General features: G+C 42.5%; 6 protein-coding genes across 7 annotated transcripts; 2 read left to right on the forward strand and 4 right to left on the reverse strand.

Annotated features, from left to right (window-relative positions):
* Positions 1-16,788: 16,788 nt before the first annotated feature.
* LOC112218985 (lysine-specific demethylase RSBN1L) lies at positions 16,789-37,099 on the forward strand. The gene is made up of 8 exons (XM_024380224.2): positions 16,789-17,283; positions 17,547-17,675; positions 17,861-18,543; positions 32,960-33,097; positions 33,244-33,386; positions 33,608-33,775; positions 33,972-34,080; positions 34,277-37,099. Exons 1-8 carry the CDS (start codon positions 16,821-16,823, stop codon positions 36,068-36,070), a joined length of 3,627 nt encoding a protein of 1,208 aa, XP_024235992.2. The 5' UTR covers positions 16,789-16,820; the 3' UTR covers positions 36,071-37,099.
* A 5,408-nt stretch (positions 37,100-42,507) lies between these two features.
* On the reverse strand, positions 42,508-44,231 carry LOC112218661 (transmembrane protein 60). The gene is made up of 2 exons (XM_024379655.2): positions 43,734-44,231; positions 42,508-43,431 (listed from the first exon to the last, which is right to left on the reverse strand). The coding sequence occupies exon 2, from the start codon at positions 43,357-43,359 to the stop codon at positions 42,955-42,957; it is 405 nt and encodes a 134-aa protein (XP_024235423.1). The 5' UTR covers positions 43,360-43,431; positions 43,734-44,231; the 3' UTR covers positions 42,508-42,954.
* A 5,893-nt stretch (positions 44,232-50,124) lies between these two features.
* LOC112218662 (proline-rich protein 5) lies at positions 50,125-106,446 on the reverse strand. The gene is given in 12 exon segments (XM_024379656.2): positions 50,125-51,168; positions 51,171-51,383; positions 51,552-51,839; positions 51,933-52,071; positions 52,179-52,319; positions 52,531-52,622; positions 52,988-53,045; positions 53,156-53,204; positions 70,552-70,632; positions 70,749-70,874; positions 72,756-72,883; positions 106,214-106,446. Coding segments are annotated over 11 exon segments (1,401 nt in total). The 5' UTR covers positions 106,214-106,446; the 3' UTR covers positions 50,125-51,082.
* Positions 106,447-114,326: 7,880 nt separating this feature from the next.
* On the reverse strand, positions 114,327-185,118 carry LOC112218663 (serine/threonine-protein kinase WNK1). The gene is made up of 26 exons (XM_042301169.1): positions 184,865-185,118; positions 180,906-182,143; positions 136,537-136,709; positions 136,177-136,397; positions 134,378-134,535; positions 132,488-132,576; positions 131,069-131,288; positions 130,771-130,872; positions 130,212-130,662; positions 129,928-130,088; positions 129,708-129,785; positions 129,359-129,394; positions 128,811-128,948; positions 125,340-125,419; positions 122,555-122,714; positions 120,941-121,057; positions 120,631-120,756; positions 120,473-120,524; positions 120,228-120,371; positions 118,954-119,999; positions 118,726-118,800; positions 117,891-118,528; positions 117,218-117,405; positions 116,950-117,045; positions 116,568-116,776; positions 114,327-116,383 (listed from the first exon to the last, which is right to left on the reverse strand). The coding sequence occupies exons 2-26, from the start codon at positions 181,680-181,682 to the stop codon at positions 116,030-116,032; spliced, it is 5,889 nt and encodes a 1,962-aa protein (XP_042157103.1). The 5' UTR covers positions 181,683-182,143; positions 184,865-185,118; the 3' UTR covers positions 114,327-116,029.
* A 12,423-nt stretch (positions 185,119-197,541) lies between these two features.
* Positions 197,542-233,977, forward strand: LOC112218986 (ELKS/Rab6-interacting/CAST family member 1-like). 2 transcript variants are annotated; one of them, XM_042301613.1, is made up of 21 exons: positions 197,542-197,710; positions 200,137-200,976; positions 201,211-201,399; positions 214,329-214,620; positions 214,716-214,843; positions 214,976-215,050; positions 216,268-216,423; positions 216,729-216,896; positions 217,735-217,902; positions 218,029-218,166; positions 218,340-218,480; positions 218,555-218,695; positions 218,777-218,970; positions 219,216-219,227; positions 219,498-219,633; positions 219,790-219,921; positions 223,595-223,755; positions 223,915-224,062; positions 224,417-224,512; positions 225,525-225,710; positions 231,356-233,977. In XM_042301613.1, the coding sequence occupies exons 2-21, from the start codon at positions 200,434-200,436 to the stop codon at positions 231,491-231,493; spliced, it is 3,342 nt and encodes a 1,113-aa protein (XP_042157547.1). In that variant the 5' UTR covers positions 197,542-197,710; positions 200,137-200,433; the 3' UTR covers positions 231,494-233,977. The 2 variants fall into 2 exon arrangements, with proteins under 2 accessions (XP_042157547.1, XP_042157548.1); XM_042301614.1 differs by lacking the exon at positions 219,216-219,227.
* Positions 233,978-234,468: 491 nt separating this feature from the next.
* On the reverse strand, positions 234,469-237,273 carry LOC112218664 (F-box/LRR-repeat protein 14). The gene has a single exon (XM_024379664.1). It carries the CDS (start codon positions 236,745-236,747, stop codon positions 235,536-235,538), a length of 1,212 nt encoding a protein of 403 aa, XP_024235432.1. The 5' UTR covers positions 236,748-237,273; the 3' UTR covers positions 234,469-235,535.
* Between the last annotated feature and the right edge of the window lie 5,947 nt (positions 237,274-243,220).

A 243,220-nucleotide genomic window follows, 5' to 3' on the forward strand; every position in this document is an offset into this window, starting at 1 on the left:
TGTGTCAGCAGTTCCTGCAAGAGGAAGGCATTGATGCTATGGACTGGCCCGCCCGTTCCCCAGACCTGAATCTAATTGAGCACATCTGGGACATCATGTCTCGCTCCATCCACCAACGCCACGTTGCACCACAGACTGTCCAGGAGTTGGCGGATGCTTTAGTCCAGGTCTGGGAGGAGATCCCTCAGGAGACCATCCGCCATCTCATCAGGAGCATGCCCAGGCGTTGTAGGGAGGTCATACAGGCACGTGGAGGCCACACACACTACTGAGCCTCATTTTGACTTGTTTTAAGGACATTACATCACAGTTGGATCAGCCTGTAGTATGGTTTTCCACTTTAATTTTGAGTGTGACTCCAAATCCAGACCTCCATGGGTTGATACATTTGATTCCCATTGATAATTTTTGTGTGATTTTGTTGTCAGCACATTCAACTATGTAAAGAAAAAAGTATTTAATAAGAATATTTAATTCATTCAGATCTAGGATGTGTTATTTTAGTGTTCCGTTTATTTTTTTGAGCAGTGTATATATATAAACTCAGCAACAAAAAAAAACGTCCCTTTTTCAGGACCCTGTCTTTCAAAGATAATTCGTAAAAATCCAAATAACTTCACAGATCTTCATTGTAAAGGCTTTAAACACTGTTTCCCATGCTTGTTCAATGAACCATAAACAATTAATGAACATGCACCTGTGGAACGGTCATTAAGACACTAACAGCTTACAGACAGTAGACAATTAAGGTCACAGTTAGGACACAAACTTAGGACACTAAAGAGGCCTTTCTACTGACTCTGAAAAACACCAAAAGAAAGATGCCCAGGGTATTGCTCATCTGTGTGAACGTGCCTTAGGCATGCTGCAAGGAGGCATGAGGACTGCAGATGTGGCCAGGGCAATAAATTGCAATGTCCGTACTGTGAGACGACTAAGAGACAGGACGGAGAGCTGATCGTCCTCGCAGTGGCAGACCACGTGTAACAACAGCTGCACAGGATCGGTACATCCGAACATCACACGTGCGGGACAGGTACAGGATAGCAACAACAACTGCCCGAGTTACACCAGGAACACACAATCCCTCCATCAGTGCTCAGACTGTACGCAATAGGCTGAGAGAGGCTGGACTGAGGGCTTATAGGCCTGTTGAAAGGCAGGTCCTCACCAGAAATCACCGGTAACAACGTCGCCTATGGGCACAAACCCACCGTCGCTGGACCAGACAGAACTGTCAAAAAGTGCTCTTCACTGACCAGTCTCGGTTTTGTCTCACCAGGGGTGATGGTCGGATTCGCGTTTATCTTCGAAGGAATGAGCGTTACACCGAGGGTCCGTCATGGTCTGGGGCGGTGTGTCACAGCATCATCGTACTGAGCTTGTTGTCATTGCAGGCAATCTCAACTCTGTGGGTTACAGGGAAGACTTCCTCCTCCCTCATGTGGTACCCTTTCTGCAGGCTCATCCTGACATGACCTCCAGCATGACAATGCCACCAGCCATACTGCTCGTTCTGTGCGTGATTTCCTGCAAGACAGAAATGTCAGTGTTCTGCCATGGCCAGCGAAGAGCCAGGATCTCAATCCCATTGAGCACATCTGGGACCTTTTGGATCGGAGGTTGAGGGCTAGGGCCATGACCCCCAGAAATGTCCGGGAACTTGCTGGTGCCTTGGTGTAAGAGTGGGGTAACATCCCACAGCAAGAACTAGCAAATATGGTGCAGTCCACGAGGAGGAGATGCACTGCAGTACTTACTGCAGCTGGTGGCCACACCAGATACTGACTGTTACTTTTGATTTTGACCCCCCTTTGTTCAGGGACACATTATTCTATTTCTGTTAGTCACATGTCTGTGGAACTTGTTCAGTTTATGTCTCACTTGTTATGTTCATACAAATATTTACACATGTTAAGTTTGCTGAAAATAAATGCAGTGAGAACATTTCTTTTTTTTGCTGAGTTTATATTTTTTTATGAGAAAAAGGAGAGGAGAGGATGAAGACAGGATGAGGAAAGGAGGACACTTCAGACAATTGACACATACCCTTAAGACTTCTGATGGGTGTGTGGACGGAGAGTGTGTGTGAGGGTCAAAAGGGAGTTACTGAGTCTTACTAGTGATTCATCAATGTATCCATGGTAACCCACTCACTGAGTGTCATTCCTCTATCCTCAATATACACTCACAAATCATTTAGGGCCTGAGAAATAAACAAACTCTGTGCTATGCTGTGTTTTCTCTATTCTCTATTCTCCATTCTTTCTGATGGATTTTAAGCCCTATACTTGAATGTTGCATTAGAAGGAGGGAGTAGTATTAAACGGGATTCCTTTCCAGAGTGTGCATTTGAACCAAATTATTTAGATATGGTACGGTTTGCATATTTTCACTGTGTTTATTTGTTGATGTATGTTACTGCACATTTAAGACAAACTTAACTTTTCCAGATTAGTAGTGCATTACTGGAAATGTTTGAACACTGTTTATAGCACTTCATTTTTTTTCCCTGTAACTGAGACACAAGATATGTAATATAAATAATTAATAAATGTGAAGAACAAAAATTGCTGAAGTTGAGCGTAAACAGGCCTATTATTATTATCAAGGTTGTAAATTAATCTGAGTCATGTTTTGGAATGACATCTCTCTCTTCCTCACACTATTTGGATTTTTACTAGACCTATGAAAAGTTTTAAGGGTTGAGTAAGTTAGAATTTTGTCCAGAAATGTACCCACATTTCTATGTAAGTAGTTTATGGTTAGTGAATGGTATAAAGTAGTTATATTTGATAGATACTATACCCTATTATTACAAAGCTATTTTAGCAGTCACACTAGCTGTTTGATCCAAACAGATTCACAAGTAATGGGATTTTGTCTCTCTATGCAGATGTTGCTTCCCTCCGAGGCAACTATTGCTAGGCAACCCCCTGCACTTAAGCCTGTGTGAGAGATTTGCTAGCAAACGTTTATGCTATGAAACTAAATAAATACTTATTTGCTAGATTCATGATAGTGTTGTTTGACAAAGGAAAGGAAAGTGAACTTCAAAACGTAATGTCGTTTTATTGTGATTTGCAACTTTTGTTGGTAAGTAATGAATCTGCTAGCTTCTGAAATAGCTTAATCATATTTTAAAGTGCACCTGATATGCCTCTCCCCAGCTAACATCAAATGTTCCCACAACGTTTGAGAAAGTAATTTCAGACATGAGTTTTGAAAGTAGATCTCAAGAGCCAAAACGGATCCATGAAAATTGTACACAACTGTGTACTACGTCAACCATTTGTTTTTGTTTTATGTGTATGCAATTCATGTGATATGTTATGAATTTGTAAGTGCTTAAGATCCCAGGCTGCATCTTTAAGAGGCTTATTAGGTCATTCCCTAACGTTTTCATAGGAATGTTCCAGTGATTTTCCAGAATTTACCCAGAATGCGGTTACCATGTTCTCAGTATATTCAACATTAATAATCTACACAGTGTCATTGGAATATTGCAAGAACATTAAAGTGTCCAGCTTTCTGAGGGTTAGGAGAATATTTCATCAACATCATGCCAAACATACACAGAACATGGTTGCCATGTTCTCAGAATGTAAGATATTTGTAACGGTTTTCTTTAGGTGAAAGAGAGTCAGACCAAAATGCGGCGTGGCTATTGCGATCCATGTTTAATGAGACAAAGTAAACACGATCAAATACAAAAACAAATAAACGTAACACGAAAACCGAAACAGCCTAATACTGGTGCAAAGTAACACAGCGACAGAACAAGGACACCCACAAACACACAGTGAAACCCAGGCTACCTAAATATGGTTCCCAATCAGAGACAATGACTAACACCTGCCTCTGATTGAGAACCATATCAGTCCAGACATAGAAATAGACAAACAAGACATCCAACATAGAATGCCCACTCAGATCACACCCTGACCAACCAAAACATAGAAACATACAAAGCAAACTATGGTCAGGGTGTGACAATATTCATGTTTTCATGGGAGCGTTGTGTCCAATGATGTTTAAAACATAGGACGTTTGAAGCTTAGCGATTAAGAGCATTGTACAAGTAAACACAAGGTCACTGGTTCATATCCCTGAGCCGATTGGGTGAAAAATCTTATCCCTTCTTGCTCCTGTAAGTCATTCTGGATAAGAATGTCTGCTAAATTATAAAAACGTAAAATGTATTCAAGACCCTAATTGGGCTTTGGAGGGGTTCCAGTGCACTGGGACAGCACTGCCCCGACTCCTACTTCGGAGGCATCCACCTCGACGTTGAAGGGGAGTGAGGGGTTGGGATGTGCCAGCACGGGAGCAGTGGTGAAATGTGCCTTCAGCGTCTCGAACGCCCTCTCCGTCTCCGCCGTCCAACGAAGCCACTGGGGACCTCCTCTCATCAGGGAGGTAAGAGGCGTGACCACTGTGCTGAAGCCCCGGATGAACCCCCGGAAATAGTTGGTGAACCCCAGGAATCGCTGGACTGCTTTCACAGAGTTGGGGGATGGGCCATGACCTGACTGCGCTGACACGTTGCTCCTCCATCTCCACTCCCTCTGTGGATATGAGGTAGCCCAAAAGGGACACGGACTGCTGGAAAACCTTTTTTTTCTAGTTTAACATATAGATTATGCTCCAACAGTCTTTCCAACACAGACCTGACCAAAGAGACATGCTGGGTGCGGTCAGCAGAATAGACAAAAATGTAATCTATATAAACCACAACACCCCGTCCCAGCATGTCCCGAAACACTTTGTTAATAAAGGCCTGGAAGACTGAAGAAGCATTAGACATGCCAAAGGACAACATGAGATACTCGTGATGCCCCATAGTCGTGGAAAAGGCTGTTTTCCATTCGTCACCGGCACTCCTCAAGTCCAGTTTTGTGAAGTACTGCACCATCCCAACCGTGAGGCACGGAGGTGGCAGCATCATGCGACCAACCCAGCAGTCTCCTCTTGGACCAATAAATAACAGGGTTATGCCAACTCAACCAGGAGAGACCTAAAACAATGGGGTGGGTGGGGGTGTCTATAATCAAAAAGGTGATCTGTTCTAAAGGAGTGTCATGGGTCGTGGAGGGTAGGTTGGGGGGAAATTACCCCTTTCTCCACAATAGGAGCAGAAACCGAGATTCTTCCTTCTCCTATGCGCTGCCTCGGGCAAACGTGCAGAGCCCACCTCCATCGGGACCACAGGAGGTTGTCCAACCGGATCGCCATGCTGATGAGCTGGTCGACTGACAGGTTGTCATCATGGCAGGCTAACTCTGTTTGTACCTCCTCCTACAGTCCGCTGCGGAACACGGTGACCAGAGCCGACTCGTTCCATCCGGTGGAGGCCACGATGGTCCGGAACTCCAGGGCAAACTCTGAGGCGATCCTAGATCCTTGGCGTTGTCACAGGCGCTCACACCCTCTCTGCCCTCCACTGGATGATCAAACACAGAGCGTAAGAGGAGGATGTAGCGCTCATAAGAATCGACCTCGGGTCCACCAGTTTCCCAGACTGTGGCACCCCAGTCCAGGGCCTGTCTGGTCAGTGCCGAGATGATGGTGGCAGCCTCGGCGTAGCGGAGACAGCCTCGGCGTAGCGAGCGAGGTACAGGTAGCATTGTAGAAGGAATCCCTTGCATCTCGCTGGTGCGCCGTCAAAACGCTCTGGGAGGGACAGGGGTGTTCTGCAGACCGGCTCAGATGGGACGGAGGCAGGTAGTGGTGGTGCCAGAACCGGTGCTGGAGACTGGAGGGACTGCACATTCCCCTCCAACTGCAGGATGGTTGCCAGTATGCTGTCCGTGGAGCAACCAAGTCTGAAGAGACAGTCCATGTGATGCTGGACTGTCCCTACGATGGTCGCCAGCTCGGCCTTTCCCACTGTCTCCAACAGAGAGGTCGATTATTCTGTCACGTTGTACAATGATAGGAGACAGGCGCAGGAATACGAAAATAGTTTTTGGATTTCCCTAACAAAAATAGAGTACGTCATGAAAATGACAGGGACGAAGCCCAAAACAAACATATATATATATATATATATATCAGGGATGTAACCCAAACAAAAGAGCAAGGTGTAAACCTCTAATACATGGGACGAGACCCGTAATAACAATACACGGGACGAGACCCGTAATAACAAGTGCACACTAACACAATATGTAAACTGTAATACAATGCAAAGTAAACGTAGCACGAAAGCCGATACCACAGAGCACAGGTACTCACAAGTACAATTGGAACAATAATCGACAAGGACAATGGGGAACAGAGAGAACAATTATACACATACTAATCAGGGGGGAATAGGAACCAGGTGTGCGTAATGCGACAAGCCAGTTGGTGGTAATGATCCAGTTCAGTGACACCTAGAAGGCCGGTGACGTAGACCTCCGGAACTGGTGAAAGGAATGATCAGCAGTACTGGGGTGATCCATTACAAATGTATTACTCAAATTCAATACTTATATATTCATTTTCACTGTTTATTGCATTCATTATCTGCGTATTAAGTTTAGAAACTGTCATTTTTAGTTTACAAAAGTTGAATATATTCAACTTCTCAGATTCAGGTCTCAAAATTCTGATTCAAAAACAGAAACAACAGTGATGTTCCACTGCTCAGACGTTGCTGACACATGAGCGTACTGCAGCAGATTTTCATCAAGGATCTCTCTGTTCTTTGCTCTGTTCATTTTTCCCTTGATCCTGACTAGTCTCCCAGTCACTGCCCGTGAAAAACATCCCCACAGCATGATGCTGGCACCACCATGCTTCACCATATGGATTGTGCCAGGTTTCATCCAGACTTGGCATTCAGGTCAAATAATTAAATCTTAGTTTCATCAGACCAGAGAATCTTGTTTCTCATGGTCTGAGAATACTTTAGGTGCCGTTTGGCAAACTCCAAGCGGGCTGTCATGACTTTTACTGAGGAGTGGCTTCCGTCTGGCCACTTTACCATAAAGACCTGATTGGTGGAGTGCTGCAGAGATGGTTGTCCTTCTGGAAGGTTCTCCCATCTCCACAGAGAAACTCTGGAGCTCTGTCAGAGTGACCATCGGGTTCTTGGTAACTTCCCTTTCCAAGGCCCTTTCCCCACGATTGCTCAGTCTTGGTGTTTCCAAAATTCTTCAATTTAAGAATGATGGAGTCCACTGTGTTCTTGTGGACCTTCAATGCTGCAGAAATGTTTTTTGTACCCTTCCCCAGATCTGTGCCTCGACACAATCCTGCCTCAGAGCTCTATGGACAATTCATTCGATCTCATGGCTTTCTATCTGCTCTGACATGCACTGTCAACTGTGGTGTGTTAAATAGACAGGTGTGTGCCTTTCCAAATCATGACCAATCAATTGAATATACCTAAGGTGGACTCCAATGGAAACAGGATGCACCTGAGCTCAATTTCAAGTCTCATAGCAAAAGGTCTGAATACATATGTAAATATTGTATTTCTGTTTTTTATTTTTAATAAATTAGCAAACATTTCTAAAAACCTGTTTCCACGTTGTCATTATGGTGTATTGTGTGTATATTGATGAGGGAAAATGTATTTCTGTCAAAGGTGTGTACGGGAGGCGAAGTCAGGTGCAGGAGAGCAGAGTGTAGTGAACAGGCGCACTTTAATTCCATTCCAAAATACACAGCACATAAAAACAATAACGTGCCAAAAACTGACACACGGATCATGACAAAAGTAAAGCGCTCGACAATAATCCACCATACCAAACAAACAATTACACACAAAGACATGATGGGAAACAGAGGGCTAAATACATGTAGAATGATTAGGGAATGAAAACCAGGTGTGTAGGGAACAAGACAAAACAAATGGATATATGAAAAATGGAGCGGCGATGGCTAGAAAGCCGGTGACGTCGATTGCCGAACACTGCCCGAACAAGGAGAGGAGCCGACTTCGGCGGAAGTCGTGACAATCTCATCAATTTTAGAATAAGGCTGTAAGGTAACAAAATGTGGAAAAAGTCAAGGGGTCTGAATACTTTCCAAATACATTGTTAACACTTTTAGATAAATATGTGTATGTTCCTAACAGGGTGGAAATATTTCATGGTCCATGTGTGAACAATCCACCTATAATTACTAGTGACTGAGCTTGACCAATAAAAAAATGATTTCTGATACATATATACTTTTTTCCCCAAAAGTTATGAGATCCAAAAGGCACCACATAGTGAATGACCGCAAATCAGCTAGGTCCAAATCTACAGTACCTTCAGAAAGTATTCCACCCCTTGACTTTTTCCAAAATGGTGTTACAGTCTGAATTTAAAATGGATAAAATGTTGATAAAATTTCATGTTGATAAAAAAAAATTGTCACTGGCCTATAATGTTTTTCAAAAATGTGTCCAAATTAATAAAAAAATGAAACACTGAAATGTTTTGAGTCAATCAATATTCAACTTCTTTGTTATGGCAAGCCTAAATAAGTTCAGGAGTAAAATGTAAAGAAGTCCTTTACATTTGCGGGAGAGGAAGGAAACTGTTTTTCAATTTAAAAGAAAATGGAATATAGCTATGCACAGGAAAAATCCTAGAGGAAAGTCTGGTTCCGTCTGGTTTCTACCAGACACTTGTAAAGAAATTCACCTTTCAGAAGGACAATAACCTAAAACACAAGGCCAGAAGACAGTGAATGTTCCTGATTGGCCGAGTTACAGTTTTGAATTTAATCTGCTTGAAAATGTATGGCAAGACTTGAAAATGGTTTTATAGCAATGATCAACAACCAATTCGACAGAGCTCGAAGCAGTTTGAAAATAATAATGGGCAGATATTGTACAACCCAGGTGTGCAAAGCTCTTAGAGACTGACTCATTAAAACTCACAGCTGTAATCTACGTCATCAGAGTGCTCAGCTGAACACTGCATGCTGGAAACACTTGCTTTGTTATTTTAACAAAATCATAACCAATCTTTGTTAAACATAAACACCAAACTTGTTATTTAATGGATTACGCAATGCAGTTAGCTTTTAACAGCTAGGGCCGCTATTTCTTGTCCTGGAATCGCGTTTAACTGACAGGTTAAAGTCTGCTTGAAAGAGCAGCTAACCTAGCTAAGCTGCTAATGTTAGCCATCAAGTTAGTCCCAGATGAGTTTTCTAATGGAGCCGTCTTTGTCTGGAGAAGTAAAAGAATCTACTACAATTTGTTTCGGGACAAACTGGATCACTCAGAGTGCCAATGCGGCAATTGTTTGCTTGCCAAGGATTATAGTCTTGAGGTGGCTTCATTGATCATGCAGGTCACCAGCCTACGTAAGAAACTGGGAAAAACGCAAAGCGGAATGTTTGCGTTTTCTACACCGGTGGCTGGATGGCGTTCACGCATATTGGTGCATCTCTGTCTTGTCATTTGTCATTATCCGACTGGCCGGTGTTGCCCGGAGTTTGTTCGTCAAGGGAGCCATCTCCTGTCTCTCTTCTCCCATATGATAGCGGAGTCAAAGGAGCACAGCAAGAGGAGTATGACAAACAACGATGGTCGTATCTCACAAGCCGTGGAGGCCGAAGAAAGCGACCTCACGCAAAGTAGTCTGCACTCCCAACGAGAGGCCTGGAGCGGATATAAAAAACAAATAGTTACTTCCCTGGAGCCTGATCTTCCAGCACTTTCGTCGCTGGGGGTATCTGTGCCTACTCCTACTCCTTCCTGTACGATTTTCGAAGTCGACGTCGGCAACCTTCCGTCCCTGCTCTGGATCAAGCGGGGATTCTCCATCTGTCGAGGCCTGCACCATCCTGTAAAGAGTGAGAGTGGGCAGATTTCCCTGACCTTCTCGTCAGCCGTGATTTTGGGCAGCTCCATGATAATAATTGTGACCGTTCCTGATTCAAAAACAATGTCCTATCCAGGAGCGAGAGTAAATTACATTACTAAGCTGCTCCTGAATGTACTACGCCAGGACATGGACACCGATTTTATCATAGTCCATTGGGGTTTTAATGACATTATGAAGGGCAGCTCTGAATAGTTGAAACTGGATTTTTAGTGTCTGCTAGACTCTAATAAAATACCCATCATATCTGGCTATGTGATTATTGCAGCTCAATGGGTATAACTTTTGTTGACAATTTCGATACCTTTTGGAAACAAAACACGTTTTATAAGGAGGATGGGATCCACTCAAGTCATTTGAGTTCCTGGATCCTTTCGCACAATTATAAGGCTGTGTTAAGACAATGACTTATCAATGACCCAAGCCCAGTTAATCCCTACCGTTATGTCACTGAGTCATCATAATGCTTTAGCAAATGCACATTATACCAGCGGCATTGGTAGACAAAATTGGTAGACAAAATGTAAGTAGCCTAATTTATGTCCCTATAACTGCCCTGAATGCCTCTGCTGATCCTACAGCTATTGTATGCAACAATCATGTGCCTATGAACCAGATTAACGCTGTTAGCACTCAGGCGGTGTGCCCTAGTAGGAAGTCCACTGTGTGCCGCTCACCCTGCACTAACATAAATAGCATGAGAATATCTACTTCTGCTACGATTCCCAGTAAATAAACTAAAACCAGCAAGTATCCTAGAAAAGTGCTCAAAATAGCCCACGTTAACATATGTAGCTTAAGAAACATGGTTCATGAAATTAAGAACTTGCTAGTAACAGATTCAATTCATATTCTGACTATCTCTGAAACTCACTTAGATAATACATTTGATGATACAGTGGTAGCAATACATGGTTATAACATTTACAGAAAAGACAGAAATGCCAGTGGTGGAGGTGTTGCTGTTCATATTTAGAACCACATTCCTGTAAAGATTAGAGAGGAGCTGATGTTAAATACTGTTGAAGTAATATGGCTACAGGTTCATCTACCTCACCTAAAGCCCATTCTTGTGGGAAGCTGCTATAGACCACCAATTGCTAACAGTCGATATCTGGATAACATGTGTGAAATGCTTGATAATGTATGTGACATCAACAGAGGTATATTTTCTGGGTGATTTAAATATGGACTGGCTTTTATCAAGCTGCCCACTCAAGAAAAACCTTAAAACTGTAACCAGTGCATGCAACTTGGTTCAGGTTATCAGTCAACCTAACAGGGTAGTTACAAACAGCACAGGAATTAAATCATCAACATGTATTGATCACATCTTGTCATGTATCTCCCCAAGGAGAAGTGGGTGTGGATTCGGGCGCAGGAGAGAGCAAACTTCGAAAAATAGTGTTTTATTAACAAGTCCAAAGAACAGGAACAGGACTACAACAGTAGCCTCAAAACAACCGGACACCATCCAGAAAAAAACACCTGTTCAACAGAACAAAAGAAAACGCAACCCAAACAAAATGACAGCTATCGTAACAATCCCGCACAAAACCCAGAAGGTACGGCGAGATTAAAATACCCCCCTAATTACCCTATATTGAACACAGGTGAAACGCAAGACAGACATAACCAAATGAAAAGGAAAAAGGATCGGTGGCAGCTAGTAGACCGGCGACGACGACTGCCGAGCGCCACCCGAACAGAGAGAGGAGCCACCTTCGGTGGAAGTCGTGACACATCTTTACTAATGTTGCAGAAATTTGCTTTAAAGCAGTATCCAGATCCATTGGATGTAGTGATCACACTATAGTAACCATATCTAGGAAAACCAAAGTTCCAAAGGCTGGGCCAAATATAGTGTATAAGAGGTCCTACAATAAGTTTTGTAGTGATTCCTATGTTGTTGATGTAAATAATATGTGTTGGGCCGTGGTGTGTAATGCGGAGCAAACAGACGTTGCACTTGACACATTTATGAAATTGTTTATCCCAGTTACTAATAAGCAAGCATCCATTAAGAACATGACTGTAAAAACTGTTAAATCCCCGTGGATTGAAGAGGAATTGAACAAATGTATGGTTGAGAGGAATGAGGCAAAAGGAATGGCAAATAAGTGTGGCTGCACAACCGAATGGCAAACATACTGCAAATTGAGAAATCATGTGACTAAACTGAATAAAAAGAAGAAGAAACTACACTATGAAACAAAGATACATTTTGGGAAAAAAGGCTCCATCATTCATTGAATCAGATGGCTCATTCATCACAAAACCGACTGATATTGCCAACAACTTTAATGATTTTTTCATTGGCAAGATTAGCAAACTTGACATGCCAGCATGCCAGCATGACATGCCAGCAACAAACGCTGAGACTACACATTCAAGTATATCTGATCGAATTCTGTAAAGTGAGTAGAAGAGGTGAAAAAAGTATTGTTGTCTATCAACAATGATAAGCCAACTTGGATGGAAAATTACTGAGGATAATAGCGGACGATATTGCCACTCATATTTGCCATATCTTTAAGCCTACTAGAAAGTGTGAGCCCTCAGTCATGGAGGGAACCAAAAGTCATTCCGCTACCTAAGAATAGTAAAGCCCCCTTTACTGGCTCAAATAGCTGACCAATCAGCCTGTTACCAAACCTTAGTAAAGTTTTGGGAAAAAGTGTGTTTGACCAGATACAATGCTATTTTACAGTAAACAAATTAACAAATTGGTATTAGAGTAGGGGCCGGAGGGCACACACTTAGTGTGTTGTGAATCTGTTATGAATGTATTGTAATATTTAAAATTGTATAACTGCCGGACCCCAGGAAGATTGCCTTGGCAGCAGCAAATGGGGATCAAAAATAAATAGAAAAACAAATTGCTGACAGAGGTGATTCCAACATGTATTGGCTCAGGGGTGTAAATGCTTATGTAAATTAGATAATTATGTATTTCATTTTCATTAAATTAGCAAACATTTCTAAAAGCATTTTTTCACTTTGCCATGATAAGGTATTGTGTGTAGATGGGTGAGAGAGAAAAAAACCGATCTAATCCATTTTGAATTCAGGCTGTAACACAGCAAAATGTGGAATAAGTCAAGGGTATGAAAACTTTCTGAAGGCACTGTATATGGAGGTGTAGGTGATGTCATTGTTCAGTTCTGCTTCCACCGTGTGGCACATTTGAATGTTTCAGCATGGCCGTGATCTCATCCCATTTATATTGCCTCAAATTGTATAAGGTCGGTGTAGTGATAGTACACTGGGTTCCCAAGAATGGAAAACCAAACAAATGTGGATGGAAAGTTACTGAGGATAATAGCAGACGATATTGCCACTTTTATTTGCCATATCTTCAATCTAAGGCTACTAGAAAATATGTGCCCTCAAGCCTGGAGGGAAGCAAAAGTAAAGCTACCCAAGAATAGTAAAGCCCCATTTACTGGCTCAAATAGCCGACCAATCGGCCTGTTACCAACCCTTAGTAAAGTTTTGGAAAAGATGGTGTTTGACCATCTTTTAATTTTAATGTAAACAAATTGACAACTGACTTTCAGCACACTTATAGGGAAGGGCATTCAACAAGCACGGCACTTACACAAATGACTGATGATTGGCTGAGAGAAATTGATGATAAAAAGATTGTGGGAGCTGTTTTGCTAGACTTCAGTGAGGCTTTTGACATTGTCGATCAAAGTCTGCTGATGGAAAAACATATGTGTTATGGCTTTATACCCCCTGCTATATTGTGGATAAAGACTTACAGTTGAAGTCAGAAGTTAACATATACTTAGGTTGGAGTGATTAAAACTTGTTTTCAACCACTCCACACATTTCTAGTTAACAAACTATAGTTTTGGCAAGTCGGTTAGGGCATCTACTTTGTGAATGACACAATTTTTCCAACAATAGTTTACAGACAGATTATTTCATTTATAATTCACTGTATCACAATTCCAGTGGGTTAGAAGTTTACATACACTAAGTTGACTGTGCCTTCAAACAGCTTGGAATATTCCAGAATATTATGTCATGGCTTTAGAAGCTTCTGATTGGCTAATTGTCATCATTTGAGTCAATTGGAGGTGTACCTGTGGATGTATTTCAAGCCCTACCTTCGAACTCAGTGCCTCTTTGCTTGACATCATAGCGAAATCAAAAGAAATCAGCCAAGACCCACAAGTCTGGTTCATCCTTGGGAGCAATTTCCAAACACCTGAAGGTACCACATTCATCTGTACAAACAATAGTACGCAAGTATAAACACAGTGAGACCACGCAGCCGTCATACTACTCAGGAAGAAGACGCGTTCTGTCTCCTAGAGATTAACGAGATTAACGTGGTGCGAAAAGTGCAAATCAATCCCAGAACAACAGCAAAGGACCTTGTGAAGATGCTGGAGGAAACAGGTACAAAAGTATTGATATCCACAATAAAACAGGTCCTATATCGACATAACCTGAAAGGCCACTCAGCAAGGAAGAAGCCACTGCTCCAAAACCGCCATAAAAAAGCCTGACTACGGTCTGCAACTGCACATCGGAACAAAGATTGTACTTTTTGGAGAAATTTCCTCTGATCTGATGAAACAAAAATAGAACTGTTTGGCTATAATAACCATCGTTATGTTTGAAGGAAAAAGGGGGAGGCTTGCAAGCCGAAGAACACCTTCCCAAACGTGAAGCACGGGGGTGGCAGCATCCTGTTGTGGGGGTGCTTTGCTGCAGGAGGGACTGGTGCACTTCACAAAATAGATGGCATCACGAGGCAGAAAAATTATGTGGATATATTGAAGCAACATCTCAAGACATTAGTCAGGAAGTTAAAGCTTGGTCGCAAATGGGTCTTCCAAATGGACAATGACCCCAAGCATACTTCCAAAGTTGTGTCAAAATGGCTTAAGGACAACAAAGTCAAGGTATTGGAGTGGCCATCACAAAGCCCTGACCTCAATGAGTGTGTAAGCAAGGAGGCCTACAAACCTGACTCAGTTACACCAGCTCTGTCAGGAGGAATGGGCCAACATTTACCCAACGTATTGTGGGAAGCTTGTGGAATGCTACCCGAAATGTGTGACCCAAGTTAATTACCAAATACTAATTGAGTGTATGTAAACATCTGACCCACTGGGAATGTGATGAAAGAAATAAAAGCTGAAAGAAATAATTTTCTCAGCTATTATTCTGACATTTCACATTCTTAAAATAAAGTGGTGATCCTAACTGACCAAAGACAGGGGATTTTTACTAGGATTTAATGTCAGGAATTGTGATAACCTGAGTTTAAATGTATTTGTCTAAGGTGTATGTAAACTTCCGACTTCAACTGTACCTGTCTAACAGAACACCGAGGGTGTTCTTTAATGGAAGCCTCTCCAACATAGAATCAGGAATTCCCCAGAGCAGCACCTTACTTTTTTCAATTTTTACTAATGACATGCCACTGGCCTTGAGTAAAGCCATTGTGTCTATGTATGCAGATTACTCAACACTATACACATCAGATATCTTAACTGCGACACTTAACAAAGCGGCGGATGTGATGATTGAGACAGAGCCTATGCGACACTTAACAAAGAGCTGCAGTTAGTTTCAACAAAATATTGTAACCTCAACTAAATATTGTAGTAAATAACATGGAAATTGAGCAAGTTGAGGTGACTAAACTGCTTGGAGTAACCCTGAATTGTAAACTGTCATGGACAAAACAAGATGGGGAGAAGTACAGTATGTCCATAATAAAGAGCTGCTCTGCCTTTTTAACATCACTATCAACAAGGCAGTTACTACAGGCTCTAGTTTTGTCACACCTGGTCTACTGTTCAGTCTTGTGATCAGGTGCCACAAAGAGAGACCTCAGAAAATTACAACTGGCTCAGAACAGGGCAGCACGGCTGGCCCTTAAATGTACATGGAGAGTTAACATTAATAATATGCACGTAAATCTCCCATGGCTCAAAGTGGAGGAGAGATTGACTTCATCACTACTTGTTTTTGTAAGAAGTGTTGACATGCTGAATCCACCAAGGTGTCTGCTAAACTACTAGCACACAGCTCGGACACCCCATGCATACCCCACAATCCCCAAGTAAAGAACAGACTATGAGAGGTGCACAGTACAACATAGAGCCATGGCTACATGGAACTATATTCCACATCTGATTCTAATGCAAGCAGTAGAATCAGATTTTAAAAAATAGATTAAAATACACCTTATGGAACAGCAGGGACTTTGAAGAGACACACACACAGGCACAGGCAGAGACACACATACACATAAGACACACACTCTACACACGTACACATCGATGTTGTATTGTAAATATGTGATAGTGGAATAGTGGCCTGAGGGAACACACTAAATGTATTGGATAAAGTGAAATGTAATGTCATGTAATATTTTTTTTTTATGTATAACTTCCTTAATGTTGCTGGACCTCAGGAAGAGTAGCTACTGGGGGATACTTAATAAATACAAATACTCACATCTTTGTGGCGCAGAGGTTTAATGCACTGCATCTCAGTGCTAGAAGTGTCACTACAGACCCTGGTTCAATTCCAGACTGTATCAAAACTGGCTGTGTTTGGGAGTCCCATAGGGTGGCACAAATGGCCCAGCGTCTGGCATGGGATTTGACCGGGGTAGGCCGTCATTGTAAATAAGAATTTGTTCTTAACAGACTTGCCTAGTTATTTAAAAAAATATTCTAATGTCCTCATTTATTTCACTATCTTGAGTATATCTCTCACATTGAGATACCGTTACAGTGACAATGTCCATTATATAAATGCATTTTAAGAATGTAGTTGACTTACATTGTGCATAGTGTAAATTGTATAAATGATAGCTCGATTTTCCCGCTTGCAACATGTAAACAACAGTGTTTACTGTTTTCACCCCCCGCTTCTTGTCTTCTGACGTACTACACAAGGGACCGCCCCTCCCCTGTCTCTCAGTCACGCAGCAGCTACGTGTGAGTGTAAAAAATAGAAACTTCCAAGATGGCCGAGTCCGTAGGTTCCATGCATTTCTCAGCTAATGGCAAAACAAATCCCCCAAACCCCTTGGTACCCAAAATACCGCCAGAGAGTCGACTACAGTCTACCAATGATGTCTACCCTCCACCGCCAAAGAAAGTCCGAATCGAGGAGAAGAGTTTGAAACACAATAAATTGAACGGGGACTTGGTGTGTGCAGGGGAAAAACACAACGGGAAGCAGAGTTATGGAAGCCCAGCGAAATGGAGTTTCGGCCCGGCCAAGCCGAGCAACTCCACCGCGCCAGCTCTCACACGAAAGATCTTCAAGATCAGCAACTTTCTCGCCTCTCCTGCGAAAGTGAAGAAACCGAATGAGAAACGCCACAAGGAAAAGGAGAAGAGCGCTAAAACGCAGAGTTCACTCATGGAGAAAGTGAACCCTGGGAGTTGCCATACAAAGACGGAGAACGGTGATACAGCGTGTGGTAGGGTCAACATTGTCAGTCTTTTGAATCACAGATGGAATGTAAAAAGTAGAAAACTAGGTTTGAAATAACTAAAGCCAGCTGATAGGATTAGTTAAGCAGTGCTACTGTACAGTAGGCCTACATAATGCTACTAGGCCCAGTAGATTATTATACCACTGATTGACAGAAAGGCCTACAGTTGAGATTAAGTTCAATTAAATGTTGATGGTTCAGAATCAATGTGTTTGTTACTTAAACTGTATTGAATTTCTGTATTTTAGACCACACTGGCAAAGATGAGCGAGAGAAGAAAAAGGAGAGTGATAAAGAGAGGGACAGGGAGAAGAAGAACCACCAAGTTATGGTTGCGAATGAGAGGGAGAATGGAGCGGTGAAATCTCCCCTGAACGGTATGGATTAAAAATAAATATAAAAATAAATCATGGTGAAATCATGGAGATTCAATGCCAAGTTGGCAGGTGTTCACACTGTTTTAGCTTCCCTCATAATAAATTGAGTCAAGCTGTGAACTAATTAGGTCATGCACACATCTTATTTACACCTGTTGGTTTACACTGTCTTCTCTTCCTTGCAGAATCAACAGAGAAGCCAAAAGTCAACTCGGAGGACGAGCTCCTCTTGAAAAAGCTAAAGAAAAAGAAGAAAAAGAAGCACAAAGACTGCGAGAGGGAAAGACGCAGCCGTCCCAAGATGTACCACCGCTCCAGTCAGACGGTGTGTTCTGGTATGTCTGTGGACCTGCCGGACCTGCTCAACACACCAGACAGGAGTAACTACAACACCAATAACAGTTTCTTCCACACCTTCCCAAGTCCCCATCAGGATCCTTCCAGCACCACCACTACTACCTCCGTGTCCACCTCCACTACCTCCATGGTCAGGGAGAGGTTGGGCTACGGCTCCCCCCTCCACAGTGCCCAGTCCCAGGGCATGTCAGGGCTGGAGTTTGGCCGTCTGATCCACGTGGAGCAGCAGGCCAACGGAGGAGCCTCGGTGGCCCACGCCTACTGCCAGCAGCTGGCTTGTCTCTCCCCGGCCGAGATGCAGCGCTTCGCCCAGGAATTTGTCACCCTGTCATTCAGCGAGGACCAAGCTGAAGCGGCCCACTACGTCATGGGTATCATCCATGGAGCAGCCTCCTACCTACCAGACTTTCTGGACTACTTCTCCTACAAGTTCCCCAACGCGCCGGTCAAGATGGAGGTGCTGGGGAAGAAGGATATAGAGACCACCACCATGGCCAACTTTCACACTCAGGTCAGTGGATGGATGAGAATGCTTTATAATCATCCTAAAGAATCACCACCTCAGTGCCAGCCACTTACACACACTGGTGCTGATGTATATGTGTGACTTTGAAGTGCATGACTCTTCCCTAGGTTCTACTAATGTAAATCATTGACTCTTCACTAGGCTCTGCTAGTGTGACACCTTGACTCTTAAGTAGGTTTTGCTAGTGTGACTACTTGACTCTTAAGTAGGTTTTGCTAGTGTGACTACTTGACTCTTTAGTAGGTTCTGATAGTGACTCCTTCACTCTTCTCTGTGTTTTTGTTTACTTTCAGAATCTGCATTTATATTTCCCCTCGACCAGGGACTCTTAGTCCTGTATCCTAGCAACCCTGTTTCCTTCCTCCCTGCAGATAGTTTGAAAGGTCTACTGCTCTCTATGTGAGACACCACATGGTTGAGCATTCAGCGATGCTGAAGATGAAAGGCTATCACTTACTACTTAATGTGATTCTATCATGTGAACAAACATTGCAGCGTGTTAAAGGATTATTAGTGGGCTTCGGTTGCCATTAGCTATGTGAATTGGGGCATACGACAGACACTTGCTACTGCTAGATGTTGCTGGTATGAATTAATTATTTATTCAAAACATTTTCTCAATATTAATGTATGGCTAGATGAATTCCCTTGATCAATTACATGACTACTCACTGTGTGAGTGGGATAAAAAGTAGCAAATCTGCATGACCACAGATGGTTGAGTTCCTCACGTTTTAACCTTACGAGGTCATTCCCTCCAAGTTCCAGTTTTACAATTAAGAATAAACACACGGCAGCAGTTTGTTTTGTTACAGAGCTTGCACAGGTTTCAGAGTTGTCTCTACTAGCAGACACTATCACAAGTCTGCATGAGATGTACACCGGGTTAGGTAAACAAAGCTTTTATCATTACAGTGGCATGTACCAACTCAGTGATATCTGTCAGAGAAGCATGAGTTAAATTGGGCTTTTAAAAAGTACAGTTGTAAATGTAATCTCCAAAATAAAGCCTGAGTAATAGTGGTTGGATGACTATGGGACTGGGCTTACACATGACAAACAAGAACATAATCAAATTGTGCATTTGAGGTGTTTTCCCGTTTGGATTTGCATACGGCGTCAGGCCTCCTGAGGTAAGGCAGGTGAGAGGTTAAAGATTGTTGATATGTGAGGTCAGTGGAGATTTGTAAACCGAATGGTGAGAGGGCAGTGTTTAATAACCCTCTAGAATCTAAACCCTGTCTAAACCGGGGGGGGGGGTCTAAGCTAACACATGGAATTGTTTTCAGATTGTGCTACCAACGATTATTTTGCTATTTGATTTAGAATTTTACGACCCCTTAAGGTATATAAAAAAAAACATTTAAAAAAAAAAATGCTTGCATGAAACATTGAATTTGGTATTATTGCGATTAGCCAATAGAAACTCATTGAATGACTGATTTACTATATGGAACAACCGATAGTCCCCCAAAAAATCTAAAGGAAATTTATTCTGAGGTGTCTGTCCTATATCTGCGATAAATGAAGATCAGGAAACAATTTTTATTTGTACATGTATTTATCCCCTTATTTTAGGCATTAAACTATCTCCATTCTGGTATGGTACCAGGGGCCTTCAGATGAATCTTGTGCAAAACGGAGAGCACCATCCTATTCATGAGTCTCATCTTTCAATAGTGTTTTCATAATAGTTTTTAGGCCAACCCGTTCGAATGCTACAGATGTTTTCGTGAAAGACCAGTTTTCAGGATGTCTCATGATCTGACAAACACCACTCTAGCTCTGCCACCTTTCACTGCAGATACAGAAGGGATTGAGACACAGCCTATGCAAAAACAAAACGGATATTTCTAGCTTAAACAGATGGATTTCGATGGGGATCTCTTTTATGTTAATTAGATTTCCGTGGGGGCACACATTTTAGTCTAAGGGTTTTAAAGTACCCTCCAGAGGAAGTTCCTGCTGCTATTTCAATGTAATTTCCTGTCCTAGCGAGTTTAGGTTTCACCCCCGAAGAATGACAAAGGCTACTTGTACTTATTCACAAATTGGGTGTGGGAATTTCCACGTAGTTGATAAACAACAAATAGGCAGTAGCGGTGCGTGGGTAAAATCACTGGGGAAGCCAAGCCCCCCGACCATATTACAACCTACAGTTGCAAGAAAAAGTTTTAACCCTTTGGAATGACCTGGATTTCTGCATTGATTACTCATAAAATGTGGTCTGATCTTCATCCAAGTCACAATAATAGACAAACACAATCTGACTAAACTAATGAGACACACATTCTTATTGAAGACATTGAGTTATCATTCACAGTGCAGGCTGGAAAAAGTGAACCCTTGAATTTAGTAACTTGTAGATTTTCCTTTAATAACAACCTCCACCAAATGTTTCCTGTAGCTGCTTATAGGACTTGCACAACGTTGAGGAGGAATTTTGAATCATTCCTACTAGTGATGCACCGATATGACATTTTTGGACGATACAGATATCCAATATTTTCCTTGCCAAAAAATCCAATACCGATATTTACAATTTTTGCGCCCTTTAAAGCATTCTAGTACAGTTAAATAGTTGACACACACGGATGCAGCAGTCTAAGGCACTGCATCTCAGTGCAAGAGGCATCACTACAGTCCCTGGTTCGATTCCAGGCTGTATCACATCCGGACGTGACTGGGAGTCCCATAGGGCGGCATACAATTGGCCCAGCGTCGTCCAGGTTTGGCTGGGGTAGGCCGTCATTATAAATAAGAATTTGTTCTTAACTGACTTGCCTAGTTAAATGAAGGTTACGCACATTATAGCTATATAGCTAGGTGTCATCTAAAATAACCCTCATTTATAAGACAGTTCTTATTTGATTAATGGTGGTGGGACCCATCTATGTGATGCGAGCCACAATAAGGATTAGCCACAATAGTGGACTTTGAGGTTAGCCTTCAAATAAAAAGTGTCATTGACAGTGATGCAAATGAATACAAATAGTAGAATTATGCCATAATTGAATAAATCATGCTAAATGAGATTGGAATGTTATATAAACTCAACAAAAGACAATCATTTGTTAATTTGACAATCTGTTGAAATCACACAATCTATTATACTTTAGAATTGCATTGTGGGGCATACTTATTTCACTGTACTTTTTACCTATGGATTGTGGATCAATGACATGGGGTATCAGTCTACTCAGTGACACCCAGAGAACATTAGCATCATAGCTCTTATTGTGGGACCCTGAAACAACTGTGAATTGAAACACATTTATTGTCAGCTTGTTCTGTTGAACACTATTCCAGAGGAAAAACAATACTGCGTGGATGTTTTGAAGTCTGATAACTCTGAGGATGACGTTGGGAAAAATAGCTTGGGTATTGAGTAGACTGTTACCCCATTTCATTGATCCCCAATCCTTAGGTAAAGCTGTACAGTGCAATATGAATGTCAATACACACAATAGGCTGACTGGGGAGGTGGTTTCACACAGTCACAGTTCTGCGATAAGAGCTACAACGCTAATATTTGCGTGAACAGTTGTGTTCTGTTGGTGTCACCGAGTAGACTGATACCCAATTTTTTTGCTTCACATTCCTACCTTGTTTAACGTTATCTAGTATAAATATGGCATGATTCCACTAATTGTAGCCTTCTGCATCACTTTCAACGAGGTACTTGTATTTTGAAAGGCAGAGTGCAAATTGCGCTATTATGCCTAATTTTTCTTCTGGTTAGCTTCACAACACATGACCTGGTCAGGTCGAGCCTCACTAGCCAGATGAAGCTAGCTGGCTGCTTATAACGTTAGCTTTGGGCTACAAGGTTAAGTAGCTGGCTAGCTATTAATTTTCATGAACTAAAGTAAAATTTCAATAGGCGAACAACAAGTGGATACTTAGCTAATATTTACTCACAAGGATTCCTATGTCATTGCTAAGAATAGTGAAAATGACTGCAGGTTCTACTGGTCGTTGTTTTCAGGCTGGTTGTATTGGTGTTAGCTAGGTACCAAGCTAAATAAAGCTAGCTACCCCAGAAGTTGCGGTCGAAGAAATTATGCTTTATTACCAACGCGGTATTGTAAACACATCGTTCGTGGCCGGTGTTTGCTTGTTTGCAGACTTTTTTGTACAGCTTTGACAGTGCTACTGATAGTAGTGGTTGCGCTTGGCTTGCACATGCAAATTCAGAACACACAATCTGTTATTTGACTTGTCAAATTAAAAGCTTATTTAACGCGTCAAATAGTGTTATTGTCAAATAGTGTTATTTGTCATATCTTTTTTGACACGCAAAGACCCAAAGGGCGTTCCATAGTATGTCGTGAAGCTAATAGCAGTGGCGCTATTACTGTGTAACTCCGGTAGAGCAACATCTAAAGAATAGAGCACTTGATAACGTTAGTATGTACCGGTGCTCAACCAGTCGTGAAAACCAACATCACCCACAAATGACTGCTCGACTTGTTGACTGCTCGATCCACACAGCAAACATTGTGGGCTAGGTTAGGAATGCTGTGTTTTATATGATGTCATTACGTCATGTACCTACGTTATATAGGTATGCACGTCAGCTTTGACATTGGTTTTTCACATCAGCGTTAAACTAGACATTGTGCCGATATCAATGATGGCATTTTTAGTTAATATCGGCCAATTCCGATATGTTCACTGATATATTGTGCGTCCCTAATTCCTACCCTCAAATCTGTTTCAGTTCATCAATATTTCTGGGTTGTCTTTATTGCACAGCCACAGCATTTCAATTGGGTTAAGGTCAGGACTCTGACTTGGCCATTCCAAAACACACATTTTCTTCCTTTTCAGCCATTCTTTAGTTGATTTACATTTGTCCTTTGGGTCATTGTGTTGTTGCATCACCCAACCTCTCTTAAGCTTGAAGTCATATACTGCTCCCCTGACATTCTCCTATAAAATGTCTTGATACACTTTTGAATTCATTGTTCCCTCAATAATTGCAAGGGGTCCAGGCCCTGAGGCAGCAAAGCAGACCCAAACCATGATGCTCCCTCCACCATGCTTCACAGTTGGGATGAGGTGTTGGTGTGCAGTGACCTTTTTCACACTAACCGATCTTTCTGGAGAAGAACAGATTTGTCAGTAACTAGGCTTTGTGTGCCTTTATTTAAAGGGCAGGGCACCTGTGCAACCCACACCTCCAATCTCATCTTAATTGAAACACCTGACTCCTAATAGCTTTTGGAGAAGTCATTAACACAGAGGTTCACTCACTTTTTCCATTCTGCATTGTGAATAATTACTCAAATGTCTTCAATAGAAATGTGAAAAGTACAACTGTTTGTGTGTTATTAGTTTAGTCAGATTGTGTTTGTCTATTATTGTGACTTAGATGATCAGACCACATTTTGAGTAATCAATGCAGAAATCCAGGTAATTCAAAAGGGTTCACAAACCTTTTCTTGCAATTATATGTCAAATCAAATCAAATTTTATTTGTCACATGTGCCGGATAAAACAGTGAAATGCTTACTTATGAACCCTTAACCAACAATGCAGTTAAAACATATATGGATAAGAATAAGAAATAAAAGTAACAAGTAATTAAAGAGCAGCAGTAAAATAACAATAGTGAGACTATATAGGGGTGGGGGGGGGTACCGGTACAGAGTCTATGTGCGGAGGCACCGGTTAGTTGAAGTAATATGTACATGTAGGTAAAGTTATTAAAGTGACTATTAGTGGTGTAACGGACCGTAGTTGATCCGTACGGATCACCCCCCACGGTTTAGCATGCATGTGAACCGCGGCGTTTAACCATCATAGTGTGACATACAGTTTTACTTCCGCTGTTACTTTTTAAAGTAGTAATTCCCTAAATCTCGATGCAAAGTTGCAGTGAAAAGATAGCACGCATCTGTCTTGTCTGTGTTTTACTCTGAAGCCTGAAGGTTGATTTGATTTTTTTTTTTTTTAAGCAGTTGTGTGTACTGGTCACGTGAACGGGGCATGTTGAATCAATCCCTGATGCTTGCGTTGCAAAAAGCAAAGAAGACTAAAGAGCAGTGACAGCCATGGCTAGTGGAGGAGCTAAAGAACTGGAAAAGCCCCCCACTTCATTTGTCTCATGTATGGGAGCATTTTGGCTTCCCTGTCAAATATGATGACGGAAGAATGGTGGTGGACAACACCATTACGGTGTGTAGGCATTGTGTCACAAGAAAGCCGCATGATCATGGAAATACATTGAGCATGGCCACACATTTAAAGCGTCATCAACCTGGTGTGTCAGTGACAGGAGCCAACTCAGCCAAGAGACAACTTCTCACCGTGGCATTTAAGCAGCCCTTTGCTGCAGAATCAGACTGCGCTAAAGCCATCACCAAATCTATTAGGATGCTTATCACTGCAGACATGAGGCCATGCTCTGTTGTGGAAAACAAAGGATTTAAAAATATGGTGAAATTGCTTGAGCCACAGTACGAAATTATTTGTCATATCTTTTTTGACACGCAAAGACCCAAACGGCGTTCCATAGTATGTCGTGAAGCTAATAGCAGTGACGCTATTACTGTGTAATATTAATATTACTATTACTGTGTTACTGTGTTGCTTGAGCCATGCTATGAAGTCCCCCCCCACTCACCCACTTCAGTATGAAGATCATGCCAGATCTTTATGAACAGGAAAATATAAAAATTGTTGACAAATTATCCAAGGCATCCTCTGTTGCCCTCATCACATACGTGTGGACCTCCAGGGCAATGGAAAGCTACGTGACTGACTTCTCACTACACCACAGAGGAGTGGGAGTTGCGAAGTCCGGTGCTACAGACACGCTCCCTCAGAGTCACACAGGCACAAATCTGGCACAGGTACTGCTAGGAGCATTACCAGAGTGGAAGCTAGAGAGGCCCAATAGCAGTATCCCAATCTCCACAGATAATGCCAAGTAAATACAGTGATAGAAGTTGGACTGGGGTCACAGATAGCTTGCTTTGCACGTGATCAATTTAGCATCCCAAAGGGGAATCTCAGTGAACCAGATGGACCGCCTCCTTGGGAGGATCAGGAAGGCGGTATCCTTTTTCCACCGAAGCACAACAGCCACTCGTGCTTAAGACCAAGCAAGAAATGCTATAGCTACCGACCCACAAGCTCATACACAATGTCACACCCTGGACAGTTCTGACCTAGAATATGTGGACAACTATAAATACCTAGGTGTCTGGCTTGACTGTAAACTCTCCTTCCAGACTCATATTAAACATCTCCAATCCAAAATCATATCTAGAATTGGCTTTCTATTTCGGAACAAAGCCTCCACTCATGCCGCCAAACTTTCCCTCGTAAAATGGACTATCCTACCGATCCTCGACTTTGGCGATGTAATCTACAAAATAGCTTCCAATACTCTACTCAGCAAACTGGATGGTCTATCACAGTGCCATCCATTTTGTTACCAAATCACCTTATACCACCCACCACTGCGACCTGTATGCTCTAGTCGGTTGGCCCTCGCTACATATTCGTCGCCAGACCCACTGGCTCCAGGTCATCTATAAGTCTATGCTAGGTAAAGCTCCGCCTCAGTTCACTGGTCACGATAACAACACCCACCTGTAGCACACGTTCCAGCAGGTATATCTCACTGATCATCCCCAAAGCCAACACCCCATTTGGCAGCCTTTCATTCCATTTCTCTGCTGCCAGTGACTGGAACGAATTGCAAAAATCGCTGAAGCTGGAGTCTTTTATATTTCCCTCACTAACTTTAAACATCAGCTATCTGAACAGCTAACCGATCGCTGCAGCTGTACATAGTCTATCTGTAAATAGCCCATCCAATCTACCTACCTCATCCCCATACTGTTTTCTTTGCTCTTTTGCACACCAGTATCTCTATTTGCACATCATCATCTGCTCATTTATCACTCCAGTGTTAATCTGCTAAATTGTAATTCTTCGCTACTATGGCCTATTTACCTCATGCCTTTTGCACACACTGTATATAGACTCCTTTTTTCTACTGTGTCATTGACTTGTTTATTGTGTTATTGGCTTGTTTATTGTTATTCCATGTGTAACTCTGTGTTGTTGTCTGTGTCACACTGCTTTGCTTTATCTTGGCCAGGGCGCAGTTGTAAATGAGAACTTGTTCTCAAAGGGCCTACCTGGTTAAATAAAGATGAAATAGATATATATATTTTTAAATAAGACACTGCATCTCGGTGCAAGAGGCGTCACTGCAGTCCCTGGTTGAATCCAGGCTGCATCACATCCGGCCGTGATTGGGAGTCTCATAGGGCAGCTGGGTTAGGCAGTCATTGTAAATAAGAATTTGTTCTTAACTGACTTGCCTAGTTCAATAAATAGGAAATAGGCTTAGGTTGTATCCAGATTGTCATACCTTCATACCAAGTCACTTCATCAATTTGTGGACTCTAATATTAGGGATTTGGTACATATGTTTTCCTCTTACCTCAAGGGCACTAGAGACTTTTTAAAAGAAATTAGAGATTTGTTCGGTGGACTCAAATGATTTGTTGTGTACTATGGATGTCTCTAGCCTTTATACAAATATTCCTTATCAAAAGGGTTAATGCAATGAAACATTATTTGAATCAAAGAACATAACTGGATTCTGCCACTGACTTACTGTTGAGCTTGACTAATGACGTATTGACTAAGAATTATTTAAGACCTTAAGGAAAGAACTGCTATGGGATTGCCAGTTGAGGCCAATTATGCAAATTTGAGTTGGACTTCGTTTACAATAATAATCCCTATTTTAAGTTTATCGAAGTGTTTATATATATATATATATATATATATATATATATATATATATATATATATATATATATACATATTTATATCTCATATTTTTTCATTTGGTCAGGTGATGATCTTGAATTGGAGGAATTCTTTACATTCATGATTTCCAGGATACCGTGTATTGAATGTATGTTAGTATCTGATAAAGAACATGTTTTGATTAAGAAAGATGGCAATGGCTTGCACACTGAGGTGTATAGAAAAGAAACTGATAGAAATACCTTTCTTCATTTCAGCAGTTATCATACATCCTCAGTAAAAAATGGTTTTCCATATAGCCAACTATATGCAGGCACGTAAACATTCATTCAAACAGCACTTTTGTGCGTTTTGCCAGCAGCTCTTCGTTGTGCGTCAAGCATTGCGCTGTTTATGACTTCAAGCCTGTCAACTCCCGAGATGAGGCTGGAGTAACCAAAGTGAAATGGCTAGCTAGTTAGCGCCCGCTAATAGCGTTTCAAACGTCACTCGCTCTGAGCCTTCTAGTAGTTGTTCCCCTTGCTCAGCATGGGTAACGCTGCTTCGATGGTGGCTGTTGTCGTTGTGTTGCTGGTTTGAGCCCAGGGAGGAGCGAGGAGAGGGACGGAATCTATGCTGTTACACTGGCAATACTAAAGTGCCTATAAAAACATCCAATAGTCAAAGGTTAATGAAATACAAATGGTGTAGAGGGAAATAGTCCTATAATTCCTATAATAACTACAACCTAAAACTTCTTACCTGGGAATATTGAAGACTCATGTTAAAAGGAACCACCAGCTTTCATATGTTCTGAGCAAGGAGCTGAAACGTTAGATTTCTTACATAGCACATATTGCACTTTTACTTTCTTCTCCAACACTTTGTTTTTGCATTATTTAAACCAAATGGAACATGTTTCATTATTTACTTGAGGCTAAATTGATTGTATTGATGTATTATTATATTAAAATAAGTGTTCATTCAGTATTGTTGTAATTGTCATTATTACAAATAAATAAATAAAAATCGGTCGATTAATCGGTATCGGCTTTTTTGGGTCCTCCAATAATCGGTATCGGCGTTGAAAAATCATGTTCGACCTCTATAAGAGAGTAAGACAAAATGAGCGGAATGCATATTGCAACCACGTCAAAGGAATCCCGCCCCACCTACAGTCCTATTTCAAGGTCGATCAAGGAAGTGAGTAATAGACATTGCCACATATTACACAGTGACCCCCCCCATCTTTGGTCATGCATTGGTCATGCGTTTTACACTGCTGCTACTAGCTGTCTATTATCTATGCATAGTCACTTTACAAATTACCTCAACTAACCTGCAAATTGACTCGGTTCCGCTCCCCACTGTATATAGCCTCGTTATTGTTATGTAATTTTCTGATTCCTTTAAAAATATTTTTTTTTACTTTCGTTTATTAAGTATTTTCTTAACTCTATTTCTTGAACTGCAAGCATTTCACGGTAAGGTTGTATTCGGTGCATAGGGATAAAGATAAATTACTTGTCCAAAGAGAGACATTGGATAGACCGCTTGGACACTTGCCCCAGCAGGCCTTAATGGGGAAAGTCATTTTTCTTGTTTTTTTTGTGTAGGTTATAAATAGGCTGAACATTTAGGTAATGACATAATAGAAATAAATTGTGTCTGTCTTTTATTTGATTCTCATGTTTCCCCCACAGCTCCCTCTGCTGGGATCTCTTGATTGGGCCAATACTGACTGTGAATTTGAAATTATGCCCACCTGTGTGGTATTGTTGTTGTGACATTAATTTCCATTGCCTTGCACACTGAAGGCCTCATACCCAAAAATGTTTGTGCGGCAATACATTTTTTTTTTAAAGTAGTTTATTTACCTGTGCTTTCCTATTTCCGTTCTATTTTCAAACCCCACTGATCCTCTGTAATCTCATAGAATGCTAACTAAATGCTAACGAGCGCATTGCAAACATTTGTATACGTCTCTGACCTAAAGTATTTGCAGGACAGACATCCCAGCTCATGAACTTATACAAGTAACTCAAAAATGCTACTCACAGTTTGCTGCACGCACAAAACAAATATTAGCCACTCCGACATTGCTCAAATCTAATATTTATATATTTCTTAATTCCATAATTTTACTTTTAGATGTGTGTGTATGGTTGTGAATTGTTAGATACTACTGCACTGTTGGAGCTAGGAACACAAGCATTTCGCTACACCCGCAATAACATCTGCTAAATGTGTACGTAACCAGTAAACTTTAAATTGATTCAGACAGCAAGGCGTTTGATCTGCTGTTAAAAAGCCAATCTTGATTTTGGAAGAAGCTAACCACTTAGCTAGATAGCTAACTAGCTACTAAATTAGCAAACCAAATGCACAACTGCAGAGCATTTAGCATATTTCAGACAGTAAACTTAATCGTTATTAATTATCTAGGTTGTGAATACCATACTGTAACTAGATCACCTGGCACATGCTCCACACAAATGAGTGATTTACAAGGCTCCGGTCTCGCATCATTGTGTGCTTGTCAACAAACACCATGTGATTTGGATTTACGGCAAGCTTCATAATTAACATTTATGTTACAGGTGAAATGAAAAATGCATCTTTATCTTCTAACGTATTGCACAAGTTGACTGCAGGTATTTACTTAAAAAGTAGCTACAAATATAAAAATGTATTAAAGCAAATTCTAACTAAATTGTTTCAATGGCATTGACGGTATTGGTAAAACCATCCTGCGGCTATTTCCAAAGACCCTGGTATACAGTATACCGCCCAAGCCTAATAGGAAAAGACACCGAATTCACACTGATCTGCACAAAGTAGGCAGTTCTGATTTGTCACTTCAAGCCCAAATATATCATACTTTGACTAAAACGATGACTTAAATCGTTGTGCAACATCATGGGTAAGTGATTTGCACTAACGTGTATTTCTATCCTTACTGTAATGATATAAAGGTACAACCATCACATCCTTAACTGTGCAAGAGATGGCATGGATGACATCACTGCCACCTTCTAAAGGGTCTCACTGTTGTGATCATCTGCGGTTAAGATTGAATTCAGGAAAAAATATCTCACTAACCAGGTCTCCACGTGAGCAAAGTACTTGGACAAAAATAAATCACAGGCATGATGGAAACAGCACATTTTTTGGCAACCCCTCCAAATGTCGACAAAACAAAATACGCTATACGCTAGAGGGATCTTCCTGTGTCTGCTCAATTAATTATGCATGAAATGGTGGTGGAGATGTCCCCATGCGTAAACACTGATTATAATAACCATCATATCAAAGTAATCTCTGAGTCATATGATGACATGCTCTGTGGTCCTCCCACCACAACATGGGAAAGCGTGCAGCGCATCAGGCCACAGCTGAAATAAGTCTTAATGAAACCCCACAGGGTGGTAAAAGTGCACAGTGATGAGCTCGATGCTCCTCTACGACATATTGAGGGTCTTATTTTGGTGACATTATGATTGACGCCTGACCGCCGACAAACAAAAACAATCTCTCTTTTTTTGTCTAAAATAATCTCATGTAGGTAGCTAGCCCCGAAATGCGTCCGCGACACGCCGGTTAGACCGGCACACTGCCACACAGCGCAACATTTTCCCTGACAAAACCATCAGCAGAGCCGAAAATGCGATGGAACCCTCCCCCTAACCTGCATTTTATTACTTTTTTAAAATATGGATTCTTGATAGACAGACAGACTAGGGTTTAATAGCGGGAACCGGGTTACTGAGATTTACTTAGATTTACAGCCAAAACCCACTCCCTAGGATAAATAACTTAGAGTCAATTATAATACATTATTTCTAGGAATGAACAGCACCACGTGAAATGGAACTGTTATCTTAAATGATACATCTGGATTCTCTACTGTCTTCTCTGCTCTGGTATCTTCATGATCATTCTCTGCTCTGGTATCTTCATGATCATTCTCTGCTCTGGTATCTTCATGATCAATCACCAATGTTTAGGGTGGGTACAGACGGGGCATCTCAGTATGGAGCGCAGTTCACAATGCTAGTATCTCATCAGCTGTAACTTTTTGTCTTGTGACCGATACATTTGCTGCAGCATAGCCTATGCTACATTACTATTAGGACTAATATATCTGAATTCGCATCTAATTCACACCTTCATTTGGGTTTCTGGGGTCACCTTGTTTTTTTTGCAGCCTATCACTGGAATATTGTTGCTTTAAATCACTGCACACGCAAGCACTATGTGTTTCTCTATAAATTCCATTTAAATTGCATCCAAAATAGATGATCCTGTTCAAGATGTCCTAGCCTAACTCTTTCAGGTAATACATTCAATGCAGTGTTAGCCTTATACACCTGCTCAAAAAAATAAAGGGAACACTAAAATAACACATCCTAGATCTGAATGAATGAAATATTCTTATTAAATACTTTTTTCTTTACATAGTTGAATGTGCTGACAACAAAATCGATCAATGGAAATCAAATTGATCAACCCATGGAGGTCTGGATTTGGAGTCACACTCAAAATTGTGGAAAACCACACTACAGACTGATCCAACTTTGATGTAATGTCCTTAAAACAAGTCAAAATGAGGCTCAGTAGTGTGTGTTGCCTCCACGTGCCTGTATGACCTCCCTACAACGCCTGGGCATGCTCCTGATGAGGTGGCGGATGGTCTCCTGAGGGATCTCCTCCCAGACCTGGACTAAAGCATCCGTTGGTGGATGGGCTGTAAGCACAACCCCCACCTGTGGACGTCGGGCCCTCATACCACCCTCATGGAGTATGTTTCTGACCGTTTGAGCAGACACGTGCACATTTGTGGCCTGCTGGAGGTCATTTTGCTGGGCTCTGGCAGTGCTCCTCCTGCTCCTCCTTGCACAAAGGCGGAGGTAGCGGTCCTGCTGCTGGGTTGTTGCCCTTCTACGGCCTCCTCCATGTCTCCTGATGTACTGGCCTGTCTTCTGGTAGCGCCTCCATGCTCTGGTCACTACGCTGACAGACACAGCAAACCTTCTTGCCACATCTCGCATTGATGTGCCATCCTGGATGAGCTGCACTACCTCAGCCACTTGTGTGGGTTGTAGACTCCGTCTCATGCTACCACTAGAGTGAAAGCACCGCCAGCATTCAAAAGTGACCAAAACATCAGCCAGGAAGTATAGGAACTGAGAAGTGGTCTGTGGTCCCCACCTGCAGAACCACTCCTTTATTGGGGGTGTCTTGCTAAATGCCTATAATTTCCACCTGTTGTCTATTGTCAATCAGTGTTGCTTCCTAAGTGGACAGTTTGATTTCACAGAAGTGTGATTGACTTGGAGTTACATTGTGTTGTTTAAGTGTTCCCTTTATTCTTTTGAGCAGTGTATTTAGCTAATGAATGATTGGTCAATATAATTAAAGGGAAAATACACTCAAACTATCTTTTGGTATTTTTTTTTATTAGGCCACTGTTGATACAATCCCAAAATTTGTTTCATGTCAGCAGCTAAGTTTTTTTTCAAGATATTTTGGACTTTTATGAAGCAGAGATGTCACAAGCTACATAATCATGGTAATGCAAAAATATTCTAACCTGTTTCTCCCGTGTCTCTGCCCCCAGGTGAAGCGTACCTACTCCCAGGGGACGTACCGTGCTGGGGCCATGCGGCAGGTCAGCCTGGTGGGGGCCGTAGATGAGGAGGTGGGAGACTACTTCCCCGAGTTCATCAACATGCTGGAGGAATCTCCCTTCCTAGAGGTTGGTTTAGAGTGTGTGTCTGAGAGAGTGTTTGTGTAATTTCATCAGCACTGTGCTATTATACTTTTGTTTATTTGCACATAAAATAAACTGAAATAACAGAAATAAATATATACCGGTAAATGAGCTTATGTGTGTGGTCCCAGCGTACCCTGCCCTGGGGCACGTTCTCCAGCCTGCGCCTGCGGAGCCCCACAGAGAGTGATGACGGACCCATCATGTGGGTCAGACCAGGGGAACAGATGATCCCTGTGGCTGACATTCCAAAGTCCCCCTTCAAGAGAAAGAGGTACATTGCTTGGTTTTGAATGGCATGGTTGTTTGTCCACCATTGTGAGAAGATTGCTGTAGGTCTAAGTTTGCTAGGGACAAGAACCAAGTCATTGCAGCAAGCCACCAACATGACATAAGACATTCAATTTAATGAAGCAGTCTGTGGTATCCTCATGCCACATCCTATGGCATTTAGTTTTTACTTTAAAAATGCATTTACATTTCCCTCTGTTCCAGGTCGACCAATGAGATCAAGAACCTGCAGTACCTGCCGCGGGCCAGCGAGCCCAGGGAGATGCTATTTGAGGACCGGACCAGAGCCCATGCCGACCACATCGGACAGGGCTTCGAGAGACAGACCACCGCCGCCGTGGGGGTGCTCAAGGCCGTGCGCTGCGGAGAGGGGTGGGTACACATCTGGTCTCTGTAGCCCTGACCTTGTGTGTGTAGGTAGGGAAGGGGGTTGTGTGTGTGTGTGTTTGTGTGTGTGTGTGTGTGTATATAGGTAGGGTAGGGGGTTGTGTGTGTGTGTGTGTACACACACCGGAGTTCCTCTTTATGACAGTCTCTCCCTCTCCACTGTCTCTCTCTCTCTCTCTAGTGATGCTCCTGCCAGGGTAACCAAAGACGTGGTGTGTTTCCACGCTGGAGATTTCCCAGAGGTGGTCCAGAGGCTCCAGCTAGACCTGTACGAACCACCCCTCTCACAGGTACGTCTGAGATCAATGGATTCTACATGGATCCTTAGAAAGGATTATTAACCAATGATTGTGTGTGAATGGTGGCTTTAACCAACAAAATAATCTCCTCTACTGCCCTTTCCTCTCCCTCCTCCCATTCTCCTCTCCTCCCTCCTACTCTCCTCTCCCTCCCATTCTCCTTTCCTCCCACTCTCCCCCTCCGTAGTGTGTGCAGTGGATAGATGATGCCAAGCTGAACCAGCTAAGGAGAGAGGGCATCCGCTACGCCCGTATCCAACTCTACCACGACGACATCTACTTCATCCCCAGGGGAGTGGTGCACCAGTTCAAGACTGTGTCTGCTGTCTGCAGCCTGGCCTGGCACATCCGCCTCAGACAATACCACCTGGACCAAGAGAGGGAGGAGGAGAGCTGTACTTCTACAAGGGCAACAAGTCAAGTCATAGAGGAGGAGGAAGAAACAGAGGAGAGTGAGGAGGAGTGGGGGAAAGAGGAGGACACTCTTACACAGCCACGGACGCAGGTGAAGACTGAGGAAAAGGAAGAGGGAGGAGGACGAACACCCGTACTGGAGCCGCCACTAGTTTGCAAGGAGGAAGACGACACCGAGGAAGAGAAGGGAGGGGAGAGAGGAGGCTGTACACCTACACTGACATCACCTTTGGTCAAGGAGGAGAGAGTGGAAGGAAACCCACTCACAGAGACACTACTGGAAGTCAAGGAGAGAAAGGAGGTTGACGAGCATCACAAGATAGAAGAGATGGAGAGAAAAGGAGCAAGAGATGTCAGCACATCCACACAGATGGCACCACAAGTGCAGATGGAGGGAGAGAGAGATGGAGAAGATATGGAACTCTCGAAGGCATCACAGCATGCTGGGATAAAGAGAGAGGAGGAAGAAAGACACCACAGGACACCTCCACAAGTCCAGAAAGAAAGAGAGAGGGGAAAGGATGGTAGCACAGCCACACAAACACCACCAGTCAAGAAAGGGAAGGGGAAAGATTTGGAGAAAGATGGAAAAGAGAGGGAGAAAGAGGAGAGGGTGAAAGATAAGGAGAAAGTGGAGAGGATGAAAGAGAAGGAGAAAGTAGAGAGGGTGAAAGATAAAGAGAAGGAGAAAGTGAAAGAGGAGCGGGAGAAAGATAAGAAAGAGAGGGTTAAAGATAAGGACAGAGAAAGGGAGAGAGGGAAAGATGGAGAGAAGGTGAAGGGGAAAGATGAGAGTGTGATGGAAAGCACCACACAAACACAGACATCTCCACCCATTAGGAAAAAGGAGGATGAGGAGAGGAAACACACACATCCATCCCAACATGCCCAGAGGGAGGAGAAGGGAATGAGAGAGGCTGACACAGCCTCAAAGACACAACCTCAAATCAAAAAGGAACGAGACCGGGACAGAGGTGGTAGTAGTACACAGACACAGTCTCACACACGGCTAGAGAGAGAGGAGGGCAGAGAGAGCAGCACACATGGACATAAACCCTCACATGGAAAGAAGGAGAGAAATGGTTACAGGGAGGGGAAAGAGGGTAACCCATCTATACACACTTCACACACCAAGCCAGGGAGAGAGGAGGATGGAAAGGCTGTCACTTCTAGAAACACACCGTCTCATGTGAAGAAGGAGGGGAAGAGGGATAGAGGGGTCAACCATAAGGAGGAAAGGAAGAAACCGCCCCCTGCCCCTAGCTGCCCCCCCTCAGACCACAAACCCCCACGGACGCTTGTAACCTTTGACCTCTTTAAGCCTATGGAGGCATTTCAAGCCCCGCCCCTCTCCCTGACAGACAAGTCTCACCACCACAGCGACTGTCGAGGTGCTCTCTCCAAGTCCGAGAGCCGGACGCTAGCACCCTCTAAAGGACCAAAAGTAAAGGACACAACACAGACCAAACCTACAGTTCCTTTGCAGGACACACGGCCGCAGCACTCCCTTAAACACCCCATGAAACCACACACCACACACGCACAGCAGAAAGCCTTTTTATTATGAATGTGTAGTTTTCTCTCTCTTACTTAGTCTGCTCCCAGATCTGTTGCTGCTTCAGCCATACTATCATTGTCATGCCATAGTACATATACAGAGGAGTTGAATTGGCTAAAGCACATACAGATCTGGGACCTAACCCTGTTTTGAAAACTTTGAAAGTCCTTTTCTTTCCTCCATTCCTTGAAGTAATCACTGATCTAACACAGTTGGGTAGGTAAACGCAAATGTTCCACCACGTAGCTAATACCAATAGTCATGTCAGCATCAGATCTGAGGAAGGATGCATTTCATAGCATCCGAAGAGGGCTAAAGTAAGAATTTACGCTAAGTAGCTCACTTTACGTTTGTTAGTGAATGTACGTAGTAGGTTCTTTATATGAAAACCGTTGTGACCTGTGCACTACTTAGCTACACTATTCTCTTAAAGCACCTACTCTAGGTACTATACAACTCAGTCCCAAAACAGCCCCTTGGTTCCTTTGTCTTCTCCTAGTCTTTCCTACTTTGAAGTTTGCAGATCTGACAGGACCAGATTGGTGTACTTTGGCAATATGGTTCCCCATCTAGACAGAATTTCCTTAGTCTACACTAGACTATACAGAAGCGGGTAGTAGGGGATCGGCGTCTATTTTAAATAGAGAACTAGTCTGCCTGTATGCTATGGGGAGCTTCTACCACGTTCCTTATACCTATCCAGGCACTTCAGTTCTGCCAACGCAGAAGGGCTCAGAGCTAGGGGTTGTTTTTGGACCAGGCTTACATGTATGATTCAATACAGGGCTGTAAATGAAACGTACCGAATCTGTACAGTATGGATGTACTAGTACTGATGTGAGAAAATGTATACAGAAATGCATATATTTTTTGTAAGACAAGTTTTATTTTCCATAGAACTTATTTATCATTTTATGTATTTTTTTGTTCAGATGTATGTGAGAAACTCTTGTAAATACCTTTTATTCCTAAAATTAAGACTTGGTAGTGTGATTTATACTTTGACCAGAACCTCTCAATAAAAGGTTCCTAATATTACAATGGCCTCTTATTCATTGTGCGCATTCTCATCTGACCAAGTTGAAAACTGAATTGACCCCAGCTCTGATCACACACACTCACTGAATCCACCAATCATCAAACTAGTGTAGTTTGATTTTTAATGCACATGTCTGTTAAAGGGCAATTCCACCACTTTTAAACCTAATTTTCATTATCTCCAACATATGCAAAAACGGTGCATTTCTATGTTTTGTTGGAAAAAAAGATAAAGTTGAAAAGTTCTGAGTTTTTTTGGTGATTTGGGTAGCAAGAAAATCCACTCGCTTGGGCTAGAAACTCGATCCTACCCTGTGTTGTCACAGAGAATCATTTTCCCCCCTTATCTTTTTAACCACATACCATAGAAATGTGCTGTTTTCACATATGTAGACACTGGTTTGATGCTGTAGATTATGAATATGCGGTTGAAAAGTGGCAGAATTGCCCTTTAATCTTGTACAACCAACCGGAAATCTTGCTCGCTTACATTCTGTTTCGCTACGCGGATGGCGCCGCAGTAAAAAGTCTAGCAAAAAGAAAGTTAGACGCACAAATATCATACCCCTGCAATATGCTAACCTTACTGTCATGGTGAGAGGTTAGCATGCCTTGGAGGTATAATATTTGTGGGTCTTAACTTTTATCATTATTCACGATTGATTCAGGACTGTCTGTAATCATGGCAGAATCAACATGAATGTAGAGGTGTTTAGGAACATATTCTATTCTTATTTACAATAAAAGGGACTCCAAAATTACAATATTTACCATTAATTTCTATTAGGCACAAAATGATCTAAAACAAACAGCAAATGCATCCAACAAATTTGTAGAGTCACAAGCTTGATGTAATCATTGCGTGCTAGGACTATGGGACAAAATACTATACTTTGACTACATATAAGTGAATTTTGTCCCAATACTTGTGGTCCCCTAAAATGGGGGGACTATGTACAAAAAGTGCTGGAATTTCTAAACGGTTCACCCAATGTGAAAATTCTCTCTGGTTAAAGTGGACAGTCTACACTTTAACCTCTTAGTCATTGTATCATTTAAAATCCAAAGTGCTGGAGTACAGAGCCAAAACAACAACAAAATGTGTCACTGTCCCAAAACTTTTGGAGCTCACCGTATATTTAAAGTGAAATTCCCAACACATAACATGGGCCCAACAGACAAAGCAATGGCCGGGAATAGCCAAGATCCCCTTCACTGTCTGCAGGTCTGATGGAACCTGATAGGTGTAAGGCTGCCGACAATGGGATTTTGTGTCTGAGAATTTCGGATGCTTTTTCAATGGGAGTCATCTGTTCCCCGATGAATGACAACGGATGGTGATTCTCTGACAAAAAAGGCACAAATGGTCCGTCCTTTGGCAGACAAACTTGTCCGAAAATAGTTGACTTGAGTTGATCTACATCATCGGCTCTATAGGATTTCATCTATGTTCAGGAGTATGAGTTTGGCCGTAGCCCGTTACAGGTAGAATATTAAGGAATGTTCTAAGAAGTGTTGTCAAACCAGGCACACCCCAGACTAAAGCAAAATAACATGCACCCTCCTGGGTGTGCCACAGGAATATATTAAGAAACTCTGCAATAACAAACAACAAAATATCACAGAAGACAACATGGCGTTAATATGGTTATAGATCCCTTTCTAACCCTGATTCCGTGGTTGCCAGTAACAGTAGGAATCATTCCACCAATTTGGTGCCTTTTGAGATGTGTAATTTGTGAGAAAAAAAACATTGGTTTCACCAAATTGTAACATTTTGTCATAAAGAGGAAATGTTCAACTTAATGAATGACACGTTTTACCATCTCAATACTATATTAAGTACAGAATGGTTACCTGGAGGGAAATGGGGGAGGGTTACGCTTTTTTTCAATTTCAGTCAAGGGGAGGGTTAAGTATTTTTTTAAATATAGCTTAGGGGAAGGTCATGTCATTTGTAATTGATAAAATGTCAATATTTTTCAATGTTTTAGAATTAGTTGCTTATTAGGCTATACACTGTGTATACAAAACATTAGGAACACCTTCCCCCTTTTTCCCTCAGAACAGCCTCAATTCGTCGGGGCATAGTTTCTTTGACATTCAGACGCTGAGATACAACCTTCTATAGCAGAGGAGACCAAAAATAACTTTGCTTGGGAAGTAATCTAATTCTGTTACTATCAATTGATTAGGCGATTCACTTTCTGTACAAAAGAATATGTTTTTTATGGAAACACTTGTGACTGTCTCTCGTTGGGTTAAGCCAGAAGAGTAGCCAGAAGTTAAAGCTTAGATTTTTCTACATCGGTAGGCCTACTTTGTCTGGGGTGGAAAGGTCAGCCTAACTTTTGAAAGTACCATGCTTAACGACGTCTCCCATTAAATTATTTGCAAACAGGGACAGTTTTGTTGCAAACAAGACATACTGATTTGGCATTGGAGAAATATGAAAAAATGTACACATAGGCTTATGTCCGTTCTTGGCCTGTGATTTTGGTAATTTGTGTGGTATTAAAAAAGATTCTGCTAATATGTAAAATGACGTAGAATTGCATAAATGTTTATAAAATGCTATTTTTTTCTCTGACCTGCAAAAACGATGATATATTCATGCAATGCTTTTACTATAAAAAATATTTTTCCACCACTACTCTTGTCCACAGTGCTCTGTGAACCCACAATCTTCTGATATCAAAATTCCAGCGTTGCCATGTAATTCTTACAGGACAAAGAACAGTTTGTAAAACTCCATATATACAGTGCCTTCAGAAAGTATTCATAACCCTTGACTTATTCCACATTTTGTTGTGTTCCAGCCTGAATTCAAAGTTAATTAAATGTGGGGGTTTTTCTCACGTATCTTCACACAATACCCGATAATGACAAAGTGAAAACATGTTTTTAGACATTTTTCCAAATTTATTGAAAATTAAATACAAAAATATCTCATTTACATAAGTATTCACATCACTGAGTCAATACTTTGTAGAAGCACCATTGGCAGCGATTACAGCTGAGTCTTTCTGGGTAAGTCTCTAAGTGGCATTCCACACCTGGATTGTGCAATATTTGCCCATTATTCTTTTCAAAATTCTTCAAGCTCTGTCAAATATGTTGTTGATTATTGCTAGACTTCAGGTCTTGCCATAGATGTTCAAGTAGATTTAAGTCAAAACTGTAACTCGACCTAGAAACATTCACTGTCTTCTTGGTAAGCAACTCCAGCGTAGATTTGGCCGTGTGTTTTAGGTTATTGTCCTGCTGAAAGGTGAATTCCTCTCCCAGTGGAAAGCAGACTGAACCAGGTTTACCTATAGGATTTAGCCTGTTCTTAGCTTCATTCCATTTATTTTTTATCCTGAAGAACTCCACAGTCCTTAACGATTACAAGCATACATGATGCAGCCATCACTATGCTTGAAAATATGGAGAGTAGGACTCAGTAATGTGTTATATTGGATTTGCCCCAAACAACACTTTCTATTCAGGACAAAAAGTGAATTGCTTTGCCACATTTTCTGCAGTATTACTTTAGTGCCTTGTTGCAAACAGGATGCATGTTTTGGAATATTTTTATTCTGCACAAACTTCCTTTTCCCACTGTCAATTAGGTTAGTATTGTGGAGTAAATAAAATGTTGATCCATCCTCAGTTTTCTACTATCAAAGACAAACTCTTTAACTGTTTTACAGTCACCATTGGCCTCATGGTAAAATCCCTGAGCAGTTTCCTTCCTCTCTGGCAAATGAGTTAGGAAGGAGGCCTGTATCTTTGTAGTGACTGGGTGTATTGATACACCACCCAAAGTGTAATTAATAACTTCATTCTCAAAGGTATATATAATGTCTGCTTTTTTTTGTTTTACCCATCTACCAATAGGTGCTATTCTTTGCAAGGCATTGGGAAACCTCCCTGGTCTTTGTGCTTGAATCTGTGTTTGGAATTCACTGCTCGACTGAGGGACCTTACAGATAATTCTGTGTGGGTACAGAGATTAGGTATTCATTCAAAAATCAAAGGGGTTGAATACTTATTGACTCAAGACATTTCTGCTTTCAATTTTTTATTAATTTGTAAAAACAATTACAAACACAATTCCACTTTGACATTAATGGAATATTGTTTAGGTCAGTGACCAAAACATCTCTGTTTAATCCATTTTAAATTCAGGTTGTAACATAAAATGTGGAAAAGGTCAAGGGGTGTGAATACTTTATGAAGGCACTGTAAGGCTCTGGTCTGTCCAATAAGTGAGGGTAAACGGTAGACATGTTCTCTGCTATCCACTTTGTTTTCATTATTATTTTTGGTATAGGGACATTTTTTTTTCAGCATTCAGGGAGGGTTTATGTAAAATATATTTTGCTTCATTGAGGTCCGCTTTTCTCCATGTAACCGTTATTTTAAATAATGTTCACTCCCTAACTAGGGCTTTACAACGATGGTAAAAACGTTGAGATTTTGGGGAAAAGTGGGTTAAAATCTTCCTGGAAGTCACAGAGGGACATGTAAAAATGTTGAATTTTGGCACTTTAGCAAGTCTTTATTCAAATAAAAAATCTGATTGATTTAATTCTCTGTGGTCTATATTAAAGGGAACTTCATTGAATATAACAGTCTTTTAATTTCAGGCTTTTAAAATGTCTACTTAAAATATCAAAGGAACGCAAAAGGCACTCATTTTGTGGAACGACCCAGTAACAAGTCCTGTCCCCGAGTCACCAAGACCTCTTTCACAACACAACACCCCGGAGGGCAGGCAATCCCCCCCTCCATACTCTCTGGATTGGGTCAGATTACCAGTTATGTAATTCACTTCATATCACACTGAGCCATGTTCCAAACCATAGAAAATGTACACCTTCTCCCTTCTTTGAAGTAGTCACTGACCTGCATGTGATTGGATAAATGAATGCAGGGACATACTGTTGTAAAAACCTCAGCAAAGTAGAGACATTTTATGATTTGTTTGTTTCTTCATGGTCTCCAGGGGAAAACATATCCCTATCACACTTAAAAGAAACATAATCAATACCAATGTTCACATATAAACCCATTGGACCTAACGGTCCCAGTTATCAGAGAATAACACAGGCACTTGCACAGACCAGTCAGTCTGTCTGGAGAGCAAGGGTTCAAGTCTGCTTACGAATTCTCTGAATTCTCAACCAACACGTCTCAAATATCACACGGCAGAAAAATTATACACTGGAGCATCAATTGAGTCGATTACCACTGAGTCCCACACATATTTGAAAAACAATGAAAAGTTTGTTAACAAAATGACAGTAAACAGCACAAAATGTAATTCAGTTACCAAACTTTGCATTTGCATTGTTCTTCAAATAAATGTATTTTCGTAACATTTTCTGAAGAAACAGGAAAAAGTTTCTGCACGCTCCCAGTCAGATGCAAATGTTTTTAATTATAGCTGAGCAATAACAAATCAGCTGTGGAATAGTCCCAGTCTTGACATCAGTTCCCCTGGCAGAGACCATCATGGCTGCAACATTGCTTGATGCATCACTATGGCAAAATAAAGATTACATTTGGGAGCATCCAAGTCAAATACATTGTCATTAGTGCCATTTCACTACTCTCTCCTCCCCCTCGGTCTCTCTTGTAGTAGTCTTTACATTCTGTACTAGTGGGAGCAATCTCCCTTCACCCCCCTTCTTTCAGTCTCTGCTGTAGTAAAATAAACCAATCCATTTGTTATCTTCATCACAGTCCTTTTCAGTTCAGTTTCTCCTGCAGTGGATTACAATAATCTCCCATTCACCTCCCTTACAGACTCAGTTGCAGTCTTTAGACTGAGTAAATAAAATCAATCTCCATCTTTCTCCCTCCTCTCAGTCTCTCCGGTAGTGAAAGACATTGTAGCCAAGCTCCACCATGGCCCCGACCAGCATGGCCCAGAGGGGGACACACACCACACTGAGCCAGATGTCCGTCAGCCTCTCCAACCGGGCGCACAGCGTCAGACAGAAGCCCAGTTTCAGCAGCATTGCCACCAGGTACAACACCCTCTGCCGCAGGTTCTGCTGATCGTCCCGTGGGTCATAGCCGGGCTTGCACCGACCCGCCATCTTCACCACCAGCATGAGGATGAGAATGGTGTCAAATGTCCATACAGGGAGGAAGATGAGGAACCAGTTCCAGTGGATCTTGGAGTCCAGTTTGAGGACCAGCATGATGAGGAATATGAGGGTGAAGGTCCATGACAGTAGGACTCTCTGGGTTAGAGACATTCTCATTTAAGTGAGGGGTGGCCTGGAGGGGGTACTTAACTGTGACACTGGCAAGTTCTGGTCAAGCGTGAGATGAGCCTGAAGGTGGGACACACACACACACAACTAGGATGAGAGACAATATTTGCTAAACATGCCGAATTACACTGGATGTAGTAGGAGGGAGTAGCAATGTTGTCTTCCTGGCAATGGTGGATCATCATCATGATCAATCTAGTTTGCCATTGATATGACAATTTCCACTTAGTCAATTAATGACAACAATATATTGGTTAGCGTATCTAGCTATAGTTCAGCAACTACCGGTAGCTAGCTAGTCGAATTTAGCCAAATCTAATCGAGCCGAATTGACATTTGAGACAGGCAGCCATTCTCCTTACCTGGATCAGAGGATTTGTCACCCAAAAAATGTATCTGTAAAATCCATATCATGAATAATACTGTGTTTTTATTGGAAGTTGGTTACGAAGTGGCTACAGCGTTTTCTAATGTTTAGGTTTATCTTCCGGGAGTAGTTAGTGGAAAATAAATTGGACTACTATAAACCACTACGATGAAATATTCTCATGAGGTTTGTCAATCATACAAAACACCCCTCTGATTGAAGGAAAATAAAAACGTGGAACCGGAAAGTACATAAACGCTGTCCATACTTGGTTTAGTTCAGTCAATTAACTAAATGAAATATCGTCTATTATATCACAGATAAGCCATTATATTGTCCAGACACTCCATTGGCCACTCTAACGTTGAAAATAAATGTCTTCAAAAATGGAAGGAAGTCGGGGAGGCAAGATCAGGTGGGACCCTTCTAGCCAATGAGAGGGCAGATACGAGTGCGGTAACAGGCACAACTTCGACATAAAGTCTTTTCTCTCAAAATGTATACTTAAATCCGTACACTCGTAACAACCTAAGTATTGTGAAAACTACACGAAGCAAATAAACCATTAATTTTTTTGTTAACCAAATTCGACACTCAATGACCTCCATACAAAAACTCCTCGCTTAGTGAGCGAATAAAACGCCACCTGCTGGAGAATACAGATTTTGGGCCCAGTTATCCCTCGCCTCTGCCTCTGATTATATTGACAAGATAGACGTGACCGCTCTAACAATGGAAATACATGTTATACTCACAGATGGAAGGCAGGCGGCAGGAGGCGAGATCAGGTGGGACCATTCTAACCAATGAGAAGGCAGATACGTGTGTGAGCAACACATCATAGACATAGTTAGGACTCAATCTCTTCTGTTGACCCTGTTGACTCATCAGTAGGAAAGATTTGTTTGTCTTTTGGTCCATTCAACAACAGAGCGATACGATCCTTGTTTCAGCAGGATGTTGTATCTATACCTTATATCATGCCTTATTGGAATGGATTTATTGATAATATATGTTGGAAAAAAGTTGGGATGTTGCCACACACATACCTACTTGTTAACAAAATTAAGGAAGTTTCCTTTATAATTATTCATAAATATTATCCTGCCAACCACTATATGAAGAAGTTTAAGGAAAACATCAACTCAAATTGCTCCTTTTGTAATGACCACCCAGAAACAGTTGTGCATCTTTTTTGGCATTGTATGCATGTAAGAAAACTGTGGCAAGACATCAGTAGGTTTATAATTGAACACATTTATGAAGATTTTACACTATTGTGGAGAGATGTACTGTTTGGATTCTTTACATACAATAGAAATAAGCGGAATCATTTTTATGTAATTCATTTCATTATTCTTTTGGCCAAATTTCATATACACAAATGTAAATTCACAAACAGAAAACCACATTTTCGTACCTTACAAAAAGAAATGTAACTGTATTTTAAGACGGTTAAATGCTCTACTAACAAAAAAGCTGTTAGAATTGTAAGTATATGCATGTCCCTTAAGGTCCTTGTGTAATTGTAATGTGATATTGTACCCCCTAGCCCCGCCCCCAGCCCCGCCCCTAGCTCGATTGTCTATTGTTTGTCATCTATGTATGCTTGTGTTCCCTCATGTGCTTTATGTATTGATTTGATATTAATAAAAAACAAGTTTTAGAAAAAAGTTAGGACTCAAACTTTGTGTCTGTGCCATTATAAACTGGGTGGTTCGAGCCCTGTATGGTTACCCGTATACCACGGGTAAGGCAAAATATTAATTTTTACTGCTCTAGTTGCGTCGTGCATAAGAACAGCCCTTGCTAGCCAGCCAACTAAAGCTAACACAGTCAATTCAAACCATGCAGCTAGAATATCAGCAAAGTAGCTGCATTTAATTTCGTTTGACCTGTTTCTATTGGCATTTTTTTTGCATATATCCATTAAAATTATGTTGATTCATTTCGACTGGCTGAGAAAATATGTCCTAGTCCTGATACAAAAATTCAAAATAGGACAGTGGAGATCGAATTTCAATATTGAAACAATGCTGCAAATGTTGAGAGACAGACGTCAATGTTTGTACAAACCCCGGATGTTACAAACCAAACGTTAGGCTAGAAGCAAGGGGAAATAATGTCTAGATGCTTTTTACAGTGGAGATCAAGTTAATGAATTGGCTTGGCTGAAGGGACACTGGCTGCGCAGGGAATTCTCAGATGGAACGGAAAACAAGATGCCCATTTTTGCGTCATAGGATTACCGCTAAACGTTTTTTAATATGGTTTAGAATTAGTCTCAACCAATCACAATGCTTGTTTTGACCAACCCTTTGCAGAACAACGTTCTTCAGCCGCCACAGCCACATTGATGCTCGAAGGTAGAACGGGGCTAGTGACTGTTTCATCGAAAGTATACTATAGGCTTGGGAATATCATTACATTGCTAAAGTAGGCACATATTTTGTAGGAAACAACTTTGCCATCATCGTATTGTCAAATTTACTTTAGACAGATCGCAATGTTGTCATTAGCTAGCAAAGCTTGTGAAAAATAGATAGTAATGCTAATGTTAGCTAGTTAAAATCTGGAGGTTTCCCCTCAATCGTAGCTAACATACTGCATCTAAAGTCAATCTGGCGAGAAAATGTTTCCTCCTACCAATTATTTGCATTTTTTTTTTTTAGAAATTACATGTTTTCAAACCACAGTAATGCACTTTAGAAAAAAAATCTTCACCAGCGCCCAATGTGGATGCATTGAGTAGAATACTCAGTTGGTCATTAGTCCTAAACTTTATAAATAAAACGTCACAATAAGGTGCTGAGCGCTAGATACGCCTGCTGATGGGCAATGAGATCCCCAGCTCAGCTAAAAGCATTGACAAATTGGTGCCGTTTTCAAGGTATTGTTAAATAAATGTTAACTACGATCAACAAAAATACAAACGCAACATGTAAAGTGTTGGTCCCATATTTCATGAGCTGAAATTAAAGATCCCTGTAATGTTCAAATTTTGAGCACACATTTGTTTACGTCCCTGTTAGTGAGCATTTCTCTTTTGCCAGGTTAATCCATCCTCTTTACAGGTGTAGCATATCAAGAAGCGGATTAATATATTGATAAAAGTCATCTTGTCCGAAAGAGATTTACAAGGTTATCAAAACGTCACGCCAGGGTAAACCTACACATAACACAGCCCGTTAAGAGGCCTGGAAAATATGTTTCCTGCACAATTTTTCCCCTTTTTTCATAAAGCTATTTTGTGGAATAAATCATTGTTCTACCCCAGCTGGCATGAGAGGAATATTGACTTTGTTCTTGATATTTTCGACAACAAGGGTAATATTCTCACATATGAACAATTTATAACATTGAAAGAGTTTCCAATACCATTCAGAGAGTTTATTTCTGTGATCAAAGCCGTTCCCAGTGGTCTAACTACACTTATGAAAAGTAATCTTAATTTTGGGAATGATCATCCAGAACTCAGATTGGAAGGCGTGGGTTTACTTGAGAAATCTTGTTGTAATAAATATACAAGACAAATTCTTCATTCACAAAACCAACTTACACCGAGAGGAAAGTTTTTCTGGAACATGCTTATTCCTGACTTTGTCTGGAAAAATGCATGGTTAAGACCTTACAAATACTGTATAACAAACAAAGTTAAGGAAGTGCACTTCAACATTTTACATAAGAAATATCCATGTAATTCTATGATTTCCAAATTTGTGGCTATTGATGATATCTGTGTTTTCTGTTAAAAAGAAGGTGAGAATCTGTCTCACTTGTTCTTTGAATGTAAATTTGGGTCAGAATTTTGGGAAAACCTTGCAAAGTACTTATTTACCATTATGAACACTGCCTATAATTTTAACATAACATATATAATATGTTACTATTGCAATGATAACAAAACCCCTGAAATGATTGTTATTTTTAAAAATTCTTGTTGCCAAATACTTTATACACAAACAAAAATTCCAAAATTCTAAACCAAAATTACACATTTTTCTGATTGAATTTAATTATCTTATTAAAACACTAACCCTAGTGAATAACAACAAGAATAACATCTTCATGAATCATTATAATAAGATATTTTCACAGTGAATATAATTGCACGTAAATTGTTTCTTTTTCTGAATTTATATTTTTTGTATGTTTGAGCATTGTTAATACCTGTGTTTGGTTTGCTAGACATGTTTGATGTAGCAATGTAAGTTGATTTTTGTATTATGAATCAAATACATTTATAATAAAAATAAAAATAAAAATAATTTAAAAAACACAGCCCTTTAAGTGTTAGGATTTATGGGTATTATGACCCCTCCTCTTAAACGAAATGACGGCTTGCCTCTTATCCCTTATGCCATAGTTTGTACATCTCAATTGTTATATTGCTTAAATAGGTCTCTCATTAGTATTTTAGTCATAATTTTAAGCAATGTTGGAATGATGCATTTCATTGTTTTGCTTACTTTGTGTATTATAAATAGCTCATGTGCTTTTCTTCACCAGGAGGGGACACTATATAATGTTTTTGGGTCTGTAACCATGTTTGCCAGTGACAGTCCCTTCCCATTCAAATACTGTATTCTCTTTCAACAAGAAGTTTAGTAATAGACCCATGCAATTTCGGTTGATATAGCCAGGGTTGTTTTGTTTGCGCAATGTGCTGTCTGTGCGTTGGTATATGGTCTATAAAAGGGGATCCTCGTGATTGTATTTTCCTTACTTTTTAGAGCACCTAATAAAATACTTCAAATGGTAGGCTAACCGCATCTCAATTCAATTCAATTCAATTCAAGGGCTTTATTGGCATGGGAAACATGTGTTAACATTGCCAAAGCAAGTGAGGTAGATAATATATAAAGTGAAATAAACAATAAAAATTAACAGTAGACATCACACGTACAGAAGTTTCAAAACAATAAAGACATTACAAATGTCATATTATATATATATATATATATATATATATATATATATATATATATATATATATACAGTGTTTTAACAATGTACAAATGGTAAAGGACACAAGATAAAATAAATAAGCATAGATATGGGTTGTATTTACAATGGTGCGTGTTCTTCACTGGTTCCCTTTTCTCATGGCAACAGGTCACAAATCTTGCTGCTTTGATGGCACACTGTGGAATTTCACCCAGTAGATATGGGAGTTTTTCAAAATTGGATTTGTTTTCGAATTCTTTGTGGATCTGTGTAATCTGAGGGAAATATGTCTCTCTAATATGGTCATACATTGGGCAGGAGGTTAGGAAGTGCAGCTCAGTTTCCACCTCATTTTGTGGGCAGTGAGCACATAGCCTGTCTTCTCTTGAGAGCCATGTCTGCCTACGGCGGCCTTTCTCAATAGCAAGGCTATCTCTCTCTCTCTCTTTGTGTCTTTGTCTCTGTGTGGTGGTTTAGAGCATAGTCAGAACTACAAATGTTTGATTATTCCATGCAAAACAATTGCGCATATTTAGCTCTATCATCAGAGTAATTCAGCAAGTAACTTCATGCTTTCCGTGATCAGTAAACATCAATTGATCATGTAATTTCAGATATGTATGGTATAGCCTCACGATATCGCTCAATATTGGCCACCGCCATTAATAGGATATTTGAGTGATATAAAATAAAAGTGAGCTATACCGGAGTATGTACAGTGTATAGTCCTTTTTGGCCTCTGCCTGTCAAGCAGGAGAAGGATGAAATTTGCAGATGTAGGCTACTGTTAGCTGATAATGTTTACTTTGCAAACTAGCAAACTACTGGTTGAAACTTTGTCCAGTTGGCTAAACATAGTGGTGAGTAGACCTAATGTACTTTTTTTTCTCCAACCAATGTAGGCCTACCTAGCAAAGTTAACTAACATTATCCCCTTTTCAACATGTTTTTTTAAGAGCGTATTTTATCACAATTGCTGCTGACAGACATGATAGGCTACATTGATTGATTTACCACGTTGAATTGGCTAGCTAACATATCACTTCAATATGGCTAGTTAACGAGCTAACTTTAAGGAGATAAACTAGATGGCTAAATACAAATATTGTTTGAGTTTCTTGTATGTCCATGATGACTACTCTATCTCTATGACAACAGGCACAACTCAGATAAAGTCGGTTTTTTCAAAGTTGCTTAAATGCCACGTGTGTCCACATAGTGTATTAGTAACAATCTAACCATTATGAAACTTCCTCACGTAGCAAATTAGCAATCACATTTGTTTTTGGCAGTCTTTGACCACCATACAAAAATTCCTTACTTCGTGGGTTTATTTTCACGGACAGATATATATATATTTTTTGCCCTGTGGAAACTCTCGCTTTGCCTCTTCCTCTCAGATTAAATAACATTTTATTTAAGAAGGCAATGAAAATCTGTACTTAGCCACTGAAATTTTTATTAAAATCTGATATCACAAATTAATGATAATTTACAATCATGGATAAAAACTTCTAATTACAGATTTAAAAAAAAGAAAAAGCAAAGTATACAAAAACGGTTGAGGTAAAACATCATAAAAAATAGCTTCAGTTAAAAAGGCCTTATTGAAGTCACAAGTTAAGTTAAAAAGCTTACTTCACAATATCTAGCTGTCCTAAAAAAAACAAAAATGTATTTACAGTTGAAGTGCCACACAACACAGTGAATGATACAACATTCAATATCATTAAACCCTCATTTTCTCTTCCTATGTAAACAGTAAACAAACAATGAAATGTAATTATTAAGTAAATCATAACATGACTGCTTTATGACCTTTGAAAAGAGGATGATAGACCGGTCCCAGATGTATTTTAGCCATCTCCTCTGACTATCATTTTCACACCATACATGTTTGGCATGACAGTGAAAGAACACAGAGGGGAGAGGGAACATACAGATGGGACAAGCCAGGTTAATACATACTGGACTATGCAGGTTCTTAGAATGAGGAGCAAGATGTGACCAAATCATATTCACATACTCTATTTACTCCAAAAGACTTTCTGGTAACTGCAGTTCTCCCAAGCTTTGTAGAAAACCCAGACACAATCCAAGGGCCCACATCCAAATGCCCACAGGTTATGGCATCATAGTGGTGAGAGTTAAGTTTCAAAACACACAAAACACATCCCAAAAAATGCAGACTTATCAGATCGAATCAAATGCTTAGAAAAGTTAGTTTTTTCTTCTCCAAGGAAATGCTGACTAAAAAGAGGTATCTTGTGGAGAGGAGTATGGAGTGCACTTAGCCACAAAATCCTTCTAAGGATGAGGTTGCCTCTAGCCTAAAGACTTCCCTCCAATGTCTAAGCTAAGATATTTGGGGAGGGCAAGCTGATCCTATACGTGTGCCTAAGGCGCACCTTCTACCCATGATTCCCTCTCTACACAGTGCTCTGCCTGCTCTCCCGACCATATCCCACTGACTCCGAGCAGCAGGGTGGGAATTCTATGAATATCCCATCTAAATCTGTGTCCAGGGACTCCAGCACCTGTCCAATGATGGTCTCTGGGCTGGAAGATCCACTGGGGGGAGAGGAGGGGGCACCATTGACCATGTCTGTGAGGGTCATTGTTACCTCCGTCCTGTAGAGGGGTCCTGGGGAGTGGAGAGGGGGGATTAAGGGGGAGAGGAGAGGAGACTCCATAGTTCCTGCCAGAGGGAAGGTTGTCAGTTAGGTTCAATCAGTCTGGCAAGTGTATTTTTCTTATTTTTCCTACTATGGCAACTTTTCCACCCTGCACCTCTGGAAGTTTACAGTTTGTAGTGTATGCATAGCCTAACCTAGTAAGGACCTAGTGAGGAGGACTGAGGCCCTACCTGTGGACTGTGGAACCACACAGAGCCTGTTAGCAGAGGCGCTGGAGGTGGATGGGTCAATTCCAGAGGCAATGTCGGTGTAGGCCAGGCCTTGTTCCTCTAGGCAGGAGATGATCTCACAGGCAGAGTGGCGTCGGATGCCCCCGCTGCCCACCGAGCTGGCATCAGGGTCGTACTCTGCCACGGGCGTCAGGAGGAGAGGGATGTTGTAACTCTTAGAACGAACCACAGGGTTCTTAGACGGCTGGTCTACAGGCTGCTTAGGCCAGCACCACTGGAAACGATTCTCTGTGGGAGGGACAGAGTGTGTAAGAGAAGGAGAGTAAAGGAGAGGGAAAACGTAGTGGAAGAACAGTGAACAGGGCAGTATATGTATCTTACCAAGCACACAGGAGCAATGTGCCACGCTGCCGTCTCCAGAGTAGAGGCCGTGGGTGCCCAGGTAAGGAGAGATCACCCTCTGGACCAGAGACTCCAGACGCAGGTAGTCCTCACTCACACCCCGCGACTCATGGACACCCTACAGAGAGAGAGAGAAGACAGGTCAGAGCGTGTGTGTGAGTGAGGGACATAAAGAGACAGAGAAAAGGAGAGAGAAAGACAGAGAGAGAGGTGTTGTGTACATACCTGCAGTATAAGCAGCATTTGCGTGACGGAGGGGGGAATGCGGGCGCGAGGCCGAGACAGAGCATCCTCCAGCTTCACACTCAGAACTATGGTGTTCCTGAAATGGAGCAGAGCCAGTTGTCTCACACTGGGCTCCTTACCCTGCAGAAAGGAGAGAAGAAGGGGAGAGGTAGAAAGAGGAATGGAGCGAAGGGTGAGGCGAGGGGGATGTAGGGTTATGAAAACACAGCTTTAATTCCCTTAGAGAATGTTCTTCTTTATTGTCTGCTGAGAGAGAATCAGAGAGAGAGAGAGAGAGAGAACAGGTTCGAGGAGAGTCAGGACAGAGAGAGATGAGGAAGGAGAGTGATACCTGTACTGGGTGAAAGATGGCCTGTAGCATGTTGAGAACATCACAGAAGAAAAAGTCCCATGTCTCTGCCAGAGAGTCCAGTAACTTCTGACCTGAACACCAGAGGAGCAAACCAACTGCTGTTAGTACTAAAATAATCTCACAAAGCACAGCAGTTTGGGACCTATGGTCTCAGTTGACTTTGGTGCGTTAAGCACAGAACATCACAGACCCTGACAAAGGTAACCCTGACAAAGGTAACCCTGACAGAGGTAACCCTGACAAAAGTAACCCTGACAGAGGTAACCCTGACAAAAGTAACCCTGACAGAGGTAACCCTGACAGAGGTAACCCTGACAGAGGTAACCCTGACAAAGCTTCAGTTCAATTATTTTTATTTGGAGCACTGACTGCTCTCGCTACTGTCACTGTTAACACATCTACTACAATTCTATGAAAAGTAAGACACCACAAATACCTTCGTAGAATCTTATTTTGTCCCGGAGAATGACCATGCCCTTTGTCAGCAACTGGTTCTGAGTGAGAGGTTCAATAAAGCAAACGTTGGTAAAAATGTATATTATGGCCCAATCAGAAACAATCTATCCATGATATTATTTCACCATTTAGCAGTAACATCACCTACCTGGAGGTATTCTGTGAAAAACGACCCCAGCTCTGTTTTCAATAGGTGCCTGAGTAAACAAAGTCAAGAGTATTAACACACATGAACAGAGCCTACATTTGTCTTGTGCAATACACTGATAACACAAAACAGGTTAAAAAAAACACAACAGGTAAATGCTTCAAAGCCATCTATGTGAAATTAGATACTATATTACTATACTATATTATTGTGTAGGTACACAACATTACCAAAAGTATATGGACACCTGCTCATCGAACATCTCACTTGTATTTGTATTTATTATGCCAAGGCAGCAGCTACTCTTCCTGCGGTCCAGAAACATTTAGCCAGTTATACAATTTTAAAAACTTGACAATACATTCACAGATTTCACAACAAACTGTGTGCCCTCAGGCCCCTACTCCACCACTACCACATAGCTACAATACAAAATCTATGTGTACGTGTGTGTGTATAGTGCATATGTTATCGTGTGTGTGCGTGTGCATGTGTCTGTGCCTATGTTGGCTTCACAGTCCCCGCTGTTCCATAAGGTGTATTTATATCTCTTTTTTAAAATCTAATTTTACTGCTTGTGTCAGTTACTTGATGTGGAATAGAGTTCCATGTAATCATGACTCTTATGTAGTACTGTGTGCCTCACATAGTCTGTTCTGGACTTGGGGACTATGAAGAGACCTCTTGTGGCATGTCTTGTGGGGTCTGCATGGGTGTCCATGGGTGTCCTGCTGCTCGGAGTCAGTGGGATATGGTCGGGAGAGCAGGCAGAGCACTGTGTAGAGAGGGAATCATGGGTAGAAGGTGCGCCTTAGGCACACGTATAGGATCAGCTTGCCCTCCCCAAACATCTTAGCTTAGTTTATAGACAGACAGCTCGGTGCATTCAACATACAAGGAGTGATGAAGTCAATCTCTCCTCCACTTTCAACCAGGAGAGATTGACATGCATATTATTAATACTAGCTCTCTGTGTATATCCAAGGGACAGCCGTGCTGCCCTGTTCTGAGCCAATTGCAATTGCAAGTCCCTATTTGTGACACTTGACCACACGACTGAACAGCAGTTCAGGTGTGATAAAACTAGGGCCTGTAGGACCTGCCTTGTTGATAGTGCTGTTATTAAGAAGGTAGAGCAGTGCTTTATTATGGACATACTTCTCCCCATCTTAGCTACTGTTGTGTCAATAATGACGCGCCCACCTCAGAGAAAGACACAGCTTAATGTGAGCTCTCACATCTTTCAACATATTATTTTACAAAAGGATAGATTTGGAGTTAGATAAACTTGGATTTTTCGGCAGGTACATATGCAGGATGCTACCCTCCACAGCATGGCCTTCGCTCCAGATCAACACTCCAAACCTACGACATCATTTTGACCAAAATTAACCGGAGAGATTACTGCTTCCAAGGTTTTCTTTTTCTAACCTATACAGAGGGTGCTCTATCCAACAAATAGCAGAGACCCGAGGACACCATTCCAACCTGGAACTGAGCCAGATACACATTCAATTAGCACTAAGGTGTGAAGTAAAAGGTCTTCGGTCCCAACAAGTGTCAAGAGTCTTTGAAGCGTCCTCTGAAGCCCCCTCCTGCTGTTCAAAGACCATTCACTGGCATTTTCTACAAGCAAACTGCCTCCAGAAATAAAAGCTTCTCCTGTTGCCTGCTGCACCGCTGCTTGGGTTCCCCCTGGCGATCTGTTCACTGTCTGCCCTGGCCTGTCTCTGTCTCCCCCTGTCTGGTACAGGTACCTCCACCACACTCACCCCTCTCGCCTCCTGCACACATGCACTGTTGGGGCGAGTGACTCTGAACTTACAATGGCTAGCCCCAGGTCGTTATATATATTTTTTAATTATTGTGCATTTTGTTATTTGCCTCATGACTCCTGCATACTTTGTTGACTACAAACTTTCTTTACCCAACCATGGGACAGACTGTTTGTTCCCACAGTCGGGACTCTGACTCTCTATTGGTTACATGGACTTTTGGCCTCCCGTCCTATTCTAACCACCTCTCGCCGACTTTGTATTCAAGTTACCTGATGAAATTGCTGTACAATATGATCTGGTTGCCACCTGATGCACATTCAGATGTCATAAAATCAGCACTGTAGAGTTCTCCCTTTTATTTATTTTTTATATTTAACCTTTATTTAACCAGGTAGGCCAGTTTTCATTTACAACTGCGACCTGGCCAAGATAAGGCATAGCAGTGCGACAAAAACAACACAAAGTTACACATGAACAAACGTACAGTCAATAACACACGAAAAAAGACAAATAGAAAGAATCGTTGTACAGTGTGTGCAAATGTAGGACAGTAGGGAGGTAGACAATAAATAGGCCATAGAGGCGAAAATAATTACAACTTAGCATTAATACTGGAGTGATATACAGTGGGGAGAACAAGAATTTGATACACTGCCGATTTTGCAGGTTTTCCGACTTACAAAGCATGTAGAGGTCTGTAATTTTTATTATAGGTACACTTCAACTGTGAGAGACGGAATCTAAAACAAAAATCCAGAAAATCACAATGTATGATTTTTAAGTAATCAATTTGCAAATTATTGCATGACATAAGTATTTGATCACCTACCAACCAGTAAGAATTCCGGTTCTCACAGACCTGTTAGTTTTTCTTTAAGAAGCACTCCTGTTCTCCACGCATTACCTGTATTAACTGCACCTGTTTGAACTCGTTACCTGTATAAAAGACCTGTCCACACACTCAATCAAACAGACTCCAACCTCTCCACAATGGCCAAGACCAGGGAGCTGTGTATGGACATCAGGAATAAAATTATAGACCTGCACAAGGCTGGGATGGGCTACAGGACAATAGGCAAGCAGTTTGGTAAGAAGGCAACAACTGTTGGCGCAATTATTAGAAAATGGAAGAAGTTCAAGATGACGGTCAATCATCCTCGGTCTGGGGCTCCATGCAAGATCTCACCTCGTGGGGCATCAATGATCATGAGGAAGGTGAGGGATCAGCCCAGAACTACACGGCAGGACCTGGTCAATGACCTGAAGAGAGCTGGGACCACAGTCTCAAAGAAAACCATTAGTAACACACTACGCCGTCATGGATTCAAATCCTGCAGCGCACGCAAGGTCCCCCTGCTCAAGCCAGCACATGTCCAGGCCCGTCTGAAGTTTGCCAATGACCATCTGGATGATCCAGAGGAGGAATGGGAGAAGGTCATGTGGTCTGATGAGACAGAAATAGAGCTTTTTGGTCTAAACTCCACTCGCCATGTTTGGAGGAAGAAGAAGGATGAGTACAACCCCAAGACACCATCCCAACCGTGAAGCATGGAGGTGGAAACATCATTCTTTCAGGATGCTTTTCTGCAAAAGAGACAGGACGACTGCACTGTATTGAGGGGAGGATGGATGGGGCCATGTATCGCGAGATCTTGGCCAACAACCTCCTTCCCTCAGTAAGAGCATTGAAGATGGGTCGTGGCTGGGTCTTCCAGCATGACAACGACCCGAAACACACAGCCAGGGCAACTAAGGAGTGGCTCAGTAAGAAGCATCTCAAGGTCCTGGAGTGGCCTAGCCAGTCTCCAGACCTGAACCCAATAGAAAATCTTTGGAGGGAGCTGAAAGTCCGTATTGCCCAGCGACAGCCCCGAAACCTGAAGGATCTGGAGAAGGTCTGTATGGAGGAGTGGGCCAAAATCCCTGCTGCAGTGTGTGCAAACCTGGTCAAGAACTACAGGAAACGTATGATCTCTGTAATTGCAAACAAAGGTTTCTGTACCAAATATTAAGTTCTGCTTTTCTGATGTATCAAATACTTATGTCATGCAATAAAATGCAAATGAATTACTTACAATGTGATTTTCTGGATTTTTGTTTTAGATTCCGTCTCTCATAGTGTACCTATGATAAAAAAATTACAGACCTCTACATGCTTTGTAAGTAGGAAAACCTGCAAAATTGGCAGTGTATCAAATACTTGTTCTCCCCACTTTATGTGCAGATGATGATGTGCAAGTAGAGATACTGGGGTGCAAAAGAGCAAGGGGTAAATAATAATATGGGGATGAGGTAGTTGGGTGTGCTATTTACAGATTTACAGGCTGTGTACAGGTACAGTGATCGGTAAGCTGCTTTGACAGCTTATGCTTAAAGTTAGAGAGAGAGAAAAAGACACTCATTGGCAGCAGAGAACTGGAAGGAAAGTCGTTCAAAGGAAGTGTTGGCTTTGGAGATGACCAGTGCAATATACCTTCTGGAGCGCGTGCTACAGGTGGGTGTTGCTATGGTGACCAGTGAGCTGAGATAAGGTGGGGCTTTACCTAGCAAAGACTTATAGATGACCTGGAGCCAGTGGGTTTGGCGATGGATTTGTAGTGAGGCCCAGCCAACGAGAGCATAGAGGTCACAGTGGTGGGTAGTATATGGGGCTTTGGTGATAAAACAGACGCACTGTGATAGACTGCATCCAGCTTGCTGAGTAGTGTTGGGGGCTATTTTGTAAATGACATCACCAAAGTCAAGGATAGGTAGGATAGTCAGTTTTACGAGGGTATGTTTGGCGGCATAAGTGGAGGCTTTGTTGCGAAATAGGAAGCCGATTCTAGATTTAATTTTGATTTGGAGATGCTTAACGTGAGTCTGGAAGGAGAGTTTACAGTCTAACCAGACACCTAGGTATTTGCAGTTGTCCACATATTCTAGGTCAGAACCGTCCAGAGTAGTGATGCTAGTTGGGCGGGAGGGTGCGGGCAGCAATCGGTTGAAGAGCATGCACTTAGTTTTACTAGCATTTAAAAGCAGTTGGGAGGCCACGGAAGGAGTGTTGTATGGCGTTGAAGCTCGTTTGGAGGTTTGTTAACGCAAGAGAAGTGACACAATTTTCCCCTAGTTTAATATTGCCTGCTAACTTGGATTTCTTTTAACTAAATATGCAAGTTTATAAATATATACCTCTGTGTATTGATTTTTAGAAAGACATTGATGTTTATGGTTAGGTACATTCGTGCAACGATTGTGCTTTTTTCGCAAATGCGCTGTGCGAAGTTGGTCTTCACACAGTTCGCAACGAGCCAGGCGGCCCAAACTGCTGCATATAGCCTAACTCTGTTGCACAGAACGCAAGAGAAGTGACACAATTTCCCTAGTTATAAGAAATTCATGTTAGCAGGCAATATTAACTAAATATGCACGTTTAAAAATATATACTTGTGTATTGATTTTAAGAAAGGCGTTGATGTTTATGGTTAGGTACATATTGGTGCAACGACAGTGCTTTTTTCGTGAATGCGCTTGTTAAATAACCGTTTGGTGAAGTAGGCTATGATTCAATGATAAATTAACAGGCACCGCATCGATTATATACAACGCTGGACAAGCTAGATAAACTAGTAATATCATCAACCATGTGTAGTTAACTAGTGATTATGTTGAGATTGTTTGTTTTTATAAGATACATTTAATGCTAGCTAGCACCTTACCTTGGCTCCTTGCTGCACTCGCATAACAGATAGTCAGCCTGCCACGCAGTCTCCTCGTGGAGTGCAATGTAATCGGGCGTGATCGGTGTCCAAAAATGCAGATTACCGATTGTTATGAAAACTTGAAATCGGCCCTAATTAATCGGCCATTCCGATTAATCGGTTGACCTCTAGTCCACACCCACTTCCCTTTGTCCACCAAGCCGTCATATCGGCTTAGCACACCAGTGAAACGCCCCTATCATTTCTTTGTAACCATATCTACTTTTTGTTTGTTTATGTATTTCTGTGATTATTTAGTTAGTTAGTAAATAAATTATTAAGACAATTGATGTATGGATGATTCATAGTAAAGGCTGGGTTCGTGCAGATAACCAACAATTTACCACGTTTGGAATGAGACTAACATGAGGTAAAGAATAATGCATTAATTAGAAGACTAATTGATCAGATATTAAAATATCTGAAGAGTTTTATTAGGAAAATTATAACTTCGTAATCTAAAGATTTTCCTTGGTGGCCCGACTTCCTAGTTAATTACATTTACATTATTAATTTAATCACTGTTTGTTTTGTTCGATAAAGTTCTTTATGTCCCAAAAACTCAGTTTTGTTGACGCGTTTTAATCCACTGGCTCAATGGAGGTGCAGACGAATACATCCTAATAGTACAGGTAAAGTTCGTCGAAACATGTCAAACAATGTTTAGAATTAATCCTCAGGTTGTCTATTGTCTAAATAATCGGTAATATTTCAACCGGACAATAGCGTATTCAGTAGAAAGGAAAAAGAACGATGGGGTCGTCGTTCTATCGGTCATGCGTGCAAACGAGCTCTGCTTGATTCTGCATGCCACTTACAAAATGGTCTCATTCTTCCTAATTTTTCAGAAAACAAGCCTGAAACAATGTCTAAAGACTGTTGACATCTAGTGGAAGCCATAGAAACTGCAATCTGGGTCCTAACCATTTAGATACTCTATAGGCATTCAATTGAAAACTACAAACATCAAAACAATTCCACTTACTGGATGGATTTTCCTCAGGTTTTCGCCCGCCATATCAGTTCTGTTATACTCACAGACATTATTTTAACAGTTTTGGAAACTTTAGAGTGTTTTCTATCCAGTTTACTTTGGGCACGCTTCTCATCCAGATGTCAAAATACTGCCCCCAAGCCATAACAAGATGACAAACAACCTTGTTCTGAACACCTCCAATACAAAGGTCATGTGGTTTTGTAAGAAGAATGCCCATCTTCCCACAGGTGTGATTACTACCTCTGAGGGTTTAGAGCTTGATACAAGTACTTGGGAGTATGGCTAGATGGTGCACTGTCCTTCTCTCAGCACATAGCAAAGCTGCAGGCTAAAGTTAAATATAGACTGGGTTTCCTCTATTGTAATCGCTCCTCTTTCACCCCAGCTGCCAAACTAACACTGATTGACCATCCTACCCATGATCAGATGACCATCCTACCCATGATGGATTACGGAGACATAATTTATAGATCAGCAGGTAAGGGTGCTCTCGAGCGGCTAGATGTTCTTTACCATTCGGCCATCAGATTTGCCACCAATGCTCCTTATAGGACACATCACTGCACTCTATACTCTTCTATAAACTGGTCATCTCTGGATACCCGTCGCAAGACCCACTGGTTGATGCTTATTTATAAAACCCTCTTAGGCCTCACTCCCCCCTATCCGAGATATCTACTGCAGCCCTCATCCTCCACATGAAACACCCGTTCTGCCAGTCACAATCTGTTAATGGTCCCCAAAGCTGCAGATAGCGACAGGAATGAGCTGCAACAAACACTCAAACTGGACAGTTTTATCTCAATCTCTTCATTCAAGGACTCAATCATGGACACTCTTACTGACACTTGTGGCTGTTTTGTATGATGTATTGTTGTCTCTGCCTTCTTGACCTTTGTGCTGTTGACTTTTCCCAATAATGTTTGTACCATGTTTTTGTGCTGCTAACATGTTGTGTTGCTACCATGCTGTGTTGTCATGTTTTGATGCCTTGTTATGTTGTTGTCTTAGGTCTCTCTTTATGTAGTGTTGTGTCTCTCTTGTTGTGATGTGTGTTTTGTCCTATATTTACATTGTATTTATTTTTTAAATCCAAGGCCCCAGTCCCCGCAGGAGGCCATTTGCCTTCTGGTAGGCCATCATTGTAAATAAGAATTTGTTCTTAACTGACTTGCCTAGTTAAATGAAGGTTAAATCAACATGTTTAAATATGTTTTGACCATGACAGTTTACAATCCAGGGTCACTACAAGCAGTTTAGTCACCTCAACTTGCTCAGTTTCCACATGATTTATTACACAATTTAGTTGAGGTTTAGGGTTTAGTGAATGATTTGTCCCAAATACAATGCTTTTAGTTTTATAAATATTTAGGACTAACTTATTCCTTGCCATCCACTCTGAAACAAACTGCAGTCATTTCTGTCGCTGTAGTAGCTGACGTGTATAGTGTTGAGTCATCCACATACATAGACACACTGGCTTTACTCAAAAAAGTAGGGGGCTTAGACAGCTGCCCTGGGGAATTCCTGATTCTACCTGGATTATATTGGAGAGGCTTCCTTTAAAAAACACCCTCTGTGTTCTGTTAGACAGGCAACTCCTCATTTACAACACAGCAGAGGGTGTAAAGCCATAACACATATGTTTTCCCAGCAGCAGACTATGATCGATAATGTCAAAAGCCGCACTGAAGTCAAACAAACAAGCCCTCAAACTTTTGATCATCAATTTATCTCAGCCAATCATCAGTCATTTGTATGAGTACTGTGCTTGTTGAATGTCCTTCCCTGTAAGTGTGCTGAATGTCTGTTGTCAATTTGTTTACTGTAAAATAGTGTTATATATGGTCAAACACATTTTTTCCCAAAAGTTTACTAAGGCTTAGTAACAGGTTGATTGGTTGACTATTTGAGTCAGTAAAGGGGGCTTTACTATTCTTAGGTAGGGGAATTACTTTTGCTTCCCTCCAGGCCTGAGGGTAAACACTTTATAGTAGGCTTAAATAGAAAATATGGCAAATAGGAATGGAAATATCGTCCGCTATTATCCTCAGGAATTTTCCATCCAAATTGTCAGACACTGGTGGCTTGTCATTGTTGATAGACAACAACAAAAAATGTCACCTATTCCCCACTCACTTTACGGAATTCAAAATTACAATGCTTGTCTTTCCTAATTTGGTCAGATATACTTGGATGTGTAGTGTCAGCGTTTGTTCCTGGCTTGTCATGTGTAAATTAGCTAATCTTGCCAATGAAAAGATCATTCAAGTAATTCGCAATATTAGTTGTTTTAGTGAATCAATGAATGGTGGAGCTGATTTTGCTTTTTTCCCAAACATTTCAGTTAAGGTGCTCCAAAGCAATTTACTATCATTCTTTATGTAATTTATCTTTCTTTCATAATGTAGTTTCTTCTTATTTTTATTCAGTTTAGTTACATGATTTTTCAATTTGCTATACGTTTGCCTATCGGTTGTGCAGCAAGACTTATTTGACATTCCTTTTGCCTCATCCCACTCAACCACACCATTTTTCAATTCCTCATCAATACACAGGGATTTAACAGTTTTTACAGTAATTTCCTTAATAATGGGTGCATGCTTATTAGTAACTGGAATAAGCTATTTCATAATTATGTCAAGTGCAGCGCCTGTTTGTTCCTCATTACATGCCACGGACCAACAAATATTCTTTAAATCAACAACAGAGGAATCACTACAAAACTTATTGTATAAGTACACTATATTAGTACACTATATTAGTACACTTGTACACTATATTAGGCCCAGCCTCTGGACATTTGGTTTTCCTAGATATGGCTACTACATTGTGATCACTACAGCCAATGGACTTGGATACTGCTTTAAAGCACATTTCTGCAGCATTGGTAAAGATGTGAATACATTTTGATGATTTAATTCCTGTGCTGTTTGGAACTACCCTGGTAGGTTGACTGAGTGGGCAGCATTCCAAAATCATGGGAATTAATATGGAGTTGTCCCCCCCTTTGCTGCTTTAACAGCCTCCACTCTTCAGGGAAGGCTTTCCGCTACATGTTGGAACATTGCTGCAGGGACTTCCTTCCATTCAGCCACAAGAGCATTAGTGAGCATGAGGTCAGGCACTGGTGTTGGACGATTAGGCCTGGCTCGCAGTCGGAGATCCAATTCATCCCAAAGGTGTTTGATGAGGTTGAGGTCAGGGTTCTGTGCAGGCCAGTCAAGTTCTTCCACACCGATCTCGACAAACCATTTCTGTATGGACCTCGCTTCGTGCACAGAGGCATTGCTGTGCTGAAACAGGAAAGGGCCTTCCACAAACTGTTGACACAAAGTTGGAAGCACAGAATCGTCTAGAATGTCTTTGTATGCTGTAGCATTAAGATGTCCCTTCAATGGAACTATGGGGGCCTAGCCCGAACCATGAAATAAAGCCACAGACTTTGCTGACTTTGCTTCCAGAGGCAGTTTGGAACTCGGTAGTGAGTGTTGAAACCGAGGACAGCCGATTTGTACGTGCAACGCGCTTCAGCACTCAACGATCCCGTTCTGTGAGTTTGTGTGGCCCTCCACTTCGCGGCTGAGCCGTTGTTGCTCCTAGGCGTTTACACTTCACAATAACAGCATTTACAGTTGATCGGGGCAGAAATTTGACGAACTGAATTGTTGCAAAGCCGGCATCCTGTGACGGTGCCACCGAGCTCTTCAGTAAGGCCATTCCACTGCCAATGTTTGTCTATGGAAATTGCATGGATGTGTGCTCGATTTTATACACCTGTCAGCAACGAGTGTGGCGCAAATAGCCGAATTCATTCATTTGAAGGGGTGTCCACATACTTTTGTGTATATATAGATTATTAATGTGTAGTTACATGTATTTACACCAAGGAATGTGAGTCTCATACAACTGCATGATATCTGGGTATTGTGCCACCCAGCTTTCTCTTTTAAACGTACTGTTCATGTTTGTTTCCAGTGCTAAGTATAAAGTACCAGTCAGAGGTTTGGACACAACTCATTCAAGAGTTTCTATTTTTACTATTTTCTACATTGTAGAATAATCGTAAAGACATCAAAACTATGAAATAACACATATGGAATCATGAAAAAATCTTAAAGTGTTAAACAAATCAAAATATATTTTATATTTGAGATTCTTCAAAGTAGCCACCCTTTGCCCAGATGATAGCTTTGCACGCTCTCGGTATTCTCTCAACCAGCTTCATGAGGTGGTCACCTGGAATGCATTTCAGTTAACAGGTGTGCCTAGTTAAAAGTTAATTTGTGGAATTTCTTTCCTTCTGAATGTGTTTGAGCAAATCAGTTGTGTTGTGAGAAGGAATGGTTGGTATACAGGCAATAGCCCTATTTGGTAAAAGACCAAGTCCATATTATGGTTCGAACAGCTCAAATAAGCAAAGCGAAATGACAGTCCATCTCTACATTAAGACATGAAGGTCAGTCAATCAATTTTGAAAGTTTCTTCAAGTGCAGTCGCAAAAACCATCAAGCGCTATAATGAAACTGGCTCACACGAGGACCGCCACAGGAAAGGAAGACCCGGAGTTACTTCTGCTACAGAGGATAAGTTAATTAGAGTTACCAGCCTCATAAATTGCAGCCCAAATAAATGCTTCACAGAGTTCACAAGTAACAGATACATCTCAACATCAACTGTTCAGAGGAGACTGTGTGAATCAGGCCTTCATGGTCAAATTGCTGCAAAGAAACCACTACTAAAGGACACCAATAAGAAGAAGGTACTTGCTTGGGCCAAGAAACATGAGCAATGGACATTAGACCAGTGGAAATCTGTTCTTTGGTCTGATGAGTCTAAATTTGAGATTTTTGGTTCCAACCTCTGTGTCTTTATGAGATGCAGAGTAGGTGAGCGGATGATCTCGCATGTGTGGTTCCCACCATGAAGCATGGATGAGAAGGTGTGATGGTGTGGGGGTGCTTTTCTGGTGACACTGTCAGTGATTTATTTAGAATTCCAGGCACACTTAACCAGCATGGCTACCACAGCATTCTGCAGCGATACGCCATCCCATCTGGTTTGTGCTTAGTGGGACAATCATTTGTTTTTCAACAGGACAATGACCCAACACACCTCCAGGCTGTGTAAGGGCTATTTGACCAAGAAGGAGATGGATGGAGTTCTGAATCAGATGACCTGGCCTCCACAATCACCCAACCTCAACCCAATTGAGATGGTTTGGGATGAGTTTGACCGCAAAGTGAAGGAAAAGCAGCCAAGAAGTTCTTAGCATATGTGGGAACTCCTTTAAGACTGTTGAAAAAGCATTCCAGGTGAAGCTGGTGGAGAGAATGCCAAGAGTGTTCAAAGCTGTCATCAAGGCAAATGGTGGCTACTTTGAAGTATCTCAAATATAAAATATATTTTGATTTGTTTAACACTTTTGGTTACTACAGGATTCCATATGTGTTATTTCATAGTTTTGTTGTCTTCACTATTATTCTACAATGTAGAAAATAGTACAAATAAAGAGAAACCCTTGAATGAGTAGGTGGGTCCAAACTTTTTTTGACAGTGTGATTGTGTCAGTTTTACTCTGTTATATATGTGTTTTTACATGTTCATTTATCGATTGATTAATCTTATGCAATACAAAGATAAAACAATACAAAAAATAAATAAACTAATTCAATCAGTTACTTATATTTATTGCATCCATTACTGAAATGGTTGTTCCAGTTTAAATGGTTTAGCTAGTCTCCTTTATCAATGTTCCTAACCATGACAGTCATTCTGAATGCAGGTTGTGGGTGAATAAAGATTCCAACTGTTGGATGTCCTAACTCTGGCTGGATTCCAATAGGAATTATACATCACTTTGCAAGCCAGCATAATGTGACTTGCAGGCCTGATGTGGCCTGTAAACCAGGAGGTTCCAAACACCACTTTGTTAGGTTAAAACATGGCCATCAGAGTAAGGCCTTATGGTGTACAGTGCATTCGGGAAGTATTTAGAACCCTTGCCTTTTTCCACATTTTGTACTTTACAGCCTTATTCAAAAATTGATTAAATACATTTTTCCCTCATAAAAGTACACATAATACCCCATAATAACAAAGCAAAAACATTTTTAGAAAGTTTTGCAAATGTATTAAAAATAAAAAACTGAAATACCACTGTAATGGGAACTGTAATGTTTGTGCTTTTCTTACATACAATTTTTTGATTCAAGAGCACATAAAGAACATGTACCATATATTTTAAGAGTGTGAATAAGTATACCATTTGGATTAAGTCACACAAAAACAACAGAAACAAACAAAAAGCCCAGAAATGACAGAATAAGACCTGTACGACATGTCAGAAACTCTGATCAGACACCTTCATACCTATGCTGTCTATGCTGCAAGATTGATGTAATTCTCTCCATGTCAGCAAGTTCCCTGCATTGACCTAACCACATATCTTTTGAGGGTGTAAATTCATTTTTCCATCATTTTGTTACACATTTCCTTGCTGCTGCTAAAAGAACATCTATCTCTTTAAGTGGAAAGGAGTGGAGTGTTTCCACAGGAACAATACCTAGAAGGAGATGACATGGGTCTGGTTGAATAATAATACCTGTGATGTCCTGTACAACATGGAAAACTTCATACCAAAAAGACTGGATTTTCAGACATTGCCAAAATATATGTAATAAAGTACCTATTTGTCCACACTGCCTCCAACACTTTGCTGATATTCCTTTTTTAATTTTATTAAGTTTATAAGGGCTCATAAAAAAACGATGTAGTACTTTGAATTGAAACTCCCTTGTTCGGTTACACGTAGAGTGGCTTTATATACTGTTTTCCATATGTTCCCCCAGCTCTCCTCTGATATCTGAACCTGTAATTCAACCTGCCATGAGTTCCTAAGATTATCTATTCATGTGCTGTTCTAATAAACAATTTCTGTGTTCATGCAAGTGGCTGACTGTACAAATCCTCACTATCAGTAGCTGCAATTTGGCGGTACACCCAGACCTTGTTTTGATAACGAACAAAAGATATCTCAATTTCAAGGTCTCAGCTTACAGAGAAGAAGCCTCATGAGGTATTGGTCTGTCACATGTTATGAACCAGTACTGACCTGTCACATGAATGAAACAAAGCGGTAATGATGAATTAATTATGCTAAATCATGCAAATATAACATATAAATATAACATAAGGTCTTTTTGGAACCCTTCCCCAAATGTCTGTGTATAGCCGTATATAAGACACCTGCTGGATCTGCCCAGGCAGAGTTTCTGATTGACATGTGTACTATGGTGCATCGAGTTGGTTGGAACCTCTGCAGCGCGCTGACAATAAATAATGATTAATTTAAGATTGACTTTGAAAGTCCCTGTGTAAGAATTTCCACAACACCACATTTCCATAAGTATTCAGACCCTTTACTCAGTACTTTGTTGAAGCACTTTTGGCAGCGATTACAGCCTTGAGTCTTCTTGGATATGATGCTACAAGCTTGGCACACCTGTATTTGGGGAGTTTCTCCCATTCTTCTCTGCAGATCCTCTCAAAATCTGTCAGGTTGGATGGGGAGCGTAGCTGCACAGCTATTTTCAGGTCTCTCCAGAGATTTTCGATCGGGTTCAAGTCTGTGCTCTGGCTGGGCCACTCAAGGACATTTAGAGACTTGTCCCAGAAGCCACTCCTGCGTTGTCTTGGCTGTGTGCTTATGGTCGTTGTCCTGTTAGAGGGTGAACTTTCACCCAGTCTGAAGTCCTGAACGCTCTGGAGCAGGTTTTCATCAAGAATCTCTCTGTACTTTGCTCCGTTCATCTTTCCCTCGATCCTGACTAGTCTCCCAGTCACTGCCGCAGAAAGAAAATTCCCACAGCATGATGCTGCCAACACCATGCTTCACAGTAGGGATGGTGCCTGGCTTCCTCCAGACGTGACGCATGGCACTCAGGTCAAAAAGTTCGATCTTGGTTTCATCAGACCAGAGAATCTTGTTTCTCATGATCTGAGTCCTTTGGGTGTCTTTTGAGCAAACTCCAAGCGGGCTGTCATGTGCCTTTTACTGAGGAGTGGCTCCGTCTGGCTACTCAACCATAAAGACCTGATTGGTGGAGTGCTGCAGAGATGGTTGTCCTTCTGGAAGGTTCTCCCATCTCCACAGAGGAACTCTGGAGCTCTGTCAGAGTGGCCATAGGGTTCTTGGTCACTTCCCTGACCAATGCCCTTCTCCCCCAATTGCTCAGTTTGGCCAGGCGGCCAGCTCTAGGAAGAGTCTTGGTGGTTCCAAAGTTCTTCCATTTAAGAATGATGGAGGCCCTGTGTTCTTGAGACCTTCAAAACTGCAGATATTTTTTGGAACCCTTCCCCAGATCTGTGCCTCGACAAAATGCTGTCTCGGAGCTCTACAGACAATTCCTTCGACCTCATGGCTTGGTTTTTGCTCTGACATGCTGTCAACTGTGGGACCTTAGGTGGGTGCCTTTCCAAATTATGTCCAATCAATTGAATTCACCATAGGTGGACTCCAATCAAGTTATAGAAACATCTCAAGGATGATCAATGGAAACAGGATGCACCTGAGCTCAATTTCGAGTCTAATAGGAAAGGGTCTGAATACTTATGTAAATGCATATATTTTGTTACATTTGCAAACATTTCTAAAAACCTGTTTTTTCGCTTTCTTGTTATGGGGATTGCTGAGGAAAAAAAATAATGGAATCCATTTTAGAATAAGGCTGTAACGTAACAAAATGTGGAAAAAGTCAAGGGGTCTGTGTGCTTACCGAATGTACTGTATGTATTGTCATAAACAATTTAATTTGAATGACAATATTCGCCTGCAGTAGGACCTGACTTGGTGAAGTCCACAGGACAATAAATGAACAAATTCAACAACCATGTCTTTTTCACTAACAAATACAGTCATGGGTGGTATATCTGCGATTCACCCGAAAGGCAAGGCACATTGGGAAATTATATTGGAGGCGTGGCTTAGTGGGGGCATGGCTTTCAATTAGTTATTTTTGGCCACCAGTGAGTATAAGTGTTGTACCAGTTGAAGTGATGTACGGTTATGTTAATTCAAGTTGAGCATGTCTGCTGCCAGTTCTGAAGTCTTTATAAATGCTGACATGAGATCATTCGATGATAGGAGATCCCGTACAGGGAAGAAATTAAATCTACTTTCACCTCTGTGTATATTACTGTGTAGTAGGATTGGAGCAGACCAACAACCAGACCAGGCATCATCAAGACCCAAAACAGCACGCACCTGAGCGAGATGGCCGGGATGAACCTAGGAGCGATGTGCTGCTACAACACGGTGAGGCTAAAGCTGATCCCCAACAAGGAGGCTGCTGAGGACGGAGCCACCAATCGCCAAGGAGCAGCAACAGCAACCATAACCGCCAGACCAGAAACCATGGCCCGCCTGGAATTCAGCAGGAACTGCCTGGTGAAACCCCAGGGGCCACAGGAATCATTTTAAGCCAGTTTCAAGACCCCCCAATCACTGGAACAGTTTTGGTAAAAATTCAGAGATTGTAAAGATTCAGCCTCATTTAACAGAATCAGAGCATACCTCCTTTCCGACACAGAATCCAAGATAGTTACGGTACGGTTAACAATGAATGCATCCAGGCCTATGACATGCATGTTTGGTTAAGCAGGTTCGCCACCCTCAAGTCAGTGGCAAGGAGGGTCCTGGACTGCTGCACAAAAATGGCTGGTCCAGTTAAGACAACACCCAACCTGAGTGGGCAGAGTCCAACACCTCCCAAGCACCATCACGCTGGGGAACAACAGAGTCTCCGTCCACTACTACGGCATGACCAAACTGTGCAGGAACTGGACCATCTGGCCGAGGCCTGCACAGCCATCATCTGCAAGATCTGTAAAGACAAGCATCCCAACTCAGACTGTACCTCCACACGCCCCTGCAACCTGTGCGGGATAGGCGGCCACCTACTTCAGAACCTGCCCCAGTTCCTATGCCGGCAGAGCAAGGGACAGCGCCACCAACCCTAACCCAAATCCCAACCCCACCAACCCACTCCGCCAGACAACGAAGATCCAGAACCAGACCTTTCCACAGGTAATGCCCAACCCACTTCCCAATATGTCCCACTCCACCCAAGACCTTCCAGAAACAGCCCCTACCCCTGCCGGCCCCTCTATCTCTGCCCCATCCCAACAAATCCCTTCCTAGCCACCTCCACTCCCATTAAACCCCAGGTCAAAAATTACCAAATGATAACTCCTCCCCCTGCTTCTTAGTGGCCCAGATCCATCCTCCTTAGCCCTCCCTACCCATAATCCCGCATAGCAGCAAGCTAGCCTCAGCCCTGACCCCTCGAACCCTCCAAACCGTCTTCACCCCTCCCAGCACCCTCAATTCTATCACCAAGTCAGTACAGGGGGCCACGAGGTAATCAGTGGGGAGGCACGCCAAGACCTGTGAACAGCCAAGAACCACCCAACAACACAAACGACCTGGTAGAGACCCCTCACCGACCTCTGCAATGAAATGATCAAACATAGACCTGGTTCAGACTAAAGATCACACCTTCAAGTGTGGACCCATATAGACACGGGCCCAGTGTTTAACACTGAAGAATTTGCTGTGTATGATTGACTCAGCTCTCTGGCCTGTTGGTTTTCTTCTATAGTGTGTGATATGCGTGACTTCAGTTGTTTACTGGGCTGTAATCGAGGCTGACATGACAGAACTGACAGCTCTGGTCTGGTCTTGAAAGATAATGAGATATCTGGCAAGACCACATGGCCTCCCACAAACACACACACACACACATACACACACACACACTTAGCAGATAAACGCCATGCTAGCAAACAGGTGTGTGTTTGCTTGTGTTTGTAACTCACCTGACACCTTCATTGAGGACATAGAGTTCATTGTCAGCCAGACCTTTCTTCTGGAAGACGGCAATGACAGCATTGTGGATGCTAGGGGACACACACACAAACATCAACATGTACCACTCAGATTCCATTTAACCATTAAATTATATTTAATATTCATCTCAAGCACAGACCACATGCATGGTCAGGCTGCAGCATACCTGTTCCAGGTAGAGTTGGCCCCAGCCCTCTTCTGTTTCTCTCCTCTCTCCTCCGGTGATCCCTTCTCACTCTTTCCTAGCTCACTAAGACTGGGAGAGCTCATCAACTTCAGCCTGTGTAGAGTTCTCATGACGGAAGAGAGGGAGGGAGAGAGAGAAAGACAACAGACTAAGCATTGAGCTACAGCAAAGACAAGAAACTGAACAAGAAAGAGATCATTCAAATAGGGGAATAGAGAGAGGGGTGGGGGTGTGAAGAGAAGCGAAGAGTATGAACCAAGAGTGTAAAGTGAAAGACGGAAGAGAGACTGTGCATCTGGCCGAGGCAGAGACCAGAGCAGAAGACTCAATGTGACACTGAGGAGAAGAGAGAGAGGGGTGAGGGGAGGAGGAAGAAGGAGGGGCCATGGTCTGTAACTATTGCTTATTGTCTGAGGTCTCAGGAGAAAAAAAACAATACCATTTCCTTGCTCTACCCCTCCCCTGGCTGGAGCGGAATTAGTGGAATGGTATGAAATACATCAAACACATGGTTTATTATGAGCCGTCCTCCCCTCAGCAGCCTCCACTGATACACACATATATGCAGACATACAAATACAATAAATTCATTCACAGCACAAAATCAAATGTATATGGGACTGCAGAGAAAGGGAACTACAATTATTTTTTGCTGTTTACCTGATAGCGACACCATGAGCTTAACAGGAAGAAGTCTAGCTCTTTGACAACAAAAACAGGGACCGGAAACAGTGACACAATAAGGCACAATGAGAGACGGTTTCCTGCATGGTAGGGGATGTATCGCGGGTCAAAAGATGCAACGAGACAAGCTAGGATAAAGGAAGTAGCCTCGCTGGGCTTCTAGGCTCTCCTGTTAGAAACACAAGACAGTTTGAGGTTAAAAACAGATCTAGGATCAGATTACCCAACCCCCAATCGTAACCTTAAGCGGTCGTAGGATGAAAACGATCTGACCCTGTATCATTGGTTATGAGCAACACGGTCGGGAATGAGACGAGAAAGCAATGCTCTGATGGGAGAAAGACTAAAAAGACAGAGGTGGAAATTACCGCACAGAAAATAGATAAAATACAGTGATATGATTAGTGAGGGCAGTTAAAGGGTTGAAGTCTGGTTGGTTAGAAGGTTAGAGGTTGTCTGATTGGTGAAACAGATTGAAAATGTGTATTCTGATCGGTGGAGGGGTTAAAGTACAGTGTGAATAAATGCTTGTGTTTCTGGTCAAACTCACACAGTCCAGGAGAAGTCTGCTGACACCAGACCACTGAACAATAGACCTTTTCAACACCCCACTCCCACTCTCACAGACACAGGAACACACACAGGCATGGAGTACGCATAGGCATTTGGATAGACATAGAAACAAGCTCATACACACCAGCATGCACACACACACACACACACATACACAAGCACACACACACTCAAACACAAACACTACACACACAGGGTGTAACCACATTTTCTGTGCTGTTCTGATCTCTCTCTGTGTGTTTCACTATACCTCAACTCACAAAACCCCACACTCAGTCTCTTCTTTTGATTACTCCCTTTAGCCATTCCTGCAGAACTTTTCAGTAATAACTGATGAAACAACTCAGCAATGTTGCGTAAGGCCAGCAAAATGTTACACACAGACAATGAATCAAAGTTCAAATACCCATTAGCCAATAGGCCAGATGTGTTGCACACTTATACAATCCTTAGAGGGAGTAGGGACAGGTGGGTAAGGATTGGATAACTATAAGCAATATGCTCAAATCTTACCCGTTGACATGCAAACTGGAGTTTCTGCCCTATCGCTTACACCCATCTTTTTTTATTTCCAGTTATTGCATGTTAGGTGTACTATTGAGATGGCAGGGCAACTCTCCGTAGTATCATCTGCCATCCACTACATAAGAAATCGGGCTTGGGGTTGATTTCAGACTGGCTATAGTTTTATGACCACCCTGAATGTTAATCCTTGGAGTTGATCCTCACCTCCTGATTGGATGATCGCTATTGTCCACATCATGGCTTGGGGGCGGGGCTGAGAAGGTGGTGAAGTTGAGTGACAGGGGCCGGGGGGAGGGGCGAGAGCCGTGCCGCCGACGGAGTCCATCCAACATCTGTCAAAGGAAACATTGAGAAAACAACAACATAAAAATGAACCAACAAGAAACTTCAAGAAACCCTTGACTCGCCAGGGTCTTTCTATTCAGGGTGGGGTCAGGGTGCAAAGTGACAAAGCATGCTCAGAAAGAACCATATTATACGAACAGGCATTCCTCTTCATCATATAGAATAAGGAATTGATTGTGTCTGTCAACTTAATATTGTATAGATTATTATTATTATTGTCACAGCAGCTAGCCAACCAAGAAACATTCAACACACGGAAAGAGAGAGAGTAGTCAAAACCACAATGAACTCTGAACGACCTCTCGATACTGTTGATATAGCAGCCTATCATTTGAGACGTGTAACAACAGTGGAATTTTGAAATCAAAAGGGTGTGTAAGGCTTACTCAATACTCATACAAACTCATTCAGTCTACACACACAGAGATGCATGCAGGCACAAACACACGCAAACACACACACATACACACAAGGCCAGTTCCAGGCATAAGCGGTCGCAAAATGGGTAGGTTTGCAGGAAATTAGCTGTAACATTGCACAATACTTCTCTCCGCCCATGGCAGAACGTGTAGAATTGCAAGATTTAAAAAAATGTCCTCTCCACCATCAAGAGGGGGCCACAATTTGGCTGTAAAAAAATACAAAATAAATACCATTGCTAAATAATTTATGGAAATACTTGTAGATATAAATACATTTGACCTGATGCTTATTGGTCTATAGATTAATTTGCATAATTTTGTGGAAGTAATTTATTATTATTTTTTTTAACCTTTATTTAACCAGGTAGGCTAGTTGAGAACAAGTTCTCATTTACAACTGCGGCCTGGCCAAGATAAAGCAAAGCAGTGTGACACAAACAACAACACAGAGTTACACATGGAATAAACAAACATACAGTCAATAATACAATAGAGAAAGTCTATATACAGTGTGTGCAAATGAGGTAGGATAAGGGGGGGGTGAGGCAATAAATAGGCCATAGGGGTGAAATTATTACAGTATGGCAAATTAAACACTGGGGTGATAGATGTATAGAAGATGAGTGTGCAAGTAGTGGTGCTGCGGTGCAAAGGAGCAAATAAAATCAAATAAATAACAATATGGTGATGAGGTATCTGGATGGGCTATTTACAGATTGGCTATGTACATGTGCTATGATCTGTGAGCTAGTGAGGGAGATATGAGTCTCCAGCTTCAGTGATTTTTGCAGTTTGTTCCAGTCATTGGCAGCAGAGATTTGGAAGGAAAGGCGGCCGAAGGAGGAATTGGCTTTGGGGGTGACAAGTGAAATATACCTGCTGGAGCGCGTGCTGCGGGTGGGTGCTGCTATGGTGACCAGTGAGCTGAGATAAGGCGGGTATTTACCTAGCAACAATTTATAGATGACCTGGAGCCAGTGTGGTAGCCAGGTGGAACGCATGGCCAGAAAAATGCTTTTTGAAATTCTCAATTATCGTAGATTTATCGATGGTGACAGTGTTTCCTAGCCTCAGTGCAGTGGGCAGCTGGGAGGAGGTGCTCTTATTCTCTATGGACTTTACAGTGTCCCAGAACTTTTTGGAGTTTGTGCTACAGGATGCAAATTTCTGTTTGAAAAAGCTAGCCTTTGCTTTCCTGCCTGTGTATTGGTTCCTAACTTCCCTGAAAAGTTGCATATCGCGGGGGCTATTCGATGCTAATGCAGAATGCCACAGGATGTTTTTGTGCTGGTCAAGGGCAGTCAGGTCTGGAGTGAACCAAGGGCTATATCTGTTCCTGGTTCAACATTTTTTGAACGGGGCATGCTTATTTAAGATGGTGAGGAAGACACTTTTAAAGAACAACCAGGCATCCTCTACTGACAGGATGAGGTCAATATCCTTCCAGGATACCTGGGCCTGGTCGATTAGAAAGTGTCTTAGGGAGCGTTTGATAGTGATGAGGGGTGGTCGCTTGACCGCAGAGCCATTACGGACACAGACAATGAGGCAGTGATCGCTGAGATCCTAGTTGAAGACAGCAGAGGTGTATTTGGAGGCCATGTTGGTTAGGATGATATCTATGAGGGTGCCCGTGTATACGGATTTGGGGTTGTACCTGGTGGGTTCATTGATAATTTGTGTGAGATTGAGAGCATCGAGCTTAGATTGTAGGATGGCCGGGGTGTTAAGCGTGTCCCAGTTTAGGTCACCCAACAGCATGAGCTCAGAAGATAGATGGGGGGCAATCAATTCATTGTCCAGGGCACAGCTGGGTGCATAAGGTGGTCTAAAGCAAGCGGCTACGGTAAGAGACTTGTTTCCAAAGAAGTGGATTTTTTTAAAGTAGAAGCTCAAATTGTTTGGGCACAGACCTGGATAGTAAGACAGAACTCTGCAGGCTATCCCTGCAAATTTCTTGTCAGAAAATGTTATAGTTAGGGATTGAAATTTCAGGGGTTTTGGTGGTCTTCCTAAGCCAGGATTCAGACACGGCTGGGACATCAGGGTTGGCAGAGTGTGCTAGGGCAGTGAATAAAACAAACTTAGCGAGGAGGCTTCTAATGTTAACATGCATGAAACCAAGTCTTTTACGGTTACAGAAGTCAACAAATGAGAGCGCCCGGGGAATGGGAGTGGAGCTAGGCACTGCAGGGCCTGGATTAACCTCCACATCACTAGAGGAACAGAGGAGGTGTAGGATAAGGGTATGGCTAAAGGATAAAAGAACAGGTAATCTAGTACGTTCAGAACAGAGAGTAAAAGGAGCAGATTTCTGGGCATGGTAGAATAGATTCAAGGCATAATGTACAGACAAAGGTATGATAGGATGTGAATACAGTGGGGGTACAGCTGTGCATAGAGTGATGATGAAAGAGATATTGTCTCTAGAAATATAATTTAAACCAGTTGATGTCACCGCATGTGTGGGAGGTGGAACTAAAGTGTTAACTAATGCGTATTGAGCAGGGCTAGAGGCTCTACAGTGAAATAAGGCAATAATTACTAACCAAAACAGCAATGGACAAGGCATATTGACGTTAGGGAGAGGCATGTGTAGCCGATTGATCATATTAGGCAGCTAGCGAGCCGGGGCCAGCAAGCTAACAGAAGGGCCTTTGAGGGACGTCGCAACGGAAGAAAGTCTGTTGTGGCCCCCTCGTGCTGTTACGTCGGCAGACGGATCAGCATGGCTCCGTGTGGTAAACCAGGCCAATTGGCAAAATAGGTATAGTGGCCAAAGAATTTGTCCGATGGGCCTCTTAAGCTAACAGTCCGATGCGCTCTAGACAGCTAGCTGGCCGCGGCAAGCAGGCTAGCGGATGTGCATTCAGGGGACGTCACAATGGAGGAGCCAGTTGAGAAACCCCCTCGGGTGAATCAAGTCGGTAGTCCAGTCATGATGGGTCGGTAGGGGTCCAGGCCAATCGGCAAACTAGGTATTGAAGCCCAAGGAGTGGCTGATGGACCTCTTCGGGAGATGGGCCTATCAGATGGGCCTAGCAAGGCTAGCTCCAGGCTAATTGCTTGTTGCTTCGGGACAGAGATGTGAGCCAGGAGTGGCCACTCGGATGGCAGCTAGCTAGTTGCGATGATCCAGGTGAAAAAAAGGTGCAGAGCTTGCGGTAGGAATCCAGGGATATGGAGAAAAATAAGTATGATTTGCTCTGGTTTGAGTCGCGCTGTGAAGACTGGCGAGAGTTGTCTGGGCTAAAGGTAGCTGATGACTGCTAGCATTGGCTAGCTGACTTCTGTTGGGGATTCCGGTTCAGAGGACGGATCAGCAGGGCTCCTTGTGGTAAACCAGGCCAATTGGCAAAATAGGTATAGTGGCCAAAAAAATTCTCCGCAATTTGTCCGACGAGCCTCTGAAGCTAACAGTGCTCTAGACAGCTAGCGGGCCGTGGCTAGCAGGCTAGCGGGTGGGCATTCAGGGGACATCGTGAAGGAGGAGCCAGTTGAAAAAAAATCCTTGACCGGAATTACGTCGGTAGTCCATTTGGCATATGTATTTTAATTAGCCTTCATGTATCTTACTTATCCAACACAACTATTACACACACAGCATACAAAGTATATTTTGATTAGTATTTCTACAGCAGCTGGTTGCTGCTGGAGTAAATCATTTCTCAACTGATAATTTAATGCTCGCCTCCGATTCACCATTTAAGTGTAGGCAACAGACTATCAGTGCATTAACATGTGAGCTGGAGGCATACTTAATTGTTTGAAACCGGCAAGTTTTACTTCATATTATGAGGCATGTCTACTTACCTTGCTTCAAAGTAGCCTATAGGCAAAATCTGACGATGGAGGCAATTATTTTATAAGTAGCCTACTTCATAGGCAGCATCTGTGTTTCAAGTTTATGGAAGCTTAGAATTTATCCTACAATTTTACCTATCTGAGTACTAGTTATGATTGAATATGCACATTTTCGTGGAACAGTTTCATTTCAATGATAATGTTTTCATTTCTACAAATCCCTGTCACTTAGTTAATCATACAAATCTACATTAAAGTGATAAAAATCATCTAAATTCAACAAATGTGAGACCACCAGCCTATGCCAGATAGACACATATATACACCTTGTAGGTGTATCCTAGTCATATCAGCAACTCATTCTTGCGGTTGTATCTTTAGATTCCACTTCTTTCTAAGTTTCTAATGGAGATTTTCTGTCAAATACAGAACCGCTCTCATTTTGGCAAATGTTTGAAAATGACGTTTTATTGGCTGCTTCATTACAGGAATAGCATATTCTGTTAAGAGGAATTACCATAATCTAAATGTGATTTCTGTCATTCTAAGCACCATGGATGGACCCCCTAATCGGTCATGTACCCAATGCATATGGGTCCGGTAAATCTCTCACAGAGTGCAAATTACACCATGACATTCAGGGAGTCTCTATTGAGTGCACTGCTTGAACACATTTTATGGGCCTAATAATAAAGACACGATTAAAATGGTAAAAATGAAATAGCTTTAATTGTGGTATGAACACAAACACTCAAGATATTTTCATCTGATCGTCAAACAAATCACTTCAAAAGTAGGCTACCTGGCACCTACTTCAAAAGTAGATCAGGTAGTGCATGTTCATCCACTCCAAAATAATACCATCACCCAAACTGCATGTATACTTGCCATTTGATCAATGGAAATAGACATCTGTTAACACCAAAAAGTGTTCCTAATGACATTCAATGTTTGTCATTGATTAGGCATACATAAATTGATGCGTCTTGCTGACAAATGTACCTTTTTTGTAGTCTGAAAGTCAGGACACCTGAAATGGGGCTGAAAATGTCCTGGGAAAAACAGGATGGTCACCCTAACACACATGGTCAACTTACTAGACTAGGCTACAATGTGTATTACCAGGAACTTCAAACAGGCCTACCGGTAGCCAGTGATGTAGTGGTGAAAAAATAGGTGGTTAAACTCTGATTGCTGGTTGTGGTGAAAAAAGTAATGCTCCCTATACTTTCAATGCATACTTTCCTGTGGGCCAGCTAAGGAGTATTGGTGTCTCTGAGGGGTCTTTGTCCTGGTTTGGTAACTACCTCTCTCAAAGAGTGCAGTGTATAAATTCAGAACATCTGCTGCCTCAGCCACTGCCTGTCACCAAGGGAGTACCGCAAGGCTCGATCTTAGGCCCCACGCTCTTCTCAATGTACATCAACAACATTGTTCAGGCAGTAGGAAACTCTCATCTATTTATATGCAGATGATACAATCTTGTACTTAGCTGGCCCCTCCTCTGATTTTGTGTTAAACGCTCTACAACAAAGCGTTCTTAATGTCCAACAAGCTTTCTCTGCCCTTAACCTTGTTCTGAACACCTCCAAAACAAAGGTCATGTGGTTTGGTAAGAAGAATGCCCCTCTCCCCACAGGTGTGATTACTATCTCCTAGGGTTTAGAGCTTGAGGTAGTCACCTCATATACGTACTTGAGAGTATGGCTAGATGGTACACTGCCCTTCTCTCAGCACATATCAAAGCTGCAGGCTAAAATTAAATCTAGACTTGGTTTCCTCTATCGTAATCGCTCCTCTTTCACCCCAGCTGCCAAACTAACCCTGATTCAGATGACCATCCTACCCATGCTAGATTATGGAGACATAATTTATAGATCGGCAGGTAAGGGTGCTCTCGAGCGGCTAGATATTCTTTACCATTCGCCCATCAGATTTGCCACCAATGCTCCTTATAGAACACATCACATCACAGCACTCTATACTCTTCTGTACTGGTCATCTCTGTATACCTCTCGCAAGACCTGCTGGTTGATGCTTAATTATAAAACCCTCTTAGGCCTCGCTCCCCCTATCTGAGATATCTACTGCAGCCCTCATCCTCCACATACAACACCCATTCTGCCAGTCACATTCTGTTAAAGGTCCCCAAAGCACACACATCCCTGGGTTGCTTGTCTTTTCAATTCGCTGCAGCTAGCGACTGGAATGAGCTGCAACAAACACTCAAACTGGACAGTTTCATCTCATTCTCTTCATTCATGGACACTCTTACTGACAGTTGTGGCTGCTTTGTGTGATGTATTGTTGTCTCTACATTCTTGCTCTTTGTGCTGTTGTCTGTGCCTAATAATGTTTGTACCCTGTTTTGTGCTGCTACCATGTTGTGCTGCTGCTATGTTGTGTTGCTATCATGTTGTTGTCATGTTGTGTTGCTACCATGCTGTGTTGTCATGTGTTGCTGCCATGCTATGTTGTTGTCTTAGGTCTCTCTTTTTGTAGTGTTGTGTTGTCTCTCTTTGTCGTGATGTGTGTTTTGTCCTATATTTTAATTTAATTTATTTTTAATGCCTTTTGGTAGGCCGTCATTGTAACTAAGAATTTGTTCTTAATTGACTTGCCTAGTTAAATAAAGGTTAAATAAAATAAAATAAATGCATTTTTCTGAAAAAGGTGGGTAAACAGTGTTTACTTGCGTTTACCCTCCACTAGGCCTACACCACTGCTGGTAGCCTACCCTCTCAGCCGAGGCAATTTTACACACATGAACACACGCAGAACAGGTAGCCTACATTCAATATAATACATGAGTTGAATCAAAACATGTTCGAATGCTTCTAACTGAAAGAGCTAACTATAGGCCTACTGTCATTAACGTACTTGTTGGATGGATCGGATGCGCATTGGTGTCTAGCTGTAGGCTAGTTGTCTAGTGATATTGTTGGCCATCATCAGCTGATACAGGAAAGAAAATAATTTTTGGTAAAAAATAATAAAACTAAATAAACGGTCTGCTACTTCTGGCCACAGATGTGGAAACACCAGTACCTGCGTGCACCTGAAAAACAAAGTAATGAGCGCTCTATAAACAGCTGACCGATAAAAGCAAACAATAATAAATCAACTGATAAATCTAATGTATTGGGATAAAGGCTATTTTTTGTCATGTCAAACAAATGGTGAAAATTAGGAAGTACAAAGGAAAATCGATGCATAAAGGAGCTCAGATGAGGATGAAATTCAGCACTACTGAGTGGACAGCACCACCACATAGAAATAAATGGCTTTAACCATGAGAGAGGTGGGGGCATTTGTTTAATTTGGAAGCTTTTATTTTAATATTTACCACTGCATTTTAAAAATACAAAAATTGTTAAATGTAGAGACCCCCCCCAAAGCTAGACTTTTGTTGTATTTAGGGAGGCTAACGTCTCATTCAGGGGAGCTGAGCCCTCCCTTGCTCCCCTGTAATATGCACCCTGCATGCAAACACACACATCCTCTAACAAATGAAAATACAAGGTTTAGTTTATAATCTTTTGCATGAAGGAGCATGTTCTCCAGGCAGCAGGGAAAACACAGCTCTCCTACTAAGGCAACATCCAACTCTTCCCTGACTACACTGTGGAGGTATTCAAAAAGCGAGCGTAATTAAAGAAGGTTAAATCTGCCCTCTACAATGCTGAAATAAGATTCAAACTACTCTACCCGGCGAGTCTCAAAATCACCCACTAAGACCGGGACAAAACCTTCCAATCTGGCCATGACGTGGATAGATACTTCAAGGAGGAATTTTCCAGTCCTCACAGAATAAGATAAGCTATTTCCTACATTTCATTCATTCCGTAACACAATGACTCAAGCCTACATGGGCTAACCTCCTTGCCTGATTAATATTGAAACAGAACTTGATAAAAACTGAACTGATTATGGCAAAGCAACCACGCTGATACAGTATTAGTCAAAAGTTTAGACACACCTACTCAATCCAGGGTTTTACTTTATTTTTAAAATATTGACATTGTAGAATAATAGTATAGACATCAAAACTATGAAATAACACATATGGAATCATGTAGTAACCAAAAAAGTTTTAAACAAATCAAAATATATGTTATATTTGAGATTCTTCTAAGTTGCCACCCTTTGCCTTGATGACAGCTTTGCACACTCTCGGCATTATCTCAACCAGCTTCATGAGGTAGGTGCCTTGTTAAAAGTTAATTTGTGGAATTTCTTTCCTTAATGAGTTTGAGCCAATCAGTTGTGTTGTGACAAGGTAGGGACGGTATAGAGAAGATAGCCCTATTTGGTAAAAGACCAAGTCCATACTATGGCAAGAACAGCTCAAATAAGCAAAGAGAAATGACAGTCCATTATTACTCTAAGACAATAAGGTCAGTCTATCCGGAACATTTCAAGAACCTCAGAAATTTTCTTTAAGTGCAGTTGCAAAAACCATCAAGCGCTATGATGAAACTGGCTCTCATGAGGACCGCCATAGGAAAGGAAGACCCAGTTACTTCTGCTTCAGAGGATAAGTTCATTAGAGTTACCAGCCACAGAAATTGCAGCCTAAATAAATGCTTCACAGAGCTCAAGTAACAGACACATCTCAACATCAACTGTTCAGAGGAGACTGTGTGAATCAAGCCTTCATGGTTGAATTGCTGCAAAGAAACCACTACTAAAGGACACCAATAAGAAGAAGAGACTTGCTTGGGCCAAGAAACACAAGCAATGGACACTAGAATGGTGGAAATGTATCCTGCATTATTTAGGTGGGGTAACTTCCTTTATTGCATTTTGCATTTTAAATTATTATTACTATTATTTTTAATATTCATAATACATTTTGGGGGCTTTGAGGTGCCGAATAATATTGCTGGCGGCCCAGATTTGGCCCGCGGGCCGCCAGTTGGGGAGCCCTGCGATAGCCCAATCAGTCTTAGGTAGGTTATGTTCGTCATTTTCCCATGGAAATATCAAGTTCATATTCGCAAGATTGGGGAAGTAGGCTACTAAAGACATGTATACCTAAAAAAAAAGATTAAAGCAGAGACAAATTAATTAAACGCAAAAGATTTCCAAAGACAAATATTAAACAAAACTGTAGCACTTTAGAAGAAGAAAAAGCAGTCGAGAGAGAATGCAGGAAACAGTCAACTAATAAAGCCGACAGTGGACCATTTGGTGGTGCTGAAATGTAAAGCTGCAACCGTAGCACAAACAATAGGTCTGGTGGTCTGGTGCGGAAAATATAGCTAACTTGTTATGCAAGTGGCGCACAGCAACAGATGGAAAGAAACTACACCAGCTGAGTAATTAATTTAAACAATCATTTTAATTGGTGGAGAAATTTCAAGATTATGTTATAATACTGTAATTGCATCAAACTATTGTTTTATGCAACAGAATAGAAGGTTCTTAGAACTCTATTGTGTCTGTGTGAACAGAAAGTGGGCCTCTGGCAGATTTAATACTGACAGTTATCCCTCAGCTTCTTGATGAAATCTTACATCACCTCTGTGACAATACTGCGGCCTGGTCCCTCTGCCTGTTGTTTCTTCAGTGTGCTGAAGTGCAGTAGCCTGCCAGTCCAAATCGAACAACTCAAGCTTCCTAGTAAAGGCCTCAAGTTTTTTCACCACATCCACAACTGTTTTCCCTCTTGTAACTGCAGATTTAGCCCATTTAAGTGACAGAATATCACCAAAAAAGGCAACACTGGAGAGGAATTCCTATATTTTCAGAATACGAAGGTGGTCAGCTGCCGCTCTGATTTCGATTTTTCTGAGAAAATCCACAACCTGGTCATGCAGCTCATAGAACTGCTCCAGCTCTTTCCTTTACTCAGACAGCGCATGTTGCTGTGAGCCAGGTGATCATCGTGGGTGGCCTCCTCTGATTCTGTCACAAGCTTGTGGAAAAGACGGTGTAGGGAGCTTGATGTCACCGGTGGCCTAGTGGTTAGAGCGTTGGACTAGTAACTGAAAGGTTACAAGGTTGAATCCCTGAGCTGACAAGGTCAAAATCTGTCGTTCTGCCCCTGAACAAGGCAGTTAACCCACTGTTCCTAGGCCGTCATTGAAAATAAGACTTTATTCTTAACTGACTTGCCTACATAAATAAAGGTCAAATAAATATAAATCCTGACAAAGTTGATTATGCAGCATTACTTTATCCATCACCTATTTTAGCTTGCCGTTTAGTCTGGTATGGGGCTGTTACAGTGACCGTATTACCGCCACACCGGCAGTCACGAGTCATGATGGCAGTCACATTCCATGTGACCGTTTAGTCATGGTAGGCTTCTCCAAGCTCTGATGCTGCTGATGGTCATTAGTAGCCTACCAAACTTGCTAGCTGCCTGGTATTCCGCACTCTATTGTCCCTCTAATCACTCTGACATCAATGCAAGTGTAATCAAAAATCTAATCAAACACTTCATGAGAGCCCAAGAGCTCATGTTGCGCAACATTTCTATAGGCTATGCAATTGCATGAGAAAACTGTGTGACGGCCTCTATTAAAAAGAGGAGGTTCCCAACAGCTTTCTATAGGCTAGACCTATTATATTTATTTCTCAACCTTCCTAATATTAAGCACATTGCAACTCTTTAAAACAGGATTATATGAAAATTAACCATGGGAAAATTGTCCTCCATTCGCTATTTAAGTGCAGAGATAACATGTATTTTTCCCCTGGCCCCTGTTTCGAGACAGGTGCATGATAATGGTCCATTCTAAATTAAAACAAATTTCACACATATATTATTTTGTATATGTAAAGACAAGATTAAAATAACACCCATCTTGGGAATTTATCTTTAGACCAAGCTTAACTCGATTACCGAGAGGGCTACGGTTTGAGTATAGACCAGTACCTCATCACAGAGGGTTTAAGTAGAGACTATGCATTTCTCTTGCTGAATTCTTAACCATATCACGTGGTTAAACTCTTAGACTATCTAACCGACAGAATAAGAACACATTTTTGATACTAATTACTAGTCTGCAGCTAGGAATTCGGTATCATTGAACGCGAAGACCCACAACCGCCGAAACACCTATTCTATAACGACATTGCTGAATGTTACTCTGAACTATCCATTCTAACCATGGCAGAGGGAGAGAGAGAGAAAGAGAGAGAGAGAGAGAGAGAGAGAGAGAGAGAGAGCAGACAAACTCTCCAACAAAAACAAACTTTCCAACAGAGATCAAGACGACATACTGAGCGTAAATATCTATATTGATTGCAATTATTCCCGAATGAGTGTCACGTTCTGACCTTAGTTCTTTTGTTATGTCTTTGTTTTAGTATGGTCAGGGCATGAGTTGGGTGGGTTGTCTATGTTCCCTTTTCTATGTGGTGTTTTTGTGTTTGGCCTGGTATGGTTCTCAATCAGAGGCAGGAGTCGTTAGTTGTCTCTGATTGAGAATCATACTTAGGTAACCTTTTCCCATCTGTGTGATGGGGGTGATTGTTTTCTATTTTCCATTTCAGTGTTTGCACCATTTGGGACTGTTTCTGTTTTCATTTTGTTTCTCTTGTTCTTTTTGTATTCTGTATTCATTCTCATTAAATTACATTATGGATACACACCACGCTGCATTTTGGTCCTCCGATCCTTCCTACTACTCCTCGTCAGAGGAGGAAGAAGACCGTTACAATGAGTGAGCGTTCATGTGCAAAGGATTAGCATTTCAATTGTTATAATTATCAACTTTGTAGTGTCTTTTATCTCAGTCGGCCCCCACTTCCCTTTTGTCCACCAAGCCGCGATGCCGGTTTAGCCCACTAGGGCACATCCGCTATCATTTCCTTGTAACTATATCTACTGTTTGTTTATGCATTTCTGTGATTTATTTAGTTAGTAAATAAATTATTTAAGACAATTGATGTATGGATGACTCATAGTGAAGACTGGGTTCGTGCAGATAACCAACAATTTACGACGTTTGGAATGAGACTAACGTGAGGTAAAGAATAATTCATTAGTTGGAAGACAAATTGATCAGATATTAAATATCTGAAAGTTATATTAGGAAAATTATAACTTTGTAATCTGAATATCTTCCTTGGTGCCCGACTTCCTAGTTAATTACAGTTACATGATTAAGTTAGTTTAATCACGTAATAATAATTACAGTGAATTTTTGATAAAAATAAGTTGTCAGTTTAATAATGCCAAAGACACGACAGGGAAGAACATTTTCAACATAAAAATGCACCTTTATAATAAAATAATTACATGCATAATCTCATTTGTGATCACTTTTGAAAATGGTATTTTCTGCTAATGGAACATTTGTGCTTATAGCCTACTGCCGTGTGCGCAGTAGGCTTAGAATGTGAAGAAATAGCCTCATGGTTCATCAACATTTTAAGGTAAATGTTCTCATCTGTTGCATCAGGCTCATTTCTTAATAACAGGTTTTTTGATGCTAGTGGTTGTATTAATTTGGGAACTATCGCATCCCGCAACTGTCCCTCAACTATGTTTGGAATATTTATTTCTCGCACAGAATAGAATAGTGCTAGTGCTTTTGCTGAAGAAAAGTAAATATGAACAGTTCTTCCAATATCTTCAATATGCGCCTCTGAATTGGATAAGGACGCACACAGTTGCGTCCCCGATGTGCTTGTCTTCACTTGTAGCCTGTGACAAAGACCCGATCACGTGACTGAGAGCCATATGAGTGAGAGGTGCACTGGCACACAACGTGAAGAAGGGAATTATAATTATTATATTCAGCCTAAGTACATAATGGCCAATGTCCGCAAAAGGCATGGATTGTTTTAGGGGGATTACGGACTCACAAAGGGGATGCAGCCGGGAAATTTTAGGCATTAGCTTGCAGTTAACACTTGCATCGGGCCTCTGTCTGGGGCGGAAAGGCCCCCCTTGGGTTGTGCCGTGGCGGAGATCTTTGTGGGCTATACTCGGCCTTGTCTCAGGATGGTAAGTTGGTGGTTGAAGATATCCCTCTAGTGGTGTGGGGGCTGTGCTTTGGCAAAGTGGGTGGGGTTATATCCTTCCTGTTTGGCCCTGTCCGGGGGTGTCCTCGGATGGGGCCACAGTGTCTCCTGACCCCTCCTGTCTCAGCCTCCAGTATTTATGCTGCAGTAGTTTATGTGTCGGGGGGCTAGGGTCAGTTTGTTATATCTGGAGTACTTCTCCTGTCCTATTCGGTGTCCTGTGTGAATTTAAGTGTGCTCTCTCTAATTCTCTCTTTCTTTCTTTCTCTCTCTCGGAGGACCTGAGCCCTAGGACCATGCCTCAGGACTACCTGACATGATGACTCCTTGCTGTCCCCAGTCCACCTGGCCGTGCTGCTGCTCCAGTTTCAACTGTTCTGCCTTATTATTATTGGACCATGCTGGTCATTTATGAACATTTGAACATCTTGGCCATGTTCTGTTATAATCTCCACCTGGCCACCCCACATAGCCTGGTTCCTCTCTAGGTTTCTTCCTAGGTTTTGGCCTTTCTAGGGAGTTTTTTCCTAGCCACCGTGCTTCTACACCTGCATTGTTTGCTGTTTGGGGTTTTAGGCTGGGTTTCTGTACAGCACTTTGAGATATCAGCTGATGTACAAAGGGCTATATAAATACATTTGATTTGATTTGATTTTGATTTGAAAGTACCATGCTTTCTTGTCTCAAAAGTGGTTGAAAGTTTGCTACTGTATGCATTTCTCGAGCGCATCAATATGTGTGGTGTGTCGTGCTTGGCGAACGAGACAAATGATGGTGCGTGAAAAAAAACTTAAACATTGCATTTGAAAGTATTCAGACCCTTTCCATTTTTCCACATTTTGTTAAGTTACATGTTATTCCAAAATTATTTTTTTTAAATCATCACCATCAATCTACACAAAATACCCAATAATGACAAACTGAAAATACAAATCTGAAATACCTTATTTACTTAAGTATTCAGACCCTTTCATATGAGACTTGAAATTGAGCTCAGGGGCATCCTGTTTCCATTGATAATCCTTGAGATATTTCTATTTGATTGGAGTCCACCTGTGGTAAATTCAATTGATTGGACATGATTTGGAAAGGCACACACCTGTCTATATAAGGTCCCACAGTTGACAGTGCATGTCAAAGCAAAAACCAAGTCATGAGGTCAAAGGAATTGTCCTGTAGAGGATTATGTCGAGGCACAGATCTTGGGAAAGGTACCAAAACATGTCTGCAGTATTGAAATCTCCAAGAACACAGTGGCGTCCATCATTCTTAAATGGAAGAAGTTTGGAACCACCAAGACTCTTCCTAGAGCTGGCCGACTGGCCAATTTGAGCAATCAGGGGAGAAAGGCCTTGGTCAGGGAGGTGACCAAGCACCCGATTGTCCCTCTGACATACCTCCAGAGTTCCTCTGTGGAGATGGGAAAACCTTCCAGAAGGACAACCATCTCTGCAGCACTCCACCAATCAGGCCTATGGTAGAGTGGCCAGACGGAAGCCACTTCTCAGTAAAAGGCACATGACAGCCCGCTTAGAGTTTGCCAAAAGGCTCAGAACAAACAAGATTCTCTGGTCTGATGAAACCAAGATCAAACTCTTTCGCCTAAATGCCAAGCGTCACATCTGGAAGAAACCTGACACCATCCCTACGGTGAAGCATGGTGGTGGCAGCATCATGCTCTGGGAATGTTTTTCAGCGGCAGGTACTGGGAGACTAGTCAGGATCGTCATACCCAAGAAGATATATTTGCTAACGTTGCTTTGTCATATGGGGTATTGTGTGTAACACTATTTAATACATTTTCGAATAAGGCTGTAACGTAACAAAATGTGGAAAAAGTCAATGGGTTTGAATACCTTCCGAATGCACTGTAGCGTACTGTGTAATTTATTCAATTTAGGAGATAAAGGTTGTCAGCACAGTGTTTCTAATTCAGGTTGACAATTATATTCTAAATGTTTTTGTGTGGTTACAATGTCATCTTTAGTACACAACATTTTCTGGATTGCAGAGAAATTTATTGAAAGAGAGAAATTAAACTAGAACGACATCTAATAACCTTCTAATTTCGGATGCTTTCTCATTTCTGATGCATGGATTTCATCAATGTATTTTCGCTGTTATCAAAATAACTAATGGTAAGCGCATACAGCCACTCATTCTACTCGCTTCATAGTGTGCGTTCACTACATGACAGGCACGAGCACGTAGATCTCTTGCACTAAACGTGTATTTTGTATTTATATTCATTAAGGATCCCCATTAGCTGCTGCCAAGGTCCAGCAACATTAAGGTAGTCATGTACAATTAAAAATATTACATGATATTACATTTCATTACACTATCCAATACATTTAGTGTGTTCCCTCATACTACTACTCCACTATCACATATTTACAATTAAACATCCATGTGTGCAGTGTGTGTCTTGACCTTTAACGTCATCAGAGCACAACGTATGTGTTATTGTTGAACGCTATCAAACACCAAAACATGAACTAAAGACCTTGGTTTAAAAGCTGACAGTGTTTTTATATACATTTATTTTACTTTGAATTCTGTGGCTCTGTTGATCTAAATTTCTCTGAGCGTTGCTATCTGTCCCAGGATCCTGCCAGATTCCGTATAGGGGGAGAGACCTGAAAGCCCAGCTAGCCTAGCTATCTGTTCCAGGATCCTGCCAGATTCCGTATAGGGGAAGAGACCTGAAAGCCCAGCTAGCCTAGCTATCTGTTCCAGGATCCTGCCAGATTCCGTATAGGGGGAGAGACCTGAAAGCCCAACTAGCCTAGCTATCTGTTCCAGGATCCTGCCAGATTCCGTATAGGGGAGAGACCTGAAAGCCCAGCTAGCCTAGCTATCTGTTCCAGGATCCTGCCAGATTCCGTATAGGGGAGAGACCTGAAAGCCCAGCTAGCCTAGCTATCTGTTCCAGGATCCTGCCAGATTCCGTACAGGGGAGAGACCTGAAAGCCCAGCTAGCCTAGCTATCTGTTCCAGGATCCTGCCAGATTCCGTATAGGGGGAGAGACCTGAAAGCCCAACTAGCCTAGCTATCTGTTCCAGGATCCTGCCAGATTCCGTATAGGGGGAGAGACCTGAAAGCCCAGCTAGCCTAGCTATCTGTTCCAGGATCCTGCCAGATTCCGTACAGGGGGAGAGACCTGAAAGCCCAGCTAGCCTAGCTGGCTCGGCGGTCTTAAAGGGAGGCCACTATTGAACGTTTCCAAGGTTGCAGGAGCTGTGTTTACTTTGCTTTGTTCCGGGACAATGTGGACCACTCTGACTTTCAATGTAGCAACTGCTTGCAGAAGACTACATGAGTGAAGTAGCTACTCTTAGCACGCAAGTAGCAAACCTACATAAGCTACTGGGGAACCCACACCCACCTACTTTTATTTTTCTTCCACCCAGTATTTGGACGTCGCTCTGGTCTGCTGGAAGTTTCGCCGCCGTGTCGGCTCTCCACAGCCGACTGGCCGGTGCTAGGCAGGGTTCCATCACCGAATGGGTTTTCCCCTTCCCTGGAGAACGAAGCTGTTCTCGACCCAACCAAACCGTCCATGGAGGTAAGTCACTCGCCGTGGAATTCGAAGAAGGCGTCCTCTGGCAACGGGGGTCTCCATGGAGATGTTGAGCCCGGAACTGACACAGACCAGAAACAGCTTTGTCGCCCTGGATCCAGAGGTTCCTGCTTCTTCGTCTTCGGTTCTGTCTCCCATTCCAGTGGCTTATACCTCGGGTTCAGATCCTTGGAGCCCCCAGCCTCACCAGACCATGATGCTGCCTGAGAGACCGGCCCATTCAACATCCCCAGCTGTCATCATAGGCAGCTCTATGGTGAGAAACAGCTCGGTCCCCAATGCAAAAACCCTGTTCTACCCAGGAGCATGAGTACAGGACATAACGAGGCTGTTTCTGACGGTTCTACCCAGGAGCATGAGTACAGGACATAACAAGGCTGCTTCTGACTGTTCTACCCAGGAGCATGAGTACAGGACATAACAAGGCTGCTTCAGACTGTTCTACCCAGGAGCATGAGTACAGGACATAGCAAGGCTGCTTCTGACTGTTCTACCCAGGAGCCAGGAGCATGAGTACAGGACATAACAAGGCTGCTTCTGACTGTTCTACCCAGGAGCATGAGTACAGGACATAGCAAGGCTGCTTCTGACTGTTCTACCCAGGAGCCAGGAGCATGAGTACAGGACATAACAAGGCTGCTTCTGACTGTTCTACCCAGGAGCATGAGTACAGGACATAGCAAGGCTGCTTCTGACTGTTCTACCCAGGAGCCAGGAGCATGAGTACAGGACATAGCAAGGCTGTTTCAGACTGTTCTACCCAGGAGCCAGGAGCATGAGTACAGGACATAACAAGGCTGCTTCTGACTGTTCTACCCAGGAGCATGAGTACAGGACATAGCAAGGCTGTTTCAGACTGTTCTACCCAGGAGCCAGGAGCATGAGTACAGGACATAACAAGGCTGTTTCTGACTGTTCTACCCAGGAGCATGAGTACAGGACATAACAAGGCTGCTTCTGACTGTTCTACCCAGGAACATGAGTACAGGACATAACAAGGCTGCTTCTGACTGTTCTATCCAGGAGCATGAGTACAGGACATAACAAGGCTGTTTCAGACTGTTCTACCCAGGAGCCAGGAGCATGAGTACAGGACATAACAAGGCTGCTTCTGACTGTTCTATCCAGGAGCATGAGTACAGGACATCACAAGGCTGCTTCTGACTGTTCTACCCAGGAGCAGGAGTACAGGACATAACAAGGCTGTTTCAGACTGTTCTACCCAGGAGCAGGAGTACAGGACATAACAAGGCTGCTTCAGACTGTTCTACCCAGGAGCCAGGAGCATGAGTACAGGACATAACAAGGCTGCTTCTAACTGTCCTACCCAGGAGCTTGAGTACAGGACATCACAGGGCTGCTTCTGACTGTTCTACCCAGGAGCATGAGTACAGGACATAACAAGGCTGTTTCTGACTGTTCTACCCAGGAGCATGAGTACAGGACATAACAAGGCTGTTTCTGACTGTTCTACCCAGGAGCATGAGTACAGGACATAACAAGGCTGCTTCTGACTGTTCTACCACAGATGCCGGGAGCTGACACTGTCGTAGTCCATGTGGGGTCAAACGACATCAGGAGGGCTAGCTCGGAACATTTGAAAATAGATTTTAAAGAACTGATTTTAGCATTAAAAGACAAAAAAAACAGCCAATAATTTCAGGTCCAGTACCATCTTTGGGCTGCGGGTGTGAAAGACTCAGCAGACTGCTGGCATTACACATCTGGCTAAAAGACTACTGTAGCTCTGATGGAGCCACTTTTATTGATAACTTTGACACCTTCTGGAAACAGAAGATACTCTACAGGAATGACGGAGTCCATCCAAATCATCTTGGCTCCTGGACTCTGTCCACATATTTCAAGGCTGCGTTGAAACAATGACTGGTAAATGATCCAAGACCAGCTCAGTTAATCCCTACCATTGTGACAATGAGTCGATATAATGCTGCATCAAATGTAAATGATCTTAGGGGCATTGGCAAACACAATGTACAGTAAGTCATTTAATTTATGTACCCCTAATTGCATCTGTTTATCCTACAGCTATTGTAAGCAGAAATCATGAGCCTATAAACCAGAGTTACACTGTTAGCACTGAGGCGGTGTGCAATAGTAGGAAGACCACTTAATGCAGCTCACCCTGCACTATCAGCTCCAATGTAAATAACATGAGTAAGTCTACCTCTGAAAAGCTTCCCAGTAAAGCATTAAAAACAATCAAGCAACCCATAAAAGTGCTAGAAATAGCCCATATTAACATATGTATCCTAAGAAACAAGGTCCATGAAGTCAATAACTTGCTTGTAACAGATTCATATTCTGACTATCTCTGAAACTCACTTAGATAATATCTTTGATGATACAGTGGTAGCAATACATGGTTATAACTTCTACCAAAAAGACAGAAATGCCAACAGGGGCAGTGTTGCGGTCTATATTCAGAACCACATTCCTGTAAAGCTTAGAGATGATCTAATGTTAAATATTGTTGAAGTAATATGGCTACAGGTTCATCTGCCTCACCTAATGCCCATTCCTGTGGGAAGCTGCTATAGACAACCAAGTGCCAACACTCAGTATCTGGATAATATGTGTGAAATGCTTGACAATGTATGTGATATCAACAGAGAAGTATATTTTCTGGGTGATTTAAATATTGACTAGCTATCATTAAGCTACCCACTCAGGAAAAAACTTCAAACTGTAACCAGTGCCTGAAACCTGGATCAGGTTGTCAGTCAACCTACCAGGGTAGCTACAAACAGCACAGGAATTAAATCATCAACATGTATTGATCACATCTTTACTAATGCTGCAGATAATGCTGCACTTACACAAATGACTGATGATTGGCTGAGTGAAATTGATGATACAATTATTGTCGGGGCTGTCTTGTTCGACTTCAGTGCAGCTTTTGACATTATCGATCATAGTCTACTGCTGGAAAAACATATGTGTTATGGCTTTACACTCCCTGTTATAATAGGGATAAAGTGTCACATCTGCTCCTGCCACACCCTCTAGTGCTCATCCTGTGTCTCCTTGACCTGCCGCCACTCCCCCAGTGCTCTCTCCCTCTGTGTGTGTGTGTGTGTGTGTGTGATTGTGGGGGCGGAGACAGGTGTGCTGGAGTCAGAGCAGATCCCCACCAGCTGCAACCTGTCCATAATCAAGACCTCTACATATACTCAGTCCTGCCTCTTCCACGTTGCCAGATCACGATCTCTGCTCAGTCAGTATATAGTTTCTAGCCATTTGTTACTGTTTAGATCCCGTTATTATGTTGTGCCTGTTTTCCTTGCCTGACAAGATTTTCCTATCCACTACAGTTTTGCCCGCTCTAACTCTGGTCCATGTCTCCAGTTCCACATCTCGTCATTCTTCTACTCTGTCCTGGATTCCCCACTCTACTGCTCCCTTGGATTCCTCTCCGGACCTGCTTACCCTGTCCCAACCCCTCTCGCTCCAGCCTCCGCCTCTGCACCTGGTTTGCTGCAACCCGCCCGAGCTTCCCCTGGCCTGCAATCCATCTCCCCCTGTGTTTCAATAATAACCTTGGTTACATCCCAGTCTCCTCGTTTGAGTCTGCTCTTGGGTTTCCCTGTTCCACCCCTCGTAACAAAAATAGTTACTTGTCTAACAGAAGGGTGTTCTTTAATGGAAGCCTCTCAAATATAATCCAGTTAGAATCAGGAATTCCCCAGGGTAGCTGTTTAGGCCCCTAGATTTTTCCAATTTTACTAATGACATGCCACTGACTTTGAGGAAAGCCAGAGTTTATATGTATGCGGATGACTCAACACTATACACATCAGCTACTACAGCGACTGAAATGACTGCAACACTCAACAAAGAGATGCAGGTCCTACAGGCCCTAGTTATGTCGCACCTTGACTACTGTTCAGTCGTGTGGTCAGGTACCACAAGAAAGGACTTAGGAAAATTGCAATTGGCTCAGAACATGGCAGCACGGCTGGCCCTTGGATGTACACAGAGAGCTAATATTAATAATATGCATGTCAATCTCTCCTGGTTGAAGTGGAGGAGAGATTGATTTCATCACTACTTTTATTTATGACAGTTATTGACATGTTGAATGCACCGAGCTGTCTGTCTAAACTACTGGCACACAGCTCGAACATCCATGCATACCCCACAAGACATGCCACAAGAGGTCTCTTCACAGTCCCCAAATCCCGAACAGACTATGGGAGGCACACAGTACTACATAGAGACATGACTACATGGAACTTTATTCCACATCAAGTAACTCATGCCAGCAGTAAAATTAGATTTTTAAAAAACAGATTAAAAAAACACCTTATGGAACAGTGGGGACTGTGAAGCAACACAAATATTGGCACAGACACATGCATACTGTACACACACATAGGATAACATACGGACTATACATACACATGGATTTAATACTGTAGATATGTGGTAGTGGTGGAGTAGGGGCCTGAGGGCACACAGTGTTTTATGAAATCTGTGAATTTATTGTAAGGTTTTTAAAATTGTATAAACTGCCTTAATTTTGCTGGACCCCAGGAAGAGTAGCTGCTAATGGGGATCCATAGTAAATACAAATACAAATGTGTATGTGTGTCTGTGCCTGTGTATGTGTCTCTTCATAGTCCATGCTGTTCCACAAGGTGTAATTTATATCAGTTTAAAAAAAATCTGATTCTACTGCTTGCATCAGTTACCTAATGTGAAATAGAGTTCCATGTAGCCATGGCTCTAAGTAATACTGTGTGCCTCCCATAGTCTGTTCTTGACTTGGGGATTGTGAAGAACGCTTTGGAGGCATGTATTTTGGGGTACTGTATGCATGGGTGTCCGAGCTGTGTGCTAGTAGTTTAAACAGACAACTCGATGCATTCAGCATGTCAACACGTCTTACAAAAACAAGCAGTGATGAAGTCAAACTCTCCTCCACTTTGAGCCAGGAGAGATTGACATGCATATTATTACCGTTAGCTTTCCGTGTACATTTAAGGGCCAGCTGTGCTGCCCTGTTCTGATCCAACTGTAATTTTTCAAGGTCCCTCTTTGTGGCACCTGACCACACGACAGAACAGTAGCCCAGGTGCAACAAAACTAGAGCCTGTAGGACCTGCCTTGTTGATAGTGTTGTTAAGAAGGCAGAGCAGCGCTTTATTATGGACAGACTTCTCCCGATCATAGCTACTGTTTTATCAACATGTTTTGACCTTGACAGTTTACATTACAGGGTTACTCCAGCAGTTTAGTCACCTCAACTTGCTCAATTTACACATGATTTATTACAACATTTAGTTGAGGCTTAGGGTTTAGTGAATGATGTACCAAATACACCAAATACAATGCTTTTCCTTTTTTTAAATATTTAGGACTAACTTATTCCACATCAGAATTCACTAAGAAATAGTTAATTGACCACAAAATCAACATTTTGTTCAGTCTCCGGACTTGAAACCCCATTGAAAACATGTGGTTTCAATTGAAGAGGGCACTCCATAAGCACAAATGAAGGATATATATGTATTTGTTTAATTTTACTAGGCAAGTCAGTTACGAACAAATTCTTATTTTCAATGACGGCCTACCGAACAGTGTTAACTGCCTGTTCAGGGGCAGAACGACAGATTTGTACCTTGTCAGCTTGGGGGTTTGAACTTGCAACCTTCCGGTTACTAGTCCAACGCTCTAACCACTAGGCTACCTTGCCACTATCAAGAATCTGGAATGATTCTATATGGAATGGTGGAATGGTCTAAGATCGCTCTCAACGTGTTCTCCAATCTCATAAAACATTTTATAAAAAGGCTCAGTGTCGTTATCCTCGGTAGGGTGCTGGAGTACTGAAAACAGGGATACCAATACTTTTGACCCCTATCTTTTTTTAGATTGTTTTTTTATTGCTTGTTAAACACAATCTTTCTCTGAGCAATTGTATTAGTATAAAAATATATAATTTCCCCATTTGTTTTGCATACAGTAAACAGTAGCTCAGTATTTGTATAATTTATTTTATAACATATTTTTTGCTCATCTTTATTTTACTAGGCAAGTCAGTTAAGAACACATTCTTATTTACAATGACGGCCTACACTGGCCAAACCCAGACGATGCTGGACCAATTGTGCTCCGTCCTTTGGAACTCCCGATCACGGCCGGTTGTGAAACAGCCTAGAACGAACCAGGGTGTCTGTAGTGACACCTCTAGCACTGAGATGCAGTGCCTTAGACCGCTGCGCCACTTGGGAGCCAATAATGATGGACCCCACTGCGTCTCGTTTTTCCAACAAATATATTAACATGTCATTGCATCATCATGTTTTACTACAAAAGGTAAAGGGGATACTAATTGTTGCCATGTGTAATTTTCAGTACACTAACTTAGGTGGAGGATCCCTTGGAGAGGGGAGAATTACTTTTAATGAGTAACTTTTTAAAAACTTTTTATAATCAATTGCAAAAGTAAATAGATTATAAGCGGAAGTAACATTTCTATTTTGTCTGTGTATGCACTGAACATTTACGACAGCTCATATTATGATCAATTATCTACCCTGACAATAGATTTAGCTGACATATGACTAATAATTGGTGTCAATTGTTATGCAGTTTGGAAGCACAGCCTTAACAGATCAGGGCAGACTGAGGGGAGAGACCAGCATCTTGCCCTTTTGGCATTGGGGAAATGGGCAAATGAGGTGGTGGTTGATGATTAATGGCAAATTATGAATCCTTCCTTTTGAAGTTATCCTTTCACTTCAAAGGGCCTATTCAAATAAGTTAATGTATAGATCTATTACCCATGGCCATCTCCAAGCATGCAGCACGTTGGCGGTTTAACCTATCATTGCTCTGGATTACACATTTAAAAAGGAATTTGAAGAACAATTACTAGATTTCATTAGCATTAACCAACCATCAGCGTGTGGGACCCCTGTATGCTGTGGGATGCAGTGAAGGGCTTCATTAGGGATAGGTCCATAGCATTCGCATTGGGTCTCAACAAAGCGCAAACCATAGAGTACTATAGCTCAAAACAAAACTGTCACAATTGGAAGCAAGTATGCACATCTGCACTACCTCAGACCAAATGTGGGATGTTTACTGGGATGAATCTTGTCCTGGAGGCAGAGCTGAGAGGTTTCCGCTTGATGGGCCGGCCGCAAACTCAAAATTGTCTATGTTAAAACATTTATGAAAACAAAAATTAGCTTTTTGGTCTTAATTTAAGGTTAGGGTTAGGCACAGTGTTAGCAGTGTGGTTAAGGTTAGGGGTAAGGTTAGGTTTTATGACTTTGTGGCTAGGCCAGCGAGTGACCACCCTGCAAAGTTGCCTCCAGGACAAGATCTATCCCAATAAATGGCAACCTGCAAATTTCAGGTTTACAATCGAAGTTACCTGCTGCAGCGTATCTCCGAGTTCTGTGCTCAGCTCTTTAGCCGCCAGTTGCTAAAGTGCAGAGGCCTGCCTGCCGTTCCGCCATAGATGGAGCCCCATCTGTACAAAAGCCCACCATTCAATCCCATGGAATCCTGTTTTTCATCAATATCGCCATGCAGCACACAGAACATCCATCCCCTGTGCCGTTTCATGCTCGGGAATCGTGAGACAGAACAATATGTCCTCGTGAATAGCATCCCACGACATGTATAGCGGACCAAAGTCAATGTATGGGCATCTCAGCCCTCACATCTAACGTCCATTTGGAGAGCATAAGCTGGGGAGTTTTTGAGTTTCCTCTTGTTGCTAGCAGTAGCATAAATAATTTGTTTAACAGTGTTATCTGACAAAGGTATTGATGTGAGTCTCTGTGCCTCTGCCTCCCCACACATTGTTTTCACCATATCTCTATGTATGAGTGTCCAGTATGAAGGAAGTTAGAGACTGTTTCCCCAATGTTAACTAGCGTTAGCGCAATGACTGGATGTCTATTGTATCTACTAAGCGAATCCTTTCGGTCAGTACTCAACACTGTTGACTAGAAGTTGAGGTCCCACGTTCGGTAGTGTTAACCTTGCAGTTCGCCTGAGAACAGTGAAGCAGGAAGACGGGGATCAAGTCATGCTGAGGAAAGCTTAGAGAACGCAGTTTCCAATCAATGTGAAGTCTTTGCTGCCCTCCCAAGCAAAAAGGCGGTAACTGCTCATAGAGTGGAACTGAGAAAAATGTCTTGAAAGTTTTTAATTGTCCAGCCAAATGAATTATAGGGAGATCATTGGAGATGTAATGATCTGTTGCCTTACAATGAGTACATTTTTTTATTCATGTTGACCCTGACCTCTGACATGACCTTTGACCCTTAAACGGCAGTTAATGCCTTCTTCCTTGGCATGGTATGTTATAAATTGTAGGGTAATACCAAAACAAAGAGCAGTATCTGCAATTTTAATTTGTTAGTTTACTATACATTTATGCTGTTAATACAAGAGCAGTGTAATTACCAACAGTGTAAAAGAGTTTAAACTGCATCCTTTGTGTGTCTTCCACTAAGATACCAGTTGCATTTACATAGAGATGTAGGTTCTGCGTCAGTCACATTACATACTGTGTTTCACAAGTAGCCCATGTCTTGTTATAAGAATACATGTTAAAAGCAGCACTGCAATTATTTGAATTACATGAAATGATTACCTGTCTTGTAATATATAATGATGGAACATGATAGATGTATGATGTAGGGTAGTAGAAATGATTTTTTTAAATTACCATGAGGTTGCTAATAAAAAGCATTTTATTTGTATTTTTTCAAATGACACTTTTGAATGAATAAATGAATTACAGCTTTAAGAATACATTTGAAACATATTTACATGTTCATATTCATTAGAGGATGCAAATTACATTTATCTACAATTGATAAAATGCTGAATAGTTACATTTCATTTTTATGTAACATTTCATTTTTAAGTAAAACTTCTTCAGTGCTCTTCAGTGCTCTTGCCTGCATTGGAAGTTGCAGCCACATGGAGGATGTCCCCGAAGTCGTACACCACACCTCCAGGTCAAGCTTTCATTTAGGCCAATGTTGTCAGAAAAAACACTTGTGAAAGATCCATGTCCTCTTCTCCTTATACTTCATCTCCCAATACTTTTCCCATATAACCTTTTGCCTACCCTCTGAAATATTCTGACTACATTGCCTCTTGCATTTGGGACCACATGGCTTACCCATTGGTGGAATCTTGGATTTCTTGTTTGATAGGTTGTCTAGAGTTGTGTCCACGGGCCGAGCTGCCACTTGTGCTGGAACATCCAACTCTGAAGGTGGATGATAATCTTCATCATCATCATTGGCAATTGATTTCTCATCTGATAGACTGATGTCTAAAGAGTCAGAGACCACCCACTGGTTCTCTATTTCCTCAAATAGTGTTGCCACTGTGACTTCAGTTAAAGGGGGTAGATCAGGAATCTTTGTTGGAATGTGGCCCTCAAACTCAACTGAAATAAACAGAGCAAATTATCAGGGACCTGCATCCTAATGATTATATTCTGTCATGGATGATAATAATTTATACTGACATTTTGTGGTGTGCAAATATATGATCATAATCCTTTTTGGTTATTCTATAATATAGGATATAATCCATGTTGATTTTATCTTGTGCAAACATTATCAAAATAATTTTCACTGTCATAAAACTCAGTTATTTATAAATACAAATACACCCAGGTAGTGAGAGTAGGCAACAACACATCTGCCACGCTGACCCTCAACACAGGGGATCCTCAGGGATGCATGCTTAGTCCCCTCCTGTACTCCCTGTTGACACACGACTGTGTGGCCGCGCACGAATCCAAATGACTCCAACGATGAGACAGCCTATAGGGAGGATGTCAGAGACCTGGCAGTGTGGTGCCAGGACAACAACCTCTCCCTCTAGACCCAAACTGTTATAGACCTATATCCATCCTGCCCTGCCTTTCTAAAGTCATCGAAAGCCAAGTTAATAAACAGATCACTGACCATTTCGAAACCCACCGTACCTTCTCCGCTGTGCAATCTGGTTTCCGAGCTGCTCACGGGTGCACCTCAGCCACGCTCAAGGTACTACACGATATCATAACCGCCATCGATAAAAGACAGTACTGTGCAGCCCTCTTCATCAACCTGGCCAAGGCTTTCGACTCTGTCAATCACTGCATTCTTATCGGCAGACTCAACAGCCTTGGTTTCTCAAATGACTGCCTCGCCTGGTTCACCAACTACTTTTCAGATAGAGTACAGTGTGTCAAATCAGAGGGCCTGTTGTCCGGACCTCTGGCAGTCTCTATGGGGGTGCCACAGGGTTAAATTCTCGGGCCGACTCTTTTCTCTGTATATATCAATGATGTCGCTTTTGCTGCTGGTGATTCTCTGACCCACCTCTAAACAGAAAACACCATTCTGTATACATCTGGCCCTTCTTTGGACACTGTGCTAACAAACCTCCAAACGAGCTTCAATGCCATACAACACTCCTTCCATGGCCTCCAACTGCTCTTAAACGCCAGTAAAACCAAATGCATGCTCTTCAACCGTTCGCTGCCCGCATCCCGCCCGACTAGCATCACTACTCTGGATGGATCTGACTTAGAATATGTGGACAACTACAAATACCTAGATGTCTGGCTAGACTGTAAACTCTCCTTTCAGACTCATATTAAACATCTCCAATCCAAAACTAAATCTAGAATCGGCTCCCTATTTCCCAACAAAGCCTCCTTCACTCACGCCACCAAACATACCCTCGTAAAACTGACTATCATACCGATCCTCGACTTCGGCGATGTCATTTACAAAATAGCTTCCAATACTCTACTCAGCAAACTGGATGCAGTCTATCACAGTGCCATCCGTTTTGCCACCAAAAGCTCCTTATACCACCCACCACTCCGACCTGTATGCTCTAGTCGGCTGGCCCTTGCTACATATTCGTTGCCAAACCCACTGGCTCCAGGTCATCTATAAGTCTATGCTAGGCAAAGCTCCACCTTATCTCAGCTCACTGGTCACGATAACAACACCCACCCGTAGCACACGCTCCAGCAGGTACAGTGGGGCAAAAAAGTATTTAGTCAGCCACCAATTGTGCAAGTTCTCCCACTTAAGAAGATGAGAGAGGCCTGTAATTGTCATCATCGGTATGACAGACAAAATGAGAAAAAAAATCCAGAAAATCACATTGTAGGATTTTTAATGAATTTATTTGCAAATTATGGTGGAAAATAAGTATTTGGTCTCCTACAAACAAGCAAGATTTCTGGCTCTCACAGACCTGTAACTTCTTCTTTAAGAGGCTCCTCTGTCCTCCACTCATTACCTGTATTAATGGCACCTGTTTGAACTTGTTATCAGTATAAACGACACCTGTCCACAACCTCAAACAGTCACACTCCAAACTTCACTATGGCCAAGACCAAAGAGCTGATAAAGGACACCAGAAACAAAATGATAGACCTGCACCAGGCTGGGAAGACTGAATCTGCAATAGCTAAGCAGCTTGGTTTGAAGAAATCAACTGTGGGAGCAATTATTAGGAAATGGAAGACATACAAGACCACTGATAATCTCCCTCGATCTGGGGCTCCACGCAAGATCTCACCCCGTGGGGTCAAAATGATCACAAGAATGGTGAGCAAAAATCCCAGAACCACACGGGGGGACCAAGTGAATGACCTGCAGAGAGCTGGGACCAAAGTAACAAAGCCTACCATTAGTAACACACTACGCCGCCAGGGACTCAAATCCTGCAGTGCCAGACGTGTCCCCCTGCTTAAGCCAGTACATGTCCAGGCCCGTCTGAAGTTTGCTAGAGAGCATTTGGATGATCCAAATGTTCAGATGAAACCAAAATATGACTTTTTGGTAAAAACTCAACTCGTCGTGTTTGGAGGACAAATAATGCTGAGTTGCACCTACTGTGAAGCATGGGGGTGGAAACATCATGCTTTGGGGCTGTTTTTCTGCAAAGGGACCAGGATGACTGATCCGTGTAAAGGAAAGAATGAATGGGGACATGTATTGTGAGATTTTGAGTGAAAACCTCCTTCCATCAGCAAGGGCATTGAAGATGAAACATGGCTGGGTCTTTCAGCATGACAATGATCCCAAACACACCGCCCGGGCAACGAAGGAGTGGCTTCGTAAGAAGCATTTCAAGGTCCTGGAGTGGCCTAGCCAGTCTCCAGATCTCAACCCCATAGAAAATATTTGGAGGGAGTTGAAAGTCCATGTTGCCCAGCAACAGCCCCAAAACATCACTGCTCTAGAGGAGATCTGCATGGAGGAATGGGCCAAATTACCAGCAACAGTGTGTGAAAACCTTGTGAAGACTTACAGAAAACATTGGACCTCTGTCATTGCCAACAAAGGGTATATAACAAAGTATTGAGATAAACTTTTGTTATTGACCAAATACTTATTTTCCACCATAATTTGCAAATAAATTCATTAAAAATCCTACAATGTGATTTTCTGGATTTTTTTCCCTCATTTTGTCTGTCATAGTTGAAGTGTACCTATGATGACAATTACAGGCCTCATCTTTTTAAGTAGGAGAACTTGCACGATTGGTGGCTGACTAAATACTTTTTTGCCCCACTGTATATCTCACTGGTCGTCCCCAAAGCCAACACCTCCTTCAGCAGCCTTTCCTTACAGTTCTCTGTTGCCAATGACTGGAACGAATTGCAAAAATCGCCGAAGCTGGAGACTTATATTTCCCTCACTAACTTTAAACATCAGCTATCTGAGCAGCTAACCGATCGCTGCAGCTGTACATAGCTCATCTGTAAATAGCCCACCCAATCTACCTACCTGATCCCCATGTTGTTTTTTATTTACTTTACTGCTCTTTTGCACACCAGTATTTCTACTTGCACATCATCATCTGCTCATCTATCACTCCAGTGTTAATCTGCTAAACTGTAATTACTTCGCTACTATGGCCTATTTATTGCCTACCTCCTCACGCCATTTGCTCACTCTGTATATAGACTCTCTCTTTTTTCTATTGTGTTATTGACTGTATGCTTGTTTATTCCTGTCACGTCCTGACCTTTAATAAAGGTGAAAAAATAAATCAAAATCAGCTAGACAAAGGAGCTGATCATAGACTACCGGAAATGAAGGGCAGAGCATGCCCCCATTCACATCAACGGGGCTGCAGTGGAGTGGGTCGAGAGCTCCTGTGTCCAGGTCACCTCATAATCCCCAGTTTACTATTGGCTCATTCATCCCCCTCCTCTCCCCTGTAACTATTCCCCAGGTCGTTGCTGTAAATGAGAATGTGTTCTCAACTTACCTGGTAAAATAACGGATAAATAAAATAAATAAAAATCACTAAGGACCTATCATGGTCCAAACACACCAACAGTCGTGAAGATTGCACGACAATGCCTCTTCCCCCTCAGGAGGCTAAAAAGATTTAGATCCTCAAAATGTTCTACAGCAGCACCATTGAGAGAATCGTGACTGGCTGCATCACCGCTTGGTACGGCAACTGCTTGGCTGGCTCTATGCACACTCACTGGACTCACACACTCACACATATCACACACACACACACACACACACACACATATTGACACCACACACACACTCACACATATCACACACACACACATATTGACACCACACAAACACACTCACACATATCACACAAATATTGACACCACACACACATTCACACATATCACACACATATTGACACCACACACACACTCACACATATCACACACACACATATTGACACCACACACACATTCACACATATCACACACACACATATTGACACCACACACACACTCACACATATCACACACACACATATTGACACCACACACACACTCACACATAGACACACTTTAACACTCTTCACATACGCTGCTACTACTGTGTTTATTATCTATCCTGATTGCCTAGTCACTTTTAACCCTACCTACATGTACATATTGCTGCAATTACCTCAACTACCTCACACCCCTGCACATTGATTCGATATCGGTGCTCCTTGTATATAGTCGTGTTATTGTTACTTTATTGTGTTAATATTTCCTTTTTTATTTTTGTGAATTTTTCTCACTTTTTAACTCTGGATTGTTAGGAAAGGGCTCGTAAGTAAGTATTTCACGGTAAAGTCTATACCTGTTGTATTCGGCGTATGTGACAAATACAATTTTATTTGATATCATACTAATTGGATCTTCCTGCATATATGTTTACTATGTGACATCTACTACTGAGTCCAGGTTGCAATAATAGGGCGCCAACAGCTGGTCATTGGGAAAAATACAATCTAGGCACACTGTTAATTAAGCTAAGAGTAGGCTATCAATAAAGAGTTGTCTTGAATATAAAACAGGTAATACAGTGGATGTATCTGAGACTAGAGATGAATTACAGATGAATTTCCCTCTTTTAAACAAGTCTAATGCTCCACAATAACCAAGCTTCAATGTCTACTCTATACGAAGGATATTGGGACATAGGGCTGTTACAATTTGTAATGCTGGTGTCATAAGGTTTCTAAAAAACACACAGTTATTTAGTAATGATTGTGCTAATTCTGAAAGTCACTAACTTCTTTACACTAATTGTATGGGTTGAGAGTTTGTTGATCTCGCTCTCTTTCCACCTTACTTTGTAGAGAGTGCCAACGAACTGTGAAGCAGAAAGAAACTTAGAAGAAAACTAGAAATATTGAAAGTTGATAACTGAACTTAAACGTAGGAAAAAGTTGTAAAATATACACTGAGTATACAAAACATTAAGAACACCTGCTCTTTCCATGACATAGACTGACCAGGTGAAAGCTATGATCCCTTAAATCTGTGTAGATGAAGGGGAGGAGCCAGATTAAAGAAGGATTTTTAAGCCTTGAGACGATTGAGACATGGATTGTGTATGTGTGACATTCAGATGGTGACTGGGCAAGACAAAAAAATGTAAGTGCCTTTGAACAGGGTATGGTAGTATGTGCCAGGCGCACCAGTTTGAGTCAAGAACTGCAACATTGCTAGGTTTTTCACGCTCAACAGTGTGTATTAAGAATGGTCCACCACCAAAAGGACATCCAGCCAACTTGACACATTGAAGCATTGAAGTCAACGTATGCCAGCATCCCTGTGGAATGCTTTCGACACCTTGTAGAGTCCAATTAAAGCTGTCCTGAGGCAAAAAGGAGAGTGCAACTCAATATTAGGAAGATGGTCGAAATATTTGGTATTCTTAGTGTATTTTCAACTAAAGAAGAATCAAGTGCTCAGGTAATCAGTGTGCTAAACCAGAAGGGAATTGGGATGTATTTTCCATTGATGTTTGTGAACAGAGGATCCTAACTGGTTTTGCATGGTTTTGTACCCCCACACCCCTTGATTCTACATCACCAGCACCACCTGCCATCTTCTACAATCTACTTTGCCATCTAAAGGGGCTTGTCGTCAATAGCGTCTACAATCATCATCATCGTCGCCTCTTCTCTCTAGAGAGACATTTGACTGGTACATTGTGGTAGGAACTGAACTGAGACAATTGAGGGCACTGACTTACCCAGTTTATTATTTTTGATGAACTTATTGGATAAAACTGTATTGTTATGAATGAATGGTCATTGCAGTTGTGATACTCTGGTGTTGTGTATTGATCTTGAACATTAAAAAAGATAATGAAAAAACAAATGTTTTCAATTATAGATAAAATTCCATTTAAAATGCATACCCCTGTGTCCTTGCAGTATTCCTCCTTCAGTAGATATTGAATGTTATCCTTTACCTTACTAGATAACATTGCTTTAGAAACCAGTCTCATTTCAAACCTAAATAGACTGTATGCACATCATGCATAGTAACTCTAAAGTAGTTCCTGGTGTGTTACAATTGAATAGGAACCTACAACCCAATTTTTAAAAAAAAATGTAATTAATTCAACTAACAAAACATATACGCCCTTTTTGCATATGCTTATTGTGACTGGAGATTACAGTGTTTGGATGACATCTAAGAAATAGTAATAATACCAGGCCGAGAGAATCCACACACACACTCCCTTCGGTCTGTCTGCCCCGCAAACCACGCCAGTCTGGGTATTCTGCTTTTGTTCTTGCGGAGCGGCTGAGGTTCCTTCCCTTCCATAATCCACAGATCGATATTTTTCATTTGCAAACGAAGGCATTCACTTCATTCATTTATGAGAACCCCTTAGGCTACATAATCATATCCTTGCTCTATACATATGTGTTATAAAATTGTTGATGCGCAGGCTACAGGCTTGCCTACACAAAGGAAATGTATCCCCACAGAACACGATGTCCATGTCATAGGGAGGGACGTAGCCTAGATTACACGTGAAGTAGGCAATTTGAACATGTGCGCTACGGAATATGCAAACAAACAAACCCATGTAAACAATGCGAATGTAGGCCATTTTACCGTGCTCAATCAACAGACACACATACCTTTAAAAAATGGACCATAAATATCCTACCCATACAGTAAAGTTCACTGACTGTACACACACATCCATCGCACACTACTCACCGTTCCTTCTCCTGATCGTGTTGCTTATAATAGAATGAGGTGGATATAGCATTGATCAACTGTATAGCCTATCTGCAATAAAACCCATAGTCTATATCATTGTTGATTTTTCAGTCTGCACTGACCAAACAGGCATTTTGGTGCAGTTGTGCGATGCGCCAGCGACCTATCCTGCGGGAGTCATTCCAGGAGCATGCATGCTCGCCCCCGTGTTGTTTTGACGAGGTGCAATCCACTGTACCAGACGCCGTGCGTGTTTTGCGTCTGTGAGCGTGTACGCGCGTATTGGTGTCTGGTGTTGAAGGGTGGATGAGATAAACGTTCTCATTCAAGCACGGCGAGTTTAGACCGATATGTTTATATTTAAAGGTCCAATGCAGCCGTTTTCATCTCAATATCAAATCATTTCTGGGTAACAATAAAGTGCCTTACTGTGATTGTGTTCAATTAAAATGATCAGAAATAAACAAAAATAACTTAGCAAATACAATATATCAAGCAATAATTTTGCTATGACTGCCTGGGAGTGGTCTGAGAGAGGGACCTAATTGGAGGAGCCTAATGGGAGGGATACGTAAACTGAAAACTAGCTGTTATTGGCAGAGAGAAGGGCAAAGTCTCTTTGTTATCGGTTTATTAACTTATTTGGCCCAAAACCCAACCCAGCCGATCAAGCTGACATATCGGGTGGTCTTTTCAAACAGCTCTTACACTAAATATGCATTATCAGAATTTTAATTGTGGAAATATATATAAAACACAGGAAAAATGTAGTTTTTGACTGCATTTCCCCTTCAATTTTAAGCACAATTCTATAATCTATTGTTAAACTGCACACTTTGTCATCTCATAGCTTACGTACAGTGCAAGACCCCTTAGATTTGTGTGTATTTGGTATATGTTGTGTAAATTCTTAGATATTAATTGTTTGATATTACAGCACTGTCGGAGATAGACACACAAGCATTTCGCTACACCCGCAATAACATCTGCTAATCACGTGTATGTGACCAATAACATTTGATTTGAATGGACTTTTTCCACATTTTGTACCGATACAGCCTTATTTTAAAATGGATTAAATAAAAGCTTTTCCTCAGCAATCTACACAAAATAGCCCAATATGACAAAGCGACAAAAGGTTTTAGAAATTTTTACAAATTTAGCAAGTCAAAAAACATAAATACCTTATTTACATAAGTATTCAGACCCTTTGCTATGAGACTCGAAATTGAGCTCAGATGAATCCTGTTTCCAATGATCATCCTTGAGATGTTTTAACAACTTGATTGGATTCCACCTATGGTAATTTCAATTGATTGGACATGATTTGGAAAGGCACACATCTGTCTATACAATGTCTCACAGTTGACAGTGCATGTCAGAGCAAAAACCAAGCCCTGAGGTCGAAGGAATTGTCCGTAGAGCTACGAGATAGGTTTGTGTCGAGGCACAGATCTGGGGAAGGGTTCCAAAACATTTCTTCAGCATTGAAGGTTCCAAAAAACACAGTGGCATCCATCATTCTTAAAAGGAAGAAGTTTGGAACCACCAAGACTCTTCCTAGAGTTAGCCACCTGACCAAACTGAGCAAGCGAGGGAGAAGAGCCTTGGTCAGGGAGGTGACCAAGAACCCGATGGTCACTCTGACAGAGCTTCAGAGTTCTTCTGTGGAGATTGGAGAATCTTCCAGAATGACACCCATCTCTGCAGCACTCAACCAATCAGGCCTTTACGGTGGAGTGGCCAGATGGAAGCCATTCCTCAGTAAAAGGCATATGACAGCCCAATTGAAGTTTGCCAAAAGGCCCCTAAAGACTCTCAGACCAGGAGAAACAAGATTCTCTGGTCTGTTGAAACCAAGATCGAACTCTTTGGTCTGAATGCCAAGCATCACATCTGGTGGAAACCTGGCACCATCCCTACGGTGAAGCATGGTGGTGGCAGCAGCATACTGTTGGGATGTTTTTTAGTGGCAGGTACTGGGAGACTAGTCAGAATCAAGGGAAAGATGAACTGAGCAAAGTACAGAGAGATACTTGATGAAAACCTGCTCCAGAGCGCTCAGGACCTTAGACTGGGGCGAAGGTTCACCTTCCAACAGAACAACGACACTAAGCACACAACCAAGACAATTCAGGAGAGGCTCCAGGACAAGTCTCTGAATGTCCTTGAGTGGCCCAGCCAGAGCTTGGACTTGAACCCGATCGAACAACTCTGAAGAGACCTTAAGATAGCTGTGCAGCGACTCTCCCCATCCAACCTGAGAGGATCTGCAGAGAAGAATGGGAGAAACTCCCCAAATGCATGTGTGCCAAGCTTGTACCCAAGAAGACTCAAGGTTGTAATCACTGACAAAGGTGCTTCAACAAAGTACTGAGTAAAAGGTCTGAATACTTATGTAAATGTGATATTTAAAAAATGTTTATATACATTTGCAAAAATGTTTTTTCTTTATCATTATGGGGTATTGTGTGTAAATTGATGAGGGGAAAAATGATTTAATCCATTTTAGAATATGGCGTAACGTAACAAATGTGGAAAAAGTCAAGGGTTCTGAATACTTTCCAAATGCACTTCAATGTTCGGAGAGCTGACTAGTTTGGAATTAGACTACTAACATAATTTTGTCTAGTTGGAATGTGTAATTTACACAGTTACAGGCAATAGTGTTGAGGGAGTGATTATTTAAAAGATTAAAGTAAGTAAATGAACCAAAGAGAAAGTGGCGAACCGGGACTAAAATAAACGTATTTGTGCACTCTATAGGACCATGGAATGGCTGTTTTATAGGCCTACTACTACTATTAGGATAATTAGCCTAGCATAAATTATAGTACTAGCCTAGGCTACTACTTTATTTCTACAGTGAGGGTACTTTGTAAATTTAAGTAAAATATGATTTTTCTGCAGGGTCATGATTGGTGTTTAGGATGTTCAGGTGTTGGTCTATCTCCATAACAATGTTTGTGAACAAAATGATTATAACAGTGTAGAACAGAACTGAACAGTCAGATCCAGTGAGTTCTTTGGTTTTACAGTAGTGGCATTAGAGAGGGCAGCAGGGGCCAGGTGTTTGAACTGTTAAACTTGAACATTATCATCACATGCACTCACATTATCTATCTATCTATCTATCTCCCTCTCACGCACATGCGAGCGCACGCACGCACACACACACAGCTCAGGCCAAAGAGACACTGCAAGATTATATTTTTTTAAATAAAGAGGCACTACACAATTTTCTTCATGAAATAGCTTTTGTGAGGCACTGGGCTACAAGGCTACATCTTTTGGACAGATGTAGCCTAGATGTGATGAGGAAATGAACATTTTGAATATTACCACTATCTCCCCATAAACGCTTGTCTAATGGAGTTTAGAAACATGTTGCTCTATATCCAGCATTGACCCTAATATCACCCAGTTTCAACACAGTGGGGGTGGGGTCTATGCTCTCTGCCATCTGTCACATTGTCATGACACGAACATCATGACATGATCGTGGCGAGCGTCATTGCAGTCAATCAGGGCACGTCCTGGCACAATTGAGGTAGAGAAACGGTGATTGCAAAATATTTTTTCGAGGATATTATTTGTTTTTCACATATACGGCTATGGTATGTGATTGACATCTGGATTTATGATGCTGATTCATTTAGTTCATCACTGCGCAATAAATGCGCAAATCTAATATTCTTGAAAATACAAACCCACTGAACCCGCTTACGACCAATGAACAAAGCGAAGGGCGTGACCAGGGTAAATTTCGAGGAGATACGTCACTCAAACTACGAACCAGGGGTAAGCAGGAAATGCAAATAATATTTGTAGCTAGAATTCACTCGTTAGCTAAAGTCAAAGGTAATTTACGGAACATTTATGAACTTTTCAACGTTTGTGTCGAGTAGTAAAGCTTCACCTCATAGCCAGCTCGTTTTCCATCGGCAAATTAATGCCAAAACATCTGCTAGCCAGTACACTATAGTTACTGTTAGCTAGCTAAACTAGATTTGTTTATTTGTCACAGATGTAATCGCAAGGTACGAGTACAGTGCAATTCTAATGATCCATGCTACAACAATGCAGGTCAAAAAAGAGAAGGGAATGAGATAATAGAATTTAGGGTATGGAATGACCATAAGGGGAGCACGACCCACGAACCCCCACCACACAGCCGAGAGCTTGGGTGGCACCAACCCCAGTTCAGCCTCCCAAATCACAACCAGCACCAGGACATCAGACAGGGCAGGTGAGACTGGACTGGGTAATGAATGAACAGGCTTCGGTTCCTGACCAGCGCAAACAGATCTGATTCATTAACACTTTGATGACCTGAATCAGGTATTCTAGCAATGTAAAGGAGCTTCCATTTAATGAATTTGAGGAACATTGTTAATGGTACACTATTTTCTAGATTGTTATTAATTCCATTCTCCTGTCACAGGTGAGCCCTTCAGTCCATACAGACAAGGACAGTTCATGAAGAAACACAAGGTCTACACATGAGAAAGAGCTGTTTCACTGTCACCTAAAATCCATTTGAACAACAAATCATTTTAATTCATATGTTGAGTATATAGGAATCTCTTGTTGCTGCTAAATGCAAATAAATATTTGCATGTGTATCTACTAGTAACCCTCTGTTCTGATTTTTACATGTTTTGATCACATATTTGAATTCTAAGAGCATTACATTCCTTCTCAATGTTACATACAGGTCCAGTACCCTGGCCACACCAACCTCATTGGCAGAAATAAGTGACGGTCTGTGCTGTTTAAGATGAGGGAAGATTAGATATTTTTTTAATGAGCATGGCTGTATTTCTATTACAGCATATTGGATGAGTCATTCATATTCCATTCAACCAGTTCAATGTAACAGCAATAGGGTTAGGCTACTACATGATACTCAAATTTTCCCAATACCCATGAGGTTGCTACAACCTAGCCTATGAATGAAAGTTTACAACGTAGGTGCACACAGGCCGAGATACATTTTTGAGCTGACACATGGACAGACAGGGACACATTCAATATAACCTTGCACACTCTTGTCTGCGTCTAGCTGATATAGTGTAATTATTAGTCCAACAGTTGCAAATGAGTTTCTATTGGACAAATGCAGGTATGTTTATCCCATTTTTGTTCTCGTTTAAGAAAAGTTTTTCAGCGGAATGAATATACCGCTATGTGTAAACACAGTCCACTTTCATAGCAGCCACATTGCGTTTATGCTCTGTCCCTTCGCTTGTGGACTTCAATGCATAACACATCGGCTGTATGTGAAAAAATCTTTACATGCCAAACCATATAACCGCTACTCACAGCCCACGTCGTTGTCACCATATTAGCTAAAGTAACGTCATAGTCAACATGGCTAATAGACCGCATTAATAAACCCGCTACAGTCATGTAACGTTAGAGTACAGTCAATAAGCAGTTTAGCGTTTACACCAGTGGGCCTCGGTGGCAATAAATTAGTAAAACCAAAAGCTTACCTAAGCTAGCTAAATTAGTATCCGTCTGTTTGAGCAGGGTGTTTGTGTAGGCTAAACTAGCTAGCTGCATTTTCTAGCTAAAAGAAACAAATAAAAAAACGTCTCAATTTCTCCTCTTTTGGAAGATATTTTGTTCAAAACTGGTCAACTATTGTCTCTCTTTGTCAACTACTTCCCACATTTTATGCAGTGCTAGGTAGCTGTAGCAGTATTCATTCTCTGATCCTTTGATTAGGTGGACATGTCAGTTAATGCTGCAAGAGCTCTGATAGGTTGGAGGACATCTCTGTAAGTTGTCATAATTACTGCACAAGTCTATGGAAGTGGGTGAGAACCATGAGCCTCCTAGGTTTTGTATTGAAGTCAATGTACCCAGAAGGAGCTAGCTGTTCTCCAGCTACATCATGGTGCTACCCTACAAAGTGCTGTTGAGGCTACTGTAGACCATTGCAAAATGGTGTTTTAATCAAATATTTGGGGACATGTGATTATATTTAGTATAGTCTTATCCAAGGATAACTTTTTAAACATAAAAAATAAAATCACTGAGGATGGTCTTCCCCTTCCTCCTCTGAGGAGCCTTCACTGGCAGAAATAAGCATAAAAAAAGCATACACTAGGTCTACTTGGTGCATGTATAAGACGACACTCATAATGATCAGTTCTATTTTTATTTATCTTTTTTACATTTTGTACAATGTGAAAAAACATACACAAAACCATAGAGTAGACTGGTCACAAGAGCCAGAGAGGACAGGAATCCAAGGGTACAACATTAAATAACTTAGTGATATGTCATTTTGTCAGGATAATCTTTTAACCACTTGAGGATAAATAACATATTTACTGTTAATAGGATGACTAGTAGCTTATGTGTGAGCATGTGCTGTACAGTGGGTTGTGTTGTAAGTAAGCCCAAGGTCTAAAACCAGTTAGCATGCAGAATTCAGGAAACACATATGGATACATTGACAACTAAAAGATGTGCCTGTGACAGCGGTGAATGGCAATTAAAGATCGGCACTTTGTGTGGACTAACTTACAGCAAGGCAAAGATAAAAATAAAAAAAGCAGGATCTCAGTTTTCCAAATATCAAAAACACTGTTTTTCTAAAGTCAGTAACAACCATCCTCAGCATGCAAACAACTCCATTCCCCCTTGGTTCCTATAGAACTTCAAACATAGCATATTCTGCAATGCAGTAACTTAATTTTCTCTAGAGAAGTGAAAGTAGTTATTCAATCCAGGACTGGGTAGGTGAGAAGGGCACTGTAGTGAGGGGAATAGTACCATTCATGCGAGGTGACAAAGAAGCAAAAGAATGGTACCATTGAGGGAAAAACAACAAGACAACGGTTTAGTTCTCCTTTTCTTAAAATAAGTGATGCTATGCAATACTGTACTGATTACATTCATTCAGAAAACCTACTAACAGACTAATCTTACCCAAATTTACCTTTAACAACCAATATAAGATACGCAGCTTACACTCAAACACAAATGCCATTGGTGACGACAGAAAATAACTTGTCTTCATACAACCCTGTGTGCTCTGCATTCAATTAGACAGTCTTGTGTTGGTATACGACTGTCACCTGCCTCTTCTGACACTGACTTGTTAAGGTATGTAAAACTTCCTTAACCTCCACATGAGACATTTACCGATGTCGGAGGACATTTCTGATGGATGTCATTGGTTGGTAATAAAAACAGGTCTTTCAGTCACTGGACTTTAAGCCATCAGAACCGCAGGGCTAGGTGATTACGGTGGAATTTCTCTCAGTAGTGAGAATGCAAGGCACTAAAGAGTTCTGCAAGTTTTTACTGTTACTGTGTGGGGGTGGGTTACAGCAAGACATAGAGTACTCTATGATGAGCATTATGTGAAAGCATAATTTAATACAAAACATTTACTGTGTGTGTATACAAACCCATATATATATATACGTATATATATATATATATATATATATACGTATATAAATATATAAATATATATATATAAATATGTATATATAAATATATATATATATATATATATATATATATATATATATATATATATATATATACGTATATATATATATATATATATATATATATATATATATACGTATATACATATATATATATATATATATATATATATATATATATATATATATATATATATATATATATACGTATATATATATATATATATATATATATATTTATATACGTATATATATATATATATATATATATATATATATACGTATATATAAATATATATATACGTATATATTATATATTTATATATATATATATATATATATATATATATATTTATATACGTATATATATATATATATATATATATATATTTATATATATTATATATATATATATTTATATATTTATATATATATATATTTATATATTTATATATTTATATATATATACATATTTATATATACATATTTATATATATATATATTTATATATATATATGTATACACACACATACATATACACACACACACACACACACGTGTATATGTCTATATATATATGTATACACACATACATATATATACATACACATATATATACACATATACATATATACACATATATATATATATAGACATACATAGACACACATAAGCATACATATATGTACATACATATATACATATATATATGCACAGTAAAACAAGATAAAATTACACGGTGGTGTATGATAAGAACAGAAGAAGCACATAACTACTCCCCTGTGTGACAGATTATAATACTAATAATAACCCTGCAATTGCACTTTTATATTCCTTTAACTACATGTTGTTTAACAACCTTTAATAATTACTGTGAAACATCAAAATCTGATCGCTGAACAGGTCGATAAAGAACATATTTTGTATTTTTATTTAAAATATACACATAAAACAAGCCACAGAAACCCCATGATTCTGAAAGATGACAACTGGAAATAAGGTTAAAGACATTTTTGTTGATATTGCTTAGAGGTCTGTGTGTGAACACCATGCACCGTTCACTCGCAAGATAACCCTATGCCTCAAGAATGTAATGCCTTTCTAACAGAACTGTACCAAGGACCATAGCCTTGCTTACCAGAGTCTGACTACAGTACACCAGGTGGTGAGGTGTGAGACAACTGACCGACACAGTAGCTAAGGTCGAAAACCAAATGATCACAGTAGCTGAAGCCAGCAACTCAAACCACTGAGCCTAACCAGTTGCTAAGGCATAAACCTAAAACACTCATGGATACAGTCACTTCAGGGTAAATCCAAAGCCTGGACAAGACAGGTGAAGTAGGTATTAATAAACTATCTACAGACAGGTCTGTTACTTAGCTCACACTAACATTAGGTGATGGTCTCATAAGAAACTAACACACCCAGTCAGGCAGAACATCACATCAGACCAGCTCAGAGGGACAGATAATCAAATATAACCATAACTTAGGACAAGAAATATCTCTATATACAAAGACAATGTGTATGTGTTTGGGGGTTTAAGGCCACTCTTACACAGGGGGCTCACTCCTTTCCTCACATTGCTATTACTGCATCGTACTGTATGGTGATCAAATGAGTAACACTAGCCAAACACTATCCACTATAACCCTACCTAACCAACTTCCATTCACTATCTTTCTCTCATCCCACCTCCTTGCTTCTCTACATATCTCACTCTCCTTTCATTATACAAACTTGTTACCCACAATTAATCAGTTTCTCATACCATTCAAAGCCTCAATCTCAGCCAATGACAGTAGTGCTAGGAGGCGTATGTGTATGTGTTTGTGGGGGTTCTCTCCATCTGCTAACTCTGTCCTAGGTAAGCTTAAGGCCAGTTACAGTCAAGAAGTGATTAAGACTTCCCCCACCCTACCCTCCTGTTTAAGGGAATGATGAGATCACAATGGTGCTTTCAACAGATGTCTTTGGCCATTGCCAGTTGTGCCCTTGGGTCCATAACTTTCATTGGACAAACCCAAATGTCAATCACAGCCTGCTTCCACAGCCATTGGCAGAAAAGACTGGGCCCTGGTAAGGGTGAAGGTGTGATTGTGTGCTGTGGGTATGTATTGCACTCTCCCTCCAACTGACAGTCATCTCTGTCTGTCTGACAGGACTGAACCACAGCCTCCTCTCCTCCATTTTCACTTCATCCTCTTTATTTCACCTCACCAATTAGTGAAATAGAACGTCAGATAGTAGTTGTCCTCCTATGGCTCTCTTCCTCCCTGCCCTCAGTTCCTATCAGCCCAGCCTTACTAACCCAGGTCCAGGGCTGCAGACTGGGCTATGTGGGCCTCAGGTTGGGACCTCCAGGGTTGCTAACAGGTTTCTGGGTGGCTCCCATGTGGAAGGCCTGCTGAAGGGGGGCTGAGGCCACGGAAGGGGCCTGGTACTGGGCCAGGAGACCCACCTGACAGGGTCCTGCCCACTGGGGGGCGCTGTAGGGGGCTGTGCCATAGCCAAATCCCTGGGGAGGGGGGCCTAGAGAGCCCTGACGCTGGCAGAGTGGGTTGGAGGGGTTAGTGGTAATGGGGAGGTGGGCACCTGCCAGGGTGGTAGACGGGAGGGTAGGGCACAGGTGGCCGGGGGCAGAAAACTTTCGGCTCATGTTTGCTTGTGGAGGGATATGTAGAGGGATCTGTAGTTAGGGAGGGGCCATAAGAGGGAAAGACAAGGGGAAGTTGCAGCTCAGTTTAGTTACATTAGCACATAACACGTTCAAAACTACAATTGAGAAAAAAGGGCAAAAATTATGTAAAATAGAGCCAAAAAAACGATTTATTGAGATACACTTTTCTTTAGAATGAGAAGTGTGGTCTTACGTCATGTCCGGGTCCCTGGGCTGTTCCCTTGGGTCCTTTCTTGCCCTGGGAGAGGCTGATGGCGTCTCGGGCCCAGTTGTCAACAAGCTGGTGCAGGTCGTCTGTGAACGTGCCCTTTCGGTTCTGTGTTAGGGCCGGCGCTGTGTTAGGGCCTGATGGCTGAGACTGGCTGGTGTTCACTCCACTGTCTGAACTGGTCCCACTCACTCCTGAAAGGAACACAGGGACGAGTTCAACCTGGGAAGCCAACTAATTTCTCAATCAAGTTTGGCTTCTCTTCTGGAGAGTTATCTCTTGGTTTGAGGAATATTGCTTAGGTTTTCCTTTTTAAAACATGTAGTGAAGGAGCATAGACAAAAGGAAAACAGCTCTGTGTGCTTACCCATGGTAGAAGTCTGGCTGTCTGAGAGCGCTGCAGTGGGGGGAGACATCTGCTTAGGTGGGGACGCTGGGGGGATCTGGCCTGTGACTGGGACTCCTAAACACACACACCAACCAGAGAGTTGAGAGGAGAGAAACGGATCACATTACATTTACACATCCTAATCTAGCAGCCTCTACCCTTTAATATCAACAAATTAGTTGTTGCTTGCAGTCGTGTAAATTTCCATTCAGCAGTGCACAGACAGACCAATCATAACTCTGGTTACCCGAGTGCTGGGGGCTGGCCTGGGCGCTGCTGCGGGCTGATTTGCTGGCCTTGGTCTTGGGTCTACGTCTGCCCCCAGCCATAGCAGGGGAGAGGACAGCTGAAGGAGGAGGTTTACCCAGCCTGGTGAACAGAGCATCTATTTCCTCCTTCTGCCGTGAGTGGAGGGTCTGGATCTCTATCATATGTCTGTGGGGGGGAGGAGAGGGCAGGGTTGTAACTAGTGCTGGCACAATTACTGTGTAACTGAAGGTTATGGATGAAGAGCGTCATAAAAATAAAATGACTCATAACCGTTTATTTTTTGTTGTTGTTGCTAGGAACAGCTGACTTAAGACGGGCATTCATGCAGTTGAGTCAGTGGACTCTTAACAATGTGATTGAACTTTGCTCCAACAACTTGCTTGTTTCAGCAAGGAGCAACAAACAACTGCATATTTATTTGCTATTCTAACGGTTATTACAGAGGTCTCGGTCATTTGGCTGGCCAATTATCGTCATCCAAAACTCCATGACCATCACATCCCTAATAATAACATAAAATCCAGTACAACATTCACCCCTCTCATTTTATCCTTTACTTATGCAAGTGATCCCATTGAGATAAACAAATAAGAGAAATATAGCCCAAAACAGCAAACAGGTTAAATATTGGAGGAGTGAAGGTAACATACTTCTCTCGGAGGCAGCTGACTTCGCTCTGGAAGGCCTCGTCCTCAGGCCCCGAGTCGTCCTCGTTGTCGCTGGTCATGTAATGGTTAAATGAACCAATGTTCACACCAGGGGCGGAGCTACGGAGGTCAGAGGTCGAAGAGGAAGGGCCGTTCTGATGGGAGGGGCTAGACCCCGGAGGTGCCATGGGATTGACTGTGGCTGGCATCACTGAGAAACGGCCCACCTTCGAGACAGAATTAGGGCTGGGGCCAGTGCTGGCACTAGTAGACACCTGGAAGCGTCCGATGGTGGTGGGCTGTGTTGGGACAGAAGAGAGCGCATCTACAGAGTCTCCTCTCCGGACCCCTTTGGAAAGGAGGGAGGAAGAGCGGTGGAGGGTGTTTTCCGGGCTGGAGAGGGAGGAAGAGGAGGAAGAGGAAGAGGAGGATGAGGAGGATGGGGTGAGAGAGGAAGAGGAGGCGATGTTGGAGGGGTCAGGAGTGCTGCCGGTGCTAGCGTCTGCTGCAACGGAGACTTGGAAGCGTCCCAGTTCAACGACCCTTGTGGAGGGCAAGGCTGCCTCACTGCTCCCTGGGATGGTCTCTGGGCTCAGAGCTCTCCTTAGCTGGCCGTCCAGACTACCCACAGGCTGCTGGGACTAGACACACAAACAAGACATGTCAGTAACAAACAAACCAACTCAACTAACTCAGAAAGTACCACTCAAAATAACTCACCACTACTACAACTCATACCTAACAACAGTAAATAATCACCTATTCCACACACCTACAAAACTCACAACTTCACACAATTTACAACTTCTCAAAGGAACAAGTTGTGAAAAGAACTAACCTGGTTTGGTCCTGGGAATGGAGGCAGTTGCTCGGAGGTAGGGGTGCCTGCCTGCTCGGAGCCAACAGGATACACCTGACACAGACACACAGGAAGATTTCATTATCATCGAGGTGGGAGAAAATCATATCCAAGTTACAACGGAGGAAAGAGTAGAGGGGGAAAAGCGTTTAATACAAATACTGTATCTTCTCAGTCACTAGACAAAGACAGTTCCCTCCATTGTACCTGTGCACTGGTGGCTTGACCAGGCTTGGCTGGAGGTGTCTGTGCATGTCCCCCTGGTGTGAGGCCCTGTCCTGGGGTCGCGGTGGGGCCCTGGGCTCCCTGTCCCCCGGCGGTGAGAGACAGGTTGGAGGGGGGCACCGGGGCCGCCCCGGGGGGAGGGGAGATGGTCCCTGTGGAGGGGGAGGTGGTCTCAGTGTTGCCAGTGTCCGCAGAGGATGTGTCCTTAAAGAGGGAGCGCAGCTTCTTATCCAGGGCATGTATGTCATCTATACCAGGGACCTTGGACTGGGACTCTACCCCATCTGGGTCCCCTGGCTGGGACGGTTGGGAGGGCAGGGTAGAGGGTGGAAGTTGGATGGGTGCCATTGCAGACTGTGCCACAGGGACAGAGGCAGGGATAAGCTGGGACTGGGAGGAGGTGGGCTGAGTGACAGGTATGGACTCAGGGATAGGCTGAGAGGATGGAATAGGAACAAGGTCAGCTGCAGGGTGCTGCTCTGAGCTGGTCACAGTCCCAGAGTTACTGGGTGGAGCTCCAGAGACAGGGGGGAAAGGGGCAGAGCTGCTTCCCAGCTGGTGGGTTGCAGCTGGGGGGACAGGGGCCGGGGTGGCCTGGGGAGCAGCTGGAGGAGGGGATGTGATTTGGGCAGGGGTAGGCTGAGAGGGGGCAGCTTGGTAGTCAGGCTGGGGGTGTGGGGTGGGATCAGTGGTAGCAGATGCAGGGGCTGGAACTGGGGTTGGAGACACCCTCCCGGTTGCAACTTGGCATGTGGAGGGAGGAAGAGTGGAGGACCCAGAGGGGATGACTGAGACAGGAGGCAGGGTGGAGAAGCTAGTGTTGGTGGGGACTGTAGCCTCTGGGGGAGCCAAGGTTTGGTGAGGGTGGGAGAGAGGGGAGGCTGGGCGCAGGGAGGAGGGGACTATGCTGGTGTCTGGCTCGGCTGGGTGGCCCATGGTGGCTCGTCTCTCCCCATGCGGCTGCCTCATCTCAGTTAAGGCCTGCTGGAGGTGGCCTGAGGGGGCAGACAGGGACAGGCCCAGACTCACTGGGGTTGAAGGGAGGAACACAGAGTCACTTACATACATTACTTGTTGTAAGTGTACAGGTTATCATCATGAGTTCAAACATACTGGTATATGCATCAAGGAACATGTTTTAGAGTTCTCAAATCATCCAGAGATGGAAGAGGGGCACATGTTTGGAACACAGCATTCTAACATCCTATGAGAGTTCTAGTTGCACTCTATGGCCCACAGATTCCAGTCCCTCTCACCTTGAGGGGGTTCATCCCCAAACGAGGTGTTAGCAGATGGAGGGCCGAAGAATTGCTCCCTCAGACGGGACTCTGGGACAGGGCTGACAATGAACCTCCGGCCTGCAGAGTGGACTACCTGAGCTGCAACGCTGGGAGGAACACCTGAGGGGCAATGGGTTAGAGGTGAGGGGTCAAGGAGTGAGGAGGTGGAGCTCAGACAATCATCTTTCAGTAGAGATAGTAATGTGTAGGTACAAGTTTACCAGGCAGATGAGTGGGCATGTCAGGCTGCTGTGAGGGGTCATCCACCACAATCTGTGGAGAGAGAAGGACAACACCATGTCAACTAAAGGCTGCCCAGGAGTTAGTGGGTGGGTACGTGAAGGATGACGTGTTGCTGTGTGTTGTTCGAGTATGTTACCTGTGTAAAGGGTGGTTGAGCATAGCCTTCCTTCATGCCCTCTCTATCGTCCGCCATTTCGATGACTTCACGAACCTGCTCGATGAACGACTCACGTTCGCTCTCCAGGATAAATTCACTCAGCACCTTAGAAAAGGACAGATATTGAACTACAATACCCACAAATCGTGCCCATTTCAATCCACATAGATCTGTGGAGCTACCAAAATAAAATATCAAATTCCTTTACTTTTGACTACAGAGCCTTAGGGAATATTTGATGGAGATTCAATACAATCCAGATCGGTGCTTATGTGTTTACTATCATTACCATGATCTGTGCAATCTCCTCTGGGTTATCTCCGTCCAGGTCAAACTTAAAGGTCACCATCTTCCTGTTGTGAGTCTCCAGCTGGCACTCTGCCACCCGGTCTCCCATGTTGGAGATCTGAAACCGACACAAAGATTAGTTCATTCTTCCTGCCATCCAGGACCTCTACACTAGGCAGTGTCAAAATTGTCAGACTCCAGCCACATTTTACATGAGTCATTTAGCAGACGCTCTTATCCAGAGCGACTTACAGTAAGTAGTGAGTGCATATATTTGAATGGAACCCACAACCCTGGCGCTGCAAGCACCATGCTCTACAAACTGAGTTACATGGGACCAGCTTCCAGCCACCCAAGTCATCTCTCTGCTACTGCCCTGGGTTAAGGGCTTATAAGTAAGCATTTCATGGTAATGTCTACACCAGTTGTATTCGGGGGCATGTGAAAAATAAATTTTTATTTGGTGTGTCAGATGACTGACACACATTTCAAATATTTTACTGAGTTCATATAAGGAAATCAGTCAATTTAAATAAATGCATTAGGCCCTAACCTATGGCTTTCACATGACAGGGAATACAGATATGCATCCTTTAGTAAACTTTTTTAAGTAGGGGAGTGAATCAGAAAACCAGTCAGTATCTGATGTGACCACCATTTGCCTCATGCAGCACAACATCTCCTTCGCTTAGAGTTGAGCAAGCTGTTGATTGTGGCCTATGGAATGCTGTCCCACTCCTCTTCAATGGCTGTGCGAAGTCGCTGGATATTAGCGGGAACTGGGCCGTGCATTATCATGCTGAAACATGAGGCGATGGCAGCAGATGAGTGGCATGACAATGGGTCTCGGGATCTCGTCACGTTATCTCTGTGCATTCAAATTGCCATCAATAAAACGCAACTGTACTCGTTGTCCGTAGCTTGTGCCTGTCCATACCATAACCCCACCACCACAGGACACACTTTTCACAGCGTTGACATCAGCACACCGCTCGCCCACACGACTCCATGCACATAGTGTGCGGTTGTGAGGCCGATTGGGTGTACTTGAGACATCTGTGGCATTGTGTTGTGTGACAAAACTGCACATTTTAGAGTGGCCTTTCATTGTCTCCAGCACAAGGTGCACCTGTGTAATGATCATGCTGTTTAATCAGCTTCTTGATATGCCACACCTGTCAGGTGGATGGATTATCTTGACAAAGGAGAAATGCTCACTAACAGGGATGTTAACACATTTGTACACAACATTTGAGAGAAACATGCTTTTGTGCGTATGGAACATTTCAGGGATCTTTTATTAATATTATATTTTTGTTCAGTGTACAACTGGACATCTGTATAGACAGAGAGAGGATGAAAGGTCAACATAGGGTTGTAGAAATCCTGCAATTTTCCCAGAATTCACTGGTTTTCCTGGAATCTTGGTTGTAAGATTCCCAGTTGTCAGTAGGGGATAATAACAGAAATGTTGGAATCCTCCAAACAGTATTTTGGGAAAACCTGGGTATGTTGAGAAAGTTAATGGACATTTGGCCAACAAAGGGGGGCCGAGGAGATAGAGTTGCCATATGAGAGAATACAGACAGTGAGTTTAGGTGAAAGTGACTCTTACATTGAGGACGTTGAGCTTGGCCTTGGCGGTCTTATCATGCCGAGAGCGGCTGCGTACGGAACGCCGCTGGTGCCGCTTGATCATGGAGCGCCCCTCGTGTCTACCACCCGACGCCCCTTCATAGCCGTCACTCAGACCTGACGCTGCGTCTGACAGGCAACTGGGAGAGAGAGAGAGAGAGGCGGGGGAGAGAGAGAGGCGGGGGAGAGAGAGAGAGAGAGAGAGGCGGGGGAGAGAGAGAGAGAGAGAGGCGGGGGAGAGAGAGAGAGAGGCGGGGGAGAGAGAGAGAGAGGCGGGGGAGAGAGAGAGAGAGAGAGGCGGGGAGAGAGAGAGAGAGAGGGGGGGAGAGAGAGGCGGGGGAGAGAGAGAGGCGGGGGGAGAGAGAGGCGGGGGGAGAGAGAGAGGCGGGGGAGAGAGAGGCGGGGGAGAGAGAGAGAGGCGGGGGGAGAGAGAGGCGGGGGAGAGAGGAGGCGGGGGAGAGAGAGAGAGCGGGGGAGAGAGAGAGAGAGGCGGGGGGGAGAGAGAGAGAGGCGGGGGGAGAGAGAGAGAGGCGGGGGAGAGAGAGAGAGAGAGAGAGAGAGAGAGGCGGGGGAGAGAGAGAGAGAGAGGGGGGAGAGAGAGAGAGGCGGGGGAGAGAGAGAGAGAGCGGGGGAGAGAGAGAGAGAGGCGGGGGGAGAGAGAGAGAGGCGGGGGAGAGGCGGGGGAGAGAGAGAGAGAGAGGCGGGGGGGAGAGAGAGAGAGAGAGAGGCGGGGGAGAGAGAGAGAGAGAGGCGGGGGGAGAGAGAGAGAGAGAGGGGGGAGAGAGAGAGAGGGGGGAGAGAGAGAGAGAGGCGGGGGAGAGAGAGAGAGAGGCGGGGGAGAGAGAGAGAGAGAGAGAGGCGGGGGGGGAGAGAGAGAGAGAGCGGGGGGAGAGAGAGAGAGAGGCGGGGGGGAGAGAGAGAGAGAGGCGGGGGGAGAGAGAGAGAGAGAGGCGGGGGAGAGAGAGAGAGAGAGGCGGGGGAGAGAGAGAGAGAGAGGCGGGGGGAGAGAGAGAGAGAGAGAGAGAGAGAGGGGGGGAGAGAGAGAGAGGCGGGGGGAGAGAGAGAGAGGCGGGGGGAGAGAGAGAGAGGCGGGGGAGAGAGAGAGAGAGAGAGAGAGGAGAGAGAGAGAGAGAGAGAGGCGGGGGAGAGAGAGAGAGAGGGGGGGGAGAGAGAGAGAGAGGCGGGGGGAGAGAGAGAGAGAGAGGCGGGGAGAGAGAGAGAGAGAGGCGGGGGAGAGAGAGAGAGAGAGCGGGGGGAGAGAGAGAGAGGAGGCGGGGGAGAGAGAGAGAGAGAGGCGGGGGGAGAGAGAGAGAGAGAGGCGGGGGGGAGAGAGAGAGAGAGAGAGGGGGGGAGAGAGAGAGAGAGGCGGGGGAGAGAGAGAGAGAGAGGGCGGGGAGAGAGAGAGAGAGAGAGCGGGGGAGAGAGAGAGAGAGAGGCGGGGGAGAGAGAGAGAGAGAGGCGGGGGGGGGGAGAGAGAGAGAGAGAGGCGGGGGAGAGAGAGAGAGAGAGAGAGGCGGGGGGAGAGAGAGAGAGAGAGGCGGGGGAGAGAGAGAGAGAGAGGCGGGGGAGAGAGAGAGAGAGAGGCGGGGGGAGGCGGGGGAGAGAGAGAGAGAGAGGGGGGGGAGAGAGAGAGAGAGAGAGGCGGGGGAGAGAGAGAGAGAGGCGGGGGAGAGAGGGGGAGAGAGAGAGAGAGAGGCGGGGGAGAGAGAGAGAGAGAGGCGGGGGGGAGAGAGAGAGGCGGAGAGGGAGAGGGGGGGGAGAGAGAGAGAGAGGCGGGGGGAGAGAGAGAGAGAGAGAGAGGCGGGGGGAGAGAGAGAGAGAGAGAGAGAGAGGCGGGGGGAGGGGAGAGAGAGAGAGAGAGAGCGGGGGGAGAGAGAGAGAGAGGCGGGGGAGAGAGAGAGAGAGAGGCGGGGGAGAGAGAGAGAGAGAGGCGGGGGAGAGAGAGAGAGAGGCGGGGGAGAGAGAGAGAGAGGCGGGGGGAGAGAGAGAGAGAGAGGCGGGGGAGAGAGAGAGAGAGAGGCGAGGGGGAGAGAGAGAGAGAGAGAGAGAGAGAGAGGTGGGGGAGAGAGAGAGAGAGAGAGGTGGGGGAGAGAGAGAGAGAGAGAGAGGGTGGGGGAGAGAGAGAGGAGAGAGGTGGGGGGAGAGAGAGAGGAGGTGGGGGGAGAGAGGTGGGGGAGAGAGAGGAGGAGAGAGAGGTGGGGGAGAGAGAGAGGAGAGAGAGGTGAGAGGTGGGGGAGGAGAGAGAGAGGGTGGGGGGAGAGGAGAGAGGAGAGAGGTGGGGGAGAGAGAGAGAGGAGAGAGGTGGGGGAGAGAGAGAGAGGAGAGAGGTGGGGGGGGAGAGAGAGAGAGGAGAGAGGTGGGGGGAGAGAGAGAGAGAGAGGTGGGGGAGAGAGAGAGAGGAGAGAGGTGGGGGGAGAGAGAGAGAGGAGAGAGGTGGGGGGAGAGAGAGAGAGAGGGGGGGAGAGAGAGAGAGGAGAGAGGTGGGGGGAGAGAGAGAGAGGAGAGAGGTGGGGGGAGAGAGAGAGAGAGGGAGAGAGGTGGGGGGGAGAGAGAGAGAGGAGAGAGGTGGGGGAGAGAGAGAGAGAGAGAGAGAGGTGGGGGAGAGAGAGAGGAGGCATTTAGCAATTACTAGGAGGACATCACAATGAACATAGGGCCGTTCCATATAAATATGTATTTTTAATAAAACATATTGAGTAGCAGAAAAGGCATTCTGGTATGAGCTAGGTCTTGGGCTGTTGTGGAGAGATGATGTGATGCTTTACCTCTCCACAGACTGAGGGACAAGTGTTGTCGGACCTGCTGCCTGCTCGGGTGGCGCCGGCTGGGATACACTCACAGAGGCCTGAAACATCATCACACACACACAGTTCTTTAAAGGAGCTTTCCAACCATGTCATGTCAGGCATGAAAGCAAGGGCTGGATCTGGCTTCACCTTAAGCACTAAAAGGTATGTGATCTGACCAAGGAATTTGCAGTGCTTTGAGCAAACACACTAAAATCAACTCAGTTTATTGTTCGTGTGCACAGATTTGCAGATGTTATTGCAGGTGCAGTGAAATGCTTGTGTTTCTGGCTCAAACAGTGCAGTAATACCTATCAATCATTTAGAAAAACACAATATACATATCCAGATGTTTTAATATATCACACCGAGCACTCTCATAGACCGGAATATAAACGTATATACATATAATGAACCGTTTGGACAGTATATAAATAGAAAAGGTATGTGCAGCAGTAGTTATATAGGATTAGTTGATTACCAAACATTTCTGTAAAAAAAACAATAAAGCCTTGCGTTCCTATTTTAATTTTATTTGTTGCGCTGTTGGCAATAGGTGCACTTGATTCAGCAGCCCTAGTGTTCCCATTTTGAACCATTTCACAAGTTTTAAGGTAGTACTCCATCTAGCCGGCAGGCCCAGAGAACAAATCAAGTGCACCTATAGGCCTACCAATGGCCAATCAGATAGCTCAGATTTTTTATTTTACCTTTATTTAACTAGGCAAGTCAGTTAAGAACAAATTCTTATTTTCAATGACGGCCTAGGAACAGTGGGTTAACTGCCTGTTCAGGGGCAGAACGACAGATTTGTACCTTGTCAGCTCGGGGATTTGAACTTGCAACCTTCCGGTTACTAGTCCAACGCTCCTGCTGGGGAGGCAGGGTAGCTGTCTGCACAGTTTCCTCGAGCCATAGACTGTAAAAACAAATCTTGAACCTACAGCAAAGTTTAAACTGTGAGATTTAAAAACTTGTTCAACACCGTTATAAGCCATAAAAGGTGCGTTCTCCCTACTTCCACTCACACTACAACCAGGACTGCAGCTGCAATGAATTACTATAGCAATGTGTTCCCATACGCTTGCCTTATTATTAGCAGCTTCTATCTTTTTAAAACCTTTGTGTTAGGGGGCAGTATTTTCATTTTTGGAAGAAAAAAAACTGTTCCCGCTAGAATATGCATATAATTGACAGCTTTGGATAGAAAACACTCTAAACACTCTCGTTTCCAAACCTGTAAAGATATTGTCTGTGAGTATAACAGAACTGATGTTGCAGGCGAAAGCCTGAGTAAAATCCAATCCGGAAGTGCCCCAGGTTTTGAAAGTGCTGCGTTCCAATGAGTCCCTATTGAGCTGTGAATGTGTCATCAACGAGCTTACGCTTTCTACGTATTCCCCAAGGTGTCTACAGCATTGTGACGTAGTTTTACGCATTTATGTTGAAGAATAGCCGTAGGCGGCTACATTGCGTAAGTGGTCACATGGTGGCTCCGAGAGATTCTTGCGTAAAATACAGAGGTAGCCATTACTCCAATCGGTCCTACTGAAAAACGAATTGTCCCGACAACGGATATATTATCGAATAGATATTCGAAAAACACCTTGAGGTTTGATTATAAACAACATTTACCATGTTTCTGTCGATATTATGGAGCTAATTTGGAATATTTTTCGCCGTTTTCGTGACTACAATTTCCGGGCGATTTCTCAGCCAAACGTGAAGAGCAAACGGAGCTATTTCGCCTACAAAAATAATATTTTGGGAAAAAATGAACTTTGGCTTTCTACCTGGGAGTCTCGTCAGTGAAAACATCCGAAGTTCATCAAAGGTAAACGATTTAATTTGATGCTTTTCTGATTTGTGACAAGGTTGCCTGCTGCTAGCAAGGCATAATGCTATGCTAGGCTATCGATAAACTTACACAAATGCTTGTCTAGCTTTGGCTGTAAAGCATATTTTGAAAATCTGAGATGACAGGGTGATTAACAAAAGGCTAAGCTGTGTCTCAATATATTTCATTTGTGATTTTCATGAATAGGAATATTTTCTAGGGATACTTATGTCCGTTGCGTTATGCTAATTAGTTTCAGGCGATGATTACGCTCCCGCATGCGGGTTTGGGAGTCACAAAAGGTTATTAATATCCAGGAATATTTCAACTTTCTCTGGTCATAGCAGTAACAACATGAATTGGTGCATGAGGCAGAAATAATGCAGTGCGACTTGAGTTTTGCCATCAGCTGGAAGACCCTTTTCTCAGCTGAGGGAGAGAGAGCGGCTGAACAGTGAGTGAGGTGAGAGGCAGCCTCACCGCTGCACTCTCCCTCCCCTCAGGCTGACCATCACATGCAGGCCCATCAGTCCAGTAAAATCAAAACAATTCTAAAATAAATGTATGCTGACTCAGCTGTAATATTACCAGTGTGATCATATACCAAATGGTTTAAAATATAATTTCTAAAATGTTCTGAGATGAACATTGGCAGGGCAATTCAAGCCCTATTGGCAGGGCAATAGCCAATATGCAGTGTTAATGTATTGGGCCTATAGCCTACTGCACAAACCTCATAATGCTCATTGGTTTACGTTTAAGTCGTGTTTAAAACAAATCTGAGCGGTAGATATCGGCTTGCATTTTGACTCAAAGTGACTTTGACTAAGAAAATGTTGCTGAAACAGTGTAAACATTAAATGTGATGAGCGTTCAATGACTATGTACATAGGGCAGCAGTCTCTAAAGTGCAGGGTAGAGTACCGGGTGGTAACCGGGTAGAAACCGTGACTATGGTTCAGGGCAGGGTACTGGGCGGAGGCCGGCTAGTGGTGACTGTTTAACAGTCTGATGGCCTGGAGATACAAGCTGTTTCTCAGTCTCTCAATCCCAGCTTTGATGCACCTGTACTGTCTTCACCTTCTAGATGGTAGCGGGGTAAACAGGAAGTACACGGTTTTACTTCTCATAGGACGCGTGTCTGTTTGTAGGCTCCTTAAACTACTAGCACGTCAAGCCTAACTACTAACACAAATCACACACGTTGCCCCTGTCCTGTGGGTACCTGCATCACAGAGACGTTTGTGGCCTGATAGAGGAAGTAGAGGTGCTCTGCATTGATTGGAGGAGACAGGATAGGAGGGCTTGGTTCATTGGCCCATGACTGACAGCCATGCAGGAAAAAGCAGCAGCATGCAAGAGAAACTCATGAAAGAAAGTGGATGAAAGAGTGGAGACCGACACAGAGCCGTTAGTCAAAAAGCAGAAAATAATTTTAAAAAGAGGGAAAGAATAGAAAAGAATGACGAGTCTGTACATGCGTGATAAAACATTTACTAGATGGAATACATTCTGTCTCCTTGTTTGTAGATTGTCTGAGTGTTTTAGCGTTGGTATGAGGGTAAGCTGGGGTTGTTGTGCACTTGACCAATGTGTTGGTGTGGGTGTCTCACCTGTATTTGCCGGACTCCAGGCTGGAGAGGTGGTAGTACTGAGCTCTGAGGTGCATCGCTGCCCTCTGGCTGTGGCTGCTGGAGGTGCAGAGGAGGGATGGGCTGAGAGGGGGGCAATGTCACCTGCTGGGGAGGCACCTACAGGGGGTAGGGGGAGTGACAGAGATAAGAGATCTGCACAAATCAAATGGCCATATCTCAGACAAGACTCTCCATTATCTATTCCCCAACACACTGCTCTTCAAACACACGCACCATCCCTCCCCAGAGGCCAAACCACCTCAGTTTCACACTGGCTCTCATCCAACATGCAACTCCCCCAGGCACTTACCTACTGAATCACATAGGATTACAATAAATCAGTCTCATATAGCCTCAGTACAGGTTTTATAGCATGGATTCTACAGTACGAACACACTACTAAAATTGCAGAAGGTTAGCATATAAATAGTGTATGTATACCATATAAACAGTATATGTTAAGAGAAAGGATGGGTGTGACAGTAGAGGGAAGAGGTGTGCGTTTGCAAGGGACAGTTTTTAAGTACCTGAGGGGGGAGTGGTGGGTGGTAGTAACCTCCATACTATAATAAGAAACAAAATACAACAAAGGGTAAGAGGGAGAGGAAAGAGAAGAGGCGAGCAGAAAAAAAGAGAAGGAGAAAGAGATGGAAGAAAATATAAGGAGAGAAAGCATAGGAAGAAAGAAAAACAGAACCAAAAGGAACGCAGAAAGAAACAGAAAGAAAGAGCAAGAAGTGAGATGGTCCACCAATGTTTTCAACAACATGCTAATATTGGCTCTATATCTATTCATATAGTGATCGATGATCTAGGTGTGATCAGCTGAGGAACAGCAGTGTTGTGGTGAAGTTGTATTGTGATGGTGACGTGTACCTGTTGTGTGGCCCCAGGGGCAGGCTGGGAGCTTGGAGCCCCAGGGGCAACAGTGGTATGCTGAGCAGCAGGAACCACCTGACAAACAGGACAGAGGGAGAAGCAGAGAGAATGAGATCGAAACTACATGGGACTTTATGACACATGCAGAGACAAGAGTTGGGTACTGTTACTGTGAGCACATATTAAATGCATTGTGTGTGCCACATTAATGACTCACCATGGTCTGCTGCGGCTGACGTGATGGGTCTGTTTGGACAGGAGGAGGGGCCTGTGGCTGAGGCTGCTGACTGGGAAGAGAGGTGTATGACATCACCGGCTGAACCGGGTGCGTCTCATGAAGGACGGAGGAACCCTGAGCACTATCTGTCATTTGATTGGCTGAAAGAGGGAGGGGTAGAGAATGGGGAGATGGTTTGTCAATTGATAGTTCATAAACACTAGATTAAGACTATAATGTAGGTCAATAATACAGAGCCCTGAGAGCAAAAAGGCAGAAGGTACAGACCAGTCTCAGTCTGCTGTGGGTACTGGTCCACCTCTGGCCTCTCTGATTCTGCCTGGACTGGAACCTGGACTGGAACCTGGGACGATACTGGTACTGGGACAGAGACTGGGAGCTGCCCTGTCGACTGGGGTATATAGGGAACCCCCTGTGGCCCCAGCTGTGCTGTCTGAGGGGGGATGTAGGGGGCCATGGGCTGGGTTGGCTGCTGGGTGGGCTGTGGGGGGATGTAGGGGCACCCTGTTGTCCTGGCTGGGGGGCTGCCTGAGGGACGGGCTGGGCTGGTTGGGGGGCCTCTGTGCCGGGCTGGAGCCCTGGTTGAGGTTGGCCCTGCTGCTGCAGTAGTAGTTGTTGTTGTTGTTGTTGTTGTTGTTGTTGTTGTTGTTGTTGTTGTTGTTGTTGCTGGTCCTGCTCCTCCTCCAGCCTCCTCTTCTCCTGTTCCTCTCGCACCTTCAATTTAATCCCATCTAGTTTAGCTTAGTTTAATTCATGATTGCAATACCATACATCACATTTATCCAGGATTCAAGCCAAAGATTCCATTGAGCCGGTACAGACCTGTTGCCTCTGCTCTCGCTTCCTGCTGATGAGGGAAACTCTGTCCTTGATGGCCTTAGCCATGATCTTATGGTCCCCTTCACACACGTAGCCAGACTCCACCTGACAAAGAAAAACACACACAAATAGGGCAGTGTTAGGACTTGACTCACATTTAATGTTATTTAGTCTAGATGATGTTTGTAAGTCAAGGATTCCTAATAAATAAATCAGGAAGAATAAAGATTGTCTCTCAAATGGCAGCCTATTTGGGACACAGTCAATCTCTCTCTGAAGTGGACATTGTGTTGCCACCCACCATCTCCTGGGCCACGTCCTCAGGGACGTCCTTGCTGAGGTCGAAGGAGAACTCAATGGCCTCGTTGTCCTTGTATTTCCCCTTCAGCTTCTTGACATCCTCTATCCTCAGCCAAAGCTTGATGGCCTCCATTTCCCCGTCGTCCTCTTCGGCCAGCTCAACACGCACCCCTGTCTCCTCCTGGAAGAAGGCATGGTTCAGCAGGTCCTTTATCGAGTACCTGGGAGAACGTGGGAGGGGGGTGAGTGTCTCATTAGTGGTTGAGTATGAATACTCTGCCTGTATCCGTGTCTCATTAGTGGTTGAGTATGAATATACTCTCTGTATCCGTGTCTCATTAGTGGTTGAGTATGAATACTCTCTCTGTATCCGTGTCTCATTAGTGGTTGAGTATGAATACTCTCTCTGTATCCGTGTCTCATTAGTGGTTGAGTATGAATACTCTCCCTGTATCCGTGTCTCATTAGTGGTTGAGTATGAATACTCTGCCTGTATCCGTGTCTCATAAATGGTTGAGTTTGAATACTCTCCCTGTATCGGTCTCTCATTAGTGGTTGAGTATGAATACTCTGCCTGTATCCGTGTCTCATTAGTGGTTGAGTATGAATATACTCTCTGTATCCGTGTCTCATTAGTGGTTGAGTATGAATACTCTCTCTGTATCCGTGTCTCATTAGTGGTTGAGTATGAATACTCTCTCTGTATCCGTGTCTCATTAGTGGTTGAGTATGAATACTCTCCCTGTATCCGTGTCTCATAAATGGTTGAGTTTGAATACTCTCCCTGTATCGGTCTCTCATTAGTGGTTGAGTATGAATACTCTGCCTGTATCCGTGTCTCATTAGTGGTTGAGTATGAATATACTCTCTGTATCCGTGTCTCATTAGTGGTTGAGTATGAATACTCTCTCTGTATCCGTGTCTCATTAGTGGTTGAGTATGAATACTCTCTCTGTATCCGTGTCTCATTAGTGGTTGAGTATGAATACTCTCCCTGTATCCGTGTCTCATTAGTGGTTGAGTATGAATACTCTGCCTGTATCCGTGTCTCATAAATGGTTGAGTTTGAATACTCTCCCTGTATCGGTCTCTCATTAGTGGTTGAGTATGAATACGCGCTCTGTATCCGTGTCTCATTAGTGGTTGAGTAAGAATACTCTCCCTGTATCGGTCTCTCATTAGTGGTTGAGTAAGAATACTCTCCCTGTATCGGTCTCTCATTAGTGGTTGAGTATGAATACTCTCCCTGTATCTGTGTCTCATTAGTGGTTGAGTTTGAATACTCTCTCTGTATCCGTGTCTCATTAGTGGTTGAGTATGAATACGCTCTCTGTATCTGTGTCTCATTAGTGGTTATGAAGCTCAAATCACACTGGATAAGAGTGTCTGCCAAATGATCAAAATGAGAATGTGAGCTGACCTCTCGTCCTTGTTTTGTCGGATGCATCCCTCGATGATCTCCTTCACCTCGGGGATCGCCACCTTGTCGAAGCTGGCCGGCTTCACCCCCTATAAGACACAGACCTAGTCACAACCCACACATTGTCAACACTCTGTTTCCGTGATTCTAACTTCCGGGTCTATCCAGGGTTGCAGATAGAAATGTCTTGTACAGAGCTGAAATTATGACATATTTTACATGACGGAAGTATGTAATATATTTCTATCTGCGCCTTCTGTGGCGTTGCTCTGTCGCCTCATATCAGAGAACAGTGTATAGCACTGTATTGGACTGCAGTGCACGCTATATGTTCAAACTTGTGTAATTGTAATGTGATCTACTTGAGTGTTCCTTGTGGGAAAACAAAGTTGTTCAGGGGGAAAAGAGAAATAGTAATGGAGTCTTTTTACAGGCACTAACTCAGTGATGGTTCGTTGGACAAAGTGTATGAGGAAAATGAATGGCATTTTTGTAGGGGTTTTGGATAAACACAGAAAATAAGGTCTGTGGTAAACACAGGTTTAGGGGATATTATACATTCTGTTCTATGAGATAATCTTCATCAGCTAACATCACGTTTAGTGAACAAAGGCTTCATAATTCATAAAGGTCATGTTAACTGACTAATCTCAGAACAAAACGTAAAAGATCTCCTAAGCCTGTGCTAACCTCAGACCTTAGGAATGGCATTCCCATAGGGATGTCTGAACAAACCAGAGGTAACTTATTTCCGGGTTATAAGACTACAAGCTGGCGAGCTCCATAGTCACCAGGTACAGCAGTCTTGTCTCAGAGCAAGGTTCAGCAGCAACCCACTGTGTCCAGGGCCTGTGCTGCTGAGGACCACTAACCTAGAAATCTACATGTGAACTCTGGAGTTATGGTGACACTCCCACTCTTTGAAGATTAGGGCCTGGTGCTGTTGTTGCTGGGAGTTGGGGGGAAGAATGGTGGGGGAGAGCATGGATTCCAGAAAACAGGGTGGATGAGGGGAGAGGAAGGAGAAGTGAAGGAGTGATGCGGGGAAAGGAGTGAAGGAGGTAAAGAGTGAGAAGGAGGAATGGAGGAGGGAGCAGAGGGTATATGTGTGACGGTGTCAAGTGATGGATAAGTCTACAGAGACAGCAGCAGACTGTCATATGATGTCTGAAGCTCTGATAGTCATAAGGTTGCACACTTCTGATGGTCTCAATGCGATAAGTCTGTGGCGTATATACTGATTCCGGGAATCCATGTTACTTATCAAGAGAGTTTAACAAATGTTTAGCTAAGGTAAAAAAGTAACCTGTGTCATGTGGCGCTCATGGAAGAAACAGGCACGTGCGAGAAGGTTATACCTACTACCTCCCAACGTAGTTGTTGATCAACCGTGCTCACTGACACTGGCAGCCGACATTCGATTCCTAGAATGGCAATGCTGATTGGTGAGAAAATAGGCTCACCTTCAAGGCCCATTTCTAACCATAAATCATGAAGTATCTATGCTGAGGTGTGTGTTTTCTTCCTTTGGATCCAAGTCGAGGCCCAGTTACACCCAACACAAATGACAGACTCAACACGCCTCAAGAGACAGAACGAGAAAAAGCGCAAAAGATAGAGAAAAATAATGTAGGTTGCAGGATTGAAGGAGGTGGGAAACGAGGTAACGGAGAGAGAGGAAGAAGGCTCGCAGGTAAGACAGAAAGAGTGGGGAGAAAAAGACAAGTGGCAAAGAATGGCTAATGATGCAAATTAAAAAGAAATTAGCTCAAAAGGGACAGGCAAGCAGTGAGGGAGAAGGGGCAGATAAAGAGGGAACTGGAAAGAGGAGGAGAGCGGGTGGCAGAGCGAGGACAACAGGCAATTGGGGTTGAGGCAGCGGAGACTTACGCTGGTGACTCTGCGGTAGATCTGTGCAGCGTTCTGGCACTCGGAGTATGGGTACTCTGAGGTGGCCATCTCCAGCATGCACATCCCAAAGGCATACACATCCACTGACTCGTCGTACTTCTCCTCATACATCTCAGGCGCCATGAACTCAGGGGTACCTTAAATCAAATACAACCATTCAGAACTCTGTGTCTCTCTGTGTGTTCGTCTCCATCTCCGAGTGTCACACCCCAAACGCCCCTCTTCTCCTCTAACCAAGAGGAGGAAGAGTGACCGGTCCACCGCTGCCTCCAGGTGAGCAGAAGCTGCGAAGGAGAGTAGAGAAAGAGAGAAAGGAAGGAGAGAACAAAAAGGGGGGGGTTCAGTTAGACTGTAGAGAAAGAGGCACAAGTTTCTCTGTGTAAGACCTGGTTATCTGTGGGGTGACACCTTGTATAGGGAGTCTACAGAAGATGGCTGGTGTACAGAAAACACTGTAGGGGGGGCCAAACTGGTGTTAGACACACACTTTGTCAGTTTAACTACTGACAAGCTGTAGAATGGCCCGGTTTACCAATCAGAACCTGGTTAGTGAGTTGAACGTCAATGATCAGGGGCCTCAAAATGGCATAGAAGGGGCACAAATAGTAAAACTAGCTATGGAAATAACTTGTGTCAAGACCTTACATTTCACAACTAAACCCTCAAACATAACCTATTTCATACAAACATACCTTTGAGTAGTCTGACTCACCTGTCCTCCTTGACCTGGGGAGTAAGGTGTTATGGTGATGGCTGAGAGAAGCAGATCCCATAGCTAGTTAGTGAAACAGTGCATTTCTGGACACCAGCCTTATTCAAATAGCAGATACTCTGCTCTCAATCTTCTAATGGTCTTACACAGAAAAACTCTAATGGTTATTTGAAATTATTAGTTTTTTGTAAGGTGTGTGTCACAGTGCACTCGCACACTTACCAGGCCATTACAATACTCACTGACCAGCAGTACCCTACTTATTCCTTTACTGCAGAACGGAGCACAGCTGAGGCTACAGCCTACAGTCTCAAAACATACCCGAGAGTGTGAAAGAACAACAACAAAAAGGCTGATAAAGGAGAAGAGGAAAGTGGGAAGGGGGGGCTTTCCAGACAGAAAAAGAAGCAGACATTATTCTCTGTGCTCCTGACATTTTTTAAAGGACAGAGACAAACACGGACAAAAACCTGTAGGGCCAAACCCTTCAAAAAACAGAAACGGCAAACGTTATTGGCATCACTGGCAAACAGACCACATATTTCCAAACCACAGAGCAAAGACCAGTCTGAGACAGAACACATAACCATAGGTCATACCTGTAACCCTGGCCTGGCTAGCCTGACAGTTAAGGCATGACAAGTAGATTGAGATTCATATTTCACAGAAATTGGCACTACTTACTCTCAGTAGGAGCCTGAAAGTGAACTTTCACTTTGTGGAAGAAAAAGAGAATCAAATCAATTCTGTCACGAGTAATCAGCCCTGGTGGACTCGCTGACATAACACAGTGTGTGTAAAGAGGGGGTTAGTGGGTCTCCCCATGGCCTGGCCTCCACTTGTGCTGTGGTTTGAAAAGAGAGCTGAAACATTGTGGTCTGCTTTCCAACCACATTCTCAGTAATAAAAAATTAAAAAAAGAGAATAAATAAAATAATAATCTAACCATTCACAACTTCAAATGTTAACTACAGTATAATGACCTTACACAAGACATCCCCATTGGAGTTTAGTGAGGAAGAAAGCAGAGCACAGTAAAAGGTAGCTGGTGATGTTGGGGTCTTACCTATGACACTCTTGGCAAAAGAGGACCTCTTGAGTGTTGCTAATCCCAGGTCTCCTATCTTGACGGAGCCTGTGGGCCCCGTAATGAAGATGTTGTCACACTTCAGGTCCCTGTGGATGATAGGCGGGGCCCTGGTGTGGAGGAAATGAAGGCCCTTCAGGATCTGCCTACACCAGCTCCTCAGAACTTTGATCTTCATGACCTTGAAGCGCTTCAGATACCTACAGAACGGACATAGGGGTAAAGATGAACATCACACAACCATCCTCATCACATTTCACTGATTTGGGTAACTAGGACGAACAATTTAATCATGATGATAGACAGGTGTTGATGTCTGTGTGTGAAAGTGAGACTCACGTTTTGAGTGTTCCAGAGGTCATGAGCTCTGTGACCAGCACAATACACTTCCTGCCTTTAACAGGGGCCTCCCAGGAATCGTAGAAGCGGACAATGTTGGGGTGCTGCAGCCCCTTCAGCATGCCCGCCTCCTCCTTGAACCGCTGGCGCTCCGACTTGGACAGCTTACGGTCCTACCGGGTGGGGGAAAAAAATCATAGGAACGTTAATGTTACATACAGGAGAGGGTCAATACAGTTGAAAAGAGTGGATTTAGCTTACATGCTTATATGACAAATACTTTTTACATGCAGGAGAGTCAAATAACAATGGGAACAGTAGCCTATTACTTGTATGCCAAAGTGAAAGCAGCTAGTCTACATTTTGCCAGTTATGCCTAGTGTTGTTCTTACAATAAGAGAGTTTAGTGAGCTAAGCATTTGACAAGAGGACAAGTCTGCAAACATTTCTGTCAGTTACACTACAATTAGAAAGTCTTTAGCATGCTTGGGACAAAATGCTTCCGCACTTGTATCTTTCAAAGCTGGCATTGAGTTGGATGAAAGTGCTTTGGAATATAAAGAACACTAGTATGTAAACCCATCCAGGTTATCACATCATATGAAACAGCTTTCAAACATCTCACACACAAGATCAAACAATCGTGTGCACGCTGGCTCACACCACACACACACACATAGTCTGGGGTGTAGGGCAATTGTCAATGTTTTCTCTGGCGTGGGGCACTGACATGAGAGGAATGTGTGTAGCTTTGGCCTACTTTTCCACCAAACGAAAACAAAAGAGCCAAAGTGTGAGATGAATGTGAAGTGGATACATGTGAAAAACCTAATTTCCCCTGTCTACTAACCAACTCCCCTCAGTCTAACATCGCAAAGCACACAAAATGTCATCAGTAGGGACGGGCGTTTTTCTTGGTCAGGTCATGTGGTCAGGAAAAACAGCTAAATCTACTAAGCAGACAAGACTAGCCTACCACAAAACACACAATACAGCTTCATGCATCTATTTGAAACAAGTGATTGCTGATAAAGAGTTCAAGTCAACATACAGATTAAGCAGACTACTACTCCTAGTGCACTCTAATACAAACACAGAATTCTGTCTGGCAACGTTCAACAGGTGGCCAGCCTAAAGCACTGACAGAATATCAATTACAAGTCAAATACCTTCATGCATGTGTAGGCTAAAACTCTTTATGATAGCCAATCCCTACATTTTTGGACAAATATAAGAACCAACATTTTCTTCACTAAAAGAGCCCGCAAATAAATAGTTCTAACTAAAAAGTCACATTTTACAAAAGGCTTTTGTAAATACTAAAACGAGATTAAAAACGTCCAGAGTCGTTAGGCCAATAAGCCTCCGTCTCAGGGTTGCCACAAGTTGCCAGATATACTGCTGGACTGACCTACATTTGCACTGAGACCAGACCACAATATAAAACCTCAGTGCAAGATCTGGCAACCCACCACCAGTCAACCAAGCCCAGAATAGAATCCCCCCAGTCAAAGACCTGGCACCCTGCCAGGTTGTCCAGGAAACACTCCCCATTGTTTGAGGAGAGCACAGAGGGAGAGAGAGAACTTTCTTAACAAAAGAACAATGAAACAGCACACTGCTCTGCAGTTAAAGAGGAACTGAGCTGTTCCAACTCTGGGGCTTAGGTCTGACTGATGAGAGTTTGGGGCCGTTACTAGGGAGGGAGTTTTGGCAGACAGGAGACAGAGGGATGAGGATTCTTTGGAAACAAGGCAGCGTTTGTTGTAGGGGGGAGGGGGACAGGGTTGAGGGGGTGACAGGGAACCAGAGTATATTTTAGTCGGAGGGGTGACCCTGAGCCTGGATGAGGGGGTGCTTGCTGTGCCCCCTGACCAACTGACCTAGTTTCAGTATCTGCTGGGCCCATGGTGGGCCAGTGGTTCCCCTTCCAATTTCTTTGCTCTTTCTTCAGTGCATGTGAAAACAGTCAAACAAAACATCCACGGCAGAATTCAATAGCTTCATTCTTTAACCCCCCCCCGCCCTTTTTTCCCCTAATCCCAAACAGACCCCTCGCCCCTACACATTAGGGCTGGGCGGTATTGATGCACAGATCGTTTTGGGGTTTAACTTGACCTTCTATAACACTATGTGAATGTTTGGTTTGTTAAATGCGATACACCATGTATCCATCCATTTATACATAGTACCAGTCAAAGGTTTGGACACCTACTTATTCAAGCGGTTTAAATTTTTTTTTTTTTTACCATTTTCTAAAATGTAGAACAATAGTGAAGAAATCACAACTACGAAATATCACATATGGGGGGGGGAAAAGTGTTATTTTACATTTCAGGTTCTTCAAAGTAGCCACTCTTTGCACACACCTGGAATTCTCTCAACCAGCTTCAACTAGAATGTTTTTCTAGCAGTCTTGAAAGAGTTCACATATATTCTGAGCACTTGTTGGCTGCTTTTCCTTTACTCTGCGGTCCAACTCATCCCAAACCAACTGAATTGGGTTGACGTCAGGTGATTGTTGCTCGCTCGCAACAGCAAGCAAGCTATCTAGCAACAGCATGCTAGCTAAATTGCCATAAATGCTTAATGCTTTTTGACCTGCAACCCAAATTAATATAGTTGGTTCAGAGTTTGTTTTGATATTTCAACGTGTGTTCTGATCACATCTGGTGTGGGTGGACAAAATCAAAATGTGCGCGATGGCACATATTAGGCAGCATGTTAGGCCTACACATGCATATACAAACACCTGCGTACACAGGCTTTCTCTGAAAACACTATTATTTTCATTTGTAAATGGGCACCATGCTGGCACAGAATGTTCTGGGTAAATATTAGAGGTTGACCGATTAATCGGAATGGCCAATTAATTAGGACCGATTTCAAGTTTTCGTAACAATTGGAAATCGGTATTTTGACACCGATTTGGCCATATTTTTTTTACACCTTTATTTAACTAGGCAAGTCCGTTAAGAACACATTCTTATTTTCAATGACGACCTAGGAATGGTGGGTTAACTGCCTTGTTCAGGGGCAGAAAGACAGATTCTCACCTTGTCAGCTCAGGGATCCAACCGTTCAGTTAACTAGTCCAACACGCTAATCTCATTGCACTCCGAGGAGCCTGCCTGTTACGCGAATGCAGTAGAAGCCAAGGTAAGTTGCTAGCTAGCATTAAACTTATCTCATAAAAAACAATCAATCAATCATAATCACTAGTTAACTACACATGGTTGATGATATTACTAGTTTATTTAGCATGTCCTGCGTTGCATATAATCAATGCAACGCAGGGGGATGATTTAACAAAAGCGCATTTGCGAAAAAAGCACAATCGTTGCACGACTGTACCTAACCATAAACACCAATGCCTTTCTAAAAATCAATACACAGAAGTATACATTTTTAAACCTGCATATTTAGCTAAAAGAGATCCAGGTTAGCAGGCAATATTAACCAGGTGAAATTGTGTTACTTCTCTTGCGTTCATTGCACGCAGAGGCAGGGTATATGCAACAGTTTGGGCAGCCTGGCTCATTGCGAACTAATTTGCCAGAATTTTACGTAATTATAACATTGAAGGTTGTACAATGTAACATGAATATTTAGACTTAGGGATGCCACCCATTAGATAAAGGCTCCGTATTACACTGAAATAAACGTTTTGTTTTCAAAATTATAGTTTCCGGATTCAACCATATTAATGACCAAAGGCTCGTATTTCTGTGTGTTATTATGTTATAATTAAGTCTATGATTTGATAGAGCAGTCTGACTGAGCGATGGTAGGCAGCAGCAGGCTAGTAAACATTCATTCAAATAGCACTTTTGTGCGTTTTGCCAGCAGCTCTTCTCAATGCTTCAAGCATTGAGCTGTTTATGACTTCAAGCATATCAACTCCCGAGATTAGGCTGGTGTAACCGATGTGAAATGGCTAGCTAGTTAGCGGGGTACGCACTAATAGCATTTCAAACATCACTCGCTCTGAGACTTGGAGTAGTTGTTCCCCTTGCAGAGGCCGCGGCTTTTGTGGCGCGATGGGTAACGCTGCTTCGAGGGAGGCTGTTGTCAATGTGTTCCTGGTTCGAGCCCAGGTAGGGGCGAGGAGAGGGACGGAAGCTAGACGGTTACACTGGCAATACTAAGGTGCTTATAAAAACATCCAATAGTCTAAAGTATATGAAATACAAATGGTAGAGAGAGAAATAGTCCTATAAATACTATATTAACTACAACCTAAAACCTCTTACATTGGAATATTGAAGTCTCATGTTAAAAGGAACCACCAACTTTCATTTGTTCTCATGTTCTGAGCAAGGAACTTAAACATTAGCTTTCTTACATGGCTCATATTGCACTTTTACTTTCTTCTCCAACATTTTGTTTTTGCATTATTTAACCCAAATTGAACATGTTTCATTATTTGAGGCTAAATTGATTTTTATTGATGTATTATATTAAGTTAATACTGAATGAACACTTTTATTTTGTTGTAATTGTCATTATTACAAATTTTAAAAAATATATATTTAAAAAATATATATATTTGGGATCTCCAATAATCAGTATCGGTGTTGAAAAATCAAAATCGGTCAACCTCTAGTAAATATGCAACTTAGAATGTCCACCACTGCAAAATTTTAACATTACATTGGTGCGTTACCACCACCAACAGCATGGATGGAGAAATTACATTTAGAATGAGAGGCTAGCTAGTAGTGCTAGCTTGCAGCAGAGATAAAAAGGGGTTAGTTATCAGTATTAGGGATGTAATGATCCACCGATAAACACTTGAACTGGGGACTGATGCGTAAGATAAAAGTACATCAGTCTGCGGGAGCCCAAACCGATTCAAATATAGCATGCATTGGCCAGAAAAACAATTAAAATGTTAAGAATTGTCGGTTCACTAATGTTTTTTATTCATATTGTTTCCCCTCATATCTGTAGTGATGGAATTGATGCGTCCTCTCCTTCAGTTCAGTAGCACATCAAACAATAAAAAGCATGTTACGACGTATTAGGGTTGGGCGGTATCCATATTGTGTCTGTGCATTCCCAGGATATACCATATTACCAGTAGTGCACACAAGGGGCGCAATTGTTTTCCCAAAAGAAAAAAGAAAAACACAAAAAACGCCACTTACCAGAATGCTAACAATGCTAAAAAGTACTAAGGAACTCTCATAGTGGATGCTAGGAAAATGCTAACAAGCACGTGCAAACCTTTACTACTAGGACAGGCAACCCAGCGCTTAAAGTTATGCAACCCAGCGCTTAAAGTTATGCAAGTATGTCAAAACGCAGTTTGCCACACACAACACAAACATTAGATAGTTAGCTGGCAAACATTGGTAGTGAATTTCATACAAGTGTAACATGATCACCTGACTTAAGTCGCTCTGCAGGAGTGACTCACCTCACAAAGCTCCCATTATGCTTAGGGAGACTCTTTGTAAACAAACACAGGTGACTGGCTTAAACCTCTGTTTTGGGAAACTAGTACCAGAAAGCTTCATAATGAAAACTTTACAATGAAACATTTGCTAGTACACAAGCTGACTGCAGGTATCTATTTAAAAAGCACTAATATTCAAAGCCCCGAAAAAGTTACTTACTAGAATTTAAAAAATGTTAACACATATTAAGGAATCTTCATAGGCTAACTAAATTCTAACGAGCGCATTGCGAACATTTTGAGTTTCTGACCTAAACTATACAAGTAAGTCAAACACGCCACTCACAGTTTGCTGCACGCACAAAACAAAAATGTGCCAGCAAGTCTCTTTAACCTCTTGGGGCAGTATTTCATTTTTGGATGAAAAAACGTTCCCGTTTTAAACAAGATATTTTGTCACGAAAAGATGCTCGACTATGCATATAATTGACAGCTTTGGAAAGAAAACACTGATGTTTCCAAAACTGCAAAGATATTATCTGTGAGTGCCACAGAACTGATGCTACAGGCGAAACCAAGATGAAACTTCAAACAGGAAATGAGCAAAATTTGTGGTGCTGTTTTCCATTGTCTCCTTATATGGCTGTGAATGCACCCTGAACGAGCCTACACTTTCTGCCGTTTCCCCAAGGTGTCTGCAGCATTGTGACGTGTTTGTAGGCATATCATTGGAAGATTGGCCATAAGAGACTACATTTACCAGGTGTCCGCCCGGTGTCCTTTGTCGAAATTGGTGCGTAATCTCCAGCTGCAAGCATTCTTCCATGTGATTCAGAGGAGAGAGCAGACTTCCACGAACGATATATCATCGAAGAGATATGTGAAAAACACCTTGAGGATTGATTCTAAACAACATTTACTATGTTTCAGTCGATATTATGGAGTTAATTTGGAAAAAAGTTCGGCGTTTTGATGACTGAATTTTCTTTTTTTTTTGGTAGCCAAACGTGACGAACAAAACGGAGCGATTTCTCCTACACAAAGAATATTTCAGGAAAAACTGAACATTTGCTATCTAACTGAGAGTCTCCTCATTGAAGACATCCGAAGTTCTTCAAAAAAGGTAAATGATTTTATTTGAATGCTTTTCTTGTTTTTGTGAAAATGTTGCCCGCTGAATGCTACGCTAAATGCTACGCTAGCATCAATAATCTTACACAAATGCTTGTTTTGCTATGGTTGAAAAGCATATTTTGAAAATATGAGATGACAGTGTTGTTAACAAAAGGCTAAGCTTGAGAGCTAATATATTTATTTCATATCATTTGCGATTTTCATGAATTTTATTTTATTTTTTTTTTATTTCACCTTTATTTAACCAGGTAGGCCAGTTGAGAACAAGTTCTCATTTGCAACTGCGACCTGGCCAAGATAAAGCATAGCAGTGTGAGCAGACAACACAGAGTTACACATGGAATAAACAATTAACAAGTCAATAACACAGTAGAAAACAAAGGGGGGAGTCTATATACAATGTGTGCAAAAGGCATGAGGAGGTAGGCGAATAATTACAATTTTGCAGATTAACACTGGAGTGATAAATGATCAGATGGTCATGTACAGGTAGAGATATTGGTGTGCAAAAGAGCAAGTAGATAAATAAAAACAGTATGGGGATGAGGTAGGTGAAAATGGGTGGGCTATTTACCAATAGACTATGTACAGCAGCAGCGATCGGTTAGCTGCTCAGATAGCTGATGTTTGAAGTTGGTGAGGGAGATAAAAGTCTCCAACTTCAGCGATTTTTTGCAATTCGTTCCAGTCACAGGCAGCAGAGTACTGGAACGAAAGGCGGCCAAATGAGGTGTTGGCTTTAGGGATGATCAGTGAGATACACCTGCTGGAGCGCGTGCTACGGATGGGTGTTGCCATCGTGACCAGTGAACTGAGATAAGGCGGAGCTTTACCTAGCATGGACTTGTAGATGACCTGGAGCCAGTGGGTCTGGCGACGAATATGTAACGAGGGCCAGCCGACTAGAGCATTCGCAGTGGTGGGTGGTATAAGGTGCTTTAGTGACGAAACGGATGGCACTGTGATAGACTGCATCCAGTTTGCTGAGTAGAGTGTTGGAAGCCATTTTGTAGATGACATCGCCGAAGTCGAGGATCGGAAGGATAGTCAGTTTTACTAGGGTAAGCTTGGCGGCGTGAGTGAAGGAGGCTTTGTTACGGAATAGAAAGCCGACTCTTGATTTGATTTTCGATTGGAGATGTTTGATATGAGTCTGGAAGGAGAGTTTGCAGTCTAGCCAGACACCTAGGTACTTATAGATGTCCACATATTCGAGGTCGGAACCATCCAGGGTGGTGATGCTAGTCGGGCATGCGGGTGCAGGCAGCGATCGGTTGAAAAGCATGCATTTGGTTTTACTAGCGTTTAAGAGCAGTTGGAGGCCACGGAAGGAGTGTTGTATGGCATTGAAGCTTGTTTGGAGGTTGGATAGCACAGTGTCCAATGACGGGCCGAAAGTATATAGAATGGTGTCGTCTGCGTAGAGGTGGATCAGGGAATCGCCCGCAGCAAGAGCAACGTCATTGATATATACAGAGAAAAGAGTCGGCCCGAGAATTGAACCCTGTGGCACCCCCATAGAGACTGCCAGAGGACCGGACAGCATGCCCTCCGATTTGACACACTGAACTCTGTCTGCAAAGTAATTGGTGAACCAGGCAAGGCAGTCATCCGAAAAACCGAGGCTACTGAGTCTGCCGATAAGAATATGGTGATTGACAGAGTCGAAAGCCTTGGCAAGGTCAATGAAGACGGCTGCACAGTACTGTCTTTTATCGATGGCGGTTATGATATCGTTTAGTACCTTGAGTGTTGCTGAGGTGCACCCGTGACCGGCTCGGAAACCAGATTGCACAGCGGAGAAGGTACGGTGGGATTCGAGATGGTCAGTGACCTGTTTGTTGACTTGGCTTTCGAAGACCTTAGATAGGCAGGGCAGGATGGATATAGGTCTGTAACAGTTTGGGTCCAGGGTGTCTCCCCCTTTGAAGAGGGGATGACTGCGGCAGCTTTCAATCCTTGGGGATCTCAGACGATATGAAAGAGAGGTTGAACAGGCTGGTAATAGGGGTTGCGACAATGGCGGCGGAAAGTTTCAGAAATAGGGGTCCAGATTGTCAAGCCCAGCTGATTTGTACGGGTCCAGGTTTTGCAGCTCTTTCAGAACATCTGCTATCTGGATTTGGGTAAAGGAGAACCTGGAGAGGCTTGGGCGAGGAGCTGCCGGGGGGGCAGAGCTGTTGGCCGAGGTTGGAGTAGCCAGGCGGAAGGCATGGCCAGCCGTTGAGAAATGCTTATTGAAGTTTTCGATAATCATGGATTTATCGGTGGTGACCGTGTTACCTAGCCTCAGTGCAGTGGGCAGCTGGGAGGAGGTGCTCTTGTTCTCCATGGACTTCACAGTGTCCCAGAACTTTTTGGAGTTGGAGCTACATGATGCAAACTTCTGCCTGAAGAAGCTGGCCTTAGCTTTCCTGACTGACTGCGTGTATTGGTTACGGACTTCCCTGAACAGTTGCATATCCCGGGGACTATTCGATGCTATTGCAGTCCGCCACAGGATGTTTTTGTGCTGGTCGAGGGCAGTCAGGTCTGGGGTGAACCAAGGACTGTATCTGTTCTTAGTTCTGCATTTTTTGAACGGAGCATGCTTATCTAAAATGGTGAGGAAGTTACTTTTAAAGAATGACCAGGCATCCTCAACTGACGGGATGAGGTCGATGTCCTTCCAGGATACCCGGGCCAGGTCGATTAGAAAGGCCTGCTCACAGAAGTGTTTTAGGGAGCGTTTGACCGTGATGAGGGGTGGTCGTTTGACTGCGGCTCCGTAGCGGATACAGGCAATGAGGCAGTGATCGCTGAGATCCTGGTTGAAGACAGCGGAGGTGTATTTGGAGGGCCAGTTAACGTTGTGTTATGCTAATGAGCTTGCAGGGATAATTACACTCCTGGATACAGGTTTTTTCGTAGCTAAACGTGATGAACAAAACGGAGCGATTTGTCCTAAACAAATAATCTTTTTGGAAAAACTGAACATTTGTTATCTAACAGAGTCTCCTCATTGAAAACATCTGAAGTTCTTCAAAGGTAAATGATTTTATTTGAATGCTTTTCTTGTTTTTGTGAAAACGTTGCATGCTGAATGCTACGCTAAATGCTACGCTAGCTATCAATAATCTTACACAAATGCTTGTTTTGCTATGGTTGAAAAGCATATTTTGAAAATCTGAGATGACAGTGTTGTTAACAAAAGGCTAAGCTTGAGAACTAGCATATTTATTTCATTTCATTTGCGATTTTCATGAATAGTTAACGTTGCGTTATGGTAATGAGCTTGAGGCTGTATTCACGATCCCGGATCCGGGATGGCTAGAATCAAGAGGTTTTAACCAAGAGGGGAATTTCTGCTGGCGCATGTTGCTACAGTAAGTGACTCAAAGCTCTTGTCAACGTGTACTTGTGTAAAAAAAACACACCACATGACTGGGGACTACCATAAACTACATAATAATGTGACAGATTAAATGAAGAACGCAATGTTCTTTATCTCCTAACGTATTGCATAAGTTGACTGCAGGTATTATTTTTTTAAGTAGCTACAAATATTCAACTTAACTTAAAAAACTTAAAAGACAAACGATATTGAAAAACCATCCTGTGTTTTTTTCAAAATACCCCAGTAGACATAGTAAATCAAATCAAATCAAATGTTATTTGTCACATACACATGGTTAGCAGATGTTAATGCGAGTGTAGCGAAATGCTTGTGCTTCTAGTTCCGACAATGCAGTAATAACGAGCAAGTAATCTAACTAACAATTCCCAAAAAAACTACTGTCATACACAGTGTAAGGGGATAAAGAATATGTACATAAGGATATATGAATGAGTGATGGTACAGAGCAGCATAGGCAAGATACAGTAGATGATATCGAGTACAGTATATACATATGAGATAAGTATGTAAACCAAGTGGCATAGTTAAAGTGGCTAGTGATACATGTATTACATAAGGATGCAGTCGATGATATAGAGTACAGTATCAACGTATGCATATGAGATGAACAATGTAGGGTAAGTAACATTATATAAGGTAGCATTGTTTAAAGTGGCTAGTGATATATTTACATCATTTCCCATCATTTCCCATGATTAAAGTGGCTGGAGTAGAGTCAGTGTCATTGACAGTGTGTTGGCAGTAGCCACTCAATGTTAGTGGTGGCTGTTTAACAGTCTGATGGCCTTGAGATAGAAGCTGTTTTTCAGTCTCTCGGTCCCAGCTTTGATGCACCTGTACTGACCTCGCCTTCTGGATGGCAGCGGGGTGAACAGGCAGTGGCTCGGGTGGTTGATGTCCTTGATGATCTTTATGGCCTTCCTGTAGCATCGGGTGGTGTAGGTGTCCTGGAGGGCAGGTAGTTTGCCCCCGGTGATGCGTTGTGCAGACCTCACTACCCTCTGGAGAGCCTTACGGTTGAGGGCGGTGCAGTTGCCATACCAGGCGGTGATACAGCCCGCCAGGATGCTCTCGATTGTGCATCTGTAGAAGTTTGTGAGTGCTTTTGGTGACAAGCCGAATTTCTTCAGCCTCCTGAGGTTGAAGAGGCGCTGCTGCGCCTTCCTCACGATGCTGTCTGTGTGAGTGGACCAATTCAGTTTGTCTGTGATGTGTATGCCGAGGAACTTAAAACTTGCTACCCTCTCCACTACTGTTCCATCGATGTGGATGGGGGGTGTTCCCTCTGCTGTTTCCTGAAGTCCACAATCATCTCCTTAGTTTTGTTGACGTTGAGTGTGAGGTTATTTTCCTGACACCACACTCCGAGGGCCCTCACCTCCTCCCTGTAGGCCGTCTCGTCGTTGTTGGTAATCAAGCCTACCACTGTTGTGTCGTCCGCAAACTTGATGATTGAGTTGGAGGCGTGCATGGCCACGCAGTCGTGGGTGAACAGGGAGTACAGGAGAGGGCTCAGAACGCACCCTTGTGGGGCCCCAGTGTTGAGGATCAGCGGGGAGGAGATGTTGTTGCCTACCCTCACCACCTGGGGGCGGCCCGTCAGGAAGTCCAGTACCCAGTTGCACAGGGGCGGGGTCGAGACCCAGGGTCTCGAGCTTGATGACGAGCTTGGAGGGTACTATGGTGTTGAATGCCGAGCTGTAGTCGATGAACAGCATTCTCACATAGGTATTCCTCTTGTCCAGATGGGTTAGGGCAGTGTGCAGTGTGGTTGAGATTGCATCGTCTGTGGACCTATTTGGGCGGTAAGCAAATTGGAGTGGGTCAAGGGTGTCAGGTAGGGTGGAGGTGATATGGTCCTTGACTAGTCTCTCAAAGCACTTCATGATGACGGATGTGAGTGCTACTGGGCGGTAGTCGTTTAGCTCAGTTACCTTAGCTTTCTTGGGAACAGGAACAATGGTGGCCCTCTTGAAGCATGTGGGAACAGCAGACTGGTATAGGGATTGATTGAATATGTCCGTAAACACACCGGCCAGCTGGTCTGCGCATGCTCTGAGGGCGCGGCTGGGGATGCCGTCTGGGCCTGCAGCCTTGCGAGGGTTAACACGTTTAAATGTCTTACTCACTTCGGCTGCAGTGAAGGAGAGACCGCATGTTTCCGTTGCAGGCCGTGTCAGTGGCACTGTATTGTCCTCAAAGCGGGCAAAAAAGTTATTTAGTCTGCCTGGGAGCAAGACATCCTGGTCCGTGACTGGGCTGGGTTTCTTCCTGTAGTCCGTGATTGACTGTAGACCCTGCCACATACCTCTTGTGTCTGAGCCGTTGAATTGAGATTCTACTTTGTCTCTGTACTGGCGCTTAGCTTGTTTGATAGCTTTGCGGAGGGAATAGCTGCACTGTTTGTATTCAGTCATGTTACCAGACACCTTGCCCTGATTAAAAGCAGTGGTTCGTGCCTTCAGTTTCACACGAATGCTGCCATCAATCCACGGTTTCTGGTTAGGGAATGTTTTAATCGTTGCTATGGGAACGACATCTTCAACGCACGTTCTAATGAACTCGCACACCGTATCAGCGTATTCGTCAATGTTGTTGTCTGACGCAATACGAAACATCTCCCAGTCCACGTGATGGAAGCAGTCTTGGAGTGTGGAGTCAGCTTGGTCGGACCAGCGTTGGACAGACCTCAGCGTGGGAGCTTCTTGTTTTAGTTTCTGTCTGTAGGCAGGGATCAACAAAATGGAGTCGTGGTCAGCTTTTCCGAAAGGGGGGTGGGGCAGGGCCTTATATGCGTCGCGGAAGTTAGAGTAACAATGATCCAGGGTCTTTCCACCCCTGGTTGCGCAATCGATATGCTGATAAAATTTAGGGAGTCTTGTTTTCAGATTAGCCTTGTTAAAATCCCCAGCTACAATGAATGCAGCCTCCGGATAAATCGTTTCCAGTTTGCAGAGAGTTAAATAAAGTTCGTTCAGAGCCATCGATGTGTCTGCTTGGGGGATATATACGGCTGTGATTATAATCGAAGAGAATTCTCTTGGTAGATAATGCGGTCTACATTTGATTGTGAGGAATTCTAAATCAGGTGAACAGAAGGATTTGAGTTCCTGTATGTTTCTTTCATCACACCATGTCACGTTGGCCATAAGACATACGCCCCCGCCCGTCTTCTTACCAGAAAGATGTTTGTTTCTGTCGGCGCGATGCGTGGAGAAACCCGCTGGCTGCACCGCTTCGGATTGCGTCTCTCCAGTTAGCCATGTTTCCGTGAAGCAAAGAACGTTACAGTCTCTGATGTCCCTCTGGAATGCTACCCTTGCTCGGATTTCATCAACCTTGTTGTCAAGAGACTGGACATTGGCAAGAAGAATGCTAGGGAGTGGTGCACGATGTGCCCGTCTCCGGAGTCTGACCAGAAGACCGCTTCGTTTCCCTCTTTTTCTGAGTCGTTTTTTTTTTTTTGGTCGCTGCATGTGATCCACTCGGTTACACTGGTTGTAAGGCAGAACACAGGATCCGCATCGCGAGAAACATATTCTTGGTCGTACTGATGGTGAGTTGACGCTGATCTTATATTCAGTAGTTCTTCTCGGCTGTATGTAAAGAAACCTAAGATGACCTGGGGTACTAGTGTAAGAAATAACACGTAAAAAAACAAAAAACTGCATAGTTTCCTAGGAACGCGAAGCGAGGCGGCCATCTCTGTCGGCGCCGGAAGAGCGATGTGTGCGGGAGCCAGCTCACGCCAACGGGAGGTAGGCCCATCCCTGTTCAAATAGGCTATTCGCACATTTGCATTCAGATGGCAGAGGCTTTCACTATGTCAAATAATAGGCTTTATTACTTTGACAACCAATGTCATTTTCTGGGCCATTGTTACCAAATACCCTGTAGAAAATTGGGTTTTACCGGAGTGAACATAACTCACATCCAACTGCTGATTGGGGTTGTCAATCATTCAGGTTTTATTTAGATTGTTCAGGTTCACCACCATAAGAAGTAGTTTTGCTTTAAAAACCGTCAGGGTAATTTAAAAGGACAGCAATATTTTTTTGTGAGCTGCGCATGGTCACATTTATTGGTCAGAGCGGGAGAAGCTCTCCACAGTTTAAACTGTTCGCTTTTGATACGGTAAAATCCAAAACTGTATTATATGAATTGGCTAAATGCCATGTTAATGTCTAAATATAAATACTGACATAATACATTTGAGGTAGTACTATCTGCAAAATGAGAAGTTAATCAGTAGGCGATTGTGATTTCAAATAAAACGTGGGAGACAAAAAAGCATAAATTGCCACACACACACTAACAGAGAGCCACTCAGCTTAGAGAAGTCATCTCAGACAGATCCAGATGAGGCCCAGGGCCTGGTTGCATAAAACATCTTAATTGTTTACCTTAAAGCTGCACTATGCAACTTTTTGGGCAACCCAACCAACTTCACATATAAATCTCAGTTATAGATCTGTGATTCTCATTGAAAGCAGTAGATCTGTTCTATGAGTGCTATTCAGATCCTTCCTGTTCTTAAGTTATATTTTTGTGACTTTCACCTTTGGTTTTGTACACCAACTTCAAACAGCTGAAAATACTATATTCTTGGTTATTGAAAATATATTTCAGTGGTTTAGATTGTACAATTTCTCTATACACTAATAGGCTGGCAACACTCGCGTGTGCATTCATTCCAAAATAAATGTAGAAATCTGTTATTCAAATTATTGCACACACACTGCTCACGGACACCATGAGTCTGCGTTGCCAAGGGCTACAATAGAAATCAGTTCTATTTCTGATGCAGATCGCGCTGCAAGTCCTCCCTCTCCAATCTCATCGGTTTATACAAGCAGGTACCCACATGCCATCTCGTCATTGGTTATACCCACGTGGGTGACTGAAAGACAAACGAGGTCAGTGGTGGTAATGCACCTAATTTATGAACGTTCGCAATATAATCGCAATATAAAGTCAAGAGAAGAAAAGGCCTAGAAGGAAGAGAGATGACTAGAAACGATTCAGTTGACCATTTTATGTGTGGATTAATTGGCGGCATAGAGGACCTTGTGCAACTCAATGTTTCTATCCCTGGACAAATTAGCCAGCAACAGCAAGCTAGCTAAATAGGACAAATTAGCTAGCAAGTGCAAGCTAACTAGCCATAAATGTTTAATACTTTTCGACCTGTCCCCAAATTAATATAAATTGGTTCAGAGTTTGTTTTGATATTTTAACCTGCGTGTTGTGATCACGTTTGGTGTGGGGGGACAAAATAAATTTACGCACAATGGCGCACCCGCGCAGCCGGTTTGGGTTCCATGTAAACATTGCTTGTTTTGTCACAAACTGAAATTGGGCGAACTATTTGTGGCGAAGTGATTTATGCACATTGCACCTTTAAGGAAAATGTTCCCTTACCTAAGGGAATTGTTTAAAGGTGTTGCATAGAGCCCCTCAAACAGTTCTTTAGGTGAGGGCATAATTTAAGGGTTTTACGGTAGTTTGAAGGCCTGTATGGCAGAAAGAGTCTCGGGTTACAATAGAGATGACTTGATTCACTGGCTGAACATGTCAAAGACATGTTCATTAGATAAAACTTTTATTTTAGTACCTTTTTCAGAACTTATTGTTACTTTTGAGCGCGTCAAGCTAACTGACTAGCTAGCTAGCTTTGTAGCCATTGAATGTGCACCTTCCATTGTTTAGCTAAGTACCTAACTAGCTGGGTGATGGATGTTTTACTTTTGAAACCAGGGCAGAGGCAAGCAACATTAGCCTCCACAAATGCTGTTAAAATTGATAAACTTCTCTCGCTATATAAACTCAGCAAAAAAAGAAACCTCCCTTCTCCAGGACACTGTCTTTCAAAAAAAAAAAAAAAAAAAAAGAGTAAAACTTCAACTTCACAGATCTTCATTGTAAAGGGTTTAAACACCGTTTCCCATGCTTGTTCAATGAACATTAAACAATTAATGAACATCCGCAGGTGGAACGACCGTTAATAAGACACTAAGAGCTTACAGACGGTAGGGAATTAAGGTCACAGTTATTAAAACTTAGGACACTAAAAGAGGCCTTTCCACTGACTCTGAAAAACACCAAAAGAAAGATGCCCAGGGCCCCTGCTCATCTGCGTGAACATGCCTTAGGCATGCTGCAAGGAGGCATGAGAACTGCAGATGTGGCCAGGGCAATAAATTGCAATGTCCGTACTGTGAGATGCCAAATACGGCGCTACTGGGAGACAGGACGGACAGCTGATTGTCCCCCCAGTGGCAGACCACGTGTAATATCTGCACAGGATCGGTACATCCGAACGTCACACCTGCGGGACAGGTACAGGATGGCAACAACTGCACAAACTCACCGTCGCTGGACCAGACAGGACTGGCAAAAAGAGCTCTTCACTGATGAGTCGCGGTTTTGTCTCACCAGGGGTGATGGTCGGATTCGCGTTTATCGTCAAAGGAATGAGTGGTACACCGAGGCCTGTACTCTGGAGCGGGATCGACTTGGAGGAGAGGGTCCGTCATGGTCTAGGGCGGCAATCTCAATGCTGTGCTGTACGTTACAGGGAAGACATCCTCCTCCCTCATGTGGTACCCTTCCTGTAGGCTCAATCCAGACATGACCCTCCAGCATGACAATGCCACCAGCCATACTGCTCGTTCTGTGCGTGATTTCCTGCAAGACAGTAATGTCAGTGTTCTGCCATGGCCAGTGAAGAGCCCGGATCTCAATCCCATTGAGCACGTCTGGGACCTGTTGGATCGGAGGGTGAGGGCTAGGGCCATTCCCCCAATTGCACGCGCCTTGGTGTAAGAGTGGGCTAACATCTCACAGCAAGAACTGGCAAATCTATTTACACGTGTTAGGTTTGCTGAAAATAAACGCAGTTGACAGTGAGAGGACTTCTCTTTTTTTGCTGAGTTTATGTACTGAATTAAGCACTTAAGGGACCTCATGGGCAACATGAACATCTTCACTTAAATTTAAGGGGGAAAGTCACCTTAAAATGTTTTATGCAACTGACATTAAAGAAATTGAGAAAAGTAGGAAAATGTTTTATCCAGCTCCTATCAGCAGCAGATATGGATTTAAAATGGAAAATGAACGTGTTCATGCAAAAAAATGCACTGCATCAAACCGTATTGCATCAATTAATTTCCCTAATCAAACCAAATCACACCAAATCATTTCAAACTAAAGTATCGTTCTTGTCTCGGAGCCAATCAGTATCTTTTCTATTAGTAGTAGTAGCTAGCTAGTCAGTGTAGCCAATTTATCAAGGTGATAACAGAAGAAGTGGTTGCATGGTTGTAATGATTTTTGGCATTAACATTGTATTTAAATAATTATCAAAACAAAATTAATCCTGCACACACAGATAGGCTAGCCAAACATTCCAACTTCAACCACTACAATACTAAGATAATTCCCTGGACCAGAGCACGGGCACCGACTAACACCCTGGAACTTATCCCAAGTTCAGGTTGCATGCGCACATAGCATCTGAGACCAAAAACACCATCTGATTCCAAAATTGTTAGACGCACGCGCTTTGAGATTCGCAGACCAGGGGGCCTCAGCCTGCATAATCTGCAGATGGATGCATCTCTGTCAATCACAGCACAGCCTACTGACTGTAGCTAAGGTGACCCATAAACACAGGTTATAGCGGTCACCACCAGGGGAGATGGCCAAGACCACCACAACATTAACACAGGTGCAATGGCTCCCTTCCAGCCCTACTTTCCTCTTTTCTTCTGCTAATTTCCTTCTAAAACCAGCAGGTGAAAATATATGACCACCTTCTCTCACAACAGTGGCGGTGAAGGAAGAGAGAAAATGCAAGGAAGCTAGTGGAGACTTGAGACAGCAAACATCCTTCAAATGTCATTTGAAAGGTGTGCCAGCCAAAGGAAGGGACCTATAAAATACAGGAATAAAGCAGTCATAAATCCCCGGGTGGCAGGCAACAGCAGTAATGAATGACTAGACTGCAGTCATGAGTCACAGCAGCAGCTCTCAGTGTGTGTCTCAGACTGGGAATGAGTCAGCTCAATAAATAGCAATGTTGCCACTGCTGTATTTCAAGCCGATACCCTAGCATGGATAAGAAATAGCTAGCAGGTGTATGCCTTTTTTACTTCTTAACGAGGGGAGATTCCTGGCACAACAGTCAGCGCTGGGCTGTCAAATGGCCCAGGTGCTGTGAGGCCGCTTTCACACAGAGCATTATGGATCCACTCTAAAGCCAGGCAAGCCCAGGCTTCCATGGAAGAGCACACACTGCTACCAGGCAAAGGCTGTCATAAATAACCTATGTAGTCTATAAATAGAGCAAGGAAAAATAGAAGGGTCTGTGCCCACTCTGAGGCCTGTCTCTGTCAGGTCTCTGCTCTGAGGATGACATTGGGGGAAAATACACTTAAAAGGGAAGCAGTTTCACTGGTCTGACTCAGACCATACTGGCAACAGAGGCAGGGCACCTATTTTCCATCGATAAGACCATTACACGTTTAATCAATTAGCCCTCACATAGATTTGGTGATACATTGATTGCATACTTGGCTGATGTTGTTTGGCTACATTCCATCAACTGTTACTTCCAATTGTGGTGTCCTCTATACATTTTACATGCATGTGTGGAGCTCATGGCCACAGGGCATGACAGTAGAGGTCAGTGGTTCAGCATATAGAGACGAGCAGTCAGCCAGGCTGAACTACAGCTGGACTAACAAAATGACAAGCTGAGTTCCGCAGGTCAGTGGAGGCTGGTAGAAAACTCACACATACACGTTAACCCCATAACATATGTGGGTTAGTGAGTGCCTGCATGCGGGTGTTTGCCCACCGTCGTGCGGGTTAGGACATCATTGTAAATAAGAATTTGTTCTCAACTGACTGTGTAACTGTGTGTAGCAACTAGCGAGATGGTATGTGTGGAGAGCTGGTGTACGGCAGTAGGCTATATGGGGGGGGTTCTGGCTATATAGTGCCTTAAATGGTACTGACACACGTGAGGTTAGCCAATGAATGACTGCTTTTGCTTGTCAAGGCCCAGGACTAAAGCTAATGAGTGACACTGAAGATTTTTTGCTGACATACGGAAAAAAATATTCCCAGGTGTAAATTCACTAGAAAATGTATTGAATGAATTAAGTACAAGCCAGCTAACCAGCTAAGAGAGGCTGAGCTCAGAGCAACAGTACAAGCCAGCTAGGTGAGGAGCAACAAGCTCATACAGATCTGCTTATCCTCCTGATCACATTAGATTGAGCGTTTTCTTTGGTTCACACAAAACATAAAAGAGCTACAGCAAAGCTTCAGTGTTCCCCTCTTTATCCATTAGATTAAGATTTAAAAAACAAGGACTGTCTTTGTACAGAGAAGCCTCTAGAAATCTCTAGTCTAAATCACATCAGATCACACTAACAGAGTTAGCCAGAAATCTTGCTTGTACGAACCTCGGAAATGGCTAATCTCGTTAAAACAACATTGCGGGTTAGAAAATAACCATTAAATTCTGGCACAAAATGGTTTCCTAATTCCACAGTGGTCAGCTTTCTAATACAATAGCTGGCATCTAACGAGTACAAAATGGCTACTGTGTGTCACTGGCCGCAATGGAAGAAACACATTGGTTTTGCCATGTGAATCGATGGGATGTTAAGCCTTCATTGGCCAAACCAAAATCGAATATAGTCATCCAATGAAAGATGACCCCTCCATAACGTTTTAAACCCATATATGGGTTAACAGCTATGGATGCAAAAGTCTATGGGAGGGGTCACTCATCTCCACATAGTGATTGACTGAAGGGAATTTCAGAGGATCATATTACAGGCCATCGAACCCATATGGTCCAGAATGGCAGCACAGTTGCTCCAACATAGCTCTGGAATGCCATTGAAGAGCAGTCAGGAGGAGAGACAAGGAGAGGCCACTAGAATTCTATGGGAACATAGCCTGACCAGCTGGCATCGTGGCAGTCCCTAGATTATACCAGCTCTGAGCCAGGCTGGCAACCTTCTGCACCAGGCCTTCTGAAGGATGCCTGCCTCACAGTTCTCCTGCTCAGCTTTCTATGCTGGGGCTCAGTCAAATGAGGACGGGAGGACGGACGGGGGGGTGACATGCTTCATTGAGGCCGGGTGAGAGAGGAGTCTCTTAAATGTATTCGTCTCTTCCTCCCCCCTCCTGTGCGGTGACCTACTTATTGTTCAAACATGCCTGCAATGTGAGATCCGAATGAGACAGAGGGTGTGTGCGCACGGGTGGGTGGAAGATTCAACGTTTTTACCAGACCAGTATGGACATATGGCTTCCAGATTGAAAGTATCAAGGGGCCATTCCATGAACATTGTTTGTTGTTTTAACACTAAAACAAGATTTAGGAGCTTTATGTGGGGAAACTTGTCAAATGTGTTGTGGCTGGAGTTGTGCTGTTGCATTCAAATGCTTCCAGCTTCATCTCACACTTCCGTAGAGCAAGCAATAGCAAGTCCGATTAACATATGTGCTGATGAACACAGATCAACAGGCTCTTCCTACTAAGACAGGTTCCTGCCTGAGTCTGATTAATTTATCAATATCCTAAACAACCTACAGATACATCAGGGAACGCATTTCAACATGATCACTTTCATAACTAGGGTTGTCACGGTACCAGTATCGCGATACTCAGAGGTATTGTGGCAATGTAACAAAACATGAAGCAGACTGAATTTCCTGAGGAAAACAGCCCTAATGTTGGAAACTAGCAGCCTTATGTTGTCACCCAGAATCACATTTATTCTCAAAGCTATAGCACACAATATTTTACATCCAGTAGGTTCAGTCTGCTTTGCATTTTCCTTTTTGCCAATGAAAATCAAGTTTCGTAGTATCGGGATACTGGTATCCAGACAACCCTAGACATAACTTGTACACAATGTACATTTACTACAATAACAGTTGGGCACAATTTTTTGCCTTGGCTTTTTTATCAGCATTACACTGTTGTGTGTGTGTGTGTGTGTGTGTGTGTGTGTAGTGTACAATAGTTAAATCCACAAGAATTGTGCTGTCAGTCAAATACTAAAACGCACTGTCCCTTTCATGTCTGTCTGACCACACATGCTTAAGATACAGACAACAGAGAAATCAATACACACGGAGCAGCAACAACTTTGCTTCAATACCCAAGGTACTGTGGCCCAGCCAGATCAGATAGGCCTCAAGAGGCTCTTGGCACTAACATGCAGTAAAACAATAAGTTGAAACCTGACTGGTCCCGTGCCAGTGAAGAGCTGTGTATTTAATACTGTAATGACTTCGGTCCACAGAGACATGGGTGGACTGGGTTCCAGGTAGGGAGGGAGGGAGAGAAAAGCAGCACGTAGTTTTCCATGGGCCAATGGAATGTTTCGTAGACACCTTTCTTGGGATTTTACATTCAAATCATATCAAATTTTACTGGTCACATACACATGGTTAGCAGATGTTAACGCGAGTGTAGCTTAGTGCTTGTGCTTCTAGTTCCGACAATGCAGTAATATCTAACAAGTAATCTAACAAATTCACAGCAACTACGTAATACACACAAATGTAAAGGAATGAATAAGAATATGTACACAAATATATGGATGATCGATGGCCGTGCGGCATAGGCAAGATGCAGATGGTATAGTATACAGTATATCCATATGAGATATGTAAACATTAAAGTGGCGTTATTTAAAGTCACTAGTGATACCTTTATTAAGTCCATTTATTAAAGTGGCCAGAGATTTGAGTCTATGTTGGCAGCAGCCTCTCTGTTCGTGGTTGCTGTTTAGCAGTTTGATGGGCTTGAGATAGAAGTGGATTTTCAGTCCCTCTGTCCCAGCTTTGATGCACATGTACTTACCTCACCTTCTGGATGGTAGCGGTGTGAACAGGCAGTGGCTCAGGTGGCCTTCCTGTGACACTGGGTGCTGTAGGTGTCATGGAGGGCAGGCAGTTTACCCCCGGTGATGCATTATGCTGACCTCACTACCATGTGGAGAGCCTTGCGGTTGAGGGCGGTGCAGTTGCCGTACCAGACGGTGATACAGCTCAGCAGGATGCTCTTGATTGTGCATCTGTAAAAGTCTGTCAGGGTTTTAAGTGACAAGCCAGCCTCTTCAGCCTTCTGAGGTTGAAGAGGCGCTGTTGCGCCGCCTTCACCACACTGTCTGTGTGGGTGGACCATTTCAGTTTGTCCATGATGTGGACGCCGAGGAACTTAAAACTTCCCACCTTCTCCACTACTGTCCCGTCGATGTGGATAGGGGGGTGCTACCTCTGCTGTTTCCTGAAGTCCACGATCATCTCCTTTATTTAGTTGACATTGAGTGAGAGGTTATTTTCCTGGCACTAAACTCCCAGAGCACTCACCTCCTCCCTGTAGCCTGTCTTGTTGTTGTTGGTAATCAAGCCTACTACTGTAGTGTTGTCTGTAAACTTGATTGAGTTGGAAGCGTGCATGGCCACGCAGTCATGGGTGAACAGGGAGTACAGGAGGGGGCTGAGACGCACCCTTGTGGGGCCCCAGTGTTGAGTATCAGCGGGGTGGAGATGTTGTTTCCTACCCTCACCACCTGGGGGAGGCCCGTCAGAAAGTCCAGGACCCAGTTACACAGGGCGGGGTCAAGACTCAGGGTCTCAAGCTTAATGACAAGTTTGGAGGGTACTTTGGTGTTAAATGCTGAGCTGTAGTCAATGGACAGCATTCTTTCAAAGATATTCCTCTTGTTCAGATGGGTTAGGCCCGTGTGATGACGATTGCATCGTCAGTGGACTTATTGGGGCGGTAAGCAAATTAGAGTGGGTCTAGGGTATCATGGAATTAGAATGATTGTGGTTGACCACAATGCTCCCCTCGGACTTCCACAAAATAAGAAATATGAGCCCGGGCAGAGAAGCGCGAGATTGAACTTCACTCAACTTTCTACAGTTTTCCCATTTAGTTAACATTATCAATGGTTCGCTCTACTGTGGAAATTGTGATCAAATCAACACATTAGCCACATCCAATGTAATATACTGAAACAAAACAAGCTGTGCAAGATTTAATATGTAAAACCGTGCTAGAAATGTTCTTGGAATAGGATTCTATTGCATTGAAAGGCACGACTCACTCTACACAGACCGGTCCACCATAACCAATCAGAGCTGCAGTAGGCCTATATGCAAATAGCCAGTGTCATACACGGATCTGTGCAATTCAGTGTGAACTGGACTGTGTTGAGGAGACAGTATGAGCGGTCGCGAGTAGATCCGCACGGTTTGATATCAAAGTGAGAGCTGCATGTAGCCACCTGTGCACATTTATTCATATTCTTTCCTAGTTAGTGAGTTATCGGCCCAATTACAGCTAATTTGTAGTCAATGGGGGAATGGTTGCTTCCAACAGGAGCACAAAATGTGAGCATTTCTAGCAATCTTTGAAAAGCGAATCAGGTATAAGGGATTTTTGGTGTCTTAAAAGGGGTAGTGTTGCATTTTGAGACAGCCTTGAATAAGCCAAGTACCCAAGACACAGAGTAGCATAATTTGTCTCATTCTCTGTCACAATGGTATGAGAACAATGACTTATTACGTAAAGTGGTTTCTAGCATCAATCAACATTTTCAGTCACCTTGTCTGAAAGACAAGTGGATAAACAGGTTTATGTCAAGCCCTGCAAGTCTCATGGAATGTAGACATTGAACACCACACATTGGCTGCTACTGTAGGGTGAATGATAGAACAGCTATTTCCATGTTAAAATGTTATGGGATGCATTTTCCTCCATTGTTTTTGATTATAGGCGACTCTTTTAGGCCTACATTATGATCAGCCACAGTAGCCTACTGGGCCACTGTTAAAACTAACTTTAAGCAGGTACCGCCTCCGTGTTCACAGTAAACGCGCACCAGAGGTTGAACAGAATTTTCAAAACTTTCAAATTGCCGCTCAGCTGAATTTTTTTTTTTGCGAACATTGGGTGACTACACACTCCAAAGCCTGTGGGTTGATAAATGGAAAGCGGATCTGAAAATAAGCTATATATACACAGTTGAAGTAGGAAGTACACATACACTTAGGTTGGAGTCATTAAAACTAGTTTTTCAACCACTCCACAAATTTCTTGTTAACAAACTAGCGTTTTGGCAAGTTGGTTAGGACATCTACTTTGTGCATGACAAGTCATTTTTCCAACAATTGTTTACAGATAGATTATTTCACTTAATCACAATTCCAGTGGGTCAGAAATGTACATACACTAAGCTGACTGTGCCTTTAAACAGCTTGGAAAATGCCAGAAAATTAAGTCATGGATTTAGAAGATTCTGAAAGGCTAATTGACATAATTTGATCAATTGGAGGTGTACCTGTGAATGTATTTCAAGGCCTACCTTCAAACTCAGTGCATCTTTGCTTGACATCATGGGAAAATCAAAAGAAAATCAGCCAAGACCCCAGAAAAAAAATTGTAGACCTCCACAAGTCTGGTTCATTCTTGGGAGCAATTTCCAAATGCCTGAAGGTACCACATTGGTCTGTACAAACAATAGTACGAAAGTATAAACACCATGGGACCACGCAGCCGTCATATTGAGGAAGGAGACACGTTCAGTCTCCTTTAGATGAACGTACTTTGTGGTAAAAAGTGCAAATCAATCCCAGAACAGAAAAAGACGTTGTGAAAATGGAGGAAACAGAAACAAAAGTATCTATATCCACAGTAAAACTAGTTCTATATCGCTCAGCAAGGCAGAAGCCACTGCTCAAAAACGGCCATAAAAAATACAGACTACGATTTGCAACTGCACATGGGGACAAAGATTGTACTTTTTGGAGAAATGTCCTCTGATCTGATGAAACAAAAATAGAACTGTTAGGCCATAATGACCATCGTTATGTTTGGATGAATAAGGGGGCGGCTTGCAAGCCGAAGAACACCACCCCAACCGTGAAGCACAGGGGTGGCAGCATGTTTTGGGGGTGCTTTGCTGCAGGAGAGACTGGTGCACTTCACAAAATAGATGGCATCATGAGGCAGAAAAATAATGTGGATATATTGAAGCAACATCTCAAGACAGTCAGAAAGTTAAAGCTTGGTCGCAAATGGGTCTTCCAAATGGACAATGACCCCAAGCATACATCCGAAGTTGTGGCAAATTGGCGTAAGGACAACAAAGTCAAGGTATTGGAGTGGCCATCACAAAGCCCTGACCTCAATCCTACAGACAATTTGCTGGCAAAACTGATAAAGCATGTGCGAGCAAGGAGGCCTACAAACCTGACTCAGTTACACTAGCTCCGTCATGAGGAATGGGCCAAAATTCACCCCACTTATTGTGGGAAGCCTGTGGAAGGCTACCCAAAATGTTTGACCCAAGTTAAAAAATGTAAAGGCAATGCTACCAAATACTGGTGTATGTAAACTTCTGACCCACTGGGAATGTGAAATAAATCAAATCTGAAATAAATCACTCTCTCAACTATTATTCTGACATTTGACATTCTTAAAATAAAGTGTTGATCCTAGCTGACATAAGACAGGGAATTATTACTAGATTAAATGTCAGGAATTGTGAAAAACTGATAAATGTATTTGGTTAAGGTGCATGTAAACTTCCGACTTCAACTGTATGCATGTAAATAACTATAAATATATATAAAATAAGATAAATCCAATAACTTCACAGATCATTGTAAAGGGTTTAAAACCTCTTGATTCTAGCCATCTCGGATCCGGGATCGTGAATACAGCCTCAAGCTCATTACCATAACGCAACGTTAACTATTCATGAAAATCGCAAATGAAATGAAATAAATATGCTAGCTCTCAAGCTTAGCCTTTTGTTAACAACACTGTCATCTCAGATTTTAAAATATGCTTTTCAACCATAGCAAAACAAGCATTTGTGTAAGATTATTGATAGCTAGCGTAGCATTTAGCGTAGCATTCAGCGGGCAACATTTTCACAAAAACAAGAAAAGCATTCAAATAAAATCATTCACCTTTGAAGAACTTCGGATGTTTTCAATGAGGAGACTCAGCTCGTCAAATTTCTGCCCTGCTAGAGCTGCCCCGGTCAACTCAAAGTGCTGTTATTGTAAAGGGGAAACATGTTGGAGCGGCTCAGCGTGAAGTGATAAGGCTCACAGAATGGGACTGCCGAATGCCGAAGCACGTAAAATCATCTGTCCTCGGTTTGAACTAGAGGTCGACCGATTATGATTTTTCAACGCCGATACCGATTATTGGAGAACCAAAAAAGCAGATACCGATTAAATATAATTTTTTTTGCATTTGTAATAATGACAATTAAAACAATACTGAATGAACACTTATTTTAACTTTATATAATACATCAATAAAATCAATTTAACCTCAAATAAATAAGGAAACATTCAATTTGTTTTAAATAATGCAAAAACAAAGTGTTGGAGAAGAACGTAAAAGTGCAATATGTGCTATGTAAGAAAGCTAACGTTTCAGTTCCTTGCTCAGAACAGGAGAAAGCTGGTGGTTCCTTTTAACATGAGTCTTCAATATTCCCAGGTAAGAAGTTTTAGGTTGTAGTTATTATTGGAATTATAGGACTATTTGCCTCTATACCATTTGTATTTCATTAACCTCTTGCGTCGACCCGAGACGCAGTCGTCTCATCTAGCCATCAGCAAATGCGCTACGCCAAATGCTAATAGCACTCGTTAAAACTCAAACATTCATTAAAACACACATGCAGGGTAGTGAATTAAAGCTACACTCGTTGTGAATCTAGCCAACAAGTCAGATTATTAAAATGCTTTTCGGCGAAAGCATGAGAAGCTATTATCTGATAGCATGCAACACCCCGAAATACCTGAATGCGACGTAAACAAAAGATTTCGCGTAGCCGGCTCTACACAAATAGCAGAAATAAAATATAAAACTTTCATTACCTTTGACGAGCTTCTTTGTTGGCACTCCTATATGTCCCATAAACATCACTATTGGGTCTTTTTTCGATTAAATCGGTCCATATATACCCAAAATAGCCATCTATGGAAACTGTGTGATTCAGAAAAAAACACAGTTTGAAAACGCTACGTCATTTTTTTAAAATTAAAAAAGTTGACGATAAACTTTCACAAAACACTTCGAAATACTTTTGTAATCCAACTTTAGGTATCAGTAAACGTTAATAATCTATCAAATTGATCACGGGGCGATGTGTAGTCAATAGCTCCACGATTTCAAATCATCTTCCAAAATCTCTCTTCCAAAACTTCCTGTCTGAGACCGGATGGAAAGTGATCTCTCTAGTACGTTTGACCAAGAAACTAAGGCACCGCAAATGACGACTGGCGACATCGTGTGGAAGCTGTAGGAATTGCAATCTCGGCCCCATTTAATTTAGTTTCCATTCAACAATACATGCAAGTGGCGCATTGATACTTTTTTCAGTGACCAGATTTTCTTGCGCTTTTCGATGAAACACACGCTCTGTTATAGTCACAGCCGTGATTTAACCAGTTTTAGAAACGTCAGAGTGTTTTCTATCCACACATACTAATCATATGCATATACTATATTCCTGGCATGAGTAGCGGGACGCTGAAATGTTGCGCGATTTTTAACAGAATGTTCGAAAAAGTAGGGGGTAGACGTAAGAGGTTAACTGACTTGCCTAGTTAAATAAAGATTAAATAAAAGGTGTTAAAAAAAAATACCAATTTCCGATTGTTATGAAAACTTGAAGTCGGTCATTCCGATTAGTCGGTCGACCTCTAGTTAACACTTACAACCAAATTCCAAACTGCCTATGGATGCAACGTCAGCACAAGAACTGTTTGTCAGGAGCTTCATGAAAGGGATCAAGCCTAAGATCACCATGCACAATCACCTTGTTTTTGCAGCAAATGGGGGGAGCAACCATATTAATGTCCCTGATTTTGGAACAAGATGCTCGACGAGCAAATGTCCACATACTTTGTCATGTAGTGGTCTTAAAATTCTAAATCAAATAGCAAAACGATCCTTGGTATGACCTCTTAAAACAATTCCATTTTGCTTAGTAGAACCCCCCCTCCTGCTTAGAAAGGTCTTAGACTCTTATGGGTTAAAGTCTGCACGGAGGTTTTTGAGAGGGCAGTTATGAGAGTAGGCTACAAGTTAACCATGTGGCTTTACAAAGAAAGCAGTTCTGAAAGTACAGTGGGGCAAAAAAGTATTTAGTCAGCCACCGATTGTGCATATTCTCACACTTAAAAAGATGAGGCCTGTAATTTTCATCATAGGTACACTTCAACTATGACAGACAAAATGAAAAAAAAAAAAAAAATCAGAATATCACATTGTAGGATTTTTAATTTATTTATTTGCAAATTATGGTGGAAAATAAGTATTTGGTCAATAACAAAAGTTTCTCAATACTTTGTTACATACCCTTTGTTGGCAATGACAGAGGTCCAACGTTTTCTGTAAGTCTTCACAAGGTTTTCACACACTGTTGCTGGTATTTTGGCCCATTCCTCCATGCAGATCTCCTCTAGAGCAGTGATGTTTTGGGGCTGTTGCTGGGCAACATGGACTTTCAACTCCCTCCAAATATTTTCTATGGGGTTGAGATCTGGAGACTGGCTAGGCCACTCCAGGACCTTGAAATGCTTCTTACGAAGCCACTCCGTCGTTGCCCGGGCGGTGTGTTTGGGATCATTGTCATGCTGAAAGACCCAGCCACGTTTCATCTTCAATGCCCTTGCTGATGGAACAAGGTTCACTCAAAATCTCACAATACATGGCCCCATTCATTCTTTCCTTTACACGGATCAGTCATCCTGGTCCCTTTCCAGAAAAACAGCCCCAAAGCATGATGTTTGGTGTATGGTGTTCTTTGGATGCAACTCAGCATTATTTGTCCTCCAAACACAACGAGTTGAGGTTTTACCTAAAAAGTTATATTTTGGTTTCATCTGACCATATGACATTCTCCCAATCTTTTTCTGGATCATCCAAATGCTCTCTAGCAAACTTCAGACAGGCCTGGACATGTACTGGCTTAAGCAGGGGGACACGTCTGGCACTGCAGGATTTGAGTCCCTGGCGGCGTAGTGTGTTACTGATGGTAGACTTTGTTACTTTGGTCCCAGCTCTCTGCAGGTCATTCACTAGGTCCCCCCCGTGTGGTTTTGGGATTTTTGCTCACCGTTCTTGTGATAATTTTGACCCCACAGGGTGAGATCTTGCGTGGAGCCCCAGATCGAGGGAGATTATCAGTGGTCTTGTATGTCTTCCATTTCCTAATAATTGCTCCCACAGTTGCTTTCTTCAAACCAAGCTGCTTACCTATTGCAGATTCAGTCTTCCCAGCCTGGTGCAGGTCTACAATTTTGTTTCTGGTGTCCTTTATCAGCTCTTTGGTCTTGGCCATAGTGAAGTTTGGAGTGTGACTGTTTGAGGTTGTGGACAGGTGTCGTTTATACTGATAACAAGTTCAAACAGGTGCCATTAATACAGGTAATGAGTGGAGGACAGAGGAGCCTCTTAAAGAAGAAGTTACAGGTCTGTGAGAGACAGAAATCTTGCTTGTTTGTAGGTGACCAAATACTTATTTTCCACCATAATTTGCAAATAAATTCATTAAAAATCCTACAATGTGATTTTCTGGATTTTTTTTTTTTTTTCATTTTGTCTGTCATAGTTGAAATGTACCTATGATGAAAATTACAGGCCTCTCATCTTTTTAAGTGGGAGAACTTGCACAATTGGTGGCTGACTAAATACTTTTTTGCCCCACTGTAGATGGTAATTATTACGTGTCCACTCAATTACCACCACTTTACTCTTTCATGAAACCCTTTTAAGATGGCTCGAAAAGACATGTTAAACAACTGATTGGCCTCTCTATGACCTGTCTTCACACATAGGCTCTATCTGGAGCTGGGAGGCTGGAAAGGTCTAGAAGGGAGGAGATGGGCCTCAGTGTACATGGGGTTAGGGTGGTTGGTGTGTAGCCTTCTTAGGTTGTCTGAGGAATAATAAAGCAGAGTGCTTCAGTTTACCTGATCATGGGACAGCTTTAATAAATGTGTGAGGGGATTTCAGGTCCTCCCAGCGTAGTGCCTACAGCTGAGTCAAGTAATGAAAAGCTGCTAGACAGATGAAAGCTTCACTGAGGCATTCCATCCCTATAAATGCATATTAGCCTGCAGGCATACAGCCATGGGGAGCCCAGATCAGGTTACACACACAACTTTGTTTATGGAAGTCAGCTTGTGTCCCCATCAGACTTGACAAATTGACTAAATCAGGGTTGGCGAGAGGTCCCACACACCTGAAGGCTTGAATGAAAGCCAACGTTCTGCTTTCTTAGGACAGTTTGCCCAGCGGTGGGCCAGGCGGTGGACTGTGGCCAATCATTACCTGGTCATGAACTCGGCAATGGTTTGTTAATCTAAAAGGCCAAAAGAACACTTGAAAAGCTTTAGGTATAAAAAAAAAAAAAATGCATTTTCAAAAACAGTCAATCAAAAATCTGCATTTTAAACCATTCATTGGTTTAAAATTACCTGGGTTCCATATTGTAAGGCAACAATGGTTTTGCGCTTCAAGAGGGACATGTATAACTAGTTTATCACACAAAATAAATGAATGCAAAACAATAGCTTTGTTTTCATTAGATGACAACAGAAGCGCAAGTTACCGCAAGGCTATTTGGCTAGCAGCAACACAGAAGTAAATGAGCAGCGTTTCATTACTAGACTATATCATGAAAGACAAAAGTATTTTTTGCAAAGACTATGCATGGCCATGATGTTTACCATAGAAAGAAGGTAACCCGCTACATTTCCCAATGATGTTTATTATTTTTATTTAACTAGCAAGTTGGTTAAGAACATCTTATTTACTGTGATGGCCTACCAAAAGGCCTCCTGTGGGGACAGGGATTAAAAATAGGACAACACACACACACCACAACATAAAGGAAGACCTAAGACAACATAGAATGGCAGCAGCACGAAACAGGGTAAACATTATTGGGCACAGACAAAAGCACAAAGCACAAGAAGTTAGACCACAATCAATACATTACACAAAGAAACCACAACAGTCAGTAAGAGTGTCCATGATAGAGTCTTTGAATGAAAAGATTGAGATAAAACTGTCCAGTTTGAGTGTTCGTTGCAGCTCGTTCCAGTCGCTAGCTGCAGCGAACTGAAACGACCAACCATAGAATCAGCTTGATACTCCTCTGTCGAAGGGGTGGTTGGACCTTTTTTGGTATTTTCAGTGGTATTGTTAACTTGTTGTAACTCCCATCCCGTGAACGGGATCGTTGCCATCTGACAATAATTAGCATAACGCAACGGACATAAATATTACTAGAAAATATTCCTATTCATGAAAATCACAAGTGAAATATATTGAAACACAGCTTAGCCTTTTGTTAATCACCCTGTCATCTCAGATTTTCAAAATATGCTTTACAGCCAAAGCAAGACAAGCATTTGTGTAAATTTATTGATAGCCTAGCATAGCATTATGTCCAGCTAGCAGCAGGTAACTTGGTCACGAAAATCAGAAAAGCAATCAAATTAAATCGTTTACCTTTGATGAACTTTGGATGTTTTCACTCACGAGACTCCCAGTTAGATAGCAAATGTTCATTTTTTCCAAAAAGATTCTTTTTGGAGGCGAAATAGCTCCGTTTGTTCTTCACGTTTGGCTGAGAAATCGACCGGAAATTGCAGTCACGGCAACGCCGAAAAATATACAAAATTAGCTTCATAATATCAACAGAAACATGGCAAACGTTGTTTATAATCAATCCTCAAGGTGTTTTTCAAATATCTATTCGATAATATATCCACAGGGACAATTGGTTTTTCAGTAGGAGCGAGAGGAAAAATGCTACCTCTGTATTTTACGCAAGAATCACTCAGAGCCATCGGGTGACCACTTGCGCAATGTAGCCACTTACGGGTATTCTTCAACATAAAGGCGTAAAACTACGTCACAATGCTGTAGACACCTTGGGGAATACGTAGAAAAGGTAATCTGGGTGATAGCCCATTCACTGCTCAATAGGGACGCATCGGAACACAGAGCATTCAAAACATGAGTCACTTCCGGATTGGATTTTTCTCAGGCTTTCGCCTGCAATATCAGTTCTGTTATACTCACAGACAATATTTTTACAGTTTTGGAAACTTTAGTGTTTTCTATCCCAAGCTGTCAATTATATGCATATTCTAGCATCTTGTCCTGACAAAATATCCCGTTTACTTCGGGAACTTTATTTTTCCAAAAATGAAAATACTGCCCCCTAGTCACAACAGGTTAACAAACACCCCCATAAAGAAAATGAGAATTTAAAAACAGGTTCAGCTGCTGGTTCGACCATGATATTGCAGAGTTACTCCATCTAAAGAATTGCATTTGGCGACGCATACTCAGGCTGACTGGCTCTAGTTCAGGCAAATGAGAAATAAGTGCACTCCGGTTATCCTGATTGCCAAAGTTAGTTTAGAATAGGATGAGGCCAAGAGTCCGTGTAACCAAAAGAAATTCAGAGTCCCAAGTGTGCGAGCAAACAGTCTGTCCCACGGTTGGGTAAACAAGCAAGTTCATAGTCAAAAGTATGCAGGAGTCATGAGGCAAATAAAGTCAAATAAAAAAAATCTGACTTGGGGCTAGCTATTAAGTTCAGAGTCACTCACCCCAACAGTGCTTGTGTGCTGGAGGCAAGCAAACACTCGGGAGAGAGATGGGAGTGTGGTGGGGGTGCCTGTACCAGACGGGGGGGAGACAGGCCATGGCAGATGGTATACAGATCTCCAGATAGAATCCAAGCAGAAGTGCAGCAGGCAACAGGAGTAGGTGTCACACCCACTTGGGAGAAGCTTTTTTTCAGGAGGCAGATTCCTTGTAGAAAATCCCAGCTAACTAGCTAACTTAGCAAACCTATGTCCACCGATTTTTATTCCTTGTGGAAAAGGAGATCGTTAGCTAGCTCTCTCTTCAGTTTTGGCGAATGGTCCTTTACGACGTCCAAACAAAGTAGTCCTGTGGCTGTTGTATTTTGGAGATTGCGAGGAGGATATCATCTGATGTGATCAAAGCAACAATATTGTTTCTTGAGGTAATTTACAATTGAAGTGTCCTGGCTGCATATCAGTTCAAAATATAGATGAATCCAGGGGTACTGTATTGTAATAACCTCTGCACAGATGGAGGGGGCTTTAAAGGCCTTTGCATTTGTGTGGGGGAGGCTGTGAAACCCTCCTGACATTGTTGGGCTCAAGGGGTGAAGTGACACCTCTCACTTCACACCTTAGTGCTAATTGATCTGATCTGATCTGTCCTTAACTTAACATTCAGTCCTTATAAAGTAAAATATATCATTAAAATGTATTTTTCTTCTTGGCTTTAAAAAGTTGCTGCAGACTAAACATTACTCAGTTCCAGGTTGGATGTTGTTTTCAGGTTTCTTGTGCTTCTTTTGCTAGTCCTTGGTTTGTCAGAGCATTTGCTGTATAAGAATCTTTGGTGGTAAGAATCCTTCCAGGTAATTTTGTCCAAAATCGGGTTGTAGGTTTGGAGTTTTGATTTGGAGTGAATTATGTTGTGGAGAGTCATATCCTGTATCTGTCCTATCTAACTCTAAATATATATTTTTGTAAAAACATGCTGAAAATGTGGAAGCCCATCTGCTCGTGATCTCTCTCAGTCCATAGGCGTGACATGAATCTACCAAAACGACCATCTAAAAGTAACTATTAACTCTTACTCTCTGCAATCAGAGCGCTGTCTGTCGATTAGGGTTGCAAAGGGTCAGAATGTTAAGCACTGGAATTTTGCTTAAATTCAACAAAAAAAGTTCATAAACAGTGAACCTTTTTTGTGGGATACACAAGGCAATTCTAGGTCTTGTGGGATAATTTGGTTAAACTATCACCAATTCAATGAAATTTCAACTCTCTGCATGCACAGTGTATTCTTCCATCACATGGGCAGTGCACTCTTCCATCACATGTACAGCTGATTCTCAAGATCTTGCACACTAATGAGCTACTACTTTTAACTACTGTCTGAGCCAAGGACTACATGCTTTCTGGTAAGTTTTGATTACAATACTGGCTGGGGTGAATATATTTTATATAACAGACATTTTTATGTTAACTAGTAAATAGTAGACTACAGCAAAGTGAACTTGTTAACAATTTCTGCTAGTTAGTTTTTGCTCCCATGTGGGTTTTAGCTTGCTTGAGCCTGCTAACTGAGGTGTTAATTCACCTGTTTCCATACATGTTTCATTTTAAAACATTTATCTTACAAAAGGAGTTTAATCTAACTGCTTAATTAAGTATTTATCTGTACATGGAATTGTATTTGTTGTTTTTTAAAACTAATTTTCCCCTAATCTTTACAGGAAAATGCCACGGGCACCATCTGATGTGTGGAGACATTTCACTGCAGCTAATGAAGGAAAAGCTGTTTGCAAATACTGTGCCAAATCATATGTGAAGAAAATGCAGAATCATCTGGCCAAGTGCATAAAGTTCCCTCCAATGCTCACAACAAGCGACCTCTGACCAAAGTCCCTCTACTTCTATTTGAGGTGAAAATTATGAATCAGACACCTTATCGATAGCAACAGCTCATGGTCCTCGTGGAATCAGACGTTTTTTTGACTCAATGGAGGAACGTAGACAGAGAAATGCTGATGAATGTCTTGCTCGAGCTGTGTATGCAACCGGTTCACCTCTGATGCTCACAGGCAATGTGTATTGGAAGAGATTTCTGAATGTTCTTCGCCCAGCATACACCCCTCCAGCCAGACATGCTTTATCTAATCAGTTGCTGGATGCAGAGTTCAACAGAGTTCAAGTGAAAGTCAAGCAAATCATAGAGAAAGCAGACTGTATTGCAATCATCTCTGATGTGTGGTCAAATGTTTGTGGGCAAGGAACAATTAACTTAATCATATCTACCCCTCAACCAGTATTCTACAAAAGCACAAGGGGCAACAGACACAACTGTCTCTACATTGCAGATGAGCTGAAGGCAGTTATCAATGACCTTGGACCACAGAATGTGTTTGCACTGGTGACAGACAATGCTGCGAACATGAAGACTGCTTGGTCGAAAGTGGAGGAGTCCTACCCTCACATCACACCCATTGGCTGTGCTGCTCATGAATTGAATCTGCTCCTCAACGACATCATGGCACTGAAAACAATGTATACACTCTACAAGAGAGCCAAGGAAATGGTTAGGTATGTGAAGGGTCATCAAGTTATAGCAGCAATCTACCTCACCAAGCAAAGTGAGAGAAGAATAAGGGCACCACATTTAAGCTGCCCAGCAACGCCTGTTGGGGTGGTGTTGTCATGTTTGACAGTCTCCTAGAGGGGAAGGAGTATCTCCAAGAAATGGCCAAATCAGTCTGCCAATATGGACAGCCCCATCAAGAGGATCCTCCTGGATGATGTATTTTGTGGTAAGCAGCCCAAAACCTATAGCAGTAGCCATTGCACGGATTGTGGGAGACAATGCCATCCTGTCTGATGTTCAGACTCTGCTTTCAGATGTAAGAGAAGAAATCCGTACTGCCCTGCCCACTTCACTGTTGCTCCAAGCAGAGGAAACTGCAGTTCTGAAATACATCAAAAAGCATGAAGACTTCTGCCTGAAGCCCATACACGCCGCAGCGTACATGTTGGACCCCAAGCATGCTGGCAAGAGCATCCTGTCTGGTGCAGAGATCAACAAGCTGGTGTCATCACTGCCATGTCTCGCTACCTTGGCCTGGATGAGGACAAGGTTCTTGGCAGTCTGGCGAAATACACTTCCAAGCAAGAGCTTTGGGATGGAGATGCAATATGGCAGTCGTGTCAACATATCTCATCAGCCACCTGGAGCAAGGGACTTTGTGGATCTGAGGCTCTTTCCCCTATCGCCTCCATCATCCTCCAAATCCCACCAACATCAGCCACCTTAGAGCGCAACTAGTCCTTGTTGGGGAACACACGCACAAAAAACGCAACAGGCTGACCAATACAAGGGTTGAAAAATGGGTGGCCATCCGGGCAAATGGGGCTTTTTGAGCCTGACAGCGAGCCATCCTCAACTAGGTTGAAAAGTGACAGTGAAGATAAGGCCTCAGACTGATGTTCAAGAGGTGGACATTGAGGAGGTCCAGGGAGAAGAAATGGAAGCCTGAGAGGAAGAGTCTAGAAACTAAAGCTTTGGTTATCATTTTACAGATGCATGTTGAAAACATTTTTGGGAAATGCGATGGATCATTGGGGATCATTCAATATTCCCTTTAGTTGTTCAGTGAAATCAGCCCATGTGAAGAGTCTACTCCTTTAATTAAAAGTTCAATTTGTAACTAAATTTTTTATTTTTTATTTTATTTGAAGGATTTAATCATTTGCAATAATGTCTACCTATGATAAGGTCAAAAGTGTATGTTTTTGTCTCCATATGATATGGTAAAAATATCCAATGCAAAAAACATCTACATTTAAAATTGTATATTAATTTGCATATATTCCCGTCAATTCCCACGGTAACTTTCCACCTCTGAATATTCCCCAAAATGTGCAGCCCTATCGCTGATCTAATGCCTGTTCGTGAATGCGGGAATTGAATTGGTCTAAAGACAAAAGCAAAGATCTCTCATCCGAGTGAAAGTACAAAATTAGTCAGAAGCTGAGCAGAAATTACAATAAGAAGCATTTTAGATCTGAGTTTACAAAACGCAGCAAGAGCTTTCTGCGTTCTTTTCTTTTTATGCGTAAAAATTCAGAATTCTGTATTACAGCGACCCCTGTTATACAGATGAATGTGCACATTCAACACTGATATGCGCAACAATGACTGAGTGATAGTTGCATTAATATGAGGCAACTTATGGGGAATGTTCATATGAGATGACAACGTGCTCTTCACCAAACATTTATCCATTCTCTACAGAACTTCTGGTAGGCCGTCATGGTAAATAAGAATGTGTTCTTATTAACCGACTTGCCTAGTTAAATAAAAAAATGACGATAAAGGTTTGAGATGGAAAGTTAGAGGGAGCATAAATGAAAGCGAAAAGGCAAGAATATATTGAGAGTCAAAGCAACAAAAACATTTACGAGCAGTTTGATTTGGTTATATGCTTTAGGTCTGAATCCTGGGGAGATAGTGGAGACATGCCTCACTAAGTCAGCCACATGCCACTGTCAACATCATCTCTGAAGAATGGAGGGGGCTGAGGAGAGGAGGAGGAACGGGAGAGAGGGTGGGTGCATAGAGGGCTGAAGGGGGACTGGATGGGTAGAAACCGGTTGTACTTCACACAGAAGATAAGAAAAGCCTCTCAAGAATCTGACCCATTTTACATTCAAACAAGCATTGAGCTCAGGAGCGCACTGAGCATGTGCAGGATTGTCTCTCTGCACTGAGCGACAGGGGAGGGGCCTGGTCTGTGTCAGCAGTATCTCCACAGGCTGTGTTGTCAGTGTGTGTGTTGTGTGGGGTCTGTGCTTGTTCTGACAACCTGAAAGCGAGTCAACATAAATATACATGTACTGAATGGGGTTAACCTCTGCTGTGCGTCTTGTCCTTTTCCCTGGAAAAGCAGACAGCCCATCTGAGCCTGTGCCATCGCTGGGCCTTTGGCTTGGCCAGAATCACCCTTTGCTACAGCTACTAAGCTAAAGCAGAATGCACTACAGGGTTACAGAAGATGCAGAGTCAAAAAATAAACTCTAGGGGGAAATGAGTGTTATTGACTGTATTCAGGTGTTCTATTTAACTAAGGCCCGAAGCCAGGTCAACACCTAATAAATAAATAACGCTTTTAGAAGAAATCAATATATGAATGCTAATGGCAGCCCAGCCTCTAAAAGGGGAAACATCCGTGGCTGTGACTCAGGAGACTGAATCAGCGAGGAAATCACTCTGGCTGTGGGCCACGAGAACAAAGTCTACTGGAATGCAAAGACAAACCAGTCACCGGTGTTGTGTGGTCGCGTGGACCTAAGGAACAGGACTGGGTCCAGTAGGCATGAAACGATTTAGAAATAGATCAACAAGAACAAAGATTGTCATATTCCATTTCAAAAAGCTTTGCTGCTTTTGCACTAATGATTGGAAGTCCCATAGGGCGGCGTACAACTGGCCCGGCATCATCCGGGTTTGGCCGGGGTAGGCCATCAAGGTAAAAAAAAAATATATATATATATATATATGTTGTTAAATGACTAGCCTAGTTAAGTAAAAAAGGTTACACACACACGCAAAAAAAAAAAATTCAGGAAGGGGTAGGTCCATCCTGAAAGAAAATATATTTTCAGCTCTGTAACATTATATTCTATTGGCAACGGGATAGATCTCAAAGAGGAAATGCCAGCAACTCATGACTAAGGAGATAAGGCCGATCACAAATAAAAAGGGAGATTGCAATAGCGTAAGCAGAAAATGTCAGGAGAATTATTCTGTTTCCCCTATAGTCATTTAGCAGTGGAAGGCCGCAGCTGCTAAATCGTTGCCGCTACACCAAGAAATATAATGCAAAAATGTTTTAGAATACATTTTTTTGTTTTTTATAATTTGAGATGGTAAAACGTTGTCAGTGTAAACTTAATCTGGATGTAAAGTATGAAGAAAAGATAAAAGGAGCTATATTTTTTTTTATTTTTTAAATAAGATAGTCTTTGAGAACTAACAATCACCAATGAAAACTAGACAGCCTAAGAAAGAAAAAGTGTCATGAATGGGGATTTTGTTAGAATGTTTGAGTCACAGATCGCATAACAACACGGCATGATGGCAAAATGTGTAGAATTTCATGAAATCTGCTTTAAACCCGCAAAATTGTGTCTCCGTAACCAAGAGGAGGAAAAAAACACTGAAGTTTCTAAAACTGTTTGAATCATATCTGTGAGTATAACAGAACTTATGTAGCAGGCAAAACCCCGAGGACTAACTGTTCAGAATTATTATTATTTTTTTGCCTCCAACTGTTCCCTGACTTGTCTTTGCCAAGGGATATTTCATAGGAACCTGTTTTCAATGACCTTTTTCATAGGAACATGTCCAACCACTTCCACTGGATGTCACCCGTCTGGAGTTTGGTTGAGGTTATTCATTTGTGCAACGAAGAAGAAGCACATCCTGGAACACCGTTACACTATTGAGAGTCGCGCAAGACGTAAAAAGGAGCATGGTTTGTTTACTTGTATTGAACACAGATTGCCCCGTCTACAATTTGATTGATTATTAACGTTTAAAAATAGCTAAAGTTGTATTACAAAAGTAGTTTGAAATATTTTGTCAAAGTTTATAGGCAACTTTTGAAATGTTTTGTAGTGACGTTGCGTTTTTTGGCAGCTGTTTTTTTCTGGATCAAACGCGTCAAATAAATGGACATTTGGATATATATGGACGAAATTAATCGAACAAAAAGGACCAATTGTGAGGTTTATGGGACAAATTGGAGTGCCAACAAAAGAAGCTCGTCAAGGGTAATAAATGTTTTATATTTTATTTCAGCGTTTTGTGTAGCGCCTGCAGGGTTGAAATATGCTACCCTCTTTGTTGACATTGTGCCATCATCAGATAATAGCTTCTTATGCTTTCGCCGAAAAGATTTTTAAAATCTGACATGTTGGCTGGATTCACAACGAGTGTAGCTTTAATTGAGTATCTTACATGTGTGATTTAATGAATGTTTGATTTTATATAATTATTTGAATTTGCCACGCTGCATTTTCCCTGTTTTTTTCCCAAGTGGGACGCAAGCGTCCCCTATACCATAAGAAGTTAAACTATTGTTTTGGCAAGTCGGATAAGACATCTACTTTGTGCATTCCAACTATTGTTTGCAGACACTATGTTGACTGTGCCTCTAAACAGCTTGGAAAATTCCAGAAAATGATGGCATGGCTTTAGAAGCTTCTGATAGGCTAATTGACATCATTTGATCAATTGGAGGTGTACCTGTGGATGTATTTCAAGGCCAACCTTCAAACAGAGTGCCTCTTTGCTTGACATCATGGGAAAATCAAAAGAAATCAGCCAAGACCTCAGAAAAAAAATTGTAGACCTCCACAAGTCTGGTTCATTCTTGGGAGCAATTTCCAAACACCTGAAGGTATCACATTCATCTGTACAAACAATAGTACAAAAGTATAAACACCATTGGACCAAGCAGCCATCATACCACTCAGGAAGGAGACACATTCTGTCTCCTAGAGATGAACATAGTTTGGTGAGAAAAGTGCAAATCAATCCCAGAACAACAGCAAAGGACCTTGTGAAGATGCTGGAGGAAACAGGTACAAAAGTATCTATATGCACAGTAAAACAAGTCCTATACTGACATAACCTGAAAGGCCGCTCAGCAAGGAAGAAGCCACTGCTCCAAAACTGCCATAAAAAAGCCAGACTTCGGTCTGCAACTGCACATAGGGACAAATATCTTACATTTTGGAGAAATGTACTCTGGTCTGATGAAACAAAAATAGAACTGTTAGGCCATAATGACCATTATTATGTTTGGAGGAAAAAGGGGGAGGCTTGCAAGCTGAAGAAAACCATCCCAACCGTGAAGCACGGGGGTGGCAGCATCATGTTTTGGGGGTGCTTTGCTGCAGGAGTTGTGCAGCAAAATTGTGCTGCAGGGGCAAAAAAGTATTTAGTCAAAAAATACTTATTTTCCACCATAATTTGCAAATAAATTCATTAAAAATCCTACAATGTGATTTTCTGGATTTTTTTCTTTCTCATTTTGTCTGTCATAGTTGAAGTGTACCTATGATGAAAATTACAGGCCTCTCATCTTTTTAAGTGGGAGAACTTGCACAATTGGTGGCTGACTAAATACTTTTTTGCCCCACTGTATATAGCTAGGTGTCATCTAAAATAACCCTAATTTATAATACAGTTCATATTTGATTAATGGTGGTCAGACCCATCTATGTGAAGCTAGCCACAATAAGGATTAGCCACAATAGTGGCCTTTGCAGTTAGCCATCAAAATAAAAGAATGCCTTAATTCTGTCCATGTCATTGACAGTGATGCAAATGAATACAAATTGTAGAATTATGCCATAATTGAATAGATCATGCTAAACGAGGTTGGAATGTTATATCAAATCAAAAGACAATAATTTGTTCATTTGACATATCTGTTGAAATCACACTGGATGTTATATACTTTATAATTGCATTGGGGGCATAGTTATTTCACTGTACAGCCTTACCCCATGTCATTGATCCACAACCCATAGGTATCAGTCTACTCAGTGACACCCAGAGAACATTAGCGTCATAGCTCTTATTGCGGGACCCTGAAACAACTATACATTTAACCATATTTATTGCCAACTTGTGTGTATTGAACACTATTCCGGAGGAAAAACATTACTGCGTGGATGTTTTGGAGTCTGATAACTCTGTGGATGACGTTGGGGGAAAATAGCTTGGGTATTGAGTAGACCGATACCCCATTTCATTGATCCCCAACCCTTAAGTAAAGCTGTACAGTGCAATATGAATGTCAATACTGCTGCCAATGACTGGAACGAATTGAGGGGAAAAAGGAAAAAAAAATATAATAATTAAATTGCTGAAGTTGGAGACTTATATCGCCATCACTAACTTTAAACATCAGATATCTGAGCAGCTTACCGTTCGCTGCAGCTGTACAAAGCCCATCTGTAAATAGCCCATCCAATCTACCAACCTCATCCCCACATTGTTTTTATTTACTTTTTGCACACCAGTATTTCTACTTACTCATCATCATCATCATCTGCACATCTATCACTCCAGTGTTAATTTGCTAAATTGTCATTACTTCGCTACTATGGCCTATTTATTGCCTTACCTCCTTACACCATTTGTACACACTGTATATAGACTTTTTCTATTGCGTTATTGACTCTGCGTTTGTTTATTCCATGTGTAACTCTGTGTTGTTGTTTGTGTCGCACTGCATTGCTTTATCTTGGCCAGGTTGCAGTTGAAAATGAGAACTTGTTCTCAACTAGTCTACCTGGTCAAATAAAAGGTGGGGGAAAAAACACAATAGGCTGACAGGGGAGGTGATTCCAGTAACAGTCCCGCGATAAGAGCTACAACACTAATATTTGCGTGAACTCTAATATGGTATGATTCCACCAGTTGTAACCTTCTGCATCACTTTCAAAGAGGTACTTTTATTTTGAAGGCAAACCTCAAATTCCACTACTGTGCCTAATCCTTCTTGTGGCTAGCTTCACAACACATAACCCGGACAGGTCGAGCCTCACTAGCCAGATGAAGCTAGCTGGCTGCTTATAACGTTAGCTTTGGGCAACAGGGTTATGTAGCTGGCTTGATATTTATTTTCATTAATTGAAGTTCAATTTCAATAGGCAAACAACAAGTGGCTATCTAGCTAATATTTACAAGGATTCCTAAATCATTGCTAAGAATAATGAAAATGACTGCAGTTTCTGCTGGTCATTGTTTTCAGGCTGGTTTTATTGATGCTAGCTAGGTACCAAGCTAAAAGTTCGAACAAATGGCTGGTGTTTGCAGACTTTTTTGTACAGCTTTGACAGTGTTACTGATAGTAGTGGTGGCAGTTGGCTTGCACGTGCAAATTCAGAACACACAACATTCTATAATAGAACTGTTATTTGACGTGTCAAATGAAAAGCTTATTATTTTACGTGTCATTGTCAAATAGTATTATTTAACGTGCATCTTTGACACGCAAAGACGCAAACGTCATTCCATAGTATGTCGTGACGCTAATAGCAGTGACACTTGACACAATTACTGTGTAACTCCGGTAGAGCAACATTGAAAAATTGCACACTTTGTAATGTGTACAGATGCTCAACCAGTCGCAAAAGCCAGCATCATCCACGAGAGAGAACGGTTGATTGTCAAGCGCAATGAATTCCATTATCTTGCCGTTAATGGATTTCACCTTTGAGATGTCGGACTCTCTCAAATGACTGCTCGATCCACACAGCAGACCTTGTGGGCTTGGTTAGGAATGCTGTGTTGCACGCGTAGCGCCAAATTTAACATGGCTTCAATACGTCACGCCAAATTTGACATGGCTTCAATACGTCACGTAGCTATGTTATATAGGTATGCACGTCAGCTTTGACATCGGGCCGATACCGATGTTGGCATTTTTAGCTAATATTATACCGATGTTGGCATTTTTAGCTAATATCGGCCAAGTCCAATATGTTCATCAATATATTGTGCATCCCTACTTTGAACCAATGGCTTCAAATGGATTTGCAACACCACAACTGAAGGGATAACTATGACTGATTGACAGACCCTTAGGTGTTTAACCGGTGACAGTTACAATGTCCAAATGCAGCGAATGTGACTCAAAGACAGCATAAAGGCCTGTAGTCACTGCAGCAGAAAAGAAAGGCAGACTTTTGGCTCTAGCCTGACTTGGCAATATGAGCAGCCTGGTCTCATAGACTAGACATGACATAGAAAATGAAAATCGGGAAAGTCAAATGTTTGTTATGGCTACATAAGGCAGATGGTTACTTAAGGCAAAAACATAAGTAGGGTGGTTGGTCGGCATGGATGGGTGGGCATATAATGCAAACGTTTAGCAACCCAAAGGTCACGTATTCAAATCTCATCAAGGACAACCTTAATACTTAATTTAATCTTTATTTAAGTATGCAAGTCAGTTATTAAGAACAAAGTCTTATTTTACAATGACGGTCTACCCCGGCCAAAACACTGGGCCAATTGTGATTGTCCCAATCACGGACAGATGTGATACAGCCTGGATTTGAACCAGGGACTGTTCTGATGCCTCTTGCACTAAGATGCTGTGCCTTACACCGCTGCGCCACCTGGGAGCAACTAGTTACTACTGTTTAGCTACCTTGCAACTACTTAGCATGTTAGCCAACCCTTCCCCTAACCATTTTAGTTAACCCTACCCCTAAACTTAACTCCAAGCTAACATTAGCCAGCGGTAGCCACCTAACCAACAGTCACAAATTGGAATTCATAACATACTGTACTTTTTTCAAATTTGGAACATATTGCACAAATTGCAATTTGTAACATATCACATGAAATGGATGAGGAACATCCACAAATTAATACATACCATACGAAACTCAAGATACATTATCATACGAATGATTTACGTACAGAATAATACAAAATGCTCTGAAACCAGGTTGAGATGAGACTAGTATATTCTTCTCACAGATTTGGTAGGTTATGAGTGACTCAACAGGTTTTGTATGGGTCTGATTAGGGATCAACCGGTAACCTGTAAAGAGCCAATTTTGTGATCACTGGGCTTATCAGTGGTGCGCTTTCATATCAGTATTCATGGAGGGAAATGAGGATGCAAGTTTAAGCTACATAGATAGTATTGAGATGTAGCCCAGTCTTACCTGCAGCTCGCACCATGCCACCTCCACTGTGGTCTCTGTGTCCAGGCCCTTGTAGACCGTCTTGAAGGAACCACGTCCAATCTCAATGTCAAACTTGAGGAAACGCCCATCCGGCGACGTTCCCACCGCTTTCGTCTCGGCTTCCTCAATGTCATCTTGCACCTTCTTCTCCGCCTCTCTCAGTTCAGCCTCTACCCGGGCTTTCTCCTTCTCTTCCTTATCTGCTTCCCTCCCCTCTCCTTCTTCACTCTCTCCACTCTCCTTCACCTCACTCTCAGGTTCAGGTTCTGTTTGGCTCAGAGGTTGGGCAGCTAGACTGTTTGCTTGCTGAGCCACCACTGCTTCCCCATCACAGATATCTTGTAGTACAGCAGCCTTGTGCTCTACAGACACCACATCCACCTTCAATCCACCTTCACACTCAGCCAACTCCTCCCTCACAGTCACACGGGGTGCAGGTCTTGGGGTGGGCAGTGCACCAGAGTGCCGGGGCGCGACATCTCGCACGCGGGGTACCAGAGGTGCAAGGACAGGGATTTTACTCGGTAAGGGGAGGTCAAGGGCTGTGGCGTTGGAGTCGCTGATGACGCTGCGACGGAAGAATGTTCGATGTTCTGCAGCGCAACGGTCGCGCTCCATGGTGTGGTGGCGCCGCCTCACCTCCGCTGCCATCCGTTCACCAACAAGCGAGTCCGAGCCAGACCCGTTGTTTCCGTTACCACTCTTGGGAAGGGGAGTCAGGAACTTAACCATCTTGTTGTTGGGCTTTTCCGACATCCCACAACCCCCAACGATAGTGAGCGGATATGATTCAACAGAGAAAAGAAAACTCAAACTTCCTCCATAAAGGCTTTGGAAAGAAATGGAAATCTATGTGGTCAGACTGACCAATTAAAACAGGAGCTTGTTTTGCAAACCTCCCTCACCTATTCCAACCTGTGTGACTGCTGCTTAAATACAGTTAGTAGGTATACAGGGCTCAGAGTCTGGGTGGAGGATGGGGGGTGTTCTTTTGTAAATAGAAAAGAAGAGAAAACTGTCACAGAACAGGGAGCGCTGCCAACACACGGGACCCTTTAGATCCACACCATCCATCCTGCAAGACACAGGGTACAGCTGCAATCCAGCATAAGGAGCCACCAGAAGGGAGGGGGAAAGAGCTAGACTCAGCTCCAGGCACCAAGCCTCACTGTGCAGGCAACGACAGGCCACACACTCCCAGCAGAGATCCAGTGTCACTGCAGGGGGAAAGAAACAGGGACAGATGGGATCAGTATAGCAATGAAATTTAGGGGGAAAGGGGCAAACTGGTTTAACTGTGAGTGGGGGGGGTGGTCAACAAATCTGGAATTCCTGACTTAACACATAAAATTCCATCACTGACTGCAAAGAGAGGTTGGAGAAGAGTGTCTGATTAAAATGGTTTTATAAGAAGCAGTACAAACTAGAGTGAATTTTCAGTATTTATATATAAACAAGATGTGTCCCTGTCATGGTGGTCAAGTGCAGACAGTTATCTCATGCTTTACAATACACAGCAAAACAAGTGTACTACTAAAAAACTAAATATCATAACACAGAGAACATACACATAATACTACAATAGCTTCACTAGCTTGTGGTGCAGTCAAGCTATTAAAAATATTGCCCATTTATTCCATCCAGCTGGCTGATAAATTCTGTGTGCTACGGCAAACAGTGTCTACAACCGACCATAACTTGTCGATACTTCCTCAATTCCCGATTTGGAAGACAGACAGTCTTCTAAACGTCCATGTCTAGTTGCAGGGGGTTCCTTTGAATTTAGAAAATGCTCTGTTGTTAAACTGTTTCTATTTTTCACACTATTAAGTAATCCAACAATGTGCATGCTGCCTTCTTGTCTATTTTAAATCTCTCACTGATTGGGACAAGTGGGTGTCCATCCCAAAGTGCTGCATATCATGATCACACTCACCTGTCTCGATAAATGAAAGAAGATTTCAAATAGAAAAGACAGATTAAATCAAATAAATGAAGTTATAACAGAGCATCTTCTAAATTCAATTATAAACTGGGTGGCTCGAGCCCTGACAGCCGTGGTACAACAGGTATGACAAAACATGTATTTTTACTGCTCTAATTACGTTGGTAACCAGTTTATAATAGCAATAATGCACATCGGGGTTTGTGGTATATGGCCAACATACCACGGCTCAGGACTGTAACCAGGACGCGTTGCGTTGTGCCTAAGAACATCCCTTAGCCTTGGTATATTGGCCATATACCACAGAGCCTCGTGCTTTATTGCTTAAACAAACCCTCTGCAACTAGACTTTGGCCGTCTTCCCAACGCCAAGTTAAGGTTGGTTGAAAATTTGCTGTGTTCGGCCAAACATTACCTACCCTGTAACTGCTAACGGAGAAACACATTAGCCCATTACAATCTGCTAGCTAGGTGTAGTCTGAATCAGTATCTGGGCAAAGAGGAGATGATTAATATGATGAGTCTCCTCTCTAGCCCAGTTAGCTACCATTAATTTTCTTATTAGACAGCTGCGCAAGTGTTGAGTCAAAATACGTTCCTTTGTCACCAAGTATGAAGTTTCAATGAGCAACTATAGTCATTTACTGTTTACACGCCCGGTGTGTACTTCCAAAATAGTCTTAAAACATAAGCAGATTTTTAAAAATGTTATTGTCAGGAAAGAATATGTATATTTTTTTACCAAGTGTGCACGTGCTTCTACCTCTTCAGTACTTCCAATAAAATCACTAATAATCTGAATAATTAGTGACTAATTACCGCAGCAGTACAGTATCCCGAAAGATCATTGATTTTATCACCTACAACAGTATTAATGCCCTATCAACCGGTTGCTTCACACATGCTACACGGAATGCAATATGTCATGTAAACAGATTAAGTAGTTAAGATTACTGTAAAACGTCACCTATATTAATGAATATGTGGATTTGGCGCAGACAAATGTTTATTCAGACATTTTTCGGAAGTATCTACCGTGCGTGACAGCAGTAAATTACAATAGTTACCGTTACACAAATAAACTCCACGCGTGGAGAGTAACTAACGTATTTTGACAATATAACGCTTGCAGAGCGGTCGAAAGGAAAACGAATGGTAGCTAACTGGGCTAGAGATGAGACCGGTCATATTCATCGTCTCTGTTTGGATTAATTTCGGAGTTTTTGCAGAGAAAATCACGTGTTACATTTGAGCACAGCCATAGCCGACACTTGACTGGCGACTGACTAGATAACAAGGCTTTTAGCTTACCACAACGGCCTTAGCTACGAGAAACAATATTATAGAACATGGAGCTGACGTTAACTAGCCATTGCTGGTATATACCGTTAGCTAGTTATGTCATCAATCAATGTAAACTAGTTGACATTGAACACAGTAAACATTTCACACTAACGTAATTAATATATTTAAAACTTTAGAATATATTTGTCTGGACAAACGTTAGCGTTAACTTGCTCACAGGCATCATCGTTCCATGTTGGATTGCGCATTTAGCTAGCGATCTAGCTAACGTTAGTGAAAGCTACACTCTTATGCCTGATGATGGCGGCAAGCCAGCAGCTTGGTAGCTATCTAGCTAACGTTAGTGATAGCTACACTCTCCTGCTTGATGGCGGCTAGTTAGCAGCTAGCTAACTACCCCAGCGTAACTAGTAAAAGAGCAATTGAATAACGTCGTTTGTCAAAATACATAATCGAGAAATCGAAACAATAACACATAAAGACAAAAACGAACATTACATTTTCCCCTTGACCGTTTTAAATCTGTCTGATAAACGTTAGCTTTGGCTAGCTGGAGCGAGGGTTCTTTGTTAACGTTATCTCCGCATAGAACATCGAATGAAAGTTCTGCGTTGCCATAACTGCGATTCACTCCCCGCCATAGTAGGCTACAACTCGTATCAATACGTTGATTTGTAGTGTCATTTACCGTCGTGTGGTCAAGTTTCCATCCATAAGTAGTCTTCAAGCTGTGAGAACTCTAACACGTTTACCAAAGCAAAGGAGCCGGCTGGAATTACTGAGGTATAATAATTACTGTCGGAACGTTCCCAGACTGGCAGCGTTCATTCTACAGATGAGGCGGGTCTTTCTCTCGTGCTAGCGGGGGACTAGAACCGCCTCCTTCCCACTAACGACGGCAGTTTGCTAGCTTCAAACCAGGCACTCCCCCAAATTCATTCGGCTACTAGCGGCAAGATAGCTACTGCTACGTTGTGGGTGGTCAATAGACCCCACCGCAAACGTAACTGAATATGGCGACCTCACAAGAACACTCACCTCAGTGTTGTCACAAATAGAACATCTTTGGTGTTGTCCTTAGGATCCATCATAGAATACGATTCTATTTCTATCTGTATGGCGCTGTGCAAAAGTGCTGAAAATGTAAACAAGAGCACTCAAAAATGAAATGTAGGCCGAGTTTTAGAAAGCATAATTTCCCATTAACTATAGCATCATGACTCCTTCGAGATCATGTAGAAGAAGAGTAATGACAAAACATACCATGCATGTTTGTTGCAATTGAACAGGGATCGTTAAATCGACTTCAGTTCAAGGGATAGGGGGCTTGAGGCCTCACCGTTATCATAATACAGGTTAGAAAGCCAGGCCAGAGGTAAACACTGCCCTCTGTTGATTTGACAAAGAATACAGATTGTATGTGTGAGTGAGATTGAAAAAGCTTCTTCCCCTAACACAGTTAAATTAAGTCAGTTAAGAACAAATTCTTATTTTCAATGACAGCCTAGGAACAGTGGCTTAACTGCCTGTTCAGGGGCAGAACGACAGATTTGTACCTTGTCAACTCGGGGATTCGAACTTGCAACCTTTCGGTTACTAGTCCAACGCTCTAAGCTAGGCTATCCTGCCACCTTGTTTTTTTATTTTTAATACATTTGCAAAAATGTCTAAAAACCTGTTTTTGCTTTGTCATTATGGGGTAATTTGTGTAGATTGAGGGAACAAATTAATTTAATCCATTTTAGAATAAGGCTGTAAACGTAACAGAATGTGGAAAAAGTCAAGGGATCTGAAAACTTTCCGAATGCACTGTAATTGTATGTGTGGTGTACAGAGATGAGGTAGTCATAAAAATGTTATGTTAAACACTATTATTGCACACAGAGGGAGTCCATGCAACATGTGTGACTTGTAAAGCACATTTTTACTCCTCAACTTTTTTAGACTTGCCATAACAAAGTGGTTGAATACTTATTGACTAAAGAGATTCAAGCTTTTCGCTTTTAATTCATCTGAATTTTGGGGGGGGGGAAACATAATTCCACTTTGACATTATGGGGTATTGTTTGTAGGCGAGTGACCAAAAACCTCAATTTAATACATTTTAAATTCAGGCTGTAACACAACAGCGTGGGAAAAAATTGAGGGGTGTGAATACTTTAAGGCACTGTATATTTACAAAATAATACATATATGGGAGCAGTCGGCCTAGTAAATCAAGGCCTCACAACTGCAACATGTTTTGACGACTAGAGTCTTCCTTAGGCAGCATTGTTGATGGGAGCTGACGTGTCTAAAAAATAGAGGTGGGGACAGGTAAATAACTATGTACAAAACATTACTACAACATTATCACGTCAGTGTATAAAGGCAACATGAGAAATATGAAAAATAAATAAGTAGTTGCAGTTGTGCATCCTGATGTACTAGGCTGACTCCACCCATATTTATTATTTTGTAAATATGTTAATAGTTCACGAACGTTTATTGCAACGTACCCGCCGCCTACTAATCTTCTTCCTTGTTTAAAAATGAACAGAGAAACAATTCCTCATGTGTGCCACCTATATCCCCCTAATAGAACCCCCATACTTTAACGATGACAGCTTCTCCATCCTAGAGGGGGAGTTCAATCATTTCAAGGCCCAGGGACATGTAGTCTGTGGTGAGCTAAACACCAGAACTGGACAAGAACCTGACACTCAGCACACAGGGGGGCAAACACCTACCTGGAGGTGACAGCATTCCCTCCCAAATATGCCCCGCAAGACAAAACAACCAAACGTAGTGTAGAAACCTACCAAAAAACAATTAGGCTACAACAAATGCAATCCCTTTAAGACAACTTCCTTAACAAAACTTGGCAGTAGATGTAAACTTGGCAGTAGAAAGCCTAAACAGTATATCTGACCTTTTAGCTTCCTTATCAAATCTAAACATTTCAAGCAGACAACCTAAGAAAATGAAAAACAATGATTTGATGAATGCAAAAACCTAAGAAAGAAATTGAGAAACCTGTCCAACCAAAAGCATAGAGACCCAGAAAACCTGAGCCTTCACTGTGGTGAATCACTAAAACAATACAGAAATACACAATGGAAAAAGGAACACGTCAGAAATCAGCTCAATGTAATTGAAGATGGCATAGAGGCTAACAACTTCTGGGAAAATTGGAACACACTAAACAAACATCTATCCAAAACGGAGATGTATGGATAAACCACTTCTCCAATCGTGTTGGCTCTATAACAAAGAACAAACAGCAAAAACATATACATGATCAATTAGACATTTTAGAAATCAGCTATTAAAGACTACCAGAACCTACTGGATTCTCCAACTACATTGAATGAACTACAGGACAAAATACAAACCTTCCACCCAAAAAGGCTTGTGGGGTTGATGGTATCCTAAATTAAATTATAAAATATACAGACCACAAATTTCAATTGGGTATACTTAAACATCATCCTCAGCTCTGGCGTCTTCTCCAATATTTGGAACCAAGGACTGAGCGACTCCAATCCACAAAAGTGGAGACAAATATGACCCCAATAAGTATTTGATAACCTGCAAAAATCGGCAGTGTTTCCTACTTACAAAGCATGTAGAGGTCTGTAATTTTTATCATAGCTACACTTCAACGGAGAGAGAAGGAATCTAAAACAAAAATCCAGAATCACTTTGTAGGATTTTTAAGTAATTAATTTGCATTATATTGCATAACATAATAATTTGATACATCAGAAAAGCAGAACTTAATATTTGATACAGAAACCTTTGTTTGCAATTTACAGAGATCATACGTTTCCTGTAGTTCTTGACACGGGGCAATACAGGGCAATACAGACTTCCAGCTCCCTCCAAAGATTTTCTATTGGGTTCAGGTCTGGAGACTGGCTAGGCCACTCCAGGACCTTGAGATGCTTCTTACGGAGCCACTCCTTAGTTGCCCTGGCTGTGTGTTTCGGGTTGTTGTCATGCTGGAAGACTCAGCCATGACCCATCTTCAATGCTCTTATTGAGGGAAGGAGATTGTTGGCCAAGATCTCACGATACATGGCCCCATCCATCCTCCCCTCAAAACGGTGCAGTCATCCTGTCCCCTTTGCAGAAAAGCATCCCCAAAGAATGATGTTTCCACCTCCATGCTTCACGTTTGGGATGGTATTCTTGGGGTTGTAACTCCTCCTTCTTCCTCCAAACACGGCGAGTGGAGTTTAGACCAAAAAGCTCTATTTTTGTCTCATCAGACCACATGACCTTCTGGATGATCCAGAGGAGGAATGGGAGATGGTCATTGGCAAACTTCAGACGGGTCTGGACATGCGCTGGTTTGAGCAGGGGGACCTTGCGTGCGCTGCGGGATTTTAATCCATGACGGCGTAGTGTGTTACTAATGGTTTTCTTTGAGACTGTTGTCCCAGCTCTCTTCAGGTCATTGACCAGGTCCTGCCGTGTAGTTCTGGGCTGATCCCTCACCTTCCTCATGATCATTGATGCCCCACGAGGTGAGATCTTGCATGGAGCCCCAGACCGAGGGTGATTGACCGTCATCTTGAACTTCTTCCATTTTCTAATAATTACGCCAACAGTTGTTGCCTTCTCACCAAGCTGCTTGCCTATTGTTCTGTAGCCCATCCCAGCCTTGTGCAGGTCTACAATTTTATCCCTGATGTCCTTACACAGCTCTCTGGTCTTGGCCATTGTGGAGAGGTTGGAGTCTGTTTGATTGAGTGTGTGGACAGGTGTCTTTTATACAGGTAACGAGTTCAAACAGGTGCAGTTAATACAGGTAATGAGTGGAGAACAGGAGGGCTTCTTAAAGAAAACCTAACAGGTCTGTGAGAGCCGGAATTCTTACTGGTTGGTAGGTGATCAAATACTTATGTCATGCAATAAAATGCAAATTAATTACTTAAAAATAATACAACGTGAGTTTCTGGATTTTTGTTTTAGATTCCATCTCTCACAGTTGAAGTGTATCTTTGATTAAAAATTACATACCTCTACATGCTTTGTAAGTAGGAAACACTGCCGATTTTGCAGGTTATCAAATACTTGTTCTCCCCACTGTACATCAACAGCAACCTTGTGATAATCCTCTGCATTATCATTAACAGCAGACTCGTATATTTCCTCAGTTAAATCACTTCAAGATCAGATAGTATTACATTCATTTATGTAAATTACCTATTCGTAGTCTGCCTACTCTTCTCCAAATTAAATAAATGTTTTTTCCCCCCACCTTTTTCAATCCATTTGGCCTTTGGGCAGACGAAGGCACCCTGTGCCTTATCACTGTATATGTAGTCCAGATCACATCGGCATTTAGCAAGCTCTGCTTTTTCATCTTCATTTAAATTTGACCTTTATTTAACTAGGCAAGTCAGTTAAGAACAAATTCTTCTTTTCAATGACAGTCTAGGAACAGTGGGTTAACCTTGTTACCTGCCACCTCAAGTTTATTGCTCAGCCTGTTACTATCAACAATAATATCCATCTGCTTGGAGAATATTTTCTGAGCTAGCATTTTACCAGTAGTGATGGCAGGACATCGAATTCTGAATTTAATAATGTCCCATTTGTTAGTAGAAGAGCAGAATCGAGAAAGGTCTCTCTGATTAGAGTTTTAGACTGTAAACAAAATGACTCATTATTTAAAAGAAGAGTTACATTTCCAGTATGCTTTAGAAAATCTCATCATTATCAAAACAAAAAGGAAAGAACAATGGAAGCATGGTCTGTCAGAGGAGCTGAGGAAATACTACATTCACTGACAAGATTCACAAGATTGGAAGATACCAACCAATAATCAATTCTAGATTTTAATTGTCTGTCCCTATTTGTAGAGTTGAACCAAGAAATTTGCTTTAAAAAGTTGGATTCTGTGAATACTAAATGTCAAAGTTGAAAGTTAGAGCAGAAATGTAGAATTAAGTTATTAAAACAATGGGCTGAATGCCTGGTGGGATACCTACCCATCCAGTCATCAGGAGCAACATCATAATTACCTCCAACAATGTTATCTGTAGAATATTTGTTTTTCAACTCAATTAAGACTTTACTAAAATGTTGGATTGATTTTTTTTGACCGTATGTTATGAACATTTACCAATATGTAACATGAGCCTTTATATTCGAAAACAATAGATATCCAGTGACCCTCATCACACCTGCTTTCTAAAACCGTACCTGGAAACCGTCTGAAAAGTATTGCCACACCAGCAGGATGAGATGAGCCATGGCTAAAAATGATCTGGTCACCCCATTGTGAAGTCCAACTTCAGCATCTGAGGAATGTGTCTCTTGAAAAGACAATTTGACTTTAATGAATCTTTACAAATACTAAAAATTCCTTGCGTTTTAATTTATGTTAAACCCCTGGTGTTCACGGATAAAAGGAAAGATAAATGTTGGATTAGAGTATACGAGATAAAGAGTTGTCTAGAATAAACAGGGACCCTGAATAATATAAAGGTAGCATAAGCCCTTCAAAAATGTACTTGACAAACAGTAACCACCATAAAAAGGAAAATAAATGGATAGACCGTGTAATAACACGTTATATTAATAGTTTATTACTTAAATTGAACTCTAAAACTTAAAATAAATCTCTGAAAGCTAATCAAGCCACTTTTTTTAAAATGGAGATGTATTTAAATAATAACGATATTAAATCAATGAATAAAAACTAACTTAGTAAGCCATCAAATGAGAAACAAAAATCCGTGTGCTTACGTTGGTTAATGTTCACATTAAAAACTCGCCACTACGAACAGTATGGCCCTATGCAATATCACCTATGTGCGACGTTCAGATAAACGATTGCATGAATAAACTCACCAGTTGAAACAGTATATGGCTTCATTACCCTACTACAGTATAAGCAGGCCAACTCATAAAGCATAAATCAGTCAGTCACGTAGCTCCACCCTGCGGCCGTCAATGACAGCAAACCCCTCTGCGTCTTGCAGAAGCCTTTCTCCCCTGCGTCTTGCCTCGCTCGACTGGTACCACAGCTTCGCACAGGCATCCTTGTCGCGCTTGCTCAAATCTTCTGCAAAGCAGCCTTTCTCCCTGCAGATCGGCGCAAGTTTGGCAGCTCTCCACACCTCGTCTATCACGTTCCCCAACGAAAACATCATGATGACCTGTCTGTTCATCTCCTTTCTCTTATCTCCGACACGGTGTACAACATCTTCAGCAATGTTCAGGGTAGCAGGGGGAAATGTCAATCACAATCCCTCTGATATTCTTCCTATCAGTTGCAGGTAGCCCGTTCAGATCCTAGCCCCATCGGCGCTTGTATCGGTCTTGTCCAGCACTGTCCAGCTCCTCGTTCTCTTTTTTCAGGGCATCAACTTTATTTTTCAACAGTTTCACATCAGTGGTAATATTCTTAATGCCTGATGCATTAAACTCTGTAGTTCTGGAGACGTTTGCAATCGAGAGGGTATTTTCATGAATCCTCTCATCAAAGCCATTCAGCTAAATAGCTTGTTCGTCAAATGTATTGTTTAAACGCTGGATGGCCTCAATGGTGAAAGGCTGGGGTGGTTGAGTCTGCCCGGGGTCACTTTCTCGTAGTCTCTTCAGGTAGGGGGGGTTCGAAGGGGTTATTTGGACACCTGTACCGAAGACGAATTCCTCCGACTTCGGTACCGTTACTTCTGGGGGAGTGTCAGAATCTTCCATACGGTTGGCAGTATCTACCTCGGTTATGACAGCTCCATTTTTGCTAGATTCCAACTCAGCTAATGGTACTAGCTAGCTAGTCTTGGCTGAACTTGTGTATAACTTTAGACCGTCCCCTCGCCCATACCCGGGCGCGAACCAGGGACCCACATCAACAACAGTCACCCACGAAGCATCGTTACCCATCGCTCCACAAAAGCCGCGGCCCTTGCAGAGCAAAGGTAACCACTACCTCAAGGTCTCAGAGCAAGTGACGTAACCGAGTGAACCGCTATTTAGCTCGCACCACCGCTAACTAGCTAGCTATTTCACATCCGTTACACTTGCATGCAGTATAACAAAGTGATGTTCGGTAAACCATCAAACACTTTTTTTTACAGCAAAAAACGTCATTTTAACTGTGTTCGTCGTCAAACTCAAATTAGGGCTTGAATTCAATTTAAAGTTCAGGAACTCAGTTTAATGCGACCACTCACTCCGCCATTTTATCCCCACCAGTGGTCATACTCTGCTTTACTCACGATTAATTTAACTCAGAGTTGATTAAACTAATTGTTATCACCTGTTCTGAAACTGAAAACTCTTGAGTTTGACAGCTCAGAGTTAGTCAACCCAGAGTTCAGGTTTAAACTCAGAGTTTGTTATGCCTACTTTCTGAAACAGGGCCCTGCAGATTAATGTGACTCAAAATCAGACTACAGTTTAACATTCGCAACGGCAGATATACTTTCGAGGGAGATTGAAAAAGTTTAGCATTTTACGTTTTTGGGTTGCGCGGAGCATTCTGGGCAATTCTGGGACAAGGAGCGCTCTCCCTCAATGAGTGAATGGTTAGTCTATTGAATGCTAGCTCAAAACCCCAACATTAGCACGAATTTCGTCAAAAAAGTACAACATTACAAATCTTTTCCGAGATGTGAGATAATTAACTTGCTATCTGTGGTATTGTGTTGCTTTAGAATCGTGATATTATGTACTTTCGACGGGATTACGTGACGATTAGTTTAGCAACCGCGTGACACAGCAGGACAACCTGAACGCGATTTGTCGACAGTCTGCTGCTTGGGCGTTTGACGTTCTTAATTCATTGGATTCCTATCTCCTTTTTGTAATATATCTGACAACTGCACCGCGGTTAAATTATATACATATTTGATGCAATGCACCCTGGACTAAAGAGTCAGACAAATAGGAAAAATGTGCTAGACAACTCATGAAAACATCAAATGACCCAGAAAATCGACAGAACGTCACTCAGAGATGCACAAAAACAATATAACATTCAACATTGGTGAAACTTTCTTTAAGACCTCGACCTCCAGTTTAACGATTTTGCCTTCATAATAAAAGTCTGCGAATAAACGCTATGTGTATAATACATCACTGGGTACATCACACTGGGGCCAAGCTTCCTGCCATCTTTAACCCCCCCCGCACCCCTTTTGTCTTTACACTGCTCCTACTCACTGTTTATTATCTATACATAGTCACTTTACCCCTTATGTTTGAAGCCTGAAATGTGGCAAAAGGTCGCAAAGTTCAAGGGGGCCGAATACTTTCGCAAGGCACTGTAAATCATTGCAGATTGATCTCCTTTTGAGTGTACATGGAAGCATTCTTTCTTGGCGTTCACTATTCTTTCATGGCGTTCACCATTATACTCAATGAATCTGATATACACATTCTTGCATAGCATTAATGCAATAATCTTCCTTCTGATAATTCATACAAAATACATCTCATGTTGTTGTGAATGGACCGCTTTAGTGAACAAACATATAGGGACCACAAGCACTTCCATCTACCTGAGCTTTGAAATTCCCACAATGATGAGAAAATTCATATTTCAGAACAATGTCCACAACCTTTCCACGTCAAGCCAAATACTGTAGCGCCAGATATTTCTGTGGTGAGTGCAGAATGCCCTCCAGTTCCTTCTCATACAGTTTTAGTCCATTATTTTAACACTCAATGTTATACTAATTTGTGCACAAACACATTATCCAATGTGCTTTTAAATTCACAGGTATTATTACATTCTCAAAACGCCACCAATCGAGAGGAATCACATTCCTTGCATTTGACAGTGCATACAGTAAGTGAATGACTTCTTTTAGACCAAAGTGGAGAACTTCTACTTATCCGGTCATATGCAACAAGACAAAATGTGTCTTTGTGCAGCAATTTGTTGAGTAATTCTAATCTCTACCTAACTGACAACTTTGATGTCTCAGTGCAGTTTACGTGCCAAAACTGGTCATGACATGTACACAGTTTCACAAATTGGTATTTGTCTGAAAATGTGACGACCAGAAATAGTATATGTATATTTGCTAAATATGCAAAGGGGAGTTAAGCTTCTAGGTAATTTGATCCTATCCCTGTCTATTTTTACAAGCAAAGTCTGTAGAGCATGGCTTACATAAAAGCTTGAATGTTGAGTGCCTTTTGAATTCTTAGATATATTACATGCTCTGCTCTGTTGATTCAAACCAAAAAGGTATTGGCCTACGCGTTCTGCAGAAATGTCCCTGGGTTCTACGATCAGTTGTTTGGTAGTCTGGCCATACACTGCCTGGGCATCACACTTACTGGAAATGTTTAGACTGTGTGTGTAGAGCAGACCATTTTCCAAGACATTTGCAGGTAGAATTTCCTGAACAAAATGTTCAACTATGTCCTTTACACCACTGTAATGAAGTTGTTCTTGGATTGTAATGAAGTTGAACCATGGATTGTGAAAATGTCGCTGAATTCAATGCTTCAAACTGGGAAATTGCCTTTTTGAAGTGAGGAGAAGGTTTCCTTTGGTCAGCAATAAGTAATCTCTTATGGCATTCAGAAAATGCTGATCTAGTATCGAGAAAAATGTAAATGGGTCACCTTATTTTCCAATCACATAGTGATTGGAAAATTATTCATACTGTGGAATGACATAAATCTCTGATTCTTAATCAATTGGTTGTACTGTACATCATTGCAATTTGTTTGCATCCGAGGCTCATTAACTACTTCATAGAAATATATAACCCCTTCTGTACTCATGGCTACTCCTTCCCTATCTGTGCCAACAGAAATGTGTAAGTCATCTGCCCGTATCTTAAGTGTCAAAATCCAGTTCTGACCAGAAATACGCCCTTATAGATTTTGTGCCCGAGTGAGATATTGCAGAGCTTAATCTGTACATCTGTTTCTTGCTGCCAACGACTGGGATTTCCATTGTACTGGATGGTGCTACACGGGAAACAAAAATAACAAGAATATCTGGTGTGGTGGAACAAACAGTCTGTCTAATCAATACACCATCACATTGACTGCATTTTGTGAGTGCACCCCATTTAGTGATTAATTGCCTAGCTAGAATATCAAGTGATGATGTGTCTGTATTTAGTCAAACCTGAAAAATTGAGCCGAAGTAATACTCATTGTGTGAGATGCTGTTTTTGCAAGTTTCACTGCTATGAGTATGCATAGCACTGATCACTGTTTTAATTCCCAAATCTTGTAACCAGGGGAGTAATTGATATATAAAAACATTATGCCAATGATGGAATGGTCATGTTCATCTCTATCAAAACTTGCTCAAACTCACAGTGCTTCAAGATGCATCCAGGCCTCTGAACTGCAGACAAGAGAGCAGCAAAGTTATCTTTAATATCTGAAAATTCTGTCATGGATTTTGGGTCAAGATGCTTGAAGGTAGTTTTCACTATCCTGGGATGTAACAAAGACTGCAAGGAGGAGTTGAACCAACAGTTTGCAGCTCTGTTTTCAAATCTACATATTGTTATTTTGATATCATTCAGGAAATCCTGCTGAGATTTCAATCTATTGACCGAATGTGGCTCACAACACAATAAATACATGATCATTGTTCATCCCTGTCTTTTTATTAAGACCAAATGATTTAGACTGTATAGCTGGAGGAATATGAAAAGAGCTACGGAGATGCCTTGGTGCTTTTTTCCTTTTCTCCCAGCTTTCCTTGGGTTGCGGCAGTATGCATTACCTTTTGGTATTGCAAAATGAAATTTTCTCACATATGTCTCTCTGGCCAGCTTTATGCAGAGTGCAATTTCACAATACACTTGTTAATTCTATGTTCTGTATCAACAAGAAATAACACACTTGTGTTTTTGAACGTTACCTCACTAATTGCTGTACTTTTCTTATTCTATCTTGGATTTGACTTGTATAATACTGAAAACGTCTGTACATTTCCTGCCAAAAAGTCAGACCAAATTGGTATTACAGGGAGATTTAAAAAAAAAGTGTGTTCAACTGCATGGTTCACTTTTAGAATGTTTGTTCAATCCCCCACCCCCCTTTTGCCTTCAGAACCGCCTCAATTCGTCAGGGCATGGACTCTACAAGGTGTCGAAAGCGTACCACAGGGATGCTGGCCCATGTTGACTCCAATGCTTCCCACAGTTGGGTCAAGCTGGCGGGATGTCCTTTGGGTGGTGGACACACAGGAAACTGTTGAACGTGAAAAACCCAGAAGTGTTGCAGTTGTTGACACAAACATGTGCGCCTGGCACCTACCTCATTCAAAGGCACTATATATTTTGTCTTGCCCATTCACCCTCAGAATGGCACAGATATACAATTAATGTCTCAATTGTTTCAAGACTTAAAAATCCTTCTTTAACCTGTCTCCTTCCCTTCATCTACATGGATTGAAGTGGATTTAACAAGTGACATCAATGAGGGATCATATCTTTCACATGGGTTCACCTGGTCAGTCTGTCATGGAAAGGATTCACCTGGTCAGTCTATGTAATGTTTTCAACATTCAGTGAACATGCTAACTCTATACCTATCATCTTTACCACGTCAGTTTTTTACAGAGTTCACAAGCCTGTCGCATTAAATTGCTTTTGCATGCTCGTATGACACAGAAGTCAAGATCTCTTGCCGTGGCTGGTTCTATGTCTATTTTCCAGCAGCGCCGCAAATACATCTCCATATTGTTACTATTAAACATTTTCATAGCTACATTCAACAATTCTGTAGGACTTGGGGAAGCAGAGAATGTCCACCTACAGGTCACGCTGACCTTCGAGGGGAATCCTGGTACTGCAGATGAGGCCACCATTCACTTTACCCTGTAATCATATGGATATTTTAGGTTTTGCAGTGATTATTATACTTTAACATGATGACCTGATGCATTTGGAACACGTGGCTGGCCATGGGCTGATTTTAAATGTGTAAAGGCGCGCTCTATAAGCCAATATCTATTCCATATACAGGGATGCGCATTGTGGCCAATGTAATAGGCAGAGTAAAATGCCAGCAACACTCCTTGTTATTCAGAGCCCCATGAAATGACACCATGTACATTCTACAGATCCTACTGAGTATTCCCTACAATACGTTTACTGCTGCACCTCGAATAGTTTTTCCTCTATAAGCCAATATGTATTTCATATACAGTTACTTGCAGTGGGGGCATTTATTTGACCTTGGAACATGTTTTTTTTTAAATGTCACTTAAACATGAACAAATATGAATCATTGTTAATGTTTAGAACATTATTTTTCATATATCATGAATAATAAATACAGGTTATTGACACTTTTGTACGATTACATGGGAAACTTTTATTTAGAAAATGTCCCGAAATTCTGTGACCCGGAAATAGTTTTTTTTAGTGTAGCTGACGAGACGCTGCTGAAGAAGAAAGCCGCTGGTTGTGTTGGCAAAAATAGGGTAAAATCGGATAGAGGTATGCAGAAGAAATAAGGGAAAATGTCCGTATATGGAGCCGTTTTCCATTTGACGCAGGATACAGCAAACTGACTTGACCCCATCGGACATAGCTACAGCAAAGTACGTTAGTTCACTCTAAAAGTGATTTTCATAATCATTGTGTTCATTGCTAATCAACAAAAAATGGGTTCTGCTTGACCATATCCGATTCCTGGTATTTATTCATTAGTATTCATCGGGATATTATGAGCTTTTGTCGATTACGGCATTTGTGTTAGTTTTTTACGGGAGAGCGACTTACTTTTAATGAAGGAAAACTCCCTAAATAATGTTCAACCCTGAAGCAATGGAGGAGGAGAAAGGGATACATATGAGAGGGAGATTTTCGGTGGCTCCTGAGCCCCTTGTCTGTATTCCCAACGAAGAAAACATTTTAGATGTTGTCCATTTCTAAATTATTTAGACGTCTTGCCATCTAAGTTGACAATTGTATTATTACCCTCGCCTCGGACCAGCTGCATATCCTGCACCCATTTTTTTTATTCCCAAGGTTTAAATGGCCAACCCTTTAGGTCGGTGTATCCAACACAGTTAATGTAGCGATTCACCTAGTGAACAAGAAAATGTAGCACGCTTCCTTGCTCATTATAGTGCTGCCAAAGAGATGCTACTTTAAAACAAAAAATGATATTGCGGTAAAAACGTTACATTGTAACGCTTGATAACCCAACCATATTAACTTAGCTTTTGCTGCTAGCTGTAACTAGCCTGCCAACTAACTGTGCTTACGTTTATGAGGAGTCTGCAATCGAAATTGTTGTGGTGAAATGTATTCTGCATATAGTGTTTTTTTGTGCAAATTCTGTAGCATTTTTGGGGCCACAACGCTGTCATTTGATACAACTGAAAAGGGGCGCTCCTCCCTACATTAGCCAGATCACGTGATACATAGCATAACGCACATGCGCCCCTATTGCTTTTTCTCTGAGATGTCAAAGCAAGTAAAGCAGAAACTGGCTACTCTTTGACTGATGTAGCTGGCAAGGTAACTGCTGTTTGATTTAACAGAAAAAAATATTTATTCCCAGTGCTGAGCTAGTAGTTTAACTGATGTGTAAGGTTAGTGTTTCATCCCTTCTCGACTGAAGTTCTGTCTGAAGTGAATGAACTAATGCTACCACAGCCAGTTCAGCTCTAGCCTCTAGCTATCAGTCAGGTGGCAGTGTCTAACAGCTGTTGTGTGTATGGAAATGTTTTGTAGCCTGATATTCTGTTTTTTGATAGTGCGTTGTGAGTTTTTATTAGTCAGTATAGCAATGTAAAGTTATTTATCTGTCAGGTTCCTTAGTTAATTCCCATCATTTCACACTGACACGGTATAAACAGCTCTACAGGCTTCACTGTCATGGTGAACAGTCAGTACATAACACTATGCTCATCATTTATTAGCAGGAACAGATGGTGACAGATGTCCAAGCAAAGCCAGATAGCCAGGAAAGATGAATTTTGCAGTATAATATAGCAATCAATGAATGGATACAAAGTTACATCTTGAGTTGATGGGTAGGCTTCAGTTTGGGACCTAGGAAGAATGGTCATTTCAATTATTGAACAATTGATTCTATTCTTGGATAATATAATGTATAAATGTACATCAAGGTAATTCTTTGACATGCCTCATCTGAGAAGGATCAGATGGTGACAGGGGTCTCAGCAGGGTCAAGCAACCAGAGAAGACCAGTGTGTGACGGTGCTGAGATTACACTTTATTCTCTCTGTGCAGAAAACACTGGACAAACCAGGAGCTTCAAAGATTGAAACTATTTTAAGGCAGTCTGACAAACCTCTAAAGTTGATCGAGGCTTTTCCCGATGACACAAAACATGTAAAACAAAAATATGAGGAAGACCTGGGAGACACTATTGATGATGCCGAATGGATACTTATATGTTTGAATGCCCAGTCATGTTCATATAATCTCAGACATAAATTACTGCAGTTTGACTATCCATATAATGTACTATATGTCAGTGAAACTGAATCTCATGCACTCAGAAATCAAATTCCTCTGCTGGAGGTGTAAAACACAGAAAGGGTCATATTTGCGTATGTTATACTCTTATGAAGGCTAGGTGAATTCTGGCAAAGAGTATTTTCTTTTGTCTCAGCAGGTCTTCAGATTCTCCCTTCTCTCGGTTTTGGTTTGCTTGGAAATGTTGATACTGGAGACTGTTATCAGAAGAAACTATGTAACCAAGCATTTATAGCGGCTAAGAAATGCATTGCCATTAATTGGAGGGTTGATTATCCCCCCACACTGTCACAATGGATGGCAGAAATGTCCAGTTATGTACAGTATCACTAGATTTGATTTAGTACAAGATTAAGGGAATATTGTGCTACTTTCATAAGGTCTGGATGCCTTCTATGGAATATTGTACGACAAAAGGAGTCTGTATTGAAAACATGCCCATGTCAGGAGAGATACCTAGTCAGGCAATATCTAGCTGCTGATGATCCCTTTTAAACTCTGTTCCTTCATCCAGATCAGTTTCCTGTGTGTGGACTCTCTGAGTGGCTGTTCTCTCGCTCCAAGAACAGCTGTCACCCAGTCCCTTCTGAGAGTGAGTGAGCGTGAAGAGAGCTCAACAATTTCACATGAATCAAGCGCTCACTTACTCCAGTTGAAGCCGGAACAGAGAGACACGTCAGCACAAACTCACAGATCTGCTGTCAAAATCTCTCTCACACACACACACTAGGCAAAGCTACATCCTCACATTTCAGACACTGCACCTCTTCATTCCCACCATCAATACGTTCACTCCTCTGCTTCAGTGAACATGTACGGCAGCTCCCGTTCCGTGGGCAGAGCGGATGCCAACCACAGCGGAGGGAGAGATGGGGGGAGCAGCCAGGGTTCGGGTCGCTCCCCTCATCTCCCCCGTTCCCCACGGATGGGCCACCGTCGCACCAACAGCACAGGGGGCAGTGGAGGGGGTCCAGGCGGAGCAGGGGGTAAGACCCTCTCCATGGAGAACATCCAGTCCCTCAATGCCGCCTATGCCACCTCAGGACCCATGTACCTGAGCGACAACGAGGTTGCCATGTCCGACCACGTTAACAAGAGTGGTCGAGAGATGACCACAATGGGTCGACAGAGGGTGACCTACGGGTCAAGAGCAAGCGCAGGAGGGGGTGGAGGGGTGGCAGCTAGCACTCCCAACATCGCCACATCTGCCCAGGCCAACGCTGTGCTCCCTGGGGGAATGATGGCAGGTGACGCCCTGGCTTTTGGGGATCACCACATGGCCTCCACGGTCCCTCACTCCCTGAGACAGGCCCGGGACAACACCATACTGGACCTGCAGGCCCAACTCAAAGAGGTCAGTAGCCACAGTTGGTAATGTTAGTCTGTCTGTAGAATGACAATGGACAAGGAAAGCTCAATGCTGTGATGTCAAACGATTTATTACTAACTTTCCTTATGACATCTACTTTGAGAAGAAGATCTAGTTTGACTTTGATGTTGAGTGTTCTGCTATTTGTGTGAAAGCATTTTGTATTTGCAGTGTGTGTATGTGTGTTTGTTTTACTGACGGAGTCCGCTGGTCCCTCAGGTTCTGCGTGAGAACGAGTTGCTGTGTCGTGAGGTGGAGGTTAAGGAGAGCAAGCTGAGTTCCTCCATGAACTCCATCAAGACTTTCTGGAGCCCTGAGCTGAAGAAGGAGAGAGCCCTAAGGAAGGACGAGGTGTCCAAGATCACTGTCTGGAAGGAACAGTACCGCGTGGTGCAGGATGAGACCCAGGTGTGTGTGTGTGACATTTTTCATCCATGTAATTGTGAAAGAAAGGATTGGGGGTTAGATAATCTGATCCTAGATTTGTGTTGACGGCAATTTACTACCTCAAGCACAGGACGGGTTATAGCCTATAGTCTAGGTGTTTTGATAGTTTTTTGTGGGTTTTCTCTTTGACCAGTATTGCCAGCATTATCCACTGGATTTGCTGCAGGCGGAAAATCCTAGGAAATGCTCTTTAATTAACACAAACTGTCTCCAATCAATCATTCAATATCAGGAGGGTTTTGTGGGGGGATCGCCTAAACCAAGGCAGGCGTAGCTTACGAATCTTAATTGCACAAAGACTAATATTTGTCAGGAAATACTATTTGTAGATCACACCTCAATTTGCTCAAGCTGATCCTCTCCAACAGACTCAATCCCTGATCAGAGGAGGTTTTAAAAATGGGGCAATTAGGACAGTTAGTGGAGAGACTATGAATCCAACCAGAAAATATAAGCAATTCTAAATCAGAATATCACTTGAAAAAAGAGCATGCATATACGCCGCTGGGACGTTCTTTGCAGACAACAATATATTCTGCAAAACCTGCAATTTAGCATTAGATTATAAATGGAAAGAAAAGTAGCCATCTGAAAGTATATATAAACTCAGCAACAAAAGAAACGTCCCTTTTTCAGGACCCTGTCTTTAAAAGATCATTCGTAAAAATCCAAATAACTTCACAGATCTTCATTGTAAAGGGTTTAAACACTTTTCCATGCTTGTTCAATGAACCATAAACAATTAATGAACATACACCTGTTGAACGGTCATTAACACACGAACAGCTTACAGACAGACGGTAGGCAATTAAGGTCACAGTTATGAAAACTTTAGTGTTTTCTGGTGCAAATCTGGTGCAGTCCATGAGGAGGAGATGCACTGCATTACTTAATGCAGCTGGTGGCCACCAGATACGGACCGGTTTGATTTTGACGCCCCCTTTGTTCAGGGACACATTATTCAATTTCTGTTCGTCACATGTCTGTGGAACTTGTTCAGTTTATGTCTCAGTTGTTGAATCTTGTTATGTTCATTGAAATATTTACACATGCTAAGTTTGTTGAAAATAAACACAGTTGGCAGTGAGAGGACGTTTCTTTTTTTGCTGAGTTTATATACACTGCTCAAAAAAAATAAAGGGAACACTTAAACAACACAATGTAACTCCAAGTCAATCACACTTCTGTGAAATCAAACTGTCCACTTAGGAAGCAACACTGATTGACAATAAATTTCACATGCTGTTGTGCAAATGGAATAGACAACAGGTGGAAATTATAGGTATTTAGCTTTCACTCTAGTGGTAGCATTGTGCTTTCACTCTAGTGGTAGTTTACAACCCACACAAGTGGCTCAGGTAGTGCAGCTCATCCAGGATGGCACATCAATGCGAGCTGTGGCAAGAAGGTTTGCTGTGTCTGTCAGCGTAGTGTCTAGAGCATGGAGGCGCTACCAGGAGACAGGCCAGTACATCAGGAGACTTAGAGGAGGCGTAGAAGGGCAACAACCCAGCAGCAGGATCGCTACCTCCGCCTTTGTGCAAGGAGGAGCACTGCCAGAGCCCTGCAAAATGACCTCCAGCAGGCCACAAATGTGTATGTGTCTGCTCAAACGGTCATAAACAGACTCCGTGAGGGTGGTATGAGGGCCCGACGTCCACAGGTGGGGGTTGTGCTTACAGCCCAACACCGTGCAGGACGTTTGACATTTGCCAGAGAACACCAAGATTGGCAAATTCGCCACTGGCGCCCTATGCTCTTCACAGATGAAAGCAGGTTCACACTGAGCACATGTGACAGAGTCTGGAGACGCCGTGGAGAACGTTCTGCTGCCTGCAACATCCTCCAGCATGACCGGTTTGGCGGTGGATCAGTCATGGTGTGGGGTGGCATTTCTTTGGGGGGCCGCACAGCGCTCCATGTGCTTGCCAGAGGTAGCCTGACTGCCATTTGGTACCGAGATGAGATCCTCAGACCCCTTGTGAGACCATATGCTGGTGCGGTAGGCCCTGGGTTCCTCCTAATGCAAGACAATGCTAGACCTCATGTGGCTGGAGTGTGTCAGCAGTTCCTGCAAGAGGAAGGCATTGATGCTATGGACTGGCCCGCCCGTTCCCCAGACCTGAATCTAATTGAGCACATCTGGGACATCATGTCTCGCTCCATCCACCAACCACGTTGCACCACAGACTGTCCAGGAGTTGGCGGATGCTTTAGTCCGGGTCTGGGAGGAGATCCCTCAGGAGACCATCCGCCACCTCATCAGGAGCATGCCCAGGCGTTGTAGGGAGGTCATACAGGCACGTGGAGGCCACACACACTACTGAGCCACATTTTGACTTGTTTTAAGGACATTACATCAAAGTTGGATCAGCCTGTAGTGTTTTTTTCCACTTTAATTTTGAGTGCGACTCCAAATCCAGACCTCCATGGGTTGATACATTTGATTTCCATTGATCATTTTTGTGTGATTTTGTTGTCAGCACATTCAACTATGTAAAGAAAAAAGTATTTAATAAGAATATTTCATTCATTCAGATCTAGGATGTGTTATTTTAGTGTTCCCTTTATTTTTTCGAGCAGTGTATATATCTAGTACCAGTCTAAAGTTTGGACACCTACTCATGCAAGGGTTTTTCTTTTACTATTTTCTACATTGTGGAATAATAGTGAATACATCCAAACTATGAAATTACACACATGGAATCATTTAGTAACCAAAAAAGTGTTAAACAAATCAAAATACATTTTAGATTCTTCAAAGTAGCCACCCTTTGCTTTGATGACAGCTTTGCACGCTCTTGGCATTCTCTCAACCAGCTTTATGAGGAATGCATTTTAATTAACCTTGTTAATTGCCTTTTTAAAAGTTAATTTGTGGAATTTCTTTCCTCAATGTGTTTGAGCCAATCAGTTGTGTTGTGACAAGGTAGGGATGGTTATACAGAAAATAGCCCTATTTGGTAAAAGACCAAGTCCATATTATAGCAAGATCAGCTCAAATAAGCAAAGAGAAACAACTGTCCATCATTACTTTACAGACATGAAGGTCAGTTAATCCGGAAAGCTTTAAGAACTTTAAAAGTTTCGTCAAGTGCAGTCACAATCATCAAGCGCTATTATGAAACTGGCTCTTGCGAGGACCACCACAGGACAGGAAGACCCAGAGTTCCCTCTGCTGCAGAGGATAAGTTCATTAGTTACCAGCCTCAGAAATTGCAGCCCAAATAAAGGTGTCACAGAGTTCAAGTGACAGACACATCTCAACATCAACTGTTCAGAGGAGACTGTGTGAATCAGGCCTTCGTGGTCGAATAGATGCAAAGAAACCACAACTAAAGGACACCAATAAGAAGAGATTTGCTTGGGCAAAGAAACATGAGCAATGGACATTAGACTGGTGGAAATCTGTCCTTTTGGTCTGATGATGCAAAATTTGAGAGTTAAGGTCCCAATGGCCGTGTCTTTGTGAGACGCGGAGTAGGTGAACGGATGATCTCTGCATGTGTGGTTCCCACCATGATGCATGGAGGAGGTGGTGTGATGGTGTGGGGGTGCTTTGCTAGTGACATTGTCAGTGATTTATTTAGAATTCAAGGCACACTTAACCAGCATGGCTACCACAGCATTCTTCAGCGATACGCCATCCCATCTGGTTTGGGCTTAGTGCGACTATCATTTGTTTTTCAACAGGACAATGACCTAAAACACACCTCCAGGCTGTGTAAGGGCTATTTGACCAAGAAGGAGTGTGATGGAGTGCTGCATCAGATGACCTGGCCTCCACAATCACCTGACCTCAACCCAATTGAGATGGTTTGGGATGAGCAGGACCGCAGAGTGAAGGAAAAGCAGCCAACAAGTGCTCAGCATATGTGGGAACTCCTTCAAGACTGTTGGAAAAGCATTCCTCATGAAGGTGGTTGAGAGAATGCCAAGCATATGCAAAGCTGTCATCAAGGCAAAGGGTGGCTACTTTGAAGAATATGAAATATAAAATAAGATCAGCAAAAAAATGTCCTCACTTTTAACTGTGTTTATTTTCAGCAAACCTAACGTGTAAATATTTGTATTAACTTAAAATTAAACAACTGAGACATAAACTGAACAAGTTCCGCAGACGTGACTAACAGAAATGTAATAGTATGTCCCTGAACAAAGGGGGGGTTCAAAATCAAAAGTAACAGTCAGTATCTGGTGTGGCCACCAGCTGCATTGTGTACTGCAGTGAATCTCCTCCTCATGGACTGCACCAGATTTGCCAGTTCTTGCTGTGAGATGTTACCCCACTCTTACCCCAAGGCACCTGCAAGTTTCCAGACATTTCTGGGGGGAATGGCCCTCACCCTCCGATCCAACAGGTTCCAGATGTGCTCAATGGGATTGAGATCCGGGCTCTTCACTGGCCATGGCAGAACACTGACATTCCTGTCTTCCAGGAAATCATGCACAGAATGAGCAGTATGGCTGGTGGCAGTGTCATGCTGGAGGGCATTTCAGGATGAGGCTGCAGGAAGGGTACCACATGAGCGAGGAGGATGGCTTCCCTGTAACGCACAGCGTTGAGATTGCCTGCAATGACAACAAGCTCAGTCCGATGATGCGGTGACACACTGCCCCAGACCATGACGGACCCTCCACCTCGAAATCGATCCCACTCCAGAGTACAGGCCTCGGTGTAACGCTCATTCCTTCGACAATGAACTCGAATCCGACCATCACCCCTGGTGAGACAAAACCGCGACTCATCAGTGAAGAGCACTTTTTGCCAGTCCTGTCTGGTCTTATTGCCCTGGCCACATCTGCAGTCATCGTGCCTCCTTGCAGCATGCCTAAGGCACGTTCACGCAGAGCAGGGACCCTGGGCATCTTTCTTTTGGTGTTTTTCAGAGTCAGTAGAAAGGCCTCTTTTAGTGTCCTAAGCTTTCATAACTGACCTTTTAACAGCTTACAGAAGGTAGGCAAGTGTCTTAACGACCGTTCCACAGGTACGTGATTATGAATTGTGTGGGAAAGTGTTTAATTAAACCCTTTACAATGAAGATCTAGTGAAGTTATTTGGATTTTTACAAATGGTTTGAAAAACAAGGTCCTGAAAAAGGGATGTTTATGTTTTTGATTTAACACTTTTTTTGGATACTTCATGATTCCAAATGTTATTTCATAGTTTTGATGTCTTCACTAATGTTCTACAATGTAAAAAATAAAGAAAAACCCTTGAATGCGAAGGTCTGTCCAAACCTTTGGCTTATAATATATAAATATTTGCGCCATCTCAGTGAACTAATCCATTGTGGAGGCCTAGACTAAAAGCCAATTTATGTGGTCAGATTGTTTATTAATTCCCCATTACTTACTTACATACATACATGCATACAGTGCATTCGGAAAGTATGCAGACCCCTTGACTTTGTCCGGGCTCTGGCTGGGCCACTCAAGGACATTCAGAGACTTGCCCCGAAGCTGCCTGTTGTCTTGGCTGTGTGCTTAGGGTCGTGCTCCTGTTGGAAGGTGAACCTTCACCCCAGTCTGAGGTCCTGAGCGTTCTGGAGAAGGTTTACATCAAGGATCTCCCTGTACGTTGCTCCGTTCATCTTTGCCTCGACCCTGACTAGTGTCCCAGTTCCTGCCGCTGAAAAACATCACCACAGCATGATGCTGCCACCACCATGCTTCACCGGGAGATGGTGCCAGGTTTCCTCCAGATGTGATGCTTGGCATTCAGGCCAAAGAGTTCAATCTTTAATCAGACTAGAGAATCTTGTTTCTCATGGTCTGAGAGCCTTCAGGTGCCTTTTGGCAAACTCCGAACGGGCTGTCCTGTGCCTTTTTACTGAGGAGTGGCTTCCGTCTGGCCCCTCAATCATAAAGGCCTGATTTGGTGGAGGGCTGCAGAGACTGTTGTCCTTCAGGAAGGTTGTCCTTCAGGAAGGTTGTCCTTCAGGAAGGTTCTCCCATCTCCACAGAAGAACTCTGGAGCTCTGTCAGAGTGACCATCGGGTTCTTGGTCACCTCCCTGACCAAGGCTCATCTTCGCCGATTGCTCAGTTTGTCCGGGCGGCCAGCTCTAGGAAGAGTATTGGTGGTTCCAAACTTCTTCCATTTAAGAATGATGGGGGCCACTAGATTCTTGAGGACCTTCAATGCTGCAGACATTTTTTGGTACCCTTCCCCAGATCTGTGCTTTGACACAATCCTGTCTCTATGTTCTAAGTACAATTCCTTTCAAATCAAATTATATTTGTCACATACACATGGTTAGCAGATGTTAATGTGAGTGTAGCGAAATGCTTGTGCTTCTAGTTCCGACAGTGCAGTAATATCTAACAAGTAATCTAACAATTCCCCAACAACTACCTAATACACATCTAATGGGGTTAATGAGAATATGTATGTGTAAGTATATGGATGAGCGATGGCGAAGGTGCAATAGATGGTGTAAAATACAGAATATACAGTTGAAGTTGGAAGTTTACATACTGTACACCTTAGCCAAATAGATTTAAACCCCGTTTTTCACAATTTCTGACATTTAATGCAAGTAAAAATTCCCTGTTTTAGGTCAGTTAGGATCACCACTTTATTTTAAGAATGTGACATGTTAGAATAATAGTAGAGTGATTATATTTCTTTCATCACATTCCCAGTGGGTCAGAAGTTTACCACACTCAATTAGTATTTGGTAGCATTGCCCTTAAATTGTTTAACTTTGGTCAAACGTTTCAAAACGTCACTGGTGCATCCTGTTTGAATTTCTGCCTACAAGATGGAAGGAGCACGATGGCATCGTGGTCGGATTTGCCGAAGGGAGAACAGGGGAGGGCTTTGTATGCATCGTGGAAGTTAGAGTAGCAGTGGTCGAGGGTATTGCGCATAGTGCAATCAATGGGCTGTAATAATTTAGGAAGATTTGCTCTCAAATTTGCTTTGTTAAAATCCCCAGCTACAATAAATGCAGACTCAGGATGTATGATTTCCAGTTTGCGTATAGTCCATTGAAGTTCATTGATGACCGTCTTGGTGTCTGCTTGAGGGGGAATGTACACAGCTGTGACTATAACTGACGAGAATTCTCTTGGTAGGTTAAATGGCCGGCACTTGATTGTAAGGAATTCTAGGGACTTGAGTTCCTGTATGTTGTTATGATTACTATTACATGAGTCGTTAAACATAAAGCATACACCCCCGCCCTTCCTTTTCCCAGTGAGGTGTTTATTTCTGTCGGCGCGATGGATGGAGAAGCCCGGTGGCTGAAGAGATTCCGACAACATAACCCGAGAGAGCCATGTTTCCGTGAAAAAGAGAATGTTACAATCTCTGATGTCTCTCTGGAAGGCAACTCTTGCTCGAAATTCGTCTACCTTGTTGTCAATAGGCTGGACACTAGTAGTATACTTGGGAGCAGTGTGCGATGTGCACGTCTACGGAGCCTGGCCAGGTGGCCGCTCCATCTGCTCCTACTGCGGTGTTTTGGATCGCCTACTGGAATTATCTTCATTGTCCTGGGTGGTGGTCCGAACTGAGGATCCGTTTCGGGAAAGTTGTAATGTTTGTTATTTGACGTTGCTCTTATATCCAACAGTTATTCCCGGCTGTATGTAATAAGACTTAAGATTTCCTCGGGTAAGAAATAATACATTTAAAAAAACTAAATAGTGCATAGTTTCCTTAGAACTCGAAGCGAGGCGACCATCTGTCGGCGCCATGCAACAACCTCATGGCTTGGTTTTTGCTCTGACATGCACTGTCAACTGTGGGAGCTTATATAGACAGGAGTGTGCCTTTCCAAATAATTTCCAATCAATTGAATTTACCACAGGTGGATTCCAATCAAGTTGTAGAGACATCTCAAGGATGATCAATGCATACAGGATGCAGCTGAGCTCAATTTCGAGTCTCATTGCAAAGGGTGTGAATATCTTAATTTTTAATAAAAAAATATATATATTTTAAATATTTGGAAACATTTCTTAACCTGTTTTTGCTTTATCATTATGGGGTATTGTGTGTAGATTGCTGAGGGAAATTATATATTTAATTCATTTTAAAATAAGACTGTAACCTAACAACGTGGAAAAAGTCAAGGGGTCTCAATACTTTCCGAAGGCACTGTAGGCATATTAATATGTCCATTTTGGGATCTGATAGTATTTCTGATTGGCTTAACACACCATCACTAATGACCTGTTGAGCATCTCAAAGTAATGTTTGCTTCACCTCAAACAGCAACCATACAGAGTCTGTTTTTGCATCCATTGAGAATTACAATAGTTGCTCAATGTATTTGAAAAATATTTTCTGCTCTCTCCCTTTCGATAACCACTCAGCATGAAAAGGAAAAATGTCACGCTCTTATCCAGTGCAAATGTTGTAATCAGGTAGGCCTATTTTATATCTTATCAGTGCTTGTCTTGGACTGAAATAAGTTTCTGTACTCATTTTGGTGCTGTTACTGTCTATATTTAGGTGCAGGAGTTCCACAATACTTTTGAGTTAATGTTCTATAAGAGCAACAGGAGCTCAAGCAGTAGAACATTTGAGTTGCCTGTACTCATCTCCGGTAAGCTCCTGCCAAAGTCAAAAACTGTTTATTTTCCATTGTGCAAATAGCCTACAGCCATGTCTGTTCCGAGCTCACTATAGCAGGAAACTCTAGAGGGCCCAGAATATTTCATGCAAAGTTGCAAGTTCGTTAGCGCAAGCTTCGGGCCATACCCAAGTTGATGCAATGTTTCAAGTTTGGCTACACATGGCCTGTCTGCAACAATGTGATTTATAGGATATTTATTTTTATCGGATTATTTTCTACCTGCAGGCTGCAATGATTTTATTTGTTAACTTTATTTAGGCTATTTCTACACAGATAGCAATATAAGTTACTTTTTAGCTTTTGTAACATTTTAATTTGGATAGAATTTTGATTAATCACATGATAATTATTTTGAGATAGGAAGACGTTATTATAAATTAACTGAAACTTTTAAAAAATGTGCATATGAAAACCATGACTTGCACGCAGATAGGTCGAAATAGAGAATGAGAAAGGTTGCCTACTCCTCATGTAGCCTATCAACGGAAACTTCAGTAGAGTAATGGCAGAATCTGAAAGCCTGCTGGAGTGGGAGGAGAATAGTTGGATTATGTTTTTTCTTCTAGTTGTCTAGATCTCTGGCTCCCTCTTGAGGCATTTGTATTATTATCAAACCTTAAGCTTAAACATCAGACAAGCTCAATGAATATAGGAGATTTTATTAAAACACATAGGGTCTGTCTATATATGGAAAAATGCATGTTTAAAAATGTCGACCAATCAATCAAATGTATTTATTAAGCCCTTTTTACATCAGCCAATGTCATACAGTGCTATAATCGATTTGTCGAAAGAACAGATGACTTTCAGACAAAAATCATCCCAGAGCAGAATGTAGTTTCGTAAACTGTAGTTTCCTACCCCTGGTTTAGTCTAATGACCAGCTCAGCACTCCATCACTGTGTGTGTATAAATATGTGACTGTTGGGAGGGAGATTTTCTTTTTGAACCTTCGGACTTCTAACATAGGTGTGTGCGCGTGTGTGCAGATGTGCATTATGCTCATTTTGGCCTTAGCTCTTGCAATGCTTTTCCAGGCATCACAATCCTGGTTTAACAGGAGATTAAGTGTATAAGAAACAGGGACCAGTTCTGTTTTAGGACTAGTGTATCATCTACAAGTGAAACTATCTGGTATGAACCAGGTGTCTGGAAAACCTGGAGGATTTTTCACCTCGTGTTGTACTTCACTAATCAAATCAATGTATTTCCCCTCTGAACGCTGGCACCCTGACAGAAGGCATGTCTTTACTGACTAGTGGAGTGGATGGGCTGATCTGGATAATTTGGTGTTTCTGTTCCAGCCCATTATGGCCTGCTGAGTCACACACACACTTATCTAATGCCCCACTACTGTCCGTCTAACCATCCACGTCCAGTCCCTCACACTGCCAAGCACTCTCCCGTTTGTATGTGTGTGTGTGAGAGAGAGCAAGTGTTAAGAGGGGGGGAGAGCGGGAGAAAGAGAGAGACCACTGTAGAGGAACAAAGAGAGAGAGAGACCTGCTGTGTGTGGATGTATGTTCATGTATGCAGTGTGTGTGCGTTGGCTGCAGCTCTCTTGTAATCCCTAGTATAAAATAGAAGACATTGATCCCCCTCATCCCCAGTGATAAGTGACTGCTATTAGTCTTTGAATGCGTGGCAGAAGCTGTAAAATGGCTGTCATATTCCATCTCCTGCTGTAGCACCACTGATACTCAACTAATTTACATTGCTCGTTACTCACTGAACACTTCTCGCCTCTCCATTCAAATGCACCATTTGTCATGTCAGAATGTTCAATGTAAAATATGTTTAATTGGCAACAATTAAAGTGGATCTATAACAGATATGTGATAAGAGAGGGAGGGAGATGAGTGAGGTTAGTGTTTGTTGTACGTTTGACCCACAGCATTGTACCACAATGTGTGTTGTGCTGTAGATTTGACCCTCTGTAGCAGAGCCTTGCTTACTGTGTGTGTTCTGTTTAGATCAGCTTGCTGCATCTTATCTCATGAAGGTCAAGTGCAGTCAAAAACATGGTTTTGCTGTGGTTTTGCTGTGGTTTAAAAACATTTCCACACTGATGTTAGAATAACATTGTGAAAATGATAATGACTTTTAGTGTAAGAGCTGTTTGAAAAGACCTGAAATTTCAGCTTGTTTTGGTGGGGTTGAGTTTTGGCCTGGTGATATCACCAGGTGGTAAATTAGTTTAATAGACCAGTAAGAAACCGTTTCAAAACTCTCTGCCAATAACAGCTAGTTTTCTGCCTTCCCCTCCCCACTTAGACCACTCCCAGACAGTCCTAGCAAAATTCTTGCTTGAGAAATTGCTCTTGGCTAAGGAGCAATGTTTTTGTTTCTTTTTGACAATTTTTTTCAACAAAAACAATCCTTTACAGTCCTATCAATTGGCCTTTATAGATAGAGCTAAATTGAAATGTTTCTTCCAGAAGAAATATGAAATGCATATGCATAAACATAGTAGCAATTGAAAGGGAACAATTGAGAGATTATGGGAAAAGTATTAGACTAAAGTTGGGGACACAACTGTTCACCTGACACAAGACTGAATCTAAACATTACACTGTTCATTTTTATGTGTATATTACATTTACTGTACTTTTTGCAGAATTTGTTGATAACAAAATTTAAAAATACTCTGGAATACTTTTTTGCCCCACTGTACATTCAGTAACATGTTAAGACTATTCCTGGGGAATGTGGAGTAGGTGCAAGATTACACAAAAAATGACAAGGGTTTCAGTGAGCGGACTAATTGGTGTCTGTCTCTAAGTGGCCACACACCTCTCCAAAGTGTGTGCAGTTCCTAAGTAATTTCAATGCACTTTTATGACTCAACTAAAAGGTGTTTATTTATTTTTCTCTCTCCTAGCTGTGCCGTTGAGGAACTAGAGCAAGAACACTTGTAGTTGTTTTGTTTGGAACACAGCCCCGCATCCCACCATCACACAATTACTGTTTATGAAATCGCTATCTGGGTCAGGTGGCCATCATTTTAAGCTTGTTCTATTTCCAACATGACTAGCTAATTTATAAAATACCATCTTCCAGTGTTAGGCTTTTACAAGGCAATTCAGAGAAATGGATCGTAATTTTGGTGCGCAAAGAAAGGAGTCAGAAAGGAGTCATGGATTATCTTTTTAAATCCCCAAAACACATCACTACAACTGTACTGGGTCATTCAAGTGCGTGTTCCGCTGCAAATTTTCTTCACAATAGATCGTCTCATTCTGTTCTGAACAACCCAGGGTATGACACCACGTCATCTTGTAACTACATCAGACATGGTGATCATCAACATTGACACTGTGTATATGACATTAGTTTTATGATATGGAAATGTGGCTTTCTTGTATGATATCAAAGCGGTATTTATTTATACTCAACGTTTAATCTCTCAATAGAGTCCTCTTAATTTACAGCATTTCCCTCACTCAGACGAGACATCTTTTTCAAAAGTTGTCCAATTAGTGGAAGGGATAGGGGCAAGTTGTTGTCGCGTGCAGTTCTCAAGTTCAGAACGGCTGTCAGTCATACAGCGCTGTGAAGCACAGTCTGAGCTCTGTCATTTGTAGCTGTACTGTATGTTACTGTACAGCCACTGCGTTACCATTTAGGCGCTTATCAGTGCCCAAATCTGCTATTTCCCATATTACCCATATACAGATATGAGTGTGAAGGGCTACTTGTTATCCAGAAATGAGATTTTGAGATCAAAATGGCTGAACTGTACCTTTTTAAACACCTCTGTTGTCTCTTAGAGCGAGATCTCAGTGAGTCAGACTTAGTCACTGGGTATGGGAGGAGGAGAGAGAATGGGGGAAGGTGAGAGAGTGAGCGGGAGGGTGAATGAGTGAAAGAGACATAGTGAGTGGCATAGGAGGAGAGCGTTGGATACAGGCACTGACTTGTTTTTGTGCTGTTGTCTGAAACATCTCCCAGCTGATCCAAATGAGAGAATAGAACACAGCATTGTATTTCTGTCACATAGCTGGTCTGTCAAAAAACTGTGGCAGTACAGGCTCCAAAGAATGAATGCTGGCTGATTTGTACTGTTGCTCACTCTGTATACCACTGGATGGGAATGCCCTGATTTGAGTAGATGGTGTCCTACTAGTTGCTGTATCCTCCTATCCTTTGCTCCACTTCTCCTTCTTGCTCCCCTTCCCCCTCTATTTGATAAATAAACAAATTAATCCCTACTCCATCTTATTTTATGCAGCACCCTGAAATGATAGGTGAAACATAAATAGATAACTTCTGTCTCTCTCTCTGTTGCCCCCCCCCCCAGCACCTCCATATGACGGTCCAGGCCTTGCAGGATGAACTGAGGATACAGAGAGACCTGAACCAGCTGCTTCAGCAGGACCCTGCCAGCCAAGGTCGTGACCTGGCCCTGACCTCTGAACCCACGGAGGAGAACTACCGTCGGCTGCACGGGGACCACGAGCGTCAGGCCAAGGAGCTGTTCCTGCTCAGAAAGACCCTGGAGGAGATGGAGCTGAGGATAGACACCCAGAAACAGACCCTGGGCGCCAGGGATGAGTCCATCAAGAAGCTACTGGAGATGCTGCAAAGCAAAGGTGGGATACCATGCCAAATAACACAGTGGCAGTATTAGTAATGTTTTTCTGTTAACACATCTTCTAAATGGCCATATTATTGTATTATATTCCAGGGCCGTCGGCTAAGTCGTCAGAGGAAGACCAGGAGAGAACCAGGAGACTGGCTGATGCTGAGATGCACAGACACCATCTAGAGTCCCTACTGGACCAGAGAGACAGGGAGACGACTGCTCTACGAGAGGTGAGGGACTCAGCGAGAGGAGAGGGAGGGAGGTAACAAATTGAGCTTAAGTTGGGTCACAACACAAACTATTAGGGATTGATTGGTGTGTAGTAGACAACGTGTGGAGCGTAACGACCTTGTTCTCTTTAGGAGCTGCACCGTCGATACGAGGGAACCCCAGAGTCCACAAAAACCAAGGCTCTACAGACTGTCATCGACATGAAGGTACCCATCTGTGTGTGTGTGTCTGTAAGTGCATGTGTGAGTGAGTGTATTATAGGGCTGACCCCATTTAGTCGTCTGGTCGATTGTTTGGTCGATAGACTGCTGGTCGACCGAGATTTCTTCAGTCGAACAGTAGCCCCCAAAAGAAATCATGGTGTACAAGAAAGCTGTGTGATTTGTGCCTAAGTGGACTAATCCACTGTGGAGGTTGTGGGGATGGCACAGTCATCACTCTTAAGACATGTGCTACTGAAATTGCATGTGCTTAGGCCTATATTACGTAACAACAATGGTGCAACACAAATAAAAAATATGATTATTGTATAACAAATGCGCTTTCTCCCGTGTTGGATAGCAGTCGCTGTCCACAGTCCTGAAACACGCTGTTGAATTGGCACCATTTCCTAAACCATGTTGCTATGTGCATAATAGCAAAGTTAACCAGCATATTGGTGTTGAGAACAATGCGGCAGCCCTTGCTGCGGCAGCCCTTGCTGCGGCAGCCCTTGCTGCGGCAGCCCTTGCTGCGGCAGCCCTTGCTGCGGCAGCCCTTGCTGCGGCAGCCCTTGCTGCGGCAGCCCTTGCTGCGGCAGCCCTTGCTGCGGCAGCCCTTGCTGCGGCAGCCCTTGCTGCGGCAGCCCTTGCTGCGGCAGCCCTCAACCAGTAAACATTCCCCTGTTTAGAGTTTATTTCTCATGTCCTCTGCATCCATTTTGCTGTTACGGTATTAAAAGTTTGTTATAACTAATGTATTGATGTGATTATGATATGCTATAGGACAGACCCTATTGGTCACTTGCATGCGATGCATACCTGTCTCATGTAAAGAGAGTAAGGGTTGAGGGAATGTGGAACAACGCGGACAACGCGATAAACACAGATGTTCTGTGGTGGTTTCTGCAGCAGGGAGGCGAGAGAGACAACTGGTACTAGTCACACAGTCACTCTCTGTCATTTTAACACAACGCAGCAAGTCTGAATCCCTCTAGTCATTTGTGTGTCTTAATTATTTCATAAAACAGTGATCAAGTATCAGAGAAGCTCGATGCATGGAGTTGATTAAAACACATAGGATGTGTCGATGTATGGGAAAATACCTGTTTTAAAATTTAGACCAACCGATTGGTCGAAAGAACAATTGGTCGACCAAGATTTGTATTTTTTTTGTCGGGGACAGCCCTAGTGCATTAACCCTTTCTCTGTCTGGTGTGTGTCAGGATGCTAAGATCAACTCTCTGGAGCGAGGTCTGAGGGACATGGAGGAGGAGGTGATTATGTTGAAGTCCAATGGCCTGCTGAGCTGTGAGGAGAGACAAGAGGAGATGAAACAGATGGAAGTCTACCGCAGCCACACCAAGTTTATGAAGAACAAGGTGTGAGGTCACTTCCCCTCAGTTTCCATTGATCAGAATTCTATTTCTATCAGTTTATATTGGTCAGGCTTCAAGTCCCCTTGGTTCTGAGAGGTTAGAGGTCTGTACAATTCCTTCCAATCAGCTCAATATCAATCTGTTCTGTAGTTGTACATGTTCTCTTCATATCCCAACCCTCCTTCCTCTGCTCATCACCCTCTACCTCTCCTCTACATCCCTCTTTTGCTCTTGTTGTCCTCTTCTTCCACCTCTCCCTTCTTTCTCCTCTTCTCCTCCCTCTCTCTCGCTGTCTTTCACTGTCTCAGATGGACCAGGTGAAGCAGGACTTGTCCAGGAAGGACACAGAGTTGCTGGGTTTGCAGACCAAGCTGGAGACTTTGACCAACCAGTTCTCTGATAGCAAGCAGCACATCGAGGTCCTCAAGGAGTCGCTGACCGCTAAAGAACAACGAGCTGCCATCCTACAGACAGAGGTACACACACATTTCAGAACGAGCAATATAAGTATATAGACACTCAATGGACAGTTTAAGTAAACCACCCCATTCACGAAAATTGATTGCCCCTACAGACAGTGAGTCATGTGGCCATGTCTTGCTATATAAAGCAGGCAGATGGGCATTGAGGCATTGTTACTGTTTGATTGAACAGTGACCTAAAGCGACTGAGTGTGGTATGATCCTCGGTGCCAGGCATGCCGGATCCAGTATCTTAGAAACCGCCACCCTCAACAGCTTGTTGATGAGAGGTCGAAGGAGAATGGTAAGAATCGTGCAAGTTAACAGACAAATAACGCCACAGTACAACAGTGATGTGCAGAATGGAATCTCGGAACCCACAACTCGTCAGTCTGTCACGGATGGGCTATTACAGCAGACGACCACACCGGGTTCCACTCCTATCAGTGAAAAACAAGAAGAAGCGGCTCCAGTGGGCACGCCATCACCAACACTGGACAATTGAGGAGCGGAGAAACAGTGCCTGGAACATGACAGTGAGTTCAGTTTACTTGAGTGGCCTGCTGACCTCAACTGAATAGAGCATCTTTGGCCTGAGATGAATGTACCGCTGAATGTACCGCTGCCCAATCTGTAAGATGGAGGAATGCCATTGCGTCAGCATGGACTAACATCCTTGTGGAATGTTACAACATCTTGTAGAATGCCCCAAAGAATGCAGGCTGTTCTGGAGGCAACGGGGGGTCCTTCCCGATAATTGATGGGTATACCTAATAAACTGTTTGGTGAGTGTACAGCCCACACACACAGACCCAGTATGCTGAGTAGTTCTCCTCTGCCCTCTGCTGGCCAGGTGGATGCTTTGCGTCTGCGTCTGGAGGAGAAGGAGACCACACTGAACAAGAAGAGTAAACAGATCCAGGAGATGTCTGAGGAGAAGGGCACGCTCAACGGAGAGATCCACGACCTCAAGGACATGCTGGAGGTCAAGGAGCGCAAGGTCAACGTCCTGCAGAAGAAGGTGGGCCTCGACTATATAGCACGCTGTATAATACAATGGGATACATTACCTCGTACTACGTCCTATTTAGTAGACTTGTTCTGTATGTCTTTTGTCAAGCTCGTCTAATTTTGTGTGTGTGTCCAGATTGAGAACCTGCAGGAGCAGCTGAGAGACAAGGAGAAGCAAATGAGCAGCCTGAAGGAGAGAGTCAAGTCTCTACAGGCAGACACCTCTAACACAGACACTGCTCTCACCACACTGGAGGAGTCCCTTGCTGAGAAGGTACACACACATGCAGACACACACACTGACTCCAACAGAGAGACACAAGCAATGTGTGTTATTTAAAGTCATGCCGTGTCTGTCCTGGATGTTTGTAGTCCTCTCATATGGGCTCTGAGTTGACGTGACGATGATGATGTTCTGTGCCTCCCCTCCTATTCTCTCCCCTGTAGGAGCGTATCATCGAGCGTCTGAAGGAGCAGAGAGACCGAGACGACAGGGAGAAGACTGAGGAGATCGACAGCAACAAGAAAGAGCTGAAGGATCTGAAGGAGAAAGTCAGTCTGCTACAGGGAGATCTGTCTGACAGAGAGGTGAACACACACACACACACACTGTTGACACACACACTGTTGACACATTTTATTAACCCCCACCCTCTCTCCAGACTAACCTGTTGGACCTGAAGGAGCATGCGTCGTCCCTGGCTTCCTCAGGGCTGAAAAAAGACTCCAAGCTGAAGACTATGGAGATCTCTCTGGAGCAGAGGAAGGAGGCGTGTCTCAAACTGGAGAACCAGCTCAAGAGGGTGAGGTATTTGCCTTAGACACTGATCTAAGACCACTTTTGCTGTGTGTGTGTGTCTGACTGTGTGTGTGTCTGTTTCCAGGCCCAGAATGCGACGTTGGAGGCCAAAGCTAACACAGAGCTGTCGGAGCGCATCACCTCCCTGGAGAGGGAAGTTACCCGACACCGAGAGGATTCTGGGAAGGCTCAGGCGGAGGTGGACCGACTGCTGGAGATCCTGAGAGAGATGGAGAATGAGAAGAATGACAAGGACCGCAAGATCAATGAGCTGGAGAGGTGTGTGTGGTGTTTATCTTTCTCTGACCCTGACTGTTTATGTCTGTGTGTCTGACTCATAGTCTCTGTAAACAGCAGTCTATCTATAGAAATGTGTATATGCTCCTACATGGTCTAATGTAGTTGTTTTCTTCTGAAATACCACACGGTCCTACTCTTCTCCTTCCTTCTCATCTTCTTGCTCTCTGAATCTGTGTTTCTCTCTCCTGCCTTGTCTTTTCGCTGGAACTCTGTCTCCTCTCCAGTCAGTCCACCAGGTTAGTAACATGTTTTCTACATGGCCTCTATGTACTGGCTTGACTTCCTCCTTCCCATTCTCCCATCCCCCCTCTCTTCTTCTCCTCAATTGCTTTTGCTCTCCCTCCCCTCCTCTCATTTTCACCAGTTTCTTCACCCCGCTTCACTTTCTCTCTCTCCCCCCTCTTTCTGTCTAACTCCCTCTCACTCTGTGATGCTTCAGTGTAATGTGTGTACGCCTATGGGATTGTGTGTAACCCTGTCCTCCTGTGTCCCATGGTGCCCTGCAGACAGACCAAGGACCAGAGTAAGAAGGTGGCATCACTGAAACAAAAGGAGCATGTGGAGAAGAGTAGGAACGCCCAACTTGTGGACGAAGCCAAAAAGAGAGAGGACAATATTTCCGAGAGCTCTCAACAGGTCAAGGTGAGGCGGGGGGGCTGTATCAATGTATGCGACTAATGTCAACACTCAAAGAAAGCTTCCCTTGTTGTACTAAATGTAGTTCGACATCAATATCCTTAATTGTCTTCCTCTGTCTTCTCTTCTCCTCCTGTCCTCTTCTCTTCCTCTCCCCTCCAGGACTCTCTACGGTTGAAGACGGAACGTATCGAGGAGTTAGAGGAGGCTCTGCGAGAGAGTGTTCAGATCACAGCGGAGAGAGAGATGGTGCTGGCACAGGAGGAGGCTGCCAGGAACCACCAGGAAAAACAGGTACGCTCACATGCAACAGAAGTACACATGCACGCACTCACACACACACTTGCAACACAAATACACACACATGCAACACAAGTGGACACACAAACGCACACACTAAAAGAACAGCTTGAGAAGTGCGCACACACATACACGTACAAAGCTACACGAACACAGACACACATACACACACACACACAGACGGCTTCTGTCAGCCCTGCTTGCTACGTTTCACTCTCTCCCTGCTATCCCTCCTTTTCTCAGTTTTCTTATCTCTAATGTTCTCCTGTTTTATCTCTGCTACTCACTGCCTCTCAGAAGCACTCACACAAACCAATGCATGAGTCCAACAACGCCCACTTTAAGTGGTCTAAGGTATGACATAATAATGCCCCCTCTGTTGTATTTCACCCTTTGGATCAGTAGTAGCTCTTTAGACCATGTTATCATGTACCATTTACCTACTATTCCCTTTGAAATGACATGGCGTCAACTAAACTAGAACCTTCTGGTTAGAGCCTGACCCATGTTATTTTGGGAGTTCTATTCCGATGTCTAGGAGGCAAAACGTACCGATATATTTGCAGATATACTGTTTTACATCGGGGAAATCAAAAAGGTGTGTTTCCCACACTGAATTCTCATAAAATGTCCAATAACTATGCTTCAAATGTTAATTTCATACATTGTGTCAATGACACAACATGAGAATGGCTGCCAGTGTTCAGAAAAGCATGAGAGTCACTTTTTTCATCTTATTTATTGAATAGCAGTGGAGTTAACGTCCAATACCGATTTATAGATTTACAAGGCCAATATCAGACAATTTTTTAATTTACTTTTTTTTTTTAAATGTAATTTTTTTTATTATCGGTGTGCAGATTTTAATATTGGTGGTACATATTTCTATTAATGTCAATCTGCAACTAGTTGGTAATCGATGATTATACTAACATGTGTATTGATGGTATAATTTAGTATTTACAATGCACCCCAGACAATTCAATAGTTATTATTTAGCCATATTGAGTTGTACTGTTAACAATGTGACTTCTATGTAAATGCCAGGTAAATGAAAGTACCACAGTGAGTAGTATATTTAGTGCTGTTTAGAGCTGTCATTGGAGCCCCTTGTTGTACATCCGTCTCCTCAGTGGCGTTGGGTCCAGAAACAAACCCTGGCCAAGGGGTCGGCAAAACCACACAGCAAAGTATTTATTTTTTATGAAAGGATTTTAGTTTTTGGTCAAATGTTTTCAGCTAAAAATGAGAACCAAGTTTTCCCACTATAAAAAAAAAAGAGGCGTGATCGTGTCTCAATGTAATCAAAGTATGAAATTAGTGTGATTTTAAAATACAATCTCTTTTTGGGCTTAGTTGTGGTCATTTTGAAGTGTACAAATTATTATAATTATGTTCCGACCCCTGACCAGTCAATCCGACAAAATCCAACCTACAGCTGAATTTAGTTGCCTAGCCCTGTTCACCATATTGCTGGTCTATTACCCATCAATCCATTCAGATTTACACTAGTTCCTAGGGGCAGCGGTGGAAAAACTACTCAATTGTCATACTTGGGTAAAAGTAAAGATACGTTAATAGAAAATGACTCAAATCAAATCAAATTTTATTTGTCACATACACATGGTTAGCAGATGTTAATGCGAGTGTAGCGAAATGCTTGTGCTTCTAGTTCCGACAATGCAGTAATAACGAGCAAGTAATCTAACTAACAATTCCAAAAAAAACTACTGTCATACACAGTGTAAGGGGATAAAGAATATGTACATAAGGATATATGAATGAGTGATGGTACAGAGCAGCATAGGCAAGATACAGTAGATGATATCGAGTACAGTATATACATATGAGATAAGTATGTAAACCAAGTGGCATAGTTAAAGTGGCTAGTGATACATGTATTACATAAGGATGCAGTCGATGATATAGAGTACAGTATCAACGTATGCATATGAGATGAACAATGTAGGGTAAGTAACATTATATAAGGTAGCATTGTTTAAAGTGGCTAGTGATATATTTACATCATTTCCCATCAATTCCCATGATTAAAGTGGCTGGAGTAGAGTCAGTGTCATTGACAGTGTGTTGGCAGTAGCCACTCAATGTTAGTGGTGGCTGTTTAACAGTCTGATGGCCTTGAGATAGAAGCTGTTTTTCAGTCTCTCGGTCCCAGCTTTGATGCACCTGTACTGACCTCGCCTTCTGGATGGCAGCGGGGTGAACAGGCAGTGGCTCGGGTGGTTGATGTCCTTGATGATCTTTATGGCCTTCCTGTAGCATCGGGTGGTGTAGGTGTCCTGGAGGGCAGGTAGTTTGCCCCCGGTGATGCGTTGTGCAGACCTCACTACCCTCTGGAGAGCCTTACGGTTGAGGGCGGTGCAGTTGCCATACCAGGCGGTGATACAGCCCGCCAGGATGCTCTCGATTGTGCATCTGTAGAAGTTTGTGAGTGCTTTTGGTGACAAGCCGAATTTCTTCAGCCTCCTGAGGTTGAAGAGGCGCTGCTGCGCCTTCCTCACGATGCTGTCTGTGTGAGTGGACCAATTCAGTTTGTCTGTGATGTGTATGCCGAGGAACTTAAAACTTGCTACCCTCTCCACTACTGTTCCATCGATGTGGATGGGGGGGGTGTTCCCTCTGCTGTTTCCTGAAGTCCACAATCATCTCCTTAGTTTTGTTGACGTTGAGTGTGAGGTTATTTTCCTGACACCACACTCCGAGGGCCCTCACCTCCTCCCTGTAGGCCGTCTCGTCGTTGTTGGTAATCAAGCCTACCACTGTTGTGTCGTCCGCAAACTTGATGATTGAGTTGGATGATTGAGTTGGAGGCGTGGAGACTCAAGTAAAAGTGAAAGTCATCCAGTAAAATACTAGAGTAAAAGTAAAAAATGATTTGGTTTTAAATATATTTAAGTGTCAAAAGTACGAAGTGGTCTAAGGCATTGCATCTCAATGCTAGAGGCGTCACTACAGACCCTGGTACGATTCCAGGCTGTATCACAACCGGCTGTGATTGGGAGTCCCATAGGGCAGCAGACAATTGACCCAGCGTCGTCCTGGTTAGGTTTTGGCCGGGGTAGGCGAAATAAGAATTTGTTCTTAACTGACTTGCCTGGCTAAATAAATAAAATACATTTCTTGTTTTTTACATTAACGGATAGTCAGGGGCATACTCAGACTCCATTTGTGTTTAGTGAGTACGCCAGATCAGAGGCAGTAGGGATGACCAGAGATGTTCTCTTGATAAGTGTGTGAATTGGACCATTTTCCTGTCAAAATGTAACTAGTACTTTTGGGTGTCAGGGAAAATGTATGGAGTAAAAAGTACAATATTTTCTTTAGGAATGTATTGAAGTAAAAGTTGGCAAAAATATAAAAAGTAAAGTAGAGACTCCAAAAAACTACTTAAGTAGTACTTTAAAGTCTTTTTTACCACTGGCTAGGGTGTAAGGGCTAGTGCCTAAGGGTTAGGGGTTCTTTCTGGATAGAGCCATGTTTTCAATAACATACAACCTCTGATGGCCCTCCCGCTTTAGAGTGCCTTTGATTGACAGTTCATAAAAATTGGTCTGTACAGTTTCTTTGAATGATGAACACGTCTCATACATTTTCACTTTCTCTGCTCGTGTGTTTGTACGATCTTCATTCTATGGTGTGTGTGCAGATTGAGGAGCTGCTGGGCGCCATGGAGAAGGTGAAACAGGAGCTGGAGTCCATGAGGGCCAAGCTGTCGTCTACCCAGCAGTCCCTGTGTGAGAAGGAGGCCCATCTGACCACGCTGAGGGCTGAACGCAGGAAACACCTGGAGGAGGTGCTGGAGATGAAGTAAGACAAACATACACTGTTTCCACCCCCCACTTTACCAAGTCAACAAACATGTTACAGTCAGGTAATGTTCTAAAACTCCCAGGTAATAGAATATCCTGCACCGTGTAGATGACTCATTATTCTGAAATACCACCCTGTAATTCCTCCTCGGTGCAGACAGGAGGCGCTGCTGGCAGCCATCAGTGAGAAGGATGCCAACATCGCCCTGCTGGAGCTGTCATCGTCCAAGAAGAAGAAGACTCAGGATGAGGTGGCTCTGCTGAAGAGAGAGAAGGACCGTCTGGTACAACAGCTCAAACAGCAGGTAGGGAACACTACCTCGTCAGGTGACCTGGGTCTGACCACATATGCCACTGTGACATTAAAGATGTATTTCAATAATGCTAAGTCTCTTCCTCTACTCATCTCCTCTCCTTTACCTGAAATGGGGAGAGACTAATCTGACCTTAGATAGTTTATAGCTATAGCTTTTGACTTTGCAGCGAGTGTCAAAATCAAGTGTAGGCAGCCTTAAACTCCTCTCGGCACAGCTGGCTGCTCGATGCACCGTGAGTATGCTGGTAAAATGTTTTCCTTAAGTCTCTCTTCCTGAAATCCTTTCCACATTCTCCTCTCTTCACCCTTTCTCCTCCATCCTCCCTTTTTCTCGCTCTCTCAGACTCAGAACCGTATGAAGCTAATGGCAGACAACTATGGGGACGACCACCTGAAGACCGCCCCCGACCAGACCAATCACAAACCTTCTCCAGATCAGGTGAGTACCCAGTCAACCAAACCGAATCCTATATATCTAGATAAAATTTGTTGTTGTGATAACACATCTGCAGCTTAACCAGAATATACTTTCTTTCTCCACTATATGAAGTCATGTCAACTGTCTTTCTGTCCCTAAAGTGAAATTGAATCATCACTCCTAATATAAACAATTTCATCTTTCTTCAGCACCTAAACCTAAGTGTTATCTCTCGCACTCTTTGTTCTGTCCCGTGCACACTCACTAACCAAGTGTTCTTTTCTAATGCTGCAATTGGCTAAACCATCTGTCCAATAGGATGATGAGGAGGGTATCTGGGCATAGCCAACCCTGTGCCCTCCTCCCCTCTCTCTCTCTGCCAATTTGTTCAGAAGGGTGAGCATGAATGAACGCCAGTCATCTGTCCATTCTTCACCTCCTCCCTGGCATGTTTTCTCTTACTCCATCGTTCAGTGTGTTAGTTCTGCTCCTCCATTTTGTCTTGTCATCTGTTTCTCCTCTCACCATTTTACTTTGGTCCATGCAGTGTTTGGTACATGTTGTTTGTTCTCATATTTGTAATTTCTGTGGGAATGTTATCACTGTTGTTAATGTGTTACCATGGTAATGGTGCTCTGTCAAGTTATGGCAACGCATTCAGTGTTTGTCTGCCAACCATATACTGTAGCTTGTGTCTGTGAACAACTGAGTAAATCAAATAGTCACTCACACACACACACACACACACACACACACACACACACACACACACACACACACACACACACACACACAGCAGGACACACTTTTGTCCAACATACCATACTCCACATTCCCATCTCCTTAATGCATGTGAGATGCAGCCTTGTTCTTCTTTCTTCTGCATGTTCCATGCTTTTGGTTTAGCATGGTTAAGCCTCTGAAAACACACTGGGACCCAATGAAATGTCATTTTTCTTATCTCTTCCTTTATCCAACTGGTTCCTTCATTTCTTTCTCCCCTCCCTCTCCCCCTTCCCATTGTCCCCTCAAGATGATCCCCCCTCTCCTGTCCCTGAGTGAAAATCGCAGTAAGCTGAAGCTCTACATCGACCACCTGACTGACCTCTGCCACGACCGAGACCCCAGCATCCTCAGTGACCTGACCCCGCCCGCCCACTATCACCACGCCAACCCAGCAGCCTGGGAGGAGGAGCTACACAAGTTGACTCTGGAGCAGGTAACAGTCGGTATTTAATGTCATAAGAAGGAATTCCCCTCGACCACAAATTGGGGAAAACCAAACATTCTTTCTCATTGATCGTCATTGTAAAAGAGCCAACTTCGTCGTATATTTTTTGTCATACAGAAATACTAATCTGGAAGTGAAAGAAAAGCACACCTGTTTCGGCGAGATGCTGGCTAGCGGAGAAGAACACTTGAAAAAGAAAAAGAGAGCCGCACACACTAGGAGCTCAGATGCAATAATAGTATAACCTAATAACCAACAATTTGACAGACAAGCTGTCTTCATCAGGGTATGATGAAGTTGGCTCTTTTACGTTGGTGCAGTGAGTTGGTCCAGTCGGGGTATGATGAAGACAGCTTGTCTGTCGTAACGTTGGTTATTAGGTTATAAAATGATTGCATCTGAGCTCCTAGAGTGTGCGGCTCTCCTTTTATTTTTCATACGGAAATACCAAAACATGCCAAAAAGCTGCTATGTTGTTCAATGTACATGTAACCTAGTCAAATCTACGAACCTATGGTTCATAATGCTCCCATGTAGCGAAATGGTGCCTTTGAGAAGAGTCCTGTAGCTTTAGGCTGTTCGGTACCGAAGAGTGGAAAATTGTGCCTTCAGAAAGTATTCATACCCCTTGACTTAATCCACATTTTGTTGTTACAGCCTGAATTAAAAATTGATTAAATATATTATTTTCTCACCCATCCACACACAATACCCCATAATGACAGTGAAAACATGTTTGATAGCACATTTTGGGGAGAAATGAAATACAGAAATATCTCATTTACATAACTATTCACACCCCTGAGACAATAATTTGTAGAAGCACCTTTGGCAGCGATTACAGCTTTGAGTTGGCTTGGGTATGTCTGTATCAGCTTGGCACATATAGATTTGGGGATTTTTCTTGCAGATTTTCTCAAGCTCTTAAGTTATACAGTGCCTTCGGAAAGTATTCAGACCCTTTGACTTTTTTCACATTTTGTTACGTTACAACCTTATTCTTAAATTGATTAAATAAATAAAAATACTCAGCAATCTACACACAATACCCCATAATGACAAGGCGAAAACAGGTTTTTAGAAATTTCTGCAAATGTATTAACAAAAAAACAAACGCCTTATTTACAAATGTATTCAGACCCTTTGCTATGAGACTCAAAATTGAGCTCAGGGACATCCTGTTTCCATCGATCATCCTTGAGATGTTTCTACAACTTGTTTGGAATCCACCTGTGGTAAATTCTATTGATTGGACATGATTTGGAAAGGCACACGCCTGTCTATATAAGGTCTCACAATTGACAGTTCATGTCAGAGCAAAAACCAAGCCATGAGGTCGAAGAAATTGTCCGTAGAGCTCCAAGACAGGATTGTGTCAAGGCACAGATCTAGGGAAGGGGTACCAAAACATTTATGCAGCATTGAAGGTCCCCAGGAACACTGTGGCCTCCATCATTCTTAAATGGAAGAAGTTTAGAACCACCAAGACTCTTCCGAGAGCTGGCCGCCCGGCCAAACTGAGCAATCGGCGGAGATGAGCCTTGGTCAGGGAGGAACCCGATGGTCACTCTGACAGAGCTTCAGAGTTCTTCTGTGGAGATGGGAGAACATTCCTGAAGGACAACCAACTCTGCAGCACTCCACCAATCAGGCCTTTATGGTAGTGGCCAGATAAAAGCCACTCCTCAGTAAAAGGCACCTGACGGCCCGCTTGGAGTTTGTCAAAAGGCACCTAAAGACTCTCAGACCATTAGAAACAAGATTCTCTGACCTGAATGCCAAGCATCACATCTGGAGGAAGCCTGGCACCATCCCTACGGTGAAGCGTGGTGGTAGCATCATGCTGTGGGGATGTTTTTCAGTGGCAGGGACTGGGAGAGTAGTCAATTTGATCAATTTTAGAATAAAATTGTAACGAACAATGTGGAAAAAGTCAAGGGGTGTGAATACTTTCCGAATGCACTGAATGGGGAGTGGTCAGCAATCCTAAAGTCCTTCCACAGACTTTCAATGGGATTCAAGGCTGGTCTTTGGCTGAGCCACTCAAGGACTTTCACATTCTTGTTTTGAAGCCATTCCAGCCTTGCTTTGGCTGTATGCTTGGGGTGATTTGCCTGGTTGGAACGTAAATCTTTGCCCCAGTCTGTCATTTGCACTCAGAAGCAGGTTCTCATCATGGATTGGCCTGTATTTGGCTCCATTAATTGTTCCCTCACCAATCTCCCAGTCCCTGCCGCTAAAAAGTATCCCCACAGCATGATGCTGCTACCACCATGCTTCACGGTAGGGATGGTGTTAAATGGGTGATGAGCTGTGCCTGGTTTTCTCCAGACAATGCTTTGCATTCAGGCCAACGAGTTACAATTTTTTCCCATCAGACCACAGAATATTTTGCCTTATGATCTGTCTTTCACGTGCCTTTTTGCAAACTCCAGGCGTGCTGTCGTGTGCCCTTTTCTTAGGAGTGGCTTCCGTCTGGCCACTGTCCCATAAAGCCCAGAATGGTGAAGTGCTGTAGACTGTTGTCCTTCTGGCAGGTTCTCCCATCTCAGCCAAGGAACTCTGAAGTTCTGTCAGTGGTCATTGGTCACATCCCTAACCAAGGTCCTTCTTGCCCGGTTGCTCAGTTTGGTGGAAACATTCAACACTCTAGAAATAGATTTATACCCTTCCCAATATATATGCCTCATCACAATTTTATCTTGGAGGTCTAAGGACAGTTTCTTGGACGTCATGGTATAGTTTCCGCTCTGACATGCACTGTCAACTGTGGCATCTTAAATAGACAGGTGTTTTTTTCTAAATCATGTCCAAATAATTGATTTGGCCATAGGTGGACTCCAATCAAATTGAAGTGACATCTCAAGGATTATCAAAGGAAATTGAATGGACCTGAGCAAAATGTTTCACTGTCATAGCAAAAAGGGTGTGAATACTGATGGAATATTTCAGTATTTTATATATATTTTAAACTGTCACTATGGGTGGGTGTGGGGTATTGTGTGTAGATGGGTGAGAGGAAAAAAAAAACCCATTTATTCCATTTTGAATTCAGACTAACACAAAAGTGGAATAAGTCGATGGGTATGAATACTTTCTGAAGGCACTAGCTATGTGTGTGAAACAGTTAATCACATGTAAGACATTTGACTCGTGGTAGTATATTCTGTTCGTAACTCCACTCACTAGTAACATTATAGTCTGTTTGTTGGTCTTGACTGCATGGTATCTAGCTAGCACTCACATGGCTAATGTTAGTGCCGGCATGAGGGAAGCCCTACAGTATGACGTTTTTCTAAGTAGTAATAACGCTTGAGAGCAGGCAATGTTGTAAAGGAATCTTCATGTACTTTTCTTAAATGTATACTGAACAAAAATATAAACGCAACATGCAACAAATTAAAAGATTTGACTGAGTTACGGTTCATATAAGGAAATCAGTCAATTTAAATCAAATCATGAGGCCCTAGTCTATGAATTTCACGTGACTGGGTATACAGATATTCATCTGTTGGTCAAAGATACGTTAAGAAAGGCGTGGATCAGAAATCCTGTCAGTATCTGGTGTGACCACCATTTGCCTTATGCAGTGTGACACATCTCCTTGGCATAAAGTTGATCAGGCTGTTGATTGGCCTGTGGAATGGTGTCCCACTCCTCTTCAATGGCTGTGCAAAGTTGCTGGATATTGGCGGGAACTGGAACATGCTGTCGTATACGTCGATCCAGCGCATCCCAAGCAGCCTCAATGGGTGACATGTCTGGTGAGTATGCAGGCCATGGAAGGACTGGGACATTTTCAGCTTCCAGGAATTGTGTACAGATCCTTGTGACATATGGTGGCGGATGAATGGCAAGACAATGGGCCCCAGGACCTTGTGATGATATTTCTGTGCATTTAAATTGCCATAGATAAAATGCAATTGTGTTCATTGCCCATACCATAAGCCCACCGCCACATGGTGCATTCTGGTCATGAAGTTGACATCAGAAAACCGCTTTCCCACACGTTAATATATATGTGGTCTGCAGTTGTGAGGCCGGACTGCCAAATTCTCTAAAACAACATTGGTGGCGGATTATGGTAGAGAAATTAACATTAAATGATCTGGCAACGGCTCTGTTGGACATTCCTGCAGTCAGCATGCCAATTGTACGCTCCCTCACAACTTGAGACATCTGTGGCATTGTGTGGTGACACAACTGCATGTTTTAGTGGATTTTATTTTCCCCCAACACAAGGTGCACCTGTGTAATGATCATGCTGTTTAATCAGCTTCTTGAAATGCCACCCATCAGGTTGATGGATTATCTTGACAAAGTAGAAATGCTCAATAACAGGGATATAGACAAATTTGTGCACACAATATGAGAGAAATATGCTTTTTGTGCGTATGGAAAATGTATATCTTTTATTTCAGCTCTTGAAACATGGGACCAACACTTTACATGGTGCATTTATATTTTTGTTCAGTAGTTTTTGTAATTGACTTACTTGGCTGTCACAATAGCAAATTATCATCTTAGATATGTTGCATAACTACTTCCAGTCTTTACCTGCCCTTGAACGGTCTAGGTATTTAGAAAAGTTGCTTATTGTTGGCTTGTCTATATGTCCTTTCTACTTGCCAGAGATCAGCTGGGGAGACAACCCTACCAAATGGCCCCAAGTAGCCCACGGCGAATCCCACCTACTTGGTGGAATCTCCAGTTTTGCATAAATATCCAATTGCAGAAGGATATTCTAGCTTTAATTTGGATGGATACAGCGCACTAGTCCTTACTACAAGCTAACTAGCAAGCTTTATGCAATATACATAGATAGTTAGATATAAACAAAAATGTATTGAGTAACCAGACCCCACAGCTTTCCATTTTCATTGCGACGTAATAGCCTGAAACCGTGAGGTTCGTCTAACCTGGTCCTTCTCCTTGGGCAGTTGATGAATCTTAATTTGGTGGTCCTTTTTCTCTGACTAAACAAAATGATACGCAATAGCTTTTCGGCATCTTAAAAGCAGGGCTTGCTAGTTAGTCTGTTGGTCCCTTTGGCTGAGAATCGTGATGTACATTCCATGCCACATTCTGTCTGTTCATGCAAACATTTTTACATTTAGAATGAAAATGTTTTTAGGTATAATGTAGTTAGTTGATTTAAGGCGACAAGTGCAGTACCAGTCAAGTTTGGACACCTACTCATTCAAGGGTTTTTCAAGAGTGTGCAAAGCTGTCATCAAGACAAAGGGTGGCTCAAATATAACATTTTGATTTTGTTTAACACTTGGTTACTACATGAGTAATATGTGTTATTTCATAGTTTTGATGTCGTCACTATTATTATACAATGTAGGAAATGGTACAAATAAAGAGAAACCCTTGAATGAGTAGGTGTGTCCAAACGTTTGACTGGTAGTGTATGTTACAAATAACCAAACAAGCATATCCACAGGCGGGCGAGGGTGCAACGTTGTTTTTAATACTGACTTGGACTATCTCTTCCTCTCTTGTTCCCTCTGTCTTTCTTTCCCTCTTTATCTTTCTGCACTCTGTGTTATCTAATGTTTTGATTTGCCTCAAGAAAAAATGGGGGTGGGGTTGGAGAAGTATGCTAACGCATTATCTCTCTTCCTTAGTTGGAACTGGAGTTGGAGTTGTGTGAGAAGGAGAGTGGGGAGCTGCAGGAATATGCCAATTCAGTGCTGCAGCAGATCGCTGACTACTGCCCTGACATCCTGGAGCAGGTGGTCAACGCGCTGGAGGAGTCCTGCTGACCGCTCACCTTTACAGACCACCTCATGACCCCGAATGAGCTTCAGGCAACCTTCCTCCCATTTATTCACACATGATCATGGCAGAGGGAAGACTGGGCGATTGTACTGCACCCCCACATGCCCAATTATCATTCCTGGGTATATTGACAAGCCTGAGGTCATGATGATGATGATGAACAGCCACAAAGTGGCCTAATGGTGGAGGGATGTAGCGGCCTGCCAGTCGTGGGTTGTGTTCAGTAGGGCACGTCATACCAAAACGTTTTGAAAGAGAAAACAGAGGTAGCACTTTCAAAATGTTTTCTCTGGATTCATCCCTACTGACACAACCATTGTTTTCTCTTTGAATCTAAACCAGTGTTTTTTCTGATTGGTGGAGTGTCGTGGAATAAAAATATTTAGGAACCAGTGATTTAAACCACATTTTTTTTGCTATTTTATTTCCTTTGATTGGCCTTCAGAATCTCCTATGTGAGTTACTGGACAACAAACCTTTTCCCTCAACTCCCCACCTAGATCTATTGCGAGAAACCCCTAGCTGAGTTTTGCTGACTAAATGTAAGGCTTTAGCTATGGCTGACGTACTGCGTGTTCTGTGAACGGCTCTTAAGACAGAGGGAAGAATCCTAACTTGAATTTCCACACACATTTCCCATTGACATCAATGTCTAATTTACGTGAAACTGAGGTACACTAGCTTCTCGAGTTAGGAGAGAGAGAGAGAGAGAGAGAGCAGTTGATTTGAATGGTTTTGCACACAGCACTCCCTTCTATATGAGGTATGCAATGTTAGTTTATTTTCAGTCATAGCCAGCATCCCAAATGATACCCAATTCTCCACATTGTATACTTATTTTGTCAAACGTAGTGCACTAAACAGAATAGGGTGTCATTTGGGATGCTACCATAGTGGCCTTTGAGCGTGCACAGGGATCAGTACTGGACCTAAATGAGGGACCTTTTTATTCCTCAGTTCTGTTGGTGCTACAGCATGGCATAAGACATCAATAAAGATCTAATCCACCAGTCACATGATCTCATCCAAAGTTTCTATAGATATGACTTTTAAAAACTATTATTGTTTCATTTTTTTTTATTGAATTACATTCCCTTAGATGTAATTGTTGCCCGTTCACTGCATCTGTCCAATGCTTCAAAGCTAACTATGGTTCTTAATGTAATGAGATTATAGGGAATCCTAGTTAAAAAGACATGACGGTCACTTCTCAGTGGGTTTGAACTTTTTAAAATCAGTTTGTAAATAACTCATCAAATACGTACAGTGACTATATAAAGGTAACCCAGTGGAAGATGTTGTGAATTCTGTTTAAAAAAGATATATATACAAGTGAGAAGCTAAAGCAGTGCAGTCCCGTGTGTCTCAATTTGTCTGCAGACAAGATGTATTTGACAGTACTGCCATAAGTCGCGAAGTCATGTTCTATAAATATATATACATATACAAAGTATGATGTTGACCATATGGATATATGCATTGAAATGTTTGCACAGAATCGTGAGGAGCAAGTCCCTTTGAACAAAGTTGTGGATTGTGTCCTCAGCTAAAACTGGAGAAATGTGTCAAATGTTTAATGTGTCAAATTAACTACAAACATTTTCAAACCGTGACTGTGTAGAGGGAGACTACTTTTTTGGCATTTATTTCTAAATGGTTCATTTTTTATATACACACTTTTGCCACATATGTAAACCTTTTACCCTTAGGTTCCAGGGTTTTGTTTTTTCATGTCTGAGATGTGAATGGGTGTTTGTGGGAATGACGCTCCCTAGACTGTGTTCCTCTTATGTTCTCTCACATAGTAGTCTGACCCTTTAGGACCGAGTATTCTCCAAACATGTTTGTCCTGTGGCCTGATTAGTGAGTTGTACTGTATAGAACAGACATCACTCTCTGCCAGTCTGGCATTTTGTAACTGCTATATACAGTGCATTCCTATACCAATCAGTCAATGTTTGAACAATAATAAAAACCTACAGATCAGCTTGCTCTCCAGGACCAGAGTTGGAGACTAGGTTACTGTTCAGGTTCTTTTATCCTGCCTCTTGTCTATAGGCCCTATGATGATACTAATTTTGAATCACATCCTGGCAATCCCAGAAGTAATGACTGACCTGACAAAATCACGAGGTCAAACCAAAGGGTTCCACTCCTCAGCTTTCACCTATCCAGGTCGTTAGAATATAGTTTGATTCTAGGAAGGAGGAACAGGGTCCTAGCCTGTGTATCCCTGCCTTTGCCTTAATGTCTGTGGACTCACCATTCTGTGATAACTTCATGTTTTTCATTTCGGAACAGTGCTTGCTGTTAAAGGGGCTACTACTACCAAAGTCATGGTTCACTTTTTTTTGCGTTTAAAGTTAATGTACTGCCTTCTGTGTTGATGAAAAAAAGTAAAACTATGTAAAAAGAAAAGATGAGTATTTGCATTTTGTATATGTATGTAAATAAATATATCCTATCAATCTTTGACTCTGGGGATTTGTTTACTGGAGCACCATGTGTATATTTATCAGCAGAATTAAGTAACATTTGTCTCTATTTTAATATCTGCCTCAATTGCTAAGAATGGTTTTCATTCTCTCAGACCCTGTCCTGCTGTTAATCCAGTAAGGAGATGAGGTCAAATGTGACTGACAAGCCCTCCCCTCAACTTCTGGATAGGTGTGTATAAGCAGTGACAGAAACTATAACGCCATGGTAGGTGGTAATCCACCATTTTACTTACATATGTATCAGGTTCAGATCAGCACACAAAGGGGATAGAAAGAGGGCCCGATTTTGTCAAACTGGTTGTGCAACCTCAAACCTATAGTCAATCTGGTCATAATTGTTTCTGGACCAGGCATATAATAGAGCAATAATGTTCTCAACACCCAGCACCTTCTGCCCTGGTTTTACAATAGGTAAACCACTTACTGGACGACAGAACTCAAATGAAAGAATTTCCCCCCAATAAACATTGTGCGTTTTTATTAATAAATATCACTATCGTATGAATATAAACATTTTAAATTAGCCTTAACACTCCAATATCTTTCCTTGGAGGCTTTACAGGAGAAAATATGTAGGTTATTGATATGTTGCATACAGAAATACATATTCTTGATAACCAAGGACAAGATAAAGGGTTTATTCAACCTATCGCTGAAGCATTAGATTGCTCAAAGATTTAAGTGTTATTTCCGATTGCGCCGACATTTGCAGCGTTTACCGTGAATGCAGTCTCCACTAACGTGGGAACAGTGCCTTCAAATTTCAATCATGCTGTAACAACTTCCACGATACAGATTGAATTGAGCCCAAAGTCTATTTCCACTCTCCATTCTAAAGTCCCCAGGAGGAAAAGGCAGTTTACCCCTGTCATATCCACACTGTTCATGTTGACAAGCTGGAGTAAGGCATATTACAATGTTTGATACAGTGGAACTCCTCAGGAATGGGAACTACCAATTAAAAAACAAAACACTTCAATTTGAAGTACAATGTTCTGGACTACAGCCATTCATAAAAATACCTTCATTAACATAAGCAAAATACTTCAGCTGAAGAAATCCCCTGCTCACACTTTCAAGCCAAGGCGTTAACGCCTTTGTGCAGTGTTAAGGACTGTGTTTGAACAGAGATGTTTTGCATGAGTCATGTCTATCATCAATACTGGTAAACAGTTAAAGGGAAAGTTTAAAAATGAGTTTGTTTTGCATGGAAAGATGCTGTGTAGTGTGGTTGTATCCCAGACAGTACAGTTTCTTGAATGGATGAGGTAGCTAGTCAAAACCTTATGTGATACAGGGACAGGATAGTTAACACTGAAATAAGAAAGCAATTTTACCAAAATAAGGGGTGGAATATTGCTGTGACAGTGAATGTTTAAAAAGGGTTTCCTTCTGCTAAAATTAAGTCACAGTATTGTAGCTATTAAAGATAATGTAATAGTCTACGAGCTGTTCCGCTCAGGTAATCTCTGTGGATGAAAAATATTACAGTGAAAACCCCACTTGGCAGTTCATCCCAGTTTGGCTTTCACCTAACTTTCTCACTCTCCGTCATCTGCCAGAGTCCCAGGTTTAAAACTTTAAGGCACGGGAGCTGCGTTATCCTCTCCAGGCCCCGCTTGGTGATTTTGGTACACCCATACAGGTCGATACCAGTGAGCTGCGTCAGGTGGTCAGCAATCAGCTCCAGCCCCTTGTCAGTGATGCGTACACACTGCCCAATGTTCAGTGTCTTGAGCTCGTGCATCTGGCGCACCATCCGGTTGATCCCGTCGTCACTGATGTGGCAGGAGCACAGGGACAGAGACTTGAGCTGGTACAACCCCTGGGCGATGTAGGCCAGGCTCTGGTCACCTATCTTGTCACAGAAGGAAACGTCCAGGCCAGAGAGCTGCAGAGACCCCATGGCCAGGTGCATGATGCCCATGTCACTGATGTTGTCACAGGACCGCAGGTTGAGGCTTGACAGGTGATTCATGTTCGACAAATGGATCATACCTGCGTCCGATATGCCTCCGCAGAAGCTGAGGTTGAGCACCTTGAGCTTGGCTAGTCCCTTGGAGACGTGTTTGAGGGACAGGTCTGTCAGTTTCTGGCAGTCCTGTAGTGTCATCTGCTCCAGTGAAAGGCAGCCTTCGGCAGCGCTTCGGGTCATCCCAGCCAGGTGACCGATGCCGACGTCTGACACATGCCTGCAGCTCCGCAAGTTAAGGCTCTTGAGTTTGTGCAAGCCCCAGGCGATGAGAAGAAGGCCTGTGTTGGTGATGTTACTGAGGCCTCCAAGTTCCAGCACCTCCAGGTTTTTGAGATACTGGGCAATCCTACCCAGGCTTGAGTCTGTGATTGGTTTGCAAAGGCTGAGGTTGAGGATTCGCAAGGACGGGATGTCTTGAACAAACGCATGTCCGAGGCCGTTGTCCGTGAGGTTAAAACAGCCACATAGGTTAAGGCTTTCGATGTTTGGCAGCCCCTGGATTACATAGCTTAGGCTTCGTCGCAAGCTTAGGATCTGGACCTTCCTAATGCCTCGGGTATGGAGGCTGGGGAACAGGGACGGGTTGGCCCTCCGCAGATGCAACTTCGCTTCCACCCCCCTCCACACAGACTTGTGATACGAAGCGTCCCTCCAGGCCGCACACACTTGGGCAACCCTACCTTTGTCCCTTACGTCCAAGTAACTGAAAATTATAGCTAAAATTTCCGGGAAGAGGCCAGATATGTGCGTTTCCATTTCAAACATGTTTGGAAAGGGAGAGGTTAGATAAAACTAACCAGGTATCCGCTTATTCGAGTAGGCTAGCTAACTGTTAGCTAGCTAAATTAGATAATGTTACTCAGGAAAATAACCTGTTCAAAGTCCAGCCATCTCTTCATAATGCATATCAAACAAGAAGTGTGGAGGTTGTGTTAAAATAGCTAGGTTATAATGATATTATTCTAATCAAATGAGATAGCTAGCTAGCTACGTCCTACAAAAACTTGGGATAGCTAACGTTAGTTAGCGTACTTAAAGGCGGAAAACAGTGACGGTCAGGCGACTCTACCCAATTTCAAGTCAGATGACCGCTGTCGTTCTTCAAACGGATCCAGTCGGTCGTTCATTTTCAAAACAAAAAGTAGAAATGTATTTATGAAAACCGCAGTATCTGTTTCTTCTGTGTCATCGATTAAAATACAACGTTTTTATTAGCATTTCGGTTCTGTTGTGGGATTCTTCCTGTGCTGCCTTTGTCTGACCAACCATTTCAAACTAGCTTGCTACGCAGAAACAGTCAGCAGCACTTCCTTGCTTTGGGGGGGTACAAAAACAATACACATAAACGATTGACATTAATACGAGAAAACGTAATAAAAGTAATAGGTCCAAATTAACAACATAAATATTAAAAAGTTAGACATGTTACACATAATCACTTTTCTCAGAAATTATAAAGGATTTTTTTGTGAACCACCCCTTTTAATTCTTGGTTTCGCCCAATTAGTAACAAGGGAGCTGTCCGCTGAAAGCGACTTGTGTTTTTTCTACTTGAACCACATTCTTTTAAATAAGTAATTTGTTATATAAATACACAATTTCATGAGTTTTAAAGTGAGTGCCCATACTCACGAATGGGCAGGAATGAACCATGTTGATAAATGTGACCTGGACCAGGGTACAACCCCGTTGCTTCATCAATAAAGACAAAGGCTAGTTATTATGCAATATTGTACAGCATCCCAAAGTTCACTTTTGGGATGTGGGATATTCGTTCTCACTCCTTGGTCGATTTTCACAACCTCTATTTGAATAACGTGTATACAGGCCTACAACAGCCAGAACATTTACTTCAAACCTCCTTCAAGTCACCTTCAGTGTCTGTCAGTAGGAAGTAGGGCCTGTATAACCAAACACAAACTCCTGATAGCATGAATGCTCTTCAAGGGTCATTGGAAACCAAATACTCCTTTTATCCTAATGGTCAGTTCACACCAGTGGTCAAACTCTGGTAAACACTCCATCTAAGGAGTAGGGGTGATGGTTTAGCATATGGTCCATAAGAAGAGTAAGAATATATTGAAATGCAATCAATCATCAAGGAACATTGTCTTGTGGGGGAAAGTGACAAAATGAGTGGTCCTTGGGAAAATGTGATGCAATTTTCATGAATCTATGTAAATGTGAATCTTGTGTGATGTGGGTTTTGTCCTATATTTTTATTTAATTTATTTTTATTTTTAATCCCAGCGCCCATCCCCGCAGGATGCCTTTTTTTCCCTTTAGGTAGGAGAGCATTGTAAATAAGAATTTGTTCTTAACTGACTTGCCTAGTTAAATAAAGGTTCAATAAAAAATGTAAAAAACGATTGATTATGAGATCCTATTAATGTCAAACTGTAGCATTAAGATTACTGCATAAATTGCTGCCAATAATCAATCAATGTTTTATTAATGCCAGGGATGGGCAACTTATTTGAAGACACCCCCCATTACATTTTTGTTGTTGTTGCAGAATTGCAGCAAACTTGCTTTAAAACTGCTACATTGTCTCTACACCACTTGGCAAAATGTATAGAATTGCACGAAATGAACTCTAAAACGTAGATTTTTTTGTGTGGCCTCAACCCCCATCAAAGTTGCCCATCCCTGATCTATGCCAAGGTACATTGAAGCTAATCTGGCTCATGGTGGCCCAAAGCTCTATTAAGAACCTTTATGTTGGTGTTTCCTTTATTTTGGCAGTTACCTGATAATGAGAGACAAGGGCTATTTCTTCACCTTTCCTTCTCACAATAAATTGCAGGCAAGGGTCCGACGGGAGGAACATTATATCTTCTCTGGCAATGCATTCTGAGAATTTAGTAAGCGAAAAGAGAGGTTGGTGAGGGAGGAAAGACAATACAGAAAGTTCCTATTTCAGTGTCCTCAACATCAAGTGTTGAACTACAATCTGTAGCATACTTTCCAATGATAGTATATATACATTAAACAGTATTACAGTGCCAAACATGCAGTAACGGTCATGCAAATGTATTATTAATCCACAATATTTACTATTACAGGTTGATCATTTGAGGTTGTGGGGCTCTTCCCTGCTGATCTCAGGTCAGTGTATGTATGTGAGAGAGAGCGTATATAACATACTATAATGATAAAATTATGGTTCAAACCTGTGTTCATGGGACTCTAAAAGCCAGGATTTGGATTGGCAATGGGCCCTATAGTGATGGAGAGGCTATGTTTTGGAACTGGAAGAGTGGGGAACCAAATGGGTATGGTAGAGAGAATTGTGTGGGGATGGACCAAGAAGGAAAGTGGAATGTTGTAGAATGTAGTCAGACATTTGACAGTGCTCTTTGCTACGATAGCGAGTCTAATTGGGAATGGGGATTTCACAAAACCACCAGCAAGACACACACACACACACACACACACACACACACACACACACACACACACACACACACACACACACACACACACACACACACACACACACACACACACACACACACACACACACACACACACACACACACACACACACACACACACAGTCTGCAGGAAGAAAACCAAGAAAAACAGTACGTGTACAATACATGCTCACATATCAAGATAACAATGACCACACATTCACATGACATTTTTCAAAACATTCTCCTGTCTGCGTGTTTGACGGGTGAACGTCTGCTCTCTGAGAAGTTCATTCTAGTCAAGAAGACCCAGATGTGAAGAGCTGCCCAGAGCAACTGCAGAAATCATCACAATGACCTGGTGAGTGTGAGGAACCAGTCTGAGAACCAGGACATCCATAAGATGGTGACAGGAGAGATGTTGATCAGCCTGTTCAGATACTCCTGGAGGTGGTCAGACCAAAGTAACTCCTCATTCAGGTACTGGAAGACAGAAGAGATCCTTGAACCTGATAATGCTGGGATGAATGAAAACTCAGAGACATGGGTGTGTGATTTTGTGATTTTCAACTTCCATTTGTCAGTCACTCAACATTGTTGGGACCATTAGAGAATTGAATTCATTCTCTCTCTTTATTTTGCACACAGATTGTGTTAGTGTGTATTATTGACTGATGATTAGAGTAAACATAGCATACCGTATGTGTATCTGATGGCATAAATGGTAGAACAAATGTCTCATACAACATTTGCCTGGTATTGACCCTCCTCTCTCTCTCTCTCCTATCTTTTCTGTCAGTACCTGTGTTAAGTAGGACGCAGCTAGCGAGAGTGGAGCTGACCCCTGACCTTCACTGATCCTGCCCTGGGCGCGGCCATCTTACAACAAGTGAGTCTCATCTCCTTTCATGAAGGGACTAGGTCCCTCAGAACGCACACATTATAGACTATGGCAAGAAGAGCTGGAGTGAACACTGGGAAGACTACTTGACGCTTCCGTACAGTGCCTTTGAAAAGTATTCAGACCCCTTGAATTTTTCCACATTTTGTAACATTACAGCATTATTCTAAAATGGATTAAATAAAACTATTTCTTAAGCAATCTACTCACAATACTCCATAATGACAAAGCAAAAAGAGGTGTTTAGAAAAGAACATCCAGCCAACTTGACACAACTGTGGGAAGCATTGGAATCCAACATGGGCCAGCATCCCTGTGGAATGCTTTTGACACCTTGTAGAGTCCATGTCCTGAAGAATTGAGACTGTTCTGAGGGCAAAAGGTGGGTGCAGCTCAATATTAGGAAGGTATACCTAATGTTTTGTATACTCAGCGTATATTCATGAAACCAATATTATTTCTGTGTCTCAGATAAAGGAACAACTGATGAGAAAGGGAATGTGGATGGAGAGATCTTCCACAAGAAGAATAGGGAATTTAGCATTAGGAAAAATGTATTTGTTTCTATTTATCCTTTATTTCCTTCCGTGGCCTCCTTCCCTCCCTCCTTCCGTGGCCTCCAACTGCTCTTAAACGCTAGTAAAACCAAATGCATGCTTTTCAACCGATCGCTGCCTGCACCCGCATGCCCGACTAGCATCACCACCCTGGATGGTTCCGACCTTGAATATGTGGACATCTATAAGTACCTAGGTGTCTGGCTAGACTGCAAACTCTCCTTCCAGACTCATATCAAACATCTCCAATCGAAAATCAAATCAAGAGTCGGCTTTCTATTCCGTAACAAAGCCTCCTTCACTCACGCCGCCAAGCTTACCCTAGTAAAACTGACTATCCTTCCGATCCTCGACTTCGGCGATGTCATCTACAAAATGGCTTCCAACACTCTACTCAGCAAACTGGATGCAGTCTATCACAGTGCCATCCGTTTTGTCACTAAAGCACCTTATACCACCCACCACTGCGACCTGTATGCTCTAGTCGGCTGGCCCTCATTACATATTCGTCGCCAGACCCACTGGCTCCAGGTCATCTACAAGTCCATGCTAGGTAAAGCTCCGCCTTATCTCAGTTCACTGGTCACGATGGCAACACCCATCCGTAGCACGCGCTCCAGCAGGTGTGTGTATCTCACTGATCATCCCTAAAGCCAACACCTCATTTGGCCGCCTTTCGTTCCAGTACTCTGCTGCCTGTGACTGGAACGAATTGCAAAATCGCTGAAGTTGGAGACTTTTATCTCCCTCACCAACTTCAAACATCAGCTATCTGAGCAGCTAACCGATCGCTGCTGCTGTACATAGTCTATTGGTAAATAGCCCACCCATTTTCACCTACCTCATCCCCATACTGTTTTTATTTATTTACTTGCTCTTTTGCACACCAATATCTCTACCTCACATCTGATCATTTATCACTCCAGTGTTAATCTGCAAAATTGTAATTATTCGCCTACCTCCTCATGCCTTTTGCACACATTGTATATAGACTCCCCCCCTTTGTTTTCTACTGTGTTATTGACTTGTTAATTGTTTATTCCATGTGTAACTCTGTGTTGTCTGCTCACACTGCTATGCTTTATCTTGGCCAGGTCGCAGTTGCAAATGAGAACTTGTTCTCAACTGGCCTACCTGGTTAAATAAAGGTGAAATAAATAAAAAAATAAAAAAAATTATTTACTTACACACAGAAAAAACAAATCACGTTGTTCCCTTACAGTAAGTTCAACATTACAGTGAATAACCAACCCTGAAACGAATGACCCTGCTTAAAGGATGGTGAAAATATAAAAAGGTTCAGACAAAAGAAATGAAAATACACAAAAAAAAGCTAAACATTACGACAGATTTTAGAATACAAACATGAACCTTCCTGATTTCAGATTGTGAAAAAAATATTCACTTTGGCTGCAGATTCCCTGATAATAGACAGATCATCAAAAGCTTTTATTCTGATCAAGTTCAGTAGTTTGTTTAGGACACTGAAAAATTATATATTTTGTGATCGTTATCTGTTTTTCTTAAGACTTGAATAAAGGGACATACTCTAAACAAAAGTGTATGTATGTATTTAAATATACCTGTATACAAAATGTAACAGTGAGGGAATATTTTAGAATGCAGATGAAAAGGGATAAAGTCCTGTCATGTTCTATAATGGTATGTACAGTACTCTCCAGGGTTGGGCTCATTCAGTTGAAGGCAATCAATTCGGGAAGTCAACAAAAATTAGGATAAAAAAACATTTATTTTCAATGACTTCTCAATAAAATGAAAAGTAAAATATCATTATTTAAAAAGTTTTAAAATGTCAATTTAAAATTCAAATCCCTTCCTGAATTGACTGCATTCAATTCAAATTGAGCCCAACCCTGGTACAGATTTTTTTGTGAGAGTGTTATTATTCCTATGTCAAATCAAATCAAATCAAATCAAATCAAATCAAATTTTATTTGTCACATACACATGGTTAGCAGATGTTAATGCGAGTGTAGTGAAATGCTTGTGCTTCTAGTTCCGACAATGCAGTAATAACGAACAAGTAATCTAACTAACAATTCCCAAAAAACTACTGTCTTATACACAGTGTAAGGGGATAAAGAATATGTACATAAGGATATATGAATGAGTGATGGTACAGAGCAGCATAGGCAAGATACAGTAGATGATATCGAGTACAGTATATACATATGAGATAAGTATGTAAACCAAGTGGCATAGTTAAAGTGGCTAGTGATACATGTATTACATAAGGATGCAGTCGATGATATAGAGTACAGTATCAACGTATGCATATGAGATGAATAATGTAGGGTAAGTAACATTATATAAGGTAGCATTGTTTAAAGTGGCTAGTGATAT

Source organism: Oncorhynchus tshawytscha, linkage group LG19 (genome assembly GCF_018296145.1).
Source record: "Oncorhynchus tshawytscha isolate Ot180627B linkage group LG19, Otsh_v2.0, whole genome shotgun sequence".
Lineage (NCBI taxonomy): Eukaryota > Metazoa > Chordata > Actinopteri > Salmoniformes > Salmonidae > Oncorhynchus > Oncorhynchus tshawytscha.

Excerpts from the sequence above, each read along its gene's own strand:
- LOC112218985 (XM_024380224.2), top strand. The coding sequence starts at position 16,821 with ATGGCCGAGTCCGTAGGTTCCATGCATTTCTCAGCTAATGGCAAAACA. Across the intron at positions 33,387-33,607 it reads TCCCCCTTCAAGAGAAAGAG|GTCGACCAATGAGATCAAGA; the intron begins GTACATTGCTTG and ends CCTCTGTTCCAG. Across the intron at positions 34,081-34,276 it reads ACGAACCACCCCTCTCACAG|TGTGTGCAGTGGATAGATGA; the intron begins GTACGTCTGAGA and ends CCCCCTCCGTAG.
- LOC112218661 (XM_024379655.2), bottom strand. The coding sequence starts at position 43,359 with ATGAGAATGTCTCTAACCCAGAGAGTCCTACTGTCATGGACCTTCACC.
- LOC112218663 (XM_042301169.1), bottom strand. The coding sequence starts at position 181,682 with ATGTCGGAAAAGCCCAACAACAAGATGGTTAAGTTCCTGACTCCCCTT. Across the intron at positions 136,710-180,905 it reads TGGCATGGTGCGAGCTGCAG|GACCGTAAGCTGTCCAAGTC; the intron begins GTAAGACTGGGC and ends CCCACCCGGTAG. Across the intron at positions 130,663-130,770 it reads AGCGAGAGCAGAGGCAACAG|GTGCGAGAGGAACAGGAGAA; the intron begins GTCTGTACCGGC and ends ATTAAATTGAAG.
- LOC112218986 (XM_042301613.1), top strand. The coding sequence starts at position 200,434 with ATGTACGGCAGCTCCCGTTCCGTGGGCAGAGCGGATGCCAACCACAGC. Across the intron at positions 201,400-214,328 it reads TGGTGCAGGATGAGACCCAG|CACCTCCATATGACGGTCCA; the intron begins GTGTGTGTGTGT and ends CCCCCCCCCCAG. Across the intron at positions 217,903-218,028 it reads TCAACGTCCTGCAGAAGAAG|ATTGAGAACCTGCAGGAGCA; the intron begins GTGGGCCTCGAC and ends GTGTGTGTCCAG.
- LOC112218664 (XM_024379664.1), bottom strand. The coding sequence starts at position 236,747 with ATGTTTGAAATGGAAACGCACATATCTGGCCTCTTCCCGGAAATTTTA.